This window comes from Mercenaria mercenaria, chromosome 3 (genome assembly GCF_021730395.1).
Source record: "Mercenaria mercenaria strain notata chromosome 3, MADL_Memer_1, whole genome shotgun sequence".
NCBI lineage: Eukaryota > Metazoa > Mollusca > Bivalvia > Venerida > Veneridae > Mercenaria > Mercenaria mercenaria.
In genome coordinates this window covers 84147145-84435502 of record NC_069363.1, presented here as the reverse complement: position 1 = coordinate 84435502, position 288358 = coordinate 84147145, and the positions used below count along the sequence as shown (strand labels likewise).

General features: G+C 34.8%; 4 protein-coding genes across 6 annotated transcripts; 2 read left to right on the top strand and 2 right to left on the bottom strand.

The window, feature by feature from the left end:
• Window positions 1-20933: 20933 nt before the first annotated feature.
• LOC123524211 (leukemia inhibitory factor receptor-like) lies at window positions 20934-47200 on the bottom strand. The gene is made up of 13 exons (XM_053539100.1): window positions 47178-47200; window positions 28402-28529; window positions 27733-28071; window positions 26987-27104; window positions 25781-25974; window positions 25139-25281; window positions 24518-24686; window positions 24054-24157; window positions 23486-23711; window positions 23172-23305; window positions 22077-22236; window positions 21615-21769; window positions 20934-21073 (listed from the first exon to the last, which is right to left on the bottom strand). Exons 2-12 carry the CDS (start codon window positions 28475-28477, stop codon window positions 21624-21626), a joined length of 1809 nt encoding a protein of 602 aa, XP_053395075.1. The 5' UTR covers window positions 28478-28529; window positions 47178-47200; the 3' UTR covers window positions 20934-21073; window positions 21615-21623.
• Window positions 47201-85824: 38624 nt separating this feature from the next.
• On the top strand, window positions 85825-226228 carry LOC123524214 (trafficking protein particle complex subunit 13-like). The gene is made up of 11 exons (XM_053539099.1): window positions 85825-85895; window positions 191981-192149; window positions 198697-198781; window positions 206429-206559; window positions 208262-208334; window positions 209827-209871; window positions 215857-215987; window positions 220064-220265; window positions 221511-221611; window positions 222071-222224; window positions 223667-226228. The coding sequence occupies exons 1-11, from the start codon at window positions 85853-85855 to the stop codon at window positions 223763-223765; spliced, it is 1233 nt and encodes a 410-aa protein (XP_053395074.1). The 5' UTR covers window positions 85825-85852; the 3' UTR covers window positions 223766-226228.
• On the bottom strand, window positions 110737-149080 carry LOC123524213 (sodium/bile acid cotransporter 5-like). Of its 2 annotated transcripts, none has more exons than XM_045302261.2 (4): window positions 148816-149080; window positions 127827-129229; window positions 114757-114928; window positions 110737-111839 (listed from the first exon to the last, which is right to left on the bottom strand). In XM_045302261.2, exons 2-4 carry the CDS (start codon window positions 128568-128570, stop codon window positions 111133-111135), a joined length of 1623 nt encoding a protein of 540 aa, XP_045158196.2. In that variant the 5' UTR covers window positions 128571-129229; window positions 148816-149080; the 3' UTR covers window positions 110737-111132. The 2 variants fall into 2 exon arrangements, with proteins under 2 accessions (XP_045158196.2, XP_045158197.2); XM_045302262.2 differs by lacking the exon at window positions 148816-149080 and adding an exon at window positions 133320-133500.
• Window positions 226229-250131: 23903 nt separating the features above from the next.
• Window positions 250132-270965, top strand: LOC128555751 (uncharacterized). Of its 2 annotated transcripts, XM_053539098.1 has the most exons (5): window positions 250132-250276; window positions 262721-263263; window positions 263785-263895; window positions 268101-268151; window positions 268679-270965. In XM_053539098.1, the coding sequence occupies exons 1-4, from the start codon at window positions 250213-250215 to the stop codon at window positions 268106-268108; spliced, it is 726 nt and encodes a 241-aa protein (XP_053395073.1). In that variant the 5' UTR covers window positions 250132-250212; the 3' UTR covers window positions 268109-268151; window positions 268679-270965. The 2 variants fall into 2 exon arrangements, with proteins under 2 accessions (XP_053395073.1, XP_053395072.1); XM_053539097.1 differs by lacking the exon at window positions 268101-268151.
• The last annotated feature ends 17393 nt before the right edge of the window (window positions 270966-288358 follow it).

The following is a 288358-nucleotide window of genomic DNA, read 5'->3' as shown; positions in this document are numbered from 1 at the left end:
GCGCTAGCGATGGTTGGACACTCAGAGTAGGCTGACGCTTGAAAGTTTTGCGTAAATGTTTCAGTATTCATACACAATACTGAGGAAGGTTCACAGACACTTATCAAATGTTAAAACGCGAGTTTTATTATCGAATTTGTTAAACAACCTGGATGTGACATTTTAAGGTATGACCCACCTAATGGTGAATATTTCAAAATAAATTTTGTATAATTCATGATATTTCCTCAAGCTCAATTAGAGACACATTTCAAAGTGATGGCCACTGTCCAAAATGTTTGCAGAGAATTCATTATACCATTACTTTGATAAAAGAAACGTCAAGCTATTGGTAAACGATAATAAAACACAAGATAAAACGGTAAATATCTTTTTTCTAGGGTGCCTCAAGTAAAAGGATCTAATGAGACAGAGTTCTAACTCCAACATTGAAAATTAGGGTCGAGTCCTTGATGGGGCTGTATTAAATTTTGCTCATTTCATTCCAAAATAACCTTGGGGCAGAAGTAAAACTTACCTACATTTCTTTCACAATATGTAATCTAAAGAGCAAAGGCAAAATAGAGAAGTTTTACCGCATGTAACTCAGTATTTTTAAAGATGTCTAACACTGCCCCCTTCTGTTTCAGAAGTAAATTCATCTTGAACAGCAAGAAATCACTTATCAAATGAAAATTTTTCACTTTTGCACAATAAATCAATAATAAGTCTCTTACTAGAAAAAAAAGGAATATAAGGGGAAAAAATAGTCCCAGTGCGGCTTGAAACTATGCCCCTTAAAAAAATTAAGTCAAAGTAGAATTATTGTAGGAATTGAAAGGAGGTACACTATTACATGGGTCAAACCTTAAGTCAAAATATATAAAGTATCTTTTACAAAAACTGCAGTATCACCTGTACTGTAGTTACTGTACTTATTTTTATAATTTGACAATCATGTTTTAATATGAGCTGCGCCTAGAAAACCAACATAGTGGGTTTGCGACAAGCATGGATCCAGACCAGCCTGCGCATCCGCGCAGTCTGGTCAGGATCCATGCTGTTCGCTAACAGTTTCTCTAATACCAGTAGGCATTGAAAGCGAACAGCATGGATCCTGACCAGACTGCGCGGATGCGCAGGCTGGTCTGGATCCATGCTGGTCGCAAACCCACTATGTTGCTTTTCTCATGGCGCGGCTCAAATTTATAGTGTTGTTTCAGTGTTGCTACGATAAAGCATATGGATTCATTATTAACTGCAGAATTAATCCTTGATATTTCAATAAATATATCAACCAGTGGCACAGTCTGAAACGATATCCTGTTATCTTAAACGCATACAGAATTATATACCAGAAGATTCAAAAGGATTTAAAATTACCAAGACAACACATTTTTGACTAGTTTCGACCTTTATGTCCATATACCAGAAGATTCGAAATTTCCAGTTTCGTATCATTTTTTACTTGCGACCACTAAACACATTAAACACGCCCACACATTTCATGCCCGAAATGAAACTCTTAAAATTCATATATTTAATAGTTACACTGAAAGTATCAAAATGTCATTATTTTATCATAGCAACCTGGAAATGAGATAACAAAATTTTGGTGGGGGTTTCAAATGTTCAATTCAGTTGTAAGATATTTCAGAAGCGGACAATGGCTATAGATCCTAACAACATAATCATACATTTTCTGTCCATTTTCAGTAGATGTAGGCTAGGCATTCATTAAACATAACATAAAAACATATGTGAGTGTTTTAAGTTCAAATGTATTTGCTTTCGTGAAAATGTATGAAGAAGTTATTTTCATACAATATGATTAAAGTCAAAGGCACACAAGAGTATCTACATACCTATAATAAAGCCAGCGCTAATTTCATGTTAAAGTTTGTTGTCGTATAAAATTACGGCATTGCGATTTAGTTTGTATGCTTAATCATTTTGTATTTCTCGAATAAATAATTGCATTGCTAGAATTTTAGTTACGCCCCCGCAGGCTACGACAGGCTATGATTGAAATAATTTAGATGATCCACACAGAGACATCGCAAGCTTATTGGCAGTCTCCCTGCAAATCTTGTACACTTGAATGGATTTTGAGCCGCCCTTAACACTGAGAAACAAACGACGCGTCCCAAATAATCAGTATAAGGTAATAAAGGCTATTTATCTCAGCTGATTATGAAAAAGTACCTGGATGTTATGGCTGGGTTAAGTTTCTAATTTTGTATAAAGCGTTGAAAGTAACATTTGAGAAAATTAGAACAATAAACAGCTCCTTTTTGTAACACTAAATAATGAAATAAATTAGAACTCTCAAATACAGAAATAATAACTGGGACTTACACGATTGTAACTCACTGTGTTACACTGTCAAAATTTTGTTTTTCACCTAGCAACCATTATGTTCATTTCAATGGCACAGAAATATCATCAGTTCAAATTTTCCCCAAAAGTGAACAATTTCTTAATATTCGACCGTTGTTGCGCATCAAAAAGGTGAAGGAATTAACAGAAGAAAACATCTATTGAAATACAGATGAAAAGAAAATTGTAGGTCTTTTCATTTTTTAAATATGTTAATGTTATTTACTACCATACAATAAATCATTATTCACACTACCTTTTTCCGCATTTTTATTATAATATTTCACGCTGAAAATCAAGTTATGTAATTTGAAATCGTGTTTGATAAGAACAGTTTACAGATTTTCAGTACTCAGATTGTCATATATTTAACAAATAATCAAGGCCTTCGAGTGGTTTATAGTCTAATTTATCATGGTTCTGAGTTCAGATGCGTAGGAATTGAACCACGAGGGCGTTAGCCTGATCCATGCTGTTCGCTAACGGTTTCTCTAATTGCAATAGGCTTTGAAAGCGAACAGCCTGTGCGGAAGCGTAGGCTGGTCTGGATCCATGCTGGTCTCATCTTGCACTATGTTGGTTTTCTCATGGTGCTGCTCATTTGTTTTTACTCCAGCCTCGGATCCTACTCACTTTAAATGATTAACCTTCATTTCTGGTTTCAAAACCGAGCTTTTGATTTGAAAAATATGGCATGGAAACTGTTAAACTGTTAAAATGCATAACGGTACCTATCAAAATAAATATTTCTGAATAAAAAATAATGCTTTCTAGACTTGAATAATAAAGATAAATGCAACTCTACAAAAATATAACTCTTTTAAATGTATCTTTGTTACGAACATATTTAATTTAAGCAACAATCATGTTTCGTTTAAGGACATAAATATGGTTTAAAGTGAGATGATAAAGCATTTGACTTGTATCTTTGGGATCAACAAGTACACACTTATAAATCTTCATCATTTCTTATTAATACTATCTTACGTAAGATCTTAATAGCTTTGTTAATAGCTCTTCATATTACATTACAACATGCTTTACGTAGATGCATGTTGTGACAATTGTGACGTGACATACGCATTATGTACTATCCTTTATCTAGAGTAACATATTTTTGATAACATGTTTTATCCATATATACCCCGATATACAGTAAATGCTATTGCAAAATATTTGTCGTCTAAATATATCTTTTAAACAATTTTCTGGTTATCTTAATGACTTTATACATTCCTGTGCTCTTAAACATTCTTATAATTTTTAAAAACAAAATACTATAATCTAACTTGATGATGACGCGGGTATTTATTAAATTTCCGTCAGGGTAATTTAATCCTTCGGGGATGATCTTTACATATTTCAAGTATCCCGGATCTTACAACTTTTTTTATTCATGAACAGGATCTGACATCAGTGCGCCTACATAAATGTTCCAGTTTTTACTGAATTGATTAAAGCTTGTATTGTATATTTTGGGGTTTTTAATCTAAACGGTTTACAACGACTATCAAACGGTATATGAAAGACATTTATTTTCCCGTTTCATTAAATTATTCATGCGATTTTATTTAAATCATTTTACTTTACTTGGTTCACGAAATGAAACAGAAATAATGAATTACCCCAATCAAACCTTTTTAAAACAATCGATTGATTATGGTCAGACTGTGCTATTATTTTCCGATAGACATACATCGTAAGAAATGGCCTCTCAGTTTTCTTGTTAAAAAGCTTTCCAGACACTAAAATATCTTTTTATATGTTTTGGATTACCCAATTCATTCTTTTGCTTTTTCTGTTCGAATACACCTACTCTCAGTTGTAAATGAAAGACAGCACTCAAATTCTCACTAATACTTACTTTTCTAAATAGCAAATTCCAGAATATATCCTATAGCTAATCATAAAGATTACAAATTGCACAGGAAGCATTACATTTTTTAAGATATTATTTTCAGGATCCTAGGCAATACCGCTTTGACCAATAAGCAAATGCCTAATTCTTGCGACTTTTGGATGTAACAGAAATTAAAGAAAATATCATTTTATGACGGAAAGTCCCAACTGCCTGTGGCGGGATTCAAACCCGGGTCGCTCGGGTGCTAGCCCAATGATCTAACCACTGAGTCAAAGAGTCTACTCGCTGGCGCAGTTGTCATAGATTGGGTTTAATCGTAAAGTCATTGGATTTTAAGGGTTTACCTATACTTCTACAGCCATTGAAAAACAACTATTCAATACAAAATAGCTGACCTTACAATATCGCCGAACTATATAGCTATGTGACAAGTCACTAAGAAAACATAAGATTATCAAAACCAAATTAAGATGCTTCTTTACATAACACCAAGACATTCTTTTACGATGTAGAAATCTATTTAAAACTGACTTTGCACAGCAACAAAAAGTACTTTAAACGTTCAGCCAGTAAAATGTATGAATGTTTTTGTTTTTGTCTTTTTTCTGGATTGTTTTGACATATTTAAACCTTAAGCACGTTTTCGTAATGGAAGTCAACGAGAAAATCACTATCTTGATGACATTTTCGCGAATAGAAACGAAACAGCAATGGAGAGTAAACGTTATCGCTTTTTGTACTTTTTATCTACAGGAGACAAATTGATAAATAAGAAAATAAAATATTACCTAAGTGTTGATTTGAACCCCTTTAAGTTATATAACCATTTATCAGGTCAGTCAAATGGCTTTTTCAAGCCGATTGCAATTTTGCTGGTGTATTCCTGAGCTAGTTTATTGAAACCCTCGGCTCCGAGTTATGCATGACTGTTGAGTATATGCGTTTATGGTTCTTTAAATTTTATTTATATATACTTTACCACGATCATTCTTGTGTTTAACATAGCGTACATTTTGTACCATTATTCACCTCGAAGGAATAACCTGTCAATCCAAAAACTAGCATTTCAGGGACTATGGGATTATTCCGTCAAGCAGTCCATCTACACTTTTTTGCCCGGTCATTAAATATGTCATTCCTAAACAGATTTGAGCATTACTCGGCACAATGTTTACCATAATAAGACGACGAGTAATTTGCTCTGCTCCATAACTCGATCATCAATCAAGATAATGTAACGACCAGCAAAACGATAGGTCATGAGCAACCCACAAATCCCTAGTTCAAATGTCAAGGACACAATTTATGGTCAAAGGCCAACATACATGTTTCCCATAACTGTGTCAACCATCAATTGAATTGTGCTTGGCACAAATATTTCTGATATGAAATAAGGCACTACCTCAATCGGAAATCGATCCATAACATTTGAAAGCATTTGAGGGTCCCACCCTTTTGTATATTATATTGATGTATTTATGTATGCTTGTTGTATATATATATATATTAAACTGATTAAACTAAACATTTGAAAAGAACTGTCTAATGACGGCACGGACCGAAGGACACATGTTTCAAGTCGATAGTAAATTCTCATTCGGCTGCGGTTGGTATAATTTCAGAAGGGGCTTCGGTGTTGCATGGCAAGACTTCATTTAATTGTTGAAACTCTCCTATACCTTCTTGAAAATGGATTTGCATGCTATTAACCGGCTTGACCGCCATGGTGATGTTTTTATTACTGACCGTTCTAAGACAGTGCTCCTTTATGTGTTTGTTATCTTCTTATTATCTATTTGTTTTACATTGTCTTTACATTTTCTGTAAAGGTATGTTCTCCACACAAACATACAACCACTGATGTAGTATTTTGCTGTTTGGAGACTGTGGTTTTGGAAAATGGTTCTATCGGATTTTTGTCTCCTTGTTTAAATAATCCGCTGAAACAAAATTTACCATAAAGTCTGAAAACAAAAGGAAAGAAATCTGATTTGAACACATTTTGAAACATCTTTCAGTTTATGCGAGTCAGAAAATGTAACGCAAACATGTTATCCGTATGTAAGCCGGTCTTTCAATATAGATGCATGTCTGTCGTGTCTACCAAACTGCTGGTCAAGCGAGCGAGACTGTTAGTACGTATTGTAAAGTTATTATCAAGTTGTCTAGTATGCATTGTACGAGTATGGTGATTATCAAGGTAATCAGCATGTATTGTATATTGATTATCAAGGTGTCTAGTATGCATTGTAAGGTGATTATCAAGGTGTTTAGTATGTATTTAATAGTTGTCATCAAGGTCTTAAGTATGTCTTATAAAGTGATTATCAATGTGTTTAGTACGCACTGTTTGGTGATTATCAAATTGTTAAGTATGTACTATATAGAGATTATGAAGGTGTTAAGTATGTATTGTAAAGTGATTATCAAGGTGTCTAGTATGTATTGTATTGTGATTATCAAGGTGTCTAGTATGTATTGTATTGTGATTATCAAGGTGTCTAGTATGTATTGTATTGTGATCATCAAGGTGTCTAGTATGTATTGTAAAGTGATTATCAAGGTGTCCAGTATGTATTGTATTGTGATTATCAAGGTGTCTAGTATGTATTGTATTGTGATTATCAAGGTGTCTAGTATGTATTGTATGATGATTATCAAGATGTTTAGTATGTACTATATAGTGATTATGAAGGTGTTTAGTACGTAAAGTATAGTGATTTTCAAGGTGTACCACAATGATAAACAGCAAGCTCCCATGCTCGTCTGAAACAAATGCAAGCATCCACTTTAAAATGCTTCTGTAAACCTTAAAATATTGTTAATTTACATAACAAATGAATTCCTATTTATTAAGCCAATGTTCTATTCATTACAGTTCTATACAGGAAATTTTATTGTTCTTCTATAGTTGTATTTTCTGAAATTGGATTACGGTGTAATGAAATGGTAATATTCATTTTATACAGTATCCTGGTTTCGTTTGAGGAATTAAAATCTTATTAAGTTAAATTATGTAAAGGTAGTTTTGTATGTTAAAGCCTCTGAATTAAACATTTGCAGTTATAAATATAAAATAAAACCATAATAGCTTCTTGTTATCTTAGATCAAATCTTTTCATATCCTTTTACGGCTTGTCTTGCGTAGGATGTATGTTGTGACATAAATATTTATTTTCCTTTACTGAATAAAAGTGCATATCATATTTTCGTAAACAAAGTTGTTTTATTAATACCCCGATAAACGAATAAGGCTCTGATAAAATACTTTCAATCTAAATTTCTCCTTTTTTATATCATTATTGTAAAGAATTGATATTCTTATTTTGTTGCATTTGTTTGCTAAAATGATGCACAAAAATGTAGTAAGGTCCGGGTACAGGGTAATTTAATCATTCGGGTATTATTGATATATATTGACTTTGAAACATGAAACATCACCCGGATCTTACACTTTTCGACATTTGAACGTACCTTGTGATCCGGATCTGTCACTGTCTAGTGACTTTTTAATACGCCTATTTAACTACCTTTTTCATTGCGTAGATGAAAGCTTGCATTATGAAAAAAAATTCGTTTAAAAAGTTTACAGTGATTCTTAAAAAGGTTTGCAGGATGTTTTCATTAAATAGATTCATATGAGTCATGTACACCTAAAAGTTTTTACCAACAAGTATTGAAACAGACAAGATAAGTTTCAACTATCAAAATGCTTCTTAAAATTCCATGAGGCTTTAGATTTTATATTAAAATCAGATGAACTAGGTGTCTATATGGAAGTTATGCATAATTTCATGATTAGAGAAGCACTACTTTCATTACTGCATATGAACACATGACATAAATGGAGATAATTAAAAACAATGGGTTGAACAAAATTTTCTACAATGTTAATCAATATTCAAACCTTCAACATATGTATATATTCTATACACACACATACAACAAGCATGCATAAATACATCAATTGAAATATACAAAAGGGTTGGATCAGAAGTTATGACAATATTATCGGGGACCCTCAAATGTTTTCAAATGTTTCAAATTTCTAATTGTGTCCTTGACTTTTGAACTAGGGATCTGTGGTTTGGCCATGACCTATCGCCTTGCTGTTCGAAACATTAGTGCTAAAAAAATTACATTATCTTGATTGATGATCAAGTTATGGAGCAGACAGGAAAGAATACTGTTGACACCTTACTTCTTGGAGGAATAGGAGTTAAGAAGAAAGAAATACATTACGTGTTCATATCAAGACCGTGGCAGCCACATTATCAACAAAGGCCTTATGAGCCTTTAACATTTGATAGGTTATAATGTGTTTCGTTGCGAAGATATGCAACAAATCCCATAGTAAAATACGATCATCAAAAACTAATCAAGCGCATTCTGCACATTTTGATCAAAACATTTGCTACCTTGCAGAACTTTATTCAAAACCGATCCTACAAAGTAACATCAACTTTGTAGAAAATTTCAGCCAGTTCAGCCAATAAAATTGTTTGTTTTCTTTTGCTAGACTGTATTAAAATATTGCTCCACAGGAAGTTTTTTTTTATAACGGGAGTAACATTTGGATGACATTTCTGCTTCAGAAAAATACCTAAAAAGCAAAGTTAATGCATTCACTCTGTTTTTACTTTTTATTTAAGGTCTTAAATAAATAAAATAAACATAAATGCTTAGGTGCGGATATATCTATTCAACTTACCTAACCATTTCGCAAGCCGGCTGAATGGCTTTCACAAACCGTTAGCAATGTTGTACGCGTATGCCTATGGTATATAGTTAGCAATTATGTTCGTGTAGGCCTGAAGGAAATCGTTAGCAATTATATAGGGATATGTTTCTGCAATTTCATAGTGATATGCCCGATATAGACCATTTGTTGGAATGGAGAAAGACCCAATGTGACCTCCGTGCATTAAAACAGGTACGGTCAAGAGCTTGCTTAGAACTACTGACTTTCTGTAAGCGAGGTTTCATAGCCACAACGGTAAGGAGCAATAGATCTGCAGTCAGTGGCTTGGACCTTATCGCAATCAACACGGCTCAACTAATGTCAAAATGTCTTTTAAGGTTCGTCCGGCCTATAAGCTTCTATCATGTCTCTAATTAAGACTTAGAAATGATCATGTAGAGTATTGCAGTTGTGCCAGAACTTTGTTATGAACTCTACATGTCACGGGTAGATGATGGAGCTCTTTCAATACCATAATATGACTGTCGTATTTGCTGCTGTAAAACTATGTATAAACCAATATCTAATTGAAATGTAAATGTGTCTGTTTCTGTCAACTGTTGCTCTAATGTCATCAATATAAATGCAATCCAAACTGTTTACAAACAGCAACGATCTGCATTTAAACAGTATTGCAAACACATGCATTTTATATGATATTGTTTACTGTTCTCAAGTGACTATGTATCGACCGGTTTTTGTATTGATAAATTTTGAAACCATGTATAATATATGATTGTAAGGATGCATGAATCAGTGCTTTTTATGGAATGTGTCAGTAAGAAAATGCCATATGATATGTTTGAATACATTATTCAAATGTTAGACAAATACAGCCCTACGCTATTAAGCATGCTTCGCTTTTATTTCTGTATAACGTGAGTCATATTTATCGAAGAATTAAGTCCATTCATTATAGGATAAATCATATCTATTTCATCATAAGTCACCTTTTTTCAGCACAAGTCGCCTTTTTCTGCATTAGTTATAGCTTTTTCAGTATTAGTCGCATCCATAAAGTTGTTACATAAGCCTACATGTCACTGAATTGTGAATTATAAAGATCAGCAATCTTTGCATGTACTTACACGTTAAAACTTAATATTTTAAATATTATAATAATAATAATAATTCATAACATGGTTTCAAGCGTATACGAATACAATGTTGTAAATCATAAAACTCCATGTAGAGAAATTATCACAATTTTTTTCGATTGATGGTTGATTTCTTAATAACCATGTTTTGACAACATACCTGACCACATATGCTGTGTTTGAGGGCTTTGTGCTTCCGTAAATCTACCCTTACCTTTTATCTTTTAATGACCCACGTGCTGGAATGTAAGGACTGCAAATAGCTGCATGTCTTATTTAATAGAAAAAGTGAAGAAAATGGTTCGTACCAGAATATAATTTAGAGACACCCACAGACCTTCAGAGTGCAATTAAATGAAAAACGAATGGTCTCCAGTTAAAATAAAGGTGAAATGGCTTCACCTTAAACGAAAAAAAACAAAAACAAAAAAAACAATGAGCAGAACTACACAAACTGGAATTTAGAAAGGGGATCTGAGTTAAGGAGCCTGCGTCACAGAAACCTCCAAACGCAAACGTAGATGGTAACCTCAATTTATTTTTTTTCCTTTCTATGAATTTTTTGTTCTGAGAGAAATTTCCTATTGAATACCAGTGGAGCGGAATGGCCAAGACAAGCTATGTTGACACATTTCATCATCGTGCAAGCCTAGTACTTTTTTTTCAGGCTCAAATGGGTAACCCCATTTATTTCCACCTGCCCGCTAAGCTCGAGTAGTGCAATTATGTTGTATATACTGAGTAAGTCGTTAACAATTTCATTTGAGTATGCTTGAGGTAAGTCGATAGCGATTTGTTTTGTATTGAGCTAGATCGAGCATTCATTGTTAGTGTAATGCCTGAGTGGTAAATCGTTAGCGATTTGTGTTGTGTATGCCTGAGGATAATCGTTAGCGATTTTGTTGGTGTATGCTGAGGTAAATCGCTAGCAATTTTAATGAAGTATGCCTAGGTAAAATCGTTAACGATTATGTTCGTGTCGGTCTTAGATAAATTATTGGCATTTTTGTGTATATCAGACGTGTTTCTGATAGGTTATGCCTGAGGTAAATCGTTTGGCATTCAGCCTTAGGTAAATCGTTAGCAGATTTGTTGGTGTACGCCTGAGGTAAACATTATTTTATTTTGCAAATCTGATGTACACTCTTTGCAATTCTGATGGGATATGCCTGGGTTAAATTGTTTGCTTTTCATACGCTTAAGGTAAAGCGTTTGTATTCTGGGGGATCTGAGGTAAATCGTCAGCAATTTTATTGTTGTATGCCTGAGATAAATCATTGGTATTTGTGTGTGTAACTGATATTAATCGTGAGCATTTATGTTGGAGTAAATGTTGAAAATTATGTTCCGAGTTACGCAGACACATTGAAATATATCGACTGTTATGGAAACTGTTGATCGCTGAAATTTATTCATTTTATTTCCTTTGCATAACTGTGTTTCTGTATATAAATAACATTTTAGTTATAAAAGTTTTAAACATATATCAATTTACCTTTTGTTTAACTTTGTCTAAAATCTTATCGTAATACTTAAAGTATTAAAGTAAACGTAAACAAGATGACGTTCCTGTAATTCTGTTACGTCTATTTTGCTCCGTATCTCTCTAAAAGCAGTAATAATATGTAACTGTGAACAGTGGCAGTATATAAACTTTACCTTTACAAATGCGGAAAGTTTTAAATAAAGCTTTACAACCCTCTTTTTGCATATATTTATTTGCATAGATATAACATCAGATGCTGAAAGTGATGAATCATAACGAAATAGGACTGAAATGTTTTTCAAACTAACTGAAGCAGTTCCAAATATAATTAACGTCATTGCTTCCAACTGAACATCCGTTTTAGGCCATACAAATTTAATACTTCGTTTAGCGTCAACATTAGTTCTAAATAGAATCTAATTTAAAAGATGTTTATCCAGCCCATCCGAATTGTTTTGCTGTAATTATAGATACTGTTTGGGGACATTTTTGGATTTACTGATTGACATTGGGTAAATAAAGTATGTTATCTTGAGGTCCTATGTGACATCTGACTTACTTGCAAAATAATTATTTCATGTTATTACATTCTCCTGCAAGCATCTATGACCGTGATTTTGTTATCAAAGTACATATAAGTGATTTAGTTTTAAATTATTTTAAGATTCATTGTGAAGTCTTCATACCAATTTATCATTTACATGTATGTCATTTATAATTATATCTTGTCTTACATTTGAAAAACTGCCGTGCTTTTTCAGTGGCATTACAAAATCACTGAAGCGAGGTGGTGTGATGTCTTTTAAATCCGATAAAACTAGGAACGTTGGTTTGTCCTTCACGTGAATGTGTTTTAGATGGACTGCAAATAACAGGATGATGTGCAGTTTAAAGCTAACTTGCAGTTCTGATACTGCTGCATCTTATTAAGTATAAGCAATGTTTTTTTTTATTTATTTTGTTGAGCTTTTAGACACAATTTTAAGTCATTTTACATTTGTATATTTTGTTTTACAAATTTCTCACCGAAAATATTTTTCAATATTGAAATGTTACAGCTAAATCTTTCAGATACTGTCAGTAACGATTCTAATATATTGATCCAGCTGAAATTATTAAAGATATTGCATGTACACATTTGAGCCGCGCCATGGGAAAACCAACATAGTGCGTTTGCGACCAGTATGGATTGAGACCAGCCTGCGCATCAACGCAGTACGATCAGGATCCATGGTGTTCTCTTTCAAAGCCTATTGCAATTAGATACACAGGCTAGTCTGGATCCATGCTGGTCGCAAATGCACTATGTTGGTTTTCTCATTGTACGGCTCATTTGTATAATCGTCTTAAATGAAAGATAACATCTGTTACTTACGATAACTGTTATATCAGAAATCATAAAATGATTGTCTTATCCAAAGTAAAAAAAAAAATGCAATTTTTAAAGGTTGTAACTGGAAGAGACGACAATATCTACAGTATTTCTTTCTTAAGTTGACAAAAGTATGGATCGTAACAGATGATGCGACCCTATATTATTAACCAAATATCAATTTCGGTTCAATAAACAGGGTTACATAATTATGACTATAAATAATGCTTATGTCACTTTCAATACAGTTTCTTAAAATGCATAGTCCATAGAAGGTCATCAGTAACAGTTATGGGGAGAAATTGCCATTTTTATCTATTTCATCATCAAAGCAGCGTTGTATTCTGCGATGTGGCGGTCGTAAAAGGTCTTCTCGTACATTCAATCAGAATTGTTATATTTCGATCTTTTCAGGTCGTTCAGTCCGAAAAGTTCTACTAGTATTTTGTTTGAACCTTTCAACATTTCGGTTTGGATGGGTCCACTACTCCCGCTTTCAAAGCTTTGAGTATCTTTTAATCACGCCTTGGCTATTGTGCCTGTTTTTGAATGTTGGGTTTTGACAGTTTCCATGGTATGCAGGCTCAATAACCCCAGATCCCCTGTCTGAAGTCTAGTTGGTTTAGTTGTTCCTTAGGGCATGTCCATTATTTCAACTGATGGTCATTCGGCGCTTTTCGTGGAATTGCACTCTGTGTATCATTGAAGGTTCCACCGCCGTATGAACACGTCTGCGGATGTCTCTAAATTATTTTTTCGTAATTGTAACATGTGCAATGTCTGAGTCCTGTTTAGTCCGGGTCTAGAATGGATGAACGGTAGCATACATGCATCTCCCCTACGGTCTACGTACAGGGTCGATAAAATCGCGCTGGCAAACATTTTCCTTTTGTCGTTTCGGCAAACTGAAGAGTTTCCACTTTTTCTATCTTATATTTTTGGAAGTTTAGTTTGTTACATACTGACGCTCAGGCTCACATGTAAGCTTTCCCAGATAATCATCCTCTTAGAATGGATAGCTCCTGCATGATCTGCCAAAAATACGTTAAGTGCTAGGTTGAATATTTAGTGGCTACTATAACAGTGTTCACAGGCAAAACTTTAACTTAACACCTTTCATATTAACTAAAAGGTTTTTGATTCAGTGTTGTTATATTTTCTGTTCCTTTGGGAACATGGAATGTATCCGGTAGATTTATAATAGAGTTCCGCTAAAGCCCGTGCTATGGGACGTGAGAGGTGTTGCACATTTCATTACCTTTCATGAACAGACTCAATCAAACCGAGTCTGCTATTACTGTTTTTTTTGGTTGCATTCTATGCTTCCAAGGGATCATTTTACATATTTTATTATACGTATTTATGACAGTTCCAAGGCGATGCCCTATTGTCTATATTTCTTTGTTGAGGAAGCCATCCAGCTGGCTTACGGAAGGTCGGTGGTTCTACCCAGTGAAATAGTGCTCGGATGGGCCCCTGGCGTCTTTCTTCACCATAAAAAGCTGGAAAGTTGCCATATGAGCTATAATTAAGACGGTGTGACGATAAACCCAACAAAAACGAATGTTTCTTTGTATGGAGTAATAGTTAACAAATCCGGACATACACTGTTAGGTTTTCGGTTTGAAAGGGATGCGTCCTCACATCATAGTTTTGTTATAATTTGATGTTTTTCCCTTTATTTTTCTTTAAAGAAATTTTCCCATTGAAAACACCGGTGGGATAGGAATGACAAAGACAAGCGATGGTGAACACAATTCATCATCGTTGGAAATGCAAACACACAAGCCTAGTACTTTAACATATGATGGGATGCAAATGCAAGACACTCTGAAAATGAATTGCTTTTATTTTGTTTTATTAAAGTTTTATCAGTATAAGAGCGATTATAGTGTGCATATCGCCTTTGTTATCCTTCCATTACATATATAACCTGGATGTGTTTTTATATTTTATACCGATACGTTCTTAACCTCATAATCTGCTAATCTATTTTAAGGCACTCGTTTACCTATCTGTGTAAAGGTTCTCACCCGCTTGTCGCTAAAACTAATCGCGTTTTCGTAGAACTGATAAAATATTGTGTAAATAGATAAATTCGCAAAACAGTTTAGCCACAAAAATATACCGGTACATGAAATCAAACCAAGTATTTTTGTTTTTGTTTTGTCACACACGCGCTATTTAAGGTCGTTAAGTCCAGATAAGGACATACATGATGAAATTGGCAAATAAACTTTATAACACCAAAGAATTCCGTAAGTATACTCGGCTGGTTGCATTCCGTATACAAGTGACCTGGTTGAAGATAAGTCTAAGGGCAGGAATCAATCATAATATCATTCAATTAATATCATTCTTCTTCGAATATTGCAGCTATACAGAAGTGTTCTCTTAATCCATAATTTTATTTAAGAAATAATATATCTCAAATAGATATTAGTCGTTGTATAGAATCGCTGTTTGGAATTCAGAATGGAAGGAATAAAATCACGAGAGCGCAGCTAAATACGATAAACTATGATTTTGTTTAAGAGAAAACCACTGTTTGGGATATATTATCCTCAATGGCCATTATTCCTTGGAAGTGTTCTAATTCAGGTGATATTTATTTACCTCCTTTGTAGTTTCCATACGAGAATCTCCCCACTTGCAGAAATCTCTTCACAGACAACTTTAAATACTAGAGTAAAGTCTTAAGAACAAAATTCTTTAACCAGTCAATATTAGGGCTGTCATCGATAGAAACGATATCGATGTATCAACGATTTTTTTTTGTCGATCGATTATCGATTCCCATTTTCAAAAAATCGATATTTTACATGGAGAAAAAACTACCAAAATAAACACTCAGACCCTAAAAAACAACTTAAGTTCACAAAGTTGTAAATTTGGATGAATGCAAAAAAGAAGTGAAGGCAAAATAAAAATGAAAGATGTTGTTAATTTTTATGTATTTCTTTTATTTCATAAATACGAATACACCACAATCAAACAGAAATATGGAAAGTAGGCAATAAAACTTAAAATAGCATTTACAGGAAGGTATATAGTATTATATGAACAAATAGGTCGTTAATCTAACTTAATAATTAGTATATCGATGTATCGTCGATATTTGTCTTCTGATATATCGGTATCGTCGATACGCCTAAGACCCAATCAATGACAGCCCTAGTCAATATACACAGGCTGTACGATATGTACACTCAGCTAATCAATATGTATGAAAATAATGACGATTAAACATAAACGAGGCATAAGTACATGTATAAAGGCAAAATATGATTTTCTTACGTTAAAGGAAATGCTACATTTAACTGTCTACACTCTTATTTCATAACAGCATGAGAAACATAGCCCTCCTTGTACACCGGTAAACATTCGTGTTCAGTTTCCTCCTCAGAATCAGCGCAATTCTCTAAATTTAACGTTTCCTTTTGTAGAGCAGCTATGAATTGATTATCTACGTAACCTTGAAAAGAGACAGATGGTTTATCATCAGTGGCTCTTGGTAGTATGTTTCCTTGTTCAACATATCCAATATCTGATCGAAACTTAGTTTTCAGTTCTTTAGTAACGCCATTACTTTGTCTGGAGAAAACATAGCCTTGATCCATATTGGTATGTATTGCACAAGATGATGGTGTAGAATGTAAATCCATATTCTTTTCATGGATAGCAGTATTTCCCATTCCATCATGAGGAATATAGCTTTGAAAGGCATAAGACGGTATGTAATCTGTAATGGTATTTGCATGAGGCACATAGCCGTTGGTTTTATTTGAAATGTTTATCTTACTTGAATCCAGAGTGTTTTCACGGACCAAATTGTCTTCAATACAGGTATTGTGAGGAATATAGTCTTTGGGGCATTTTAATGTAGACTTTTTAATACTACTTGAGGGTGAAAGAACACGCCTGGATTGTCGACAATTACTTTTAGTGTCCGTAAGAGACATTTCATTGTCATCGTCTGCGAAAGAGTCATTACTTCTCTCCATTTCATTTGGACAGGGAATATTGATAAGTGGGAGGACAATATCTAAAGGAAATGATATACTGGTTGTAGCTTTGTGAGCTTCATGTGTAAGCTTTTGGCTATTACTGTCACTGACTGTTACACTTATCACACTGTTCATATTGTTCAGAGGGGCTAATTGCATTTCATGTTTAACCTGTTGACTGTTATTGCCATCGACTTCTGTACTTGTCTCAGTATTATTTTTGCTCAGTGGTCCTAGGTGCAATTCATTTTTTAGGTGTCGGCAATAACTGTCGCCGGCAGTTATACTGGTCTCATTGTTATCTTTGCTGAGAGGGGCTAAGTGCAATCCATGTTTAACATTTTGACTGTTATTGTCACCAACTGTTACACTTCCCTGAATGTTTTTATTGCTCAAAGGTTCTGCGTTTGGGAGGGGGTTTAAGTTGTTTATTGAATCAGAAGATGCCTCCTTGCACTTTACGTAGTCAATAATTTTATCTTTCGAAGAATCAGTGGTAACAATGTTTTCTTCGGCAGAAAATAACATCTCGCTGTCAGAGGCTAAAGTAAATGCAACAGGTTTAGGTATTATGAGCATTAATTTTGATTCCTGAGTACTTTTGGATGCATGCCGTTCGGGTTTGTCAGCGTTTTGATGAATCGGTTCAGATTCAAGAGCATCTCTTTTAGTTACAGCGCCTTTATTTTCACAATTGTCTATAGTTTCTTCACCATTCGTCGTTTCACCATAACCGATATTTGGTTCACCATGGTCTTTAGTTGCTTCTTTATGGCTTGTAGATTTACCATTGCCTATGGCTGTTTCACTTTGGTACCTTGTAATTTTGTCATGGTCAAAAGTTGTTTCACCATGGTCTGTTATTGTTTCACAATGACCTAAAATCATTTCGCTATAGCCGATAGTTGTTTCACCATGGTCTACAGATGCATAACGATAGTCGTAGGGTTGAACAAATTCTGAGCTGCCTAACTGTATTGCGTTCCTACTTCTTTCAGGTGGTGGTGTCATATCATATCCACTGTCGTTACTGTTTTGACGCCTTAACTGTGACAAAGATATTAGATAGATGTTATTTCTGTTTCGCCGCATGTTTACAAAGTATATGTTTTCTAAAATGAGAGCATAGATTCTAAATATTTCTTTGGCATTTGCTGTGTGTGTCCTGACTTCCAGGATAAATAATCAGCAATTAGGCCGTTAAAAGAGTAACGATAAAACTTCAGATTTAATCCACAGTTGTATCATTTATGTAAAGCAAATGCTATCTTTAAAAATTTTATATGAACATGGTCTTCCGTTAAAATAAATTATTTAATATTTTACTACCAGTCATGGGTAATAACGTTTTGTCGACCTCAAGTTCAGAAAGAAGTATAGATACAAACTATTAGCGCCATGAAAATTACAGATTGTAACGCGTGGTGAAACTGGACGCTTTTTAAATAACTATCAAAACGTATACCCTGGTCAACGTTCACAATGTAATGACATATGCGTGAAAAAACATATTATTTCCGTTAAAGTTAAATCATTCATGAATCTGTTACGAAGGACACTTACATCATTATCGAGTACAAAGTCAGGCATCTCAGGAATGGTAATATTTCCAGCTTCTTCTATAGCTTTCTTTGCTTTCGTTTTACATATCCTGCAAGAAACACAAAAACTTTACCTTTCACAAAACGTATGTCTTTTTGAAATAGATTTAAACTACTATCTGCATATTTTATAATCAAATGTAGTGACACTACATCTTTTGTGTATTCATAGTTTTAAAACTGGAAGTGCAATATGCCTTCAAATAAATAATGTATCTAGATAGATTGCCGCCGTTGGTCTTTAAAAGGTACATCGTGTTTTGCAAATTTTTAATTACTTTGACTTTAAAGGAAGAACAACCATTCAAGAATAATACGTTGTTTTATTAATTTACCTGCAGTAATGCAATCTTTAAGTGAAATAGTTAGCAACATGTCTTACAAATGTTTGTTTAACAAAACTCTTTTGTATTACCGCTCTTACTGAAGACAGACAAATCTTACCACATTAGCTATTTAAACTGTGTTTTTGCAGATAACATTCCTATGTAATTATTTCGCTATTTACTCTTTTGAAGAATTGCGTAAATTTAGAAACGTTAAGTTTTGCAAATTGCATTATGAAAATCCCATTTTGAATGTGTAAATACGAAACAGACGACATGTACTCTATAACTGGACCAAGTATTAATGATTGTTATGTCACTTGAGGTTCAGGAATATCCTTAGTAATATTTATAGTAAATAATTTCTTGAAAATGTCCAAACTGAAAGAATTAATACTTCGTTAATAAGAAAGTATACCTGACTATACAGAAAAGTCCAACTCCCGCAAATATTGCACATACTAGCACAGCCATGGATATTCCTGCTATTTGTGTTGGTTTTAAACCTGTAAAATATCAAGGTTTGTATATTATTTTTCAATTTTTATAGCTCCTAGCTAGCCTAACATTGATCTACTAGTGTATAAATCACAAAAAGTTGTATTTACACAGTAATTCTTACTTAAAACGTTATAAAAACAATACTTTTATAGCTGTGTTGTTTTTCATGTATCGTTTTCCTCGATCCAAAAATAATAATTAGGAAAATATTAGACATAACACTAATGATAATGAAACTAAACCGAAACTTAGTAGATTCTTTCGCTTTTAAAACGCTTTTTACGTTATCGAAAGTAAATTTCCTAAGCCTTGTTAAACTTTGATTTATATAGACAAAAACACGGAGTTTCAAGTTTAAAATGCATAATGGATGAATTACATGGACAATAGCTGGCTACATTAGGTTAGAAGGCACTTGACGGAATAACTTGTAGTATAGCAAAAGATCATCATTCTCTGTTTTTGTACACTCGCTTCCTAGCTTGTTTAGCCAAAATTAAAATATAATTTGTAGCCTACATTCAGATCCTGTTTTACAGCAGTAGCGAAACTTCCAGAACTACATATTTGTATATAAAATTAATTATGTGATTCAAAAACGAACAAAGAATTTGACCCAAAGTAAGCGAAAAAGATATTACAAGGTAGCAAACCCATTCTGTAACAAGCCAAAAAACTTTAGTTCAAAATATTGTAACGGAAGTATCAAAGTTTGGATTATTTATTCTTCTGTTCCTAGCTTAGTCCTTCCCGATGGTAAAATTAATTTACACCGTTGGCGTATTCACAGAAGCAACAGTCTTACCATCCATATGTCAAAGCAAATTGGGTCAAAATCATAACTATTATACTGAATAATTGTAAAGTAAAATTTATAAAATTACAAAGAAAGATATTCTTTAAACTATATCAAGAAAGCATGGCAAAAAACAAATAAAAATCCATTAAAGCAGCATGCCTCCAGATTTGGCTAAAAAATAATCTTTCTTTCAAATTGAAGTTTTGGTCATATTATGAACATTAGAATATGAATTTTTGTTTCTAAAATGTCTTAAAATTTCCAAATCAAGAAAAAAAGATGAACGCGTCGGGAATTGAACCCCGGACCGCCGCGGCAATAAGACATTTTTCCGTCGTCGTAACCAATAGCGCTATAGCTGAAGTACTGAATAATGACTTCAAAATAGAGATATTTATAATCGAGACAGTTTACCTGGAGTAAAAGCGTGACAAACGCTTTTCGATTTTCATCGTAAAAAGTAGTAAAAACAGCAAATTCTCATGTGTTTCCGTAACATAAAGTTTGTCAGTTATTAAGTTTTAAAGCCTTCTTAAAAAATATAGCATTCATTTCAAGATATCTAAAACAAAATTAAAAAAAAATGCTGTCGAACGATCTGAAGGCACGCCGCTTTGATATTGACCATTCGAGTTTAACATTAAGAAATGAATAAAACTTAAAAATAAAAACAGGCTTGAGTAAAGTTCCGTAAATTTCAATGACATATAGCTGGTGCCATACAGATTTAAGTGATGTTTCGTAAATTTCTAACACAAATATCTAGTGCCATACTTTTATTTACTGGTACGCCTGTCTGAGACTGACTCTCCGGTCCATATCGGCCATCTTTCGTGATTCCTCTCACCGTCACAAAATAAGTTTGATCCTCTTGCATGTCCCTTAATACCACCCTTGCTTCGTCTGACTCAGTCACATTGATAGCTGTTTATCAAATATTTAAAGACGTCAAGTTATTTTTAGTTTCAAACATTTCATATATTTTCCGTTATACGTTTTCATTTTTCTACATTATTTAATTTAGCTATGTACTATGTTCATACATTTAACCAGTTTAAATGTTATTGATATCACAAAAATGAAATAAATAGTACAGTTATCCAATGCAAGTCTTTCAATAAAAGATTTTATGTTTAGATGTTTACTTCAAATACTTTAAATTCAGTAAGTATTCAATTTTACTAAAATATACAATACATGTGTATGAAGAGTTACACTCATAACAAAATTTCGTGTAGTAACAACCGTTTCTGAAAACAAATTTTAGTACTAGTACACATTTACTCTGTACTTAGCTATACATGTATAAAATGTGTACCTTATGCATAATTTCATATTTAGATAAATTTTATGTAGTAATTGTTCATATTTTCAAATACGAAATGTGGGTCTAGTATAACTTCAATGCAAAAGCAAAATATTGCTTTTAAACATCTTTATTGTCTAAATGTAGATTTGTTCTTACATTTCCGATTTATATATCTAATTTGTTGAATTGTACATTGTACATGGCTATATATGGCTCATTTGATTTACATGTCAGTTTATCCCACGTGACAACCAGTGTGTTATCATCAGATCCCGCCGACACAACGACATTCTGAGGCTCCCTCTTTAGGGCTGTTGTAAAATAAATAAACTATACTCTCACTATACAAGTCGACTGTCCTTAACTTTCTTAATTAAATTAATTAACACTATTTGTATTTTCATAACTAGATATTATGCGAAATTACTCGTTTGATTTTTCTTACTATTTCATATTTATGCACAGGAATATTTTTTCACAAGCATTAACCTGCGTGAAAATATCAGATCCCGTCGAATGATATTTGTGGAGAAATACTTCAAATTTATAGATGCAATTTTACAACCAAGGAAACAGCTTAGTGTATTTTATACGATATTTGCAAAAGATAAAACGTACGTATATTTTTGAGATATACACAATCCTGCCACTCTACACCACTGCTTCCATCCTCTGTTAATACACTTACACCATACATTAAGTCTTGGGATGAATTTATATGTAAAACGGCTTCTGTTGTGTTTGAAGGAAAGTGTTTCCAACTGACATCATGACCTGACTGTAAATATTAAAGTAGCCATATAAAATAGAGTACTTAGAAGAAAATCCACATTATGAAAATATCATTCTTCTTTTATTTGTATTTTTTCTACTTTTAAATATCTCTAAAAACTCGCCGTAGGCATCGAAGTGTTACTTATCTGCAACATATTGAAGTCTCTCCATCAGGTCATGTGGGCTATGCCAAAGAACTTTAACTACATGAACATTTTTTCTGAACATTTGCTCTTACGTGTACTTACATGCATGTTTTTCCCTGGAACATTTAAACGCTTTTCTTTACCTTCAGAACATTTTGCTATGAGTCATTTTCCTTTATTAAGTAGACATCGAACCATTTATTCGCTACATTTGCCTATTAGTAACCTACATGTATTTAATCAATATCAAGGCGTTAACCAAATGTTTATGTCGCCTGATTTACCTTCAATACATATTTTCTTATAACTCTTTGGAAACCTATTTTAGGTATTCTGCCTTCATCATTATAAACGTATTTTTCTCAAAACGAACTTTATATCTTAAAGCATTTGACCAATTACCTCTATCGTTATTAGGGACCTTTTCGAAAGATGTTGGTTTTATCTTTATCGTTTGTCTTCGAAACTTTTGAGTCTTCAGACCTTTCTTCAACATTACGTTTATCTAAGTTACAGTTTGTGTTAACACAGTACTTTTATTACAGTAAATACTCTGGTTTTGTCTTCCCTCTTACCTTTGTCAATATTGATTTTGTTTTTTGTAACTATATGTGTGTTCTGTCCTTAATATAACTGTATTGTACTAATCTCACATACCATTTCAAGCATGTGTAACTTAACAAATTTTTCTAGATTTGCAATAGCAAAAAATATAATAATGCTTAAAATTCTTTCAAACCAGTGGCCTAAGATCTTAAGTATGTTGTACTTATTAGATTCTGACTCCTCATACCTGACAATGTCCATTTTGTTTTCGGCACCACACTACAGTATACTCTTTGGTATGACGACCGTCTCGTTGGTCAAGGTTAATGTAAACTTCTGATGTATTAGTTGATTCCACTATGAATTGTGGAGGCGTATTCCCTAGATAAAAAAAACGTAGGTGCTCAGTAGTTCTTGTGCAAAGGAGTAGTTTATTAAGTGATACTAATAAATTTGTCTTATATGAATAAAAATTAAATATTTAATATGTAAAGTAATATTTACTGATTTAAAGCACTTTGCATATTTATGCATCTGTATTTATGAGTCATATAAACGTACCTGGATTGAATGATGGTATTGTGATTGTTGAGCCATTTTCTGATGTACCATTCACATTTCTGGTCTTAATAGTGAAGTTATAGTGTGTGTTACACAATAAAAAGGAGCAACCATACGCGGAATCTTCGGCCCAGTCTTCTTGAACAGGTGGTGTTTTCGCATTAATGGCAGTAAACAGACCCTGGACACCCTTCATTGGTCCATTTTTATGTTCGTCTTTGATTGACTAAAACAAGGTAAAGTTATTCAAAACAACATTAATGTACTATTCACAACTATTTATACAAGTAGCTGCCACCTATAAACCTTAAACCGTAGATAGTGGCAATTAATATATCTTCACCAGTGTTTTTTGTTATTTCACAACAATTATATTGTATTTCTTTCATCTGCGGATCTAATCCATAGTCATATTTCATACGGACTACCGGGATATACCTCTTCCGAGTTACGCACATATACAATGTAGTGTTTCTGTGTTTAAATGAGAAATAATCTGGTTGAGGACAAAGAAGCTTAGCTTATTGACAAATTTCCATGGTAATAGTAAAATATGAAAGAAGCCTACCTTCCAAACTACGCAAACACGTCTCTCCTGACTACTTTCATCACAGTCTCTGTGATTATAGTTATAATAGCCCCCTTCTATCACCTCTGGACTTGCACTTGGTACTGGAAATTTGATAGCGACAACATTTAAACTGGAGTTCTTAACATGTGTTTATATAGATTTTTAGAAAAAAAATGAAATACGATAAAAAAAATTTAAATAAAATAAAGATAAAACAATACTAACACAAAATCGAATATGTAAAACTTCCCTGTTCTTGGTAACAATACATCAGTTTCCAAAATCAATATGTTGAAATTTTACTACAACTTATGTTCTCTCATCAAACACACTTTACGACGAATGATAAATTCATTTTTATAAAATTCAATTTTCTGTCGTGCCTTCTTTACTATGGCTGTAACAAAAATATACATGTTAGTTTTCCTTAAATGTAATGAAATGTAGAAAAATCTACTTACTGTCAGAGAACGTCCTTGATACACATTTTTTCTCGTCACTGAAAAAGCCTGAGTAGAGGCCAATCGGCTGTATACTTACACTAAATGTATATTCAGTGTATGGATGTAGGTCGCAAAAGGTCCGACTGTGTGAAAATTGCTTAGTGGTCTGAGATGTTTTAAACGTCATCTACAAAAAAAAAGTATAGATACATGTAGTTTTCCAAAGCACCAAGTACCTTTAACACAGCTATAGAAAAAGCATCGTGCTGAAACACGTGGGATTTTATTCAAGAAATGCATGCATGCTTTAGATTCATCACACTGCACATTTTAGTAGAAAGTAACAGAAAATGTCCAGTACAATGTTGATATAAAATCGAAAAATAGCTCCTCTATCAATCTTTAAAAAAAAAAAATCAGTCTGATGTTGCGTGTTGCTTTGCTTGGTTATGTTTTATGCTTCAACAAGATCTTCTTACAGATTTCATATGTGCGATTTGTGTATAATATTTAGTTTTACACAAGTTTTACCTGATTTCAAAATAAAATTTGATACAATGATTTTGTCCTTGTTAAGGCATGAGCCGGTAATGGAATAGGATAAGACTGCATTGTAGTAGATAGAATTTCGTAATTTACCGTAGAATAGTCCCATTTACTGGATACAATAATTCTATGTTCTTTAGGATTTTGTGGCTCCGAATCACTTGTATTCCAAAATACCTGAATGCACGTACTGTCGATAACCTTTGATGAAATGCTCGAAACTGGATTTGGCTTAACTGAAACAAAAAGCAAAAGATTCTTAGGAAAACAGAATTGTATAAGAGTTTGTACATCAAATTGAATTTAATATATATTTAAATGAATAGGGAATTAATTTTACTTAATTGTTTTGAATAATGCATGCATAATTTGCTTTCTATTTAGTTCAGATTCAAATCAACATTTACAAACTGTGCCAATATATTCAATTCTATTTCTAATTACTGACATTGATCACAACAAATTGAAAGGCTTATTATTAGAGTCGCGCCATAAATAACCAACGTAGTGCATTTGTCACGATCCATGATGTTCGCTTTCAATGCCTATTGCAATTAGAGGAACCGTTAGCGAACAGCATGGATCCTGACTGCGCGGATGCGCAAGCTGGTCTGGATCCATGCTGGTCGCAAACGCACTATGTTGGTTTTCTCATGGTGAGGCTCAATTGTAATTTTCAGTTTGTATTTATTGCGTTTTGTTTACATTAAAATAAAATTTAAAATAAATACACACCTATTTTTGATGTGTCTATTTTATGGAAATCTGTAGAATTATTGAGGTCACATTTCTGTTTTAATGTAATTCTAACGGTAATGTTAACATTTTTGAAATATCCCGGATCCGAATCTTTCGCCCAATAACAATACCCATATTCTGGATTGAAGTCTCTACAATCTGTCCATGAAGCACTGTATGATGGGATTCTCCTGAAATAGGATGGAAAAAAACTAAACATTTATTGGAGCCACTAATAAGGTTAGAACTCTCTAACACCATTAGGGAAATAACCAAATATTATGTTTAATTTATCGATACTCTTTCTATTTATTTAGATCTCTACAGTTTTTCCGCGGTCGAGAATTTAATGAGCTTGTTCCAAAGCAATGCATATTATTAAAGTTGCACGCCTTCAGTTTTCTGTCATTTTTTCGAATTTAGAAAAACGATTTCACTAGTATGAAATTACAATAAAACGAAAATACGCAGTGGTTCTTTGCATTTTATGGACTTTTTATCTATAAAAATATGTTTTCAATCAATAGAATATACTCAGTTCCAAAAGAAAGTGTGCACTTTTAAGTTTAAATATTAAAAAAAAAAATCCCCGACGTTTTTGTTTCATTTTTTCATACACTAACTCTCAGGTATAACTCAAAATCTAAAATGCACACCTATTTGTTTACGAACTGATTTAAATTTTGGTACCAAACATTATAAGTTTTCATGAAAATAACCGAGAAAAAATAACAGAAAACTAAGTGCACACTTCCTTTTGGAACTGAGTGTATGTAGGCAAGGCTAAAGAGCGTTCGTCATGCTATTGAAAGATGCAAAATAGAAGGAATTTAGCTTTAATTTATGTAATATACATTAATATAATTATCTACTTTAACACACCTGGTTAGAGTTTTATATGTGAGTACCAAAACTGTTGTTTTCTTTTAAAAATATGAAAGTATAATATAATTATGAAAAAAAGACTAACTTTATGTGATGATACGAAGTATTATGTGTTTTTGCTATATGTTTTATAAGACTTTTCAAGAGTATTATTAATTGAATTTCACATTAAAGATGATAGAAACATGGCTTTATTCCGAATAGCTATATGAATTTTCCCCATCCTATTCCATAAATCTTTCATCCATTCGTCAAGATTATATGACAACAGTTTTATAAATCTTATTTGAACATCCTATGAAATATTCTATTATTTACCACTGAAATATCACTTCTGGCATATTTTCACCATAGTCTTTCCCATAATTCCAAGAACAATTCATTGACACGTAATTCATCACTATGCATTTAAAATCTCGAACAGTCTCTAGCAGTGCTGCAAAAAAGCAATATTAAGTTAATATAACATTGTTAAGGACATGGAAACAATTGATAAGGATATGAAAATTAAAACTACGTTCGTAATAATTTGAAACTGCATATAATCAATACATGCATGTACGAAAGGTGTTTCAGTGAATACAATTAGATAGGTCTAGATGAAATGTAGTTTATCAATATTCAAATGGTATGGTTAAAAGTTTGCTGCGTTTACGTTCGCTACCTGCCTGTTTTAAAATCGGCTGAAACTTATTTTGAAAGCTAATGACCAACTTAAAGAGAACCAGCTAGGTCAAAATTTGGCTGGCTTTACTTTGGATGGAACAATTACGATAGGGAAAATTACTCATAAAGATGAAACTAGATCGTTCATATTTAAATAAAAAGAATTGTTTACCGTACAAAAAAATTAAGTTGTATCAGTCTGCGAAAGAAATACTTGCTTTGGCGCAAGTACTAGGTTTTCCCAGTTTCGGACTCAATATTGGTTCCAATAAGCTTGAAGCTTTCATCGCAATCGAGCTGAATAAATTAGTATAAACAAAACTAATACAAAGTTAACAGCAACGTTAGTTACTGTATGTACAATAAATAATGGGAAATTCAATACTAAAAAAGCTTACGGTAAATACGCGTAGTAGATGTTTTCCCAAGCTGTAATGTATCATCTTTGTCATCGAATTTTTGCCAGTAGTAACTCTTTACATGGACGTATACAGGTTTTGAGATATCTTCCGTATCCAAAGTGATGTTGTAAAGTGTAAATTGGGACATCGTCTCATTGACAGTTGTTACATTGTCATAATGTACTGCTTCATATTTTGTATTTCCATTTTTAACAGCAAAGCCAATGGAGTAGTTAAGCGATGGAGATTGGAGAAGTTCACCGGTAAAAGTAATATTCTGTGTTGTACAAACATTGGCATCCATAGGCGTGAGTTGGCCGCTGAATTTCTTACTTTCTAATGAAAAAAGTAAATATCTCAATAACAAAAACAAATCTATTTTAGTACTAACTTCAAATTGTGCGGGAATATATAAATATTTGGTTATTCTTTCTAAAACCCGCACCAAAAATATGACCCGTGCATAAATAATAAATCCAATCACACCATCGACTGATAAGAAAGGAAAGGAAATAGGTAAAATAGATGAACCATCAGATAACAATATACATTTGTAAAAAAATAAATATTTTGGAATTATGATTTCATCTGATGCGTCTATGTGTTCAGTAACGGAGATAGGAATTGTTCAAGCAGGCAAATGAAAGAAGATAAAAAAATACTTACTATGTAAAAATCCAGAACAACATGGAATGATATATGCTAGCAACGCAACTGTCAGCACTCTATCCGTTGTCCTCATTCTGAACTGATTCTCTCCATAAATGATTTCCCTTCGCAACGTTTCAAATTTGCTGAAATAGGAAGCGAGAAATGAGCTATTTTTCTCATCGTCCAATAGATGCATATTGTACGATGTATTGGGTAATTATGAAAAGTATTATTGAAAAGTTGATGTAAGAACTTGTTGTTTGCCATTCATAGATAATGTGTTATAATGATCCGCCATGTCAATACTTTCCACTTGTTTATTTTGATCAACCATTAATTATAAATCAGCTGAAATAGAAAACGAATAATCTCGAAAGATACATACCATAACAATGGATGCAATACCATTGATTTTACAATGGCATTGCATCCATTGTTATTGGAAAACATTTATCAGTTATGGTTATAGATTGATCACTTTTTTACTGCATAGACATATTCAGTACCATGAAGTTAAAATGTATTGGGAAAGGAAATTTCACTTTCCTTCAGATAAAGGACTCGAAGCTCTAGTGACCGTTGGCAATATCCATTCATCTTCCGTATCTTCAGTCATAACCGAAAATAACAACCTGAGAATGCCGAAATCGCATTCTGATAATACGGAAAAGAACGGAAACTGCCGATAGTCATTACGGGTCCTTTACTAGTACTTTAAAGGAAGATTATGAGACCTTGATTTTTCAGGTCAAATTCAGGAAAGAAACCTCGAGTTAGAAATAATGAATCCATCATTTTTCGATTCCAGTTTTTCTTCTTGCATTTTTGTCACAAAAGATGTAATATGCATTCAGTCTCATAATGGCTTATCAGTAAAATGCGATTCATATTGGGGTATAAGTATTCAGAACGAGTTTAATTTTGCCAGTTTTGTTATATTCATATCAATTTTGGACCGGTGATTATAATAAGTTAAGTAGAATTGTTCTTAGTGCTGAATATGAAAAGCATTTTTAAAAACATTTATATATTAATAATTATATTTCTAGTTTAGATTTTTGTTTGTCCAATAAGGAAAAAATAGTCATAATAATACAGGATACACTTTTTCTACATTACATTTCAGTAACAATGATTTTGCCCTATTTCTATCTTTGTCGAATACCAGACACTAGCTTTATACATGTATCTTAGCGTTATCACAAAATGTGCTGTTACGTTTGATTTGTTTTACATTTATTACTTTTTATATATTACCTTACCTAATTTATATATCCTGTACATATTTCCACAATCTTTCCGTTTTGAATACAGTATTTCATGTGTTTGCAGTCTTATGTAAAATGTCTTACCTTTACTTAATTGTTTGTTTGCGTTATCTTTAATTGAGAAATGTATACCAGTTATAGTTAAAGATAATTTTCCTTATCTTTAATTGAGAAATGTATACCAGTTGAAGATAAAGATAAACGAAAATTTCGTTGTATAAAGCAAAAAAAAAAAAAAAAATCAAATATTATATTACATGCTATTCGGATGAAACTCCAAACAGAATGACGAATTTATAAATCATGAGATGTTTTAAGGATCGGACCTATCAACTTACCAAAACCACTACATTTCTCAGTAATCTACTTCAATAACAAGCAAAAGTACTTTTGTGAAAGATAGTATGATAATTTAACAGCGGACATATCTAATTACCTAAGCCACTTATAAGGTTTATTACGTGGTATTTCGATTGAAAGTTAAATCGAACTTTTAAACTGTAAATTACCGGAACCACTTGGCAGATTAAGTCATATTCGCTAGAAATGAGCAGGATGTTTTGGATGAGATATTAAACTATAACACGCAAGAAAAATAAACCGGTAATTCAACATCTTATTTACAAATATCTTATTATTTGAACCTATTACTGAAAGTAATAAATGCCATCGTTGCACCTAGTTAATGGTAATTTTTTAACACGTCTCGTTTTTCAGTGCTTTTTGTGCCTTTTTTGCGTCTCAAACAATTTTATGACAAATGCAACAAGGAAGAGTATTCCCAGGCCTACTTTATCTCAGGCAAAACTGGTTAAACTTCATGACAATAGCAGCAACACAACTACTTGAGTTTGACTAGAGTTTCGGTCTCAGCTTTACGAAAAGACGATCAAGATCGAACCTGTAATTTGAATCGATATATTTCATTGCAGACGACGGATGAACCATTCATTTATCAACAACAACGGCATTAGCTTTTGTCGGAAACAACAGGCAACAACCTGAATGAAACATTTTAAATCAAAATATAAAGTATCTTTTACAAAAACTGCAGTATCACCTGTAGTACTTAATATTATAATTTGACAATATGTATTATGTTTAAATGTATTGTTACGATAAAGTATAATGATTCATTTTTTCCTTCAGAATCAAACCTTGATATTGTAATACATATATCAACCACTGATACAGTCTGAAACGATACCCTATATCACAGTCTGAAACGATACCCTGTATCATTCCAGTTACATTCAGGTTTATATACTAGCAGGTTCAAACTTTTCAGTTTTTACCTGCGACCACTAAACACTTTAAACACGCTCACACATTTTCATATCCGAAATGAAACAAATAAAATCAATCATTATGTTAAAAGCAATAGTCACAACGGAAGCATAAGCAGATAATGTTTTTCATAAAAACCTGGAATAGGGATAACACAATTTTCGTAGGGGTTTATAAATATCAAATTCAGATTTCTGAAGCGGCCAATGGTTCTAGGTACAAGCAAAATATGCCGCATTTGATGTAGTCTAGGCATTCATAATTGATAGCAAAAACGAATTATGAGAGTGTTTTAAGAATAAAATGTATTCGCTGTCATAAAAAAAAGTATGAAGAAGTTATTTCAAACAATATGATTATATAATATGGTTGCTGGCAAGCTCAAGTATATACATATTGATAATAAAGTCAACGCTAATTTCGTGTTAGAGTTTGTTGTTGTATACTCTGACGGCATTGCGGCAGAATCATTCTGTATTTCTCGAATAAATAATTGTGAGTATTGCTTGAAGTTTAGGTATGCCGACGCAGGTTACATCAGGCTTCGATATCCTCAGGCTTTAGTTTTGACTAAAAAACTGAGATGATCCTAGGTAGAACCACTGCAAGGTTATTTCGCAGTCCTTCTGCATTAATAAACTGTACGTTTCAATTGAGATTTCGAGCCTATAACGATGTCCCAAGTAATCAGTATAAGGTAATAAGAGATATTTATCTCAGTTAGATATGAAATCAATAGTTAACCTACCGATATCATCAAAGTACTTTTGCAATCTTTCTTCTGTTGTATAAAGCGTTGATGGTAACATTTAAGAATATTAAAACAAAAACATATCTCCTTCTTGTAACACTAACTAATGAAGTTATTTAGCATTCTCAAGTACAGACTATGCCAAGCACATCTAGTTTTTTTAACGTATGTGTTTGTTTAATCATCAGATGATAATTTAATTATATTTATAGTGACAACATTTTAACATATTCCGTTGCTAACACTTCCGATAGTCCAAAAAGTAATATTTATTTATAGAGAAAAAACGCAACATACCTTTTAATATTTCAGTACACCCGGTCGACTGCTTGCTGTCAGGTACGAATGATCATCCTATTTTGTTACAATGCATTTACATCCGTCATGGATACTGTTAAATTTAAGCGTTTGCATAGATGAGAGCCCACATATAAATTAAACCACATGCAGTAGTATTTGCCTTAACCTGAATAGGTAAATATATAAAAAAAAATCATATCCTGTTTTGTAAACTGTCGCGATAAGGTCCATTTTTACTACCATTACTAATGCTTCTTTATAACTTTAACTGAATTACACGGAAAATAATCAATGTTAGATATCAATTTATCATGGTCAGATAAATGTCTAATTCTAGATCATATTTTCGTGTCTAAAAACTATATACCTTTCCTAAATGCTTTTATTTGTCAAAGAGTGTCAGCTTAAATGTAATAGAAGAAAGTTTACTAAAATTGTTTATTCTTCTATTTCATTTTGCGAAAGAGGTAGCAATATGTCGATAGCAACTGGAAAGTATAATGTAGGAAAGATGAATTGCAGCTTGGATAAAAGTTGTCATTTTTAAAAAGGCACTATTTGCTTATACTGGAGTATTCACCAGAGACTCTGCAAAAAGCAAATTACAAGATATAAATTTGTATAATATATGTTTATTTATTTATCTATATATTTATTTATTCTTTCATTCGTTTATAACAAACGACCATAAATATAAAACTTTCGAAATAACACATTGAAGCATCTTACAATAGGCATTTCTAGTCTATCCCGATGACGAGTTTTACACCGTTTACCTGTGTAAGGGGACATCTCAAAATTTTCAAGAGATGTTACATGGTGTAAGAGTAAATTACATCAATCTGGTGGTTAATTATATATCTTATTCTGGATATGTCATCGCTTAGTTTTTAAACGTTTTAGAGTGAAGCCGTGTACACGTATATGAATTCCCCAAGCATTTGAGTCATGTTTACTATCAACAGGCAATCGTTTTAAATACAGCCTTGTGTAACAATGTTTTCAACAAAGATAAAGGTAAATAAAATCAAACATAACTGTAAAATAGATAAACATAGTTTGACTGCACAATTTAATAAAAGGCTGTAGGCTATTATACGGAAAAGCATTAGTGCTAGTTATGAGTTATTTTATAAAATTTCGAGTTACATAGCTATTTAACTCTATATTTCAAACAGATTGAGATACCTTACTAGAAAGTTCGTATTACTAGTTCGACATTTCGAATTAAGTAACTCAAAAATTAGATTTTCTGATATTTAATACTCAAACTTTCGAAAGCTGGAAATTTCGTCTATACTGTTCTATAATTAAAACTGGCTTGCGGTAATGGGCATTGCAAGTTCGATCTATATAGTTTCCGCAAAAAGAACGCTAATTATAATTTATTATGTAGCCATATAAACTAAGTGACCGTAACTATCATATCTGTAGTTGTTGTTTTTTTTTCTTTGTTTTTTTTTTGCATATAAGGAATGTAGAAAGCTGTTTCACATGTCACTGTATTTTCTGCTACCATATTTTTGTATGGCGGCTTATTTCTGTCATTTCGTTGTTTTGTTTTGTCGAAGACACATAATGACAACGTCGTTAAGGCGTCCCGCCAAACGTCACCCCGTAGAACATCGTCTAGTAAATGTCGCCTCGACGAACGTCGCCCCGACAAACAAACGTTGTCCCGCCAAATGTGCCCCGCTGAATGTCGCAAACGAATGTCTCACTGCCAAACGTTGCCTTACTAAACGTCGCCCAGCCTGTCGTTAGGGCCTCTGTTTTGCATAGCACTAGCGGTATCATTGAGGAAGTTAGAACAGATTTCACTACGAGTGTTAAAATTACTGCTCGGATAATATCTACCAGGATCTTTGCTCAATATTCGAGTGTTACTGGAGAAAGCATAGGGTGTTATTATCTGGATACAGATTACTCAGGCGGATGGACGGACGCGCGCGTATTGCTCAATACCTATTTTCCAAGTGTAGAGAGGAGCGTTGGGGGTAAGAGTGAGCAATGTTCTCTGGTAACACTTCATAGGGGACTTACAAATATTCCGTCAATATTAAAATCTTACTCACTTTTATCTCCAATTTAATTGATACTGTCATGCCATTCCGAAGGCGAAAAAACGGCGTTTTGAGGGGTTACTTTTAGCGGGGCACCATACTGACGTTTGTCGGAGTATCATTTACAAGGGCGACATTTGGCGAGGTGGCGTTTATCGGAACGACTTTTGGCTGGGCGACGTATTGTGGGTTGACGTTCGGCGGGGCGCTATAACGAATTTTGTCGTTGTGTCGCTGCGACGGAACGAAATAACGAAACGGCACAAACAAGCCACTCTATTTCTTTCATTTTTTTATATCTTGATAGTTTTTTGTTAATAAGTCAAAGCTCAAGTCAACATTTCGAGTTAGTAAGGCAGGTTTCGAATTTCGGAAGTAGAAATTTCGAGTAATTAGTCGAAATTTTTATTCACAAAGAATGCTTTCGAGATACTTAGTAATTAGTCGAAATTTCAGTTCAACAAATCTAACGTCTCTCGGAATTTGGAGTAAATAAGCCGATTTTGAGCTTGCTCTTCGGTAGGATCACCAATTTCGAAAATATAATAAAGAATTTAGAAAAGAAATTGTAGCTTCATTTTCTATTACCTCTCTTTGGTCTATCCTGATTGCGCAGCTATGATAGATAGAATAAAACTTACTTCTGAAGCCAGAAGCTGTTACAAAATGTATTTGAAAATGTGAATTATTTCAAGAGCCCATTCACTGTCAAGTAGAAGAGTAGAATATACATTATGTTGAAATCAAAAGGAATAGATTTTGATTTATACATATATAAATCTGCATATACATTATGTTGAAATCAGAAGGAATTGATTTTGATTTATACATATATAAATACTTAAAGATTATAATATAAAAAAATAAAGGTCATCTAAACGCATACATTGAATATATACACAATTATTGAAACCAGCACAAAACTTAAAACCTATGTGTTGACGCACCCTAAAAACTGCAAACATACGTTTCACTCTTGTTTGCACACACACGATTAAAAGAAGTAAATGAATGCTTTGTTTTCAATTTTAAAATATTATTGATTTATTTTCGAAAACACTGTATAGTATACCCCTCAAATAAATAACCGCTTTCTATACAGCCCTGTATCTTGGATACATGTGTAAACAATGATGCATTTGAGAAAGCCCCCGACATTTTATCGTCATAGGACATCCAAGTCAGCATCGTGATAGGCTAGAAATGCCTAATAGGAAATATACATTAATTTTGTCTTCTCGTTACGATAAAGTCAGTTGTCTGTATTCCTTTGTTCCAAGTTTTTCATAAAAAATTGCTAAAATAGTTTTATAGGTCAGGTTACTAATAATGTGTTTGCATATGTAATATCAATTATGATATTAAATTTTATAATAGCCAAAAAGAAACGCCCATATGAGCCGCGCCATGAGAAAACCAACATAGTGGCTTTGCGACCAGCATGGATCCAGACCAGGATCCATGCTGTTCGTTAACAGTTTCTCTAATTGCAATAGGCTTTGAAAGCGAACAGCATGGATCCTGACCAAACTGCGCGGATGCGCAGACTGGCTTAGATAGATAGATAGATAGATAGATAGATAGATTTATTTCGATAATTGAGCAAACAAAACATAGTTACAATACATGCATATAAAAAAAATATAATCACATATAAAAGTTGTCATATGCAGTAATGTGTTATGAACTATGTCAGTCACATCAATATCAAGGATGACACAAGAAAGAGAAAAAAAATCTCTTACTTCCATTGTGGTCCTTGGTACCAATGGTCTGACATAGAGAGGCATGAAACATTAACATGAATATATATAAAAAAATTACTGAGTTCATTATTATAAAATAACGTATATGTTATGCATATGTAATTATAATTGCTCAAACTAATCAATTTATGATTCTTAATTAAATGAAAGACAGATGAATATATAGACACCAATATCACATCAATATCACAGTACATTGTAAAAATATAATTTCTTAAAAAATGCATTACAACCTGGGACTAGATAACAGAAAGAACACATAAGTTCAGCAACGAAGCTTATCGTTAAGAAAGTGGTCCTTTACCGCCCTTTTAAAACTAGATATGTTGGGCAATTGTCTTATGTGGGGAGGCAGCATGTTCCATAACTTGCAGCCCAAGTAGGAAAAAGACTTTAGGCCAAAACCTTTAACTTTCGGTGGCACAAATGCCCCATTTTGTCTAGATCTAGTTTGGTATGCGTGAACAGAATCCTGTTTAACGATATGATGACCCATGTAATCAGGGGATTGACCATTTTTTTATTTTAAAAACATGACAAAGAGTAATTTGTTCAACTCTTCTGGAAACGGGTAACCAGTCTAGGGAAATAAAATGATGTTGTTCAATATAACATCTGTGTTCCAAGTTCAATACAAATCGGATCAATTTATTTTGTGTAACCTGTAGTTTGTCCTTCCAAAATTTTGTTAAACCAGGATACCAAAATGAACAAGCATACTCAAAATGACATTGAATAAGGGATAAAACCAAAAGTCTTTTAGTATGTTCATTAAGATAGGCTTTCTTTCTATAAAGAAATTTTAACCTGGCATTAGCTTTCTTAATAATGGAACTAGCCATAGATTCACCAGTTAAACTCTGATCTAAGGTTGCACCCAAGTATTTGACTTCTGAGGTAGGATTAATATTTTGACCATTACACTTTATATTAAGGTCCCTATTAGTCCTAAGTTTAGGCTTGGAACCAAATATAATAGATTCAGTTTTACCCAGATGTAGAGACAATTTATTATCAGTTAACCATTGACTAACCATTTCAAGATCTTTAGCTAGATCATTTTCAATAGATGACTTAGTTTTACCAGAGACCATTATAGCAGAATCATCAGCATAGAGTAACAGTTTATTTTTAACCACTGCAGACATATCATTCACATAAATTAAAAACAAAAGCGGTCCTAGTATTGACCCTTGCGGGACACCACAAGTAATTTTACAAGGCTTAGAAAAGGTTCCAGAGACATCTACAAGTTGTTGTCTGTCAGATAAATATGATCTGAACCAACGTAATACATCAGGGCCAAGACCAAGGCCTTCAAGTTTCATAAGAAGGATAGAATGATCCACAGTGTCAAATGCCTACTGGAGATCAAGTAAAATCATGCCTATGAGATGACCTTTATCCATTTCAAACTTGATATAATCAGAAAGATATATGAGACATGTATCAGTTGAAAATCCTCTTCTGAAACCAAACTGAAACTTGTACAATAAATTTTTGTCATTGAGATAGGAATCAACTTGGTCATAAACAACTCTCTCAAAAATCTTGGAAATTATACTAAGTATGGACACAGGGCGGTAATTACCAACATCTGTTTTATCATTTTTCTTAAAAAGGGGAACAACTCTTGCAGATTTCAACTCATCTGGTACTACCCCTTGAATTAAAGACAAATTTATGATATGTGTGAGAGGACAAGCTATAATAGATGCACTATCTCTAACAAACTTACAAGGAATACCATCCAGTCCAGTAGACTTACTTACACTGAGTTTACTTAAATATTTTAAAATTTTATTCTCAGACATGACTGAAAAAGAAATATTATTAGGAAAAACACCTTTTTGTGAGTAAAAAGAAAAAACAAAATTCCTTCCATATCTTTGGAGGGACCTAGGCAATTTATCTACCAATTTAGAAGCAACTGTTTTGTAAAAAACATTGAATTTCTCAGAAACTTTTTGCTTATTATTATTTTGGATTCATGCTGGTCGCAAACGCACTATGTTGGTTTTCTCATTGCGCGGCTCATATAAACATTTTGTGTTAGATTGTGTTGAGAAGATAAGTGATAGGGTTGCCAAACAGATAGTTTGTTACATTGAAACTCAGTGCAGTAAGACATTTATAACCACTCCATAGCTTACTTTTGAAAAGGTAAACTAATTTAATAAAGAAAATATCTGAACTGAAAATTTTATGCGTTTTCATTATTAAAATATGCTGATATAATTTACTATCATATCATAAAAATATAAATGCAGTGACATTATCAACGCTACCTTTTCACATCTTATTATAATATTTAACGCTGAAAATAACAAATTAATTGATGTAACCTGAAATCGTGTTTCAGAAGAAGAAGAAAAAATCAGTTTTTCAGTGCTTCAGAATGTCAAATATTAAATATTCTATTTAAAAAAGAAATTGAGCTGAAAACTTTATCATCTTTAAATTTATTATATACGAAGCCACATTTTGTTTTCTAGACTTGATTGATAAATAAATGCATCACTGCAAAACATAAACGTTATAAACCTTTAAAATGTACTTTCACTACGCGCAAATTGAATCAACAACTTTGGTTTGAGGACCTAAATAATTATGATTGATTATGTGATAATAAAGCATTTGAGTTGTATCTTTGCAATCAACTAATACACACTTATAAATCTCCGCTATTTCTTGTAATCTTATGTAAGATCTTAATCATTTTATTAATAGCCCTTCGTATTACTTTACGACATGTTTTGCGTAGGATGCATGTTATGACATACATAATATTTACTTTCCTTAATTCTCGAATAACAGTGCATATCACATTATTATACTTTATAAACGGATAACGCTATTGCAAAATATTTCAGTCAAAACTACACTTTTGAATTTTAATGCACTTTATACAAAATATATTACGGTGTGTTAGGTATTAAAGATGATGAGGAGCAATCTACCTCAATGATGACGCGGGTACTATTATATTTCCGTCAAGGTAAATTTAATCTTTCGGGTATTGTTGGCACAACTTGATCTTCACACATTTCAAATAACCCGAATCCTACAACTTGTTTTACTCCAGACCCGGATCTGACACTGTCTCCTAGCTTATCAGTACGCTTATTTAGATGTTCTAATTTTCACTGAATTAATTAAAGCTTGTATTTATGTTTTGTAAGGTTTTAATCTAAACAGTTTACAACGACTGTCAAACGAGGTAGGAAGGAAGACAGTGTTTTCATTTTTCATTTAATTGATTCATGCGATTCATTTATGAATTTTCATTGCTTTATCTTACTTCGTACACCAATTGAACAGAAAGAATGAATTTCTCCGATTATACAATTTTAAAACAATCAATTTATTACGCTCTGACTAATTTTTTAAGAATGGACCTCTCATTTTCCTCTTAAGAGCCTTCCAGACAAAATATCCTTTTTTTATGTGTTTGGGCTCAGCCAATTCATTCTTTTAATAGTTACTACTCTCAGTTGTTAATGCAAACAATTCTCAAATTTCCACTGGTACTTATTTTGAAAATAATTGAAAATATCAGAATCAGTTGGAAAACCATAATTTATTTCAAATTAAAGAGGAGAGAAAACATTACATTTTATTGTATTAAAACGATTTTCCGGATCCAAGGCTATTATGTGGCATAGGAAATATGATGATTTTATACTGCCATTAAACATAGAAGATGACCGAATTGCCGGTATACAGCTTGAAATAGCACCAAATAGTATATTTTCATTTTTCAAGTATATTTGACATGTACAAATCATTGTATTGCATCTTTTACAGTCTATATATAGACAAACTTTATGACCTTTATACTGTATACTCACAGTGTTGTGTGACTATTTTCATGGGCGATTTTAACTCAAAATGTGACAGTGATTGCCTTAGTACTCGGGATATGCTCTTGATAAACTTTTTATTGGATTGTAACTTAAATGCGGTCAATACTATGACTTCATGTATTGGTGCTAGATATTAATATGTTTCATATGACAATCACTTTAAATCATTGATTGATCACATTTGTTTACCTGTAGAAATGTTAGACTTGATTTTAAGTTGCGAAATTGTGGATGACCATTGTTTAAATGTCTCAAGGCACAAGCCTATTTTATTATCCATACAGCTATGTATTGAGCCTATTTTTGCAGTAATTCAAATGCTTATGTTAACAATAATTGGAAAAGGGCAACTTATAATGATTTGGAGCAGTATCAGAATATGCTACTGTGCGACAATGAATTGACAAACATTGAATGGCAATGTTTAGGGAAGAGCGAAATCGACAATGCAATTTCTACAATCACGGTAAAATTATTGAATAGTGCAAAAGCTGTTCTCCCAGTTAAAAAGTTTAAATCATTTCTGAAACCTTACTGGACTGAAGAGTTATCTAACTATCACAAGAAAATGGTGTCTTTACGTAACGCATGGTGTCGTGAAGGAAGGCCGCGTGATGAAACAAATATTTGTTATGCTAATTATAAGACTGCAAAGCGCATATTCAGACAAATGCATAGAAATCAGGTTTATAATTTCTTGGCCTTACAGGATGAAGAACTAGATAAAACGGCTGAAGTCGATTCGGTACAGTTTTGGAAAATGATTAATTTGAGGAAAAGAAAATCTCGGTCAAAAATGGGTTCCGGTATAAAATTTCAAAATGAAGTTATTCGAGATCGAAAAGAGTTAACAAAACAGTGGGGCATTTAATTTAAGTCTCTATATTCTCCCTTGGATTCGGAAACGTTTGATGAAGTATGGAAAGAAACTGTTACGGATAGCGTGAATGAAACTTTCAGTCGTTTAAGAACAGACCGTCAAGTAAGAGTCTTACCGGAAGTCGTCGAGGATATAATTAAGACGTTACCAACTGGTAAAGCAGTTGGAGAAGACGGTGTTACATATGAATATCTGATATGTGCAAATAGTATAGTTTCTGGTATTTTAGCCAATGTTTTTACGTACATGCTGCGTCATGGATACATTCCAGATAGTTTAAAAAAAGGAATAATTATTACATTACATAAAGGAGGTAAAAAGAGGAAAGATGACCCGAACAACTATCGTGCTGTAACTTTATCATCTGTAATACTGAAAGTATTTGAAATGGTGCTTTTGTCAAGATGTAAAGACAAGTTAATTGATCAGTTAAGTATACAACAAGGCGGCTTTCAAGAAAAATTAGGCTGCATGATAATTTCTTTTGTGTTGCGTGAATGTGTCTATTTTTCTAGAGAAAATTCTTCACAGCTTTATGTATGTTACCTTGATGGAAGGAAGGCATTTGACAATGTATGGCATTTTGGACTATTTTACAAATTAATAGAGTTGAATATAGACCATACAACCCTAATCTGTTTTAAAGAACTTTACAAAAATGCATCCAGCCGCGTAAGATACAATGGTCTATTATCAAACGAATTTCAAGTGTTACAAGGCACGCGTCAAGGTGGAAAAAGTTCGTCACTGCTCTATTTAATCTTCATTAATGAACTCATACGACAACTTGAAAGCAGTGGTAATGGAATGTGTATATATGGCATGAATGTCTGTTCACCCACAGTGGCGGCAGATGACATGGTTTAAATATCTTTCTCAAAGCAAGGACTGGATGAAATGTTGAGTATATGTGACAGATATTCGAAAAGGTGGCGCTTTTGTTATAATGCCAGCAAGTGTGCAGTTATTGTCTTTAACGAAAATACTAATTCTGTTACAGCTAGAAGATTTATGCTCGGAAGTGAACAAATTCCAGAAGCTGAAGACTATACTCATCTCGGTCTTATATGCGACAAATTCATGTCAACAAAAACATCTATTAACCAGGCATGTGTGAAGATTAGAGGAACCTACTTAAGCGTTTCAAATGATGGAGTTAATACCATATCCATAAACCCTATCACTTTAAGAACCATATATAATTCAGTCGTTCTACCAAAGGCTCTATATGGATGCGAACTGTGGAATACATATTCAGTAACTGACATGTTATCTTTGGAGAGAGCTCACAGATTTTGTGTGAAATCAATGCAACGACTTAGACCAAATACTAATACTGAATTTTGCTTATACATAACTGACCTATGAGATATGTTGATTATAAAAAGCTCCAGTTTCTCGGTCTACTGTGCAATCTCCCGAGCAGGTATTTAGCCAAACAGATTTTCATGCAAAGATTGATAAGATTTGTAAAATTTGATACACAAAGACACGGTTTCATCCCAGAGGCATACAGACTTCTTCACAAGTATGGTTTAGAGAGTTTCCTGGAAGAATATATGAGATCATCTTGTTTCCCTTCCAAATACTCTTGGAAAACTATTTTGAAAAATGCTGTATTACGATTTGAAACTGCTCAACGAGTAACGCATATCCAGGACAGTATTTCTGATATTACTTGGTTGATAATGTTTGAACGCCCTTGTTGTGATTGATTGCTAAAAGGAATCCTAAGTTATTGTTTAAGTGTACCTTTCTTATGGACTTAATTGGTAAATACTTCTCTAGATCGTTTGCTCAGAAATGTCACAAGTGTGGATATCTAACAGAAGACCTCACAGTACATTTAATTTGCTACTGTGCAAAGAACAGCTCCTTTTAATTGGAACTCTTGGATACTGTCATAACGCAACACGGTGTCGCAAAATTTGCACAAACATTTTCATTGCGTCCTAAGGAACAATGCTGGTTTTATATCAAAATGTCCGCTGAATCAGACGGGTACAGCTTAAAGTATTATAATGCTGCCAAACTCCTGTTACGCATGATGAAATAGACATTTAAATTTGATAAATGATTTTATACATGGTTGCTTAAGGAACTGTATTAACGATTGCTTTATTGTGCGAACGACTGTTCATCGCGTATCAAAGGTCGCATAATTTTTAGTATTTTTACAATGCTAGTTCTCCTTATGAACAAAAAAAAAAGAAACATTTTAAGAACATGCAGTAAAGTATAATTATGTAAAAGACTTTTCCATATTCTTACTTTTTCGTTTCGAGTGAAGATTTTGGTAAAAGTCTTAGTTCATTGTTGTTGTTTTATTTCCTTTTTCTTTTTTCTCAGTGTAAACAGTATAAAATTACATCTCTCGGTCAATCAAATTTTGACTTGACTTTCGGTTTCGTTCCAAGTCTCAGATAGGTTGGCTAGTGAATAATTACTGTATGTATTGCTGTGTATGCTTGTAAGTAATATTGTATCAGTTTTTGTAAGTAGTATTGTATCATATAGAGTATCAAATTACTGTATCGACTCTAGTATGTAAAGGCAGGTGTGATAGGATACCTCTAATGTATTCTTACGCCAGATGTGTCTGATATGATCTTAGTTTATTTGTCTTCTGAAACAAATAATCATATGTAAGTATTGATGTCAAAAATATAACTTTAACTCGATACTTTTTACATACGTGTTAGGTCACTTGGTCATTAATGGTATGTAAAACATCTTATTGTGATGTTTGTTGTTCTGTGTCTGTACATATATGGTCATATTTGTTTCATGTACATATGTTGTGCTCTTCAGTATTGGAGGAATTAAAAGTTATCTATCTATCTACCTTTTTGACCATTTAGCCAATGTCTCATTGAATTTGACGGGTTTATTTTTATTTCATTACAACCAATGTTTAGTCGCGAAAATACGTGACAAGTCGAAGTCATCCAAAAGAAATAATTATGATTATCAAAACTTAATTAAGGTGCTTCTGAACATTAAGATCTAGACATTTCTTTTAATGTTTAAATCGATTCTAACCCTGATATTGCATAGCAACATAAAATACTGTAAACGGACAGTCAGTAAAAAGCTGTGATTTTTTTAGCTCAGATGTCAAGGTCACAATTGAACGGTCAAAGGTTAACATAGTACTAACAGGGTACGTTTCATGTCCGGTTCATTACTGTGCCAACCATCAAGGGATTTTTAATAGTGCTTGGCATTAATATTTCCTATCATACTTGGTATGACTATGTGCCAAATGCAACACCAAAAGCCCGAGCTTAAAGTATACCAGAATGATAAGCAGCTAGCACCCAAGCTCGTCTGAAACAAATGCAAGCATACACTTCTAAAAACTTGGTTAAACCTTACAATATTGTTAATGCGTGCACAATATTTACATAACAAATGGTATTCTATTTATTCAGCTAAGGTTTTATTGATTACAGTTCTCTACAGGTAATATTGCCGTCTTTCTAGAGTTTTATTTCTAATTGCATTGTGGTGTGATGTAAAAGTAACTTTCATTTTGTATAGTATCTTGGTTTATATCATAAAATATTTGAGTTTACCTTTATAATTATGAATATAAAATATAATCATATATATATCACAGTTTTTCTTGTTATCTTAAATAAAATCTTATAACGAGTTTTCATATCCTTTTACGACATGTCTCGCGTAGGTGGCATGCTATTTATTTTCCTTTATCTGAATAACAGTGCATTATCGCATAGTGCGGCAGTTTTCCTTTGATCTTTGCAGTATGTTAAACATGGTATGTTAAACATGGTAACACACATTAATACTACAAAATCTGTGCTGATATTTTACAAAACCGTTACGATATATATCAACACAGAAATCTCTATAGAGTGTCATTAGAAAAAAAACTGTTTCGATATATATCAGCACAGTAAAACTGTTCCGATATATATCGCAACACTTTTTCTCTATTGAGGTCCTATCGAGGGAGTATAATTTTTTTCTTTAAAAGAAAAGATGATTTTAGCTCCAATTTACAGTTCACAGAGAAAGAATTATCACCAAACACGTACATTTATAAAGTAAAAGAATAAATAAACTAGAATATTTCAAAAACTCGATTTATAGTTATCACCAAATTCAGAAATACATGAAATATATGAAATTCTGAGATTTCTCAAATGTTTCTTTTTCTTTGATTTTTTTTACAAACAAAACAACAAGTTTTACAATATGTTTGGCCAATGAAATGCAAAGATTTAAAACCAAAGCAGAAATCTGTTGGATACTTTTATCTGGGGAACACATTTTCTAAAACAGAAGTTTTAGTGTTTCAGTCAGCGTGGCGCAGAAAGGGAATCAAAAGAGTAAAAATAATAATAAACAAATTTAAATGAAAATAATATATAAATTTTAATGATTAAACTATGCGATAAAACAGTTATAATATGTAATGCTCATTATTTTTCTCTGCACATATCTGTCTCGGCCTACCGGCCTCGACAATATGTGCAGAGAAAAATACCCTCGATGTACCCCTAGCTCTGATATATCCTGGTAACACACTCTCACACATACTATAACTATTACATATATCATGTTTTTGTAAACAACGGGTAAGGCTGTAAAAAAATAACTTCAATTTCACTTTACATATTATTATGTAAATGAATAGTTACCTTTAGATATTTGATATCTGAAAGTATGCATCATAATGCAATTGCTTCAAGCTAATTTATTTCCTCGGGTGTTGTGGATTTGAATTGACACAGTACCCGGATCTGTAACATTTTGATATTTAAACGCACCTTGTGATCCGGATCTGTCAATGTCTCATAGCTTATAAACATTTTTTATCGTTGAACAGATTCCGTTTTGGGGTTTAAAAAGTTTACAAATACTTTATTTAAAAAAAATGGGCAGTATCGCTTTTCATCAAACTGATAAATATGACTCATTTAAACGTTTTACTAGGAAACAGAAAGAATGCGGTTCAACGCTGAAACTGTTTCTTAACGGTTGATAGGTATTTATGAGTTAGGCACGAAAATATGTAACGAATCCTCCAGAAAAATATGACTATCACAACCTAAATTAGGTTGTTCTGAACATTTAGATAAAATATTTCTTTCCGTGCATGATTACATTTAAGCCTTACACTGGAAAACAACATCAAGTTTGTTGAAAATTCAACAGATAAGTGTTTTTTTTCTACATTGTATTAAAAACAAATCTCAAGCAACGTTTCATGATGAAAGTCTATGGGGAAAATCGCCGTTCTAATTAGTGAAATGAAGATACATGTTTAAGTGAGTGTGCCACATAACAATTTTGTAAGCCAGTCGCATGTCTTCTCAAATCGTTAGCAAATTATGTTGAACTTCGTGTATGCTTGAGCTAAATCGTGAGCAGATTTGTTGGTGTATGCATGAGATAAATCGTTAGCTTTTTTGTTGGTGTATGCCTGAGATAAATTGTTAGCCGTTTTGTTGGTGTATATCTGAGGTAATTCGTTAGTTATTTTTTTGGTGTATGCCTGAGATAAATCGTTAGCAAATTATGTTGAACTTCGTGATTGCCTGAGGTAAATCGTTAGCAGATTTGTCGGTGTATCCTTGAGATAAATCGTTTGCCGTTTTGTTGGTGTCTGAGGTAAATCGTTAGCCGTTTTGTTGGTGTATGCCTGAGATAAATCGTTTGCCGTTTTGTTGGTGTATGTCTGAGATAAATCGTTAGCCGTTTTGTTGGTGTATGTCTGAGATAAATCGTTAGCCGTTTTGTTGGTGTATGCTTGAGGTAAATCGATAGCAGATTTGTTGGAGTATGCCTGAGGTAAATCGTTAGCCGTTTTGTTGGTGTATGTTTGAGGTAATTCGTTAGTTATTTTGTTGGTGTATGCCTGAGATAAATCGTTAGCCGTTTTGTTGGTGTATGTCTGAGATAAATAGGTAGCAAATTATGTTGAACTTCGTGTATGCCTGAGGTAAATCGATTAGCAGTTTTGTAAGCGTTTGCCTGATATAAATCGTTAGCCGTTTTGTTGGTGTATGTCTGAGATAAATCTTTAGCAAATTATGTTGCACTTCGTGTATGCCTGGGGTAAATCGCTAGCAGATTTGTTGGTGTATGCCTGAGATAAATCGTTAGCAGTTTTGTAATTGTATGCCAGAGATAAAGCGTTAGCAAATTATGTTGAACTTTGTGTATGCCTGAGGTAAATCGCTAGAAGATTTGTTGGTGTATTCGTAAGGTAAATAATTAATATATTTTTATGTATGCCTGACGTAAATCATTTGAAATTTCGTTGGGGTATGCCTGAGGTATGTTGTTTAAAATTTTGTTAGGGTATATATGATGTTAATTGCTAGTTATTTTATCGGTATATGCCTGTAGTAAATTGTAGGCATTTTGTGCCTGACAGATCGTTAATATCTATGGTGGAGTAAATGTTGAAATAGACGCACACCAGTTATCAGTTATGCGAACACATTGTAATTTATCGACTGTTTAGAAAACATGATCGTTGAAATTAAATCTTTTTTGCCTTTGCATAACTGTATGCTTGTCTATATATAAATCAAGCTTTTGTTATAAAGATATGAAACATTTATCAATTTACCTTTTGTTTAACTGTGTCCAGAAATCCAATGGTGGTATTTAAAGTGAACAAGATGAAATTCCTTTGAAACTGCTTGCACGGTGTCTCTCTAAAATCAGTAATTGTATGTAACTTAGGACAGTGAAATTATGTAAACTGTACGTTTAAATTATCGAATATTTTATCTAAACCTTTACAACCATCTTTTCGGATACATTTATTTTATAGGTATAAGGCACGATTCTGATGCAGATGAATTATAGCGAAATAGAACTGAAATGCTTTTCAAAATTACTGAAGCAGTTCCATCTATAACAAACGTCTTTGCTATTAATTGAAAATCAGCTTTTAGGCCAAACCGAGTTGTTGTAGGGTTTAACGTCGCACCGGCACAATTATAGATCATATGGCGACTTCCCAACTTTGACGGTGGGAGCCCCTCCGTGCATTATTTCATCAGCTGGATGGCTTCCTCACATGTAGAATTCAACGCCTCTAGTGTGAGGGGCAATTGGTTTAAAGTTAATGACATTAACCATTCGGCTACGGAGGCCCTCCAACCAACTTTTATACTTTGTTAAGTATCAAGTTTTGAAAATTTCACAAATGTTCTTTTAATCAAAGACTTTACACCTGCTAATTATAAATGCTGTTTTTTTTCAGAGACTGATGGATTTACATATTGACACTGGATAAATAACTGTGTGAAACATTTAGTAAGCTGTCGTGGTTTTTTTTGTGTGTTTTTTTTTTTCAATGGCAGTACAAAATCACTGAAGTGAGATGGCTAGACGTCTTTTAATCCAATAAAAGAATTATGAAGAGCGTAGGTTCTTAGGTAGCTTAATGTACGCCTGCATATCCCTATACATTGTTGTTTTGCTTCTGGAGAATTTTCATCGTTACAAATGTATTGTAATATCTAGTCTTGATGGGAGAGAGAGTGAGAGAGAGGGGAATTCCTTAATTTCTGAACAGTGTTCGCTCAGTTCTGTTGGCCAGTCATCACGGCTCAACTTCTGACACAGCATCTTTTAAAGTTCGCCTAGCCTATATACTTCTACCATTCCCCTAATACAGACCTTGGAATGATCATGTATAGTCTTGTAGTTGTGCCAGAGTTTCTATTGATTTCTGTATCTCACGGGTAGCTGATGGAGCTCCTCCAATACTAGAATAATGTAACTGCTCTTTTGCTGCAGTACAAATTTAAATAAATATTTTATTGAAGTGTGTAAATATGTCTTTTTTTTTGTCTTTTCATGATACAAATGCAGTACAACTATGTTTACATACTGCAACGGCTTCAATTACGATTTAGATAATATACACGCGGGAATTAAGCACGACAGTGTCTCCTTTCGTCAAATGAAAATGTATCCTATGAATTCAGAAACCGTAAATAATATATGTATGTTAGGACACAGTTCATGAATCTATGCATGTTATGGAAAACGTCAGTGAGACTGAATTCATTATTCCATGTTAGACTAATGTATTCCTACAATATTTCAGAGTGAGTCGCTATTTGAGGCTCATTTATTGAAGCATCTAATTCAACATAAGCTTCAATTAGCACTTTCTCGTGAAAGGGATAGCTCCATGATCTGCCAGAATAAAATTACGCGATAGGATGAGTATCACTTGGTTGCTATATTGTGCTATTAGAGATTTTCAGCTTACTTCGACGCGTACTGCGGACCACGGACTACGGACTTATTATAGGGGTTTTCTCAAACTGTATATGAGGAAGTTATGCATAACTGAACAGTTGCATATTTAGCATCCGGTTCTAATGCCGTAATACTGTTTTCATTCAAAATATCTGAGGAAAGATAGCTGTAAGATTTATCAATTTCCGTTTTATTGTATATGAATTACCAATATATTTTGTCTTACAAACTTTTTTAACAGTGTGGGCGCAATTTTAAAATTTTTTCACCCTTTTACTTTTTATATCGCTTTTTGATTAATGTCTTTCGACTACCGTATTAATGAACAAGAAGCTAGAGGGTCTGTATCGCAAACTTGTTCTTTTTTTATTTTTTTATTTGAAGTGCTGCAACTTATTTATATGATTGTTGTCAATTTCGTGTGGTTCTAGCAAGTATTCTATAGCAGTAAAAACGGCTGTTGATTCAACGATCAACATACCCTATAAACCAGAATTTGAACCAATGACCTTCTGGTGAGGAGACAGACAATCTTCCCCTGCGCCACAAGATGTTCACCCGACACATATGCGTAGGGGATAACAACATTTTTGGTATCTAAAATGTATATAGTGTATATTGAGCATGGGGTTTCGTATTGTAGCACGCGCGACGCTGAAATGCTATTGTACGACGCACAATTTGGAATATGCACGGTACGATGCGTGACATTGTAATACACCGCGGTAAAAAAATGTCGCGCGTGGTATTATATATTCTTAACTATTTCAAACCCTACAAATTCAGTTTTATACGATACTGAATTCTTTCAGTATTCCCGGTCACCCTATCATGATATACGTGATGGCTACATTATGAATTTTTAAACCAATATAGACCTTGAGTTTTCATGAGTTTAAATCTTTGTTCAAGTTCCCTGAAGACAAGTATCTACATGTACACATACCATTTTTGCATGTGTTCGACTTAAAAGGCTTTGTCAATAATGATAAAAGGCTTGTCTCGACTTCTAAGCTTGTTGTATCAAATGAGCACACAGAATTGCTCAAATGGCGTCATAGGAGTTGATTAAGTCAAAAATATAATTTTGTTGACAATTCTATGCATTTACTGGCCATAAAACATTTTTGAAATATGATCGGAATTTTTACCTTGGACGCTTCCCAGGCCCTTTCTTCACAAAACAAGTTTAGGTCTCAGCTGGGTTTTAGATTGAAATGTTGGCAGCTAGTTTTAATGGTACTTAAAGATTAAATTCCAGTTGAGACTGACAATCCATACTGAATAGTCACTTGAAAATAGTCATGAATTTAAATATTAAATTGTAACATGCTATATTGATATCAATGACAATGTTTCATTATCAAACTCCGCTGGGACTCAAAATGTTTTGAAAACAGAAGCTCAGGAATTCAGTCTTGGCGTGATCTCAGTCATCAAGATCGAGTCTGTCTCCATCATTTTTCAAAATCTGATATCAGATTATGTTTATATGAAGATAATATTCTTCTTTTTTCTAATTTTCAAACATGCTGATACAGAACTAATACAGGATGTTGCCGCTAAATTATGGTAATATATCGGATCTCGTTTCGACGAGGATGAAAGATGCATGTATGAGAACTTCCCGTATGTTTTGACAAAGTGTTGAACTAAATCATTTAGGATAGTCCATTAAAACTTCTCATGATTTTATGTAACATTCTACATTTATCAAAAATTAATGAAAAACAATGACATTTTCCATACAGAAGTCTACGAGAACACGGTATTTATACCATGCAACAAAAAATAAACGGACGTTTGTTTTATTCAGAATGTATCAATTTTTTTCAAAATAATATTTTGTACTGCTTTTTTTTCTTATGTTTTTGCTAGTCTAGGAATCGTATGGATGGACACAAATTAAAACAAAACTGTTTTATAGGAATCGCCGTTATCTTCAAATCCATGTTTCAAGTTGCACATTTTAATGCATGAACATATTAAGGTGAAGTATTATCGTTGCACTGTGGGTTCCAAGTTGTTCCAGTCGCGCGGAAGAAATGTCTTAATATCAAAACAAAATGTTAAAGCATACGGGTATTTGAAGAACATTCTTAAGGCAAGGAAAATGCGACAGGGTATTAAGCTGAATCTAGAGGCATCCTACATGTAGACATTAATGTAGCCGACTCGTTTAAATGTGATATGTAAAAGTAATAGAATATGACATCTGAAAATTGCGATTACATGATTGTGTTAAATGTAGCCTGTTCACTATCCATATATTTTCAAACGTATGTATTGTATTAGCAGATGATTATATCACAATACATAAATTTCTACAATGAAGGCAAAAGTTACTACACATATAGGCAAAAGAAACATATATACCATAGGTATCTTTTTTCTTGCGAACCTTTAAATATTTTGAGAAAATCCCTACTGTAAGTACGCAGTCCGCTGTCCGCGTGGAAGTAAGTTGAAAATCTCTAATAGGCGAATAGTTTAGTTTATCACATTTCTATATACATGTATTCTAAATGGTTCATACTTGCTAATAACGATGCCCACGCGTTTTTGTTTTGTTCGTACGTTCTACATTGCCTATACATTATAGTTTGTCTATGTATTTTATGTATAGCTTAATAATATTCATGCAAACACTACTGTAGTGTTTCGGTTTGAAGGGGCTGCGTCCTTACATCGTGTTATTTTTTGTTGTTGTTTTTGTTGTTGTTGTTGTTGTTGTTTTTTTAGGGTTTTTTTTGGTATTGGACATGTTTCCCTTTTATAATTCTCTGTTACAGTAGTGAAATTTTCTCAAGGGAAAGGAACGACCAAGCAAAGCAATGGTGAACACCATTCACCATCGTTAAAAATTCAAACGCACAAGCCTAGTAATTAAACTTACGATAGGATACAAGAGCAGAAACACTCTGAAATTGAAAGTTTGAAGGAATGCAGTTGAATTTCGTAGTTGTGTTGTCCCATTAAAGTTTTATCAGTGTTGTAACGGCAATAGGAAAAGAAAATAAGGTCAAAGCATATTGCCTGACTATAATATATCTGAAGTACAACTTTCATAACAACTGTAAATGAAAGTTCGTATACCCCTATCCTGTTGTACATTATAAAACATGTACTAAATTATAAAAGTAAGTTTTAGCGTAAAATACAAAATGAGAAAGTCGCCTTTGTCGTCCTTTCTCTCCAGTACAACTTCTGCCCTTTACCTACTGAGCTTATCATTAAGGTGCGAACATTTTCCGCTTTTGCCAAATCGCCAAATAACCTTTAGTTTCATTGGTATGAACTATATATATTTATCTATAGTTATTTTTATTTATAGATTTTCTTTTTTTATCTATAAAAATTATCTATATTTATGAGCTTACTCAATTTAGTCATATAGCAGTCTGCAAAAGAGCGTACCTGTAAGATAAAATGTGGATTATGTTGCCGATTATGTAATAATTTGGTTTCTTTTGTTGTATTTTCTTCCTTTAGCGTAGCGTCGGTTGAATTATATGAACACTTAAGGTACAGTAGTACCGTACCCGTATCTTACAGTGTTTGGTATTTGCACATACTTAAGGACCCGGATGTTTCTTTCGGTTTCTTGTACGTCATAATTTCCTTATCTGTGTCAAGGCGCTCACCCACTTATCTGTGTCAAGGCACTCGCCTACTTTTCACTCAAGCTAATCACGTTTGCGTAGCACAGGTAAAAAATATTGTGGAAATAAATACTAAAGACATTAAACAAGAAATATCTTTAAAAATGATGGTCGGCGAATTGTAATAAGGAAAGAAGTTTATGAATTTTTCATCTAACATTCATCTTTCATCTAACATTTTTCAAATTCAGTTTGCAAAACTAAACACCGCACTTTAACAATTTAAATGGTTCTCTTTTAATTTTTCGCAAAGGATTCGTAGGGCTGCAATTTTGTTTCGTTTATCCTTAGACGAATAATTACAGCAGTAGTTTGATGAAGATTCATGAAGCGGTTCATGAGAAGAGGTCATTAAACGTGTTTATATTTTCAGCTAAATTGGTCCCTATCCCCATTTGTAACAAAATAGCAGGAGACCTTACGATATTGTTACACATCGAGTTTGATAAAAATCCATTACATTTTAGTGGTTAATGCGAAGAAAGGCATATCAACTTTTAGCTATAGTGGTCCCTAATAGGGTCCAAGTTCCTATATAAATAAATCTGGAAGAGGACCTTATAATGATGCTCCCGACCAAGTATGACAAAGATCCACCAAGCTGTTCATGAGACGCTGTATAAAGGCATTTCTAGTTTTAGCTCTAGCAGCCCCTAAAAGGGGTTAAATGTCCCAGCTGAACAAAGTTGGCTGCGGGCCAAATAAAGATGCTACAAATCAAGTTTGATTAGAATACATGAGAAAAAATCAATTAAAGGATTTTTTTTATTTATTATTTTTATTTATTTCTAAAATAGGCCAACTGATCCCGCTTTAACAAATGCATATTCGCTATTCATGAATCTTTGGACAATGACGTCACACCTATAAAAAAGTGAAGGTCAAGCAAAACATAAATTGTAATTATTTCAATATTTCTGTTTCATAAGCAAAGTTTGACCGTAGTCATAAATATCGTAGTCGTAAATATACTGAGCCAAAGTTAGCTTTAAAACTGTGAACAGCGTCGTTTAGGATAAACGCTTTGTCTACATTTCACTCAGCGTAGCACAATCAACAGAGTGAAAGAAATTGACACTCTCGTCCAATCAGGCAGAGTGTTGCATAAATCTTCCATTTTGATAAATTATCTATAATGCGTTATCAAGTAGTTTGATTTGCTAACTGAAGTCACGTGGCATAGGTAACGAAAACGAATTTAGACGGCGTCGCCGAAAAAAAACACTGAAAGATACATAAACATTCGCTTAAAGATTAGACAGATATGATTACATCAGGTATTTTGTCTCGCCGACTGTATTTAGGTCATATGGCGACTTTTATGTCAAGTAAGGCAGGCAGTTTTCAAATATGATGAAATTTAAAAACAATTTCTAGAGCAACAAAGAATTCCTTGTAAACAAAAGCACGTTGATTCTGTGCGCGAGTGAACAAGTTGTATTGTTTTGCTTTATGTTTATTTATTTTGGTTTGTTTTTTGTTGTTTTGTTTTTATTGTTTCGGTAAAAAAATTCTTCCTACGTTTAGACATGTTATGCTAATCAAAATTAATATATTATCATTCTTCTTCGAACATTGCCGATATACAATTAAGTGTCAACTATGTCCAACCATTCATGAACATTGATTAGTCGCTGAATAGAGTCACAGTTTGGAGTTCTTGACCCCTAGAAGGGACGGAATGGCATCACGACGGCGCAGCTTAATGCCCACCGGCAAAAATAATTTCATTTAAGAGCAAATCATTGTTTGTTATCTTTAAGGTCGTCATTCCGCTGATATTTGTTTACCTCATTTTCAGCGAAACTTGATATGACGTCACACAATAGCCCATATGTAAATATTTACAAAGCTGAACGTGATTGTCGAAAATGCTACCAAAATACCTGAGCATTCATAATGATATTATAGATATGCATTAAATTAATTTTTCCGCTGATCCCTAAATCATGCACAAAAAAATTCTAATTATTGACCCCAAACAGCTTTACAATATTTGTCTCTGAAGCAGAAGTAACATTTTACAATAAAGCTGGACAATAAGACAGAACATATTTAATTGTTTGGTTTTCGTTATGACTTCATATACATGTTAGGTGTATTTTATGCTAAGCCTATGCAGATTAGTAGAACGAAAAAAAGATATACTCACCCAATGCCCTGTCTACTGCTTATAAATTAGTCAATGAAGAAGGTTTGTCACTCAGAAAAACTGCAGTCCTTAACACAATGCCTGGATCTACACTCGGAGAACTTAAGGAATGTGCACCCGGATAACTTTTCAGCTCGAACTAAGCCTCGTTTTGATCTATTTCCAGAAGTTAGATTAGTTAATCACTTGAAAGAAATAGCTGCATTTTGAAATGTGTACACCAAACAAAAATATTGCATTTGACTATACTGTGCAGCTAGGCAAAAGGCGTCAAGATAAACCATTGACAATGAAGTGGATTCGTGGTTTCCTGAAGCGTTGTACCGAATTGAAAGTTCCTAAGCCGAAGGGTCTTGAATTTTCTAGGACTAAGGTGATCTCGAAAGAAACAGTTTTAAACAATTTTTCTAATCTTAATTTTACCTTGGGAAAACAAAACTTGGCTGTCAAACTCCACTTGATTTTCAATGTTGGCGAAAAAGTTAGTACTACTTCAGTAGAATATAAACTGCTGTCATATTCGGTAAAGACAAGATTAGCACCATTTAAATGAAATCTGGATGTCAAAAATAAATAAAATCAGGAGTTGCCTAGAAATATGGAAATCGAGAGGTCTCACACTTAATGGAAAAATCCTCATTTTAAAAGCATATGTTATATCAAAAATAATTTTTGAAATAGAGATCAGAGGAATTCCGGATAATTACATCAAAGAAATTGAACTAATTATGCGAGATTTTTTATGGGACGGCAAAAAACCATTGGTAGCAAGTAACACATTACTGTTCGATTGTGAAAACGGGGTTTGAATATGTGTAACATAAAAAAACATTTTAGCAGGATTACAAATAAAAACAATATTTAGAATAATTCACTCTGAATTACAAAACTGGATTTAATTGGAAAATACTACTTGCAAACTCTCGATCCATTGTTTTTACAAACTTTTATGCTTTGTAAATGATCATCCTTAGAAAATGTTAAAACATTATGTAACATTAGCGAGTTCTATAAACGAGCGCTGAATGAATGAGTGAAATTCAGACAAAACTTTCGCCCCACAACTATTTCTGATATAAGACATATGTTTTTATATGGAAATAACGAGATAAGATGTCGAGGAAAACCTTTATTTTTTAAATCTTTCTTAAAACGTGACATTGTTTCATTGAAAGATATCTGGGAACCGATTCTGAATGATTTTATTACTGCAGAAATCTACTTAAAAAATTGAAATACAAGCAAAACTTGATATCATAATGGCATAACATTAAAGCTAGTATACCTTTGATGTGCATTAAAGCTCTTAAAGAAAACTACTACAGCGATGAAAAATATACGATTTTTTTTGTCTGGTTTATGTTTGGTGAATAGAAATCGTACAATATTAGATCAAAACAATTTAAAACTGAAACAAATATTATCTGTTTGGAAAAGAAAGAAAAATCTATTACAGGTAGAAAACAAATGGGAAAGCTTGTTTGCGCTTGATATACCACTTGTGGCCCAACCCTTTTGCTTTAATATATAATCTGTATATCCATGCATTTATAATATTCTTAAGTTTAGTTCGACTTTAGTATGCATGTCTTGTAAATTTGTATTGAAGAAAGCAATAAAATATGAATAAATATACCATGGAAAATTGTATGGGGTCAAGTTTCAGGTTCTTTTTATTCAAAAGTAGCAAAACAGTTTCAATGGAAATTTTTACACAACGTTATATTTACAGAGCATAAACTCAGTCTTATGAAATTATCAACGGAATTTGATGCAAAGAACACAGAGAAACTTTAGTGCACCTGGTGTGGGACTATCATTTTGCCAAAAGAAAATTGGACTCTTTTTAAATACGAACTTGAACGAATTGTTTCAATATGTCAACATCTGTGATTCTGCTTTTAAATTTGCTGTTTGTTTCGGGTATTATGATGACAGGCAAGTGAACAAATTGATTAATACGATTATATATGAAACAAAATGGGAAATTTGGAAATATAGAAATAATTGTAAATTCAATAACAGCTATCAGTCAATAAGACGCTTTTATAAACAACTAGTTAGAAAAAATAAAGAACAAATAAAATGGCACAATACCGATAATGAAAAACTACAGTTATTGAAATCTATTGAGTCCATGTCGGATACATATATAGACGTATAAGTTTTCACAATGTTGTGTATGATAAAATATTTGTAAGCTTGAAAACAACAAGAAAAAAGAAACATCGTCAAATTTTACTTGTCATTTCGTTTTCGAGCAAGTTCTATTTCACTGGCGAAGTAACTATTGTGTTCAATATATATCACAGAATCTATTATTCATATGTTTGTTTGAATTGGTTTTTTAATGTCTTCTTTTATGGCTATTGTTTTGTAAATGTTCATACCTAACAAAAATAAATGGTTTTATCCCAACTGGAAGCCCGAAAAAAAAAAACAGATTAGCACCATGTTTGATTGTGGAAGTGCTGCAGGAAAAATGATCTTCTCAGGACAACACAATGGACAAGAACAGTTACAAGGTGATTCTTCTGGAGCTGATGGTGAATCTGGTTGGTTAAACGGATCCATTTTCAGACAGTACATATAAAATATCACTTCTGGGTGTTTATTCCTGGTCATATTAGGCACAAGAGTCTGCTTGTTCCTAATTGTTTGAATGGGCTGTTCAGTATGGAATCGTCGTTTTCATTCTTCCCTCCCACTTAAGTCATATCTGCCAATGGATATTTGATGTTTGGCATCATTTAACGAATTTATAATGCACAGTGCCACAAACTTATGAGGCCATCATCAACAATCATCACTCGATATAACATCTGTGAAGTTGTTTGTCATGTGCGTAATAAGGCTCTTTCATCAGAAACATTCAGTCATTCATCGATCGATCTGGAAGTCACTCTTTCAATGTTGATGCTGTACAGAAGGAGGAGCATATGTCACAAGTGTATCAGAGTGAAACTGACTCAGACAGCCAAGCAAAAACTGAGGGAAAACTATTACTTACATATTTGAAAAGAAGGAAAGCCATCTTGAGAAGGTCACAAGTGAACACGAAAGCAAACAAAGGAAAACAATGAGTAAAATAATGGTTTGTAAGGAAATAACTAAAGAATTAGTTGCTAGGATAATTGAGCATGAGAAGACACAGAAGAAATATATCCAGACTAAACAAAATAAAGTGATAAGTTTGAAAAAAGCTTAATTATATGCAACTATTTCACTACCAATGCCCCAAAGCATTGTTCGTTCAATATCATTTTGATTCCAGATAGTTACCCAGATGAATCAAATGCAATGACCGATGAAGAAGACTTATGCTGCCATTGCAAGAGGAGGTTTCTAAGAGTATCGTTATCGTGTTTATCAAGTGGGGATGCTGCGATAATGTAATCAGTGACAAAGCAAGTAAACACTAGGTGCATTTGTCATATTGCAAAACCGTGCATGCTCTTAGAAGAGGTGATATTTTTCTTTGTCTGTGACAAGGAAGAAAAATGAGATATAGACACTATAAACTTGTAGGTCGGGACCAGTAAGGCTTACTATGCATCCACACCCCATTCGTGTAGAGAATTTTTCACAGGTATCAAATTGTTTAGCTGGACCAATTTTGTGAAAATAAAAATGTTTCCGTGAAAAACTCTTTTGAAATATATACGTTTTCTTTGTTTCCATGCCAATCGTTCATTTCTGGTAAAGACAACCGTATTAACTAAAAATCTATCATAATTTAGACAGTTTTTGGTGATAAAACGATAAAAATGAGACGTCATTTTCACCAAAATGTAACGTTATAACCTATTTTAAAACTTGTAAAGCATTTTGTTTAATTTAAACTCGTGTAATTGCCTGTTGTGTGGGCCAAACATCGTTTTTTCAACAGTATTTCAGTTATATAAAACCGTCAGATAAACTAATCAGATTCTTTACTAGTACAAACCTTCTCTCTAATTTGTCCATGTGATTAAAAGGCGGGAGAAAGAATTACGTAAGCTGTCTTTTCTTCAGTCAATCATCAATGTAAAACTACATATGTAATTGCCCGGGAAACGAACCAACCACTTGTGCTCTACCTTTGGAGTTAATCCAGTAGCATTTGCCACTCAGATAAATACAGAAGTATGTGTCAAGAGCCTCCGAGCCAAGTGGTTTTGAAATCACTGACTCCGAATATCCTGCCTCTCACCACTGTGGGATCGGAATTTCACTTTGGGTGTAGAATTCTTTTATGTGAGGAAGCCATTTACTAGGAACGTTCAACGTGGTGGTCCTATCCAGGAGTTCGTCCGTTCCTGGTATAATGTTCGATTGGGCACCTGGGGTCTTCCTCCACCATGAAAAGCTGATGAGTTGACATATGACCATTAATTGTGTCAGTATGGCGTTAAACAGAACAAAAAAGGAAATAAAAACAGAAAATCAGAAATTGGGGTACGTTCCGTTTTATTGATATGCACAATATTTTGATCAAATGAAGTAATTTATTCAATGCGGACTATAATGCATTATCTTTGTGGTACTGTTTTCCTTTAACTATCTTATTGAGCTATTGCTGATAGCATTTTATTATCATCCGGATCTTATAAGTGTTTATATTTAAACATACTTCAGGACCCGGATCTATATCCTTTTGGTAACGTGTTTATCTGTACCAAGATGCTCGCTTATTTGCCATTCAAGCTAATCAGCTTATCAATATTTCGTAGAATTAATGACATTTTGCGTCATGATATACGCAGTAATAGTATACCCATAGCAAGACTGGCGAAACTTTGGTAGAATTTAAAATCACTTCGCTTGCGGCAGGGATGGCATTTTTGAAATATTGTGACAAGATGAAACTATGTACAGATACATGTAAAGTAAATGTATGATAAAAAGAAACATCTTATATTTTCTTCACCTGCCAAGATGTAAACGATATAAGAAGTGTTTCCATGTATGTGTAAAACAAGTCTTATAAGGAATTATTGAATTTATTAAACGTTTTGACATTTTATATCATTTCAAAGCATTTAACATGTCCCGACATGTCGTAAACAAATCGTTAATTCTGAACTTCGACAGAGTCACATGTCGATATATACAACTTCTTTAACGTTATTTATAATCTTTAGGCAAGATTTCATTTCTAAGAATATTCGATATATAGGTAAACAACTTGACCTAGATATGCTGATAACAATTCAAGTTGTTGTCAGATCCGAGTCAGGGGATACTTAAATGCCAAAATCCTATTGGTTCAAGGTCAATAATACCCCATAGGTAAATGATACTTCAATGGAAAAAGTTAGTATACCTATAGCATTTCATCCTAAATGTGCATGATATTATATATATTTAATTGGATTACAAATATATATGTGTAGTATTATAAATATTAGAATTTAATATATTTACAACCCTGACGATATTCACTTTAATTTATTTATTTTGTTGGGTTTAACGCCGCACCCACACAATTATTGGTCATATGGCGACTTTCCAGCTTTGATGGAGGAAGACCCCAGGTACCCCACCGTGCATTATTTCATCACGAGCGGGAACCTGGGTAGAACCGATATTTACTTTAAAACTAGCAAACTTTATTTAAAGCTTTTTAACAGAGGGGCTGATTTCAATGCAAGCAAGGCTTCTCTATCTCTTACAACTTCTTCCTCTGATACATTAATTACATGTAAAATATAAACAAAGAATTTGCATCCTTGATCAAACAAACACATTTTTAGCACTTTGCTCGCATGGTGATAATAGATTTATATAAATATTATAATCCCGAGATATAAATAAAATATTAACAAAGGCTTCAGCCGAGGTCGAGGGTTGAATACCCTCTCGGAAATGCAATATCTGCTTTATTGTACCAAAGTCATGCAAAGGTTCTTGAAAATTTATTGGAAAAATCAACGTCATGCGCTCAATGCTTTATTGAATTATTCAGTAAAGCGCAGCCAATGAAATAAAGACATATCATATTATTATCATGCCACATTTATTTTCCCACATTAATATAACACACTTTTTATGCACATGTACACGTTCAAAAGTGATTTACAGAATAAATTGCAAACAATACAAACAATAACACATTCAACACAAACACAAAATGCGTTTTCACATTAACAAAATTCATGAATGTACTAAAACATATAAATAATACAAGACAAACATATATACATATTTAAAAGTATCTAAGTGACCCTAGGATAAAATACAGTTCTATTCTGTGATATGAAAAGAAAAATGTATTGGTCAGTTTACAAAATGTTGTACAAACAACTGGGTTTTAGCAGGCTTTTGAAAGCAGCCAGCAAGTCAGCTTCCCTGATCTTGACGGGAAGGGAGTTTCAAAGCTTGGGGGGCAGTGAATGAAAAGCTGCGATTGCCATACATCACAGTTTTAGTCCTAAGCGTAACCAGTGACAGCGTGTCTTATGATCGTAGGTTTCTGACCGGTTTATTCACTTCTATCATATCCCTTATATAGTCGGGGGACTGATCGTGTAAAGCCCTAAAGGTGTGGGTAAGAACCTTATACTGAACCCTGTATATCACTAGCGGTGTTATATGATTGCAACGGGGCGTAAAGCTTCACTTCTAGCCACAGCATCTATCGGCTTAAAGGACATGTATAATTGAGAGTCATCGGCGTAGAAATGATGAAGCAGTCTATGACGTCTGCATATGGCACCAACGGATTTTGGCACATGCTGTATTTCTTTGGACCAAGTACTGATCCCTGTGGTACAGTGTATTTCATCAACATTGGCGTCAACAACTCACCATCAAGGCACACAGATTGATAGCTGTCACTAAGGCATGATGATCAAATGTAGATTTTTGTCCAGTAAATACTGGAGATCATACTTTTGATATAGTGGCGTCTTTGCTGTAAGACCATTTTAGAATTTCTTCTTTTTTCTTGTTTCGTAATAACTTTTTCTTGCATACCGGATTGGCGTTTCCGGTGATTTTACCCATGCTGGCCAAACCAAACTGGCACCTCCATGCCAGATGACTTTCGTGCTGTTATACACAACTAACGATTCGTTCATTGATAATATATTGCATTACGTTAAATGGGATAAAAATCATATAACTTGGTAGTTGTTCTCCGTTTCTTATAGTATATTTCTGAGCAGGATACGAAATAAGTTATTTTGCGGAAAAAGCATAAGGTTATGCTGCAAACTATAAAACTAAACCATTGTTGTTCTGCGTCATTAAAGCGTCATAACGTCATTTCTGTTTACGGACGTTAATTTCCAGCGTTTTGTTTAAATGCGCTACTTTGAGAAAGAGTGCTACAATATGTACAAAGAAAGTATTTTGTTTTGCTTTATGCATTAAATAATTTGGTAAAATGTGGTATGTAAGAAAAATAATCTGTCACTGGTTGTAGATGCAAATTCGTACATCCGGCTCTCGACTAATTGCATTTGCGATAACTCAGCATAGCCTCGTTACCGCCAAAACCAGTTACCCTTAAACTGGATATTCCCATCTGCATCTACAACCAGTGACAAATTAACATAGCCAGTCAACATACGTACGCTAAGCAAAAGTAAATATCAAAAAGTGCCAAGTTAGTTTGATCATTGCAGTCTCCTATATATTATCGCCAAACGGGAGATATGAAAAATTATATCACATATACAGAAAACCAAAATAGTGCTGTTCCGCATTTGACATGAAATAACTAATAACATTATATGCGTAGAAAACCAAAATAACAATTTCACGCATGTGGTATAAAATCACTGGAAATATGATATATTCAAGTTAATCCAATGGAGACTGCATTTATCACTTGTGCGAGGTGTAATAACTACATATATAAGTACAACTTACGAAGAAAAAGCACGTTCGATACCTTACAATGCATTCAAATTCAAGGAAGAAGTCTGTGATCATACATATCTGTAAACTAACATGTTTTCTGGAGATTACTATTTTGCAAAGAGCAGTAAGATTGGAGACATGTAAAGGCAAGTTCATTTTCAATTGCTTAATTGTGAGAAGTTCATGCTTAATAATAATGAGTATGGAACTACCTGTGCAAATTTCAATATAGCTGGGCGTCTGAATTATTTTTATTTAGGATACTTTTTAATTAAGTATAATTATATGTTATTGCAAAACCATTTCAACAACCGATTTAATAAGGATGTTGAGAAACCAAGCACCATTTGATTGAGTCTGTTTACGAGAGGTGATAAAATGTGAAACACTCCTTACAATCCCTAGCACGGGCTTAAACAGAACTCTATTGTCCAGACACTTTTAACAGACTCCATTATCTAGTCCTAATCAATGACCTTAGTTACCTCCCTTAACGGTCCGTTTACAGAGGGAATAATGACGAGTTTGACTGCCATGATTCCAAAGGACCTGAGCATATATCAACACGGTGTCTATGTGCGAGAAGACGTTTTTAAGGCCGCCAGACGGCACTTTAAGACTAGCCACCGTACGGCACTTTAAGACTAGTCGCTAGATGGTACTGTAAGACTGGCCGCCAGATGGCGCTTTAAGACTGGCCGCTAGACGGCACTTTAAGGCTGTCCGCCAGATGGCACTTTAAGGCTGGTCGTCAGACGGCACTTTAAGACTAGTCGCCAGACGCCACTTTTAGACTGCTATTGTGATAGCTGGAGGCACACAACCTTTATTGATCTCTTTTACTTTTTTAAATATTGTCGTAAGAGCTGAGTAAACATACCTAGTCACTTAAATATTAAAAGAAATATTAATGTAGATTATTTTGTAATATTCAAACATTTTTAAGTTATTTTCTGACTATCATTTGTGTGCAAGATCTCTACATTATGTCGACAAGTTATATAAATCGCAACAAGTACATGTATACAAATATACAACAACACCGAAACTGATACATTATGTCAAGTGTTTCCGCGTGAAAACCGAGAAAATATTGTTCTGTGAGTGTTTAGTAATTGTTGAGTAATTATTAAATATGCAATCTTAAAAGGCTGCAAGTCGCATATACAGCATTCATCTTCATTTGATATTTCGAAAACTGACAAAATATTGGTCGTAAGTAACACAAACGACCTTATATTTTAACTAAATTTTATTTTTTAACTGAATGTTCAGGCTATGGCCCTTTCAAAACAGTTTCAGGACATGTACAAGTCACATAAGGTAGTAACAGTTACGACCTTATATACCTGGAAATATAGTGAAATAAAGTGAATGTTTGAAGGAACAGAGTTGAACTTTTTAAGAGTTTTTTGTCCTACTAAAGTTGTATCAGTGTTATGAAAGGCAATTGAAAAGTATATGCAAAATGTCTGAACAGTTATTGTATATTGTCCGACTCTAAATATATCTGATGTACAGCCTTTACTACAGCTGTAAAATAAGGTACGCATACCTTATTCTAATATTCATTCTGTAACATTGTGCACTAAATCACAAAATTCATTTTTAAATGCAAATGTGCCTGTCGCCTTTTCCGTCCTCTTATTCCATACTTCGGTATTGAGGTTAAGGGGAGAACATTTTCCACTTGTACAAAATCATCGAATCGTTTGGTTTCATTTTAATGGCGTCTATATATTTACTTTTAGACTTTTTACTTTTAAAATTTATTATTTATTATCGGCATATTCATGATCATACGCAATTCAGACATAGAGTAACTTGCAAAAGAGTAACCATTTAAGGCAATTTGTGGATCATTATATTCTTATGTAATAATTTACTTTTGTTATATTTACTTCCTTTGGGGTAGTGTCAATAGAATTTTATTAACACTTAAGTTAAAGTTTTATGCGTGTCTTACAGTTTTTAATATTTGCACATACTTCAGGACCTGGATTGTCTTCATTTTCTTGCACGGTATGATCTGCTTATATGTGTCAAGGCGATAACTCTCTTATCTGTGTCAGGGTGCATACCTTCTTATCTGTGTCATGGCCCTCACCTACTTATCTTTGTCAAGGAGCTCACCTGCTTGTCGCTTAAACTAATCGCTTTTTCAATGAATTGATAAAATCTTGTGTAAATAAATACTAAATACACAAAACAGTATTTCCACTAAATAGTACATGATTTACCCAGTATGATTTCATAATTTAATATTTCATTTTTATCACACCGACATTAAAGAAGTGGTTTTAAGTTTTTTTTCTAATCTGAAGCCTCCCTTGGAAAAGCACAACTTGGCTGATAAACTCCATTTTATTATCAAAGCTGACGAAAAAAGGTATTTCTGTAGAACGTAAACCACTTTAAACTGTTGGCGGATCTTCATATGCTCCATCAGCTGCCGCCTCCTGTAGAAGCAAAAGTATCACCATTTTGTTGTGTTGAAGTGCTGCTGCAGCATAAACTTTCCAGCCATACGTGGTCTCCAATGTAGCCGTATATTTCTACCAACGGATGTTTGAGCTTTTGATCCTTTCCAACCAATGAATGATGCGCACTGACACAAATTCATGAGACAGGCATTACTCGATAAAACATCTGTGAAGTTGCCAGTCAGGCAACACGAAATCTCTTTCGTTTGAAAACATTCATTGATTCATCCTTTCTCCCTTCGGCTGTTGATGATGTTCCAAAAGGAGAAGCGCCTTCTAGCTTAAGTGTTTCAGAATGAGACTGACACAGTTAATGGTAATGATACAGATAGTCAAGCAACAGTGGAACGTGGAATTCTTAATCATGATCAGTTGAATATTGAGGAGGAGGAAACTATTACTAGCATATCTGAAAAGAAGAAAAACCATCTAAAAGAAGGTAAAAAGTGAACACAAAAGAAAACAATGGATTACCTTGTAAGGAAATAATTAAGGACGTAGTTGGGAAGATATGTGAGCATGAGAAGAAACAAAAGAAATCTAGCCGGACTAAACAAAATAAAGTGATAAGTTTGAAAAAAGCTGAATTATATGTAGCATTTTCAGTACCAATGACCCCAAGGCCTGGTTCGGTACATATCATTTTGATGTCAGGTAGTGACCCAGATGAATCCGATGCAATGACCGATAAAGAAGAGTTATGCTGAGGTTTCCAAGGGTATATTTTCAAGTGAAGAATCCTTTCGTATGAGGAGACCATCTATTTGAAACGTCGGCTGTCCTACCCAGGTGCACATCCGTGCATGTATAATGTTCGATTGGGCACCACCATGAAAAGCTGTATAGTTACCATATGACCATTAATTGCGTAAGTATGACGTTAAACATAAGAAAAAAAGAAACAAACCCAAACAAAGAAAACAGAAATTGTGCAATGTTTCGTTCTGTCGATATGCATAATGTTTTGAACATACAAGAGCGTTCACTTAATACAATGCGGAATATAATGCATTCTCTTTGTGGTACTTTCTTCCTTTAGGGTAATTTATTGGACTATTGCCGATAACATTTTATCAGCATCCGGATCTTAGAAGTGTTTATATTTAAATATACTTCAGGACCCGGATCTACAACCTTGTGGTAATGCGTTTATCTGTATCAACGGGCTCACAAATTTGCCATTCAAGCTTATCAGCTTGACACTATTTCATAGAATTAATGACATTTTGCGAAATGAAATACTCAGTAAAATACTACATCTACCGCATGCGTGAAACTTTGGTAGAAATTAAAATTAGTTCGCTAACGCCAGGGATGGACATGCAGTTTTGAAATAAGGTGACAAGTTGAAATTATTTACAGATATTTGCAAAGTAAATGTATGGTAACAGGAGAAGTCTTATATTTATTTCACCCACAAAGATTGAAATGATATAAGGTCACGCATGTGTTTCTTTGTTTGAGGTGGTAGATTGAAGCGGGGGACAGTGGAAACCAGCGTACGAGTGTGCAAGTTGTTGACACACGTTACTAGATACACTTTATAGCTGCGGACAGATTAATATGCCAGACATATTAAAAATAAAAGCCTTTAAATCATAATGTAATGAATTGCCACCGGCTTGTTAAAAATTTTGAACCTTGTTGAATGGTACATGTCAACATCTGGTTCCCAGATGAAAACTCGAAACGATAAGAATTCAGGTAGATAACAATTTACAAATATTTCACGTCATAATGTCCGTGCAGTGAGTTTTTTAACTATTGAGTCCGCTTCCTGGAAAAAGCAGTACGAGTGTCATTGGAGTAGGTAAGATAAGATAGGATATGACCCAGAGGTGCTCGAACCAACGATCATAAATGAAACAAGCAGACAATTTACAAATATTTCATGTCAAAATGTCCGTGCGGTCATTTTTTTTAACTGTCGAGTCCGCTTCCTGGAAAAAGCAATAGAAGTGTCATTGGAGTAGGTAAGATAAGATAGGATATGACCCAGAGGTGCTCGAACCAACGATCATAAATGAAACAAGCAGACAATTTACAAATATTTCATGTCAAAATGTCCGTGCGGTGATTTTTTTAACTGTCGAGTCCGCTTCCTGGAAAAAGCAATAGAAGTGTCATTGGAGTAGGTAAGATAAGATAGGTATTGGTATAGCAAGATTTATTTCAAGCTTTTCTCAGTCGCTAATTTAAAGGTCCATTACTAAGGGAAAGTGAGTTGGCAATTGTTTTCATAGCCAGTGCATAGACTTCTGCAAGACACTAAATAATGAAGATTGGCAGGTCAAAATTTACAGAAGGTCTTTGGAACTCAAAGAAATGTATGTGTATTATGTTGAAATTTCAATGAATCGACAGAATGACCCCCCAAGTCTTTTTAACTTTCTTCATACTTCATAGAAAAATAATTGTACATATACTGCGATTTATTTCGAATTTCTACATACCAACTTTCATTTTCCAATAAAATGAAATAGTTTCTGTGCTTTTTAAAAGAAATTAAAATGTTCACTTTCCTTAGTATTGGAACTTTAAATTCAAGTACAGGCTTGGCCAATCTGACTAAAGTACATATACTATTGTATATCAAGTACTTTAGTCATATTGAGGCTTGGCTATCTCTGATAACTGCTTCCCCAGATATATTAATTATCAAACAAAATGAGAATTCACGTTCGTGTTCAAACACATGCATTTTAAGTGCATGGTGATATTGCATGTATATAAATATCGTATTCCTGAGAGGATGATATAAGAATGTTTACCTTGAGATATATACATGTAAATATTGACAACGGCGTCAGCCGAGGTCAATTGGTGAACATTTATCATATCTCCCGCTCGAGAAGGCAATATTCATTTTATTATACCAAAATCATAATTATTAAGGTTCTTAAGCATTTATTTGGAAAATCAACGTAACGTGTTAAATGATGTATTGAATTTGTAAAACGTAGCCTATGAACACCAATAAAATAAAGACATGTTAAAATTAATGTAGATTTTTTTGTCCAGGAAAGACTGGAGGTCATACACCGAAATTGTGGCGTCTTAATACCAATTTTATTCTTTTTTTTTATTGTTTAGAAATAATCTTGTCTGCCAACACGCAAACGCTTAAAGGTCCATTACTAAGGGAAAGTGAGTTGGCAATTGTTTTCATAGCCAGTGCATAGACTTCTGCAAGACACTAAATAATGAAGATTGGCAGGTCAAAATTTACAGAAGGTCTTTGGAACTCAAAGAAATGTATGTGTATTATGTTGAAATTTCAATGAGTCGACAGAATGACCCCCCAGGTCTTTTTAACTTTCTTCATACTTCATAGAAAAATAATTGTACATATACTGCGATTTATTTCGAATTTCTACATACCAACTTTCATTTTCCAATAAAATGAAATAGTTTCTGTGCTTTTTAAAAGAAATTAAAATGTTCACTTTCCTTAGTATTGGGCCTTTAAGTAAAAGTAAATATCAATAAGCGCAAAGTCAGCTTTGATCGTTGCAGTCTGTTATCATAGCATCAAACGGGAGATATGAAACATATACAGGAAACCAGAATAGCGCTGTTGCGCATTTGACATGAAATTACCGGTAATATTTCATGCGCAGAAAACCAAAATAGCATGCGATATAATAACTAGGGAATAATTATGATATGAGCCGTGCCATGAGAAAACCAACATAGTGGGTGTGCGACCAGCATGGATCCAGACCAGCCTGCGCATCCGCGCAGTCTGGTCAGGATCCATGCTGTTCGCTTTTAAAGCCTAATGCAATTAGAGAAACCATTAGCGAACTGCATGGATCCTGACCAGACTGCTCGGATGCGCAGGCTGGTCTGGATCCATACTGGTCGCAAACCCACTATGTTGATTTTCTCATGGCGCGGCTCATATATTCAATTTTCCTGTTGGGACTGAGGAATATGATATATTCAATTTAATCCAATTAGGACTGCATTTATCATTTATGCGAGGTGTAATAACCAAATAATATATTATGGTGTTTAAGTGGATATTGCTGCGAGTCGAAAAGTTAGCGAATTTGGAGCGAATTCCCGATTTCCAAGTTGCGTAAAAATAGGAATCACTAATTTGATTTCGGTGACAGCATTATTAATCCTTATATGAAGCCAGTGAGGGAACGCATTTCTCATGGTCTTGCTGTGGCTGGTATGCCATACAGAGTTTAGATAACCCGTTGCCTGAGGTCGGGTGTAACCAACCATCAAGACCATCTAATATATATTATCAAACCAACTATATTGTAGATGGCCGACAATCACGTCAAATGTATACATGATACGTTGTTCATTCTTGAATAGAACGTTTAAAAGGTACTGAAAGGAACATCATTTTTTAAAAATGCACGAGGGTTCAGATTTTGGCGCTAGTAATGTATGCGCAAAGATACAAAGACATATTTCATATAATGCTTAAGAAGATTGGAACAAAACAAATATTTTAACCAAGAAGTATTAATATGGCCTTTAGTTCTGACAAAGGGCATACTGACTTATCCAACGATGAATAAAAATATACAGTTCCAAAGCTACTGTATAACTTATTATAGATTTTTAGGGAAGTGAACATTCCGGAAAACGCCGATGCCGGCGATCAAGTGATAGCAATAGCTTAAAGAATAAAACAAGAGAACCATGATGGTTCTACATCGCTCATCAATCCAGTTTAATTGCTTGCCTGAGCTGTTTTTGTAGAGGGTTATGCAAGGAAAAAATTTATAAAATCATTTTGAAATTTCTGACAGGAACATGTATTTGGTTTTTAATTTCATTAAATAAATATAGGCGGGTGATAATTAAATAATTTATGTGGAACTGGGGACGATGATACATGATATTATGAGACAATACCAAGAAATCGGTAAAAGGTGAGCGTGGGGTGGGGTGGGGGGGAATACTGTAGGGACTTTGAGGGACTTTGATAGAGAGGAAACAAAGAAATATTGACAATAGTTTGTTTTTTGTATTCGGGCTAGCAGTTTTAGAGGATATAGTTCTTTTAGGTTTTCAGTATCGACATAATTAGAAAACTAGCCCCGCCCACAGGCAACCATGTTTTCTAACAAATAGCCTTGGCTTGAATGTGTCTATTATAGCCTCACTCAACAAATATTGCTGTCAAATAATTTTGAAATCGGACCAGCGGTTTCAACAGAGAAGATAATTATAAGTTTCCATTTGGGCATATAGAGAAAACTAGACAGAGGGTCACTTACTGGCAAACAATCATCCCTGCCCCCCCCCCCCCCCCCCCCCCCCCCCCAAAAAAAAATAGGAAATCATATTACGACGGTAAAAAAATCAGTGGTCGTAAAATGGCGACACGCTTTTGAAACGCATAGAAACTCAACTACTTGCATATCGCCATTTATGCAACAACCTTTACAAAAATAATGAAAATATTCAATCTGTGTATTTTTTTTTTTGCTGTAAGCACTTCGTCAAATTCTCTAACTGTAATAAATATTTTCATTGTTTACATTTTAACCTATGCGCGTCAGACCACCAGAATTAAAGTAAAATTAGTGTTTCTTTATTATTTTTCCGTTTTTCATTCGTATCACAAGTAAAATATGTAATATTTAAAAAGTGAGATATAAATTTACTGCAACAAAATTCTTGAATGGAAAAAAATATAAGAAATCTGCTGAAAGTCAGCCCAATTTATACGTGACGGTCGTGTCTACAGTACTGATAAGGGGAAGTAACACTGTGCGGAGTTTTGAAAAGCTCACCGTGAGATACTGTTTTTAGTTAAGCAAAGAAGGAAACAACCAGAAACAAAGGGCGCTTTTGTTTGTAACAAACTCAGTTCGGTTTCAAACCGGTTTGCCAAACTTTCGATTTATTTTGTGAAACTGGTTTTGATCTCGAAAAGGTTTGTGTCATTTGTTTTCAAAAACCGCTAACCAGTTTGTCAAATCGACCAAACTGCCCCCGGAGGCGGTTTGTTCGGTTTGTTGTATCCGAAATTTATTGAAGTTCGAGAAAAAATGGCGGACCGTGTGGACCAAAAGGGAAACGGGTAAAGAAAAAAAATTAAGAATTGGTTCATTTCTGGTGAAAACCCGTGGTATCTTTATGCTCAGCCGAATTCATTTGTCAATAGTTACTTCTAAAAACATTCTCTTTGATTGGCATACATCGTTTTCATCAGTTTCTCTAACCATCGAAATATTCCATTGATTTCGTTCCAAGATTATTCGACCTCCAACAGTCCAAAATCCAATTACTGTTATAGAATAAAGTTTTAATTTATAGTAAATGTGTCTGTTTCTGAAGGATAACATACATATGCAATATTTTGTATTTAACTAAATGTCTCTGTTGCTATGCAAGGGATCACTTCTTGTAGTGTAAAGAAACACACTTACTTTTGTAAGAATTCTAGGTTCAAGTCCTAGCAAGAAGCCCTATTCACATTGACATAACTTTATATGCACATAAACATCATTAGTATATAAATACATATACAAAGCAGTTCTCTAGCCTGACTAAAAGATGCAGTTTTAAATTTTAAGAGCAAAATGAGTATTTTTTTTATTTTCATGCATACAACTGAACATTTCATTTTCCAACTAAATTTTCATTTTTTTTATCCCTGACAAGATATTAATTGAAAATAAATTGACTGACAGCTCTAGGACCTGTCAACTTATGCAGAAAAATGGCCGAAAAACACTGCAAAGTCATAAATACTTGTGGGGGACTAATTTTCATGGATTTCATAGTTGTGTAATTAATTTCTAACAAGCACATAAATACCATCGTTTTTATCTTCAAAAGTTGAATTCCATAAATTCGTGTCCCCATGAAATAGCCATTTCAATATAGACAAAGCAGTTATCAACAATAAAAATAAAATGACTATTAACTCTGTAAAAAGAGCTGATCCTTGTTGTCAAATGTTGTACAATTGATTACAATGCTAACTTCGGAAACAAGTTTGCACAAGTTTGTTTCAATTGATGATGCATTGTCTCATTAGTGCCTTGATGATGGTGACTTTCCCTTTGTAACTCACAGGTTCTGTTGGTTGTTCTGACTGAGCTCCTAGCTTAGCCAGTTTGTCTGCCTCTTCATTGCCTGCAAGTCCACAATAGGATGGAATCCACTGAAGTGCTACTTTGCAGGTTATACTCAGGCTCTCCTGGCTAGCTGCGGAGCTTTATTGTTGTTCAGAGCTTCCATGACAGACAGTGCATCTGTAAGAAAGACGACTGAGGAGCTTTCTTCTGCCGAGTCTTCAATCATTGAGATGGCCTTCATGAGTGCTTCAGTCTCTGCCTTGTAATTGCTGCAGTGTTTTCCTGTGGCTGCGTGTAGTGTAGAGAAATTTCAATTCACCGAAATACATATAATTATATACATAAGTATCATTATGTTTAATAATGTATATCCATGGTTTCTGGTCCCCCTTAATACAGTGACATAAAAGTTCAAAGTATTAAGTATTATCTGATCAAGTCAGGGGTGTCATTGGATGCCATCCAACTCATTGTTGCCAGATTTTGGATGTACAGTGTGTCATCAGAAAAAAAATGTCAGAGATTAAATATGTCAACCATTTTTTGAAGAATCTTAATTAATATTTATTTAAACAAGTTTTTATGAGGTAAGATACACTCGCTGGCCTAAAATACAACTGGTTACTTAAATCAGTCCAGCACCAGAGTCAGAGTATATGTGCTTTGCTTGAACCTTGAGTAGTATAACATCATCTATTTTTGCACATTAACTACACCACAACTGTCAAACTTTGCCGAGTGTGTCTAAAACAAGGAAACAGCAATGATTTCAATTCAGGAGTTATCCCTGTTACAAAACACTTAATCTCTAATTTTCATCAGATTGAAATAAAAAAAAATGTCTGCTGGATAGTGGATACAGATAAATTATTACATCTCAGTCTTAGTCTTTGTGGCCGGATGGTTAGGGTAGTTGATTTTAAATTATTTTTCCTTCACTGCTGTGTGTTCGAAACCTTGCTCAGGGTGTAGAGTTCTTTCATGTGTGGATTTTTAAGTAATCCAGCTGACTTAAAGGACAGTGGCTTAACCTAGCTGCCCGTCCATGCCTTAAATAATGCATTGAAAGTTGATATATGACCTATAATTCTGTCAGTCTGACATTAAACTTGACAAAAACAAACATTTGTATTCACTCAGTTGGTCTAATGGCTTATGTTGTTGAGTGCAAAAGGCAGTGACTCAACTGTCTATGCCATAATTAGTCTTGCTATATACACATGTTAAATAGTGTCGGCACATGAGGAGTAGTAATAGTAGTACATGTTATTTAATATGTTTGGCTCTTAGATACAACTTCTGTCATTTATCTCCATTTAGAATAAATTTAATCACCAGTTTTTCTAGATTCGTCATTTTGTTCATACAAACCGCCTGTTTGTTCAAGAATTCATTTTAACAGAAACCAGTTTAAGTTTATCATTATTTTTTATTCAAACCAAAACCTAAAACCCAAACCAGATTTTTGCAAACAAAAGCGCCCAAAGGTTTGACACACGGACCGGTCAGAGAGCAACATGACGTCAATTATGGCGCAGAACGCCCGATTAATTAATACTTTTATGCATGAAGTTCAGCATAAATTTGATCACAGTATTTCTACAGTAATGCTTATGTTTGATTGATAATTAACAAGTCTTTGGTTAAATTCCTGCGCATCTGAACTCTGGTTCGTGGTTAATAAGACGAGAAAGAACTCGAAGGCAAAGACCGTTTGTTAAATTAAACATAGGAGTTAAATAATAATGGAACACCATAAGACACCACCTTGGGACGGTCAATGGCAAAATCACAACGGGAGAGTTTAAACCATTTCTCAAATGTCGAATAAAAAAGAGCAGAATCGTATCTCATTACATAATAAACAAAAATTGAATATTTTTTATCACCAATAGGCATGCAGATGTTTTATCTCTAGAGATAAATGTAGTAAAACATATACAGAGATTGTCATTATATGAATTCAAATGTCTTCTCAAAACAGCTCATAGAATAGTAAGTTAGTAAGTAAATTGTTTATTATTGTGACATTATTGCGTGTATATCGTATATATACAGTAATATACATAAAGAGATATTTACATCCGGCCCAACGGACCTATAAGTCACCAAAATTTCACAGTTTTTATCAACACGTGAACCAAAAATATTTACAAAGAAATGGAATTATTGATACAGAAAAAAAGTAATTCTATAAGCACAAGATATAAACATGTGTCAAATAATGAATTCAATTTAGTTTAGTGACCAGTCCCCTGTAGGAGACTAATGTATACAGTAAATAAATATCAAAACACAGATATTAGAGAAAAAGTCAACAAACCGTATGCAGCTACAGTTCATACTATAATAAGTTTTGCTTTATGTATACATTTTTGCAGCACATATGTATACCGCAACTTTGTGCTAATATTTTACTACAATTAGTGAAATATAGCAGAACGACGTTTCATATAAGCTTTTATAATGTACTTTGCTACCTTTCTTGGATAGTATTTAATAAGGTTTATAAATTTATTATTATCTGAAAGCTGATCTACATCGGTATCACAAAAGACCGTATCCCATAATGGACCTTCTAGTAAAAAATGTTTTTCATCTTCTGTCACATTGACTACACAGTCTTTCATTTGGTTGTTCCCCGGCGTATCTTCCAGTTTCTATTCTTAGTGGTAATATACCAAAACGAAATTGCGGAAACAACGACCATTCATTCTTTTAAAATCCAGTGGTACGCATGTCTGTACGCGGCTCTGTTTTAAAGAGTTTGTATGTTTTTGATTTAGGGAATTTGTATATATCTAATGACCAAGTATGTGAAAAAACACTCCAGATCTTCGATTTTGTATGTAGTAGATCGAGCTTACATTTACTGTCAAAGTAAGGCAACATATCAAGTTTATTTAGGATAGCTCATAGAAACTCGCCCGCTTAGCTCAATAGGGAGAGCGCAGATCTACGGATCTCGGGTTCGTGAGTTCGAACCCTGGGCGAGGCATATGTTCTCCGTGACGATTTGATAAAAGACATTGTGTCTGAAATCATTCGTCCTCCACCTCTGATTCATGAAAAACTGCCCACCGTTGCATAACTGAAATACCGTTGAAAAACGGCGTTTAACCCAAAACAAACATAGAATACAAGAAAAATATATCTTATAATATGATACGCTTATTAAATGGATTCCCAGTCAATTGTCAACTATTTGCCCGAAGTCCAAAGGAAGTGCCCTATTACATGACATCAGGTATTTTCAAAGTTCTTTTTTTTTCTCAGTTTTTAACTTTAGCCATGCAGGTGTAATGAAGTATTTCGACCCCCATAGAATAACGACCCCCGGTCATTATTCTATAGAAAATGTGACTCCTTTCCTGTAAAATATTGACTCCCCTTATAAAAAACTGACTCCCTTTGAAAACTCTTAGACTATAGAATAACGACCCCCCGGCCATTATTCTAAAGAAAATGTGACTCCTTTCCTGTAAAATATTGACTCCCCTTATAAAAAACTGACTACCTTTGAAAACTCTATAGAATAACGACCCCCCCCCCCCTCCCCCCGGTCATTATTCTATAGAAAAACTGACCCCTCCAAGTAAAATACTGACTCCCTAAAGATGACTCCCTTCGAATCTCATAGAATAACGACCCCGGTTATTAATCTATAGAAAAAGTGACTCCTAGCTTCCATGTAAAATACTCACTGCCGAAATTACTACATTCGAACTCTCATACAATATCGATTCCCGGACATTATTCTATTTAAAAAAGTTACTCTTTCCGTGTGAAACACCGGCTCCTAAAAAGACTTTCGACGATAATATCTATTAAAAAGTGATCTCCACCAAACCTAACGGACAATTTTACTAGATCTACAACTCTAATACCCTTCATTGCCAATAGTTTACATTTTGATTGTACTACTACTACTGGTGCCGCTACTTCTATTGCTATTACTACATGTACTTCTTCTTCTACTACTACTACTACTACTACTACTACTACTTCTACTACTACTACTACAACTGCTACTACTGATACTACTATACCTGCTTCCACTAATACGTCTTGTACATCTACCTCTTCTTCTCCTGCTGCTGTTGTTGCTGTCACTTATTCCTCTGCTGCTGCTGCTGCTGCTGCTACTGCTACTGCCACTGCCACTACCACTGCCACTACCACTACTACTTCTACTACTACTACTACAACTGCTACTACTGATACTACTATACCTGCTTCCACTAATACGTCTTGTACATCTACCTCTTCTTCTCCTGCTGCTGTTGTTGCTGTCACTTATTCCTTTGCTGCTGCTGCTGCTGCTGCTGCTACTACTGCCACTGCCACTACCACTGCCACTACCACTACTACTACTACTACTACTACTACTACTACTACTTTCTATTGTTGCCACTACCGTACTTTACTGCCACTGCTAAGTATTGCAACTTCTATTAATACTAAGTTCTATGCTAGCAGTTTCTTGTGCAGTTTTCTTCTGAAGAATTACTTCATACCGAAGTTTGCAGGGATTATTGACACTGGTGTGTTTTGTGAACGTATTGTGAATTGTTATTTTTCTGAAAAAAATGTATACACCAAGATACAGCGTCTAGAAATAGAATCCCTTTTCCCGTTGCGGAATGCTCTGATTTCTGTGTCAAGTGATGGTATCTGGGGCTAATGGTCAAACGGAAGGACGGACGGACAAGGGCAAATCTATATGCCCCCCTCCCCCGAGTGGGGGCATAAAATGCAGCAATTAGGCCTCAGATACATGAGTTATCACTAAATTTGACCAAATGACCGGGGGTCGTTTTTTATGGGAGTCAATATTCCGGGGGGTCACTTTTTCTATAGAATAATGACCGGGGGCTCATTATTCTATGGGGGTCGAAATACTTCATTACATCTGCACAAAATATGGACCGGCGATTTACATAAGGAATTATGTAATAAATTACAATAATGTAACAAGCTCAAAACCGGAGGATGATCTCGCTTCATTCTAGAACTAACTCATTAGTTTAGTCGTCATGGTTATTTGATCTACTCTCGGGAACGCTTCCTGGAAAAGCCAGTACTGGTGACGTATGAGAAGATGTGGTCGTGACTCCAGGAGGCTAGAACACATGACCCCTGGGACACCTTCACCACTAGACCACCGCTCATTGGATGCATGCAATGAAATATTTTTAAGATGTAAGTGCCACTGACAAGCGTCTTTTATAGTCTGGGACAATTTAGGTACGATTACCGGTCCACAAATGAGCAAGTTCTACATAATGGTGCTATAAAAATGTATAAACTATTAATACCGGGTAAGCTCATATAATTTTGGTGTATTGTCTACTGAAAAAGAATATATGAATTACATGACAAAAATGTGTTAAAGATTTATTTTTACTTTATAATTTTCATTGATACTTCAACAAAAATCCAGTTATTAAAGAATTATCATTTCGCAGTAAAAAAAAACAAAACATGACTGTATTGATTCGTGCATATTATTATGGTCAGCTTTTTTACTAATTCTTGATCAGCAGACACAACTCTTTCAAATTATAAAAAAATAAAAACATGGGGTCACCAGGCATCGAAATGCTGTCTATTTGTGAATCGGATACTTTAAGCTGTTCGTGTTCACCCGAACATGATTCTAAGGTCTTTGACTGATGTTAATTGATGTCGGCAAAAGCGGCTTTTGTCACATCCTTTCCCTTTTCGACAGCTTCAGACTTGTCTATATAAAATATGGCTTGCTGTTTCATGTTTATCAACAACAACAACAACATCAATGATTTCAATTAAGTCTTCTTTGCATATTCTTTATGATATTCTATCTATTTGTGTCAGTTTTTAAACAAATTGACATTACATTTTTTATTTGCTTTACCGTTCATTCAAGCTATGTTTAGTAAAGACAAGTAGCATAAAAATGTCAAAAATACTCTTCATTTAGAAATGACTTGACTTCAATCTGCTCCTTAGGTTGCCGTGTTTATCTGTTTATCATATAAGAATAACACAAATAATTCAGAGATCAGACATATCGTCAAACTTAATGCCTTCAGTCAGGGTGATTTAAAAAAAAAATATTTGAAAAGGTGCCTAATATCACATTTTGTCTAGTAGTGGTTGTCGCTTCTGCTCTTGCCGTTTCTGAAACTTATGGTTTGACCATATTGGCGGCAAACTATGAACATCTACTGGACAGAATCAGTTAGCTGGAGAAAAAGGTAAATTTCTTTATCCCTGCTTACTTAGTAACTAAAATTTCACTTGTATAATATGACCTGTTACCATCTAGATCAACGGCTATGTAAGTGCCTAAATAAACAATCCTAACCTTAGAACGGACGCCGTGGTCCAGTGGTAACACTGTCGGACTGCGAAACCAGGGGTAGTGAGTTACAGCATTCGCTTCTATAGCTAAAAAATCACTAACATTGGGATAAGGCCCCGTGAATGGGCGCTTTACACCTGGCACACTATAGAACCAGGAAAGCTTATGGAAGTGGAGCGTCTTCTGTATCTTGCACCTTGCTCCCAACAGTCTCCCGGAGGAGTCGCGACAATAAAAAGCATACAAACAAGCAAACTCTAGCCTGCAGTCACTCTCACCCACTATAGGCCCGACATAGTCCCTAGAAATCCATGGTAGACCTCTTTTATGACTGAATAAATTTGTAGCTTAAGTGGTTATACAATAACTGTTAAATGTAGGGTAATAAGCACAACTTTTGGGTAATTACCTAATTAGCACAGAGGCGATCTCCATTGAACAATGAAAAAATGACTGGGATTGTAAGAAATTAACTTTCCTTGTGTGTTTTTTTTTCATGAAGCAGACAAAACTACTGCCCTCCGTTTTTCGGGCTCTGTGCAATAGTTTTGACTTTTGACAGGTTACACATAATGGTCGGGCGACAATTAGGTCATTCAAAAAGATGAGCCCGGACCCAATTTCTAAGAAGGCAAGTTATATACCAAAATGTTCGTAAAGGTCTTAAGTTAATCAGGCTGCCAGCATAAATCGGCGTAAATGAAGGCGATCTGAGAAATTACAAAAGTAATGATGACTGCAATGTTTAAACACGCAATCATGTCTACATTTTCAAATAAATTTTAATGTTTAGTATTTTACTATGATATGTCAGATTTCATGAGTATCTTTTTAACACAAATTGCCTAACATTGTTATGCAGATTAAATGTCAAAACGTCAAATAATCATAAAACTCAAATATCGGATAGATTAAAGTATATATTTAGCATATGATTTCAGGACAATTTTCAAATTTTCAAAAGTATTTAGGCAAAAACATGCCCTTAAGTTCATTTTCGGTGAACAGTACTCATAGTACCGTGAATGCTACTCATTGATCAGTACTCACGGTAATGTGAACACTATTCAGTGAGCAGTAATCACTGTACCGTGAATAGTACTCCGTGAGCTATACTCACAGTACCTTGAATACTACTCAGTGAGCAGTACTCACGGTAATGTGAACACTACTCAGTGAGCAGTACTCACGGTGCCGTGAACACAACTCTGTGAGCAGTACTCATAGTGCCGTGAACAATACTCCGTGATCAGTACTCACGGTGCCTTGAACACTACTAATTGAGCAGTACTCACAGTACCGTGAATACTAGTGAGCAGTACTCTCAGTAATGTGAACACTGCTCACTAACTGCTCAGTGAGCAGTTCTCACGGTGCCGTGAACACTACTCAGTGAGCAGTACTCGTGGCGCCGTGAACTCTGCTCAGTGAGCAGTACAATTTTCAGATTTCAAAAGTATTTATGGAAAAACATGCCCTTAGGTTCATTTTCGGTGAACAGTACTCATAGTACCGTGAATGCTACTCATTGATCAGTACTCACGGTAATGTGAAGATAATAACCTTTTTATTACATACACATCTATACGTATAAATATAATGTAAATATCATAAATTTGTTCAATAGCCTGAATAGGATTGACAATACTGAACAAAATAGAAAAAAATAGTGCAACAACAAACACTGAATTACGTCACGCACCCGATATGCCAATTTATGCCGGCACTTTCAGAATCTACAAACGTTTACGAACATTTCGGTATATAACATGCCTTGTTAAAAATTGGGTTCGGGTTACCCCTAGAAATAGCGGACTTTATTGTTGATCAGAGCTTTCTTGACAGACAGTGCATCTGTGAGAAAGACGACTGAGGAGCTTTCTTCTGCCGAGTCTTCAACCATTGAGACGGCCTTCATGAGTGCATAGCGGACTTACTTGGCCGATTACCATTAAGTAAGTGTACAATTTATTGGGGGTCTATACTAAAGCAAGGAAGAAAGTATATTAAGTCGCACGGAAACCTCTAGTGTTCTTTGGGACCGATATGATGTATTCGAGGTTTGACATATGCGGTGGTTATGAAACGGTCCTTTAATTTTCCCAAGATAAGCATCTTCATGCGGCGTGGAAATGAAATATTTCGCATTTCTCCGAGCTGACAAAGGGTTAGAAGAACGTACCAAAAAATCTAGGATTTAGCTTAGACCCATTGTTTAAAACATTCCTATCATATATGTAAGGGTACTGATCATTTTTTCCTCAAAACTTAGTGCATTTAAGTTAATTGGAGTAGCTGCCAGTTTCCATAAATTTCCTTTGAGTGGTTGCTGTGTGTTGTCTTTGCAACAGTAACTGGTAAAAAATAAAACGGTTGGGAGATGTTGGGAAATTCGGTTTTATACCAACAGAGCGTTGAGCAAACTGTTTATAAGGGGGTTGGGTTCAAACTACTAGGTATTTGCACAGAAACAACGCCGTGGCGTATGATTACCACTGTACTTTAGGAATTTATGGGCATATAGATAATTATAGGTTATTAGCTTTGTATCGGGAAATATGCACGAGTTCTTCAGTGGAAATATTGCGCGACTTTAGGAGCGCAATATTCTTCCGTTGAAGAACGAGTGCATAATTCCCGATACAAAGCTAATAACCTTTTTATTACATACGCATCTACATGTATAAATATTATGTAAATATCATAAACATATTCAATAGCCTGAATAGGATTGACAATACTGAACTAAACAGAACAACACACACTGAATTATGTCACGCACCCGATATCAGGCGTCAGTGTATGGACAAATATTGACGTTTCCGGTACCAGTGTAACTTAACGGGGAATAGAAACGAGTATATAATAATATGAGTTGTTTGACCTTTACCCTGCTAAATCTTTTAAATGGACTGGACTATCATTCAATTTGGGCAGTACCATTAATAATTTGAAAGGGTGTTCACTGAAAATTTACTGAATGAAAAGCGAACAGTGCAGGCCATGATCAGCCTGCACGGACGTGCAAGGCAAAATTACTTGCCGCCAACAGGAAAAGGTTAAACAAAAAAAAACATAATATTTTTTCTTTCGTGATGAGGAGTTTTCTACATGTTATAATGGAGACAGAAATTATGAGCATCTATAACTTCGTATCAATGTGTTCCCGTTTAGTTCTTTGAGGATTGGACTTTTGTTGCCCGAATAGTTTATCGTGAAAGTGTAAGCCGGAACAGCCTTGGTTTTTTTTTTGTTAGATATTTTAACAGAATGAGATTAAGATATTCTTTAGTATGTTTCGGCCTACATCTCGTTTGTCTCCAAAATATTTGCAGGTCACAATTGTAATTGTCAATTTGTCAATCTATATAATAATATAACTGTTACAATTTTAAACAAATGAAAAATAAAAAAAGCAAGCAATGCTGGAAGAGAGACGAAGCTACCTGGTGAAGCCTTTGCATCAGCAACGATACTTTAGGAAGATGATGGTCTTGGAATCGCACACTGCCAATTTGGAGTTGCAGACAAAGATCAAAGAGCAATAGAATCGCGAGTTTTCCATCTAGTGAAGGAAGTATTGAATCAGCGGCTACTGATTGTGAAGAAGCAAACCACAATTGAAAGTCTAATGCTGGAGTCAGAGAAAGATGTTCATGTAGAAAAAGAGGAGACTGTAAATAAAGCTGAACTAGAACCTCCAAACCAAAACGGTAACGTTTTACCATCGTTATTAACTCTCTATTAGTTGAAGACATTCGGAAAAATATGATTAAAAAGTGTAATGTATCATTATCAATATTACTACTACTACTACTACTTCTACTGTTACTGCTACTTATATTTCTACTTCTACCACTGTTGCTGCTACTAAGGCGGCCTCTACTACTACTACTACTTCTACTACTACTGCTGTTTCTGCTGCTGTTCCTGCTTCTACTACTTCTACTTAAACTTATTCTACTACTACTACTACTACTACTACTACTACTACTACTACTATTACTGCCACTACTACTTACTTCTGACTAAAAACTACTACTACTACTGCTACTACTACTACTAATAATAATAACTACTAGTACCACTACTACTGCCACTAATACTGACTACTAACTACTACTACTACTACTAACAATATTATTACTACTACTACTAACAACAACAACAACAACAACAACTACTACTACTACTACTCTTATTACTACTAACTAATAACTAATACTACTACTACAACAACTAACTACTAATACTCTTACTATTACTACTACTGCTACTAACTACTAACTGATAACTACTATTACTACTATGTACTACTACTCTTACTGTTACAATGACTACTACTGTTAACTACCAACTGCTAACTTCTATACTACTACTAACTACTACTACTAACCACTACTTTTACTACTACTACTATAACTCCTACTAACTACTTACTGATAACTACTACTACTACTACTTCTACTACAACTAACTACTAACTACAAACTACTATCACTACTTCTACAACAACAACTACTACTACTACAACTATAGGTTAGAGACCACCAATTGTTTCCCCATAGACTTACATTGTAACATTATGGCGTGTACGGCCTTCCATACAACGAAACATGTATATCTAATTACAAGTTTTTCAAGAACTATCTTAGCTCTACCAGAATATCGGACGAAAAACATATGAATAGTGATACTTTATTTAAGTAATTTTCGTGTGAATGAGATGACCCCCTGTTTACATCATTGACATGGCGGGAGAAATTCGTTTGATAAAACTTTTTTTCAATACACATAAAATATAGCAAATTTTGTCAAAATGTATAATAAAATACTGTAAATGCAGTGAAAAATATCAATTTTGAAAAAATAATCACTTCCTGGGTTTGTTTACATGACTGACCAATCAGAACGCACAGACGTTACCTTATTCCCAGGTATACACTTACCTCATTCCCAGTAAGTTCCCTGTACTTTTTTGAATTGGTGGTCTCTGACCTACTAACTACTTTCTACTACTAACAACTGCTTCTACTACTAACTAATACTTACTCACTATACTATACTGCCGTATATACGACAGTCTGTAAGTTAACTTACTAAGTTCTTTTTTCATAAGTCCTGAAGGAAAAATAAAAAGATTATTTGTCCAAAGTCGTGTTGCAATTGCTGGGGTTGACCAGACCGTTATCTTTAACAAGGTTCTTCTAAATGACGGAAATGCGTATGACACTCACACCGGTTAGTAGCTTTAACTATTATTTGAAATAATGTCGATTGTTTCGATGATGCTTTTGTTAAAAGCAACATGAAGTATTTTGTCGGGTGTCTGCTGAAAGGCACTTTCTCATTTTGCATTGAATTTAAAGCAAATCGCATGTTTTACAACCATAACTATTTCACTGGACATTATATTAATACTGTGTTAATTAGCGTAGATATGATACCAGGAATTATGTCATTGAACATCATATCAATAGAAGGAAAGCTATGATACCCGGAATTATTTCATTGAATATCATTTCAATACTAGGAAAGCTAAGATACCCGGAATTATTTTATTGAATATCATATTAATAGAAGGAAAGCTATGATACCCGAAATTATGTCATTGAACATCATATCAATATTAGGAAAGCTAAGATATGATACCCGGAATTATGTCATTGAATATCATATAAATACAAGGAAAGTTAAGATATGATACCCGGAATTATGTCATTGAACATCATATTAATACTAGGAAAGCTAAGATATGATACCCGGAATTATGTCATTGAATATCATATTAATACTAGGAAAACTAAGATATGATACCCGGAATTATGCCATTGTACATCGTATTGATACTAGGAAAGCTAAAAAATGATACCCCGGAAATACGTACTTGAATATCATATTAATACTAGAAAAGCAAAGATATGATACCCAGAATTATGTCATTGAATATCATATTAATACTAGGAAAGCTAAGATATGATACCCGAAATTATGTCATTGAATATCATATTAATACTAGGAAAGCTAAGATATGATACCCCGGAATTATGTCATTGAATATCATATTTATACTAGGAAAACTAAGATATGATACCCGAAATTATGCCATTGTACATCGTATTGATACTAAGAAATGATACCCCGGAATTATGTAATTGAATATCATATTAATACTAGGAAAGCTAAGAAATGATACCCCGGAATTATGTCATTGAACATCATATTAATACTAGGAAAGCTAAGATATGATACCCGGAATTATGTCATTGAATATCGTATTAAAACTAGGTAAGCTTAGATATGATACCCGTGTTGGGAGTCATTCCAAAACCTTTCTAGGATACGATTGCTGTATATGCCCCAACTTCAATATTAAACTCTTAATTAAGAGAGATGTCGTGCTTATAAGGAGAAAGTAGGGTTTCTGAAAAATGGTTTGGGACAGCGACTATGTTAATTATCTTAATGTTTAACCTTGATAAGGTGGTATCTCGGATCGCTGGCAAACAGCTGTACATCAGGATGTAAAAAAACACAAAAAAACTGTAAAATGAACTGGCTGGACTAATGTTTTTTACAACAGTACTTCCCTTTTTTCTCAAAAAAACCCCACCGATATCTGTTTGAAGAGTGTCAAGAATTCATCGGGAAATTCCTGTCTGTCTATTTAAACATGAACAATTTAATAAATCATTAAATTTCGATGCCAGTGAGAAGCTAAAAAGTTCAAAATATGTCTCTGCAGTCATTTTATCAATGATGTCATGAGATAATCAAAATTTATCTTAGTATGTGAAATAGTGAAATACACATATTTCATGTCTGATCAAGGAGCTATAAAAATAAATATTTATACTTCATTCGCCTTATCGGTCTTGAAAAGTAGACGTTTTTGACCGATATATTATCTAATTATCAGTTAATTAACATCATAAATGTGAGGTTGGGAACAGTAGATTTCTAATATTGTTTAAAAACTATAATTATAATAACTGCGTATTTTTATATGTACACTAATCATGGTTTGAAGTCTAAGTAGAATTTAATTTTAACTGCTTATGCATCATTTTGTCATCACAAATTTTAATGCTAAAATTAAACATGATATACGCTGTTACAAACAGAACACGAAACAGAGAGCATTGCCACTCATTGTAGGAATGCAGTAGCAATTCAGTTCTGTCATTCTTCAAAGAATACCAAAATATCGATGTAAGAAGATCCCAAGTTTTCTTCTATCTTGTTTTCTTACTTATTCCGAAAAATTCAGTAGGCCTATGAAGTATTTTTTTTTTCATTTCATTGTCTCTACAGTAAGTATAACCATATAGTATTATACCTATTATCTATTAAACTATCATGTAGGGCTGATCAGTCCATGCAGCTACATACGAATCCCGGGTTCCAATCCCGGGTTTTAGCCCTTCCCATTACCGTCTGAAACCGAGAACCAAGCGGGTACCAAAACAAGATGGAAGGCAACAGAGAAAAGGAACATTTATTGGCACTTAAAGGTAGGATTTTCCAATTCTGCTGTTGTGTTTGTTATCTGAAATTTTCTCTTTAGTTAGTATTTGTATAGTTAAATGCATGAAAGTGTAATATTTTGTTTGACAGGCCGCAGTTTCCTTGGTAAAATAGTCTAAATATATAATTTTCATCATGATCAAGAGACGCTTATTAAATTAATAGGGTGGATGAAACTTGACAGTTTTAGTTTTGTACAGACATATGGTTGTGCTTCTGTTGTCCGACCATTGCTATCTTAGTTGCCACTGAAGTAAAGATAGTATTCTGTCAATCTGTGTTCCCATCTTAGTTGACATGACTGTCACCTTAAACCTTTTACTTTGATCATGCTGCGCGCATCTGAGCAGGGTATATTTCCCCAAATGAGGTAATTACTCCAGCTGGAGTAAAACAAGAACAGTAGGAATGTACAAAATTTTTGATAACTTTTTATTAGGAAATTACTACTCATAGGACTACTTTTAATGCCAGAAACACAGGCACAAGTACTGGATGCGAGATGAAAAATAAAGACAAGAGTGAAGACTGATAAAACTCCTATTTTCATCCTAAATTAAGCCAAAATGAAAAATATATGCCCATTTCAAATGATATATATGTACCATGTACAGGAATTTCCTAGACGCATGTTTTTTTTGCGCCTGACACAAACTTTAGCCTGAGGACTCGCAATTATGAACTGGCATGCATCCGCCTGACCCCCTTTTTCGCCAATTGCATTTTCAGCAATTTGGTCCTTTTCAGTATTTAAGCTACTTTTTGGTTATGGTAGATACTGTCATCAGTTTTTAGCTCGACTATTCGAAGAATAAGTAGAGCTATCCTACTCACCACAGCGTCGGCATCACACCCTGGTTAAGTTTTTCGTACCAGTCCACATTTTGACAAAGTCTTTTGAGATAAAGCTTTGAAACTTTCAACACTTGTTTACCATCACCATGTCCAGTTATAGGCAAGAGTACATAACTCTGTCAAGCATTTTGACTGAATTATGGCCCCCCTTTTGACTTATAAATCTTGGTTAAGTTTTTCGTACCAGTTCATAATTTGACAAAGTCTTTTGAGATAAAGCTTTGAAACTTTCAACACTTGTTTACCATCACCATGTCCAATTGTAGGCAAGAGTACATAACTCCATCAAGCATTTTGGTTGAATTATTGGCCCTTTTTGACTTAGAAATCTTGGTTAAGTTTTTCGTACCAGTCTGCATTTTGACAAAGTCTTTTGAGATAAAGCTTTGAAGCTTTCAACACTTGTTAACCATCATCATGCAGGGCCCACACTGGGCTGAAAAAAGTTGGAGCCACCTTTTTCTCGAGAACGGTGGGGAGGGTACTGGAGGGGTTTCCCTTCCTGCGGCGCATTGAAATTTTTTTTCACTTTCCATAAGCGAATGGTGATATTCTATATAGCTATATATAGAGGGACTTTTGAATGAAAGTGTGTATATCTTTAAAACAAGTATTGTATTTTAAAATGTAGTCCTGTGTTGGTGCAAAACCCTAAGAAAATCCAGAAGAAATTTAAAAAATCAGTCATTTCATGTCTGATTTTAGCTTCTTTTTTTTTAAGGCGGTGTTTGGAAAGAATCGTCGAGCGGACGTTTCTTACAGTCTGAGTCTAAAGAAGCCATTGTAACAAGTGTTGACAAGTGGCGATTTGGACAAGTTTCTGTACCTTTTTATAGTCGAAGTCATGAAATCTTATTTTTCACGACTTTTCCTTTTGATCTTGCTAATGACATTCAAAAAATTATATCGCAAACAACTTCACTGATTACTTACTACGATTTGACGGTGGCAACAATGTTCTAAAATTCATCAAACCGTTCATTATTTCGCCAATTTGTTTATTAATTGATTGATCCATGGAAATTAAAGGCATCGAACATTTAATCTGCCATAATGACAGCAAAACAAAACGATCATTCTTACCCAATAATTGGTTGCTAATTGATTGCAAATTGCATCTTCTTGCATGTCAAGATGTTTATTACACAGTGTTAAATGTGTAAAGTGAAAGCAGACTGGGTATTACTATCCCGAAATAAGTTAATTTTATAGGGTAAAATTATCGGAACCAGTCAACTGTTTTTCCCCATAATTTCTCGGAGGTTACGATTTAGAATGTCCGAAACAAAATGGTGGTCCAAATTACGAAGATTTTTTCATTTTCGCCACTCGCGATTTTTCTTCGCCATTTTCACCGCAGATTCGCCAAATGGCTCGAGTGGCGAACGACAGCGTGGGCCCCGTCATGTCCAGTTGTAAGCAATAGTACATAACTCCATCAAGCATTTTGGCTGAATTATGGCCCCTTTTGACTTAGAAATCCTGGTTAAGTTTTTTGTGCCAGTTTATATTTTGTGTAAAGTGTTTGACATAAGGCTTTGAAACTTTTATAACGTGTTCAGTATAATAGTCTCTATCAATAGGCAAGAGTACATAACTCTGTCATCTTTTTTGGCTGAATTATGGCCCTTTTTGAACTTGGAAATTGGTTCTGTTTTGTATATGTCCATGTTTTGTCAAGACTATTTGACATATGGCTTTTAAACTTTAAACACTTGTTTATCATTATGATTTCCATCTGTAGGCAAGAGTACATAACTCTGACAACTATTTTGGCTGATTTATGGCCCTTTTTGGACTTTGAAATTTGTTCAGTTTTTCTTACAAGTCAGCGTTTTGTCAAAACTATTTGAACTGTGGCTTTGAAACTTTTAACACTAGTTTACCAACATGATTTCCATCTGTAGGCAAAAGTACATAACTCTGTCAACTATTTTGACTGAATTATGGCCCTTTTTGGACTTGGAAATTAGTTGAGTTTTTCATACAAGTCCATATTTTGCCTAACATATAACTTAACATATTTGCCATCATGGTCACACATTGCCATTTAGTGCAAGACTAATTGAAATCCACAAATACAGGAACATTTTTTGTTTAATCCATTTTTTTCTTTTGTCTGAAAATCTATGGAAATATTTTGACCCCATTCTTCAATCAATTCTTAGAATAGTCGAGCGCGCTGTCATCCGACAGCTCTTGTTTTTTGGCGATTGCACGTTTCAAGCATCCAGCTGACGCATGATTATGGCTACCACTACCCGAAAGACAATTTCTTCATTTTTTTTTTTTTTGGTAATATTAGACCTCCACAGATGTAAATGATAATGTGTCAAGTATTGCGCACCAGCATGGAACCCATATCAGAAAAAACAACAACATCAGATCGAAATGGTACAGCGTTGAGCCGCCCGATTCGCACTCAATCGTTATCATAATATATAAGTAGTGTCTAATCCATGCTGGGAAACTCTAGAAGCCAGGCAGACTAAACTTCAACTCACAATCCTCTACAAGATCTATCACAACTTGATCGACATCCAAGCAGATACATACCTCAGACAAAGGACATCAATGACCAGATCTAAGTACCAAATTCAGTTCCAACTTTACCAACCACCTAGCAATCAATTTAAATACAGCTTCTTCCCGAGAACCATCCAGCAGTGGAACACACCACCAGCCTCAGTTGCTGAGGCTCCCTCCTTGGCACACTTCAAGAGGGAGCTATCTATCCAACCCTTCTAAATGGGGACTTTCCTCCAGTTGTGGCATTTTCAATGATAAGACTCCTGAGCTGTGCCGGCGGGGACACTTTCCTGGTAGCACCATGCAAGCCAGAGAGGTCAGCACGTATAGTCTTTTGAGGAATGTCTCAGCTGGGCAATCTTTTACTTTTATTTCCTTACTTTCACTATATTGCACTTGTCCGAGTCTTTTATATACTTTACTTTCCATTTCTCTTTTATCTTTTATTCTTGCGCACCGTGATATAATGGTCAAGTTTGACAGCATCACGTACAGATGTAGATGTTGAACAATCCAAATAATAACAGCCAAGGCCAGTCTGAAAAAGTTGAAACTAATTCCAAGGGAAACTCGAAAAAAGAAAGTTTTACACGAGTGGAGAGATAATTTTGTATGGCTTCGCTACTCAAGTAACGTTAAGTATTGCAGCTACTGTAGAGATACCTTAGTCTCTGACAAAATCTAGTAAATGCAGACTCCTGGAAAGTTGTCAGCCCAACGGACATGACCTGAAATTTTAACGTGGTCCGCTTTCTTAATCCGGATGCGGTGTGATTGACTGGCATTTATCGACCCTGAGAACCGCAACACCACGGACAACACATCAAATTGTTGTCACTAACATATTATGCTGGGAAAGAAAATGTAAATTAACGCCCGACAATCGTAGTGAAAAGAAAAAATGTACAAAAATAAGAGAGTTGACCAATCATTTAATGAGAATGGACTAAAAATCGCACCCGGCTCGAATATGTTGAAGAAAAACAACACATGCAGTGCACTGACATTTTTTCGGTCCAGCTTATTGTTTTTCGGTCTGGCAGATTTTTAGGCATTGCTGGACAACAAATATGATTTCCAAATGACAGGAAAAAAATTGTTTAATGAGTTAATTATTCATAGTTTTTCAATTTTCCTGTGTTTTTTTAGATATTCTTATTTAGATAAATTATCAACTGAAACATAAAACAACCAGAATGTGTATCTGATTGCGATGAAATGATTTCTGTATGGCTAGAAAAACCCTACAGGGTAGGCTAGGAGTCCATTTACCAGACACCTAGAATGGAGACTTGACGTTCAGTTATTGGATGACTAAATACTTCCAAACATTACTCAGAATTAGAAGTAGTAATAGTGTGAGAAAATTTGAGAGACTTGGGAATATCTTTAAAAGTATTACACAGTGAAACAGTTGTGTTTTTACACATACTCGTAATTCTTTGATTCTCAGTTCATGCAGTTTGGCTTCTTACAGCTATGAAACTTTAAAATATGATTGTCTGTTGTCATTTAAGGTCAAAAGTCAAGGTCACATCATACATGTATCTGAAAATTCCATTTATCTCTAATAGGTCATCAGGTGGGAAAAAGTTTTGCAAACAGCTCCTGTAATCTTTATAATTTATCTGTCAAAAAACTGCTTTTTAATTCAATAAACATGTCAACTTTAACATATATTATTTTTGTAATACAAAAAAGATGCATTTATGTTGTCCATATCCTAGTATTTGTAGCTACGAATTATTCCCAAATTGAACATGGATGACTAAATTTTAACAACAGCTTTGTCCCAAGGTATGTAGTACACACTACAGGTGTCATTTTCTGCAAGAAATATTCAGTGGCATTGAACATGTCTTAAGGTTTAGGAGTATTTCACTAAAACACAGAAATATTTTATAAACGAACAACATCGTTACCAATATTTTACCTGACCATTACATGTTCTGCCGTACTGTTCCGTACTTAAAATATTCTGAAAAAGTTGTCCCCCTTTGAAAATGAATGTCATTTGTAAAGAAATAAAAATAAACAATTGCTGAAAACTGTGTTCCATCTAGTTATGCGAAATTTCAACACTCGCACACTATTGCTAATGCATCAAAACATACATGTGTAACAATTCCTTGAAAATGGTGAGTTTTTAAAGGCGTTTAACTTTCTGGAAGTGAGACCCCTTTAGGCAGTCCTTTTCTGGAATTCAATGTTTATATCAGTAAACTGACACTTGTTTTAGCCTGCCCACTTAGCTCAGTAGGTAAGAGCGTTGGTCTACGGATCGCGGTGTCGTGAGTTTGATCCTCGGGCGGGGCGTATGTTCTCCGTGACTATTTGATAAACGACATTGTGTCTGAAATCATTAGTCCTCCACCTCTGATTCATGTGGGGAAGTTGGCAGTTACTTGCGGAGAACAGGTTTGTACTGGTACAGAATCCAGGAAAACTGGTTAGGTTAACTGCCCACCGTTACATGACTGAAATACTGTTGAAAAATGGCGTTAAACCCAAAACAAACAAACAAACAAACTGACACTTGTTTTGTAGAGTAATATATGCATATTATTACAAAAACTATTAAACAAGTGTCAGTATACTTATATAAACATTGAATTCCGGAAAAGGACTGCCTATATGGGCCCCACTTCCGGACAGTCAAACGCCTTCAAAAACTCACCATTTTCAAAGAACTGTTACACATGTATGTTTTGATGCATTAGCAATAGTGTGCGAGTGTTGAAATTTTACATAACTAGAAGGAACACAGTTTTCAGCAATTGTTTATTTTTATTTCTTTACAAATGGCATTCATTTTCAAAGGGAGACAACTTTTTCAGAATATTTTAAGTACGGGACAGTACGGCAGAACATGTAATGGTCAGGTAAAATATTGGTAACGATGTTGTTCGTTTATCAAAAATTTATGTGTTTTGGTGATATACTCCTAAACCTTAAACAGATTCTCTTAAAAAATAATATTTATATTAAGGTTTTTGAATGCAACTTTTTTTCTCCTTTATAACCAAGCAAAGTGTTCTGTCAGTAACAAACCGATGATAGTTCTTCAATAAAACCAGAAAAGTAATTTTTGTGAATAAAGTTATTATACAATTAACAGTTTATTCTGTACATTTTGGCTATAAATTTGACTATTAAAATTCTCCCAGACATTAGGGAAGTCAATTCTTGGACTTCTTGTCTCGGAAAAAAGTTAAAGTTTTACACTGGTTACAAATTAGGCAGTATTATTAACCTTGTCATTTACTTTAAGCTTTTTCTTAAGATGCGGCATAATAAAAGAAATGTACTGTAAAATTTGGTATTTGTCTGAAATATGTGGCATTTTCACTTAGAGGAAACATAATTATATATTAGATAACTGTTATGAAAGACAACTCTTTGCTGCAGCATTTATATTTTGTATTTCTATTACCTCCCTTTAGTACATTGAAAGAAGTAAGAAAATGTTGCAAAAATAATTACTGATCACTTAAATACTTGTATTGAAGTTACAGAATTGTTAGCTCACCTGAACTGTAGCTTAAGGGTGAGCTATTGAACTTAGTAACAGATGGATGGTATGTCGATCATTGACCTCTCTCAACATTTTTAACTTAACAACTCTGAAACTTAGTAACTGGCCAGAATTAAACCAAAGTTGGTCTACATCATCCTAGACTAGCTCCCTAGCCAATGATATATATTTTTTGAAACTTTTATTTTTGAAATTTTGAATGTAGCCAGTCTATATCCTATGTCACAATATCATAATATTACAACCAGTTCTCTCCAAAAATCTCTTAAGATAGACTTGCATGTGTTACTATCACATAAAATAAGAGAAAAATTACAAAAGACAAATTTTTTATTATTATCAGCCTAGTGGCTAGTCTAATATCATCCCAGCAACAACCCCTCACAAGTTTGTTCAGATGATTCCACTGGACCCTGGGGCTGCTAGAGCTAGAGCTAAAGATAGAAAAATCTTTAAACAACTTCTTCTCATGAGCCACTTCCTGGATCATCTCCAAGTTGGTCTGTAACATCCTTGTATAGTCCTCCCTTAGTTTTATATAAAAGATTCTGCTTGTCTTCTTTTAAGGGCTGCTTGAGGCAAAAATAGAAAATCTTTCAACAAAACAACTATTTGAATCATGACCAAACTTTGTCTGTAGCATCTTGTATGATCCCCTCTCAAGTTTGTTCATATGATTCTACTTGATCCATTTTAGGGGCTGCCAGTTAAAAGTAGAAAAAAGTTTAAATGACTTCTTTTTATGAACCACTTTGTCTTGTTTGGTCCTTTTTCAAGTTTCTACAAATGATTTAGCTTGGCTGCATGAGCTAAAACTTGAAATACCAGAAATCGACTTCTTCTAATGAACCATTTGATGGATCTTTACCAAACTAGGTTAGTCTGTAGCATCCTTGTATGGTCGTATTTGAGATACGTTCAAATGATTCCAAATAACATCTATACTCCATATACCACCTCTTTACCACTTTATGAGTCATCAATAAATTTTGTCAATTGCATCCTTGTATAGATTTCTCTCAAGATTGTTCAAATGGTTCCACTTGGCAGCCACTTTTAGAGGCCACCAACAAAGCTAAAAACAGAAAAAAAAAACAATAGAAAGACTTCTTCGCATGAACTTCTTCATGGATCTTCACCAAAGTTGGTCAGTTAAACATCCTTGTACAACCCTCTTTTAATTTTATTAAAATGACTTTTAAATGATGTTTTCTCATGAACCAGTTGATAGATCGTATATAAACTTGGTCTGTAAACATCCATGCGTGGATGTTGCTCAAGGTTGTTCAAATGGTTCTTTCTTGCGCCAGTGATAAAAAATATTTTGACTTAATACCCTTCTCATGAACTACTGGATGGATTTTCACCAAAGTTGGTCTGTAGCGTTCTAGTATTTTGGTCAACACTTTGCTTTATTCAGATGGGTTTTTTTGACTTCTTTCAATTTAGACTCATGGTCAGGTCTAGGCAAAATCTCTGTGTTATGTATATTATTCGTTGGCTCGAACTTCCGATAACTTGAACAAGGTTTATCGTTCTGTCCCGCTGTCGGTCCAGATGGTTTGAGTTAACGAAGTTCGACTGTACATGTATCTATCAGATTGCATCCCTGTTTAGGAAACTGGAATGTGTTTCAGGGTTTTACTGAAAAAGACACTGATTATGTTATTTGATTTTAAACAAAATTATAGAACATGATAAAAGCATATCATTGCTTTCTAGGCAATATCCTTTTTCCTCATTGTATCAATTTGTATGTGTTCCAAGTTTTTTTGACGGAAAATAAACTCATAGTTTCTGGGATTTGATGTAATAAATTTGTTGTGAAGTACATTATCGTAGATCAATAATCAGGGAAAAGCTGACATTGTACTTATTACCTAGTATTGACAAAGGTTCTGGCATTAATTCCTCAAATTATTACTGGTAGTGAGTTGTAAAATAGTTTCTGTTCCAATTTCCTGTAGGTCAGTTCAGTACAGTTAGAAGTCAGACTTTTCAAAGTCGCCAGAAAAGATCACAGTGATTTTAACCTTTAGTCTGCTAGCGGCAAGTGATTCAGCCTTTGCGACCAGCAGAGACCAATTAAGATCAGCCTGGACATCCGTGCAGGCTGTCAGATCGTGGTTTGCACTGTTTGCTATTCAGTCACTAAATTTTCAGTGTAATTCCCTTCAAATAATAAATGGTATTGCCCAAATTGAATGATGGACCAGTACATTTTGGAAATTTAGCAGGCTAAAGGATAAGCTATTGGTATAGGTAGATGCTCAGTCATAATGAAGCTTGATTAGTTACATGTCGCACAATTTTGATACTGGGTCATTTTTAGGGTCTAATACAAGGGTGCCAGGTCAAAAGGCCTTGTTAACACTCATAACATTGTCTAGCTGATTTAGAAGAAGCCTGATCATCATGTTTGACTAATAAATCTGGGTCAAGTTCAAGACTGGGTCATTTGGTGTCACAAACTATGTCACTAGGTAAAATAATTTAAAAGCCTGTTCACACTTTAGAGGCGCAAGGCACCTACATGTAATCTAATGTTTTTCTTTTGGAATCTTGGTCATGCTTGAGACTGGTTCCCCTTGGTTCAAAAAGAAGGACTTCTAATTTAGTTTTCATGGGCCCACATTTCTTTCTGGTCAGAATGTTTGACTTACTGAAATCTGGGTTAGTTTCAAAAAAAGGGTCAGTTGGGGTCATAAGCTAGGTTACTTTGTCAAATTGTAGCATGTTTTAGGCTATAGATATCAGCTTTAGATATTTATCATTCCAGTGCAAAAGGTAGATAAGTACCTTGTTCTTAAGATTTGAGCTCTGACTGAATATTAGTAGTATGATTTCTATTATCATGGCTGAATATTAGCAGTATGTTTCCTATTATCATGGCTGAATATTAGCAGTATGATTTCTGCTATTATGGCTGAATATTAGCAGTATGTTTTCTATTATCATGGCTGAACATTAGCAGTATGTTTTCTATTATCATGGCCTTTCATGGCTGATTATTAGTAGTATGTTTGCTACTATCATGACTGAATATTAGCAGTATGATTTCTACTATCATGGCTGAATATTAGCAGTATGTTTTCTATTATCATGGCTGAATATTAGCAGTATGATTTCTGCTATTATGACTGAATATTAGCAGTATGTTTTCTATTATCATGGCTGAATATTAGCAGTATGTTTTCTATTATCATGGCTGAACATTAGCAGTATGTTTTCTATTATCATGGCCTTTCATGGCTGATTATTAGTAGTATGTTTGCTACTATCATGTCTGAATATTAGCAGTATGATTTCTACTATCATGGCTGAATATTAGCCGTATGTTTTCTACCATCATGGCTGAATATTAGTAACATGTTTTCTACAATCATGGCTGAATATAAGCAGTATGTTTTCTACTATCACGGCTGAATATTAGCAGTATGGTTTTACTTTCATAGCTGAATATTAGCAGTATGATTTCTATTATCATGGCCTTTCATGGCTGATTATTAGTAGTATGTTTTCTGTTATCATGGCCTTTCATGGCTGATTATTAGTAGTATGTTTGCTACTATCATGGCTGAATATTAGCAGTATGTTTTCTACTATCATGGCTGAATATTAGCAGTATGGTTTTACTTTCATAGCTGAATATTAGCAGTATGTTTTCTCTCATAGCTGAAAACTTGCACTTACTGGTATGTTTCTAATATTTTCTGTAGGTTTCTACTGGCAGAATAAATTTTTACTCGAGGCTGAATATTTGTATAATGTTTTTACACGGGGCTTGACCTTTGAGGGATGTTATACTTGGAACTGGATATTTGAAGGATGTTTGTACTTAAACCTTTATCATGCTGGACATGATTGATTCTGCCTTAAGCACCCCTTTTAACATGTAATGGTACTGTCCAAATTGGAAGATGGACAAGTTCATTATAGAAATTTAGCAAGGTAAGGGTTAATGGCTGAATATTCACAGCTTATTTTGACTAGAGGCTGGATATATTTGGAAGATTATTATTGTCTGCTGGATATTTGCAGAAAGTTAGTTTCATTGATTTTGATCTTTTGGGGCAAAATGTTCAAATACAGCAATGAATTTGATTGCGTGAGCTTTTCACAGCCGAGAACTATTACATTTTTATTCTACTTCATTTACAAAGCTTATAATCAATCAGTTACCAAATATATTAGGTCTACTGGGGACCATTATATGAGGCTTTCCTGCAAAACCATTTGGATCAATTCAGGGAATGGTTACATTTTTACTTCAAAATAATTAATTATTTATAAATTGTAATTCACTAGCCAAATGAAAATGCAGTGACAGGTGTTTTTTTAATTGTCCTCAGTAGAATTGTTGCAAAGTAGAAAGATAACGGCACAGGAATGTTACATTGTAAGCTATTTTAGGCATTTTTTAAAGGTGCATAGTGCATCTCTTTAAACTGTGCTGCACAAATTAAGAGATCAACAAATTTGATGTTCCTGAGACATTATTCTTTGAAATCCAATTTCATGGGCATGAAATTTCATGGTTTTAATGAAAATTTTGCCTGGGATTTGAATTCCTTCATTTCAACCTTCGAAGATTAAATGAATGAGTTTTATTTGTCTGTTTGGATTTAGTTTCAAGGATTGAGATAACAATAATATCCATGAAAATTATACCATTAATATTACTGATTTTACACTGCATTTTTAATAATTATATATTTCATCCGTCTCTCCGTTCATCATATGGTGGCCCTGTGGTCTAGCATTTACGCGCTTGACTGTCAATCCGGAGGTCCAGGGTTCTGAGTCCCAATTCAGGCAGTGGTAATTTCTGAGCTGCTCTGGAGTGTCTCCCAGCTACGAAGCCAGTACAGGTACTTTCCAGGAAAGGCAGCTCTGCTTGTATTGGTGCTATATTCCTGGCATCTTAAAGAACCAGACTGTATTCTCAAAGAGCTAAGCTAAGTCAGCCAGACAGGCCTGTATCTTAAAGTATTTCTCTCTCTCTCTCTCTCTCTGCTGGGGGTCTTTGTCTCACTCTGGTCAGATTGTTCTGTGTCTGAACTAGTAGAGGATGAATTTAGCGCCCTGAATGGCTGCCGTTGCGCTTCGTAAAGAAAATTGTTTGAATCCTTTTTATATGCCCGAAGGGACGTATTATGTTATGACGCTGGTGTTCGTCTGTCCGTTAGCAATTTCGTGTATGCTTTATAACTCTTGAAGGATTTCAAAGACACTTGGCTTAAATGTTCACCACATCAAGACTATATGTGCAGAGCGCATGTTTCGGATGGCTTACTTCAAGGACAAGGTAACACTTAGGGGTCAAAGGTCATATGACTTTGTTTCGTGTCCGCCATGTAACTCTTGAACTGCTTGAAGGATTTCAAAGAAACTTGGCATAAATGTTCACCACATTGAGATGATGTGCAGAGTGCATGTTTTGGATTGCTCGCTTCAAGGTCAAGGTCAAACTTAGGGGTCAAAGGTCATATGACTTTTTATGCCCCTGAAGGGAGGCATATAGTTTTTGAACCGTCTGTCTGTCTGTCGGTCTGTCAGTCGGTCTGTCGGTCTGTCCGCAATTTTCGTGTCCGGTCCATATCTTTGTCATCGATGGATGGATTTTCAAATAACTTGGCATGAATGTGTACCACAGTAAGACGACGTGCAGTGCGCAAGACCCAGGTCTGTAGCTCAAAGGTCAAGGTCACACTTAGACGTTAAAGGATAGTGCATTGATGGGCGTGTCCGGTCCATATCTTTGTCATCGATGGATGGATTTTCAAATAACTATGCATGAATGTGTACCACAGTAAGACGACGTGCAGTGCGCAAGACCCAGGTCCGTAGCTCAAAGGTCAAGGTCACACTTAGACGTTAAAGGATAGTGCATTGATGGGCGTGTCCGGTCCATATCTTTGTCATCGATGGATGGATTTTCAAATAACTTGGCATGAATATGTACCACAATAAGACGACGTGTCACACGCAAGACCCAGGTCCGTAGCTCAAAGGTCAAGGTCACACTTAGACGTTAAAGATCATTTTTCATGATAGTGCATTGATGGGCATGTCCGGACCATATCTTTGTCATTCATGCATGGATTTTAAAATAACTATGCATGAATGTGTGACACAGTAAGACGATGTGTCGCACGCAAGACCCAGCTCCGTAGGTCAAAGGTCCTAAACTCTAACATCGGCCATAACTATTCATTCAAAGTGCCATCGGGGGCATGTGTCATCCTACGGAGACAGCTCTTGTTTTCTTGTGTATATTGCACTGCATTGCGGTGCTCTTGTTTTTATTTGGCAGATCCCTTTTTTGTTCACTTACAATAATTTTTTTATTGAATTACTTCCCTTTTATGTTACTATTAATAGCTTATTTTGTAACTTTTTTATTATTGGTCACAGGGAAAAACCGAGACCACTTTGCTGTGATACAACATGGATGGTACCTCCAATTTTTAGTTGTATTTTGATATATCAATACCTGGTGAGGATTTTTTTTGTGGACTTATATTTTTTTCTGTCGACTTAGAATTTTTTTTTGAATTTCTCCCTTTTGTTCTTCCTGTCCTTTGCGCTTCAACAGTTAAGTTCTTAAATTTTGCATCCATCCTCCTCTGATAACCTTTCGGGCGTATATTTCCCCGCTTGGCGGAGCTCTTGTTGCATAGCTTGTTGATGTCATATCGGTATATCAGTATTATGTAATCACAGATCTTTCAGTCTCATTTATGATATGAAGTTGCAAAATATAAAGAAATCCTCAATATTATATATATGTGTGTAAGGGTGTGCTCAAAGTTCCCTGAAGTAATCATTAAAACAGAATTTTGTCCTGCAAGTTAGTGTGATTTAGTCTGTCTGGAACATTTCCTTATTTGCTTTAGAAAAAAGCAAGATCAGTCTTGGAGTCCCTTTTTATAGATGATTCATTTGTTTTGACAACTGTCTCAAATCAAGGTTTTCAACCTCTGTTAGAAAAAGCAATTTGTATGTACTTTTAAGGTTTTTTTACTGTATTTGCTTGTGAACATTGTCTGATTTCATTTGATGGTCATTTCTAGCTTTTATTATCTTCCTTTTGACTTACAGTGTATGACTTATTGCTTACTAAATGTGGTTGACAGAACCATAAAATTGCGTGTGTAATATAAGAGGACGTCATTTAAAAAATCCTTGGGGAATTTGTTATTTTCAGAATTGCACTATTGCTCAGATGAAAGCGTATGTGTTTTATTTGCAGAGAAATATGTTTACTACATATATTTCTAAATGGCTGTTAAGAAAGACTTGTGCTTAAAATTATTTAAGGTCTGTATTAAGCAGACTGGCGATTCAGGAAGGTCAGGGGAGGTAATTTATTGGCTATATTTAAACAGACTGGTGATTCAGAAAGGTCAGGGGAAGTAATTTATTGGCCATATTTAAACAGACTGGTGATTCAGGAAGGTCAGGGGAGGTAATTTACTGGCCATATTCAAACAGACTGGTGATTCAGGAAGGTTGAAGAGGTAATTAACTGGCCATATTTAAACAGACTGGTGATTCAGGAAGGCCAGGGGAGGTAATTTACATGCCATATGTAACAGACTGTTTACTCAGGAAGGTCAGGGGAGGTAATTTACATGTCATATTTAAATAGATGATTCAGGAAGGTCAGGAGAGGTATTTTATACAGACCGTATTTAAAACAGGCTAATGATTTAGGAAGGCCAGGGGAGGTAGTATGATTTTTTTTTATTCAGAAATGGCTTTATATGTTACAGTCTGTGCTATGTAAGTGTTTAAAAGGATCCTTCAAATTATGTTCTGTCTGACAGTCTTCCTGGCTAATATAAAAGTATTACAGCTATAGCTTCTAAACTTTACACATTAAAGAAGATGATGACCTTACTGCTTTTATGATCAGAAGCTGAAAGGTCAAGGTCACAGGAACCCAACAATATCTAAGAAAAAAATTGTATATTTCTAAGGTTGTTCTATTTTAAAAATTGAGTAACTCTTGTATATATTTCTATAATGCCAAGTAGACTTGTCTTTGTCAAACTTAAGAATCTTTACACCAACCTCCCTCTCCACAATGTTTGATCTAGGCTCATTGAGTTGTAACTGATCTGTGTTTATTAGGACAGACATTATGAATATCTAGATTTGTTCAATAAAGCCTGCAAAGTTGGATATGATTTATCCTCCAGTAAATGGAAAATTAATACTGTACTTGAATACAATGTAGAAGCAAATGAATTCACGGGGGACTGGAATCCTCAAGCTTTGGTGATTTTATAGCAGTAGAATAACTCTTGCAGAACGGAAAATCATCGAAACATGTACAAGATTCTGCATGACTGTCCTTGCGTATACTGAAGTGCTACACCTTTTACTCATATTTATGAATATAGTTGTGTTTGTAAGCAAAATCTTACAGACATTACCGAGATCAAGATAACATGGCACAAAATATTTTCGTTCATTTTTATCGAGAAAAAAAGTTTTTAACTCCAGGATTTAATATGCTATGAGACAGTTATTATAAACTCTTGATATATAGTATGTATGTTGACTAAGAATTGTGTAACATACACAATTTGTATTCCATATAATTGAGCGACTCTAAATTTCCCCTGTAAAAAATGTTCTAGAACTAGTATTAAGTTCTTAAACATACAAGAATGTCTGAAGAATTTATAGAACTGTTCTTGAACCAGCCAAACAGTTCTGTTGGATATGCAACAGACTGTTGTTCTAGAACAATGATGGTTCTTGAACATTGGTTCAAAAACTGCAAAAGTTCAAGAACTTTAGTTCTAGAACTTTACCAGTTCCTGAACAATTACTGTTGGTCTAGAACCAAAATTGTTCATGAACACAGGTTCATTAAAAGTACTAAAATTCAAAACCTTTTTCTAGTTCAGTAGAGTTCTTTAACCCAATTGTGAGTTTCTAAACTGTTCATTCATTATACATAAAACTTAGTTTTATTACCTTTTACAATGATAAATAAGTTCAAGAACTGTTCATGAACGTTCATGAACATTAAATTCATAATATCACATGACCAGTTTCCATTATTTTGTTGCATGCTGGGAAATTTTTTGCACATGTGATTCAGCAATTTTTGAGAAGTTTGTGCAGCAAATGAGAAGGAAATATTTATCATACTATAGTAAGGAATGGTTTAAAAGGAACATGAGTATACTGAATATCAAATAAGTAATTATAGTGTTGTCATTAATTGCATGTTCATTTTAAAAAATATAAAATCCTTTTAAAACGTCTCAAGTTTTCACGACCCTGAAGCAAAGTTCAGTATCTGATCTGAATTTCAATCTTGAGATTAAAGTAAATTGATACATTGTTAAACTTAAGGAGGTAGGTTACCTTCATATTTGTATGTGTGCACCGGAAGCTAACGTGACGATTTACGATGACGTTTACGAAAAGCTAAATGTGTCTGTTTATTCATTCTTCTGAAAACAAATCCTGAACCTCTCTTCATCTGATGCTTTATCGTTTAATAATGCAGAAATAATGGATAAATTGCCCCAGAAATGCTTCAATCAAATGTTGCCTTAAAGTGATGTCATGATGTTACGTGTCAGTTACCGTGCAAAATTGCTAGCTTTTATCTTGAAAGTACGTAATTCTGTGCATTTTCTTTACTTTAACTATTTTCAAATAACCATTTATTTGCTGAAATATTTTTTATGAGTCTTTTGCTCTGAATAATAATCAATTTTTTGCTTCTTTTATGTAGTTATATTGAAATGTTATGTGGAATGTAAGAAAATGGATGATGATAAGCAATGTTATTTGGAATATAGTTGGGTGAAAGGTTACTTGTTACGGCCATTTTCAGATAAAAAATCTAGCAGTTTGATTTGTAATACCTATTTTTCAGGTTCCGTTGATAATTTGTTACTTATGTACTAAAACTAAGATCTAAAATTGTTGAAATTTCAGTAGAAAATTGTGGTTTCTTGAATTTAATTGATGTTACCATGGAAACGAAGCCCTTAATTGACCTATGTATCTAAATGTAAAATTTAAAAGCGTTGGCACTGGTCTATTTAAGAAACACAGCTTCGGCTTTTTATTTTCATTTCAACAATATCCATGAGAATAATAGCAGCATGCAGAATGATTTTTCCATGAAAAATTCCAGACGAGGGGTACTGCTGTAAGTATTCTAAGCTGTGAAATTTGTTTGAATAAATGCAGATAACACGAAAATATAACTTGCGTTAGAAATAATATGTTTTAAATAGGGCTGTCATTGATTGGGTCTTAGGCGTATCGACGATACCGATATATCAGAAGACAAATATCGACGATACATCGATATATTGATTATTAAGTTAGATTAACGACCTATTTGTTCATATAATACTATATACCTTCCTGTAAATGCCATTTTAAGTTTTATTGCCTACTTTCCATATTTCTGTTTGATTGTGTTGTATTTGTATTTATGAAATAAAAGAAATACATAAAAATTAATAACATCTTTCATTTTTATTTTGCCTTCACTCCTTTTTTGCATTCATCCAAATTTACAACTTTGTGAACTGAAGTTGTTTTTTAGGGTCTGAGTGTTTATTTGGGTAGTTTTTTCTCCCTGTAAAATATCGATTTTTGAAAATGGGAATCGATAATCGATCGACAAAAAAATCGTTGATACATCGATATCGTTTCTATCGATGACAGCCCTAGTTTTAAAGCTACATCAGCTAGTAACAAGGTAACCTATCTCCTTAATGTTTTGTATTTTATGCAGCAGCTATTGTTTACTTCTTATTGTGCTCCCAATCCCACTCTAGTTTACTGTTTTACTCGTGTCATTTGTTGAGGATGTAAAATGTCTTTGTCACAGTGACTGAGACTAAAAAGAACAGTCTCTGGCCACTAACTGAACAACACTCTGACCTACAGCTGTCAGATTTCATAGGATGTGCCATTTTAATGGCTTAATATAGATGATCAGTCTGCTTAATAACTGTAGTTTCAAAAAAATGAGCCGTGCCATGAGAAAATCAACATAGTGGGTTTGCGACCAGCATGGATCCAGACCAGCCTGCGCATCCGCGCAGTCTGGTCAGGATCCATGCTGTTCGCTAATGGTTTCTCTAATTGCAGTAGGCTTTAAAAGCGAACAGCATGGATCCTGACCAGACTGCGCGGATGCGCAGGCTGGTCTGGATCCATGCTGGTCGCAAACCCACTATGTTGATTTTCTCATGGCACGGCTCAAATGTTGTTTGTGGCCCCTGCCAAGATCAGTTCATGAAAGTTTCGACACGGTTCTTGCATTTGTTCTTGACTTTGTTCTTGAATAGTCAAAGGGAGGAACTCGATTATATTGAACTTCTGTAATCATATCTAGAAGTTCTTGAACTGTTCAAGATCTGACTTATGGTGATCTAGTTGTGTTCATTTTTGGTTTGTTGTCTGATTGACTGAAATGGTCAGTTCTGAAACTGGTGGTTTGAGAACTGTTCTAGAACTAGTTCCAGAATGGTTCTGGAACTGGTGCAAGAACTGTTCATGAATGTGAAATGACAGTTCCAGAACTGTTCTAGAACCAGTTCAAGAACAGTTCTGGAACTGTTCTAGAACTGGCCATTTCACGTTCATGAACAGTTCTTGAACTGGTTCTAGAATAGTTCAAGAACTTGTTCTGGAACTGTCATGGTTTGGTCTTGAAAAATGGATTTTAATTATAAGTAACGTTACTCAAGTTGACCTTCACAAAATTCAGATTGTATACATCAACAAACACCAAAGTTATAAAGGCTAATACTATAAGAAAAAATCACTGACACACTCAATCTTGATGCTCTAATGTCTTAGGCTCGACCTAGTGACAGAAATGCACCGAGGATGAATGTTATAAGACTGTTGGACATAATGAAGTGTTAAAAGATGCAGAAGACATGGAAATGTCCTTTTAGAGCTAAGATGACCAGTTATAGCTGTCAAAGCATTTGAAAGATGTTTGATCTTTATTTTCTTTTTCATGCAAACCTTTTGTTCAATAATTAGCATTACCCCTATCAATTTTCCCTGTTTTTGGAAATTGCGTGCTATTTCTTCCCAATTTTTCAAAAAAAAAATAAAAAAAATGAAAAAGACATACTTAATTTTCTCAAAATGGACAGGCACAGGCACCTTCCCAATTTTTGTAAAGAAAGCCCTGCCGCTTGTATGGAAAGATTCAACCAACAAATTAAATACAGGTTCACATTATATAAATGATACTATTATTTTACAGTAGGAGTTTCTCAGAGCACCTTTTTCCAATACTAATTGTCTGTCTAGATGCAATTATCCAGCACTAATAACAAAGTAACCGGGGCCAGTAGTGGTTTTTCACACTGATGATTTTCATGTCCAAATGTAGCAGGTTTTATAGATTTTCATATCTTCAAGTGACAGGCTAATGTGATTTTCAGCTCGTTTGTTAATCAACGTGTAATTACACCAGGAATTACGCACATTGTGCCAATTTTGTTTGCTGACCAAATTACTTTTTTAAGCAACGTTTGCTCATTGAAATCCATTAATTGACATGTATTAGCGCTCTGTTATAGCAGTATGCAGTAAATCATTAACTGACATTGATTAATTCAATAAGATCATCATCTTCTCAACCAGAAGTTACCGCCTCGGTAGCCTAGTGGTAGAGCATCCGCTTCGAGTGTGGGAGGCTGTGGGTGAAAAATTGTTGAAAAAAGACGTTAAACCCAAACGCACACACGCTCAACCTGAAGTTGACACAGATAATAGGGAGGGTGGAGAGACCAGTTTCAGATTAAATTTTGTGCTGTAAAATAAAAAAACGAACCTTACCTTTTTAACTTTTTTTGAAAATTTGATGAATCATTTTCAGCAGAATTTTTAGATATTAAATAGACTTAATACATTACAAGTTTATATTATGTTCTTAAAGGTTGTGGCATAAATGTCAATTTTTCTGTAGATACCAGCAGTGTTTTAAAATATACCAGGCGTTGCCAAGCTTGTCTCCATTTCATGATCACATGGTTTTACATAATCATGTGATTTGCTTGGAGGCAGAGATGATTGTTTGAGAATATTTGAGCACAGAGGTTGCTGTAATGGCTGTTTTACAGGAACGAAGCATGAACATTATCTTCATCAATTCTAACACAAACCAGTCTTCCAGCTGTTGGCCATAGTGTACCATGCAACCATTACTGAGTGATATATATTAATAAACTTGTTGAAAAATAAAAAGTCAGTCTTAAATTTCCATGATTATATATATTTATTTCTATGAACTGATCTTAAAACGGTTTATTGTTGCATGTTGTTGACATGAAATATTCATAAAATGATTTTATGAACTATGGTTGTTTCGCAGTCTGGCAGACTGATTGCAGATTTATCAAATCACCAAGGGGCATAAAGCATAGATACATAATTTATTTGTAATTTTCATAGTTTTATTGAAACATTTCATTTGATTACAACTCTAAGGTTCAGTTCACTAAGAATTGCTGGTGCAGTGGTTATGAAGTTCTAATATTTACTTCACAATACATAAAGACAATGCATGAAAGAACTGTGGGATATTTTGGACAAGTTTATATATACCCTCAAGAAAATGTTTTTCTGAACGTTTCTGAAACATATCTGAACATTTTCAGCAGTCTGAATACTGTCTAATTAGTGTGTTTACATTCTGAACATTTAAGATTTTTTTCTGAACTTTTACTGCAGTGTGTCTCAAAGATTCAAAAACAAATTCGGATTGTTTCAGAAGATGAATTTTTCTGAATTTATTCTGAAATATTTCTGAAAGATTCAGAAATAAATTCAGATTGTTTCAGTTGATGAATTTTTATGAGCTTTTACTGAAATGTATCAGAAAGATATAACCACCTTAAATTCAGCACATGTGTGCAAAAATGACAAGTGAACATATATAGATTAGACAAGATATACTAGTTTTTCGTAAAAAATGTTAAAAATGTATTTTACTTATGCCAGAATAAAACCACATTAAGTAGTTTGAAATTTGACTTGGCCAAAATATATCACAATACTGTATTACAGTATATTGTTACCGTGGTTTCAGTTCTGCCTTTCAGCACTAAAACAATATGTAATACCATATTAGATTGTTTGTTTCTCTTGATATGGGAGTAGACCCAATAATTGACAATGTGATTTTACAGAAACATATAATTGTATGCTATATCTGCATTCATTGGCAGTTTGTACATTGATTGATTACACCAGCATATTGGATTTTTGTACCAGCTAGAAAATGCTGAAATTGAAATGCGTATGATTGTATACTAATATGTATGGAATGGAAATCACTGATTTTAATTGTGGGTCCACTACCTGAAAGGAAAATTCAAATGGAACAGTGGACAAAACTGTGATTTTTCTGATAATTGCTGTAAAATCAGACTTTGGTGCCTAAAGTTTTCTGATTTTCTGGTTCAGCAGTTAGTCCATGAAATAAACCCTTACCCTGCTAAATTTCTATAATGAACTCGTCCATCTTTCAATTTGGATTATACCATTAACTGTTACAAAAGGGGTACTTACCAAAAAGATACTGACTGAATGGCAAACAGTGCAGATCATGATCAGACTGCACAGATATGCATGCTGATCATGATCTGCACTGGTCGCAAAGGCAGAATTTTTAAGTTTGGTGGGTGCAGACTAATGTCGGTGATTTGTTTTTAGTCTCACAAAAAAAAATCATCTTAAGAGCGATTTTACTGTGTCAGTTTTTTTTCTGAAAGGCTGGTCCTATAAAACGTTCTGCAGTATGAAAATTATTCCGCCTTTAAAATATGAAAACGGTTATAAAAATCTAACATTAGACTAGTAAAATTAAAACATAACAATAGACTAGATACAGTGAAAACAATGGGTTTATGCAGTTTACAATATTTTATCACATTACGTTTTATCTAATATTTTATGCTCATATACATGTACATTCGTACATACTGGCAAACAGTCTGTACGCATATTTGAGATGTATACATTGTGGAACACTCATACAGTCTTGCAAGCAAAATAGTTGTGCAGTCTTGCAAAATTTAACACTAATTAGTCATCAAACCGAAGCATCACATTAACTTGAGTTGTAACGGGATAATGGGTAGTTGCAGCATTTCAGATTAAATTTTGTGCGTATATAAACTAAAAACTCTTACCTTTTTAACTTTTATGACAAAATTATGAACATTTTACAGTTTTTAAGATATTTATAATCTTATAATTGACCAATTTAATTAAGTTCTAAGAATGTGGATAAAGGGTGCATATTCAGAAATCGCAGTGTTTAAATAAAAACAGCTTTCCAACTGATATAGATACTGGTTGTACACTGTAATATCAGTATTTGTTGGACAGGAATGTTTGTTTGAGAATGTAATTGAAGCACAGAGGTCTTTGTGTTGGAAAGTACATTCTCACAACAAACAACATTTACAGCTTTGTAGTGTACATGCAAATACGAGTTTTTTACAATAACATGTTGACAAAAAAAAGTAGTTTAAATTCCTGATAATTTTTATTTCTAACGACAACGTTCTATTGTTGCTTTGTTGAACAGAAATTATAAAATTTAAACTAGTTGTTTGCATTCTGGCAGACTGATTTCGATTTGATAAATAAAGGACAAAAAGCATAGTAATTACATTGCATGGTAACATATTATTGAACACATTGATACAACTTAGATACAGTACTAAGATGCTACGGTGCAGTGGTTATAATTCTAATTATCACTTAAATTCATCAAGACAATGATAAAGAACTTGGTTTTACAGTTTTTATTTACCCCAAGAAAACTGTTTCTCGGATTTCATGCAAAATATTACTTCGCCTGTCGAAATAACTCTAATATACATCTGAACATTAAGATTTTTCTGAACTTTTACGATTGTTCAGTTAAAAACAAATCGATGTTTCAGAAGATTATTGAATTTCTAATATCAAATAAATAATTCGATTTCAGATATTGCTTTAATGTATCAGAAAATTAATTAAATTCAGTGACATTGTCAAAAATTGTACAAGTGACATACTTTTAGCGATAACTGTTTTCTCGTTCAGTTTAGACATGTTTTACTTTTGACAAAATAAAAACCACAAAATTTGAAATTACTTCAATAAAATACTTATTAAAAACCAGTTCATCTGCTACCTAAAATCATTGAATAATATAGATTGTTTGTTTCTTAATAAACCAATATTACATGTGTTTTACAGAAAATAAATTGTATCTTAACTGCATTCCATTAATTTGTTTAGATTGATATGATTTAACAACATATTTGACTTTTTGTAATCAGCATCTAGCAACTGATGAAAGGAGTTTATAAATATGTATGGATGGAAATCATGATTTTAATTTTAAAACTGAGAAATTAAATGGAACAGGGGACAAAACTGTATATTTTCTTTGATCAATTGCTATGTAAATCAACTTTTGTGAAAGTTTAGAATGTTTTCTTCACATTACCATGAATGAACCCTACCTCAAATTTCTATATACTTATTTTAATTTGATATACATTACTGTTCAAAAGGTATTACAAAAGTTGATATGTAAGTGCATTGATATATCAGACTGATATCCCAAGTTGACAATCTAACTGAAAGGCAAATTTTTAGGTTTGTGTCAAGCACTAATGTCGTGACTTGTTTATTATTAAAGGAAATTATCATATTAGAAAGATTCTTACGAGTCATTTTTTCTAATGCCTGGTTATAAAAATTCTATATGAAAATTTTCCGCTAACATATGCAAATGAAAACAAAACATGAACTTAAATTTAAACTTCATTAATATTAGGAAAACATGGGTTAGCATTACATATATAATGTTTTACAAAGTGTAATGCCATATAATTATTCGTACACCAAAAGTCTTAATATTTGAGATGTTAATTTGTACACTAAACAGTCTTAGCAATCAAAATAGTTTCTTCAATTTTCATATTTGTCACAATGCAGTATTTACTTTTGTTGGTAATTCTTTCATGGTACTTAATTCGTAACTTTGAGAATTCCTCTTGTCCAGTTTACGAAAACCCACATAACTTCTCCATAATAACTATTATACCCCAAACTACATTTTTCTTAATTTAAGATTATGTCCCTTAATTCAATTCATTAGCTGTCCCAAACTATAGGAACAGGAAAATATCTTTAGAAATTTTCTGTTCTTAATGTACAAGAAATGGCTCCTTTTGCAACATTTGAGAGTGTCCCAATATTAAGGGTGTCCCAAAACTTAGGTAAAATATGGTATATAGAGTAAAACACCAATTACTCAAGGTACCAAATCAATCTAATAAGGGTATAAGCAAAATGCTCATGCCTTGAGCTATCCAGGTATGAGTGATCAAAACATGGAAAATACGAGGAGAATGATCGAGATCACATGAATTGCTTCAGTGGGCTCATGCAGCAGGTGCCCAAGCTATAGATGCTTGGGGGAATGGTATTTCATTGTAGGGGTATTCACTGATGAACTTTAGATTGAGTTTTGATTAAATTGACAGTTTCTGTTTTGTCCTCATGTATTTGTGTCATGAAATTACAGTGAAACCTGTGTTTAAGGGTTCGACCATCACAATTATGTAAGCTGTATGAATCCTTCCCAAAAGCTGTCCTGCTGATTTATGATGAAGTCAGCAGATCCCTAGTGCCATTTTCTTGCTTTTCTGACATTCCATTCAAATTGTCATCCTTGATCAAAATCACAGAAGGTGTTTTTGTCCTTCTTGAAGATTCAGAGAGAAGGATTTAATTCACCTTGAAATTTTAGAAGGCATGGTTTGTCATACTTGTTAAAATAAGGGGAGGAGTCTTCTGAGATAGTAAACTTTAAATACAAATTCAAAAAGATGCCATATATTTGCATAATAATAAATATAATTAATTATAATAAAGAGCCTTAATTAGTGCAAGAAGGCATCTTACTTCAAAAATAGATCAAATGAATTTCAAGATATTCAGACTTTTTTTTTTTCAGAGAGGTTGTATAATACTCTTGATAAGGTAATGTGACATTTAACCCTGACTGGTCAGTTAGCTTCTAATGTATTCATTTGTTCTGTAATACATGTGTCAGCAGTTTAGTTTGTAAAAAAAGTTGATAGCTGCTCGTGTTTCGGTGTTGGTTTTTTATTCGTTCGGTTCGGCCCGTCTTTAAACATTCTCAATCTCTTATTCAGTTACAAAATTGCATTCGTTCCAATTCTATATAAATATCCTGATGTCTACAGTCTGTGCTACAACACTGTTACTTTTTCACTTATGCCCGACTGTTGATCGTCATCTGTAATTGTTTCAGTCACAAAAAGTGGCGCCGACAGTGCTGCCATATTGGCTTGATTAACAATACCAGAAGCGATGCTGTAATGTCGGGTTTGATTCTTTTTCCTACTTTCTAAGTATGTGTCCATTTTTCCTTTAAATTTCGCAAGTATTGCTAAAATCACATATAACGCTGGAATTGTAAACATCACCCAAATCGGAATGACTGATGCTAAATCTGCATCGGGTTGATTGAGCGAAAACCGTAACGCAGCCAGAACTATTAAACAGTTCAGACTAGATGTTTCTAATGCAATGGTCTTGCAGAAGTTTGATTTTTGTCTAAATATAATGGAAAGAACGGTACCTACTAAAACTCCACACAGCGGCAACAGTAATGCCGCCAAAACAGTCATTTTGTCAACTTTTTCAAAAACGTACATATTTATATAGACACCCACGGTAATGTATAAAATTGTCGCTAGTAGCAAAAATGGTTTTATAAACCAGGTGAGCAGACCCTCGGCTATGTTTGGTTTGAATCGGTTTATAACGAGTCCAGCAGTGTAGGAAAAGAAAGTTGATGCAAGCCATATCTCGAAATTGTATATCGGAATGATTTTGGAGCCCTCAGTTTGCTGAAAGTACTGCCCAAGAACAAATATCCACAGTGGCGCCGTTCCTGAAACAGCAAAGTAAAAAATGGCAAAATCAGTTTCTTCCATTAGCGGCATTAAATGAAATCATTATGAATTTAACTGTAGCTTAAGTTTATTTATCAGATAAATAAAAGAATTTTATGAATTCATTTTTGTCAGTTTCTCTTACAGATTTAATATTAAGTTTATATCAATATTTCTTACTCCAAGTTATTTTACTTCTAATTTGCTGTCTTGATAATAAGGGGAAAAAACACTATGGACAAATAATTGTTATTCTGGCATCTCAGAAATTGTTCTGTTAACAAGACATTCTGTTTTTTTGAAAAGCCATGCCACTGTCGAAAGCTGTTCTTGTATTGATTCATTCTCAAGGAAGAGACATTGCACAGATTTTTAGATACACAAGGGAACTGTACACTGACTCCTATTGTAATGTTTCTACAAATAGACATGTTCTCTAGGAACACACAGTATACAAGAAAATCAGATATATTTGGTTTCTGTAATTGGAAGACAATTGGAAGAACAACAGATATGTGAAAGGGAAGAATACAGCAAGTGGTTTATTAATGAGGTTCACAACTAAAGTGAGCTCGGTAGAACTTACCTAATATTGTTAATTTGCTGAGGAGGTTCATGGTTAAACTGAGAGGTAGAACTTACCTAGCATTGTTAATTTGCTGATGAGGTACATGGTTAAACTGAGAGGTATAGCCTGTAGAACTTACCTAGCATTGTTAATTGCTGATGAGATTCATGATTAAACTGAGAGGTAGAACTTACCTAGCATTGTTAATTTGCTGATGAGGTACATGGTTAAACTGAGAAGTAGAACATACCTGGCATTGTTATTTTGCTGATGAGGTTCATGGTTAAACTGAGAGGTAGAACTTACCTAGCATTGTTAATTTGCTGATGAGGTACATGGTTAAACTGAGAGGTATAGCCTGTAGAACTTACCTAGCATTGTTAATTGCTGATGAGATTCATGATTAAACTGAGAGGTAGAACTTACCTAGCATTGTTAATTTGCTGATGAGGTACATGGTTAAACTGAGAAGTAGAACATACCTGGCATTGTTATTTTGCTGATGAGGTTCATGGTTAAACTGAGAGGTAGAACTTACCTAGCATTGTTAATTTGCTGATGAGGTACATGGTTAAACTGAGAGGTACAGCCTGTAGAACTTACCTAGCATTGTTAATTGCTGATGAGATTCATGATTAAACTGAGAGGTAGAACTTACCTAGCATTGTTAATTTGCTGAAGAGGTACATGGTTAAACTGAGAAGTAGAACATACCTGGCATTATTATTTTGCTGATGAGGTTCATGGTTAAACTGAGAGGTAGAACTTACCTAGCATTGTTAATTTGCTGATGAGGTACATGGTTAAACTGAGAAGTAGAACACATGTATACCTAGCATTGTTAATTTGCTGACGAGATTCATGGTTGAAAATTGCTAGAGCTCTACACAGAATGATTAGGTTCATGGTTAAGCTAAGAGGTAAACCTGGTTAAGTGAGGGGTAAACATGGTAAAACTTACCTAACATAGTTTCTGTACTGATAAGGTTCATGGTTAAGTGATGGGTAAAACTTACCTAGCATAGTATTTGTACTAATGAGGCTTATGGTTAAACTGAGAAATAGAACTTAGCTAGCATAGTTACTGTACTGATGAGGTTCATGGTTAAACATACCTAGCATAATAAGTTAGTAACTCACAGTACTGATTAGGTTCATGGTTAAACTTACCTAGCATAGTAACTGTACTGATGAGGTTCATGGTTAAATTTACCTAGCATAGCTACTGTACTGATGAGGTTCATGATTAAACTTACCTAGCATAGTTACTGTACTGATGAGGTTCATGGTTAAATTTACCTAGCATAGCTACTGTACTGATGAGGTTCATGATTAAACTTACCTAGCATAGTTACTGTACTGACAAGGTTCATGGTTAATTTTACCTAGCATAGTTACTGTACTGACAAGGTTCATGGTTAAACATACCTAGCATTGTTACTGTACTGATGAGGTTCATGATTAAACATACCTAGCATACTGTAAAACACTTTAAATTCGCGAGATCTTTATTTCGCGAATTTGTCCCGATTTTTGGCATTTTATTATTTCGCGAAATCTTAAATTCGCGATGTTAAAATCGTTATTTTAAATTCGCGAATGTGAATCCGGAAGAAAACCGGAAGTATGACTGCATTCGATTACTTTCTGGAGTTTTATGCTAACGAAATCGCCGTTCAATTAAAGGATAGTAACATTGACTCAGTAAATGTTGATTTGTGCTTGTCCACTGTGAAACCACTGCACGCTAAATGGCTTGTTAAAACCATGCAGAAAATTGAGAATGACACTGATATGGTACAGCGTGGCTGGATTCAGGCTGGAATTCACGTCACAGCTTAATTTAGAATTACTAGTACTTAGTACATGTACTATAGTATTGTAATGGAAGATAACTTTGTTTGAGCGGTCATGTACAGTAACACTGTTAGTTTCTTCCCTTGTGCTGATTGATACGTCATGAATTGGATAAATGTTTACTTTTAAATAATAAAGGTTGTACTTTGCTGTATACATGTATATTTTGTATATAATATAGTCATATAATTGTACTTGTTGAACCATGGTGGAATCACGCAAAATCACAATAACTGAATTTCGTAAGTGCAAACATTTATCGTTCAGACACTGTTTCGGACATCAGCGAATTTCGGATAAACACGAACAGGTAAAGCTATTTTTCGCGGTCACTTTGAATTCGCGAGTACTTAACCTCGCGGATATTAGCGAAAATTAAATTCTCGCGAATAAAAGGTGTTTTACAGTAGTAACTGTACTAATGAGGTTCATGGTTAAACTTACCACTAGAGCATAGTTACTGTACTGATGAGGTTCATGATTAAACTTACCTAGCATAGTAACTGTACTGATGAGGTTCATGGTTAAACTGAGAGGTAGATCAGCTTTACTGATGATGACTGCTACATGACCTAGACCACCCCCAGGTACACATGCCACACATAAAAGACCAAACTGCACATTTTTCTGGAGTGGAAGTATCATTGCTAGACCGAAGGCAAGCTGAAAGAAAAAAATAATAACATAAAAGTACAGTAAACTGTTGTAAACACTCTTTTAACTCTGTGAAATTGAATGGCCAGCTGGCTGCAGTTCATACAACAATTGTGACTTTAAATGTGTTTCTGAAAGGGAAATTTACATTGATGTAACAGCTTTTCTTTTATTTGAATGTTTCTAAGCACTCAGAATTATTGTTTAATGTAGTAAATTGGATTGGAAAAGATGATATATTAAATGTTGCCTAATATGTGAACTAAGATATATTCAGTTTTCAGACATCCTATGCATGAATGGATAGTACTTTTTATATGCCCGTTTGAAAAACGGGACGTATTATGGGAACGCCCCTGGCGGGCGGATGTCGGGCGGCGTCCACAGACCTTGTCCGGAGCATATCTTCTACATGCATGGAGGGATTTTGATGAAACTTGGCACAGTTGTTCACCATCATGAGACGGAGTGTCATGCGTAGAAACCAGGTCCCTAGGTCTAAGGTCAAGGTCACACTTAGAGGCCAAAGGATACAAGAATGAAAAATTCAAGAATGACTTTGTCCGGAGCATATCTTCTTCATGCATGGAAGGATTTTGATGTAGCTTGGCACAGTTGTTCACCATAATGAGAGAGAGTGTCATGCGCAAGAACCAGGTCCCTAGGTCTAAGATCAAGGTCACACTTAGAGGTCAAAGGTCAAATTCAAGAATGACTTTGTCCGGAGCATATCTTCTTCATGCATGGAGGGATTTTGATGAAAGTTGGCACAATTGTTCATCATCATGAGACGGAGTGTCATGCTTAGAAACCAGGTTCCTAGGTCTAAGGTCAAGGTCACACTTAGAGGCCAAAGGATACAAGAATGAAAAATTCAAGAATGACTTTGTCCGGAGCATATCTTCTTCATGCATGGAAGGATTTTGATGTAGCTTGGCACAGTTGTTCACCATAATGAGAGAGAGTGTCATGCGCAAGAACCAGGTCCCTAGGGCTAAGGTCAAGGTCACACTTAGAGGCCAAAGGTCGTATACAAGAATGACTTTGTCCGGAGCATTTCTACTTCATGCATGGAGGGATTTTGATGTAACTTGGCACAATTGTACACCATCATGAGACGGAGTGTCATGCACTGGTCCCTTCTTTTGAATTACTTCCCTTTGCTGTTACTATAAATAGCTTATATTGTAACTTTTTCATTACAAGTCGTAGGGAAAAATCGAGACCACTTTTCTGTAGTACAACATGCATGTTACATCCAGTTCTGAGGTGTATTTTGAGCTATCTCTACCTGGTAAGGATTTTTTTGTGGACTTGTAATTTTTTTTTTTTTGATTTTTTTTTTTTTTTTTTTTTTTACTCTTTAAAGATTAATTTCCCTTAGTTGTTACTATAAATAACTTACATTGTAACTTTTTTATAATTGACCGTAGGGAAAAACCAAGACCACTTTTCTGTGGTACAACATTGATGTTACTTTCAAATTTTGGGTGTATTTTAAGGTATCTCTACCTGGTAAGGATTATTTTTGTGGACTTAGAAAAATAAAAGAATTACAATAATTTCTAAAAAACAAAACATTGTAAACAACTAGAAAATTAAAATTCCATTTGCAAATACAGGTGCTAGTGTAAAGAAATTTGCTGTGACGAGCGTATATTGTGACATTCTGGCACTCTTGTCTGGATATCTGTTTCAGTTTTCATCAGCTTTAAAGTTCCACAGAGAAACCGCAGATGCCTGTGACTTTATTTCAGACACTCTCTAGGTAAATCCTCTGACCTTTCACAAGCCAGCAGGACGGTTCCTTGTATGAAAGAATTTTAGCACCCCATTGCGGCAGGTTTTGAACTTGCAACAGTGGTAGGGTCAAATCATAAAATAGTTATATGACTTAATTACAAATATTGTAAATCCTCTAAACTGTAATTACTCAATTAAGACCCAAGTAAAAGTTTACTTTTTAAGGTTTTTTCATGTGTGTGTTTTTTCTATGAAACTTGCACAAACAGAAAATAGTTTAATACATACAGAGATTTTGAGGTGTTCTTTTTTAAGAGGTTTCACTGTAATTAACATTTATAATCTAATATATCTGTGCACAAATGTATCATGGATTAACAGAATCATCTAAAAACCAGACAAACATCTTTGCAGGGTATGAATAACAATGGTTTCGGCTCTACAATGTGTAAATATATTCTTTTCAGACACTTTGTGTATTAGATATTCATAGAGAGCACTTCATTTCCATTGAAGTGTGTTTCCTATAAGACATTCCAGGAAGAAGATCAATCCTTTCTTGTCAAGATTCAAGAAAAAAAGGCGATTACTGGTGCAGAAGAAAAGATTGAAATGAGAAATGATCGTACTTAATTGTCTGAATTGGAAATTAATGTAGTAAGAAGTTATCAGTTCAGATACAGACTTCTTTCCTTTGATCGGTGGTGCTTTAATATCGGTATTGTACCGTTTTGCCCTGTGATTTATGCATTTCCTGTTACTGCAGTGTACATGAAAAGGAAGACAGTAGTTTCCAGCGCGCAGTGGAAATTGTATAAATATTGAATGTCACTTGTTACAAAGAATTGCTTTACAAAAATAGTTGTACCCACACACCCCCTACCTGAACTTAAAGTTATGGCCTTGAGGCATTAAATTATGTGAGGGAGCCTGGTCTAGCTGGCTTACGTAAGGTTGTTGGTTCTACACGGGTGCCGCCCGTGATGAAGTAATGCACAGAGGGGCACCTGGGGTCTTCCTTCGCCATTAAAAGCTGGAAAGTCACCATATGACCTACAATTTTGTAGATGTGACGTTAAACCCAGCAACTTAAAGCTGCGGCCCAAAATCTTTAACTAATGAGAGAAAGCAATGAATACTCAGTTGACTGTCAAAGTGCAAAATGAAAAGCAACATAAAACATGAACATTATGGACTGTAAATCTTAACAAAACAAACCAGCCATGTGAAATGTTGCATGGGCTGTGGGTTTTTGACTTTTTCTGTCTGAGTTTTATCTAGCAAGAGACATTATTATTAGCCCTGTGGGGGCCTCGCTTGCTTGTTTCAGACCAATGATTATTGCTGAGAAGGAAAGTTCTGCAATATTTTCTGGTTATTTTGTAGTAATGTAACACTCTCTGATTCTACAACTCTGTTGGGACTAATTCAGAGATTGTAGTCTGGAACAAATTATCCGATATCCATACTGTATCAGGGACCTAGAGTATAATAACAGGCCAATAGTGAAATACATGTACTTTTGAAATATGTCTAGTACAAAAAGCTTAAAAAACGACCTTCACTTTTTGGAAGGGAAATACAAAGTTGGCATTTTCGAAAATGCCAATCTTCATCTGAACAATAATCTGCATAGGAAGGACATAATGAGAGCTAATTGTTATTAGTGTAATTTTTAACAGTTGTAACTCATGTGAAAAAGAGCAAGAGGGACATACAGCTCTTTCGCACCAATCCACAGAAGTGCACAGAATTCTGTTTTACAAATGGTATGGTGTCCCGTTAGGGCCTTTGCAGCAGTATTTATTAGTTTTTACTCAATATGCCGCCGTGGCCTTAATGTAATGCAAGAGACTCCGTACTTCGGATAAAATTATGTACATTAATACGCATAGTATGGAAATGTGTTCTTTTGAAACAAATCTGACAAAGGGTTCTCAAGTTTATGATGTTGTGTTTGGCAGTATAATATCATCATTCAGTCCCATACACTAAGATTATAGTCTCTTGTTATTCTTATACAGAAGGATGCACGCATGATTTCCTAGGAGAGTGTGATTTGGATAGGTCTTATAAACCCGTAAAGCATCTATTTGTTAAGATTTATTATTATTTTGTTTATAAGCTAGTCATAAAACAAGCAAAAATCAATGTGCTGAGATCATGAAGTTAAAGACATAATGTGAAAATCTATAGCCTTAGCTTTGCTGTTCTAAAGAACTTGCTATATTTGCTGAGACATTAAGACCAGGAGTCTATATAAATCACAAATACATTTTTTTGTATCCCAGAAGACTGCCAGATTTTTGTACAAATTGTTTGTAATTTGATTTATGTATCTTTGTGGTATGAGATGCGATTTAGTTAGTTTATTCTCCGCATTTATTTGCAAGAGATCATGATTTTATATGTATACTTAATAGTTTTTGGTGATTTTGTTGATGAAATGGAGAATCTTCTACAATATCACATTTGCATGTTTAGAGGTGCATATTTTATAGATAATTTAAATTTATCCACTTCCAGCAATTTTTGGAATAACCTTGGAGATATATAAATCTATATTGTAAAGTATGGATTGTTTGTATTTTAATAGGGTCAGTACTGTCCCAATGATAAGGGTTATATTACTTGCCCCTAGCTGAGGCTGAGTTCTTTCCCTTACATAGAATTGCTCTCCTATCAATCAGCAGGAAGCCAGATCAGAAACCATTCATTGCCATTGGTCAGTTTCAAAATATATCACTGATTCATCCAATCGGAATTAAATATAATCTTGTACCCAGGCTCAGCAAGATTTCTTACATATTCATGGAAATTAAAATGTCCACAGTACTTATCAGACTCAGGGTGTTCTTGAAGGGATATAAGCCTTTGTATGACATAAGGGGATTCTAAGAGATGCAGCTTGATTTAAGTATTTTTATATATACTTGTCTTGCATGTGTCACCAAATTGGAGACTTAAATATACCCTTGAATTATTCTATTGGTTAAATTTTATGGTGGTGGTCATTGTGCTGGGATTACTACTATAACTGTTAATAAAGCTGGAAATGAAATAAAGTAATAAAATAAATTCGGGGTGGTTATTTGATCATAAAACAGTTTCTGCCACCAATAGGTTATAATATTTAGGTCCTTAGAAAATCATCTCTAGTACAGAACTGTAGAACATTTTTATATGAAATTGATGATAAACACAAAAGTTAATTATAAAGCCTGAAAATATGGGAGATAATTGTCTAAATGTGTGATTATAATCTTTAGCTATTATTGTATGATGATCAGTAATTGTAATAGATGATCATAAAGAATATAATGAGCCTACTAAAATTCTGCTTAAATTTCATTATCACCCTACTGTAGGGATTTTTCCTCCTTGCAGTTATTGAATTTGATGGGTTAATCGAAATTTAACCTTTAGTTGTTTGAGGTTCTGTTGTAACAGTCATTCCACATTTCTGGAAAAAAGTGCACATTTTGTAACAATCAAGTTAGGCAATTACCCGTCTCCGGTCTGAAACTTATTGATTTAGACATAGATATAGACATAACCTTGTCAGAATAACGGGAATTTTCATAATAATTGGCACTTTCATAGAGCTGATATGAGCCGTGCCATGACAAAACCAACATAGTGGCTTTGCGACCAGCATGGATCCAGACCAGCCTGCGCATCCGCGCAGTCTGGTCAGGATCCATGCTGTTCGCTAACAGTTTCTCCAATTCCAATAGGCTTTAAAAGCGAACAGCATGGAGCCTGACCAGACTGCGCGGATGCGCAGGCTGGTCTGGATCCATGCTGGTCGCAAACCCACTATGTTGGTTTTCTCATGGCACGGCTCATATAGGCTTTTACTGAATCTTCGATGAGATTGCTTGGCCAGTTCCATCACATTTGCATGTTTCATTGAATAAAGTGCCAGTATCTATACATAGGATGATGGCTTCCCCAATTGGTATCCTAATGGGGCTTGTTAAAGCCTTGTAAGGCATTTGGAGCGGTTTATTAGTTTGTTTTATGTGATTTGAGGGTTTTATAGTGAAATTGTCTATACTGCTCAGATTTCTAGACATCAGGGAGCAGTAAGATTTGTTGTATTTTTGTTGGCGCTTATAAATGCCTAGATTTAAAGCTTTCTGGAGAAACATTTATCCATCTATCCTTAATTTCTCTCAAACTTCAGTTGTGTATTTTCGTGCAGAAAAAGTTCTGAAAATTGAAAAAGTGTGAATTTAAGTGCATTCAGAAAATAAACATGTTTGCCATGTAAAACTATGAGCGATCGATCTAACAGCTCAGTTTCTAGCAAACGTCTATGAAAACATCTGCCGATGGCGTTTGACAGAATTCGACAGTTTTTGTATTTGAAAAAATGTTGTGTTTGACAGAATGTTGTGTTGATGATTAATCATATTCGACAAAATGTTGCATCTAATGGAACAAAATGTCACATCGACGAAATATTTTTAGATGAAATGTCATGCATCTGAAATTGTATACTCGAAGTAGTCCTGCAAAAGACAATTGAGTAAACTAATCAGCTGGTGTTCTGAGTACTCATGTATCCTCAATGTATGTTGTTCTCATCAATGTTGGGCATTATCGTTATTTTCTACTGTCATGCTTATGAAGAATGAACCGAGTCTGCCAAAATATGTAATTCTTTTCTTAAAACATTTTCTCAGTTTCTTTTTGAGACTTAATTCATCTTTAAGAAACGAATAAGAAAAATTATGGATTTGCATCAATAAATCCTCTTTTAAAGTTTTTTTTTTTTTGCTTAATGTTGGAGAGCAAAATAACTTTAAAGATCTGCACAAACATCAGTAGAAGTAATTTTCTCTGTCTCAGTACCCAAAGGAAAGTAAATTAATCAGCCATATTCTAGGGTATAGATATTCCACTGAACATTGTTCTCATCAGTGTTAAGGCCTCATTTCGCCTGTCATGTTTTACTGAAGAATGAAAGAAGAAACATCTGAGAGATGAATTGTTACTTTCTGTTATGCATGGCAAGTATTATAGGGGAATAATCTGTCAATATCTTGACTCCAGCTCTGACAGACGTTATTGCACTTTTCAAGGAAGATTGATGTATTCCTGACTCACATTACTATTTAAATATATGGCTGGAAAAAGTCACTGTCTGATGAAGAGTTTTTCATTGAAAATCATTTTGGGGTTTGGGGTGAGGGAGTTAGGGTCTGCAGGGGCATTGTCGTCATAGTTGCTCCTTGGTAAAAGTTTTATGTGCAAGTTCATAACTCTGTAACCATTGCATGCATGTAACCATTGTATGGAAACTTTACAGAAGGCTTTCTAGCCATCAAGCCTTTTGAAATATCCAAGTTAGATAACTCTTAACTGAAATTAATTCAATTTAAGGCCATTTTTTAAAGTTTTGTGTGCAACTATCAAGCTGTGTAGATCTTAGTAACAACTATATATGTTTATTCGATTGAAACTTCACACAATGCTTCCTAAATTAGGTTATCAGACTACTGAAATATCCAAGTTTGATAACTGTTGGTAGAATTTAATTTAAAATATTGCCCTTTTTCAGCTTAGAAAATTTCGTTGTCATAATGAGGTTTTGCATGCAAGGAACTTTATAACCTTTACTGTTTTAGAACAGTTTTCAATTGTAAAATATCATTTTTGATAAGGTAGTTGTTTTGCGACCTTTCTGTCCCATAAATCTTCCTAGGAAAGTGTAGCACCAAGGCTAGTTTTGCATATGTGTCTGACAGAGTTATGGCCTCTTAAGGTTAGAGTCAGGGTGAGTGCATACTTAATATAATTTTGTCTTCTTAGAGACCATCACGTTGGGCATGTGTGTTTTACAAACAGCTCTTGTTAAATTTTTGTGGATAAGTTATGGTTTCGTAAAATATCTTATACAATGTACATGTTGGTTATTTCCCTTTCTGTTTTTCAAAACAGTAAACTTGTCATCACGGAATGTCTCTGTGATATGGGCTGGATATTGCTTATCAATTCAGCTTTCTGTGTAAATGCAGCATTTATTGGGAGACAACATTCTTTTACTTTTTTCTTTACATCATTGGAGTTTCTGTTATAATTAGAATTGATATATAGTATCTTACCAGTGACTCTTCTTATTTGGAATAGCAGTAAATAAAAATATTAGTTTTAGTAAAAAAAGAATTCTAACTCGACTCGATTTACTGTCCTATTAAACAAAGAAGACATAAAAATTGTTTGTTATTATGCAATAATTTGCTGGAACCCATATAAACAGGCAAATATTTGGTGGATGTCTGATGATCGTTCATAATGTGTTAGAATCCAAATAATATAATCTCAAACAGTGAAATTATTTGCTCTTGAACAAAATCATAATGTTTGTCATTTCAGTACAGTATATATTATTACATCACTTAGGGCTGCAACCATGTGATATAATTTCTTGGCATCTGAACGACAAATCACTGTTTGGGATATATTATTTCTTGATTCAACAGGTCTTTCTGGATATCTTTACAGTACAAAACATTTATTTACTATTTATTCAGGAAAAGGCTGTAAGGTATATGTAGCTAAATACTTTGGAAAATATAAGATGTGAAAATTTCTTTTCAAAGTGAAATTACTAGATAATATTACAGGTTTGTAATTTACAGCCCAACATGGCACTGACTGCACTGACAGACCCATTAAGACTTGCATGATCAAGATGTTTTAATAATGGATAAGTATTTTAAAGAGAGCAGTTTTGACATAAAATCTTTGAATCATGATCACTAGAGACCACAGCAGGCATGCTCAAAGTTTGTTGAAATCAATAACTGTTTTGGAAAGAACGTCCTGATAAACTGGATTGTTTCTATTTCTAAAACAGTTAAACCTGTGTCCCAGTTGATCAAACAGTCTGGAGACTGTTTTCAAAACTCCAGCATCTGCCTCTTTCACATTGGCACTTAGCTAAGGACAAAAAATTCACAAGAGTTTGGTAGGGACCATTACATGGGCCAACATTCTGAACCAAACTGATTTTGTTCTGATTTTTTATAAGTAGAAAACCAAGAGAGACATGCCATCAGCATTGTTTCCAGTAATAATAATGAATATTTAGAAGCCAAAAGCAAAATAAGAATATAGTGAAAGCAAAAGCAAATTTAAAGTGACTCATTGGTAAGGCCTAAAAAAAAAATTCTTTGTTTCCAGTAACATGCTCAAAAAAATTAGGGTAGGTAGGTCGGAAATTTTTTTTTTTTTGAATATTTTTTTTATTAAGGGAGTCTTTTCGGAAATTATTTTTGTGTCAGAAAATGAATACAAATAAGGGGGTTATGCCTTTAGAGCATCAGGAAGTTGATTTCTAACATCAGCGACCATGTTTAAAGCATAACAAGTTTAGTTTCTCAACTTTTTGTCAAAAAGTTGAAAAAAATATTCTCAAAGGCCATAAAAACATTTAGGGTCGGGCCAAAAATTTAGGGTAGGTCGGGATACCGGAAACAAACAATTTTTTTTTTTACTCCTAATGGCGAAAACTACAAAATTTAGTACTGCACAACCACATTTCTGAGGTTGCTTAAATTTACCCTATAGTTATTAAAAATATCATATTTCATGTCAATAAATAATTTATTCCCCAAGATGATTTAACTACATGTATATAATATTCTTGAACTACGAGTATAGATAACCTCCCCATTGGAAGATGTGGACCAGTCCTTTGTGAATTCTTTATTAAAGCAGCAGGTGCGGAATCACAGTATTTTATAAATCTTGTTATCTTTTATTCCTATAGTTTTCCAAAGTATCATAATGTACATTTTCTTAGAAGAATTCACAGATAGATATTTATGTTCCAGTGTTTCAGCTGTATGGACACTACAGCTGTAACAAGACAGCTTTGATGTCTGTGGCTCACATATAGGGGGGTCCATTAACAGATGTTGGCCTATAACAGTCATAAGTTGGCACTGTGGCTTCAGTTAACATTTTTGTGCGACCTTAGAGGAAAGATTTTTTTTTGTTTTTCAAATTTTATCATTTATGGTGCATGTCAGTTCAAAAAGTCAGGAATATGTTTGTGACTCCAACAACGATAATGACCTTGTAATAATCCCGCCCGCTTAGCTCAATAGGTAAGAGCGTTGGTCTACGGATCACGGGGTCGTGAGATCGATCCTCGGGCGGGGCGTATGTTCTCCATGACTATTTGATAAACGACATTGTGTCTGAAATCATTATTCCTCCACCTCTGATTCATGTGGGGAAGTTGGCAGTTACTTGCGGAGAACAGGTTTGTATTGGTACAGAATCCAGGAACACTGATTAGGTTAACTGCCCGCCGTTACATGACTGAAATACTGTTGAAAAACGGCGTTAAACCCAAAACAAACAAACAGACAAACAAAAAAATGACCTTGTAATATTTTCACTGAAATAATGATTTTCAAAAGTAAAACCATTTCTCAGACAGCTGTTGACTCCCTTAATGGTCCTATTAAGCCTTTTGCAGCATGCCTTTAGAGATGTAAGTAATTGTCACAGGTGTCCTTTTGAAATCAATAAGCAAAACCTTATACTGCAATCCTCAGTGGTCTTTAGCATAAAGCAATTAATGAAATAGCTGCCTTTTGACCATTGCATGATTGATACTGCCATGGATGCCGCAGGGATAGTTGTTTTTTCTCTTGCAGTGAAAGAGCTGGATTAGTGTCAGTTTTTTTTCTGCAGAGAAATAGGCTGAATGTAGTGATTAACTATCTTGCTTAAATGGAACAGACCACTGTCAAAACCTGAGGACTTAAATAATTTTTCTTTAGTTTTAAGTCACACAGACATTATTTAAGGTCATATGTTGGCTTTATAGCTTTTGTAGATAGAGGAAGACTACAGGTGCACCTCTAGCGGGCTTAAGTTTCAGGGTTGGGTAGGCACCTGGGTAGAACCACCATTCGTCTAAGCCTGCTGGATGGTTTCTTCACATGAAAGAATGCTATATTATACACTTTGAACTGACAGTGCAAGGTACAAGAAATTTGAAGTCAGCTGCCCTAACTGCTCAGCCATGGAGGCCAGTGAAAGGACCTTAATGAAACTGCGTTACGTTGTTTCTTAAATGCCACCTGAGGATCCAAGGTTATAACATTAACTTTTGGCAACAAACCTTTAACCCTTAGCCTGCTGGCGGCAAGTGATTTTGCCTTTGCGACCAGTGCAGACCAAGATCAGCCTGCACGGTTCGCTATTTTGTCAGTAAATTTTCAGCGAACACCCCTTTAAATAATAAGTAATGCTCGCAGCCCAAATTGAATGATGGACAAGTTCATTTTAGAAATTTAGCAGGGTAAGGATTAAATAGAAACTTGCTGTTGGTCAGTGTCAAAACTTAACTCAAAACCAACCAATCAGATGCTAGAGCTTTGAGACTGGTTCTCAAACTGAGCAGTCTGGTTCACAAACTTCCAAAATACTTGTGAAAAGGTGCACTTTTGCTTATAGATCCTGAAGGGAATTAAGAATAAGGGTATTACCATAAAATTAAAATTTGAACCAACAGAATTATTTGTGTTTAATAGTTGTAATTCTTTTTATAATTTAAAAGGAAATATACAGTGAAACATTGATTGTAGGAAGTAGCTAGGGGATGAAAAATAATGTAATATGGAAATCCACCTGGGAGCACACAAATTACTGAGGTAAACCTTGGGACTTGAGCCATTGATAGTCTGAATGAGTGGTGTTTCACTGTAATTAAGTTAGGCATGTGCACATTTTGTCGGTGGCTCTAATGACATATTTTACTGTGCTAATAAGAGTCACAGAATTATGGGTCACAGAATCTTGTTTTTCAAGTCATTCGGAAGAAGATATTTAGTAAAATGTCCATTTACATAACCCATTTTGTGAACAGCAAAATAGCTTTTAATAATTTACATATTCTTGGTGTACTGGCGTCACAGGGATATTTGGGATTAAATATTAATACTTTAAAAGGCTTTCAGCATTTTAAACATGCATAAAATATTTATGACTCAGATTATATATCTTTGCAATGTTTTATTGGTGGAAAAAATTATTTGGGTGTACTATTTCATCCAGCATGGGCATAATACTTAAATTTGTCCAGATTACTACAAGTTTGTGGTTCAGGGATGTCTTACATTTAACAGAAGATGAGTTAAGATTAGATATCATTAAATGCTCAACCCAGAGGTTACAAGCACAATCCCCTGCACGAGTCACTGCTATGCTCTCCAATAAATACTTAGCGAAGTACTAGGAGTTTCTTTGGCTGAAGCAGAGTATAAAATGATGTATTTAAAGAGGCTACTAACGAAATCTTTTCAATGGAGTTTCTAAAAAAAAGCAGATGTAAAATAAAAATAATACTAATATGTGTTCACACTAGCAGATCGGTTTTATTTTTATCAGGCGCTAATTGGCTATAATTGGTATTTGACATTTAAAAACCCATTAAAATATAACCTAGTTTGCTTCCACACTATAGGCAAAGAAATGTGGTTTAAATATAAACCTGCAATGTTACAAGTAAACAAATATTTTGCAATAAGCAAAAAAAGGTTACAAAGAAGGAGGCTGACAGAAACAAGAAGGAGTCATCAATGTTTAAACTTCTGTGTTCATCTAAGAATTTCTGTCCATCCATCTATAGTCCATTTTGAGCATCAGCATGACTCCATATCGCAATTTAATGTTTTTGTTTCATCAACACTCCAATTACTTTTGCCAGCCATAGCATTAATTGTTTGATACAAAAGAGAAACACATGGTATTCTCCCACCAAAAGGTAAAATCTGGGAATTTAGGATTGTAAAACCAGTTATAACTCCCATTTGCATTCACACTTGTAAAATAATGTAGTATTACTTTTTAATATAGTATTAAAACCACCACCCGAGGTAGTTTTAATGCTATATTACAGAAACCACTTGACCTTTACATAATTCACATTTTACACCACATGTAGTGTGGACGCAAACAAGTTTAAAAGATAAACCCAAGTTAATATAATATTAAAAGCGTTGTCTGAACACGGTACATATAAGTAAAGAATTACAAATCTGTTGTTCTGCCAGAGACTCCAGGAAAACACTGTCTGCTAAGTACTATTTTATGATGAGGGATACTGAGAATGACATATTATCAATATACTTACTACAGGCATAAGAAGAAATTGACAGCAAAATCCGAGAACTAGAGAGACAGGGTATTTCAGCTGACGTTTTAAATTTTCGGTGTCGGTAACACATCCTATTCCAAAACTTATAAGAATCGCGACAGCTGCTGCTGAACAGTCGAATACAAAATCCGCTGGTTTTTGCCGTGACACAACGGCCACTTTTAATTCTCCCTGCCCCAATGGTTGGTTCATTTGTGAAGATCGAGCCATGACTAATGAACCTGTTCCAAAAATAGTAACAAACACAGTCACATATCCAATGTGCATGGCTTGAATGGTGAAATTATTAACACCATTTATTTGAATAGGGATCTTAAGTTCACTGCTGAATTGTAGATTAGAAATTTCCTGTCTACTCGGTGTTTTCACGACCATATCAGCCGGTTTCACAAACTGCACAATTGCAGGATTCCCTGAGACCACATGCGCATAGAGTTCAATAGCTTTAGTGCTACCATTTTTAATCTCTCCCACATTTTTGTCACCAACTTCTTCGAATGTACCATTAAAATAAACCGTAGTGTTGCAGTCTCGTATCAGCTCATTGATTGATTCTGGATAGAAGTTCAGTTGGACTGTTCCATTAAATGGGAGGGGAGTTGGAGTTGTAGCAGACGACATGTTGACACTGATAGGCACGGCGGAGCAATTGATTTCTGGGAAAATTAGAGACATAATTAGGGTGACAAGAAAATAACTGTACCAGAAACGTGTAGACATTTCAACTGATCCTGTTTTCTATCAGTGCACTGTTTTCATTCTCATGTTATTGATTTTAGACCTATTCCAGTAATGGCATTAAAGTTTCTCATTAAATATAACTCTCGGAACAAACAGTTATTCATATATATTGCCTCAATGGCACTTCATTTAATACTCAAATCATTGATTTACAAGAATGGAAGCAAATTGATCCAGGCTCGCCTTCTCTATAACTCTATATATAGTTCTATTTACAATGTGTATGAACTTATAATGGTTTCCACATTTGTATGAATTCCATTGATGTGCCATATTGGGCTCCTTGCATGCTAAATTGCCTTTGTTGAAATCATCTTTTATGTATTCCATGATGAATTTCACACATTTAGCTGATGAATTAACTTAAAAATTTAAAATTTGCATATTGGGTAAGATTTGCATAGTTTGTTTTACAAAAGAGATCAAGTGTGTCTTTTCTCATTTGCCTAAATAAGGAAGAAACCAGTATGGTGGAAAATCTGGTTCATCGCTTGGAAAATTTAAGCAGATTTATTGCAATTTCATCATTCCATTTTGTTTTTGGTAATTGTTGTAATTTGTCATCGTTCAGTTAGATTGGCATAATCCATTGATGTTTTAATATGATGTCTGTTGTCTATTCCCAAAAGGTTGGTTATCTGAAAATAGAAATATGAAAGGCACAATGAGTACTGTCAGATGATCAGTAAAACAAGTCCACCCCAAAGTAATTATTTAAAGATTTGCCACATCAGTGTTTATAGAAATTTTGCGTTTTGAAAAAAGTGTTGATCAACATTTCCGCTTGAAGTCTTTAGATGAAGTACATGCAGTCTTTCTTAAAAATATGCGGACATCAATATGATGGATTTGGACAAATTTGCATGCACAAGATATTCTAGGCTCTTTGCAAAAAATCTCATAGTAAATTTTGCAGTGTATATTCCCTTAGTTTTTCTATAGTCTATAATTTATTTTTTTGGGCAATTGTGAAATAAGTTGTACAATTTTTCAATTACTAGCAACAAACTGTTCCTATATATGGAACTCTTGGCCAACAAGATGTTAGAGGAGGGAAGCCATTTTTCATTTTGTAATGGCAGAGCACCATTCAGTCATTAAGGATCAATTGGTAACATATTTAATGTCTTCGATATAACGTGGCCAGGGAATAGACCCAACATTGACCTTCTGCTGTCAAAGTCAACCAAAACATTTCTGTAGATTATAATGAATTGCCTTATATTGGCCACTTGGTCAGTATGTCACATACATATCTTTAGTCCCCAAGTTGTGTTTCACTGGAGGAGACTTATGGCTTGTCCCCTTGTTAGTCACTCCACCAGTCAGTCCATTTGTTCGTTAGACTGTCAATGACACAAAGTGGGATCCTGCGATAGCTTGTGAAGTACGTTACACAAGATATTTGTTCATAAAACTTAGTATATGGATAGATGGCATTATGGAGAATTTGCATGACCTTTCATTTTGTTGCTGCGGCAACAAATATGCTTGCTATGGTAACAAATCATCCAGAAATATAACAAAAGGGTGTATCCTGCAAAGGTTTAAAATGTAGGACTATTTTTTTTTTATTTGGTACATTAAAAATGCAGTGTATGGAACAAAAATTTACTTATTTATTTTCATGTTTTTTTTTGTCAACCAGTCACAATAAATGATGGATAATGCCATTAAACTTCAAAAGTACAATTAAGCCAACTTACAAATGAATTTTGCTACTTCTACCAATATCACCCAGAGCAATAGTCTAAATTGTCTTAAAATATCTATCATTATAACTTTACAGTTTGTGTACCCGCTACATGTTTGTATTCATGACTGTTATATTGTTCTTTTCTTACAATTGACAGTTCAGTCAACTGCAGGGGATACCAGACGATTGATCTATCAGCAAATGGTTTGAAATTGGTATTGATTATTTGTTACTAATTGGTCAACCTCAATTTATAAATCAGTGTGGAGATTTTTTATCTGAATAATTATTCATCTGCTACTGTTTAGAGTATCAGTAGGAGCGGTTCAAGGATGCTTTCATGAAATACAAAAAAACAGATATATATTTATAATATTTATTAGATCTAAATTATGTCGCAGAACAGGTTACAAGTTGTGATATAAACTGCTCACGTAAAAAAAAACATGACATTAAAATTTTTAGTTGTTGTCAGATAATCATGAAAACAGGTGACACTGTAAGTCTAAATTGACTGAAAAATATGTTAATATGTCTTATGTTATTCTCAGTTTCAGTAATTATGTCTCCCACCACACAGTGGTGTGGGAGACATATTGATTTACTCCTGTCTGTTTGTGTGTGTGTGTCTGTCTGTCACAAAGCTTGACTGCACTCTAAGTCGAACATTTCTCATCCGATCTTCACCAAACTAAAATGTGTTTGCCAATAAGTCCTCATCCAAGTTCGATTACTAGCCAAGTCGGCCCAGGCACTTCGGAATTATGGCCCTTGAAACTTGTTTTTTAATTATCAAAGCGCTCAGAGTCTGATAAGGCAGTTGAGGTTTTGGCATACTACTATTCAGATGATTAGGCAGTTGTGGGACATGTGCGCTTTTCTCAAAAGCAGCTCTAGTTTACACTCAAAATTGATAATGTTTTTATAACTAGTGCTATGTCAGCTGAAATAGATAGTAAAAAAAAAAAAAAATAATGTCATAGATTTAATTATTGAAATTATATCAAAATAAAAGACAAAAACTCTACATTAAGACAAAGAAAGAATGAATTGAATATAAAGCTTCTAATTGTTTAGTAAAATCTTTACACAATGGCTCCCAATCTTTAATCTTGGTTAGAAACTATAAAATGGTCTGAATATGAGGGGTGATCAGTAAATACTGGCAAAGGTGCTTTCGTTTCTTAACATATCATCAAAAATCAATGCAGCGATGCAGCGCTTACGAAATATAGATGAGAAAAATGTTTAGTTTATATGTCACGCCATTTTTCCTTTAACAATCATAAGTAAATGCTAGTCCCCATGTCAGTGTCACATGACCTTATTTTGCCCAGTTTTGTCTCTTTTCTTATTTTGTATTTGCTAAAACATTATTGGCTGTTTATTTGTTTTTCTAGCAATTTTGTCCAAAAGAGAGTGAATATTTGTGTGAATTATATGTATTACGCCATTAATGTTAAATTATACTTGTATTTGTTTGTTTGTTTTGAGTTTAACGCCGTTTTTCAACAGTATTACATGTTCAGTAATGGCGGGCAGTTAACCTGACCAGTGATTCTGGATTCTGTACAAACCTGTTCTCCGCAAGTAACTGCTAACTTCCCCACATGAATCGGAGGTAGAGGACGAACGATTTCATGCACAATGTCTTTTATCAAATCGTCACGGAGAACATATGGCCTGCCCGAGGATTTAACTCATGACCCCGTGATCTGTTGATAGGCGCTCTCCCTATTGAGCTAAGCGGGCAGGTTATACTTGTATTGGATATCATTAGAATGTTTGACAGGCATATTGTGTGGGACATCTGAAAGCCATTGTAACACTCTTGGACATAAGTAATAACATTTTGTTGTCTGAACCAAAAATCAAGGGGAAGAGATATGGTTGAGTATGCAGTATTCATTATGTAGAAAAGGTGTAGAAAAAGCTGTGGCAAGAAGCACTGAATCACAGTCACAGTAACAAATTATACAGATTATCTGTTGGATATGACTATGTGGTGATGACAAGTCACTTTAGATTTTTATCTCAGAAACAATAGATAAATAGTGTTCATGTCCTGAAACGTAAGTGTTCACATTTGATATGTTCTATTCTAACACGACCCGATTCATTTTCCTGTTAAACAAAGAAGGCTGAAAATTGAGTGTTATTATACATCACAATTCATTTTTCTTGAGTCACAATTATTACGTCATAGCATCAAATGGCATAGCTGGGCGCTGGAAAATAAACCAACGGAAATGAGGCAAATATATTATGGATGTTGTCAAGGATGTACTTAAAAATCCTTGGAAAGGTGTTAGAATCAAAATAATTTATCTCATTTAGTGATTTGCTCTTGAATAAAGTCATTGTTTATTGTTCAGATGCGTATTATTATATCACTCGAGCTGCGCCCGTGTGATAAAATTCCTTCGCATCTGAACTCCAGACAATGATTTTATTCAACGACAAATCACAAAGTGAGATACATATTATTAAATGTTCTTAAATATATTTTACATATTATCAAACTTCGGCAAAATAGGATTTGGACCATTTTGAACACCCCTCAGATTGATAATATCATATTCTTTTATTTCTTTATCATGTAACATATATTTCGTTGTCTATAATAAAACATGCATCTGGATATACCCAGATCACACAGTATATAAAAATAATTCCAGGCAATTTATATTTGATTTCATTTATCATAAATCATAATTATTCTGGCAAGACCTACGTGTACTGTCCTAAACACAAGCAATTTTCCATAAATCATGCATTTCTAGCTTTATTAATTCTGTCAATCCTAATGTTTACAGTAAGTGTGAGGGAAGATCCTGCTTTGCCAGAAACCACACATTCAGTTATATCAAATTATGAGGAACAGTTTAGTAAATTACAGTAATTCCTTCATTTAAGAAATGTTGAACAAAGAAATTAGCGAAAGCAATAAATTTGTTGACCTATATACAAATAACAATATATATCACAGCAACAGTGTTAAACTTCAATTTTAAACATGTCACATATATTACTTTCCCATAATAAAATGACAACACAAACGGCAAAATTAACAGCAGAAAGTATGTGAATGCTGATCAGGTAAAAATGTGTTATCACGAAAAAAAAAGCACAAATTCAGATGTAATTCACTGTCTGCAGTATTCCTAACAGCTGAAAACACTATTGTCTGTCCTCCTTCAACTTGAATTGTTGCACATTTTGGCAACATTGAAAGTAAAAAAGAAAATCACAGTAGCTATAATGCTTATAACATTCCCTCTGATTGGTGGGAATTATTGCATAACGAAGCACATGTATACAAACGGTTTTGTTAGCTCACCTAAAGATATGCTATGGGAGCTTTAGAATCTTGAGTCGGTCGTTCCTTGTCCGTCAGCCGTTCTTGTCTTGTCAGTGTTGTCATTCTGTGGGATTGACCTCTAAACCATATTGCAATATCCTTGTTGATTCAGAGTTCTGGTGCCTTATACAAATTCTTAACCCATGTTGATTTGTCTTAAAGCATGGCTGCCTAGGGGTGGGGCTAGTTTTCTTTATATGGCAAACTTCAAACCTCTTCCTCTGAAGCTGCTGACCCTTCTTAGCCCCCCACCCCAATACAAATACATTACCCCCCTGTTTTTATTTAGTAGAAACTTTTTAATTACACTGGTATCATTTCAAAATAATTTCACATATATTTTCATTACAAGATGATTTACAAAACTGTTCAAGCAAGTTGTGTAACACAGGTGAGTGCTCTAGGGCCATCATGGGACCTCTCGTTTTTTTGTCATTACTATGAGATATGTTATAATTGCTGGTATATTTATAACTTCAAAGTTAAATTTGTATGATAATTATGTCTTGATAATCAGTTGCACTAGCTACTAATTACTCTAAATGCACCTTTTTCCATCAGTTTTCCATGAATTAAGCCTTTGTGGAAGCTTTTTTTCACATGAATGGAGTATTATGCACTAAAAATATGTAGAAAAGTGCTGTCCTCCATGGACGGATTGTTAAGGTTGCTGCATGACTTTGAATAATTGCAAGTTGCTCCGGACCGATATGGGTTGGAAACTTTGCTTAGGATGCAGAATTTTTTTATTGGAGGAAACCATGCAGGAAACCATGCAGTAAAGCTTACAGAAGATTGTGGTTTAACCCAGGTGTTTGCCCATTCCTGAAATAATGCTCAGAGAGGCATCTGGGGTCTTCCTCTGCCAGCAAGTTGGAGAACCCGCCATAATATCGACATGAATTGTGTCAGTGTGACTCTATGACTCTATACCCAACAAAAACAAAATGTAGAGAAGTGGAACTAACTGACATTGTGATCAACTGACACTTTAGTGCAGTTCATCAAGCTGAGCAACTGATGTCCAAGGACTTTAAGACCAGAAATAAAGTAGACTTCATTTCAGTATGAACCTGTTTTCTACAAGTAAATTGTAACTTTCTCATGAATCAGAGATGAAGACCATGGATAAATTTAATGACCTTTTTTTGAAAGAAATTTGAGAACAAGATAATTTGAGCCAGTGTTCTTGGTGTTCTTGTGGTCTAGACTGTAACGATTGCACTATAATCAGACAGACTATAAAAATAAAAGGAAATAAAAAGCTCATGCAACTCAAGAGCCAGATGAGCGCTTTGGTATTATGGTATTAATATATTATTTTAGCTATAAATCAAGCAATCCAGTCTTATAGCAGATGATTAAAAATGAATGTAAGACCTGGTATCAGGCAGTACAAAATGAAGGTTTGCTCTTAAATTAACTAGGAAGGAGATTGATTGGAAGTTTTTTTCACCATTTAGCAGTTGACACATGGTTTATAGATCAAAGTTATAGGCCCATTGGGAAATCATTGAATAAATTGTTTTTCACTGGATTATGTGACACAGATCTTTGGGTTTTTGGAGACATAGCGGGGGACTGCATGCCTCCCTGATTCCCAGATGATTTAGAATGTCCTTGGTCGCAATTGTACACAAAATATAGTCAGAAAGTTGTCAGGAAAAAATATGCAGGAAGTTTACAAATGTATAAAGGTTCTGCAAATGACAGTTTTGTCTGGGAACTTGCAAGATTATTATGTGTGTTTCATCTACTGACTGCATGGTCAAAAATGATGGCGTGGTAATTTCAATTGAAAAAATGAATAAATTATCAAAATATTGGTAAAACATAGTGAAAAACTTTCGGCTTTGATAATTTGTTGAAGTTATGAAAACGTCACAGAAAAGCCATACAAAGAAGACATGCAGTGATGTCAATTCAACCACCAAAAGGAAGCAGAAACCAATCTCCAGATTCGATGACTTTGAGTGTAACTAAGTTTGTTCTGCAAAATAAATGCGCTGCAACAGTCTGTTGAGTTAGGATTATAGTCACAGCAGCTCAAAAGTTTCAGGCTGTGTATACTTCATATATCTGTTCACAGGTCTGTAACAGCTTTTATATGGTATCATAGTTTTGATAAAAGAGGAGGTACGGTAGTCAAGATAAATCAGATATCTTATCAAACAATGAATTTTATGGTTTTAAAATGTATTAGCAGTTGTTCAGACAGTAAATCCAAAAATTTCAGAAAACTGTCTGAATCAGTCTGAAACATATTCTGAATTTTTTAATTAAAAACAGGAACTTATAAATATTCTCTTTCATCAATTTTTCATGAAGCAATATTCTGAGGATAAATTTCATTAGGCAGACATTCAGAGGATAAAGTCCATCAGGCAGCCATTCAGACAATTTTCAGAGGACAAATTTCATCAGATGGCCATTCAGACAGTAAAGTTCATTAGAATGCCATTCAGACGACATTCAGAGGATAAAGTCCATCAGACAGCCATTTAGACAATATTCAGAAGGTAAATTTCATCAGACAGCCATACAGACAATATATAGGATAAATTTCTTCAGATCACCATCGGACAATAATCAGACAATAAATTTCTTGAGAATACCATGTGGTGTTTGCTATGCTTGTAAAAAAAAATCAGTCATTTTTAGCTCACCTGTCACAAAGTGACAAGGTGAGCTTTTGTGATCGCGCAGCGTCTGTCGTGCGTCCGTCAGTCCGTCCGTGCGTGCGTAAACTTTTGCTTGTGACCACTCTAGAGGTCACATTTTTCATGGGATCTTTATGACAATTGGTCATAATGTTCCCCTTGATGATATCTAGGTCAAGTTCGAAACTGGGTCACGTGCGGTCAAAAACTAGGTCAGTAGGTCTAAAAATAGAAAAACCTTGTGACCTCTCTAGAGTCCATATATTTCACAAGATCTTCATGAAAGTTGGTCTGAATGTTCATCTTGATGATATCTAGGTCAGTTATGAAACTGGGTCACGTGCGGTCAAAAACTAGGTCAGTAGGTCTAAAAATAGAAAAACCTTGTGACCTCTCTAGAGGCCATACTTGTGAATGGATCTTCATAAAAATTAGTCAGAATGTTCACCTTGATGATATCTAGGTCAAGTTCGAAACTGGGTCATGTGCGGTCAAAAACTAGGTCAGTAGGTCTAAAAATAGAAAAACCTTGTGACCTCTCTAGAGGCCATATATTTCATGAGATCTTCATGAAAATTGGTCAGAATGTTCACCTTGATGATATGTAGGTCAAGTTCGAAAGTGGGTCACATGCCATCAAAAACTAGGTCAGTAGGTCAAATAATAGAAAAACATTGTGACCTCTCTAGAGGCCATATTTTTCATGGGATATGTATGAAAGTTGGTCTGAATGTTCATCTTGATGATATCTAGGTCAAGTTCGAAAGTGGGTCACATGGCGTCAAAAGCTAGGTCAGTAGGTCAAATAATAGAAAAACCTTGTGACCTCTCTAGAGGCCATATTTTTCAATGGATCTTCATGAAAATTGATCTGAATGTTCACCTTGATGATATCTAGGTCAGTTTTGAAACTGGGTCATGTGGGGTCAAAAACTAGGCCAGTAGGTATAAAAATAGAAAAACCTTGTGACCTCTCTAGAGGCCATATTTTTCATGAGATCTTCATGAAAATTATTGAGAATGTTCACCTTGATGATATCTAGGTAAAGTTCAAAACAGGGTCACGTACCTTCGAAAACTAGGTCAATAGGTCAAATAATAGAAAAACCTTGTGACCTCTCTAGAGACCATATTTTTCAATGGATCTTCATGAAAATTGGTCAGAATTTTTATCTTGATAATATCTAGGTCAGGTTCAAAACTGGGTCACATGAGCTCAAAAACTAGGTCACTATGTCAAATAATAGAAAAAACGACGTCATACTCAAAACTGGGTCATGTGGGAAGAGGTGAGCGATTCAGGACCATCATGGTCCTCTTGTTCTTTTTATGTTTTCTTCAAGGAATGTTTAAACTTTTTTCTGTGTTTTAATTAATTGTGGCTTCGTTTTTGAGACTGTAGAGAAATCAGTGAAATTTGATTGACAAAATGTTATTAAATATGGTATTATTACATCTTTTGATAAAATCTAATACTGTAACATTTTGTACTGGTTGAGAACTTCTGAATATTTCATTAAATGGAGCTTCTATTTTATTAATTGTCTACAGTATTGATTACCAGACAGTAATTGCCAGCACTTCAAAAGACCTATTCATCCATTCTAGAAAAAAATTGATAGCAGAGAAACCTATAAAGATTACAGTAGTTTTAAACAAGTATGAAAGTATTTGAGCCGTACCATGAGGAAACCAACATAGTGGGTTTGCGACCAGTATGGATCCAGACCAGCCTGCACATCCGCGCAGTCTGGTCAGGATCCATGCTGTTCGCTAACAGATTCTCCAATTTCAACAGGCTTTAAAAGCGAACAGCATGGATCCTGACCAGACTGCGCGGATGCGCAGGCTGGTCAGGATCCATGCTGGTCGCAAACCCACTATGTTGGTTTTCTCATGGCGCGGCTCATTTAAACTTTTTCAGCTTACAGTTTTATGATTTTTTAATTCCATTCAGTAATTTTTATAGTGTTGTTATAAAGCAGTATAAGAGATACCAGCTCCAGGTCAAAGAGATAGGATTACCGATGAAATTCCCTTCCTGGAAACAATTAAGTAAAGATACAGTTACTGCAGTCAGTTAAACCAGATTGTGTGATGATACTGTTCATTGTTGACTTTGACAGTGCATATCAAAATAGGAGAGCTCAAAAATCAATTACAAAATAAATTCCACTGTCATTCCACAGTCCTAGGTAGTTAGCTGGGTAGTTTTCTCATGGTATACAATGTGTAGGCTGTGCTGACATGTAACTTTGCAGTGTATACAACAGACCAGTGCCTTTAAATAACTATATTTAAACACATTTGTTCCCCTTTGAATTTAATTTTTAATTGCCAGCACTAAAATTTACTTGAAATTATCATGTCCTTGATATATTTTATTCATAGTGTCCTTCAAAAAGAAAAAATAGATACTTTACCCATCATGTCCATGTCCATTTAATAAAGCAAGTTTGAGCCCTCCACATATATACTGCATATTACCTTCATTATAACCCTGCCCATACTGTAAAGTAGATTTTCAAAGATTCTGCATTATAATATGAGCCATGCCATGAGAAAACCAACATAGTGGCTTTGCGACCAGCATAGATCCAGACCAGCCTGCGCATCTGCGCAGTCTGGTCAGTCGATTTCAGAGCCTATTGGAATTAGAGAAACTGTTAGCGAAGAGCATGGATCCTGACCAGACTGTGTGGATGCTTGCTGGTCGCAATGCCACTATGTTGGTTTCCTCATGGCACGGCTCATATTATGATTCTTCCTAAGGCCTCGCCAAATTAAAAAGTTGTTAATCGGATTTGCCGCTCGTATATTTTCAGAAACACAAAAAAATGTTTTTGTTTGTTTCTGGCTTGCGCTCGCCCCATTGAAAAAAATCAATCCAAAATTTTTTGGTGCGCTACTTTTTACGGACGTAAAAGTGTATAAATGCTTATAATTCCAGTCCCAGATTGTTCTCAAATGGATTTTAATCAAAATAAATACATACTACGCACACATCTTCATAACACTTATATTTAGTTGCATTAAAGTTATTTCCCCTTTATGCAGTTACGCTATTTTCTTCAAATGTTTACCAAATTACATGCTATAGAAATCGATTTATTTCTTTGAAAACTGGATGAAGAAAAACATACTAATTTATTTGATAACATCAATCTACATTATTTTGGTATGGGTAAATACTTATTGATGCATGTCACTTACCTGTTTTTCTGTTTTTTCCTTTCCAAATGATCAGTATTTGCATGCGAAAGTTGGTGGGGTAAGGAATTTCCATTACGAGTTGTTTTCAGAACAGTTTCGATTTTCAGATTTTCCAATCATTTAGTAGACTAATGTTAATGCAGGTTAATCTCCATTTCAGACTAATTGAGACTTTGTTTCAACAAATTTAATATGTTATGAAAGTTTAAAGTTAGAAAAAGAGCTGTACATATTTAGACATCATGCTCGACTTTTCTGAATCAAAGCTTTGCCAGTAAAAGGGGCATAATAGTTAGAAGCTATTAGAGTACAGAGCTATCGGTCATTATATAAAACTTAATTAAAAATATTTTATGTTAAAAATGGGCATAACTCTGTCTAGATTCAGACTTAAGAGTATTGTTATCCCCCGACGAAAGTCAGAGGGATATAGTTTTGGCGTTGTCCGTCCGTCCGTCCTTCCGTCCATCTTTCCGTCCGTCCGTCCGTCCTTCCGTCTGTCCATCCGTCCGTCCGGAGCCATATCTAGGAAATGGTTGGGAATATTTATTTAAAACTTCATATACATGTTCACCACAATGAGTTCTTGTGGCCCGTCAAGTTTCAGTCAGATTGCCCAAGTAACACCAGAGTTATGGCCCTTAGAAGTTTCTAGTGTTAACTATATAGGGTACTATAAATATGGCAATTTCTGCATCATAACTTTTGATATATTTGACCTAGAACTATGAAACTTAAACAGAATTTAGATCACCATAATGTGGTTTTGCACAAACAATTTTGTACGGATTTCTTTTTGTAACTTCAGAGTTATTGCCCTTTGATTGTCTAAAAATCCACATATTTGTACATAACAAACTTACCATTTGGCAGAATTTCATTAAATTTCTTTCATTCTTTTCTGTGAACATTTATTATAAACATGTTCATGAAGTTGCGCACCCACACCTGGTCACCCACTTGCCTTGGTCACACCCCCTCCCCCTCCCAGCCCCACTCCCCCCCACTCCCCAATTTTTCATTTTTTTTTCATTTATTTTAGATTTTTTTCAAACCTTCCAAGTTGTACTATTCCCCCACCTCACCTCTCCACCCAGTCATGCCCACCACTGATCATGTATCCTCTGCCCCCCCCCCCCCCCCCCCTCCAACTTCACCCTTTTACCTTTTTTTTTTTTTCATTTTTAATTTTCAATCAATATTTATAATCAGCATGTGAAATTTTGTTTCCTCTGTTCCCCTGCACCCCCACCCCCTAAAAAAATAAATATATACATATATCTATATATAGATATATATATTTCCATCCTTTTTTTTTTTTTTTAAATGTTCAAACCTTCAACATGTTAAGTTGTGACTGCACAAACCTTGCCCTCAGCCATGTTCAAGATATCTTATCTGTGTTCTCTTAAGGACATCTGATCTTTTAAGTTCAAATGTACATGTAAAACAGCAACACCTGGTGCCAAACCACTCAAAGACAATATTTCATTCCAGTTAAACTTCAAGCTCACATTTCAATTAACTGCATTTAATTTTAAAAGCTAAGCTTATTACAGTAAGCATATCCCATTCAAAATAAATTCTTTAGTCCGGATCAAAGTATCATACATTTATTGTGTACTCTTTCATTAAACATTTGTTTTCTGTTAAATTGATTTTGACTAATGAAATTATTTGCTTCTTATTAACATCCTTAACTTTTTGCCGGATATATCTTTTTGCCATTCCTCACCACAAACCCTTTCGGCGGGGGATACCAATTCATCGAATTTGCTTGTTTCTCCTGGTGTAGACTTTGACAGTAAACAACTGTTCTAAGTTTTAAATCAGAAGCTTTAATAGATCTAGTAACACTCACATAGATATTTGATGTATCAAAAACTTTGTAAAGTCAGCTAAGAATGCTACATTTTCATAGCAGTAAATATTCAAGTCACATATGTATGTGATAAGTATGGTGTAAGGTTATGCATTGTTGTTTATTACATATTTTCTAACAGCATTTTCAAAATCATGCATTATTTGATTACAGTGTACTGTATGACAATGTTATTACCTTTTTTCACAAGTTCGCTTTGTTGTGTGTCTGCAGGTCAGATTTTCTCAATCCCTGGGGACTAACTTTTTAGTTTAAAAGGGCTATACATTCTATTTTAAGGTTTTTATTAGTCAGTCGAGAGCCAAATGAAGACAAATATATTTCTTCGCTCTTCGCTCACTCCTGATTTTCTCGAAAACCAAAAAAAAAATATTTTAATTATTTTTTCGCTCGCCGCCTCAAATTTTTCAGAAAAAAATCCGATGAACAACTTATCAATTTGGTGTGGCCTAAATATTTAACTTTCATACAGACACCACTGGCCAAAATAAAGCAACTTTGTGCCTCAGTAATTGCCTCTACCTAAATAAGTTAGTATATTTAAGTTATATGTTCATGTACAAATAAAGCACTTCATTGTTTCCGACTATGACTTCTTAACTCCTGACTATGACTTCTTAACTCCTGACTATGACTTCTACTCCAAATATTGAACTGCCTTCATGTGACTTTTGCCAAAATAAAGCATTGTTGTAAATACATGCAGTATAGGTAATTGAACTAAACACCTATCAATGTTGCCTTTACCAAAGAGTTATAATTTCTGTTCAGTTTGCCCCTATCATTATACCTCTACTGAAGTATTGAATCCAAATGAGGCAGTGTTGTGTTTAAACCAATGCAGTGCCTCAACTAGTCTGTGTTCAGACCTAATGTTTTGTTCATAGGAGAGAACTCTTGAGACTATTCAAATTCTGTATAATTATGTCCCTTTTCTTCTCAAAACATTAATCAGAGCCAGGACTGATGAAGTCAGATTTATTTACAGATTTTTTTACTAAATAAAAAAAAAAAAATAAAATAAAGATTATCTAGTCGGTAGCCAGACTATGCCTCAACCTGTTGCAATGGGATTGACACAGCCATGAAATCCTTGAAAATTAGTACCCCCAGAAATATTATGATTTCACAGAATCGAAATATTACACCCTCGAGCAAATAATACTCTTGTTATGCATCTGCTAATATAACCTCCATTGCAGTGTTGATCTTGTCTTTTATAGAACTGCACCTGCCCTTATAAGTTTATATAATCTGCCCTTTGATGCACCTATTCGTATGAAATACAGTGTTGCAGCTACTTTATTATGCACCCGTCCAAAGGAAGTACTATGGTGTACCTGCCTTATTATGCACCTTTCCAAAGGAAGTACTGTGGTGTACCTGCCTTATTATGCACCTGTCCAAAGGAAGTACTGTGGTGTACCTGCCTTATTATGCACCTGTCCAAAGGAAGTACTGTGGTGTACCTGCCTTATTATGCACCTGGCCAAAGGAAGTACTGTGGTATACCTGCCTTATTATGCACCTGGCCAAAGGAAGTACTGTGGTGTACCTGACATATATTGCAGCACTGTGGTGCACCTGCCTTATTATGCCTGTCCAAAGGAAGTACTGTGGTGTACCTGCCTTATAATGCACCTGTCCAATTGCAGCACTGTGTTGTATGTTCCTGCCTTATTACAATGCCTGTCCAAAGGAAGCATTGTTGTGTACCTGCCTTATCATGCACCTGTCCAAAGGAAGTAATGTGGTGCATCTGCCTTATTATGCACCTGTCCAAAGGAAGTAATGTGGTGTACCTGCTTTATTTGATATATGCCCCGTCCAAAAGAAGTACTGTGGTGTACCTGCCTTATTATGCACCTGTCAAAAGGAAGTACTGTGGTGTACCTGCCTTATTATGCACCTGTCAAAAGGAAGTACTGTGGTGTACCTGCCTTATTATGCACCTACCTGTCCGAAGGAAGTACTGTGGTGTACCTGCCTTATTATACACTTGTCCAAAAGGAAGTACTGTGGTGTGCCTGCTTTATTTAATGTATGCACCCATCCAAAGGAAGTACTGTAGTGTACCTGCCTTATTATGCACCCATCCAAAGGAAGTACTGTGGTGTACCTGCCTTATTATGCACCCGTCCAATGGAAGTACTGTGGAGTATTTGCCTTATTTATGCACCTGTCCAATTGCAGCACCATGGTATGCCTTTCCTATAATGCACTATTGTTTTGCATCTGTCCTATTACTGCAACAGTACAAATAAAGCACTGTGGTGCACCTACAAGTACTAGATCTCTCTGATGTACACATCAGTACTAAATAACACATTTTCTAGTGACTTTTGCAGAGCTTTTGTGGCTTTATTTTGGCAGGGTGTAAATTGTTTCATTGCTTGAATAGAACTGTGTAGAACCAGCATGTTCTCTGTGTGTGCAAGTCATGATTCTTGATGAACACTTCACAGGTCAAAGGAGGTAATAATTTGCTTATGCTGATGAGAATTACAGAGATTGTATTGCTACATATGTGTTTTTGCAGATTCCTTACAGGTTATTACCATATTTACGTTAATTTTAAGCGACCTTTCCGAATTAGCCGGTCCCTATACAAAATGAAATACAGTTTTACTAGATGAGAACAAAGACCACCTGGTTCTCACAGGACTACTTTGCAGTGTATACAACAGACCAGTGCTTGCTCGTTAAATTTACAGGTTTTAATGTACTCTTTTTTATTTAAAGGATGCAATGAAATTTGGTATGAGCAAATTCAGAAAATAGAAAAAAATGTATAAGTACCAAAACATTAAAAACTGTAGGAAAATAAAAAAAAAACCTTGCTAGTAATAAGTGATTATATCATACATGCATGAGCCAGATGTTTCTTTGGTTTTTTTGATGCACCTGTTTTATTTTACCCTTTAATGCAGTATACTTTTACAATATGCTTCAAGAGATCATTATAAAAGCTGGTTTACCTTTGAGGTAGAGTCAAGAAAATGTTATATTCTTGTAGTTATGTGGCAAGCAAGCAGACAGAATATCATACAGATGTAACATTTTATTGGAGAATGAGTGAAATAGGATGACAGTTACATTAACTTGATTAAGAAATGGCACAAAATCACACATTCAAGTTCATTGCTTTATTACTGCTAGGCTCAGACACCTATTTTCTATAATTGTCCCAAATCCTAGGGTTAAATGTGAAAGTTTCTTTTGAATCTGAATAGTTCAATCGAAGTTGTTGCAAGCAGAGTGACTTTGTAAATTTTCTCATTACACACACTGTTTGATTTGTAAAAATGTAATAACCTTATTTATGCAGAATGTTAATTTTTTATGCCCCCGAAGGGAGGCATATAGTTTTTGAACTGTCTGTCCGTCTGTCGGTCCGTCGGTCTGTCGGTCTGTCAGTCTGTCCGCAATTTTCATGTCCGGTCCATATCTTTGTCATCGATAGATGGATTTTCGAATAACTTGGCATGAATGTGTACCACAGTAAGACGACGTGTCGCGCGCAAGACCCAGGTCCGTAGCTCAAAGGTCAAGGTCACACTTAGACATTAAAGGATAGTTCATTGATGGGCGTGTCCGGTCCATATCTTTGTCATCGATGGATGGATTTTCAAATAACTTGGCATGAATGTGTACCACAGTAAGACGACGTGTCGCGCGCAAGACCCAGGTCCATAGCTCAAAGGTCAAGGTCACACTTAGACATTAAAGGATAGTGCATTGATGGGCGTGTCCGGTCCATATCTTTGTCATCGATGGATGGATTTTCAAATAACTTGGCATGAATGTGTACCACAGTAAGACGACGTGTCGCGCGCAAGACCCAGGTCCGTAGCTCAAAGGTCAAGGTCACACTTAGACGTTAAAGGTCATTTTTCATGATAGTGCATTGATGGGCGTGTCCGGTCCATATCTTTGTCATTCATGCATGGATTTTAAAATAAGTACGCATGAATGTGTGACTCAGTAAGACGACGTGTCGCGCGCAAGACCCAGCTCCGTAGGTCAAAGGTCCTAAACTCTAACATCGGCCATAACTACTCATTCAAAGTGCCATCGGGGGCATATGTCATCCTATGGAGACAGCTCTTGTTTTTCAAGCATTTAAATACTTTTAAGGGTATTAAAAATAAATTTGTGCAACTTAAAGAGATAACTAAATTAAAGGAGACACACATTTAGTTTAATTCCTGTTTTAGTTCTAACAGGAAAATTCTCCATGGTTCTGCATCACATCGATGGGTTCTGCATCACATGACATACAAATTATTTATGCATGTGGAAGTACTGTTGCAATATTCTTAATGCATTGTTTTAAAGGAAATTTAAAAGATTTGGGATTTCAGGTTTCAGTTCTTGTGTTTTAGTTGTAATCTATATTAATCTTAAGAACTTTTATCCTGTTTGAAGTCTGGCTACAGGATACCGTGATTATGTCTGAGTTGAGAAAACATTATTTTGTGAAAGTTTGTTTTTAATCACTCCTTACCCAAAGCCTAAATTGTACAATACACGTTAATATATCTAGACTTATGCAGAGGATTATTGTCCACAATACATTATAAATTATTCTACCATATGAAGTAGATAAGTCTAGAAAAGTCTACAATACACATATTTCTACCTTATGAAGTATATACTAGACATTAAGTCTACAATACACTTATATATTTCTACCATATGCAGTAATCAAATCTGCAAAACACATACATATTTCTACCTTAATTATAAGTAGACAAGTCAGCAACAGACATACATATTTCTACCTTATAGGAGGTAGTCAAGTCTTCTATATATACACATACATATTTCTTCTTGATATCCTTGACAAGTCTTTCATACACATATTTCTATCTTATGAAGTAGTCAAGTCTATAACACACTTATATACACATATATTTCTTCTGTAATTAGTAGTCAAATCTACAATAGACATACATATTTCTACCTTAAATAAAAGGTAGCGTAATCTTATAAAGTACACACAGTAAACAAGTCTGTAATAAGCATAAATATTTCTGCATTGTAAAGAAGGATAAACTTACAATTTTACCTTACTTATTGTCTACACAATACCGTAGATACCCATGTATAATGCGCACCCGTGTATAATGCGCACCCCCAATTTTGGCCCAAAATCCTGGGAAAAAAACATTTTTGGTCAATTTTGAGGTGGATGGAAAACAAAAGTAGAGTTTACATCGACACCGGTAATAAATTTTATTTCCGCGGCAGAGAGCAGTATCGGTCTCGCGGTACTATTGATTTTTGTTTTCTCGAAAATAAAACCAGTAAAATATTGTTTTATTTGTTGTTTTACCTTTTTAATTAACTTTTTTGAATAAATAAACAGCAGCTGATTTAATATTTTGTAATGGTATTTTTCAAAATGACATGAGCTTCTCAATTCAAACCAATAACAAAAGGTGTGATAGTCTTTTTGTCACGATCAAATAGCCAGTAATTACCGGCAATTAACATGTCACCTCTTGTTTAATTAGTATCATAATTTTTGTGATTTATTAGCATTTTTTTCATCAAAATACTTTTAAATTTATATGAAATTAATTTTGTTTGAAACAAAAATAAACCATTCGATCTTTTACGGAACGTAACGGCAATCTTAGATTTTAGCGGTGACAGTAAGCACGGGGAGTAGTTTCCCTTTACCAAAATGGCGAACATCGGTAACAAACTTGTTTTGAAGTTAGAAAATTGTCTATACCTGTGTATTATGCGCACCCACGATTCGCGGGTGGTCCCAGGGGTAAAAAAACTGTGCATTATACATGGGTATCTACGGTACATTATAAACATGTCTACCTTATAAAGCATACAAGCCTACAAAACACAAATGTTTCTACATTTAAAAATTGCTTGCACAATGCAAATGAATATTGTTTCCTCTTGAAGTGGACAAGTCAGTAATATAAATAAATATTTCTACCTTATAAAGCAGACAAGTCTACAAAAAGTTAAGAAGGAGACAAGATTAGTCAACAATATACATTAATATTTGTACCTTATAAAGCATATAAGTCTACAATATAAATTCATATTTGTACCTTATAAAGATTACAAGTCTACAGTACAAATTCATATTTTTACTTTATAAAGCATACAAGTCTACAATACAAATTCATATTTCTACCTTACAAAGCAGACAAGTCTACATTACAAATTCATATTTCTGACTTATAAAGCATACAAGTCTACATTATAAATTCATATTTCTGACTTATAAAGCAGACAAGTCTACAATACAAATTAATATTTCTGACTTATAAAGCATACAAGTCTGCAATACAAATTCATATTTTTACCTTACGCAAGTCTACAATACAAATTCATATTTTTACCTTACGAAGCAGACAAGTCTGCAATACAAATTCATATTTTTACCTTACGAAGCAGACAAGTCTACAATACAAATTCATATTTCTACCTTATAAGGCATATGAGTCTACAATACAAATTCATATTTCTACCTTATAAAGCATACAAGTCTACATTATAAATTCATATTTCTATCTTATAAAGATGACAAGTCTACAATACAAATTCATATTTTTACTTTATAAAGCAGACAAGTCTACACTACAAATTCATATTTCTACTTTACAAAGCAGACTAGTTTACAATACAAATTCATATTTTCTAGTTTATAAAGCAGACAAGTCTACAATACAAATTCATTCTTCTGCTTTATTTAATACTTTTGCCTTATAAAGTGGACAAGTCTAAAATACAAATTCATTATTTCTATTTTAATTGTAAAGCAGACAAGTCTACAATACAAATTGATATTTTTTACCTTATAAGTCAGAAAAGTCTGCAATACGAATTCATATTTCTACCTTATGAAGCAGACTAGTTACAATACAAAAAAGCAGACTAGTTGCATTACAAAATCTTAAATATTGCCAGCACATGCAATGCACATAAATATTTTTACCTTACAGAGTAGAAAAACACACAGCCACCTTTCCTATAATTTTATGATGGGTAAATTTACAATACACATACTAAATGAAATTTTTTTTTTATACTTCTGCAGGTACAAATAGGTATTGTAAACGTTAAAAATACATTATATATTCAATATCTTTAACATAAAACAATTGCATTAGTTAATAAAATGAATTTAATACATTTATCAGAGGTATGCATGTTTCTACAATTACTGTAGATACAATTTTATATAATTGTTTGAAATGCAAATGATCTCTTATCTATCTTTTCTATCTGAAATGCGAATGATCTCTTATCTATCTTTTCTATCTGATTATCTTGATAAAATGTAATTTGTGCTAACTATGTATAAGATAAGTATATTCATTTTCTATCTTATAATCTTGATAAAGTATAATTTGCGCTATGCATAAGATATTTACCTAGTTATATTCCTTTCGTACAAGTTAATACTCCAAAGCAGCACTTTTTTCTCTAGTGTCTCAGTGTAGCTAGTATGTTACAGTTTAGTTAATAAGTAGTGTAGCTGATGCTTTTCTACCTGTATTGATTGTTATAGCAGCCTACCACATTCATTCACCGATATATATAAGGATAAGCCGCATTTTTTACAAGGTGTTGACAAAGAAATTCTCCTGACAATAATGTGGAACTTTGACACAAAAACTGTTCCAATCTGTTCATGAATTATTAATTTAGGTTGTTCATTAACTGTCATGACCAGGCGGATACTAGAAATAACTATGGAACATTGGTTTATTGCCAGGGCTCCGGTCTATAATTTGTAACCTTAGCGCCTTTAACTTTGTGAGAAAACTGCGAAAGTTATTGGGGGAAAAGTAATTAGTGCCTTGCATCAGTTGCCAGTTATTGACGGAAATATGGAACAAATTTTCTCAGTTGTACCAAAACTTTATCTAAGTTCTCATCATGATTATATTTTGATTTTTCATGATACAGTTATCATTTATATGAAATCCATAAATCTTCCTGCATGCTGCGAGGAATGGCAGACATTTTATTATGAAACATGTTTCTTTATCTAAAATTAACTGCCAAATATATGATATATATCTTGTTTGCATAATGTATTTAACTGATATCAATATGTATTTCTATTTCTTCAATGAGTATGACATTATTAAACATTATTGTGTGTGTGTGTGTGTGTGCCGGTAGAGGTGGGGGTGGGGGGGGGTTGGTATACTGTTTTGCTCAGTGTCAGTCTGTAGACCATTTGGTTTCCAATCAAATACCAGAGAATGCTTGGTCTCATAGTGGTCAAACTTAAAGGGATGATTGCCTAGACTATGGTCAGTAGCTGCAATTGACCCCTGATGGTTTTGGGGATCTGAGTAGATCAAATATCACAATGACCTTGAGACTTAAAGCATGTACCGTCTCGATATCTAAAGAACATTTTGGACTACAGTCTTCAGACTTTCTTCAAAGTATGATTGCCTGTGGTAAGTAGGTGAACCCTGTTCATTTATGATCAGTTGGTTAAAAATCAAGGTCGCAGCGACCTCTGGACTGAAATCAGTTTTCTGCTCAATACCTGAAGAATGTTTTGGCCTACAGTCATCAAATTTCATAGGATATGTTTACCTGTGGTCAGTAATTGACTCCCTTTTGTTTTAGGGAGTCAGTAGGTCAAAGGTCAGTGCCACACTGACCTTGAGACTGGAAACAGTTTCAACTCAATAACTAAAGAAACTTTGGCCCCCAGTCATCAGACACTATTGATGATTGCCTGTGGTCACGAGGTGACCCCTGTTCTATTAGGATCAGTAGATTAAAGGTCAAGGTTGCAGTGATCTGTAGACTGAAAATGATTTCTGCTTAATAACTTAAGAACACTTTGGCCTACAAAAGTCAATCAGTTCCAGTGCGACAGTTGCCTGTGGTCAGTGAATGACCCCTTAAGTTTTGGGGGTCACTGGGTTTAAGGTCACAGTCCCAGTGTCACCTCTAGACTGAAAGTTTTCCACTCAATAACTTAAGAACACTTTAGTCTACAATTGTCAAATTTTGCTAGATGACCCAGTTATATTTGGGGTCAGTAGGTCTTTCAAATTTGATATCCACAAACTCATTTCCAGATTTCTTAAAACCATGAAAGGTTATACCCATGAAAATAAATGATTTTACAAAATCATGCTTTACATTTTACTTATTTTTATGCCCCCGGCAGCTACTGATGCGGGAGGCATATGGTGATTGTCCTGTTCGTTCGTTCTTTCATTCGTTTGTCCGTCCGTCCGTACGAGGTTAACCAAATGGGACCGTTTCATCTAGCATCAATACCCCTTACTAGACTGACTTGATACTAATGCAGATGTAACCTGTGACCATTCCTCATCTTCAGACATCACCTGACCTCAGTTTGACCTTGACCGTGACCTCATTTTGGACTTAGGTTGCTTTATATGGGCCATCTCTTGGTTAACCAAATGGGACCGTTTCCTCTAGCATCAATACCCCTTACTAGAATGACTTGATACTAATGCAGATGTAACCTGTGACCATTCCTCATCTTCAGACATCACCTGACCTCAGTTTGACCTTGACCTTGATCTCATTTTGGACTTAGGTTGGTTTATATGGGCCATCTCTTGATTTACCAAATGGGACCGTTTCATCTAGCATTAATACCCCTTACTAGAATGACTTGATACTAATGCAGATGTAACCTGTGACCATTTCTTATCTTCAGACATCACCTGACCTCAGTTTGACCTTGAACTTGACCTCGTTTTGGACTTAGGTTGCTTTGTATCGACAAGGATGCCACCGGGGGCATCAAGCGTTTATTGAACACAGCTTCTTGTTTTTACATTTTTTAAAGTCTGTGAGTTATCCTGTTGAAAGTTTTGTAATGTTCAACATCTTTTTGCTTTATAAATCAGAAGAGAACTTTTGGCAAAATCCTTAATAGCTGCTTTAATTGAATTGCTGTTCAAACTCCAGATATAACCTTAATCTTATAATAGCATATAATAATTATCAAGGAGCCAGTGAATAATTAATAAGCCTTTCCTCCACAAAATACAAAATAATTAAGATTAAATATCAACTTAAGAGCTTTTTTTCAATGAATTTAGTCTTCAGCCCTAAGTAATTTCTGTTGCTCAGTTAGAACTTTAATTTGATATTTGGTTTGAAGTTTTTCTGGTTATACTGTTAAGCTGTACAAATGGAGGACTTATAATAAAGGGAAGTAAGTCTTGTCATGGCATATGGAAATGAAAATCATTTTATGAATTAATGGCAACTCTTGATAAATTAATTACAATTAATGGCAGAGTTATGATCTTTCTAAGGATGAAATATGATATTGAAAAGTTTGACATGTTAAAAAATTCAAAATAATGTCTTAAGATCTGCTTAAATTATGCAGATATCTTCAGTGGGAAAATATCTCAAAATCTGCACAGCATTGGTACCATAACTCTACATTGCTTTTTGCAAGAATTATGGCCCCTTTTGGACTTAGAAAATCATGGGTAGGACAATATTTCTATTATACAGAGACAAAAAAATAAGATGAGCATCTGCACCCGCAAGGCGGTGCTCTTAATGTTGTTCTCTCCCACCACCTCAACTTTTTCAGGAAAAAAAATCAAATGATCAACTCTTCAATTTGATATGACCTATATAATGTACTTCATGATTCGCCATTCTTAGGAATTTTTAAACTGACTCACTCTCAGAGTAACTTTTGAATGACAAATTCAAAATTTCTACTGTTTGCCTTTATTATAATATGTGATCTCTTTGATCAAACTGCCTATATGGTAGATTTTAGTGTCCCATAGAAATTCTTATCTGAGCCTTTTATTATAAGACAACAAGTGATCTAGTGCTGTCTGTATTGATATTACTTGATAAAAGAATTATTTGAGCATTAAGTCAGATTCCCTTTGCAGCTTGCATGATAACACGCAACAGTATCTAAATACAAAATTGCATGCTATATAATAAGAGAGATTTCACTAGACTGTCTTTGGTCTGTAGTGCAACGTGGCAGGTAAATTGTTACATCCATCATTTAAGGGTACAGTCAAGCCCATGTTATGGACGTATGCTAGAATTTGGGGCAAAATTTTTCCCAATAACAGAATTTCTTCAAACTTTGGATATTGAAGGATATATGATCATCTAAGAAAAAAAATGCAATAAAAATCATAGGTCACCGATATTGAAAAAGAGTTATCTGTTTTATTGTACATTATATGGCATGACATTCTCATCCATCAGAGGTTTGTCAAAATCCCGATACGAACCACTGATTTATTTCTATCGATTATTTGGTGAGCATGCGCGCTCGTAATTACTACTGGGTGTGGTTTCAGCCAATCATTTTTCACCAGTATTCGGCATGTCGATTTGAAACTTCATACAACATGTAAGCAAATACTTGCTTACGATTTATAAAGGCCATATTCCATGATTGCGATTTATACAGATTTATTCCTGTAATTCGATGTTTAGAGATTTACATAAGAAAATAATAATATTCTTCGTAAGCCGACATCGATATTGGAAAGGACGCAGTCACGCTTTTCATGGACGATTTTGATTGGTTTGCTACGATTTGTCGTGAAACAACGCTGATTGGCTGAAACGTTTTACCTGTTAATTGTAAGCAAACCACAAATGTCGGCGAAATGTACCAGAGGTTCATCGGGGGAACCACGGTAGACCTCTGGTATGCGAGAATGATGGCATGAGTATCATATGTGACATTTAACAGCAAAATAGATCGGTGTCTTAAAACATGAAGTAGATGAAAAATTTGTTCATTGGGAATTTCCAAAAAATAAGGTTTACCTTGTGTGCATGTCTTTAAATAAATCAAATAGTACTGTGTAGACACAGAAGTGAAATCCCACTGTGTTTTATTGTTCAGGATGAATTCTATGTTCAGTTCTATTTATTATTATTATAAGTGTCTTAGTTGTTGTGACAAATAGCGCAGCACACTATAGTGTTCATGGGTGCAAAGCAAAAGCATTGTTTGCTTTTAGTGTCATGCAGAAAATGGCTTTTATCTAATTGGTCTGATCCGTATAAGTTTTGTCATACAAAGGTTATGTTTCAGGATAAGTAATGAATTAATGTCATCTATGGTCTGGTCTGGAATCTAAGATAAATTTGGCACCAAATTGGTCTGGACTGTTCCAAGAGTGATCAGTCAAAAGGCAGACATTGCTGACAGGTCATTTTATATACTTTTTAAATGGCAAAAATACAATACAAATGCTAAACTGTTGGTGATATGCAGTATTCAGATCTCCTTTGTTTTGTTCACCATGTTCACAGGAGGTAATTCCTGCAGTAATTAAAATTTTGTGAAATTATGCCCCTTTTCTACTCAAAACAAGGCGTAGAAGTGATAATGCAGCAATATCTGTGTATGTATACGGCTAATAAATTAAATAACAACAGAAAACATGATAACTGGGGAATATTGTAAATATAATTTGATGATTTTAATTCATAAATGTTATGTACATTTAATGATAACATTAGAAACTATATAACTGAGTGGTACAGGGGTAACTGAGTTCCGTTGTGCGAAATAATTATTTTGTTTGCAAGTCTGTATTTTGACTGTATTATGTCACAGTGTTAATAATATCAGTCTTAATTTATCGTTGAGAGACAATAAAATGATTTTATAATGACATAATTATAAATCATGTTTTATTAGATATAAAAATTTTTTGGGGATAAAAAAACAAAGATATTGTAATGCTTCAAGGCATTAATAAGTATACTGTAAGTGTAGCTTTCTCCTTGAACGATAGCAAGAATATCTGTGAGTCGATCTACTTCAATCAATTCTCAAACCCTAAGCAGTCCAAAAAAACAACAAACAAACAGTGTACTCATTTCCTGAGTGCAGCATCATTTTCAAGATGGAGGGAGAGAAAGGTAGCTGAGGTGTGCATAAATAAGATGCATTTTATCTTTTGAAGCTTTTTAGTTGCTAAATCATGATCTGTAATTATGGCTTAGTTTAATTTAAGTTAGGAAGTTGGAAACTGCAATCATTATAAAATGGGAGTTGAATGTCTAAAGTAAGAAGAAAAGTAATTGGATACACTTAAAAGTCTAAAAATACCTACTGAGTTGTGGCTGTTTTTTCCTCTTCTTTAAATGTCATTTTCTATCGATTTACTCTCATGAAACCAACTGGGTTGTCACACCAATCTAAAATCGGTGAAATTTGCAAATTTAGACAGGGCAGACTGGTGGATTATAAAAGACAATGTCTGTGGATGATAGAACAGAGACTTAAATTTGGTGGGAGACAAAAGTTATTTTAGACTTGTACTCAGAGTTTCATGATTACGTAGACTTCGTGTTGCGGTAAATGGAAATATTAGCACAAGCGAACATTATAAAGTTTTTTTGTGTTTGGCTAATGATGTAATATGTGGTTGCTTTTATTTATTATTTATAAATTCTATCAGATTTCTGAGTTTCCCTTTGAAATATGTACCTGTAGCGACCAAATTGTTGGTAAACCTTCCATATTTACATAAAGTCATTATGTTCTCTGTGGTTATTTCTGTATAATTGTTAGCTAATTTTAAGATATCATTCATGCAGGGAGTCAATTAATGGCCAATCTGAGAACACTGCAATAATCTTAAGTCCCAAGATTCCAGAAATGCATATTAGCTATATCAGTCTTAGACATCTATTACTTTTGATCCTTAAAGTAAGCTTTTAAGATGCATTAAATATAGAGATAAGATTTGAAATTGGTATCTACGTAGGAACTGAAAAATCAGACCACTTGTTATTGATGTCAAGACAGGGTCACCTCGGAAGATGTTTAAACAAAATGAACCATTCCTGGTATAGCTCTTTTAGTACAGGCTAGATTTTCTTCAGTCTAAGAAATTAACACCAGCTTGAAAATTGTCCTTTTCTTAAATTTGACTAATTAGCCCCATATCGATGTTTCACTGGAGGAGACTTATAGTTTCCATCCCTCCCCAACCTATCCGTCACTTTAGATAACTCCCACATATTTCTCCTCACTGGAATATCACGCCGTAGACACGTGACATTATACTCCACCCAGTCACATTACATGTATACTGACACCGGGCTGACCAGTCCTAGCACTATCCTCTTAATGCTGAGCACCAAGCATCAGGAAGCTACTTAGTACCATTTTTAACGTCTTTTGATATCATGCTGCCAGGGATCCAGACTACGCCTCTGGCACTTGAAGCGGGTGCTCTACCACTATGGCGATACTGCTTGGCTTTTGTAGGACCTTTGTATACTGTAAAGCAAAGTCTGAAAATATTTGCCAGCTTTGGTTATTTTTCTCCAGCCATCTTTAAATGTCATTTACTATCGATTCACTCCATGAAGCCAACTGGGATGCCCCGCAAATCAAAAATTGGTAGACTTTGCAAACAGGAATAACGAAAGTCTCCTGGGTTATAGAGAATATGTCTATTTGGCAGTTATGGAGATTTTTAACAAGGAGACATGAGACAAACTATAACCACTTTGGTTATGTAAAAAAAGTTGAAGAAAGTTAGGTCTGTCAACATTAATATGAATTTGTGGAGATTCCTTATGAATATCACAAAATATTGAATAAATAGTAAACAGCTTCCTATATACACTTGAAACTTGGTATCTCAAATTCCAAGGGATTGAGCATTTGTTTACTTCGATCGAGATTATCGAAATTTGACTTAAAATGTTGTGCATGACATTGTGTCTTCTGGACAAGAGTTGAAAATGTTTTCAACTGTGCATATAGCTGGAATTTTGAGATAAACGAGTTCCAGACATATAATTTGAGTTTCAAACATATTTGTATTCTTTGTCATTGTAACTTTAAAGTTGTCTGTTTGGCAGCTGTTGTGTTGTTTTTGATTGTACTAACTGTACCAAGTACCACCTGTACTAACACAGCAAAGAGGCAGGGTTGAACATCGGCAGGGAACGTACTATGCTATCACTTCATATATATAGAGTGGAAACTCTGTTTGCTATTGTCATCAGAGATTAAGTGAACCAAGTTGAGTCTTGGATGCTTTGCTCGAGATCTTTTAAATGAAGTTTTAAAAATTGCTGGGATATATTATTGAAATTCATGTTGTCTGTAGTTTTATATATTTGCTTTTACATTATCGTTATTAGAGTTATTATGGAAGTTTTGAAAGGGCTTTATTTTCACACTAAGCAACATATGGGCTTTAATTATGTCTCCCCCAGGAGACATATTGTTTTTGCCCTGTCCGTCCGTCCGTCCGTCCGTCCGTACGTCACACTTCATTTCCGAGCAATAACTGGAGAACCATTTGACCTAGAACCTTCAAACTTCATAGGATTGTAGGGCTGCTGGAGTAGACGACCCCTATTGTTTTTGGGGTCACTCCATCAAAGGTCAAGGTCACAGGGGCCTGAACATTGAAAACCATTTCCGATCAATAACTAGAGAACCACTTGACCCAGAATGTTGAAACTTCATAGGATGATTGGTCATGAAGAGTAGATGACCCCTATTGATTTTGGGGTCACTCCGTCAAAGGTCAAGGTCACAGGGACCTGAACATTGAAAACCATTTCCAACCAATAACTAGAGAACCACCTGACCCAGAATGTTGAAACTTGATAGGATGATTGATCATAAAGAGTAGATGACCCTTATTGATTATGGGATTACTCCGTCAAAGGTCAAGGTCACAGGGGCCTGAACATTGAAAACCATTTCTGATCAATAACTAGAGAACCACTTGACCCAGAATGTTGAAACTTCATAGGATGATTGTACATGCAAAGTAGATGACCCCTATCGATTTTGGGGTCACTCCATTAAAGGTCAAGGTCACAGGGGCCTGAACATTGAAAACCATTTCCGGTCAGTAACTTGAGAACCACTTGACCCAGAATGTTGAAACTTAAGAGGATGATTGGTCATAAAGAGTAGATGACCCCTAACGATTTTAGGGTCACTCTGTTAAAGGTCAAGGCCACAGGGGCCTGAACATGGAAAATCTAGGGCTGTCATCGATAGAAACGATATCGATGTATCAACGATATATTTTTGTCGATCGATTATCGATTCCCATTTTCAAAAATCGATATTTTACAGAGAGAAAAAACTATCCAGATAAACACCCAGACCCTCAAAAACAATTAAGTTCACAAAATTGTACATTTAGATAAATGTAAAAGAGAAGTGAAGGCAAAATAAAAATGAAAGATTTTATTAATTTTCATTTCTTTTATTTCATAAATACAAATACAACACAATCAAACAGTAATATGATAAGTATGCAATAAAACTAAAATTAGCATTTACAGGACGGTATATAGTATGCATATGAACTAAAAGGTTGTTAATCTAACTTAATAATCGGTATATCGATGTATCGTCGATATTTGTCTTCTGATATATCGGTATTGTCGATGTGCCTAAGACCCAATCAATGACAGCCCTAGGAAAACCATTTCCAATCAATAACTTGAGAACCTCTCGACCCAGAATGTTGAAACTTCATAGGATGATTGTTCATGCAGAGTAAATGACCCTTATTGATTTTGGGGTCACTCCGTTAAAGGTCAAGGTCACAGGGGCCTGAACATTGATAACCAGTTCCGATCAATAACTTGAGAACCACTTGACCCAGAATGTTGAAACTTCATACGATGATTGTTCATGCAGAGTAGATGACCCCTATTGATTTTGGGGTCACTCCGTCAAAGGTCAAGGTCACAGGGGCCTGAACATTGAAAACCATTTCCGATCAATAACTAGAGAACCACTTGACCCAGAATGTTGAAACTTGATAGGATGATTGATCATAAAGAGTAGATGATCCTTATTGATTATGGGATCACTCCGTTAAAGGTCAAGGTCACAGGGGCCTGAACATTGAAAACCATTTCAGATCAATTACTAGAGAACCACTTGACCCAGAATGTTGAAACTTCATAGGATGATTGTACATGCAAAGTAGATGACCCCTATTGATTTTGGGTCACTCCATTAAGGGGTCAAGGTCACATTGGCCTGAACATTGAAAACCATTTCCGGTCAGTAACTTGAGAACCACTTGACCCAGAATGTTGAAACTTAATAGGATGATTGGTCATAAAGAGTAGATGACCCCTAACGATTTTGGGGTCACTCTGTTAAAGGTCAAGGTCACAGGGGCCCGCACATTGAAAACCATTTCCGGTCAGTAACTTGAGAACCACTTGACCCAGAATGATGAAACTTCGTAGGATGATTGGTCATGCAGAGTAAATGAACCCTAACGATTTTAGGGTCACTCTGTTAAAGGTCAAGGCCACAGGGGCCTGAACATGGAAAACCATTTCCAATCAATAACTTGAGAACCTCTCGACCCAGAATGTTGAAACTTCATAGGATGATTGTTCATGCAGAGTAAATGACCTTTATTGTTTTTGGGGTCACTCCGTTAAAGGTCAAGGTCACAGGGGCCTGAACATTGATAACCAGTTCCGATCAATAACTTGAGAACCACTTGACCCAGAATGTTGAAACTTCATAGGATGATTGAACATGCAGAGTAGATGACCCCTATTGATTTTGGGGTCAGTCTATTAAAGGTCAAGGTTACAGTGGCCTGTTCATGTAAAATCATTTTTTGGAAATAACTTGAGAACCACTTGACCTACAATGTTGAAACTTAATAGGATGATTGGACATGCAGAGTACATGACCCCTATTTATTTTGAGGTCACTTGATCAAAGGTCAGGGTCACAGGAGCCTGAACAGTGACTTGAGAACCACTAGGCCACGAGTGTTGAAATTTAGCGGGATGACTGGACATGCCAAGAAGATGATCCCTATTGCAGCCAACCATCAGTGTCTCTTTGACTTTCGCTCCTGACCCCTATTGACTTCTTGCCTATAGGACTTTGCATTGGGGGAGACATGCGCTTTTTTACAAAAGCATTTTCTAGTTAACATTTTATTTTAACTTTCTGATGTAAGAGGTTGATTCAGTTAAATAACCATAATTTTTGTTCAGTTATTATCTGACGATACAGTCATGCTGCAGTAACTGTAGTTTTAAAGATCTTTATTTTGCTTCCAATAAGTTTGGGGCAAGGATTGCTAATTTCTGGATGACAACTTTTGTAGCCTTAATTTCCTGTCTAGTGATATTGTGACGTATTTTGCTTGGTTGAAGAGTGAAAACTCGTTCATAAAGCTATTTTCTTTGATTGTCAGATACTGAAAGCTAAAAACGAGACTAAGCTTTTTAGCTGTCTAGCTTGGCATAAATTGTATTATTTCCGCTTACAAAAATCAGATATTCAGCAGAGAACAGTTAGATTTCTGTTTTTCATGCAATCGTCACATAAAATGATATTTATAAATTCTGTCTTGTTCTTTTATTACATGATAATTATACCCCACAGATATAAAGTATACCCAGTCGAAATTGATGGATTATTTTCCATGGTAATTCATGGTTTACCATGGTAGTTCATGGCCATGGGACAAATTATATTGTGGTTTACCATGGTTGACCATGGCTATGGTAATTGGCACCACAGTCATAAAACATATCAGACCATGGTCAAAAACCATTGTGGACCACAGACAACTATGGTTGACCAAGGTCCACGTCCATGGTCAACCGTGGTGATTATTGACTATCAAAAACTGTATAAATATGAATTTGAAAGGGTCGTGAAAATACATGACAATTGCAGTCTATATCTATTTTTGCAAGTCAGTCATTTATTTGTCATAAAATTGCTAAGTTTACAACAAATTATAGTCAGACTATGAAAGTTTACCTTTGAATATGTCTATAAATGCAGGAAAATTATTCTATAACTAGGAAACCCTTTGGAGCCATTAAATGCAATCAGGCATTTTTGGTGCATTGTAAAACTTGATAAGTGTGAAAATTACTAACATGACCGTGGTAGTCCATGGTCAACGTTGGTTAAAAAATGCCATGGTCAAACTGTTGATCGTCTTTTCTGACCACGGACAATCTTATCTCACCATGGTCCTGACCGTGTTTTCACCATGGTATTTGATGGTTGACCGTCAAAAACCGTGGTGACCATGGTCAACCATGGTCTCATTTCGTCTCAGTATTTTGGAGCTTGGAACTTAATTCTTCGAGTATTTCATATTTAATAGTCAGTTTGTTTGTTCATCCTTCAATGAAAGTCATGTAACTCATCTCAAGTAACTACACATAAATATTCATCATATTATAAACTTACAACCCAGGTCCAGTCAAAGAAAAAAATCTAAATATTTCTGAATTGTTATCTGAATAATTGCCAAACATCCTCTGATTTCTGAATACTTGCTGAAATTGGCTCAATTCAGTACAAATTCAGAAAAACTCAGATTTTTTCTGAAATGTTCAGACATCAATTAAGAAATGTTTAGACATCAATTCTGAAATATTCAGACATATTTCAGAAATATTCAGACATCAGTTTACATCTAGAAAATCTCAGAAATAAATTTAGAAATATTCAGCCATTCAGAAAATCTCAGACATCAATTCAAAAATATTAGGAAATATGTTAAAATTAAACCCAAACCAAGATTGAACCTGTCATAATGCCTGAGGCATATGTGAAGTTTGCAAGCATTTGGCTCAGTAGTTTTTGAGAAACCTGCTAGCATGCAAAACTGAACCAAAATTCCTAACTTAAAAAGGGGTTTAATTTTGACAAGATATAAGGCAGAAAATAGCTGGAGGAAGCCCTTACCTTGAGGGAAGTAAATTCACTATATGTAACTGGTCTGTTGTGTGAGGTCATCTCATGATGTGAAATTTGAAATCATTTGGCCTAGCAGTTTTTGAGAAACCTTGTTTGCAAAAGTTTTGCAAAGTGGATGCCCCACACTGAAGAAAGGGTGAAAAACATTTCAGAAAAAGTTCAGAAAAATTCATCTGAAACTATCTTAATTCATTTCTGAATCTTTAAGTAACAGATACATTTCCATACAGATATGTTCAGAACATAAACTCTCTGTTCAGAAAGATTCAGACTGCTAAGAATTGTTCAGACAGAGTTCAGAAATATTCAGAAAAAAAATTGCCATACGGATAAGCTTTATTTTGTGTCAGCTCAATAACTTATATATAAATCATTATAAATCATGTCAGCTTCCATCAGTTCTAAATCGCTGGAATGAATTTCAGGAAACTTAGCATCAATAATTATTGTTTACCTCATTAAGACAGATGCGTTTCAGTATCAGAGATGACTCTTTAAATCCTCTATATGGGGTATTATTTATAACCACCTTCTTGGATAGCTCTAGTTTGACTGCTGTGTAAAAAAATAAAGATCAAAGTCTATTTCTGTAGTAGTACAATATTGTTTCTGATTAACTTTTCTATCCCACCCCCAATTGATGCTGCCATATTAATATATGAATATATAAAAAAGAGGAAACTCACTGTAAGTGTTCATTACTTCCAACTTTATATATTATTCAGAAAGTAATCAGGCCATTTTCAGAACACTGAAAGTTTCAGATATTATGAAATAATCAGAATGTATTCAGTTTGAATATGTTCTGTCATTATTCAGACAACATTGTTACTTCATGTTCAGACATGTTTCAGCAAAATTGTAAGTATGACATATTTCAGAATTTTCAGACACTGATAAAAAATTATTTTCATGAGGGTTCATTTAGTTATATAGATTTTGTGAATTTTTGTGCCCCCCCATAAATGGTGGGGGCATATAGATTTGCTCTTGTCCGTCCATCCGTGCGTCCATGCATCTGTGCGTCTTATTTATTTGCTGGCTCCTCCCCCTATTTTTAAAGTTATAGCCCCTGAAAAAGTAAAGAAATGCACATTTTCACCTAATTATGTGCCTAACTCAAAAAGTAGTTAATGTTAATTAATGAAACCTTGCTTGAGTCTTTATCATAATGTGACCTTGCACACACTACTGCATGTACATGCCATTAAAAGGGTCATAAAATTGGCCTTAATTTTTTCAAACGTTTTTAACAGAGTTTTAACAGGTCACCATTAAAATTCACCCATTACTTCTTACTATTTAATGGGATTTTCATGACCATAGTTTTAATGCCATACATTAAAAAGCCATGAAATAAGTATATTAAAACCCTGGTAAAATATACCTTGTTAAAATGACTTTGATGGCCATAAAAAGCTGCTTAAATTAAACCATTAAAATAAGTTAACAGGCTCCTTAAAACTCCGTGAAAAATTTTAATTGGCATGAAATTAATGTGCCATTAAAAAAATACCCCTTAATTCCACATTAATTAGTAAGAACTAATGGGGCCATTAATTTTTTTAATACAATGTACTCTGTTAATGGCCGTTAATTATTTAAAAAATGATTAATGGTCTCATTAAATATGCCAGATTCAGTTTTAATGGGTTCGTAATATTTTAATGGTATATCAAATTAAGGGCCATGAAAATTTGCCATCAGAATTAGACATCTTAAGATAATCAACTTCATATTTATATTTGCCGTATTGATTTAAACTATGTATTACTACACATGTAATAGTATATATACATATGTACTGTTTTGTAAAATGTTTGAAGAATATTTGTTTCTTCTTTTTTCTCTCATTATTTTGTAATGTAAACACATGTAACAGCCTCATACATATTGTCATACTGTATCCTTATTCTGTCATATGTTCATATGAAATGAGATAATAAATGGATATTGTGTTGTATTGTGATGTACTGAGAAGGGTTTACAGGTACCGGTTTTTAGATCAAGTGACCATGTAGGTAGTTTTAACTATTCAACATTATAATATTGACAAACATTCTGACCAAGTTTTTATTGGTACAGATATTAGGCATCAGGTGTATTCAAAAAGCAACTGTTGATGACAATGTCAGCGCACAATGGGCAATCACAACTTAGCTCTACTTCAGTACTTTGTGCTCATGTGCATGCATTTAAACAGCTAAGAGCAAATGTTTGAGGGATTGCATCACAAGTAGCTTCCCCACTCCCCAATCAAGCGTACCACACTCTTTGATTCATTGGAATGAAGAAGCGATTGATCTGCCCATGCCCCAAATGAATTTAAATCAGACTGTAAATCTTCACAATCATGTGTACTGTTCACTTCTCTATAAATCTTAGTTTCTACTCAAAGATTGGAAAATTCTAAAATGTAAACTGGTCTGGACACATTTTATAATGTAAATTCCTTACCCCACCCATTTTCTTATACAAATGCTGATTATTTGGACAGGAAAAACAAAAAACAGAAAAAGTGGCATGCATCAATACATATTTACCCTTACCAAAATAATGTAGACTGATGTTATCAAATAAATTGATATCTTTTCATCCGACTTTCATTGAAATAAATCCGATTTTTTGTAGGAATACAATTTGGCAAACATTTGAAAAAAATGGCGTAACTGCATCAAGGGGAAATAACTTTAATGCAACTAAATATAACATCATGATATATTATTGACGATGTATGCGTAGTATGTATTTATTGTGATTAAAGTCCACTTTAGAACAATATGGGACTGGAATTAAAAACATTCAATGGGAGTGCAAGCCAAAAACCAAAAAAAGGAAAATATACGAATCACATTTTACAGAATGAAGGATTTAATGGGCATCACATTGCTGTTAAGGGCCATTAAGTTTACTCTTAAATGAAATTGTACAGAACCTGAACATTTAATGGGCATTAAATCAAATTTAAGAGCCATGACAAATCCTGTTAAATTCAAAATATACAGAATTTCACTATTTTTTCAAAGCCATTAACTTTTTTAGCTACCAAACTAAATTTTTAATGGCATGATTCATGGTCAAAAATGGGTGTTTTAATGGTATTTTAACATGTAACCCATTAATATTGTGAAACCTGTTAAATAAAGTGATGCAAGAATTAATGGGGTTAATTAACGGGTTTTCCTATTTTAATGGATATTTTACAGGGTTTTAAACCATGTTTAATGGTATGTGCATCCAGTAGTGACACTTGGCATTCTTCTTGAGAATCTTAGCGTTTATTACAGAGTTATGGCCCTTGAAATAGCCAAAATAGTGGATTTTTTGTTTGTGATGCTCTTGGCTCAAAAAGTATATATGGTATAGAACATGAATCCTTTTTATAATTTTTTTTTGAAACTATACCCCATTAAGACTGCAAACATTTGTATTATTTCCCCTTACTTGTGGCAAATGTACCAGTGGGGGCACACCCTGTGTCCTACAGACACATTCTAGTTTGTTTATAATTTGAAAAAGTTAATTTGATATTTTTCTGGAACATCTAGCAGACTGTTGCTAAATAAGTGGAAACAGAGTATATTGATGATCCTGACATGGGGAACTTGCTGTATCATTATTATACAGTGTGTTATACATTATTGGAATTATCATAGATCATTGGTCAGTTGGTAAATATCTTCTAAATCCGACAAATCAAATTATTGCTTCTGAGAAATATTAGGTGGACTTAGGAGATGTTCCCCAAATCAATTTTATGGAGAGAAATTACTCTTCCCTTGTGTTATTATTTGAGCTGCGCCATGAGAAAACCAACACAGTGGCTTTGCGACCAGCATGGATCCAGACCAGCCTGCAGTCTGGTCAGGATCCATGCTGTTCGCTTTCAAAGCCTATTGCAATTAGAGAAACTGTTAGCGAAAGCATGGATCCTGACCAGGCTGCGCGGATGCGCAGGCTGGTCTGGATCCATGCTGGTCGCAAAGCCATTATGTTGGTTTTCTCATGGTGCGGCTCATTTATCTGGTTTTTTCGCAGAAATTATAACATACTAATTACTGTATAAGTGGATTTAGAAGAGGGTCAAAAGTTCGCAGTGGCTCAGATTCTAGATGTTGTGCGATCGAGTTAAAATAACTGTGAAATGCCGTAAACTTTTTTTTTTTTTTTTAAAAGTATTAGGTATTAGTTTGTTTTCTTAACTTGACTGAAATTGAATACATTGGCTGATATTTTTGAGAATTTCTTAGATAAGCAAATTTTGTGAACAATTACTATTTTACTCATCAAAGGTGGTTCAATTAGATCTTGGTTGTGTAATATCAGTATTTTTGGCATGACTTAAATTTTGCAAATTTTAGAAACAGTCCAATTATTTGAGGATCAATATTATTATTATAACCTTAACCTTTAGCATGCTGGGAATGTGCTCTGCTTGAATTGTAAAGTTCATTCAATTTGCTCCAAAATTGGAAGAAATATTGTCAGAGTAGCAAACAGCTTGGAACCTGATCAGACGCCGATTTAATCGGCGTCTGATCTGGTTCCAAGCTGTTTGCAAAGGCTGTTAAATTCACCTGCAGCAGGCTAAGGGTTAAAAGTAATAAAAATCAGACGTTTCGCAAGACACAGTTTTTGCAAAAGTAGTGAAAATTATTCACACGACATTGTGGTATTTCCGATTTTACAGCAGGGTCTTTAAAACCCAACAACTCAAAAGGGAGATAATGACAAATTTTATATAGACAATAAAACATGAATTTTTGATAGGGATATGGCACTATAATGTAACTGCATGAACTTAAATAATTTTGTGAACAAAATATATGAAAAAGTACAGAATGCCTGCAAGGAAAGTGCCAGATCTTTGCATCATGGTGAGGTATGTGTTCTCTATGAAGATCTGATGAAAGCCGTTCCATCTGAAGTCATTCTGATTCACTTGGAGAGGTTTATTCAGTTACTTGTGGAGAACAGGTTAGTACTGGTCTAAAATTCAGGAACACTGGTTAGTTATCGCAGACTATCATTACTTAGCTGAAAGACTGTTGAAAAACAGCGCTTCCTTAAAAAACCCAAATAAACAAAAAATGTGCTTTAAAATGCCACTTGAATGGAGTTTACCACTCTTAAACCTATATCTGTATGCCATTTTATTAACATATTTATGGCAAAATAACTAAATCCACCTTAAAACTGATGTAAAATAAGTACTGAACGTGCTTAAGACACTACAGTATTATAGTAGAATGCATGTTCATATTATCCATAGGGGAAATTCAATTATCACATCTGATAGAGGAATTTTTCAAATTAGTACAATCTTAGAAAAATGGAATTTCATCAAGGATATTGCATATTTGCATGATAAGCAGTAAATTGTTCAAGAATGATACAGCACCATCACTAAATCTACAATATTCCTCCAGAGCTTAGAGCATAGAATCTGGAAGTCATAATAAACTTTAAATATAAATACACAGACCTCTGTGGCTGGAATAATTCTATAATCTAGAAGGTCTTTTAGAAGCATTGAACAGAACCAAGTGAAAGAACAGCTTGGAGACTAGGGTTGGTTGGGTCTTCATGAAAGATTGATGACATGTGCAACACCTCTCGTGCCACCTGTAAGCTCCATAGTTAGGTAGTGCTTCTGAATTACTCCGGCAATATGACTTTTTTTTTTGTGTCGATCCATTCGCCATAAAATCCAACTCACTTACTCACTCCCCGAATCACTCAGTGACCTTAAGGCATGTCATTTCTATGGGTTTTAGTCTCACAGGGGTCATCATGTGAGGAAGCCACCCAGCAGACTTTATGGGAGTCAATGGTGTCTACTAAGGTGTCAGCCAATGTCTTATATAATGGCCAGAGGGGCATCTGGGGTCTACTCCCCCCTTCCCCACCCCCCATTTCTCGTATAAGTTGGATGCTGGATTCAAACCATATAACCTAAGTGTAAGTTTGAATCGCTGGTCCACCCTGTCTAAAAGTTCATGAACTGCTGATATGTGTCTAAAAGTTCATGAACTGCTGATATATGTCTAAAAGTTCTAAGATAGGTGTATGTGAAGCCCATGATTTGTATTTAAGTCATGAACAGTTCATGAACATATTTTGTATGGATCTGTTCATGAACAAATTTAGTTCATGAGATTCATGAGCACATTTTAGGGATTTGTTTATGAATATTTCATGAATTAGATTATAAATTGGCTTTACAGTCAAACCTTTGTCAAACCAAGTCATTTTGTAGTTTTTTATTATTTCAAACCTATGAAAAATTCAGCAGATAAATTTTTATCATGCTATATGCAACTTATAATGTTTTAGTGTTCATAAAAGTTCATGATTAAATTGTGTACAAAAGGATTTTTTAATTCCAGTTGATAATTATTGATGTATATTTTAATGTTCAGGATAGTCCTTGAAAAAATTAAATTTGTTCATGAATTAAGTTTGGCAGAGATGTATGGTTCAAGTCCACCACCTCAAAATTAAATGAATTATAATTGTTCATGAACTCACTTTATGAACTTAAACCTTCAACCATCTATGAAATGATCATGAACCTTTTATCAAAACTATGTTACTCATGAACTTCATCTCCACTGAGTGTAACAATAAAAAAACAACAAAATAATAAAAGCATTATGGGACATGGTTAACATTTCCTATCGCAATTAAATAAGAACATCAAAATGCATTTGTATTATCTTAAAATGAGCATTATAATTTTGCTTATTATCAAAATGTGTACAGAAAATATTACCTTTATTGTGCAGTCTGTATCCTGTACTCACAAAATGTATGTATGCCTGTAGATTAATGGTTCAAAAAAAAGAAGAAAAGAAGCAGATTTTGCATGTGAAGAATAATTATATAGGTGGAATTAACAGCTCAGTTTTCTGATAAAGCCGATTTCTTAGGGAGAAGTCATTAAATTCCTTAGGGAGAAGTCATTAAACTTGTACTTCAGAGTATTTTATCAAGATGATATTGCTTGATTATGAATCAGTTTTAAGATAAGATGTAATACGAAAATTGAATTTAGATATTGCTTCTACAGGATATCGTAGTTTAGAGACAATACGTGTTTTAGCTTGACTATACGAAGTAATATGGAGAGCTGACTTGCCCATGTTCGCGTCTGCGTCAACACCTTGTTTAAAGTTTTGATGCACTTTCACTTTATTTCTGTTATTACTTAAAGAATCAATGCTTCAAACTTAAAATAGTTATTTCTCATCATTACCCACATCACATGACACAAGGGCCATATCTCCAATATTTTATGAATTCTGCCCCTTTTACTAAGAAGTTTTGACATTCTTTTACTGTATCTCTGATATTACTAGATTGATTCGATTCATACTTAAAGTTGTTGTGCTTCATCAGTTAAATTGTGAAGATAGCCAACTTTGAGTTTTTATAGAGAATTTCGTACTGGTAAATAAGGAAAGAGAGATTATCTGAAACCTAAAATTAGCATTGTTAATATGTATAGCATACAGATGCCTTATAGACAATCTGACTAGAGTACTGGCAAAAGGTGGGTAACAGTTTCTGCATTGATAAGAAAGACCACTTTATCAGCTTTTTGCTCTGAGGGCTTAATAATATACAAGTTAAAGCATAGCAAAAGTTCCTTCTAGGGCACATCTTTATAAATATATAATGATCATCTTGCATACATGTGATAAGTTCAGAATCCCAAAACTGGAGGTTTGCCATTTTTCAGCTGGAGTTGGGGTCTCAAAACTGGAGGTTTTTTATCGACATAAATTAAACGCGCGGACACATAACTTAGAGGCAAAATCCAACATTTTTGGCCACACAATAATGTATATAAGTCTACACCAGAAGAAACAATCCTCATAACTCTTGATTCGAATTTTGACAGAGTTATGCCACTTTTTAACTTCTTTTTTTTTTTAAAGTTTTATATAATGTCTTATATCTCTTTTACATACAAAGCTATTGCCTATTATGCCCCTTTTACTGGCAAAGCTTTAATTCAGAGTCAATCACTGAGAAAAGTCGAGCATGCTATCTTACAGAAGCTCCCTCTTGTTCTGACTTTAAACTTTCTTAACAGATTAAATTTGTAGAAACGAAGTCTCAATTTAGGTCTGAAATGAAGGTGAACATGCATTAACATTATTCTACTCGAGGCCTTAAAAAAACGAAGCTCTAAATTGGTCTGAACACAACTCATAAATTATGTAAATTCCTTACCCCACCTACTTTCGTATAAAAATACTGACGATTTTGACATGAAAAATAGAAAACAGAAATGCATCAACATGTATTTACCCTTATCAAAATAATGTAGATTGATGTTATCAAATAAATGAGTGTGTGTTTTCATCCAATTTTCAATGAAATAAGTCCGATTTAGTATCAAATTAATTTGGTAAGAAAATGGCGTAACTCCGTAAGGGGAAATAACACTCCTGTCCTAAAAATAGTAATGGGTTGGTTTTTCCAACAATAATTTATGTGATTTTATTACCGAGCAAAATCAAAATTCATTTCAGTTGGGAATTATTTCTTATGACTGAGAGTTTTTTGCTTCAAATTGGTAAAAAATGGTGCTTATAATTGGGCTTTAAAAAAAAAACCTTGTACAGTTTTCAAGTACGTCTATGCTCCAGAGAGGGCCCTGTACTTTAATGGGAAGAAGAAGATTGAGAATGGGCAGATATTCGGCCCCGTGAGACAGGTGGAAAAGGCCCTGCTTGTCTAATCCCTTATCAAAACAAACAATTAATAATTCACCTGTGAAAAACAACTCTTTCCTCCAGCTACATGTGTGTCAAACATGTATAATACACAACAGTCCGTGACACTTTGATTTACTGTCTAAACATGTTTGGCACTCCTCGGTAATTATCAACCCAGTCATAATACTGATTTTTATTTTTTGAAAAGCGGGAGAAATATGGTTTTGGTCGGGAGACGGGAGGCAAGGTGAAAAAATCGGGATTTTGACCCTCCCGCGCGGGAGATCACATGTATGCATCTTGTACAATTTTGGTTGCACTATTTATTTTAGATATTTGTCATCAGTGTGTCACCCAGAAACCCAGGACTGGACGCAAGGACAGTTTAAGACCATTGAATTTCTAACTTACTGACATATATTATTCGCTTTATTTTTTTCTGTTTTACATTCTAATGTAGCGATTTGATGCACTAACAGTCTATGTCCTCAGATGCAACAAGCTTCATGGTCATTGATCAAGTAATTCGTGGCTATAATTTAGTAGTATCTGTCCTAAATCTCGTGATGTGACCAGAGCTCCAGATAAGCTTTTGGTGCAATTGGGTATTTACCCATCACTTTTTGGCTGAATTGGGTATTGGAAATTTGAACTGGGTAAAAATAATATCATTACCCAGCCTTTTCAAAAGTAATTGGGTATTTGCTAAAACCAATTGGGTATTTTACCAATCTCGCACTAACAAATGAGTATTTTTTGCTTACAGTATACATGTTATATATCATCAAACAGGACTGACTAAGTATTTTAATGGCGCTCTTCAATGTTTAATACAAAAACGTATTTAAAATTGTAATGAATGTTTCATACTGTTGTTTTCTTTTTCACTTTTAATGCAGTCAGAGATCAGTTCATCCACAATATCCCGAACGATTACCGCAATATGCATTCTCCTAAAAGATGTCATCCACTATTGGTGACACTACATCGTCACAAACAAATAACTGTCATTGTTGAACAGCAAAATATCCCACTAATTTGTTTGTGCTGCAACAATGTTTTGTTTTGCAACCTCTTTTACATTTTATCAGCGTAAAGAAATGGTTTACAAAGCGTCCAAATAACACAGATCAGCCAACTGAATGGTCCTGTAATTTTTCCGATAAATTGCAACCTGTTCTGCGGTAACGTATAACCAGTCAGTCAAATCTAGTGTTAAAGTCTCGTACCCGTTCAAGTTATAAGGAAAATGCGATACACAAGCGATTTTTTACGAATTGGGTATTAGGAATTTTACTTGCGTTTCAGTACGCACACTGTATGAATTCAATTGGGTTTTCTGCAATTTTAATTGCGTAAATACGCAAATACGCAGCTTATCTGGAGCTCTGTGTGACATCCATTAAACATTCGATGCGTGAATATATTGCGCACAATGAGAGGGTCACAATGGGGTTTGTTTCACATACTGATCATGCATTTGAAGGTAACGATGTATGTTAACCTTTGTGACAAATAAGATGTTTGGCATGTTTCAACAACGCAACTTTTCCATCCTAGGGTTTAGTAGTATGTAATCCGCAGAGAGCTTTCAGCCAGAGTCGCCTCAATTAGGAAAGAATGATTTTAACGTCAGAGGTTATTTCTAAAGTCACGGAGTTTGATTGGCCAGCTTGTAACGACAACAGTTTTTGAGGTCAGTTGCTCAATCAAGTGTGACTTACCAATTCTAAGTGTTCCTTCTCAAGGAACAATAATGTTTGAATTGAACTGAGACTGATCAGAACTCACCAGATTTTGGATAGTACCCAGGAATTCAATTTTCCTGTAGGGAGGGTTTTGTTTTTTATATGATGGTTTGTGACAATGATATGCACCAGTATTAATATACTTAATTATTCTCAAATGCATCACTGACAACTTCTGGTGATGCAAGATGAAAATCATAACTGCAGGTGTTTCTAGTTATAATTGTCGTAACCAATTGTGATTCTTGCATCAGGCATGCATGGTGACAGAAAAATGTGCCTGTTGAACATACCGATAATGCTATGTACCAGCTAGTGCTCCAATATCATTTACTCTCAAATAAAAAACCCAGGACTTGTCATTTTTGAAAGATAGTAGTTAGATATCAGCAGTTTCAGCATTATCTTTTGAATAGTTCAAGAATATTTCAGAACAGTTCAAGAACAACATATATAGGACAATTCTGGAAATGTTAATTGACCAAACATTTATCTACTTGATTGTTCAAGAACCAATAGGTTCAAGAACTGTTTGATATACTGACTTGAACATAGTATTAGAACAGTTCTTACAAGAACAGATCTTAAAGTAGTCTGATCTCCAGATTTTGGCGAAAAATGATCTTTTTTAGCTCACCTGAGCAATGTTCAGGTGAGTTTTTCTGATCGCTCGATGTCTGGCGTCCGTCGTCCGTCGTCTGTCGTCTGTCGTCCGTCGTCTGTCAACATTTAGCTTGTGTATGCGATAGAGGCTGTATTTTTCAATTAATCTTCATGAATATTGGTCAGAATGATAACCTTGATGAAATCTAGGCCGAGTTCGAAAATGGATCATCTCGGGTCAAAAACTAGGTCACTAGGTCAAATCAAAGAAAAACCTTGTGTATGCGATAGAGGCTGTATTTTTCATTTAATCTTCATGAATGTTGGTCAGAATGATAACTTTGATGAAATCTAGGCCGAGTTCGAAAATTGGTCATCTCGGGTCAAAAACTAGGTCACTAGGTCAAATCAAAGAAAAACCTTGTGTATGCGATAGAGGTGGTATTTTTCAATTAATCTTCATGAATATTGGTCAGAATGATAACCTTGATGAAATCTAGGCCGAGTTCGAAAATGGGTCATCTGGGGTCAAAAACTAGGTCACTAGGTCAAATCAAAGAAAAACCTTGTGTATGCGATAGAGGCTGTATTTTTCAATTCTTCTTCATGAATATTGGTCAGAATGATAACCTTGATGAAATCTAGGCCGAGTTTGAAAATGGGTCATCTGGGGTCAAAAACTAGGTCACTAGGTCAAATAAAAGAAAAACCTTGTGTATTCGATAGAGGCTGTATTTTTCAATTGATCTTCATGAATTTTGGTCAGAATGATTACCTTGATGAAATCTAGGCCGAGTTCGAAAATGGGTCATCTCGGGTCAAAAACTAGGTCACTAGATCAAATCAAAGAAAAACCTTGTGTATGCGATAGAGGCTGTATTTTTCAATTGATCTTCATGAATTTTGGTCAGAATGATTACCTTGATGAAATCTAGGCCGAGTTCGAAAATGGGTCATCTCGGGTCAAAAACTAGGTCACTAGGTCATATCACGTAAAAACCTTGTGTATGCGATAGAGGCTGTATTTTTCAATTGATCTTCATGAATTTTGGTCAGAATGATTGCCTTGATGAAATTTAGACCAAGTTCGAAAATGGGTCATCTCGGGTCAAAAACTAGGTCACTAGGTCAAATAAAAGAAAAACCTTGTGTATGCAATAGAGGCTGTATTTTTCAACTGATCTTCATGAAATTTAGCCAGAATGATTACCTTGATAAAATCTAGGCTGATTTCGAAAATGGGTCATCTGGGGTCAAAAACTAGGTCACTAGGTCAAATCGAAGAAAAACATTGTGTATGCAATAGAGGATGTATTTTTAGCTCATCTGATTTTTTGAAAAAAAATGATGAGTTATTGTCATCACTTGAGCGGTTGTCGGCGTCGGCGTCGGCGTCGGCGTCTGCGTCGGCGTTGCCTGGTTAAGTTTTATGTTTAGGTCAGCTTTTCTCCTAAACTATCAAAGCTATTGCTTTGAAACTTGGAATACTTGTTCACCATCATAAGCTGACCCTGTATAGCAAGAAACATAACTCCATCTTGCTTTTTGCAAGATTTATGGCCCCTTTTGTACTTAGAAAATATCAGATTTCTTGGTTAAGTTTTATGTTTAGGTCAACTTTTCTCCTAAACTATCAAAGCTTTTGCTTTGAAACTTGGAATACTTGTTCACCATCATAAGCAGACCCTGTACATCAAGAAACATAACTCCATCTTGCTTTTTGCAAGAATTATTGCCCCTTTTGGACTTAGAAAATCAGTTTTCTTGGTTAAGTTTTATGTTTAGGTCAGCTTTTATCCTAAACTATCAAAGCTATTCCTTTAAAACTTGCAACACTTGTTCACCATCATAAGCTGACCCTGTACAGCAAGAAACATAACTCCATCCTGCTTTTTGCAAGATTTATGGCCCCTTTTGGACTTAGAAAATATCAGATTTCTTGGTTAAGTTTTATGTTTAGGTCAACTTTTTCTCTTAAACTATCAAAGCTATTGCTTTAAAACTTGCAACTCTTGTTCACCATCATAAGCTGACCCTGTACAGCAAGCAACATAACTCCATCCTGCTTTTTGCAATAATTATTGCCCCTTTTGGACTTAGAAAAATCATTTTCTTGGTTGAATATTATGTTTAAGTCAACTTTTCTCATGAACTATCAAAGCTATTGCTTTAAAACTTGCAACAGTTTTTCACCATCATAAGTGGACACTGTACATCAAGAAACATAACTCTATCCTGCTTTTTGCAAGAGTGATGGCCCTTTTTAGACTTAGAAAATCATGGGTAGGACAATATTTCTATTATACAAAAAAAATCAGATGAGCGTCAGCACCCGCAAGGCGGTGCTCTTGTTCAATTGATCTTCATGAAATTTTGTCAGAGTGATTGCCTTGATGAAAACTAGGTCCGTTTTGAATATGGGTTATCTGATGTCAAAAACTAGGTCACTAGGTCAAATTAAGGAAAAATCTTGTGTATGCGATAGAGACTGTTTTTTTTCAGTTGATATTTATGAAATTTGGTCAGGTTGATTGCCTTAATGAAATCTAGGTCGAATTTGAATATGGGTCATCTGAGGTCAAAAACTAGGTCACTTGGTCAAACCAAAGAAAAAACTTCTGTATGTGATAGAGGCTGTATTTTTCAGTTGATCTTCATGAATTTTGGTCAGAATGATTGCCTTGATAAAATCTAGGTCGAGTTTGAACATGGGTCATCTAGGGTCAAAAACTAGGTCATATCTAGGAAAATGCTTGTTTTATCGCAAGAGACCAATTTTTTGGTCCAATCTTAATGAAAATTGGTCAGAATATTTGTTTCCATCAAATCACTAGGTCAAACATGTTTTACACTGTTATGGAGTGTTTCTTAGGTGAGCGACCTAGGGCCATCTTGGCCCTTTTGTTTAAAATTGAAGTCTGGTCATATCATGAACATTAGAACTAGATTTTTTAATGCTAAACTGCCTTTAAAGAGCCAAATCAAGAAAAAAAACATGCCTGAGTTGGGAATCGAGCCTCAGGGCCACCTGCATTCTTGACCAGCACACCACAGAGGAATAATATGTACTTTCCTTAATAGAAAGCTTTATTAATTAAGGCAGTTCACCTCATGTACCCAGTTAGAAATGCTTTATAATTTTGAATGGAAAAATTAGTAAAAAGAACTGTTTCTTAAGTGTCTCCATGCATTTATAATCTGTCAGTAACTTAAGTTTTAAAGCCTTCTTAATTAAGAAAATATAGCAATTTTTCTGATATCTAAAAAATTTCAACTGGAAAGCACAAAATAAGGCAGCAGAAACATTCATATTATATTATTTCAAAAGTTTTCTGCAAATTTTAGGTTGACATCTTCAGTTGAAAATTATAATATGAAAGTGAATTGGTTTTAATTGACTTTGAAAAGAGTGTCTGATTTTATGTATTCTTGTTATATCTTGATGATAAAGGGAAATAATTTGCTCCAAAAAACATGGTGATCAGCTTTATTTTATAAGGTAGGTGGATAAATGTAAAATCATTTGAAACAGGGTAATCATAAAAATTGTCTTCCATCAGCCAGAATTATACCACATAAAAGAAACTACACTAGCTATAAGTCTTACCAAATGATAGTGCCACTGAGAACAGCGGTATAAATCAAATTACCTTTTTTATGGTTTCCGCAGGTATACCACTAATTGCCTATTATCTACTGTCTAGGTAGCTGTTGTTAACCTAATAAATCTGGCAACATTTTATGATCATCTCAATTATTCGCATTAATGACATCATTGTCAAAATACTGTTTTCCTTTTCGACAGTAAATACAGGAGTTTTTTTATGTTACCTTTATTTTTTTACAGGTGTACTGTCTTTGGCAGAAAGATTCCAAAATACTCGAGATATGAAAATTTGATTTTTAAGCATTTACAATTTTCTGTGTACAGTTCATACTTTACCCCTTGGCGCTTGTTTTGTTTCTTTCCATCACTTTATATCTTACATTGTCCATTTTTAAAAGTTTTTTATCATTTATGAACTCTTTGGTAAGTTATGATGTTCAGCATGAACAGTTCGTTTTCTGTTTATGAACTATCTACCAGTTCATGAACACCATCTTAACAATGTTAGAAAACATTATAGGTTCATGAACAGTTCAAGAGCTTATGATTCATGAAGAGGTTTTATGAACATTTTATGGACATTTCAAGTATGTTCATGAACCAGATATCAGTCTTATGTATAAAAAAGTTCCGAGCAAAAGTAAGGAACATTTTATGAACCTGAGTTAATTATTAACACTTTATGGACAGTTCATGCACAGTGACTGTTCTTGTACATCTGCCAGCTCATGAACATCACCTCAGTAGGGAAGGATCAAGCCCATGACTATCTCAGGGGTTGAGTGGTTAAGGTCGCTGACTTCCATTCACTTCAGCATTCCCATTCACACAAAAATCCGCGTAATTCACGCATAAAAAGTCACTTGGGCGCAAGTTTTAAAATTCCAGGGGTACAATGCACGCGTTAATATTCTGACAGAAAATACATTGTTCGTCCATAAAGAGCCGAAATTCAAGTAACCAGACATTATTTTTGATCCGCACACGCAAATTACCGCATTACACACTGTTGACAATTTACTATGTGTCAAGACGTGTTGAATTTACATGCCGATAGCATAATTTAAGCTCCGCCTACTCCAGGTACTTGTGAGATGTTCGCGAGAACTGTGACAGCGAATCAAATTATTCGTAAAACTAGACGCGATAGTATTCAGCCAATCAATGACGCTTTTACATCTTTGACACTTTCCGATAATTGTCAACATGTGCGGTGTTTGGACGTTTTTTTTTCAACAACATAAGTGGTCAGCTGGCATCTACTACACAGTTATTTGGTCTCCATTGTAAAAGAAAGACTCGTAAGCTGCTTGTTTATTAATATTTACAAAATGACAGGCAGACTGACTTTCATCGGGCAATTTTCTACAAATTACTTTTCATTTTTATTCGAGTCCGATACTGTTCCTGCTAAATAAGTATTACCCACCGAGTTTTTATAATTTTTTGTTGCTATAATTGTGACAATGTTAATATGTAAAACTCAACAAAACAGAACAACAGTGACTTTTGAATGAACACTGATATGTAAAGCCTCTAAGCAGAACAGCTTTGGGACCAAAGGATTTTAATTTGGTTACAGATATAAAAGGTGTTATTTTTAATGTATTACTATATAAAAAACTTATATTCCAGACCAAGGCAACTGTTAATTTTGGAAGGATTCATCTTTTATTAGCTTACCGGAACTTTGTATTTATGATGATGTTTGGACAACCTGTGTCAACATTTTACTTTAAACATCTTCTCCTCTAAAACTACCGGTCAGAATTACACCAAAATTAAGGAGTAGCATACTGAAATTGACATCTTTGAATTCAGTAGTTTAGCTTGGCCCCTTTTAGGGGCTGCCAGGGCTCAAACAAAATCACCTTTAAATGATTTTTACAAAGAAGTATAAAATACACAGAATGGCAACTCTCTGTAATCTCGCGTGAGCTCGTGTCAGAGCGTGATTCGGCGTTATCTTACTAAAAACAAACATCGGCGAGCATGGAGTTACAATTTGTACCTTTAAAACTACATTTAAAATACATGTTAGCTTCTAAAACAAAATTAGTTTAATTTGAAATGGTCTTAAGACACGAAGTACACGTTTTTTCTGCCATCGAAAGAAGCGTGGTCATACGGTGATAATTATTTTACCGATGAATAATTGCTTTCGCATACAAAATGGCGCGTGGAGAAAGCGCCACTTCCAGTAAACGAGATCTCGTTTTTTTGTCACGGGAGGTTGGCGAGATTTGCTCTATATGCCTTTCAAGTTGCCAATCTATTTATTTTTATAGCTCTTTGATTTTTACTTGTAAACCAGATGTATTGGATCTTTCCCATTATGGCATACTTGGTTTCTTGCATCCTTCTAAGGTCCTGTCTCAAGTTTGTTAACATCCTTCTAAGGTCCTGTCTCAAATTTGTTCACATGGTTCCACTAATTTGCCCTTCTAATGGGCCACCAGATCTAAAAATATAAAAACCTGTAAACAAATTCTTCTCATGGACCACTTGATGGATCTTCGCCAATCTTAGTTTGTAACAGTTTAGTATGGACTGCTGTCATATTTATTTAAATGGTTATGCTTGGCAGCTCTTAGGGGCTTCCACAGTTAAAAACAAAATGATTTTAAATGGAAAGGCAACGTTGTTCTTAAGTTAAGTTTGTTAGCTGGGATTTCTTAAATCATTTAAAGAAGTGAAAGAATTTTCAAAATCGGAGTAAAAATGAGAAAGTTATGAGCATTTGAATATTTGGTCAAATTGGCAGCCATTTTGTTCCCATGGCAACAAAAAACAAAATGGTGGATTTATTAATTTTCAGATACACATTTGAACTGTATTTACTTATTTCTGTAAAACAATTTCTCTACTTTTTCCAGCTATAATGATAGAAATTATCATGTTTTACATCTTACACTCAAGAAACAAATGAAATTAATCTATTCAAAAGATTATTTGTTAAACAAAAATTCAGCAGTGTGTAAATGACGTCATAAAAACACTAAAATGGCTACCTCCATGATCAGCCATTTTCTTAAATTTCAAACTGCCATATTTTTTTCAGTAGTTGTCAGATTTTAAAAATTCTTTCAGCGTTATGAAAGGCTTGAGGATGTCTTTCATACAGAACTAACTTATTGTCAGGCTTTCTGTACCCTTTAATGAACTGCTTAATAGATGTTCACAAAACTTGGCCAGAAGCACTGAGACGTCAGTGTAACGTACAGTTCTCCTCAGGTGAGTGACTTAGGCCTATTTGGTCCTCTTATACTGTTTAGAAGGGTTCCAATTTAAGCTTGTCCAGTGACAGATTTCCGTGTTAAATTTAACGTTTTAAATCTTAAGTGAAGAAATTATCTAAGAAAATTGATAGAATTGAACTACTTGTGAATATCTCTTTTAATCATAGACTCCGTATCTTTTTTTGTTACATTTTGAGAAATAAATGCATTTTCTGAGCATATTTCAATCCATCTTCACTAAATATGTGTTTAAGAAACATTTAATCAAGCTTTAGTGTAAGAAAATTTAGGGGAATCTTCTTTTAAGAAATGAGGTTTAGTCTGAAAATGACTTTCTTCTGGAAATTAAATTGCATATCCTGTACTAATTCATCAAAATGGAAAACATTGAGAATTTATACACCTCCACTCTGAGTTAAGGGGAATTAGGCCAAGGCAGATTTTTGCAGCATTTTAAAGGCAGTTAGGGGATTGTATTTTGATTTGTAATATGAGCTAGATTAAACAGATTTTCAAATATTTTGCTGATAATAAATATTTCTTTCCTACATACCAGTATATATGAGATATGGTTTTTAAGGCAAAAGATGAAATATATACTTAGGGAATTTGGCCAAGATTTATAAAAAAAATATACTGGCATGAAAAGAGGGTCCTGTAAGCAATTCAGAGACATATACTTCTAAGTGAACAGTAATTATTTCTAATGAAGAGACCATAACAATTTAGAAAATTGTTTGGTCGCAGAGATGTGAAGTAGGTATTACTCGTTTTGGATCTTGGACATCGAGTCTCTTGATTCATTAGCTAATTAAATCTTCCTAATTAAAAGATCCACTTCCATATTGCTTTTTTGTAAAATGCTTGGTTCGCCTTTTAAGGAACAACCCCATGTGATTCTGGGATGATCTGTGTATGAAGTGTCTTACCATTGCAGGAAAATGTAATGGACACTGTGACCGACATGGTCTGAACACTTGGTTTTGCTGTATCTCTGTCATTCCAGCGGGTACAAAAGTTTTAATTCCATAACTGAAGTTTTTATTTGATGTAATTAAATGAGATGTGAAATGAAAAGTTTTAGTCTTGTTTGGCACCATATAACCTATACTGTGTTGGTGGGCCGCCATATAAACTATACTGTGTTGGTGGGCCGCCATATAACCTATATACTGTGTTGGCGGGCCACCATAGAACCTATATACTGTGTTGGTGGGCTGCCATATAACCTATACTGTGTTGGTAGGCTGTTAAACTCAGATCAAATCAAAATCCGATTTTACTGAACAAGGCATGAAGGTTACAGTGACGTACATTTTTACATATATAGCATTCTAAAGAACTCAGAAGCTGACAATTTGGAACTTTTACGATTTGTACAAAAGCTTGATTTCTAAGGAATTTATTGTTGCACATTTCAGTCAATTAGGACAAAAGAGGTTTTAAAGTACTGATTTGTCGTAGAATTTTTATAAAGCTTTTAGGATATCTTAGTTAGCATGAAAGCAAACATTTAAATATTAAAAAATATTGTAAACTTAAGAAAAAAATGTTTTAAAGAAAATTTCTTTGGCCAGAATTTTTCACAGGGAAAAATACATTTTTGGTCATAAAATTGTCATTATCTTAAAAATTCAAGAAGATCCTACCAGAACCACTGGAGATTGTTTTAGAATTATGTATAATTTCTGTCTGGGTCTTGGCAATTTTAAAGCAGAAATTCAGGAAGAAAAACTTTAAGAGATTTAGTGGATCATGCAGTTAAGGTTTATACTGTCTGGTATATACCTCTGAACAAAAAAGAAAAAAAATGAAAAGAGCAGTCAGATGTCTCAAAGGATGGCAATTCATCCATCAGTTCAGTTGTATGTGTTTTTGTGGTCTGTTTGCAAAATCATTTGTCATATGAAGATTAATGTAAAGAAATCTGGAAGTTTCTCTTTTGTTCAGAAGACTGTGGCACTAGGTCATACCAGTAATCTGGCAGACATAATAAATTGATTTTGGCAGGAAGATTTTATGTTCTCTGTAGTTGTCTGCCCAATGATACTGAAAACATGTAAGCAAGCATAATTTTTGTCAGCTAGTCAGTACTTTGGTTCATTAATATTCATGGGGCACCGTGGACAAGATCGCAGACTTCGAATCACTTGCCCCTCAACGATGTGGGTTTGAAACCTCACTTGCGCCATTTTTACAATAATGTCTGCAGAGACATTTTCTCTCTGTTATATTGCTCTTCAAGAGAAAAACCAGGCTAAAATGACTTATTTTTATTGTTTCCATGTAGCTAGAGTGTCTGCGGACGAAAAAAATGATATATAATACATCTATATTTGTATAAGTTTCAGCAGTTCCACTGAATGTGTCGCATTTTTAGCCATTTTTCAGCGTTATGCTGTTGCACTGAAAAATTGGATAAACTGTGTTGAATTTTGTGGAAAGACTATGAAATGCTGAAGATTGTTTGTAACCTTTTTTACAACTTCAACAATATCGCTTTTAGGTATTTTTTATTTCAATCAAATCGGATAAAAACTCAAAGATACAGCAATTTCTGCAAAACAATACTCCGTTATGCTGTTTTTCTACAAACAACTGTGTTAATTTAAAATAGGTGAAAAATATGTTGTAAAATGCATAAAAACTATTAAACATAATTAGATATTTGCTTAAGTATGTTGTTTTCAATAATAAAGTATGGAATTGCAACCAAAAAATGATATTGCTAAAATAACATTTCTTGTATTTTCACGGGTACTTGAATCAGAATATTTGTAGTGTCCGCAACGCAGTAGATACAGGAAATAAAAGTGATCCAAATGACAGCGAGTTACTGATTACAAAACGCAGTTGTGATGCACATTATTTGTGCAAAATTATTTTGCTGCTATGCCAACAATAATTTTTACATATTGGATTTGCTGACTGTAGTGTCCGCAACATTTTGTAGTGTCCGCAACACTTATTATTTTTAAGAAACCAATTTTATCAGCTCAAATTCTGTGTTTTAAATGTCCATATCATTCTGTAAGACAATGGAATTTATAATTAAACCTAAAGTGCCAACAAAAATAAAAATGAAACAGGGCTATAACATAAAACTTGCTAAGAAGCCTTGCAGCTTTTGTCGATAAGAATATTAAATACGTATATTAGTTTGTATTACTTAGGGTCCAAGATGAAACCATGAGTAGTGTTTTCAAACTAGTTTTATTAGTATTGACAACTGAAGATACAGCTGAACAGCATTTTAACTTGCAAAAGATTTTGTAGTGTCCGCAACGTTTTGTAGTGTCCGCAACAGACCTAATATACTTAAATCTATCCTGCTTTTCTGATTTTTGACATTTTTTTTCAATCAAATTACCTGAGTATACATATTTAATAATGGTCTTTGCTGGATTATACCATAAATTCTAAGTCCTCATAAGGCATGTTATTTGCAAAAAAAAGGAACTAAACTTTATGAATATTCAAAGAAGTTATAAATAGCTCGTTACAACAAAAATGACACAAATTATTGAAGGAACTTATGCAGGTATTGACTTGAAACTTCACATGTGTCTTCGGGGTTATTAAACTAGTTGATAGCGGCAAGTTCCATAACTCTGACCTTCATTTTGGCTAAATTATGCCCCCTTTTGGACTTAGAAAATTCTGGTTAAAGTTTTGCGTGCAAGTACATACAGCTAATACTAAAAGGCATATAGATTTGAAACTTATTTTTTCTTTTTCTAGATCAATTACCAACTTCACTGGGTCAAGTCCCATAACTCTGACATGTATTTTTTGCAAATTATGCCCCCTTTTTGACATAGAAAATTCTGGTTGAAGTTTTAAATGAAAGTTACTATCTCCAAAACTAATGCAGAAATTGACTTGAAACTTCACATGTGTCTTCGGGGTTATAAAACTAGTTGATAGCAGCAAGTCCCATAACTCCGACCTTCATTTTTGCCAAATTATGCCCCCTTTTAGACTTAGAAAATCCTGGTTAAAGTTTTGCGTGCAAGTACATACAGCTATTACTAAAAGGCATATAGATTTGAAACTTATTTTTTCTTTTTCTAGGTCAATTGCCAACCTCACTGGGTTACATGTAAGTCCCATAACTCTGACATGTATTTTTTGAAAATTATGCCCCCCTTTTGACTTAGAAAATCCTGGTTAAAGTTTAGCATGCAAGTACATACAGCTATTACTAAAAGGCATATAGATTTGAAACTTATTTTTTATATGCAAGTTACTATCTCCAAAACTAATGCAGATATTGAATTGAAACTTCACATGTGCCTTTGGGGTTATAAAACTAGTTGATAGCAACAGTCCCATAACTCTGATATGCATTTTGGTCAAATTATGTCCCCTTTTGAACTTAAAACTCTTTTGATATTTAACCTTTTTGGGTAATATTTTCCTGCTTCTGGGACAATATTTTGAATAGTCGAGCTTGGCTGTCTTACGGACAACTCTTGTTCATAGGGGCAGTTGTGGGAGACATGCGCTCTTCTCAAAAGCATCTCTAGTTTTCCTCTTTTCTTTTACCGCAGATTTGGTAATTATTTTGTTTAATTACTTATATGGAAATATCGAAATCGGAACCGGTTCTTTATGAAATGGTATATACCGGTACTTTTCGAAGTGATTACTCGGTATGGTACCGATACCGGGAACCGATATCCAACCCTAGACATGATTATAATATAGGCTAACATAGAAGAAACCTTTAACTTTGTACTTGTACCATTACGTTACACATGCACACTTGAAGTGATCACAAAAGCTCACCCTGTCAGTACGTGACAGGTGAGCTAAAAATATAATGAAATATTTTATCATATTGAAGGGAGGTAATAAATAAACAAATGACATGCATGACATTTATATAGTACTAAAGAAGCATTTTTTAAAATTACACACCATAACAAGAGGGTCATGATGACCCTATATCGCTCACCTGTTTAACTTGGCTTTGGAATCATCAAGATAAACATCCTGACCAAGTTTCATGAAGATGATCCATAAATGTGGTCTCTCCTTTGATTTGAGTGGGTGACCTAGTTTTTGACCCAACATGACCCGATTTCGAACCTGGCCTAGGAATCATCAAGATAAAAATTCTGACCAAGTTTCATAAAGATAGGGTCATAAATATGGCCTCTAGGGTGTTAACAAGCTTTTCCTTTTATCTAACCTTGTGATCTAGTTTTTGACCCAACATGACCCAGTTTCTAACATGGCCTAGAGATCATCAAGATTAACATTCTGTGTAAGTCTGTATCGAATCAAAGCATAAATGAAACCACTATAATTATGGCTTAAAGGGCCAAAATAGAAAATTTTGCCCCTTTCAGGTGCAGTAACTCTAGAACCCATGATAAAATCTAGCCGGTTTTCGAAAGGAACCAAAATCTTATTGAAGAAATGTTAAAGAAGTTTTGAACGAACCAACATTATCCTCCAAGAGCAAAAACAGGAGAAATTATTTTGTGTTTTAGTACTGATAATTTTTAATGTAGTCACTGAAAGCTAGACAGAACTGAAGTGTTGTCAAACTATTGACAGATGCAGATATTTCTAAACTGACTTCAAGTTCTATTCTGTTAGTTTGTTACTGTTAATTTCTTGTTACAAACAAGTTAACCAGTTTTACTACTTTTTGAAAATAGCTGTTCTGAATTGATTTTTTCTTATTGCTATACAGCCATGTATTTTCAGCTTGGGAATAATGAACAGTTTCGGACAGAGAATGTTCCACAATTTGTTTATTTTGAAAGAGGTTGTGATAGAATTGTCATAACTGAAATATTTTACTTTTACTTTTGTTATTATTGAGAGAATTTAAATGTTATTATTCAGAGAATTTATATGTTTCTACAGAATTACTATACATATATATACTTCTTTTGGTCTTTATAAATTCTGATTTCCATTGGAAACTCTTTTGGAGAGGACACGTTTCAAGTAATTATGTAAAGATTTGGTTACCATACAAGCTAGGCAACATTTCTATTTCAGTAAAGTAAGTCTGTTTATCTTCCATTATTAAAATTTAGTAAAGTGAATTCTCAAAAAAGGGATCGTTTCAGGCATTGAAAGCTAACACCCACTAGCACAAGCTTTAGCTGTATTCTATTTACACTATTCAAACAATTTAATATAAAACAAAGCAATTGAGGATTTAAACATGTAATTAATACTTGAATATCTTTTAAAACGTTCTTGTTTGGCAGGAAAGCACACTAATTATTATGTGTAGTGTCCGCAACGTTTTCTTAAATGACAAGTTGGAATTTGTTTTAGTGTAACAGTTTGTTTTATCTATAAAAGTCCTTCTTAAACAAATATTCTAATGTCCATGCATCAAATATAGCAAAGATAAACACTGCTGTTTGGAAGATATCACAAATTTTTGGCCTGTTTACCTTACAAAATATTTTTGCCAACATACTGATCGGTAAACTTATCATAAACATGGCTAATTTTTCATACAGAAGCTTACTATTTAACTTTCAGTGAACAATGTTATTTAATTATCTCATTGACAGTGACATTAAACCATGGAATTACTTTTGAATTCAATAATGCAATTATGTAGTGTCCGCAACGTTTTTATACCTTTTCGTATTCTATTTATATGGCATTGCATTTCAAACTCACGTTAAAATAAATGGCTCTTTCTGATGAAGTATGTATCAAAGTTTAAGTGTATGAAATAACATTTAATAATACTTGCTGGACTATATTTTAGAGAAAACTGTCTATTAATGTATTTTTAACACAAAATTTGGCAGTCATTCAGTTGTTAATTAATAAGACGTTTTTCAAAATAAAAGTTCATGAAGGACAGAAATATTGTTTTTTTCTTTTACCAAATGCAAGGACTAGCTTAGAAATAATGGTATATGTTAAACATGTCTATTTTTGACAAGATTATATGAGTATAACATAAATGTATGTAGTGTCCGCAACGCACAATACCAGCAGTTGCTTTAAATTTCATAACTCAAGAACGGCATGTCATTAAAGGTTAAAAAATTACCATCTGACGCAGGAATAGCAAGAGAAAAAATCCACCAAATCCCAAACTGATTGGCAAAAGTTGATTTTTTTACACCAAGTGCAACATGCCTGCAGACATTATTGTAAAAATGGCGTTGGGGTGTAGAATTCTTTTATGTTCAATAAATTATTATCTGTAATTTATATGTTCATCCATAGTCTGTGAATAGACTAAGAAAGTCAGGTGGCTTGAAGATAGTTATAACTAAAGATGAAGATAGTTATAATTAAAGATGAAGATTGTTATAATTAAAGATGAAGATTGTTATAATTAAAGACTTAAAGTATAATATATAATTATGGATAATTGATGCACTTATTCTATTATTATATTTATTACAGTTTGTCCCTTTAATAAATAACTAAAATTAATCAGACTGAAAAATGAGTATTGCTAAAATTATTACCTATGTCATAAAAATAGAAAAAATTATAATAACTTACATATTAAATATTTTCAAAACATACCTTTTGAATAATACGGTTATTTATTATGTATTTCTCAAAGACATTACATGAATAGCACATAAGAAAGCACATTACAAATATATAATAAGTGAAGGGGATTTTGTCCTCCTTGTAAAGAATTGCGAAGGGGGTTTTGTCCTCCTTGTAAAATTCAGCGAAGGGGGTTTTGTCCTCCTTGTAAAAAATTGTGAAGGGGGTTTTGTCCTCCTTGTAAAATTCAGCAAAGGGGGTTTTGTCCTCCTTGTAAAAAAAGATGAAGGGGGTTCTGTCCGCCTAAGCAAAAGTGAGCGAAGGGGGTTATGTCTGCAGGGGTTTTTGTCCAGATCCCCCGTGATGAAATAATGCCAAGTGGGGCACTTGGATTCTTCCTCCAGTCAAAAAGCTGGAAATGTTGCCAGATGACCTAAATTGTGTTGGGGTCACTCAATTAACCCAGCAAAAACAAATTAATATTCATTGGTGACTGAAGTTTCGAGGTTGCATCAATCCACAAAATAAAATTCCAAAATACACTTTACCTTGAGAAGATTCTAAGATTATTTTCCACACAGTAGCTGTTTTAAACTAAAATCACGAAATTGCCTGCCATCAAAATTCCATGATTTCACAGCCAGTCATAATGGTACCACATTTATCAAAATATGTCAAAGAAGATAGATGGGTTCCCAATGCATTGCCATAATTTTCTAAAATTGATCTCTTTGGGTTACAGTCTAGTGTAGTTTATTATATATTATCAAAAATGCTTATTTTTCTTATTTTAAGTTAGTATGATCTATATGCCGATTTTATTAGTATGGAAGAGAGCATTTGGTAATAAGCCAAGTCATCAGAACCGACGTTAAATCTATATTTGTAGTTAGATCTATTTTGTCGCATATTTTCTGGCTTTAAGTGATGGCTTTAACACTATAATGTGTGATTTTTTCTCCCCAGGGTCTGTTTATACTCAAATCGGCTTTACTAGTGATTAAGAGTGATATTATAGCTACACTGACATAATGAATAGAATATTCTAACTGAATATTTGTTATTTCTTGGACATTTAAATGGGACAATTTATGATATACTGTGCCCAAAAAATTTGCTGAAAAAAATTCTCCCTTGATACTTACATTGCTAAAAGTAGCAACATTAAATGAATAATTTCTTATTTATCAATTAATAATTTTTAGTGTAAATTTGTAGTTTCATAATCTATTTTTGATAGGTATAAATAAATGAGCCGTGCCATGGGAAAACCAACATAGTGGGTATGCGACCAGCATGGATCCAGACCAGCCTGCGCATCCGCGCAGTCTGGTCAGGCTCCATGCTGTTCACTTTTAAAGCCTATTGGAATTGGAGAAACTGTTAGCGAACAGCATGGATCCTGACCAGACTGTGCGGATGCCCAGGCTGGTCTGGATCCATGCTGGTCGCAAAGCCACTATGTTGGTTTTCCCATGGCATGGCTCAAATTATGTTATAATAATGACTTGATCTAAGTTTCAAAGAATGAAGGTTATAATCAGAATTCTGTCAGTAACTGATTGTAATTACACTTATTTGAGCCGCACCATGAGAAAACCAACATAGTGCATTTGCGACCAGCATGGATCCAGACCAGCCTGCGCATCCGCGCAGTCTGGTTAAGATCCATGCTGTTCGCTTTCAAAGCCTATTGCAATTAGAGAAACCGTTAGCGAACAGCATGGATCCTGACCGTGCAGGCTAGTCTGGATCCATGCTGGTCGCAAATGCACTATGTTGGTTTTCTCATGGTGCGGCTCAATTTTGTCTTTTAAATACGGAGTGCTCATGTTAGATTTTCACTGGAAGTGTTTTTAGAATTGGTTTTCCTATCCTAATTGCCCAACCAAGATGTCACTTTCACATAAGTATAAATTTTATCAAACATAGTAATTATGAATATATTGTATTAACAATTATAACAGTTGGCCAAACTTTTAAAAATGATTATTACCTAATTTATTTATCTCCCTTTGCTTATCTTAGTTGTGCGACCATATTAGATTGGATGTAAATGAATTTGCCAGCTACTCCCCATTTCAAAATTTGCATTAAGGTTCAGATTGTATCTGTCAAATAGAAATTCTGTTGAAAAAAAATATGAAATTGCAGATGATGCATCATTTAGGCAGTGCAGATAAAAGAAGAAATACAGTATTTAACTGTCTTTTAATTCTTGCTGCTTTTGTAATTGTGATATCCTACAAAACAGCTTAAGAAAACATGCTCTGAGTTACCTACAAAAAACATCAAGAACCAATTTGAGAAGTTTATCAAAATAGTCATTATAACTATATCAGTTGACTCACTGGTGAGCGACATAGGATTGTATTTAATTTTGAATACAGTGCAACCTGTAGAACTTGAACACTGTTTGGAATACCAGATCATTAATTTTGTAGTACAGAGGTAATGTAGTTCATATGAACGCCTGACTTTCAGTTTGCACCTGGGAATGCTGAAGTTGCATTATGCAGAGAATATATAGTCATAATTGAACTGAAATTTCCTATTGTCATTATGGGTCCATTACCTTACCTTAAAAGCTAGTCCACTTGAAAAACAATATCTGCCCTTGTAGAGAGGTATTTGCTCTACAGAGGTATTGTTATAGAGAGGTGTTTGCTCTACAGAGGTGTTGTTAGAGGATGTTTGCTTTACAGAGGTATTGTTATAGAGAGGAGTTTGCTGTACAGAGGTATTGTTATAGAGAGGAATTTGCTGTACAGAGGTGTTGTTATAGAGAGGAGTTTGCTCTACAGAGGTGTTGTTAGAGAGGTGTTTGCTCTACAGAGGTATTGTTATAGAGAGGAGTTTGCTGTACAGAGGTGTTGTTAGAGGGGTGTTTGCTCTACAGAGATATTGTTATAGAGAGGAGTTTGCTCTACAGAGGTGTTGTTAGAGGGGTGTTTGCTCTACAGAGGTGTTGTTATAGAGAGATGTTTTCTTTGTAACAGAGATTTCATTATAGAGAGGTATCTTCTCAACAGAGTAGTTATATGGAGTTGTTTGCTCTACAAGGTTGTCTTTAAAGAGAGGTATTTTCTCTACAGATGTGTCCTAATAAAGAGGTATTAGAGATGTCCTAACAGACAGGTATTTGCTTTTAGAGGGGCAGTAATTAAGATGGACATTCTGTACAGAGGTACTTTTATAGAAAAGTATTTGCTCTACAGAGGTGTTGTAAACACAGGTTAGACTTAACACAGAGCTGTCTTTCATGTCTAGAAATAAGAGCTATGAGTCTTCAGACTTAAAGATTTTTGACAGGTGTTACTTTCCTGTGACATGTTAATGGTGTTGCCAAGTGTATGAAGAAAGTGCTGTCTTATTCAAGTTAGCCCCAATAATGCATGACTAATAAAACTCAGTTGTGGGAAAGCAATGTAAAAATGCTAGAATACAGAGAAAAAAGGTTATAAGAAAACAGAATGTGGACTGAATTTAAGACAGTGTTTGAGATGTGTAAGAAAGGACTTGTGCAATTCATTATATCTTGTTGACACATGTACTGCTCTCCCTTGTTTACTTGAACCCAGGCCCATTTGTACAATTTAAATGGACTTTAGTGAGGGGGAATTTCACTTGATTCATGTAACATTTTTCTTGTAGTGTCCTTGTTACTTGGTTGATTTTAATGAAATAAAAGTGTTGGTTTGTGAAACAAAAAACAGTTGGGTGAAGTGCTTGGGAAAAGTATCAAGAATGTCTGGCACACACTTTTTGATGAGGAAAGCACTCATTTTCTCCTTCAACACTTTCTATTTTATTAAAATCTGTTAAGTAATAAGGAAATTATCAGCAAAAATGTTTATCGGAAATGAGCGATTTTCCCCCCAGTGTACGGTAGTACCAAAAAGTCACAATGGTAATAGCAGTCACCCTTTAATGGCTGCAGATCACTTAATGTTGATTATTATACATATAGAATTATTGTAGCAGTCTTTCATTAAATTTAATGTTTACATAATCTTGTGCTAATTATCTGTAAATCATTGATACAAACAAAGTGATATCAACTGAAAAAAAATCATAACCATACTTTTCCTGAGTACTGCAATGCAAATGGCATAATTCACATAAAAGGGAAAAAACTTATATACTTTTCCAGTACTGCGATTCAAATGGCATAATTCACATAAAGGGAAATAACCATACTTTTCCAGTACTGCAATGCAAATGGCATAATTCACATAATAAAGGAAAATAACCCTTAGGCTAGTATGACTAGTTGATAAGTACACAAATAAACATGAAATATGCAAGAGAGGTTTTAAACTTGACAATGTTGAAATCTGTAGTTTAAACATATTTGAAACAGTTTATAAAAGAGAGTTAAGAGGAACAACACTTCAAACACCGGGTATAGTTTATTAATTTAATAAAATCTACCGGTCTCGGTCACATAATGACCTTCATCAGGATAAAATCAAAAGAAATTCTACACTAAAGTACTTATAAAAAATGTGGGCGACTTTGATAACTAAATGTTACTATAAATAGATTGATTCTGGCAACTGTCCATAAAATGTTGGCATCAATCCAAATATGAAATAAAGTTCAAAGAAGTTTGTTTTGAGAGTAATTGTACTTATTGAAAAAAAAAAATCTTTAGTAAAGATTCGATATACCCTGTTTACACAAACTAATTGTTCATTCTCATGACTAAACATTACGTACTCATCCTGGCATATAGTGTCCATGCTAGAGGAGGGTGTTGGTTGGATAGGTGATAATGGCACTGGTACATTGAATGTTAATGTCTCAATTGGTGGTTCTTCCTTGGGTTTCCTGCTATGTTTAGGTGTTATATTGACGTAAGGCATTCCAGTCTTTCCGAGCATGATGCCTTCATTAAAGTTTTATAAGTTGGGTACTGTAATCTTGGGAAAGTTACCTCTTTATCTTGTTTCTTCACTGTTACCTTCCCAAATTCTTTTTCTTCAGTCCATTACCCTGGTTGAGTGGTGCTTGAGGCTATCTTTTCTGACATATAATTTCTCACACCATGAGCATTTGTATCTGGTGTCATGGTCTTCTTTGGGTTTTTTTGTATCTATATATTTGAAACAGGTGAAAAAATAAAATCAGTAAGATCCTTGCACAACCAGTCCAGGTAGAGAACAAGAGCTGCAAATAAGGTGTAAATTTGTCTGCTGCATCTTAACTCTTTATTCCAGGAAAGAATTGACAAAATAGGTTTGCAGGTCAAAATATATGTTGCAAAAGACTTCAGTTATTGAAGCTAATCGATTGAAATAACAGCAAAAACAGTATCATGCATTAAAGGAAATAAAGATTTTCATGTCTTATAAATTTACCTTTCTGTTTTCAGTGATGCGGCTTACAAAGCCAACTTTGATGCCATTTCATCCGATAACAAGTGACAGTCGAGATGTGTCATATACTTTAACCGAGGATCAAAATCAAGGTGACATTGCTAAACCAAAGGATTTGGATTATTTTGGAGTTAGTGACCTGCTGACATTACCACAGAACTTTGGGTATACATGAATAATTCTTCTTTGATTATCCTTTCTGCTGCTCATTGTTTAAATTCAGTATTTTTTTCTCACATTGGCCATTAGTGAAGATGGGTGTCATGTAAGTATACATGTTATCATGTTGGCGCGCTAATCTTGGCGTCACGTTTACGTGGCGCGGTTTATCATATTATTATGTATGACGTCCTTGACGTCACTTGTTTATATATGTACTTCCGCAGTCAAAGGAAAGCAACAGAAGTAAACTGTAAGAAACCACACAACGTCTTGTATTTAAATTCCATTAGTGTCTAAACGACATTTTGGTGCCGTGACAATGGCAACACGATTACGGGCAGTGCTTAAAGGACAGAAAGGAGCAGTGACGCGAGTTTTTACCAAATTTGAAATTATTGATTCAGAGGGAACGAATTTTGACGAGCTCCAAACCATTGAGGATACACTGAAATGCAAACTCCAAATTATAACGGACATACACGAACAAATTGTGAACTCTATCCCGGAAGAGAATGCTGGGGAGATTGAACATGAAATTTTGGACCAAGAAGATTATGTGTACGAGTTGAGAAATAGATTCAACGAGTGAGCAAATTCAGGCAAGTCAAATTTTCTAATCTCAATGCAAATTCACAAGTTTTTCCTATTCTGATCCCAGAAGGCACAGAAAACAGAACACAACGCGAAAATAACTATTCTTACAGCATACAAGGGCATGCATCCACGGCCAACCCGAGTTACGGCTCAGTATATCACAGATTACCTAAACTCGAGCTTCCTAAGTTTGACGGTGATATTTTAGAATGGCAGTCCTTTTGGGACTTGTACGAATGTGCAATTCACAGTAATGCATCGCTGAGCGGAGTACAGAAGTTTACTTACCTGAAGACTTCTCTTAGAAATGAAGCATTACAGATGATAGCTGGTTTCTCGCTCACTAATTCTAATTACGAGAAAGCTATTTCCCTACTTCATGAACGTTATGGACAGAAAGATATTATCATACAATCATACATGACGGCTTTACTAGAAGTCCCCGCACCTACGCACACAGTTTCGAGTTTACGCAGATTCTACGACACAACAGAAACCTACATCAGAGCGTTAGAATCGTTAAACCAATCAGAATCCACGTATGGTTCCCTGCTTACTCCAGTGATGTTGCAGAAACTACCTTCCGACGTCAGACAGAATATGACACGTGCGCACGGGTCACAGTCGTGGCGCTTACCCGAACTTTTGAGTAGTTTACTATCCGAGATTACTATTCTGGATGCCGGAGCCCCCTACGTAAAACAATAAGACGTCCCAGCCACGACCTCCACATTTCTCACGAAGTCCGATTCCCACAAAACGGAAAAAAGCAATTCCACTACACAGCGAAAACCAAAGAGTTATACAGAGAAGAAATGTGTATATTGTAAAGGACATCATTCAAGCTTAGAATGCAAAAAAGTTACAGATTATAAAGAGAGAATGGACATAGTGAAAAAGAATAAGTGTGTGTTTTAACTGCCTCGGTGCTCATAAACTGTCAGACTGCAGATCCAGATTCAAATGTAAGAAGTGCTCCAAACGACACCATACAAGTATTTGTACCGGAAGTGAGTCTACATCGAATGAAACACCTACCAACCAACAATGCAACGTAAAGGAAACTGATTCAGCAGTTTTACACTCTACGCAGACGATTTCTACTGGACCAGTTTTGTTGAAAACAGCCGTTTCGGCAGTGAAGTCTACCAGCATATCATTTCCCGCCAATATACTCTTCGACAAAGGTTCCCAGAGTTCTTTTATTATGGAAAGCATGGCTAGAAAGCTTGAAATAAAACCAACTAGACAAGAAACATTATCACTCTCAGGATTTGGTGACAAAGAACGACGACTACGTCATCTTGATACAGCAATTATCTATTTAGAGTCGACCCATGAAGATATACCAGTAAAAGTGTTAATCGTGCCCGAGATTTCCGTGCCGTTAGCAACATACACAAACCAAGTTAGAGAACTGCCATACTTAAAGGGACTAAAACTAGCACATCCGGTGCATACAAGTGATGACTTTAACATAGAGATTTTAGTTGGTGCAGATTTTTATTGGACTATAGTGCAAGACGAGGTTATTCGTGGCAACGGACCTACAGCCATACAGTCAAAACTTGGCTATCTTTTGTCAGGACCTCTCAATGTTCCCACATTTAGAAACATTACGCCGACACCCGTATCCATGATGAATGTGTTTACATTGCATAGCAAGGAAGAGGTTGACTTTGGAAAATCGAATCCATGGGAGTAGAACCAGTCACCAAGAAACAGGAATATGAACAGTACTTGACACATTACCAAAATACGTGCATTACCTACAACGACGGTAAATACATAGCAAAGTTACCTTGGAGAGAAGAACACGATACATTACCGACCAATGAATTGATCAGCCGGCACAGAACTGAAAATGTAATCAACCGACTGAGGAAAGAACCTAAACTACTACACACGTATGGGGAGATAATCAGAGAGCAAGAACAACGAGGATTTATAGAAGAGGTACCAGCCGACCAGATATACACGAAAAGAAAGTTACATTACATTCCTCACCACCATGTAAAAAAGGACTCAGCAACAACTCCGATTCGCATCGTCTATGATTGTAGCTGCAGATCCGGACGTGAATTTCTGAGCCTGAACGACTGTTTGATGAACACCCCTCCTCACCTTACTGATCTTACTACAATTTTAATTAGGTTCAGATACAACAAATACGCCATTTGCACAGACATAGAGAAAGCGTTTTTGAATGTTGGACTACACGCAGACGACCGTGACATCACAAGATTTTACTGGTTGACAGACCCAGACGATCCAGCCAGCACTCTAAAGACATATAGATTCAAGTCCGTTCTTTTCGGAGCAACTTGCTCTCCATTTATACTGAATGCGACGATTCTAAAGCACCTGGAGAGACACCAATGCGAACTTACTGATCTTATCAAGAGTGGCTTATACGTAGATAATATACTTACTAGCGTCCAAGATGAGCAGAAGTTACATGATTTCTTCGAAAGCAGCCGACAAATATTCAAGCAAGCGTCTTTCAACCTCCGATCGTGGAGTTCTAATAGTGAAACATTACGTACCAAATTCAAAGCCGACGGAATAGATGACAAAGACAAAGAAATCAAAGCACTAGGTATGCGTTGGAATCCTGAAACAGATGTCTTGTATATACCGCAACGTACGTTATCCATGCAGAATGACCACTTACTGACGAAAAGAGAGATCTTGAAGGAATCATCATCCATATTTGATCCGCTTGGATTATTGAACCCCGTCACAGTGAGAAGTAAAGTTCTGATGCAATCGTTATGGCAACGCAAGTTAGAGTGGGACGAGCTTTTACCAGACGACATAATTAAAGAGTGGTGCAGCATAAGAGCAGACGTTAAAAAAGCCATCGACATGAAGTTTCCATGCTGTTATTTCCCAGATGATTCTCCTACAGAAAAAAATCTTCACATTTTCTGCGACGCAAGTGTGAAAGCATACGGCGCATGCGCGTACCTTGTTTCCGGAAGTCACAGCACACTTGTTATGGCCAAGAACAGAGTAGCACCCATTAAGCAGTTAACCATCCCGAAACTCGAGCTTTGTGCAGCTGTCCTGGGAGCCAGACTGTGCCACCATATTATCACCAGTATAGAGTGTCAGAGAGTTTACCTGTGGAGCGACAGTCAGATTGCTCTATAGTGGATTTCAACATCAAAAAAACAACCCATATTTGTATCCAACAGAGTACAAGAAATACATGAACTGACGAAAACATACGAGTGGAGATACTGCTCTACAGATACCAACCCCACAGATATACTGTCACGTGGTCTATCATATGACAAGTTCCATGACAACAGGTTATGGTTCCATGGTCTGGATTGGCTGACAAACACAGCCAGTTTTCCAGTGAAGAGTACCATATCACAGATACACGTAAATGATAACAGACAAGGTGAAGATACTGTCGTCCTTGTAAAAGAAACCCCATTCGTTCCGGGTATTCTACACATATTAGACTTACAGAGATTCAGCTCCTACCAAAAGGTTCTAAGAGTGTGTGCATACATTTTTCGATTTGTAGACCAGTGTAAGAAGCAGAAGAAATATGGCGGAGATCTACATCTACATGAACTCGACACAGCAGCAAGGACCTTAATAAAACATACACAGTAACTGAGGTTTCCAGATGTATTAGATTACATGAAGAAGACCAATTCTAGATGCATTAAACCTGCATTAGTGCGACAACTAGACCTGTACCTTGACATAGACAAAATACTACGCTGTGGAGAACGAATTGCCAACGTACCATTACCTGAGGAAACACGATTCCCGTATCTGATACCATCTAGAGGAAAACTTACTGAGTTGTTACTTACAGACGCTCATGAAACACAACTTCACGCAGGCTTAGAGAGTACACATACTTACGTCAATGTTTTTGGATTCCTAGTATACGTCAACGGGTGAGAACCATCATCCGCACGTGCGTCACGTGCCGTAAAGTGACGGCAAAGCCTTACCGAGTACTAGATCCACCCCCTCTACCCAGTGACAGACTCAAACACGCACCTCCGTTTACCGTAACCGGCATTGATTTCACAGGAGCACTTACCGTGAAAGCTACAGACGGAAGATTGCTGAAAGTATACATCTGCCTGTTTACCTGCGCAAACACTCGAGCCGTACACCTGGAAATAGTCACGGATATGAAGACAGAATATTTTATACTAGCTGTTCGCAGATTTATCAGCAGGCAATCCACACCAAAAGTATTCATGTCCGACAACGCATTGACATTTATAGCTACGGCCAAGATTATGAAAGAAGAAGTTTTGAACCCACATGGCATTACCTGGAAGTTCATCCCTCAACACGCTCCGTGGTATGGCGGTTGGTGGGAAAGACTCATTGGACTCACCAAAACCAGTCTGAAGAAAGTCCTCGGAAAGGCGTTAATCAACTTAGAAACCCTACAGACGCTCATTACCGAAGTTGAGTGTATAATTAACGATCGGCCGCTGACCCATTCATCAACAGATCCAGCAGACGACGAACCACAGACGCCCTCACACTTACTATACGGACGAAGAATCACCTCACCTATCTATCCAGACGACCGAGAAGAACCAGAAGCAGACGATATGTCACGTGATACAGCAGACAAGCTATACCGTTTTAAGTCTGCTACAATTGAACATTTTTGGTCCCGGTGGAAGCACGAGTACCTTACATCGTTAAGAGAGTTCCACAAACATTTAGGAGGCGAAGGCGATCTGATTCGAATTGGCGACGTAGTCCAGATTCACGACGACACATTACCCAGAAGCAGGTGGTCCTTAGGTGTTATTGATGACGTTGTTACTGGAGCAGACAGACGTACACGTGCAGCACGAGTCAAATCTAAAAAGGGCCTCATCACCAGACCTATAGCAAAACTTTATCCGCTTGATCTGATTGAATAGACTGCGTTCAGATTTCGATGGTAATAGAGACTAGAGACTGTGTTCAAATTTCAGTGTTAAGAGAGACTGTGTTAGAGATATATTCAGACTGTGAAAGACAAATTATAATGACATTCCGTAGAATGGTTTCATTTAACAAGACTTAGTAATTTTCATTCAAGAGTGCAATTTGATACATAATGATTTTCTTGTAATTTACTCTGATATTTTACTTTCCGGCCCCGGAGTGTCATGTAAGTATACATGTTATCATGTTGACGCGCTAATCTTGGCGTCACGTTTACGTGGCGCGGTTTATCATATTATTATGTATGACGTCCTTGACGTCACTTGTTTATGTATGTACTTCTGCAGTCAAACGAAAGCAACAGAAGTAAACTGTAAGAAACCACACAACGTCATGTATTTAAATTCCATTAGTGTCTAAACGACAATGGGTATGCTTGATTTTTTGAGCCGTGCCATGAGAAAACCAACATAATGGGTTTGCGACCAGCATGGATCCAGACCAGCCTGCGCATCCGCGCAGTCTGGTCAGGATCCATGCTGTTCGCTTTTAAAGCCTACTGCAATTAGAGAAACCGTTAGCGAACAGCATGGATCCTGACCAGACTGCGCGGATGCTGGTCTGGATCCATGCTGATCGCAAACCCAGTATGTTGATTTTCTCATGGCGCGGCTCATTTGTCTGTCATTCATGTGAGTCTTTAAAGGAGTCATCTTCTCAGGAAACCACTTCATAGATCATTTCCAAACCTGGTCTTTAGCATGCTGGCATTGACCTTTCTCAAATGGTTTTGCTCTGTTGCACACAGGGGTCCCTGGAATACATTTTGAATCACTTCTCATGAAGCACTTGATGGGTTTTTTCCTTGGAAAGAAAGTTTAGAATGAATCACTCTACAGTATAAAACATAACTAAATTTGTAATAGAACTAATGTATATACTGATTAAGTCTTGTTTTAGTTTGAGAATAATGTAGTTACTAGGTAGTCAAAAGGAAGTGTGAATTTTGTATATTATATTTCAGGAACATATTTCTTGGCGAGACATTCTCCAGTTACATTAGTGTACATAATGACAGTAACCAAACATGCTCAGACATTCTCTTGAAGGTATGTACCAGTATATGTACCCAACATGCTCGGACATTCTCTTGAAGGTAATTGTACCAATATATGTACCAAACATGCTTTGACATTCTCTTGAAGGTATGTACCTGTATATGTACCCAACATGCTTAGACATTCGCTTGATGGTAATTGTACCAATATATGTACCAAACATGCTTGGACATTCTCTTGAAGGTAATTGTACCAATATATGTACCAAACATGCTTGGACATTCTCTTGAAGGTAATTGTACCAGTATATGTACCCAACATGCTTGGACATTCTCTTGAAGGTAATTGTACCAATATATGTACCAAACATGCTCCAACATTCTCTTGAATGTATGTACCAGTATATATACCAAACATGCTTGGACATTCTCTTGAAGGTATGCACCAGTATATGTACCCAACATGCTTGGACATTCTCTTGAAGGTAATTGTACCAATATATGTACCAAACATGCTCCAACATTCTGTTGAAGATATGTACCAGTATATATACCAAACACGCTTGGACATTCTCTTGAAGGTAATTGTACCAATATATGTACCAAACTTGCTTGGACATTCTCTTGAAGGTATGTACCAGTATATGTACCCAACATGCTCGGACATTCTCTTGAAGGTATGTACCAATATATGTACCCAACATGCTTGAACATTCACTTGAAGGTAATTGTACCAATATATGTACCAAACATGCTCCAACATTCTCTTGAAGGTATGTACCAGTATATGTACCCAACATGCTTGGACATTCTCTTGAAGGTATGTACCAGTATATGTACCCAACATGCATGGACATTCTCTTGAAGGTATGTACCAGTATATGTACCAAACATGCTTGGACATTCTCTTGAAGGTAATTGTACCAATATATGTAACAAACATGCTCCAACATTCTCTTGAAGGTATGTACCAGTATATGTACCTAACATGCTTGGACATTCTCTTGAAGGTATGTACCAATATATGTACCAAACATGCATGGACGTTCTCTTGAAGGTATGTACCAATATGTGTACCAAACATGCTCGGACATTCTCTTGAAGGTATGTACCAATATATGTACCAAACATGCTTGGACATTCTCTTGAAGGTCTGTACCAATATATATACCAGACATGCTCAGACATCCTCCTGAATACAATTGAAGAATGTACCAATATATGTACCAAACATGTGAAAGTATGTATCAGCATGTGTACCAAACATGCTTATATTATCTCTTAAAGATATGCATCAATATATGTGCCAAAAATGTTTTAAACATTCTCTTAAGGTATGTACCAGTATATAAACCAAACATGCTCTGACATTCTCTTAAAGGTATGTACCAGGGTAAAGATCAGTATTCAGACATTGGATGCATCTATCCATGAACGACCTTGAAATATGTATTGTATTTTAATTCCTAATAAATTACATTGATCTAGAATACAGTCTCTGTGGCATTTCAAATGTCGCACGGCTTGGTCAGTCATGCTTGCTTAACATGCATCCAGTGATATTTACTTCATGTTTCCCGATAAAAAGTAGTCCATATGCATTGTTATGTCCCCACATTTAAGTGGGAGGCATATAGCGTTGTTACTGTCCATACGTCTGTCCGTCTGTCAGTCTCAAAATCTGTGTGACCAACTCCTCCCACACTATTAGCCTGATTTGCTTCAAACTTTCACAGATGAACAAGCTTGATGTGAAGGTGACCTTAAAGGAAGGAACTTTTACTGTGACTATTTTTACAGCAGTTATGACCCTTTAATTGTTTTGCTACATAGAATATAGAGGAAAAATTGTGTGTGTCCAACACTTCCCACACCATTAGCCTGATTCGCTTGATGTGCAGATGACTATGAAGGAACTTTTGCTGTGGTTATTTTTATCGCAGTTACGACCTTTTGATAGTTCTGCTATATAGAAAAAGCTTGTGTGTGCAACACTATTGAAAGGATATGCTTGATAGTTTCACAAATAAAGGACCTTCATAATGAAGATGACCATAAATAATGGACTTTTTTCTGTGGCTCTTTTTACTAGAATTATGGCCCTTTCTGAATTTGACAAAATGGATTTGGTGTATTCAACTTCTCATACACTTTTTGAAGGAATGGATTCAAAATTCAGCTCAGATGCACAACCTTATCTGAATACAATTTGCTTCAAACTTGTAAGTCGAACATCCTTCATGTGAAGATAGTCTGTGCTTAAAATCACTGAAAATGATAGAGTACAAAAATCAAGAAATACACTTATTCTGCCATTTATTCTCTCTATTTCTGTCTGCATGTTGGACAAACATAACTCAGTCCTGAACTAGTTTCATATTTCCATGGCAATTAGATATAATCAAATATTGTAATTAGTATTTTCATATTTCCATGGCAATTAGATATAATCAAATATCAGCTTGTAATTAGTATTTTGGTAGAAATTTCTCTTTTTAATATGACAAACAAGTTTCATATTTCAAGGACAACACTGTGCAATAATCTTTATATAATGTAGTCAGATAACAGTTGAATGAGCTGTGCCATGGGAAAACCAACATAGTGGGTTTGCGACAAGCATGGATCCAGACCAGCCTGCGCATCCGCGTATTCTGGTCAGGATCCATGCTGTTCACTAACGGTTTCTCTTATTGCAATAGACTTTGAAAGCAAACAGCATGGATCCTGACAAGACTGCGTGAATGCGCAGGCTGGTCTGGATCCATGCTGGTCGCAAACCCACTATGTTGGTTTTCTCATGGTGCGGCTCAGATACAGATGTTTTAGTAGTAACGTCTTATCGCCACCTTATAAGCAATATGTAACATAATCTAGTAGATATATTAAGGCATCAGTTTAAGATCTGGATATTCTGGTAGAAATTTCCTTATTCTGATGTCTTTTGAGTATTAGAAAAAAGAAGTTTCAAATGTCGCTGGCAATATTTAAGTTCCAGAACTGGGCCGAGCCTACCCCCCCCCCCCCCCCCCCACACAACACACTCCCTAGGGGCCACCATTTCAGAGTTTTTTCGAGATCCCCCTGACCCCTCTGAAATGAGGATTTTACACCTGTATTTAAAATATTTCCAGGAGACCCCCCCTGACCCCGCTAACAAAAGCTGAGGGACACCCTCCCATACCTACCCCTCTTGCGCTATATACCCCACGCTGATGAAGCCTTTGTTCTAAACTGGTCACCCCAGCCCACCCACAATCAAATATTTCTGGATCTAGGCCTGAGTTTTTAGCTCGACTATTCAAAGAATAGGTAGAGCTATTGCACTAACTCATGCATCGGCGTCAGCATCTTCGTCCACGTCTGCGTCGGCGTCCCAATTTGGTTAAGTTTTTGTATGTAAGTTGGTATATCAGTACCCACTTATGGGAATGGATTGAAACTTCACACACTTATTCACTGGGATAAACCGACTTACATTGCACAGGTTCCTTAACTCTATTTTGCTTTTTTACAAAATTATGCCCCTTTTTCGACTTAGAAATTTTTGGTTAAGGTTTCATATGTAGGCTGGTACCTGAGTACCCAGTTACGGGAATGGATTGAAACATCACACACTTTTCACTGTCATGATCTGACATGCAGTGCACAGGTTCCATAACTCCAGTTTGCATTTTTACAAAATTTTGCCCCTTTTTCGACTTAGCAGATTTTGGTTAAGTTTTTGTATGTAAGCTAGCTGGTATCTCAGTACCCACTGATGGGAATGGATTGAAACTTCACACACTTGTTCTCTGTCATGATCTGACATGCAGTGCACAGGTTCCTTAACTGTACTTTGCATTTTTACAAAATTATGCCCCTTTTTCGACTTATCAGTTTTTGGTTAAATTTTTGTATGTAAGCTGGTATCTCAGTACCCACTAATGGGAATGGATTGAAACTTCACACCATTGTCCACTGTCATGAACTGATACGCATTTTACAGGTTCCATAACACTGGTTTGCAATTTCACAAAATAATTCCCCTTTTTTATCTTTTATTTTCATTCATCTGACAAGGCTGTTGAAAAGTGGAGCGTTGCTGTCCTCCGCCAGCTCTTGTTATTACAGCATGTCAAGCATCAGTTAGCTTTGGTTATCTCAATATATCCAGTTTTTCCTATGAGTACCACAAAACATGCTTCATATTTCATTGGCATCATTTTACATGATCTTAGAATAAAGTCAAGCAACAGATAATTTTGGATATTTTGTCAGTAATTTGCATTTGTATTTGGTTTTTCTCATCGCAAAACATGTTTCATATTTCAGTGGCAATCATTTAACATGATCTAAATATAGTCAAGCATGGCAGCTATTTGTGGATATATTGCTTGAAATTTCCTTTAAGTTAAACATACTGTTTTCTTACCAACATTACAAAATAAGTTTCATATTTTAGTGGCATCATAATCTAAGTATAATCAAACTTAGTAAACTGTTGTTATTTTGGTTTAAGTGTCTTTATATGAGCCGTGTCATGAGAAAACCAACATAGTGGCTTTGCGACCAGCATGGATCCAGACCAGCCTGCGCATCCGCGCAGTCTGGTCAGGCTCCATGCTGTTCGCTTTTAAAGCCTATTGGAATTGGAGAAACTATTAGCGAACAGCATGGATCCTGACCAGACTGCGCGGATGCGCAGGCTGGTCTGGATCCATGCTGGTCGCATACCCACTATGTTGGTTTTCCCATGGCACGGCTCATATATCCTTATATATAAAGTAAATACGATTAGTTCTTGTAAATGTGATAAGTCAGGTTTCTAAGAGGACATTTCTTCTGTCAATATTTCGTACCTACGTAAGCATGACGTCATCTCAAAACTTGTAAATGTGTAATCATGGTTCTAAAATTGTATACTAGAAACTATTATAACAGTTTCAATGAGTTTGTTTTATATTTTCTTAGTGTTCTGTATTTAGTAAGAAAGACTTAGTCCAACACTGCTAGATCTATAATGTACGATATAGTATTACTATTCATGTACTTTTAAAGTTTGTACATATCATTATTACAGAGGAGCCTCTGTGGCCAAGTGTTTAAGGCGGCAGACTTTTAATCACTTGCCCCTGACCGATGTGGGTTTGAGCCTCAGTCGGGCTTTCAATTCTTCATGTGAGGAAGCCATCCAGCTGGCTTACGGGAGGTTGATGGTTTTACCCAGCGAAAAAATGCACAGAAGGGCACCTGGTGTCTTTCTCCACTATGAAATGCTGGAAAGTCACCATTTGACCTATAATTGTGTCAGTGCGACATAAAACCCAACAAATCAAAATCATAATAATTATAGAAAACATATTCAGGTTGATTTATTTTCGGTAAATTGTTTTTCAGCAGGTCATTCCAAGGAATTAATTTGTATGTTCCAAAAAGAAAAAAGATCATGTGACTGCTGACTTTTGATCCATTTAGACAAAGATAACCCAATCCTTTTGGGTTTCGCAAAATCAGTTTCATATTTCAGTGGGCGGCCTTTTAACATCATCTAAATATAATTAAGCTCGAGAATGCTGTGGATATTTCCGTTGAAATTTTCCTTTTATAACCTGATTTGTTGCAATTACGGTATCATATGTCTCTCTGGTTATTCTCAGATCTTCTCCTAGTGGACTTTTCTTGCTATCTATATTTGTAAGTATGTAAGCACGGTATCCCTAGGGACACTGGTAAACATGTTACTCTGACATTAAAATCCTTTACCAGAAATTATTGTGTCGGTTTGTTTTATGTCTTTTGATATCAATTTAGTCTATGAAATTATAAGTTTCAGTATATTTGATTATAAATGTCTTCCTGTACATGTGTGTTTTGTTCACATCATATAAACAAGCAGGAAATTGCAAACAATTATTTTGTTAGGCAATTATGTAACAGATTTTCTTTTGTCTGATTTATTGACAGGGAAATTTTGACTTATTTCTAACAGCAGTAAGAAGGGAACATCAATAATTCACCGTTTAAGGCAATAAATATATTCCCATTTATGTTAGTTTCGTCCGTTTGACTGGCTTTGTTTTTTGCCACAATTTGGAAAGGAAAAGAATGCATTGTTTTGCTCATGCCAGTCCATGGTTATGTTGATAGACCATTAAAATTTTGAGACCAATGCGGGCTTTCTGATCTGTATCTGGAGAACACTTGGACATAGGTCAGTAAAAGTTAAGGGGCTGGTTGTCTGTTGTTAGTAGATGACCTGGTTATTTTATTGATCAATAAGTCTAAGGGCAAGGCCACAGAATCCTTGAGCCTAAAAACTGTTTAAGGTCAATAACTTGACAATGCATTAGTTGGGTCTAAAGCCTTTATATATCATAGGATGATGGTCCTTATTTAGATGGCCTCTTTTCCTTTAGAGGTTAATGCATGAAAGGTCAAGGTCATGTGATTTTGAGACTGACAGTTGTTTCAGGTTAGTAACCTGAAGACTTTCAAGCCTGTAGCTGTCAAACTTTGTTTAAGTGGTTGCACATGGTCAGTACATGACCCCTTAAAAGGTTTCCTAATAGTGATAAATTTCTTACAATTTAATACCTTACATAACATGCCTTCTGTTGCCATTGCACATGTTAGTGTTTCATTTGGCCGAGATAATTTTTATTAGCTCATCTGATTTTTTGAAATCAGTTATTGTGATCACTTGATTGGCATTGGCATTGGCGTCGGCGTCGGCGTTGCCTGGTTAAGTGTTGTTTAGGTCAACTTTTCTCCTAAACTATCAAAGCTATTGCTTTAAAACTTGCAACACTTATTCACCATCAATATTTGACTTTGACAGCAAAAAACATAACTCCATCCTGCTTTTTGCAAGAATTATTGCCCTTTTTGGACTTTTATATCAGATTTCTTGGTTAAGTTTTATGTTTAGGTCAACTTTTCTCCTAAACTATCAAAGCTATTGCTTTGAAACTTGAAACTCTTGTTCACCATCAGAAGCTGACTCTGTACAACAAGAAACATAACTCCATCCTGCTTTTTGCAAGAATTATGGCCCCTTTTGGACTTAGAAAATCAGATTTCTTGGTTAAGTTTTATGTTTAGGTCAGCTTTTCTCTTTAACGGTCAAAGCTATTGCTTTAAAACTTGAAGCAGTTATTCGCCATTAGAAGCTAACTCTGCACAACAAGTACCATAACTCTACATTGCTTTTTGCAAAAATTATGGCCCTTTTTGGACTTAGAAAATCATGGTAGGACAATATACAGAGACAAAAAAAACAGATGAGCGTCTGCACCCACAGGGCGGTGCTCTTGTTTACACTGTCCTGTGACTTTTGAACATGGTGGGGTTAAGAGTGAGGTTAGGCGCGCTTAAATTGGTTTAAGCTCCCCAGTGGTGGTTTAACCACTGATCGTTCCAAGGCGGTGCTCCACTGTGTTCCTCTATGTGTTCGTTATGTCCTGGTGTGCAATGCTTTGTGTTGGTCGTGTGATGTCTGCATGCCAGGTTAACGTTTGGGGAGGCTGTGTTTTTTAATGTGGCTTTCCCTGTTGAAGATATATCCTTATATTTTTTACAGTCCTGCAGAGTCTCTGGTTTCTAATCAGAAAAATGCCTATTAACCATTAGGGCCTCTTTTACATCGGAAGAAAAGAACGTGCTTGAAATATTTAAAAATACACAGTAAAAACTTATATAAACTGTTTGAATATTGCAGGCTGATTTACAGACAAGTTCACAACGGCTGTTACTAACAGGGGTCAATTCCCAGCCAGTCTCTTACCTGAAACCTAATGAGAGTATAGATGATGTCATACAACATGAAGTTAAGGAACTTGGTACACATATGTAAGTTCTATCATATAGTACAAGGTTAAGGAACTCTGTACACATATGTAAGTACTTTCATACAGCTAGCGGTTAAGGAACTAGGTACACGTGTGTACTAATAATCTGCACAAGGTTAGGTACATATATGTAAGTATTGTAATACAGCACGCAGTTAAGGAACTTGGTACACATGTGAGTACTGTTATACAGCACGTGGTTAAGGAACTTGGTACACATAATATTGTAAGTACTGCCATACAGCATGAGGTTAAGGAACTCTAAACATATTTGCATACTACCTAAAACATGCTTTAACACACTGTTTGTGCAGTGGCAATTTTGGTATTTTGTGCAAACCAACTTGAAGAATGATAGGCTTAAATAAGTTTATATGGAAGACTGCAAGGGGAAAATGTTCAAAATGTTATATTCTGTATAGTATTATGAGATCCATTTTCTAATTTGCAAGTGTTGTATTTCACTCCCATAACCAGATTTTAAAAAAAAACACCCATAGCCAGATAAAAAAACTCCCATAGCCAGATAAAAAAAACTCCCATAGATTAAAAAATAACATAGACAAATAAAAAAAAGCCAGAGCAAAAACCAGGTCAAATAAACATAGCCAGATCAAAAAACCATATCCAGATCAAATAAACATAGCCAGATCAAAAACCAGGTCAAATAAACATATCCAGATCAAAAAAACATTGTCAGAACAAAAAGCTTCCAAATCCAGATAAAAAAAAAAGCAATAGCCAGAGCAAAATGTTCCCAAAACCAGGTCAAATAAACATAGCCAGGTCAAAAAACCATATCCAGATCAAAAAAACATTGTCAGAGCAAAAAACTTCCAAATCCAGATAAAACAATTAGCCAGAGCAAAAAGCTCCCAAGGCCAGATCAAAATAATATAGCCAGAGCAAAAAGTTCCCAAAGACATCAAAAAGCCATATCCAGATCAAAAAAACATTGCCAGAGCAAAAAGCTCCCAAGGCCAGATCAAAATAATATAGCCAGAGCAAAAAGTTCCCAAAGACAGATAAAAATAATATAGCCAGAGCAAAAAGTTCCCAAAGACAGATCAAAAAGCCATATCCAGATCAAAAAAACATTGCCAGAGCAAAAAGCTCCCAAGGCCAGATCAAAATAATATAGCCAGAGCAAAAAGTTCCCAAAGACAGATAAAAAAACCATAGCCAGATCCAAAAACCATAGACAGATAAAAAAACAAACATAGCCAGTCAAAGAAAAACATAGCCAGGTAGAAAATGATCAAAGCAATAGTGCACTAAAGGTAACACACCATAAGCTAGAAAAGCTTCTAATTACAGTTTATGTAATATATTGTTTTGGTAAGTATCCAATAAAATATACATATTTTATGCTTAAATCTGTTTATAAGTGTACTTATTATTACTGTAGCATGGACGGTACCTCCTTTGGCCCCATGCACATAGCAGTGCTTGAATCTAGCTGACCTTTACCTGCAATATTTCTAAGCTAATGTGCAAGCATTTGGAAAAATGTGGCAGAAGACTTGAAATTTTTAGGGTAATATACATTATTTAACATAATTTAGCGTAATTTACTTTTCAAAGTAGAAAGTCTATTCTGCTGATTAAAGAAGTCTCTGATCAGTTAACTTCAAAGGCATTTTATAATTGTTCCATTCTGTAACATGATGATTGAATGAATATTGTTATGTTTTAATTAACAGTCTGGTATGTGCTGTCAGTTATACCACAGAAGCTGGGGAGAAGATGGCATTTAGAAAATTCTTCAAATTTCAGGTAACCAAGTGTCATAATTAGAATAGTTGGAATTTTTTTTACAGTTTGTATGATTTCTGTAGTCTGCTTCTTAAAATAAAACTGGTTTTTCATTAGTTTTCCCCATCTTTACACAGTTTTAAGTGTCATTTTAATGTTGTCATTAAAATTTACTACATAATTATACCAAATACTGCCACAGAGCATAGCCAATTCCTTTAGTCCCTTCCAACTTATCTATTTATTTGGGTTTTATGGTGCACCAACACAGTATAGGTTATATTGCGCCAAACAGGACTACAAAGTTTTGTTCCACATCTCATTTACATCGAAATAAAAACATGAGGTATGGAATCAAAATCTGCATACCAGCTGGAATCACAGAGTTACTGCAAAACAAAGTGTTAAGACCCTATTAGTCACCTCTTACGATCATGCAAGGGTAAGGCAGCGGTTCCAGTTCTTTTCATATACAGATCGTCCCAGAACCACAAGGGCTATTGTTCTACTGAGTATAAAAAGATGACATGAAATTATGATAATGATCGCCCTGATCTATTGCTAGTGTCAGAAAAGTATGCATTTTCAGTAGTAATTTTGCAACTGTCCTTCTTGCTGAATTGTCCTTTCTGCAGTATCAATAAAACAGTAATATAACAATAATTGCCTTTCCTGCAATATCAGTATTATCACAGTTACTGTAGTCTTTCTTGTGATATCAGTAATATGGTTATATTGCAATTGTCCTTCATGCAGTATCAGTAATACTACGATAGTCCTTCCTGCAATATCTGTAATATGGCAGTAGTCCTTCCTGCAATATCAGTAATACTGCAGTAGTCCTTCCTGCCATATTTGTGATATCGCAGCACAGTCCTGCCTGCAGCATTAGTAACAACGCAGTAGTCCTTCCTGCAATATTAGTAATATCGCAATAGTCCTGCCTGCAATATCAGTAATATCGCAATAGTCCTTCCTGCAATATTAGTAATATTGCAGTAGTGCTTCTTGCAATATCAGTAATGCTGCAATAGTTCTTCCTGCAATATCATAAATATTGCAGTAGTCCTTCTTGCAATATCAGTAACACTGCAAATATTAGTAATATCCCAATAGTCCTGCCTGCAATATTAGTAATATCACAGTAGTGCTTCTTGCAATATCAGTAATGCTGCAATAGTTCTTCCTGCAATATCAGTAATATCGCAGTAGTCCTTGCAATATCAGTAATACTGCAATAGTCCTTCCTGCAATATCAGTAATATCACAATAGTCCTTCCTGCAATATTAGTAATATCGCAGTAGTCCTTGCAATATCAGTAATATGGCAATAGTCCTTCCTGCAATATCAGTAATATCACAATAGTCCTTCCTACAATATTAGTAATATTGCAGCAGTCCTTCCTGGAAAACAGAAAGTTTTTTAACTTTTTAATCACTTTAGTGTTTAATGCCTTAATGTATTCAACTCATAAACAGATACAAAAGACTTTATTGCAAAGTTCTCTTGTAGGTACTAAAGCCATTGGATGTGAAAACCAAGTTCTATAATGCTGAGGTAAGCATATTTATGTTGGCCTATTTTTTAGACACGCATATATCTTTGTCTGTATACTTTTGTAACTTTGTGTTTTGTATTTCTGTCAAGCAGGTATTGTGCCACTTTTAGACTCGTAAAAAATATCTTTTTTTGTGTGTATGTATTTTTTTTTCTAACTGGGTTATAATTTTGATATCAGTGACGTCAGTAGGTTGTTCTCATCATTAAAAAAAAAGTTACGTTAATGCATCGTTCTACTTATTCTTTTTCAATGATAGGCAGATTGATCCATTAAACGATGCTATTTTAGCTTTAGCGATACTTGTATAACTTCTTAAGATGTGAAGAGCCCATTTATAATTTAGAAGTCTGTATCTTAAAATACTTAACAGTATTTCTATGAGAGCCTATTACCATGCAACAGAATTTCTTCCATTAATGTGAGTCATTTTTGCTTGTAATCTTTCGCTAGAATTTGTCACTAGCGCTGTTATAGACTTTGTGGGAGTTGGATATTGGTTCAATAAATTAGAACATATAAGATGTTATTTGATAATTGCTGACTAAAAATGGTAGACTAGCTAGAACAGGCTTAAAGGCCCATAATGCTTTAAATTTTTATCTTAAAAACAGATGAAACAGCTTTCAATATAGATGGTATGCATACTTACATGGTTAAAAAAGCGCTACTTTTAATTTTGCACATAAACTGTTATAGTTAGAGCTATAAAGGGAGGTAATAGAAACCATAGATTCAATAAAACATTCTAGCATATTCAGCAATATTTATACCGTTGACAAATGTTAAAGAAAATAATTATTAGAAATAGGATTTAACAAGAAATTCATGTGTTTTATGTTCATAATAAAAAATGTGGCAGCCACATTTTAAACAAAGGCACGCATTATGAGCCTTTAAGGTTTCACTGTATGTTCCCAAGGACATGTCTCCAGATTATTGTACGGTATTAATATTTAGGTGGTCTAGTGGTTACGATGTTGGCCCTACAGCCTGGAGGTTGTGGGTTCGTGTACCACTTGGGTGACAGCCATGCCATCTCATTTGACACATGGACTGGAGGGTGATTCAAATAACCTTTCAGCTTTTGTCACAGTCAAGCTAAAATAAATTAGTATAAACTAAATACACAGCAAAATCTACAAAATCATAAAACATTCATAATCTTGCAGTATTAAAATGATATTTATTGATATAAAATATTGCTAAAACCTTTCTATTTTACATTGTACATTTTACTGCATTTATTTACAATGGAAAGTAAAGTCTAAAAGAAAACCTTTTAGAGGCATATAACTCAGCTAAGCAAAATAATAACTGGCTAAGTTTGAGTCTGTTTATGAGGGGTAATGAAATGTGCAATACTCTTCACACACCTTGCACTATGTGAGCTCGATTGTATACCCAGATTTTATCCAGTACTGGGATTTCACCTGATTTGCACTCATTTCATTTGGGCTTGTTGCACACACATCAATAACATACACATGCAGGACATGCCAGTTGGCTCCATTGAAACATCACGGCACATTCTGTTGTACCAGTCACCAACCCACCAACTGTTTTAAGTGAAAACTCAGTATACCAGTCCATTATGCCAAAGGAAGAGAATATATTATAACACCGAGTCAAAGTATGGGCATACTTTTTGCAGCTGCCACAGGGAACTTAAAGACCAGTGTCGTGATAGGTTAATAAAATCTTTAAGAAGATTCTTACCGCCAAGAATTGACTGATTCATTTTGTGTTTACTCTCCATTTAAAATTTCTAATATGCAGAAATACTAGGTTGACTTGCTATAAATTTTGATTGTTCATTTTTGGGGGGTATTTAGGGGAAGATTCTGGCCAGTAACACATACCCCTTTGAAAAAGTTGACATCAATCTGGAGGCATCTCCCATTTTAAAGACACATATGACAGTTTTCTATATGTATATACATGTAGGCAAAAAAAATTCCTGACAGTATTTCTTAAAACTTTGTGTACTGACTGAGAATCAAGTTTAAAATGGAAATATGTATTAAAATCATAGGTACCGGTGCTTGATCTTGAATTATCTGCCCTTGAAAATCAGAAAATACTAAAAAAATTCAATTTTCAAGGACAAATAATTCAAGATAATTTAAGGCAAGGGAACTGTGCAGTTTAATTTATGTTTCTGTTTAAGTCATCATTTGCATTCAGTATACAAAGTCTAAAGAAATTCGGTCCATGGGAAAGACCAGGACTTTGAGATATCATATTGTCATGTTCATAGTCAAGGACAATTGCCACAGTGTCTGTATTGACATTGGGCAAAATTTTCTTACAGACAGAATTTCATCTTTAAACTGTGTTTACTGAGAGATAATCAAATCAAAAACAGAAAAATAAAATAAAGCAAATCATAGGTACCCAGCCTTGGTCATAAATTGTCTGCCCTTGAAAGTCTGAAAATACTGAAAAAATCTATTTTCAAGAGCAGGTAATTCAAGATCAAGCAAAGGTACCTATGATTTTTAATACATATTTCCATTTTAAACTTAATTCTCAGTCAGTACACAAAGTTTAAAGAAATTTTGTCTGTTAAAGAAAATGTTTGCCTATATAATTATATAACTGTCAGATATGTCTTTAAAGGTCCATTACTAAGGAAAAGTGAGTAGGCATTTTTTTTTCATAGCCAGTGCATAGACTTCTGCAAGACACTAAATAATGAAGATTGGCAGGTCAAAATTTACAGAAGGTCTTTGGAACTCAAAGAAATGTATGTGTATTATGTTGAAATTTCAATGAATCGACAGAATGACCCCCCAGGTCTTTTTAACTTTCTTCATACTTCATAGAAAAATAATTGTACATATACTGCGATTTATTTCGAATTTCTACATACCAACTTTCATTTTCCAATAAAATGAAATAGTTTCCGTGCTTTTTAAAAGAAATTAAAATGTTCACTTTCCTAAGTATTAGACCTTTAAGTGTTTAATCTGTAAATCCCTTCAAACTTCTTTTTTTCTGTGAGGTTCTATTTTGTCAGTTGTCATTTTCATTAGTCATTTGTTATGTTCACTTTGTAATATATCAAAAGCAGTAAAATGTGATAAATTTTTAATTTCAATGTAGGACTATGTAGTAAGTGTATCACTTTTGGGTCATATTATTTCTGTGGTGGAGGCCTTTTACCATATATTGGGTCATTTGGTATACTGTTCAACCTGTTTCAAATGGACACCTGTATTAAGCGGCCAGTTAGTCAGATAACTTCCCACATTGACATAAGATTCTAATTTCATATTGTCTTAATAAGCGACCTACCTTTAGCAGCAAAATTATGTTATTCTTTTGGCAGGCTGCTTGATACCATATATTGTGTCTTTTGGTGAACAGTTGAACCTGTTTTAGTGGTCACCTGTATTAAGCAGTCAGGCAGCTAACGTCCCACATTGCCTTTTTGTTCTAATTTTAACTTGTATTTAAAGCAGCCACCTGCCATTAGCAGCAAGTTATACATGACTCCTTTTTTCTGGCTGATTAATACCATATATTGGGTTCTTTGGTGAACAATTGAACATGACATTGTCTTAGTGGTCACCTATATTAAGCAGTAACTTGTCTTAAGCAGTCAGTCAGCTAACTTCCTTTCTACTTGTTCTAATTTCGACTTGTCTTAAACAGCCGCTTGCCTTCAGCAGCCAAATTTTTACTTCCTTAGCAATGGCTGTCTGCTTAATACAGGTATGAGGGTAATTGCATATTTTGGTACCGGATTCCCACAGAGGGGAGAATTAGACCTTACATTACAAAAAAAAAAAAAGGAATATTCTAACACGATCTGATTCATTTTCCTCTTGAACAAAGGAGGCTGAAAACAGTGAATTATTACAGAACAATTCACTGTTCTGACGTCACAATTGTTACGTCATAGTGTCAAGCGGCATAGCGGCGCGCTGGAAAAGAAACTAATTGAAAATGGGCAAATATTTAATGAATGCCATCAAGGATGTACTTTAAATTCCTTAGTAATATGTTAGAATTGAAATAATATATCTCAGTTAGTGATACTTCGCATCTGAACTCCAAACAATGATTTATTCAGCGACAAATCACTAAGATATATTATTTCTTAATTAATTTAATGAAAACAATTAATGAAAACACTTGTTTCTATGCAAAACTGAAAGATTTGTAGTGAAATATATGACATCATTCTAATGATAAAAAATATTTTTAAAATTTAAAAAAAATCAAGATGAAAATGGGTGTTTTTTTTAATAAAATCTTCCTTTTTATAATCCTAGATCCAATACTCCTGTCTCAGCTGATTCTTAAGGATCAGTATTTTCAGTCCATTTCCATCTTGCCATAACCATGCTTGTTCCCATTTGAACTTAGATTATGTTTTTTGTTTTTTTTTTTTTTTTTGGAGGGGAGTGTTTAAAGTTGCGCCAACACAATTATAGGTCATATGGCGACTTCCCAGCTTTGATGATGTAGGAAAACTCCAGGTGCCCGTCTGTACATTATTTCATCATGGGCGGGCACTTGAGCAGTCAACCGCCGACCGTCTGTAAGCCAGCTAGATAGCTTCTGCACATAAAGAATTTGACGAGTGAGGCTTGAACCCTTATCAGTGAGAGGCAAGTGATTCAAAGTCAGTTACCTTAACCACTCAGCCATGGAGGCCCCACTAGAGTTCTTATGAGATTGATTCAAGTATCACCTCTTCATCTTTAATTGAAATTGATTGAATAAAAAGAAGCTATAGACAAGTTCTCGGCGATAAATGCTTGAAATATTTTCTCAGACACTTTCAAAGTATTTGATATTTTGGTGGATGTAAAGCTTTGCTCTGGGTAATGCAATGTATCTGTTTACTTTTGCTTGAAAGGGTTTGAAGGGTGTATTCCAATCGTAATACTAAAGCTGAAAAATTATTTGATATAGAGAATGAAACTATAAATTCGTATCAAAATTTATAATCTCTGTTCATGTCTCATAAATTAGCAGAATGATGCATTAACGTACATTTTCAATTGGTCCGAACTAGAGAAAATTTACACGCAGGGTGACTTTTTAAAGCACTGTAAGGTTTGTGTCCAATTACGACGAGGCCCCTAGTTATACCTTCGGACCGGTATATTACACTTCCAGTGTCACATAAAAAAAGGAATGCTTCATTTATAGCTTATATACCAGCACTTACAGTACAACTTGTTAAAGTGCATTCTGATTCATGAGACATGAACAGAGATTATAAGTGTTGAAATGACAATAATGTACCAGTCCAAAAGTCTAAGACGGGTTTTGGTCATGTGATCATTGACATTGGGATTGGATAAGTATTTTGTTACGGTTCAGTCTTCAAAACTACAAGAGTATTTTATTTGAGCTTTGAAAATTTGTTCACTTGTTTATTATGATTAGGAGAACAAGTGGGCAATAACCATAACTCTTACTTGTATTGCATCGAGATTACAGCTTGTTTTGTACCACACAATTTGAAATTGTCAGCAAAATGTTTGTATTGTGGTATGCTTTTCATGAGTAATTTAAGAGCTATAACTTTGAAATTCTGCACACTTGTTGTTATCGTGACTAAATAGGTTAAGAACCACAACTCTGTCTTGCATCAGAATTATGACCCCTTTTTAACTTAGAAAACGTATATGAAATTTTATAGTTTAAAATTCTAGGAAAGTTTATCTTTTTCCTGAATACTGTTACAGCTATATTTTTGAAACTTTGTTCAGTTCTTTAACTTTCAGTATGTGAGTAAGAAAGTGAAGAACTATAACTCTTGTCTTTCATATTACTTAATGGCAAGCGCTTATAGACTAAGGTTGGCACACACAGTCAGTCCTCCCGTCAAACTGATCCTGTCATGGTCACTTGCCATTGATGGAGCATTGAAATTTGTTTGAAAAATTTAACTTTGGCTTTCTTCATTTTGGTAAATTATGAAGTACATTTTTTCATTTTTGTTCTTTATTTCCTCAAAGTCAGATGATGTTTACCTTGAAGTTCAAATACAGAATATAACTCCTGGACCAGTCTATATGGAGCATGTGAGACTAGACCCTTCTAATTTGTACCAGTCAGAGGAACTCAATTCATTGGACAAGAAACAAGGGTAAGTAACTCTTTAAGTGAGTTTAAGGGTATAAAACTTTTGTTAGTATAACTTCTGCCAGGGTGAGTAACTCTCTGTGAATTTGATTTCAGAAAGCTTTAATTTATCTCTTGTGTAATGTAACTTCTTCGGATGGGAGTAAATCATGGCTAGTAAATCTTAATTAAAAGAGTAAGTATTTTTTGCTTATTTTTTTTTTTTTTTGCTTAATTTATCTTCTTAAACCCTTATCCTGCCAAATTCCTGTAAAGAACTTATCCATCTTTCAGCTTGGACAGTGCAATTATCTTTTAAAAGAGGGGGGTTACCAAAAAGATACTGACTGAATGGCCAACAGTGCAGATCTTGATCAGACTGCATGGACGTATAAGCTGATTATGATCTGCACTGGTCACAAGGGCTGAGAATCAGTCATGTCTAAGATGATGAGGGTTAAGATGTAAGTAAGCTTTTTGGTAGTTTAACATCTTGCAGAGAGAAGTATCAGCCGGATAACTTATCAAACTAGGTCAGTTATAATGTTGGTTTAAGGTATTTCATCCATATATGAGCCGTGCCATGGGAAAACCAACATAGTGGCTTTGCGACCAGCATGGATCCAGACCAGCCTGCGCATCCGCGCAGTCTGGTCAGGATCCATGCTGTTTGCTAACAGTTTCTCTAATAGCAATAGGCTTTGAAAGCGAACAGCATGGATCCTGACCAGACTGCGCGGATGCGCAGGCTGGTCTGGATCTATGCTGTTCGCAAAGCCACTATGTTGGTTTTCCCATGGCACGGCTCATATGATACAGTAATATTCAATAAGAAATTGCATGTGGAGGCCAGTAAAATACAAAAACTGGAAAAAGAGGTCTATAAAAACTTGATTGCATTAAACCATTGCTTGATTTAGGATTTAGAAACACTTGTCCATCAGCAGTTCAGACACAAGGAAATTGTTACAAAGTGTGGATTTAAGATAACATTGTAATTCAGACTCCCAAATTGCCAGTGGGAATTTTACAATAAATGTCTTCAACGTAGGAGACTATTGACGTATTCGAGGAGTTTAAAAAAATTGTCATTTATGCCTTGCTGTAACAGTCGTGTATAAGTTGATACAGATACATGTACCAGACACAAAATGATAGACAGAAATAGATGTTTTAGGGAAAGGAAAGAAAATGAGTTTGGAAGGTTCTGTGAAATCATTTACTTTTACCCTGCTAAATTTCTGAAATGACTGGTCCATCATTCAGTTTGGGCAGTACCACTTATTATGCAAAGAGGTGTTCACTGAAAATTTTCTGACTGAATATCAAACAGTGCAGACCAGGACACAGTTGGTCTGCACTGGTTGCAAAGGGATTTTTATCTAAAAAAAAAAATGCCGTTTAAGACAAAACCACAAAATCTACAAAATCAAATGATTTCACTGTGAATTAATTTACGGACACTTTTCAAAACAATCATAATTATTATGCTATTAATACTATCACTGAGTTATGGTTTGCACATGACTTTATATAGTTTTAGTCAAAGTTCTAATTATCATTTTTTTGTGAGTTTGATGATGTTTTTTAATAAGTGTCATAAAAGTATTTAGAATGCACATATTGATGTTTATGTGCCTGTTTTGGAAAAAGGGGTTATATGATGAAATATTACATACAACCACTTCTATGCACTTCATACGAGCCACACCATGAGAAAAGCAACATGGTGTGTTTGCGACCAGCATGGATCCAGACCAGCCTGTACATCTGCGCAGTCTGGTCAGGATCCATGCTGTTCGCTTTCAAAGCTTATTGCAGTTAGAGAAACCATTAGCAAATAGCATGGATCCTGACCAGACTGCGCAGATGCGCAGGCTGGTCTGGATCTATGCTTGTCGCAAAAGCACTATGTTGGTTTTCTCATGGCGCGGCTAATATGATTATGATAGTGGTGGAAGAAGAACTTAGAATGCTCTTCTGGGTATTATTAAGAAAAAATGGACAGGCTTTTGGGTAAAACCACTGACCTACGGCAAGGCAGCTGGTTGGCTTTCTGACATGCTATGGTATGACCCCAAGGGCTGAATAAGCATCAAGTGTACTAGTATATTAGTCAGGGAAATGTTAATTGAAGTAAGTCAACTTAAGTTTTCTGCCACAAAGAGCACTTTTATATAAAATATTCTTGAAAAACAACTTGAAACATCTTGCCAGATTTAAGTCAGCTCTACTCAGTTGTTCAGGTGAGTGATTTGGGTTCGGCTGGACCTTCTCACAGTCCATACTCTGTAGACAGTCAACCTAGAATTTCATGTCTGCAAATAACATTGCATTTAACGGTTTAAACACAGTTGTAATTAATTAGAAATCAGACTCGCAGTGTTCGGTATCATTATGATGCATCAAAATGGATGTGCAATTTAATTATGGATCTGATGTGTCGTTGCTATGTAAAGCTTTAGACTTCAGTGCAATATTACCTGCTGTAAATGTAGGTGATTTTGTGAGAATTAATTTGCATCAAAATTGTGCTATATGAAATGAAAAAAAAAAAACAACATCCATTTAATTAATTTAATACCTCTTAATGTCAGTTCTATGCTCAAGTTTAATTTTGATACTTGCAGATAATGAAGTAAAGCTTCCACCAGTTCTTATAATAGCTGTTGTTATTTGTTTTGTCATCTTTGTAATTTGTTTTGTCATATTTGTTATTTGTTTTTTTGTCATATTTGTTTTGTCATATTTGTTATTTGTTTTTTTGTCATATTTGTTATTTGTTATGTCATATTTGTTATTTGTTTTTTTTTGTCATATTTGTTATTTGTTATGTCATATTTGTTATGTCATATTTGTTATCATATTTGTTATTTGTTTTGTCATCTTTGTTATTTGTTTGGTCATCTTTGTTATTTGTTTGGTCATCTGCGCCACCAACTAATATTATTTGATCTTGTTGGGGTAGGAGTTGTCTGTATGGACTAGGAAGGGGAGAAGGCGGGGGTTGGGGTGGGAGTTGTCTGTATGGACTGGGAAGGGGAGAAGGCAGGGGGTTGGGGTGGGAGTTGTCTGTATGGACCAGGAAGGGGAGAAGGCGGGGGTTGGGGTAGGAGTTGTCTGTATGGACCGGGAAGGGGAGAAGGCAGGGGGTTGGGGTGGGAGTTGTCTGTATGGACCGGGAAGGGGAGATGGCGGGGTTTGGGGTAGGAGTTGTCTGTATGGACCGGGAAGGGGAGATGGCGGGGGTTGGGGTGGGAGTTGTCTGTATGGACTGGGAAGGGGAGAAGGCGGGGGTTGGAGTGGGGCCGCATTTGGAATTAGAGCATCTCCTGTATCTGGCACTGCACCCTAATTAAAATGACTTAACATTTTTATGGCCCAACATTTTTGTTGGAGGGGGTGCATAAAGTATTTCTGCTGTACGTACGTCCATCCATATGTCCTGAAATTCTTGCATGTCCAACTCCTCCCACAATATTAGCCTTTTTGCTTCAGACTTTCATAGATGAACATGCTTGATGTGCAGATAACTATAAAGGAAGGAACTTCTGCTGTGACTTTTTTACTGCAATTGTGGCCCTTTGATAGTTTTGATATATAGAGAAAAATCGTGTGTGTCCAACTCCTCAAACAAAAGGATATATGCATGAAAGTTTCACAGATGAAGGACCTTGATGTGACGATGATGATAAATAATGGACTTTTTTCTGTGGCTATTTTCTCTTGCAGTTATGGCCCTTTTTAATTTCACAAAATAGGCCATAGTGAAGAAATTTGGTGTGTTCAACCCCTCATACACTTTTTAAAGGAATGGACTCAAAGTTGCACAGATGCACAAACTAATCTGATTACAATTTGCTTCAGACTTAGTCAAACATCCTTCATGTGAAGATGGTCTGTACTAAAAACTTTGCTATTTAGAGGATGGCCCAGTATATGGGGCATCCATGGCCTATGGACACAATTATAGTTCTTACAGATTTGCTGTTACATCTAATAGATGGTGACTATAAATACATATACTATGTTTAATCGTTTGAGATTTGATAATTCCCACTAAAAAAAATGTAAAGTTTGTTTGGCTGTTTCTTTTTGTAGACCTGGTAATGTGTTTGGTAAAGTTGATTATCTCAACCCCATGGACACACGCCAGTATCTGTATTGCCTCGCACCAAAACCGGAACTATACCTAGAAAACAAGGTGCTCAAAGGGGTGACCAACATCGGTAAACTGGACATTGTGTGGAAAACAAATCTTGGAGAGAAAGGGAGATTACAGACAAGTCAGCTTCTTAGAGTGGTTTGTAACAGTTCTTTCCCTTTGATGATAACTTTCTCTCTGACATAGTTGACATTTTGATGCTATGTTTTTTTTTTGGTATTATTTGAAAGATTTGTGTCTGCTGATTTTAGAACAAGAATTAGTAAATAAAAGATGACCATAAAATTAATAATATGCAAGAATCATTACAGTCATGTTTTTTTTTTTACTGCAAAATGATATATCTTACACTAATAACTGGATTTCTGTTGAATTATCATTGAAGACTATAACGTAAAAAGATAGAAATTCTATAACTTATTTTTGTCATGTAATTTCTGTTTGCTTTCAAATGATACCAAAATTATATGAGCTTACCAGGCATCAATATTTAGTATATTTTAATAGCACTGTTATATGGAACTTGCTTATTTGCAAATCGAATACCTTGTTGAATTTTTGGCAGTTCTTGCATTGATCCATTCATAGAATTTAAACGAAAGCTTAGGATGGAAAAAACATGGAACAGCTACTCTAAAATTATCCCCCATCCCTTTAGAGAAGAGAGGCTGTCCAGTTTTACCTGTGTTGGTCAAGTAGACCATTTGGTTTCTAGTTTGTAACTAGAGAACCCTTTGGCCTCCATTAGATTTCCCAGAAAGATAAGATCCTGTAACTGTTACTTACAACCTTTTATGACCTACACAGATTTGGAAACTACATTGAAAAAAGCCATAATTTGAACATACATGTAAAATGACAATTATCTCATCTTGTTTATTGAGCCAAAGTAAATATTTTGTTAATGATATAAGTCTAATTCTGTTACTTAAGACCAATTTTTCAGTAGCCTTTAGAAAAAGACTGTATCTGGATTTTCCTAGAGCAGGCATACTTCATAGAATCATGTCCTGCGATCAATAGATGACCCCTTTTTGTTTGAAGGTCAAAGGTCAGGATGCCAACATCATAGTTTACTTGAGAAAGAAAATAAGTTATAACACTTCCATTTATCTTAACAAGCTATCATGGCCCGCACAATCTGCGTTTTACATGGCATTACCAAGTTACTGGAGATGTACCTGTTTCAGTCTGTACATTTATAGTTTTGTTAGCTCACTAATGTAGCCATCATCAGTTGATCCATAGATAATTGCTTTGAATAACAGCACATCTTGAACCTAGGACTTTCCACACCAAGAAATTCTTGAATTCTTGAAAAAACATTTTCAGGCTCCATGATATGGCAGTAACATGATTTCACCATACTTGTTCTATTTTCAGGCCCCAGGATATGGAGACATCAGAGTGACTGTAGAGAAGATGCCAGACAGTGTACCACTGGAGAAAACATTTGATGTTACACTTAGAATAACAAATTGCTGGTAACATGACATTTACTTCATTTTTTTTCTATTTATTCTAAAATGTAAATTTCATGATAATGGTAAAACAACATGACTTATTCTGTATCTTTTCTTTAAGAGTCAAGTGAAATAATTTCACAATCATGCAGGGCTGGCTGCTGTCCAGTGTTAGTCACTTTTGTTGTGAAATAGGGAAAGTGAAAGTGTTTAAAACAGTAAATTAGTAATGGGTAATAGCTACATTGTTGAACTGTACTGACTTTTAATGAGTGACATAAAACAGGAGGTATTCTGAATGGTTGTAAAGACATAAAAACTGGAAGTTTTTTAATGACTATATAGACATAAAAAAGGCTGTGACATAGAAATAGGTGGTTTTCTTAATGTCTATAAAGACATAAAATAGGAGGTTTTCTTAACAACTATAAAGACATAAAAATGGAGGATAGTTGACCTTAAGCAAGACTTTTATTTCAGTGAAAGAGATATGGAGTTGACTATGGTTTTACAGAATGACTTGAACTCAGGTCTCATGTGGTGTGGTCTCTCTGGCAAGAAACTTGGCACGCTGTTGCAGAATGAACACATGGACTTGTCTCTGAACCTTATTACAACAGTCCCAGGTTTACAGGTATATAACAAACAGAGGATATTAAATTTTGTTTGTTTCTGCGTAAGATCAAACTATCTTTCACCAAGTAAACACTATATACAATATCTTTACAAATAGCATAGCTACAAGTATAACTGTAAAATGTTTTGTTCATTAGTGATAGATACTTTGATCTTATACAGAAATAAACAAATATTCTCTATTTAACAAATATTTCATTTAAATCTTTAAAACAAAATATATTTTAGTTTATTAGATATTGCTTTCTGATAAAGTTACAAATCTCTGCAGGAATAATGGTAAACCTGCTTTATATGCCAGGTTGGAAAAGTTTATATTCTAACATGCAAAATAATGACAATTTTTATGGTCAATGTCCAGTTACTCGGACTCATTAGCTCGACTATTCGAAGAATAGGGGAGCTATCCTACTCGCCCATGCGTCGGCGTGACCGTCAGCGTGAGCGTGTCACACAAATGTTAAAGTTTGCGTACCACCTCAAATATTTTCAAAGTCCATTGAAATATTGCTTTCATATTTTGCATGCTTGTTTACTATCATGACCCCAGTCTGTAAAAAGGAGGAGGCAACTCTATCAAGCATTTTGACTGAATTATGGCCCTTTTTCGACTTAGAATAAATGTTAAAATTTGCGTACCACCCCAAATATTTTCAAAGTCCATTGAGATATTGCTTTGATATTTTGCATACTTGTTTACCATCATGACCCCAGTCTGTAAAAAGGAGGAGTCAACACTATCAAGCATTTTGACTGAATTATGGCCCCTTTTCGCCTTAGAATAAATGTTAAAGTTTGCATACCACCCCAAATATTTTCAAAGTCCATCGAGATATTGCTTTGATATTTTGCATACTTGTTTACCATCATGACCCCAGTCTGTGAAAAGGAGGAGGCAACTCTGTCAAGCATTTTGATTGAATTATGGCCCCTTTTCGACTTAGAATAAATGTTAAAGTTTGCGTTCCACCCCAAATACTTCCAAAGTCCATTGAGATATTGCTTTGATATTTTGCATACTTGTTTACCATCATGACCCCAGTCTGTAAAAAAGGAGGAGGCAACTCTATCAAGCATTTTGACTGAATTATGGCCACTTTTCGGCTTAGAATAAATGTTAAAGTTTGTGTACCACCCCAAATATTTTCAAAGTCCATTGAGGTATTGCTTTCATATTTTGCTTACTTGTTTACCATCATGACCCCAGTCTGTAAAAAGGAGGAGGCAACTCTATCAAGCATTTTGAGTGAATTATGTCTAATTTTCGACATAGAATATACTTACTGTAATGTTAAAGTTTTACTCATTGCTTATATTATACCATCAAGCACTGAGAATAGTGGAGCGCGCTGTCTGCTGTCAGCTCTTTTCTTTCTTTCAAGATCACAAAATATAACTTAATTTTCATATGATATAAACAATAAGGTACTTCTCCTTCAGACGATATCTGGCTTACGGCTTACAGACAACTTTCTGAAGAGGACGTATGAGCACGATGAAATAGCACAAGTGTTTGTCTATAATGATCCTGAATCATAGTGTTTACACAATCTGATAGTGATGTAGATTTTTTTATAGACAGTTATTGTATGTTTTTGATAAAAATTACTAGTTCATCATGTTAAATCTTAAATCTTTGAGCATCATCTCTGATTCGAGGTTCTAAGATAATGAAACAAAATTTGTAAACCAGTCTTAATACTCCCATCATAGTTGTTACTGATCACAGTTTTGAGAATTAGCCAATGGGAAAGCTTGCATTTGAGACTGGTTCTCTAAGTAGTTTTAATATTCTCCAGAAATGTTTCATATGGCTGTTATCTTAAGGTAGGAATAAGGTTTAAAAGGAGGGACACTATTAAATCTTCTTAAATAGTTAGCAAACAACTGTCATGTTGTTATAATTGGTAGATGTATGTATATTTTGTTATTAAACATTCCAGTAAATGTCAGTAGTGAAGTAATAAAATAGATATAAGAAAAGTACAAGCTTACTACCATTTGATGTCTGCTTAGCTCAGTAGGGAGAGACAGATCCATGGATTTTAGGGTTTTGAGTTTGATTCCCAGGCAAGGCATATGTTCTCTTTGACAGTTTGTTAATAGATATTGTACCACAGATGATTCATCTTCTGCCTTTGAATTATTTGTGAAGATTAGGTAAATACTTACAAAGATTCCAGGAACACATATAATAGGTTAACTTATTTAATAAACTGAAATATATTATAAAAGTGGTGCTAAACCCAGAACAGACTACAGCTGGATCTTGATATTTCAAACTCGCTTATATCCCAGTCACACATACGGCGCGGATAGCTACGTCTAGCTACAGATAGAAACGTAGTTATCCGTATCGATCCGTACCTGAGCCGTACAGATTGATACAGATCACTACTTTAAGATATGGCTCAGGTACGGATCGACATGGATTACTACATTTCTGTCCGTGGCTAGACGTAGCTATCTGCGCCTTATGTGTGACAGAGGTATTACCTGGAAATTCTGGCTATACAGAGAGATGTTCATGTCCTATCCCAGACTCATTAAGTAGAGAACTGCTAAAGAGATTAAATGTTCTTCTCTCTTGGGGTTGTGCAATATCTGTTGTAAATTTTTAGAATGATATGCCATCGTTGATTTAATATTTTTGCACCTTGTAACTGTGTGGCTAATTGTTCTTTTGTAAAAGTAAAAATACCTACTGATAGAGATATATATGTAGTGATATAACATTTGTACTAAAATTGCCCCATATGGTTCTGAGACAATCTGTGTATGAAAAGAATTGGAACCACTGCCTTATCCTTGCATGATCGTAAGAGGCGACTAATAGGGTCTTAACACTTGGTTTAGCAGTAATCTGTGATTCCAGCAGGTATGCAAATTTTGATTCCATACCTCATGTAAATGAGATGTCGAACCAAAATTTGTAGTCCTGTTTGGCGCCATATAACCTATACTGTGTTGGTGCACCGTAAAACCCAAATAAATAAATAAATTGTACTAAAATTGCATACATTAAAACTTATCATGCTGGACACGATTGTTTCTGTCATTGCGACCAGTGTAGATCATGATCAACCTGCACATCCATGCAGTCTGATCAAGATCTGCACTGTTTTTTATTCAGTCTGTATCTTTTTTGGTAAGAACCCGTTTTAACAGTTAATGGTACTGTCCAAATTGAAAGATGGACAAAGAAATTTAGCAGGGCAAGAGTTAATACACTGAACACTCGAGGATGCATTTGGAGGAGCAAATTACTCGAGTTATCTAGGATTTCAAATTATCCTAGAATAAAAACTATAAGGAGAACAACAGGGGACCACATGTATTAACTGAGGGAGCCCATAAACTCTAGCTATTCATTGATGATCAAATGAGCATTGTTCCACTGTATTAATTTACATAGTTTATGGCTTTTGTCAAATATAATTTATCTGTTTCAGAAAAAGTTATCTGTTTGAAACAAACTTAAAGACTCGCCACAGAATAAATGTTTGCTTTTGTGTTTCCATGTTGGTAATTATACATGATTGAGAAGTTTCTAGTTACAAGTTGACAGTGTTATTTATTAGGCAAAGACAAGATGCTTTTATTTACATTTTATTGCATTAATGTAGCAGTTTGCCAAGTACTTTATGTATTTAGTAAAGTTAAAACATACTTTGTTTCTATAGTGTATTATAGTTATTTATGTGTGAAAAAGATTGACTGAATGAGTTCGCAGATGAAATTGTGAAAGCACTTTAATTCAGGAAGGGTCTAAAGTGTCCACCTGTCATCTTGTAATATAGCTTATTATACCTTTATTGTCAGAATGATTTTTATGTAATTTAGGTGAGGTAAGAAATTAGGACACTAGGTTGTGGTGGGTCTTTAAGTGACAGCATTGTCCTCAACTGCTGCTGCTTCCTGTTTGTGATGGATGATAATATTTGTAATGATTGTGTTCTTATTTACAAATGTAAGAAAATTAAAGATACCTTACAAAAGGAATTTGGTTTTGTGGTTTTTCACTTCAATTGTTCAACCAAACCATACTGTTGCCAATCTAGTTATTAAGTACTTCTATTTTCCGTTAGTGGAGTCCAAGTTGTTGTCTCAAATGTTGCAAGATGAACAGATAGACATATGGGGCAGTGATTCCAATATTACCATTCCTGATAATCGGTATGAAAACAGGATATCATTAACTCATTTATCAGAGGCCACAAGTTTCCACATGGACAAAACTTCGACCAAAAATAACGTTACTGTAGGAACTATTGCCAGAACCAATATGGTCCAATTACGTAATGGCAGATGTTATGAAACCATATTTTCAACTCTTAAGCAATTTCAAGTTGAGTTACTGTGATCACCCTGTATCTGTTGTCGATCATTTTTAACATTTTACTATTAACGCTATCGAGGTCTATGTTTTAGCCAAATCTTAATGAAACTTGATCACACTATTTGCATTCATAGTATTAGAAGAATTTGATACTTGGTCATCCATGGTATGAAAAAAACTAGATCATTAGCTAAAACAATGAGAGAAAAAACCTTGTTGATTCCGGAGAATATATCAGAATGTATATTCTACCTGATCTTCATGGAACTGCGACAAAATATTTGCCTGTGTGAATTCGAGCTCAAGATTGAAACTGGGTCATCTGGGTTAAAAAACTAGGTCACTAGGTCGTATCTTAGAAAGAACATTAACACTACAGGGACTTCAATTTCTACCTGATATTCATGAAACCTGGCCCTGTGTTCACAAACATTTTTTCGGTCTCAGGTGAGTTTGAGTTTGAAATTTTAATATCAATTTTGTCAAGGTTAAATCCCAACTGAGACTGACCATCAATACTGAATAGCTGCTTGAAAATAGTAATTAAATTAAAATTCAGTTTTAAACATGCTATTTAGATATAAATTACAAATTAAGTTTCATTATTAAACTCAGCTGAGACTGAAAATATTTTGTGAACACGGGGCCTGATCAGAATATATAGAGATAGGCCCTAAAATTTTCAATGATAGAATTACATTAAATAAAGTCTAGAAATTAATTTCTAAGTCCTTGAAATAACCAAAAATGATTTCACAAATGTGAAGTTTATGATAGTTTTGTTAATATCAATAACAGAAGTTTTAATTTTTAATTTAAAGTTGTGATCCACAAAGAATGACAACTCTTGCCTTGGGCTAGTACTTATAAGTAGAGATCTATTAGTTTACTTCCCTTGCAATTACACAATTGAGTGGAAAATGAAAAAAACTGTTTAAGACACAATTCCATACTTTTTTGCACAACAAAATCATTAAGGATTTATTCATTTGTGTTTGATTTACCCCTCAAGACATGGTTCCTATGATTCTGTCAACTTACATATGGTAAAAAATTAACTTTTAACAAGCCAATAATAAAACGAAGTACCAGTAGGTAAATAATAGTGCAGATAATACAGTTTTGCTTGTATCAAAATGTCACAATAGATCCACTTTTGTAATACAGAACACCTGGTAGGATTAGTAAAGGTGCAATTATATTGATCTCTATTTCCTATGCCTAGAATATATGTCTTTATAAAATCTAGGTCTCGTTTAAGTTTTAAATGATGGTCATTCGGTCAACTTCATTTGTCACTTCAGATGCCACATTCTTTTCATGAATTTTGTCAGAATTAATGAAATCTAGGTCAAGTCTTGAGAAATCTATCATCTAGGTTCGAAAAGTAGATCACTACAACAAATCATAGAAAATCACTCCAGACACCACATTTTCTGCCAGATCTTCATGAAATTTTGTCAGAATTTGTAATTATGAATACTAGGTTGAGTTTGTAATAGGGTCATTTGGGTCAAAAGAGTAGGTCGCTGAGCTAAGCTTCACTACTAGGGCCACATTTTCTACCTGATCTTCTAAAACCTGATCAGAATATTTGTTTTCCCAAAATCTAAGTCAAGTCTGCAAATGAATCATCAACGGTTAAAAGTAGTCCACTGGGTCAAATCTATTACTACATATGCTATCTTCATAGAAAACATTTTTAACTCTAGATGTTAAAGTTTCTATGTATTCTACATAAAACGTGGTCAGAATGTTTGCCATAGTGAAAACATTTTTAACTCTAGATGTTAAAGTTTCTATGTATTCTACATAAAACGTGGTCAGAATGTTTGCCATAGTGAAATCTTAATGAAAGTAGGCCATCTGGCGTCAAAAACCAGATTATTAGTTTGAATCAAACACTATTAAAACCTAGAGTCCAATTTTTCTCACATCTTCATAGCATCTGGTCAAAATAGTTGCCTTCATAAAATCCAAGCCATCTTGAGTCTAAAACTAGACCACAAGGTCAAATTATAGAAAACATTGTTAACACCAGTATTTAAACCTGATTTTAGTGAAATCTGGTGTTTGTCTTCAATGAATTCATATAAACCTAAGAGGCAAAGAGTAGGTGGCTGGGTCAAGTAATAGACTAGATTTCCCTCCTGATTTACATGGAATTTGTCATAATAAAGGCTATGTCTTTTTGAAACTATAATATTTGGTAAAAATGAGCGATAAAGGGCTTGAGTAAAGCAATATCATTTTAGGTTAAATCATCGGCTCAAGGCGAGCTGTCGTGAGCGCTCTGTCTCCCGTAATCATAACTTTTAACAGTTTTACTTGCAGTGGACGTTGAAGCCGCAATATCATCATCTGTAAAGATTTAAAAACCTTGTTAACATCTTGCAGGGAACATTTTCGACCAGATATACGTGAAATCTAGTCAGAACGTTATTTTTTAGGTTAGATCATCTGCTCAAAGTGAGGTAACTTGACCAACGTGTCCCATCTTGAACAGTTTTAGTAGTTTACTATGATTGCTACAGCCACAGTATCATCTATAAAGTCATAAAAACTTGTTAACATTTTAGGCCTAATTTTCTAATGTTTTGCATGAAATCTAGTCAGAATCACTGTGAAAGTGAAGTCTTTGTCAAGCTGGTTCATCTGAGGTAATGGTAAAGATACCAAAGTAGCAAGATTGTGATTATTCACCGTCCGTCTGTCGTCTATCAACATTTTCGTCAGACGACATCTCTGAAACCTCCGGATGGAAATTGATGACACTTTCCATGGACGTTGTGGTGGTGGATCCTTTCAAAAGTTTTTCAAACGTCTGAAACTGCAGGTCATACTTAGATACTTTCATTTGGATGAGCCAGAGGAAGCTGCGTTGTTGCACATAGGGACTTTCTGAGTTTGAAATAGAAAAACATTCAACGCCATCTCCTTTACCTCTGGTCCAATTTTAACAACTGTTCCTTAGGTCACCCTTTACCAAGATTGTTAAAATCATTTTTATCTGTACGAAAACATGGCCTGGGGTCGTGATCAGTTTTGCTTATTTGTATCTAGCGGGAACTTCAAAAGTTAAACTTCAATCAATTTTACACAAATATCCATTGGGCGACCCTTTACGAAGCTTTTTAAATTTATTCTGTCAAAAATTTGCGATCAGAGCTAAAATTGGAGAATCTCAATACAATATCTCAGAAAGAAAAAAAAGGAATATATTTCTACAGATTTGAAAAAATATTAAACTGATTTCAAGAATTCATGATCGTAAATAAAGTTGACGTCATGAAGGCGTCGCTGACGTGGGTCGTGATGCGTAGCCCGCAGGTAATCAATGGACACAAAATAATTATAATGCAAGGTATCAATTTCAGAATTGATAAATTTGGAACAGAAACATTTTTTATCGAAATTAGTTCAAGACGTCATTTTTGAACGGCCCTGGTATTTTGTCCAGCCCTCGATATAATTTAATCTAAAAAATATTACCTGCCCTACATATACCACCGTAAGGGGAGATTTTTTTTTATTTTTAGCTCTTGCGGCAGTGTCTTTTCTGCGAATCGGAATAATTCGAACAATTTTGGTAAAGGGTCCGTTTCAAAGTAATTTAAAGTCAGGCAGGCACTTTCTAATAATTTTAAAGTTTCCATAATATACAGGCCCACACCTTTCGGAGGGCATATGTTTCTGAGAAATGCGATCAATTTGAACACACTTGTTAAAAGATAACCATAGGGACAGTTTATAGGGAAAGTGGCGGCCAAGTTTTTACGAATCAGAAAAATGTGAACCATTTTGGAGGGGTCACCCAAAAACATTCTTGTGAACTTACTTTGAAATCGGGTCAGCAGTTTCTGATGAAACTACTTTTAAAATTTCTCCAAATTTACCACGCATCATAGCTGTCATGTCTTTGACGAATCAGAAGAATTTGAACAATCATCAACCAAGGAACATATGGGGGAAAGTATTTCTAAACTGGGCCACGATCTGATCGAAATGTTTTTGACATATTAGAATAAATACAACAAGCTTTGTAAACGATTACCCATATTTGTGTAAAACTGACAGATTCCGACAAGAAGGCTTGTCTTTAAAAATTAATCCGTTATATACATAAAGGGAAACTGCTTCCGACGGATCTGAATGATTTGGACATTTTTGACAGAGAATCACCCAATGTAGGGATAATACACGTTTTTTAGCTCACCTGTCACAAAGTGACAAGGTGAGCTTTTGTGATCGCGCGGTGTCCGTCGTCCGTCCGTGCGTGCGTGCGTGCGTCCGTCCGTCCGTAAACTTTTGCTTGTGACCACTCTAGAGGTCACATTTTTCATGGGATCTTTATGAAAGTTGGTCAGAATGTTCATCTTGATGATATCTAGGTCAAGTTCGAAACTGGGTCACGTGCCATCGAAAACTAGGTCAGTAGGTCTAAAAATAGAAAAACCTTGTGACCTCTCTAGAGGCCATATATTTCACAAGATCTTCATGAAAATTGGTCAGAATGTTCACCTTGATGATATCTAGGTCAAGTTCGAAACTGGGTCACGTGCCGTCAAAAACTAGGTCAGTAGGTCTAAAAATAGAAAAACCTTGTGACCTCTCTAGAGGCCATATATTTCACAAGATCTTCATGAAAGTTGGTCAGAACATTCACCTTGATGATATCTAGGTCAAGTTCGAAACTGGGTCACGTGCCGTCAAAAACTAGGTCAGTAGGTCAAATAATAGAAAAACCTTGTGACCTCTCTAAAGGCCATATTTTTCATGGGATCTGTATGAAAGTTGGTCTGAATGTTCATCTTGATGATATCTAGGTCAAGTTTGAAAGTGGGTCACGTGCGGTCAAAAACTAGGTCAGTAGGTCTAAAAATAGAAAAACTTTGTGACCTCTCTAGAGGCCATATATTTCATGAGATCTTCATGAAAATTGGTCAGAATGTTCACCTTGATGATATCTAGGTCAAGTTCGAAAGTGGGTCACGTGCCGTCAAAAACTAGGTCAGTAGGTCAAATAATAGAAAAACCTTGTGACCTCTCTAAAGGCCATATTTTTCATGGGATCTGTATGAAAGTTGGTCTGAATGTTCATCTTGATGATATCTAGGTCAAGTTCGAAAGTGGGTCACGTGCCATCAAAAACTAGGTCAGTAGGTCAGATAATAGAAAAACCTTGTGACCTCTCTAAAGGCCATATTTTTCATTCAATCTGTATGAAAGTTGGTCTGAATGTTCATCTTGATGATATCTAGGTCAAGTTCGAAACACGGTCATGTGCGGTCTAAAACTAGGTCAGTAGGTCTAAAAATAGAAAAACCTTGTGACCTCTCTAGAGGCCATACTTGTGAATGGATCTCCATAAAAATTGGTCAGAATGTTCACCTTGATGATATCTAGGTCAAGTTTGAAACTGGGTCACATGCCTTAAAAAAACTAGGTCGGTAGGTCAAATAATAAAAAACCTTGTGACCTCTCTAGAGGCCATAGTTTTCATAGGATCTGTATGAAAGTTGGTCTGAATGTTCAGCTTGATGATATCTAGGTCAAGTTTGAAACTGGGTCAGCTGCGGTCAAAAACTAGGCCAGTAGGTCTAAAATTGTTAAAATCTTTTGACCTCTGTAGAGGCCATATTTTTCAATGGATCTTCATGAAAATTGATCTGAATGTTCACCTTGATGATATCTAGGTCAGTTTCGAAACTGGGTCACGTGCGGTCAAAAACTAGGCCAGTAGGTATAAAAATAGAAAAACCTTGTGACCTCTCTAGAGGCCATATTTTTCATGAGATCTTCATGAAAATTAGTGAGAATGTTCACCTTGATGATATATAGGTTAAGTTCAAAACAGGGTCACGTACTTTTGAGAACTAGGTCAATAGGTCAAATAATAGAAAAACCTTGTGACCTCTCTAGAGATCATATTTTTCAATGGACATTCATGAAAATTGGTCAGAATTTTTATCTTGATAATATCTAGGTCAAGTTCAAAACTGAGTCACATGAGCTCAAAAACTAGGTCACTATGTCAAATAATAGAAAAAACGACGTCATACTCAAAACTGGGTCATGTGGGAAGAGGTGAGCGATTCAGGACCATCATGGTCCTCTTGTTTGTGTATAAACGTCTGCAGAAGCCCGCGGTATTGTTTGTGACCGAGACCGAAAGTCGAGGTCACAAACATATCCCAAGGGCTTCTGCAGACGTTAATACACAAAACAAACGTGTATTGTCGCTATTCTTGCATAAAAAATATTTTACGACGATTTATGTATTGTTTTCGTATGTGATGACTTGCCGATTCCGGTACATTTTTAGCTCACCTGAGCACGAAGTGCTCAAAGGTGAGCTTTAGTGATCACCCTGTGTCCGGCGTCCGTCGTCGTCCGTCGTCCGTCCGTCCGTCCGTCCGTCGTCAACAATTTGACTGTTAACACTCTAGAGGTCACATTTTTGGCCCAGTCTTAATGAAACTTGGTCAGAATGTTACCCTCCATAAAATCTTGGACGAGTTCGATATTGGGTCATCTGGGGTCAAAAACTAGGTAACCAGGTCAAATCAAAGGAAAAGCTTGTTAACACTCTAGAGGTCTAAATTTTGACCCAATCTTAATGAAACTTGGTCAGAATGTTACCCTCCATAAAGTCTTGGACGAGTTCGATATTGGGTCATCTGGGGTCAAAAACTAGGTCACCAGGTCAAATCAAAGGAAAAGCTTGTTAACACTGTAGAGATCACATTTTTGGCACAATCTTAATGAAACTTAGTCAGAATGTTACCCTTAATAAATTCTTGGATGAGTTCGATATTGGGTCACCTGGGGTCAAAAACTAGGTCAACAGGTCAAATCAAAGGAAAAGCTTGTTAACACTCTAGAGGTCACAATTTTGGCCCAGTCTTAATGAAACTTAGTTAGAATGTTATCCTTAAAAAAGTCTTGGACGAGTTTGATATTGGATCATCTGGGGTCAAAAACTAGGTCACCAGGTCAAATCAAAGGAAAAGCTTGTTAACACTGTAGAGGCCGCATTTATGACTATATCTTCATGAAACTTGGTCAGAATGTTAATATTGATGATCTTAAGGTCCAGTTTGAATCTGGGTCATGTAGGGTTAAAAACTAGGTCACCTGGTCAAATCAAAGGAAAAGCTAGTTAACACTGTAGAGGCCACATTTATGATCATATCTTAATGAAACTTGGTCAGAATGTTTATCTTGATGCTCTTTAGGTCAAGTTTAAATCTGGGTCAGCTGGGGTCAAAAACTAGGGCACTAGGTTAAATCAAAGGAAAAGCTTGTTAACACTCTGGAGGCCACATTTATGACTATATCTTCATGAAACTGAGTCAGAATATTAAACTTGATGATCTTTAGGTCAAGTTCGAATCTGGGTCATATTTGGTCAAGAATTAGGTCATGGGGGCAAATCAAAGGAAAAGCTTGTGAACACTCTAGAGGCCACATTTTTGACTTTATCTTCATGAAACTTAGTCAGAATGTTAAACTTGATGATCTTTAGGTCAGGTTCGAATCTGGGTCATGTTGGGTCAAAAACTAGGTCACGGGGCCAAATCAAAAGAAAATTTAGTTAACACTGTAGAGGCCACATTTATGAACATATCTTGATGAAACTTGGTCAGAATGTTAATCTTGATGATCTTTAGGTCAGTAGGTCAGGTGAGCGATACAGGGCCTTCATGGCCCTCTTGTTTTTTTTTCTAATTACTTCCCTTTTACGTTACTATAAATAGCTTATTTTTTAGTAACTTTTTTATTATTGGCCGTAGGGAAAACCGAGACCACTTTTCTGTGGTACAACATGGATGGTACCTCCAATTTGTTGGTATATTTTGACATATCTGCCCCTTGTAAGATTTTTTTTTCTTTTTGGTTAAATTTCTTCCCTTTGTTGTTACTGTCCTTTGGACTTAGATATTTTTTCTGAGGACCTTCTTGTCCTCAAGTGCAATGATAACAGGTGAGCGATATAGGGCCATCATGGCCCTCTTGTTTATTTACCATTCCTGTTGTTCTTGGAAACGGTAAACATGTTTTAAATATCCGTATCCAGGGCCCGGAAATAAACAACACTATCAAAAGCACATCCTGAAGGTTTTTAAGTGATTTTTTTATCTCTCATTATTACAAACATAAAATTACCAATAACTGTTCATATCATTTCACAATTTGGTGGACTCGATCACAATTTCAAGAATAATAACTTTGCATTCGAGTTATATTGAGTACGGACACGCAGTTGGAGTACGGATAAGTACGAACGTAGTGTCAAGTTTCCAAGCTGTTTATATATATTCTTCGAGAAATTAGATAAAAACATACCGACTGATACTTACCAAAATCATAAATATAATACCTAAAAAACGAACAATAGCACAAGTTACACGCGATACTTATTTATTCACAGTTATTTACAATAACTGAACAGACGCTTTGTAAAGGGAGTGAACTCTAAGAGAAGCTAGTGCGTACATTGATGGGGGCAGTACGTTTGGGGTTGGAAAAATACTATGGATTACATTGTATCTATAATGCTACAAGATGAGGTTGTTAAGGAAGAAACAAGACGCAGATGCCAAATATCAGTGTGCGTAAAAATACATACATATATCCCTGGCAAAGCATTTCAAAAATAAAAAAAACATGTATATTGCCTTGTTTGCACACGATTTTTCTCTCGTTTATACAAGGGCGGATCCAGTGAAAAAAGTAGTTTTTATGCAAGAATACATGTAATCATTTGTCTGAAGTTACCTTAAAATCTGGCCAGCAGATTCTGACAGTATTTTTAGCTCACCTGAGCCAAAGGGTCATGGTGAGCTTTTGTGACCGCTCAATGTCCGTCGTGTGACGTGCGTCGTCCGTCGTCCGTCCGTCAACATTTTCTAAAAAAACCTCCCCTTTGAAAACCACTGGGCAGAATTACAGCAAACTTCACAGGAATGATCCTTGGGTGGTCCCTTTTCAAAATTATTCAAAGAATTGAATTCCATTTAGAACTCTGGTTGCCTTGGCAACCAAAAGGAAAAAAAACTTCAAAAATCTTCTTGTCCAAAACCTCAAGGCGTAGAGCCTTGATATTTGGCATGTGACATCATCTTATGGTCCTCTATCAAGATTGTTCACATTGTGCCCCAGGGGGTGAAAAGCGGCGCCACCCCGGAGGTCACAAGTTTTACACAGACTTATATAGTAAAAAACTTTAAAAATCTTCTTGTCTAAAACCACAAGACCTAGGCCTTTGATATTTTGCATTGCCTTGTGGTCCTCTACCAAAATTATTCAAATTACGCCCCTGGGGTGAAAAGAGGCCCTGCCCCGGGGGTCTCAAGTTTTACAAAGACTTATATAGGAAAAATAATTTACAAATATTCTTGCCTGAAAATGCAAGGCCTAAGCTTTTGATATTAAGTATGTTGTCTTTCCTAGTGATTCTCTACCAAATTTGTTCAAATTATGTCCCTAGGGTGAAAAGAGGCCCTGCAACAGGGGTACCAAGTTTAACATAGACTTATATAGGAAGAAAAAAATAAACATCTTCTTGTTTGAAAGTACAAGGCCTAGGCCTTTGATATTTGGTATTTATCATTGCCTGGTGGATCTCTAACAAGTTTGTTCAAATTATGCCCCTGGGGTGAAAAGAGGCCATGCGCTGGGGGTCACTTGTTATAATTATAAGTTAAAAAGGAAAAAAATACTTAAAAATAGTCAGATCATATTTCCTAGAATGTTTAATTATAATTACCTGATGACCCCATGCGATTAGGGATCACTTGACTGTGACCTTGTCCTACTGACATTTCTTGTTTTTTAAGATACAGCCTTGAAATTTGGATGACATGTACAGTTTTGCTTACCGATCTTAAAACTGACTTTCAGTAACCATAAATATGACCTACTGATTTACCTTCTTAATATTTTAGCATCAGTTTGCCATTTGAAACATGTGGCTCATATTACTCAGGTGAGCGATCCAGGGTTATTATGACCCTCTAGTTTAAAGTTTCTACTAGATCTATGTACGAAAGGAAATTTAACCACGACTCTGGCGGTCGTGTTTTTAGCTCACCTGAGCCAAAGGCTCATGGTGAGCTTTTGTGACCGCTCAATGTCTGTCGTCAGTCGTCCGTCGTGTGTCGAGTGTCCGTCAACATTTTCTAAAAAAACTTTCTTCTTGAAAACCACTGGGCGGAATTACACCAAACTTCACAAGAATGATCCTTTGGTGGTCCCCTTTCAAAATTGTTCAAAGAAATTAATTCCTTGCAGAACTCTGGTTGCCAAGAACCGAAATGAAAAACTTTAAAAATCCTCTTGTCCAAAACCGCAAGACGTAGAGCCTTGATATTTGGCATGTGACATCATATTATCATGGTCCTCTATCAAGATTGTACAAATTGTGCCCCTGGGGTGAAAAGAGGCCCTGCCCGGGGGTCACAAGTTTTACATAGACATATAGGAAAAAAACTTTAAAAATCTTCTTGTCTAAAACCACAAAACCTAGACCTCTGATATTTGGTATGTATCATTGCTTTTTGGTCCTCTACAAAAAATGTTCAAATTATTACCCTGGAATGAAAAGCGGCCCCGCCCCGGGGGGCTTCAAGTTTTACATAGACGTATAGGAAAAACCTTTAAAAATCTTTTTGTCTGAAATTACAAGACCTAGGCCTTTGATATTTTGTATGTAGCATTGCATGTGGTCCCCTTTGAAGATTGTTCAATTTGTGCCCCAGGGGTGAAAAGAGGCCCCGCATCGGGGGTCCCAAGTTTTACATAAACTTATATAGAGAAAAACTTTAAAAATCTTCTTGTTTGATCGCATTGTGGCGCTCCCTGTGGCGCGCATTGTGGCGACGGCGGCGGCGGTGGATCAATTGAAAAAAGATACTTCAGTGTTAAATTGTATATATAATAATCATAATACCTTAGACAGCCGAAGCGAATGGTTCGCATTGATTGATTGATAAAGAAGCAGACGACAAAGGCGTTAATATCATACCAGGTATAATTCCTTTTGACGTTATTAAAAACAGACACTATTTTAGCTTGAGGATTAAACATCAATATTATAGAACTTTTAGCTTTAGGATTAAACATCAATATTATTATAGAACTTGTCGCGTGTTTAACCTTATAATCAATAGGTGTGAAACATATATTTGTATATTTTGTAATCTTATAAGACTAGTAAAAGCATTTATTCTTTAAATCGATTTTTTTTTATAGAACGGTATCATTTTTCTTCAAGAAGTCCCATTGGAAGAAAGTCACCATGATGAGTGACATTTACATTTATCTACAAAGTGACGAAAGCGATACATATTTTGTAAACAACGATACAAGTCATTTCAAAATACAATTGAATGAGCCTATATACTTAGACGGTATATGGAAAGTGGCTTTAATGGAGTTTCACGCAACGGAAAAAGTGAGATCGAAATCTAGTGACGGACTTCACTTGTATTCAGATATTTGTGGCGAAAGTATCGTGAAAGGAAAAGCTAGTCCTTTGCTGCGACGACTTGAGAAAAACAAGAAAAATGGGTGGGATTACAAACTTGACGCTCCTTACTACCTACCTGTGAGAAGAAAAGAAATTCGGGAATTGGAAATACATATAAAGCAGGAAGATGAAACAAATGCGTCGCATTTAGTGAAACCTGTGCGCCTGACACTTCACTTAAAACGATATCCGTTTTTTTGCTAAACTCATGAAAATGTAGTCGTGACTTTGATATTGACAAAATTGTAAAGACAAAATGAAAGGAAAATAACAAACACTATTATGTGTAGTAGAAAAATTAAAAATGAATTTTTATGTAAAATATGAAAAAATAAAATATCATTAAATCTACAACTTTTGTTGACTTATTGGTTAGTTTATCAAATCTCTCTCAATATTACGCTTCCCGCACACGGTGTAACTGACTCCGGGATCCTTTCACTAGTTATAATACGTCTGCCTATCCTCAATTGTTCCGCTTATTGATGTATACTGTCCTCTATTGACATCAGATATCTACCTAGTGGTAACACGATCCCCTTCTTTCGTCTGCTTGAAGTTATACTTGAAAAAAAATCGTCTGCTCGAAGTGGTTTATAATTCTTTTATTTTTGGGGTTAAATTGAATAGATAGTAGCGATATAAAGTGAAACTGTGCCTAGATCCTTGAACAGAATCCGTCCTATTGTTTTAAAATAAAGGGACTGTATTGTTCTCCTTGAGCGTGTTGGAACACGTTTAGGCTCCATCTATTGTTTCTCGATGACTCACCTCAGGGTGCAGCTCCCTATTGTTAGGTCATCGTCTGCTAAATACGTAAACACACCGATAAAGTCACGCCCGACCGATTTCAAAAATTGACTCCACAAAAAACAAAATGGCGGTTTATATAGATAAAGAAGGAGCAGGAGCGACTGGAGAGACAGGGTTAACTACTACCAGAGTAGCCAGAACATTTAAACATCCTAGAAACTCTGGCTTTTCTTGCTGAACTCTGGCTACTCTGGCTGAACTCTGGCTACTCTGGCCAGCCAGAGTAACCAGAGTTATGACTTCTCTGGCTGAACTCTGGCTAGTCAGAGTAACCAGAGTTCTAACTTCTCTGGCTACTCTGGCTAAACTCTGGCTGAACTCTGGCTACTCTGGCTGAATTCTGGCTGAACCCTGGCTACTCTGGCTGCTCTGGCTAATTTCACGCACATGATATTCAGGGAGAACATACGCCTCAACCGGGGATCAGACTCAAAGCCAACGATCAATAGATCTGCACTCACTATTGAGCTAAGCGGGCTATATTTTCTTAGAATGTATATGTGCAACTTTTTCTCTAAAATAAATAAATTCAGGTAGAGAAAATGTACTACGTGAAATTAGTTTGTGAAAAGCAATGGTTACCCGTATTTTTTTTAAGACGCCAACTTTAGTGGCAATAGCTCTGAAACTTGTTTACATTACGTATTACACTTGTAAAATCAAATCTGAATATAATGATACCGTAATTACTTTTGTTTGTACGTAAATACAATGTACTTTGTACAAATAACAGAGACGCCGTGACTTCATCATTATACGAATGTACTTGTGAATCTAAAATCTTAAGTTTTAAACAGTCATACTGATTTATCAGCTAAATAAAATTTACAGGACAATTTTTCGTAGAAGCTAATTATGATGCATTCAGTGTGTTAACAATGTACGCATTAAAATAGCAACCTCAGTAACACATACAATAACTGACAAAATGACAAATAATTGGAATTCTAATATTGCTATTTTCATTTCCACCTATCCATTTTTAGCTCGACTATTCATAGAATTGTAGAGCTATTGGACTCGCCCATGCGTCGGCGTCCGCGTCGGCGTCCGCGTCCCGATTTGGTTAAGGTTTTGTATGTAAGCTTGTTTCTCAGTAACCACTTGTGGGAATGGATTGAAACTTCACACACTTATTCACTGTGATAAACTGACTTACATTGCACAGGTTCCATAACTCTATTTTGCTTTTTTTACAAAATTATGCCCCTTTTTCGACTTAGAATTTTTTGGTTAAGTTTTTGTTTGTAAGCTGGTGTGATGGATACTCACCTAATGCTTTTAAATAGGAGTCGTAACATAGTTACTTCCCTCATCTGCTTCTCCGCTATTTGCCGTCTCTACCCGTCAGAAAGGAAAATGTTACATTGATAAAGCTATTATTCTACTGTAGGTATTTTGGAATCTTGCATTTAGAATAAGTTATTTAAACGGTATGAATTGATACATGTTTTCTGGAATGCATTTATGAAGTATTTGTTGTTTTGTATGCGGGAATCGGTCTTTGACGTTAGATGCTTATAAAAGTATATTGAGTTTGAAGGCGCTCTATGAATTAAGAAGGCTGAGAGTTTTAACCAATCAGAATAGCTTTAATATTTGTTGCGGGGTATGATAGAGAATTTTAGCCAATCAGAATAGTCGAATTATTTGCTGCGGGATATGACTGGGGTATAAATAGATCTGTTCAATGCTGTAGAGTCAGTCTGCTGGTTGTCCATGTAAGTGTCGGATCGGAGCAGTACTTATATTTACTGATGCACAGAAATCTCAGATATCGGGCATTAAAAATATTTTACTGTTCCAGTAAAACCTCATGGGCAAATGTTTAAAAGGGTTTAGAATATATAGAGATATATTATATAGGAATATATTTAGAGTTCTTAAATAGAGGAGATCTATTTAAGATTCCTGAAATAAGCATTCGAACGAAGAGTTGTTTGTGAGTTGGGGATATTCTGAAATTTGAAATAATTCATAAGTTTATGATTTAATTTGTTCAGATGTTTTGAGATTGAAAATCTAATTGTTTTAAAGATAAATCATTTCTTAGAATATAAGCCAATCATAAGGTTAGGAAACCCGAGGAAAATTTATATATATTTTGAATAGTTAAAATCATTAGGCAAAATAGCCCAAGAAAAATTATTATTACACATATTAGATATTAGGAATAAGGCACGCTCCTGTTGCACGCTACAAAATTGGTGGCAGCGGTGGGATATCATTGATAAATATATCTTTATCACTTACCTACGTATTTTAAAGCTTAAATACACACATATTTTGGAGTTATGGCCGAGGCAAGGGATACGGAAGATTTTTCTTTCTATTTGGAAAAGATAGATAGGTTACAGAAAGAGAATGTGAGTTTAAGAATGAAATATGAAATTGAACTGTTAGAAAGACAGTTGGCCGAGTTACAGGCTTCAGGCCTGGAGAATGCTAAATATGATATAACTAGTACCCCTATATACCCAAAACCAAAACGGCAGTTGCCAAAGATACCTAGTATAACACGTGAAATTTTGAGTCAAGGGCAACATTCGACCGTTTCACCTGGTTATGACCCGAATGTTAAACATTCAACGCCAAAGTTTGAGATACCTTATTTAGGGTTAAGAAATGAATCACAAAATGAAAATGCAGAAGCTGGGGGTTGGGATAAGTTTGCCACTAAGAGAAAAATATTTGTGAAACCAAAGGAAAGCTCAGATCAAATAAGCAGTGATAAGAAGTCAGAAATGTCCGTTAAGACTAAAGATACAGTTTCAAGTTCAAACAAAAACAAATCTGAAAATGAACTTTCGGATAACAGAAATATATCTAGTAGCGATAAATCTACAAGTTTAGATACACCTGCAGAATCTAGTGTTAAATTTATTCAAAGTAAGCCTTCTGTATTAATGAAACCAGCGACATATGATGGTACAGGGTCTTGGATAGACTATAAAGCACATTTTGAGGCTTGTTCAAAAATAAATAATTGGTCAGATGAACAGAAAGGATGGTATCTCGCTGTATCGTTAAGAGGGCAAGCTCAGGGTGTATTTGGAAATTTAGGAAAGTCTAGTAGTAGTTATACTGATTTAGTAAATGCACTTCAAGAAAGGTTTGCACCCCCGAATCAGACAGAGCTATACCGAGCGCAACTTAGGGAAAGGCGACAGAAAGCCACAGAAACTTTATCTGAAATGGCTCAAGAAATAAGACGTTTGACTAATTTAGCATACCCTTCAGCCCCTGGAGATGTAAAAGAAACCTTAGCAAAAGAACAATTTATTGATTCGCTTTCGAATTCAGAAATGCGTTTAAGAATAAAACAAGCTAGGCCAATAAATCTAAATGATGCTGTACGCCATGCAGTAGAGCTCGAAGCATTTAATAAGGCTGAACGCAAACGTCTAGAAGGCCAGGGGTATTTGAGAAGTACTAATTCATCAGAACAAAATGAAATTAGAAAGCAAAACAGAACAATAGAAATGTTGGCCAAATCAGTTGAAGAACTTAAGACTAAGTTTGACACATTTCAAAACAAAAATAAGCCAAATAGATCAGAGAGCTTTCATGAAGGGAAATATAACTATAAGGACAAAAGAAACACACCTAAGAATACAGACACATCTAGGACATTTTCAAATCAGAATAGAAAACCTGACAATAGGTTTACATGTTTTAACTGTGGTGAAGAAGTTCACACTCAGTATTATTGTCCGAAAAGGCGACAAAATAATGACAAAAATTCAGTAGGACCAAAATCGAAACATAACTTTAATTCATCTTCTAGGAATAGTTCTTCGAATTCAAAACAAGGTTCCGGGTTGTATGTTACTGGAATAGTTAACGGAAGAGAGGCAAATTGTTTAATTGACACAGGAGCAACTCTTACCATGGTTTCAACACAGTTCTTTGAGATGTTTGAACATAATAAAGATTTAGAAATATTTGAGCATGACATTTTGACTGCATCAGGTTCACCTTTGAATACAAAAGGTAAAACAGAAATTAACATTGAGATAAATAAATGTAAATGTCTTGCAAATGTTGTTATCTCAGATATTGATCTTGATATTGTCTTAGGACTTGATTTTATGAAAACTCATAATGTAGTTGTAAATGTGTTAGACGAGACAATGCTGCTTCAAGGCAAAACATGTAAATTAAGTTGTCAGGGAAACATAGGATGTTACAGAATTCTTGTTAAAGAAAAATCGGTTGTTCCACCAAGGTCCGAAACAATCATTGAGGGAAAAGTTTCGAATTCTGAAATGATACATAAACATGGCCTATATATTGTAGAACCTATGGAGAACCAACACACCTATGATAATAGTCTAATCGCAAAATCTTTAGTACGTGGAAGTAGCACTGTTCCACTTCGGATAATGAACCTTTCACATGAAGAACAAACTTTGTATCCTGGAACAAATTTAGCAACTTTAAGTCCTGTTTCTAGTGTTAGTACCACGTCAAACAAATGTAATGTTCCTTCCAAAATACCAGAACATTTGAAAGATCTTTATGCAAGATCTATTACAGGTCTTACTGAAATACAAAGAAAACAGGTATCTAAATTGTTGATTAGGTATTCAAATATTTTCTCTGAGTCAGAAACTGATATAGGTAGAACTGGTATTGTAAAACATCAAATTCCAACTGGAGATTCTAGACCAGTTAAGCAACCATTACGTAGAGTTCCAGAACACTTGAACAAGGAAATTGAAAAAACAAATTAAAGATATGTTGGACAGAAATATCATTGAACCTTCCTCTAGCCCATGGTCAAGTGGTGTGGTAATGGTTAAAAAGAAAGACGGTACACACCGCTTTTGTATTGATTATAGAAAAGTCAATGATCTTACGATTAAAGATGCATATCCACTTCCTAGAGTAGACGAATCGCTCGATCAATTAGCTAATGCACAATGGTTCAGTAGTCTAGATCTATCATCGGGCTACTGGCAAGTAGAAGTAGAAAAAGAAGAACAAAAGAAAACAGCATTTTCAACAAGGTTCGGTTTATTTGAATTTAAGGTCATGGCATTTGGATTATGTAACGCGCCTGCATCCTTTGAAAGGCTTATGGAAACTGTTCTAGCAGGCTTACATTGGCAAATTTGTTTAATCTATTTAGACGATATAATTGTGACCGGCAAAACATTCGAGGATATGGTCAAAAGTTTAGAGACAGTTTTTGAACGATTAAATGAAGCAAATCTGAAACTTAAACCAAAAAAATGTTTTCTATTTGCTAAAGAGGTCGAATTTTTAGGACATATTGTATCGGCTTCTGGAATAAGAACACATCCAAAGAAAATTGAGAGCATTAAAACGTGGCCAACACCAACTAATGTTCACGAAATTAGATCTTTCTTAGGCCTTTGTGGATATTATAGAAAATTTATTTTGAATTTTTCTGAAATCGCAAAACCTTTGTTTAATTTAACAGAAAAACATCAGCCATTTTTATGGAATCAGGAATGCGAAAAATCGTTCAGGACTTTAAAGCAAATGCTAGTTCAGGCTCTGATTTTAGCACATCCTGATTTTACAAAGCTATTCATTTTAGATGTAGATGCTAGTAATTTTGCTATTGGAGCAGTTCTTTCACAAAATGTGAATAATTCAGAACGAGTTGTAGCTTATGCCAGCAGAACTTTGAGTAAAGCTGAACGTAAATATTGTGTTACCCGGAAAGAGCTGTTGGCTCTGGTTTATTTCGTGAAATATTTCAGACATTATTTATATGGCCAGAAATTTGTTATAAGAACTGATCATGGTTCACTCCGCTGGCTGATGAATTTTAAAAACCCCGAAGGTCAAGTTGCCCGGTGGTTAGAGATTTTGTCAGCATATGATATGACAATTGAGCATAGACCAGGTAGACTTCACAAAAATGCCGATAGCTTAAGTAGAATACCTTGTAGACAATGTGGCATTGATAATCACCCTGAATTTAAAGAAAAAGCTTTCATGGTCAATTCATGTGATCAGAAATCTGAAAATTACACTGATATAGATTTACAAAGTGCACAGGAAGCAGATGACAATATCCAGATTGTAAAGGCGTGGTTAGTTAAGGGAAATAGACCAGCATATAAGGACATTTTAAGTCAAAATTATTTTGTGAAATCATTATGGGGTCAGTGGTCTAGATTAGCCATTAGAGATAATTTGATAGTTAGGAAATGGGATGTTTTAGGTACTGATGTTGTTTATTGGCAAGCAATAGTACCGCTTAAGTTGAGACAAACAGTTTTAAAATATTCACATGATATAAAAGCTTCTGGACACTTGGGTATTCGAAAAACTTTGAGTAAAATAAGACAAAGATTTTTCTGGCCAGGGCTTCAAAATGATGTCAGAGGTTACGTATCAAGTTGTGAAGCATGTCTTAAACGGAAAGGACCCACACAAACAAGAAAGGTTCCTATGCAAATTGTAAGAAGTGGTTATCCGTTTGAAAGAATTGCTATTGACATACTAGGTGAACTCCCCCAAACTGAGTCAGGAAACAAATATATTTTAGTAATTGCAGATTATTTTACAAAATGGACGGAATGTTTTCCGATGGCAAATATGGAATCCCGAACAGTTGCTAAGATTTTAGTTGAAAATGTAATTACTAGGTTTGGTATTCCAAACACCATTCATTCAGATCAAGGTTCTCAATTTGAAAGTAAACTTTTTAAAGAAATGTGTTCTTTATTGCAAATTAAGAAAACCAGAACGACACCATACCATGCTCAATCTGATGGAATGGTGGAAAGGTTTAACAAAACTTTGGCTACAATGTTGAGTATGTATGTTGAAGAACATCATAGAAACTGGGATGAACAACTTCTCTATGTAATGATGGCGTACAGGTCAACTGAACACGAAACTACAGGAATGACGCCAAATATGTTAATGTTAGGTCGAGAATTAAGTACTCCTTTAGATTTAGCGTTTGAAATGCCCCCCTAGCATTAAGAAATTACCAGCATCACAGTGGGTTTGGGAATTGCAAGAAAATTTAGAATCAGCTCACAATTTAGTTAGACAAACTACTGAAAAAGCTATGAAACGACAAAAGATTTTTCATGATACAAAATTATCTTTTGACAAATTTACTGTTGATGATAAAGTTTTTGTATATTTTCCTGTTAAAAAAAGTAGGCTGTTCTTCAAAACTAACATCATTTTGGAGAGGTCCATATATAGTAGCAGAAGTAGTTTCAGATGTTTTATATAAAGTCAATTGTGGTAAATTAAACACATTCCAGGTTATCCATGCTAACAGGATGCGAAAGGCGCCAAAACAGATGACATTTGATGATAGCCCAGTAATGTCAGATTCTTTTCAGGTAGACTCAAATCAGAATGACAGAATATCAGATGATGAAAGTTTAGAAGAAGTGATACCAGATAAAAGTAGATATGGTAGGGAGAGAAAGAAACCTGCATGGTTAAATGACTATATACGTTCTATTTTCAGGTCAGAGATGTCGAATATCAAAACCACAGAAAGAAAAGAGAATGACGAGAAAGACTCGAAAATTCCATGCGAAGTATGTGGCGTCCTTTTTAAGAAATGTTCATATTTGAAGATCCACATGAAGAAATATCATGCTAAATTTATAGATATTCCTGAGACTTCCGAGATCAAGACAGATAGAAGGTGTAGTAATAGTGACAGTGATTGGGATGAAGACCCCAAAATAAGCATTTATGAAGAGTATATTCATGTTGAGGAGAGAAATGAAAAGCCTAAAAATGAAGACAGCAGAAAAGATGATGATTCCGATGATAAGGATGCATTTCTTAAACCAGAGAAGTCAGCTGATCGAGGTAAAGGGCCTTTTATAAGGAAGGATACAAAACCAAAATTGTTTATTCCTAAGAGAAAGTTTCCAATGATGGAAAAAACGAAAGAGTTGTATAAGAAGCTGAAGATGGACGACAGGTCTTGCAATGTTAAAGATGATAGTAACATGAAGATTACTAAGAACGTTAACATTGATTGTCAGATGAGTATGGAGGATGATAACAGTGCGACGAATGAAATATGCATTAAAGTTGGGAATAAGAAGGTATTCCAGAGTTTTGAGACTATTACTTGTAGAAAACAAGAAAGACAGCAGTCTGTAAATTTGGGAGACTATATCCAAGGAGATATTTTGATAAGACCAGATGACATTACAGTGACAAAGAAGACATCCGGTGGAAAATGCTTGCTAGGAATTGAAATTCAGGCAGGACGAGAGTAATGCTTCTGCAAGCATTATGAAACTATAGTTTATTTATGAACTGTTTAAAAACACACGATACTTTAAAAGTTTACAATGTTTTCAGCTGTTGTTTTATTTTATTATTCATGCATATAGATATATGTGAATACATCAGAGAAAGTGCATAAGTTTTGTTTATATATTTCAGTAATTAATCAAAGTGTTTTAAAACATGCGGGACGCATGTAGACGGTGGCGTGGATAATGTGACGGATACTCACCTAATGCTTTTAAATAGGAGTCGTAACATAGTTACTTCCCTTATCTGCTTCTCCGCCGTTTGCCGTCTCTACCCGTCAGAAAGGAAAACATCATACGTTACATTGATAAAGCTATTTTTCTACTGTAGGTATTTTGGAATCTTGCATTTAGAATAAGTTATTTAAACGGTATGAATTGATATATGTTTTCTGGAATGCATTTATGAAGTATTTGTTGTTTAGAATGCGGGAATCGGTCTTAGACGTTAGATGCTTATAAAAGTATATTGAGTTTGAAGGCGCTCTATGAATTAAGAAGGCTGAGAGTTTTAACCAATCAGAATAGCTTTAATATTTGTTGCGGGGTATGATTGAGAATTTTAGCCAGTCAGAATAGTCGAATTATTTGCTGCGGGATATGACTGGGGTATAAATAGATCTGTTCAATGCTGTAGAGTCAGTCTGCTGGTTGTCCATGTAAGTGTCGGATCGGAGCAGTACTTATATTTACTGATGCACAGAAATCTCAGATATCGGGCATTAAAAATATTTTACTGTTCCAGTAAAACCTCATGGGCAAATGTTTAAAAGGGTTTAGAATATATAGAGATATATTATATAGGAATATATTTAGAGTTCTTAAATAGAGGAGATCTATTTAAGATTCCTGAAATAAGCATTCGAACGAAGAGTTGTTTGTGAGTTGGGGATATTCTGAAAGTTTGGAATAATTCATAAGTTTATGATTTAATTTGTTCAGATGTTTTGAGATTGAAAATTTAATTGTTTTAAAGATAAATCATTTCTTAGAATATAAGCCAATCATAAGGTTAGGAAACCTGAGGAAAATTTATATATATTTTGAATAGTTAAAATCATTAGGCAAAATAGCCCAAGAAAAATTATTATTACACATATTAGATATTAGGAATAAGGCACGCTCCTGTTGCACGCTACACTGGTATCTCAGTACTCACTAATTGGAATTGATTGAAACTTCACACACTTGATCTGATATGCACAAAGCAGGTCCAATAACTTTATTTTGCTGTTTTACAAAATTATGCCCCTTTTTCAACATAGATATTTTTGGTTAAGTTTTTGTATGTAAGCTGGTATCTCAGTATCCACTAAGGGAAAGGATTGAAACTTCACACACTTGTTCACTGTCATGATATGACATGCAGTGCAAAGGGTCAATAACTCAACTTTGTATTTTACAAAATTATGCCCCTTTTTAAACTTAGGAGTTTTGGGTTAAATTCTTATATGTAAGCTGGTATCTCAGTACCCACTAATGGGAATGGATTGAAACTTCACACACTTGTCCAATGTCATGAGCTGATAAGCACTATGCAGGTTCCATAACCCTATTTTGCTTTTTTTTTTAAATTATGCCCCTTTTTCGACTTTCGTATTCATTCAATCGACAAGGCTGTTCAGCCTGTTGAATAGTCGAGCGTTGCTGTCCTCCGACAGCTCTTGCTATTTGAACCAATCAGACAAGTTATTAACAAGCGTTTGGCTGAAAGGGACTGGACTCCAGATTTAGGGTAAAATTATCTTTCTTTAAAATTTAAATTTCGCCATATTATGATGTAAGAGCATTAGCATCATAAAAATGAGAAACCAAGAAAAAAAAAACATGCGCGAACCGGTAATCGGACCAGGGCCGCCGCAGCAATAAAAACTTTCCCGCGATAAAATACCTACTTCAAAATTTTGCTTAAAATAGCGTTTGTGCAAATGTAAAATATGAAACGATTTAGATGCATTTTAACATGAAACAACAGAAAATGTTTACGTAAAAGTGAGAATTCCTAGGGCTTGACTTGACTAGCCGATTGATTGTACAAATGTATCAGGCATATACGACTGCCAAAAACATCTACATCGAATTAGAGGCCAAAGGTGTGTTTTGGCACCCACACCCTAAAAAGGGGATACACATATGAAAACAAGCATGCATCACCTCCCAAATGTTATATGGGACACCTGTACATCCAGGGCCCTCCTCTCCGGCTTACGGGTTGTCACCCACGGCAAACGGACGACTCCATATTTGGGGGAGTCGTACCGCTCTGCATGGAGATACAGCCGGCATTTTCTATAACCCATCCAGCAAGGGACATAATATCTCGAAATTACGAGTTAACACCTGGCACTAAATCTTCTTGCTACACCTACAGAATTTATACTGCATATCATTTGATGGTCGTGTTGGTCTAGAGGGTCTATAATATCTGTCTTTATATGTAAAATTGCCTTAAATGCTTATGAAACCCCGGTCTGTTACCATATGAACACGGATAGAGTATAAGGTATAACGACGTTGTAGAGTGTCTGCATTGGGGGTTAATATATTTCATCTCTTTTAGCAACTGACGCTGCATTCTTTCATTCGTACTCGGATATAAAAATACGCTTACATTACGTGAAAACATTTGAAGCCTTAAATTGCACAAAGACGAAGAACTTGGGAGATCCTGGCTGAAAAGATATACAATGATAACATACAACGATATAGATAAAACGATTATCAGGTAGTTGTAAAACAAAAGAAAGAAGATTTACACTAACTATGTTTATTTGCGAGTTAACATAATTGGTAAATGTATTTTAAAGACCACACGTTCAAATGACGTAATCGGTATTGATCAATAGTTATATATAAAGTATTCAGAAGTTAATAACCTTCAAATTAAAGCATTATTATTAGCCTTACATTGAAAAAACCTGTTGAAGTGGAACTTATCATAGGCTTACAACATACCGCATGAATATATCCAGCTATTTTATATACTGACAGTGGGTAGGACTTAAACTTAGCCATGGAGCTCATACTTATAACATTTTTGTTGATTTTGATTCTGATCCCTTCTTCAATACAGAAAGGTACATCTTTCTTTATTTGATCTTCACAGAAAATTCATAAAGTAAAATGACTTAAGTGGAAACATTTCAGATACATTGCGGAAATTGTTGAATGAATAATGCATATTGTCATAATGTCTTTTTAAATTAGTTAGATTTGTTTTAACTCTATTTACCCATACATAACCTATTATTTTCAAAATATTTAAAATTCAATGACGGTACTCCTTAATATACTTATTTCTTTATTTTTATTCTTTTATCTAGCGTCAATTGTGATTCTCAAATTAAATATCACTTTTTATTTATGAAAAAAAAAATATCAATTAGATATACGTTGATTTTTTTTTTTGGTAAGGAGGCGCACCGACACAAGCTAGCTCAAATTATTTTTCAGCTTTTGATGGTGCAGGAATGCCTTACGGCCTCGCAAAAACATTGTTTCGTGCATCGGCGGGCTCGATACTGAATCTGATTCATGACGCGTTGTTGTGCGCATGCGCATGTGACATTGTTACATTCAACTAGAAGCATGGAGAGATCGTGTTTGTATACAACTCCGTTGTTATTTCTATTTTTAGAACTGATAAGACAGTGATCGGGTGGGCAGAACGCCGAACGTCCATGTTTTTTGTAAACAGTGATGTTTTTCTAACGGCCTAAAGTTTCTTAAAACACATATTATATCAATGATTTTTTTATCAATGAAAAGGTTGTAAAACAAGCAATTTATTAATTACTTTTAATCATCATTTTGAAATAAAATGGATTAATTATGAACGCTTAACTAACAGTATTTTTCTAAACGTTTTGAACATCGCTATGCCGCTATTAAAAATATTTGTCATTTAAAACGGTTAATCATTTAAAAAAGATATTTTAATACAAAATATGAAAATTGTAAGTATTTCAAACCTTTTTGAATTTTGAAAATCCATGAATAAACGAAAAAGTTACTAAAATAAAAAAAAATCGATCCCATACACGAACGATGTAAAAACATTTGTTTTGCCCACCACCAGATAAACAGATGTTTATGCGTGACGTCACGGCGATCTTATGATAGGATCATGCATGAATCTTTAGAATGCTTTTTCCTCAAATGCGTTATTGTTGTTTTGTGTCAGGATCACTTCCCTTAAATGATGAATGATGTTAAATGATAACATTTTTTAAACATTTTATTTTCAATTTTCTTAAAATGCTAAAATTAGTTTGATAAAACTATTATTTCACGTGTTCATCTAAAAGCTATTATCGATTGAAGACTTCCAGAATTTTTTTAATCAGTGCATTCTTAGTTTACTTTTTACTTATATTTGGTACCTTGTTAAATTATAAACATCATTTATCACTTTAGTTATGATATAGCTGGATGTTGGGAAAAACATTTCTTATCTCGTGTGTAGACGCCACTTTAAACAAATCCAGTTCAGTGCATTATGAAAGTGTTGAAAAGTATGGGTATTTTATTGTCTAAAGTTGGTAATGAATTAGTGCATACTTATTAAAGAGAATAGTAAGTGTCGACTTTTGAAATTTTCAACTTCTCTGTTTTAAAATAACATCGATCCCAAAATTTAAAATATTACACGCCTTTGAAAAAAGTAGAGAGGCAATTATTTCTGCTGAAAAAAAAAACAAACAAACAAACAAAAGATATCTGATGTCATTTGTGTTTTATTCAGTATTTGTATTGTAACTATTAACAGTCTAGGTACGTGGTACGTTTTGACGACAGATCTTCTGCACTCGATATATCGATTTGGTATTTTACAAGGAAGTGAACTAGTTAACCGATTCGCTGAAAAATTACGTTTAAAAAATAGATCGAAACATGACATCTTTTTCAGCATTTTTTTTTAAATCTCCCCACTTCTTTCAGTGGAGTGTATTTAATATTTCGGGAAGAAAGTGCATGTATATGAAAGAAGAGAAGCTCAATCACAAACATGGACACTAACTATTCCCATGGAGTCTAAATGAATTCGGTTACTTCAACAGAATTCAAATGTTTTAAAAAGAAGCACTGTCATAAACTGGTCTTCTGTAGTGCACTGCTAAAAAATAATGACACTACCTGAGAAATTATACACTAACAGAAAGAGAGAAAGTTAATCACTCGGGTAGTGTAGTGCTCAGCAGTGAGAAGTCAAAATAGCCGTTTTTAACCTTTAGCCTGCTGGCGGCAACTGACTCTGCCTTTGCGACCAGTGTAGAACAAGATCAGCCTGCACATCAGGCTGATCATGGTCTGCACTGTTCGCTATTCAACCAGTAAATTTTCAGTGAACACCCCTTGGAATAATAAATGGTATTGCCCAAATTGAATGATGGACCAGTCCACTTTAGAAATTTAGCAAGCTAAGGGTTAAGAAGAAACTGGATCTATATACATTGCAAGATCATGTAGTAGATTCAGTCTTAATAAGTTGGAACAAAATGTTATTAAAAAAAATGTAGAGTTATATGCAAACAAAAAGGCCTGTTTCTCCGCTAAAATATGTATCTTATGTATATTTTTTGTCAATGCTGAATAACATTTAGGAAAATTAAATAGTCTCATAATTGTACCTCCGCTAAAACAATTGATCGAATAATCCAGCCTGTAAATCGCAACTAGATCTAACTCAAATATGAAGTATATGGCATGCGGATTGCACATTATTTCCTTAAACTATAGGTTTAACTGTTAAATCTAGGGTTGTACACCTCTTAAATCCATAGTTTCAAGTGCCGTATGCACAATAAATGTTTAAACCGGGGTTTAAAGTCTTAAACCCCGGTTTAAAGTCTCTTATTTAAAAATTAAATAGACAGCCAATCAGACGAGCTAAAACCACGGTTTAAAGTGTCAATTCACCTGTTAAAACATTGTAACTATATATTCCACTTTAAACCCTGGTTTAATACTTTAAACTAGGTTTTAATGTGCAAAATGCACATTAATTCTGTTAAACTACGGGTTTAACTGTTAAACCCATAGTTTCAAGTGTCGTATGCACAATGAATGTTTAACTGACTGAATGACTATTTAAGTTTAATAAGGGTCCTTCATAATATAAACCCACAGCATGTCACCAGGCATGCCGTTAAAGATGCTTTTTGAAGCCAAAGTGGTGAAAATTTACCTCTACGCAATTTCCATAGAGTATATGACAAAGATAAGTAATTTTTGAAGCATAAAATGGGTCACTGTCGAGACCTAAATGAGAGCTCCCCCATGGTAGCCAATAGACAATATGAGAAGGTAAGGTGTGGCAAGGGTCGCCCTTAAAAGGGCGGTTGATGCCGCAAGTGTAGGCTGGTCTCCCGTGGCGTTGATGCCCCTCCCCGCTCGCCCCTCACGTTGAGCGTGAAGTTTGAGTAGCTCGCGGTCTTCTCTGCATGCCGTCAGTGGATCCATCGATGTACTGCCAGGTCTTCTATCTGGTCTACACGACTGTGTCACTCAGAAGTGTCCCGCGAAGATCTGCCGCAGCGTTCTGTTGTTCATTGCCGTCTATCGCCATGCAGGGTTCCATCATTACCACCCGAGTGGAATGGAGCCGGGTGGCCGAAGCCTTTTTGTTGATAAACAACCGAAGTTGAGTAGGTTGGCTTCCCCGGGTAGAGTCGTTGGAAGTCTGCATGACCCATCCTCGTCTTCCCATCATTTGCAGGGCCACTCCCTCCAGATTAGTCAGGACACCGACAGCTGTCTTGGCTCCACTTCTATCGATGTCCTGTGCCTTCTCCGCGACGTGCACGCTCCGGAGGGAAGGAGAAACAATGAATGTTTTAACCGCGGTTTTAACTCTTAAATCCCGGTTTAAAGTCTCTTAAACCTATAGTTTAACAACCAACCACGCAGAAGAGCTTAAACCGCAGTTTAAGTGTCAGGTGACTTGGCGGACAGCGACGAAGTTAGTGAATTTTTTCGCACTGTTGAAACTGTTTTCAATGACATAGGACGAAAATTGCAAACTGGATTTGCAGACGAAGGAGATTATACACAAAGTGTTACGCTGTTGGAGCAAATAAGGTAATTTGTGATAGGATAATATTATATTATTATCAAAATAGGGTGTGGGTGGGGAAATGTTTTGTTTTTTTAATTAGCATACTGTTTATTTTAACTAGCTATTAGGTTGTGTTTAACATGTGACTGACATTATTGTGATTGAAACAGATATTACAATTGTGAATGAATTATGGAAAAAATCCTAATACTTGAGTCAGAACATGACGTGTTCAAATGACTCTAGTCAGACGGCTCCAAGGTATATGTTCGCTTGACAGTCTTGAAAGTAATATCAGATATATAACAGGGGTAAAATCGGTACGCGTAATTAATTAGACTACTGGTTCCATACACCCAAACTCAAATAGACCAAATTGAAAGTGTCTAGAGGAGAGCTGCTCGCTGGATCATGTCAGATTATGGCTGGAACACCTGATACGGGGACTGGAAAACGGCATTTATCTTAGTTTATACTGTCATCCAGTCGAAGCATATGCCGTAGGTTATTTCGCAATTCAGTTTAAATCGTCTTTTCAGTGAAAGTCTCGGAAACCAATTTTTGTATTTTTTGTTGGAAACAAAAGTTCTACCATGAAATTATTGCCTGCATCTGTTCTTGAAAAAATCTACGTTAATGTTACATTTTGCCTTGTGAAAATGGCAAAATCTAGGCTTGTTTTACCCTGAGAGAAGATATTGTTTTTGCGGGCAGCGAAGCGTGACCACATATTTACCATACCACAAATTTACGGTCAAAACGCTTATCCGAAACCGAAGAACAAGCAGTTCCATGTCCTCCGTAAATGTTACGTAATTCAAGTCTGATTAACTTTCAGACAGCTTCTGAGATTTAACTTTATCAAAAAATGCACAGTTTAAGTACAAATTTGTCGTGATCTATATTTCATAACAAAAACAACGCGTATGAAAATGAGCATGCTTGCTTTGATCACATGACCAAAACAATTTTTCATCACGTGACCAAAATAAACTATAAATAACCTACACAAATAGTATAGTACTTCAGCTTCTCCTTCCCTCCAGAGAGTGCATGTCGCGTAGAAGGCACAGGGCATCGACAGATGTGGAGCCAAGACAGCTGTCCGTGTCCTGACTAATCTGGAGGGAGTGGCCCAGCAAAGGTTGGGACGACGAGGATGGGACATGTAGACTTCCAACGACTCTACCCGGGGAAGCCAACCTACTCAACTTCGGTTGTTTATCAACAGAAAGGCTTCGGCCACCCGGCTCCATTCAACTCGGGTGGTAATGATGGAACCCCTGCAAGGCGACAGACGGCAAGTGAACAACAGGACGCTGCGGCAGATCTTCGCGGGACACTTCTGGGTGGCACAGTCGTGTAGACCAGATAGAAGACCTGCCAGTACATCGACGAATCCACTGACGGCATGCGGATAAGATCCCGAGCTACTCAAACTTGACGCTCAACGTGAGGGGTGAGTAGGGAGGGGCATCAACACCACGGGAGACAGCCTGCACCAGCGGCCTCAACCGCCCTTTTAAGGGCGACCCTTGCCACACCTTCTCATATTGTCTATTGGCTACCATGTGGGAGCTGTCATTTAGGTCTCATTGGCCGCGACAGTGACCCACTTTTGGCATCAAAATTACTTATCTTTGGCATATACTCTACGGAAATTGCGTAGAGGTAAATTTTCACCACTTTGGCTTCTAAAAGCATCTTTAACGGCATGCCTGGTGACATGCCGGGGGTCTATACTCTACATAGCGAAAGCTATACTGTGCCCGAAAGGGCGGATGGACCCTTATTAAACTTAAATAACTGAACTGTATAGTACTTCAGCACCATCCGCGTAGATCTATAATCGGTGTTAAAAGCAAGTTGCGTCTTTTGTAAACTTTTTAAGTTAAAACTCAGTTCCTGCTAGAAAAGTTAATCGAAATTTTATTATTATAATAACACCAAAGAGCTTGTTTTGGACACATGATCAGGAAAAATCTAACTAGCACAGCGTGCGTTCTGTTTTCGGATAAAATTGCACCCGTGTATCCGTTGAACTTTGTAGCATAGAAATGGGTTTATGGAAAGATATATTGCATGAAATCAACAGAAGAGATGTTATCCTATTTATTTTTCATAGAGAAAGGTACGATTCTTTCATAATATTTACGTAAATGAGTTTTATTTGCACGACTTAGGAAAATAATTGCAGCCGTAACGGGGAGGGCGAAAAAATCGTACTTGTTTCCCGAAAATACGAACGTATGCACTTCAGTTTGATTTAATATTAAATTCAAGCTGGTGTTTGTGATTGACATATCATTACAGGGTATAATTAATTCGAAAGAAACATTATTTTTAACAAATTCGCCTTTTAATCGCCGGTAGATTTGCGTGGTGTTTTCGTCCCCAAATATTCACGTTCTGGCGTACGATTTCTTCTCGGATAATTATACAATAGCGGGATTCGGAAGACTGCAATGAAATCATTTAAGATCATTCAAACTAAGTTAGAAAAATTTCAATTTTCTATATTTGAATTTGAACAAAAGAAATCGTAAAAAGATCCTTTGGAAGCATAGAATGCAACCAAGAAGAATAATAGCAGACTCGGTTTGATTGAGTCTGTTCTTGAGAGGTAATGAAATGTGCAACACCTCTTACGCCCCCTAGCACCGGCTTAAGCAGAACTCTATTACACATATGTTGAATGGACTCCATGATCCCAAAGGACCAGAAAATATAACAATACTAAAACATGCATATTGTCATGATTATGAGGCATATTATATTAATCTACAGCTGAAAAATGACTGAATGCAACAACGACTGTTAGATTTCATCGGCCGCCCAGTTGAGTTCAATTTAAGATTTAAATTTATTAATGTTTGGACTACACTAAATGAAAATTTCTTTTTAAAAAGATCTCGATTCAGGCATGATGTAAAAATGCCGAAAGAAGAAAATATGGTTGGATTCCTAGAGGATGGATCCAAGGATACGTAGCGTCTTTTCTGTGGTCCGCGCGGGCTATGCGCTGGGGATCGTCACTTGTGACTCATTATTTGGGTATATAATTAGTATGTCTTAAAGTACAAATCCCACACGAAAGTGATATAATATATCACTTTCATGTGGGATTTGTACTATATATATAATATATCAATCGCGCAACAAACATTTCACGGTGACCGAAATGGGCGCGGTACATCTAACACACTAAATGCCTATAGGAGAGGGTGTCGAACCTGCGACCACTAGATTACTAATTCAGCGGGTTTCTCCGGACCATGCCTTTCTTGTAGATTCGTTGGACAAGTGTTCAGTCAGATCTGTACCTGAAGTAATAATGGAATACACAAAGAACAATAGGTTTGAAATTATATGAAAATAATGTTGCGCTGATTTGCGATCAAAGATATATATGTAATAAGATTTTCATAAAATTTAATTCTTAGATAGTTCTGTAATGTGACAAATGGTTCAAATTATATAAATTTGATTACGCCAAATACACAAGCAATTTCCGGCAACTTTGATCAGTATTAAAAAGTATTAGGAGAAACCAGCGGTTTAACTCCAAGAACTAGAAAAATATCATCATTAAACTGATGAGTACTTTTGATTTACTATGGAATATAAATAAATGCGTAAATAAATAAATAAATTTTTTACAAAAATCAATATGTGTTATTAGCTTTTAAAATACAAATATCTTATAAATTTACACGAATGTACAATGAATTACACTGCTATATCTACATGTAGCAGTACAACGTCACGTGACCCTTAAAACCACCGTTTTAGCTAAACTGATTGGTCCGCTCTTAAAAGACTTTAAACCACGGTTTAAGAGACTTTAAACCACGGTTTAAGATTTGAAACCGCAGTTTAAGAATTTAATGTGCATTCTGCGTCCTAAACTGTGGTTTTAATGACATTAAACTGGGGTTTAACCTTTATTATTTTTTTGTGCATTTTGACTATTAAACCCTAGTTTAAAGTATTAAACCAGGGTTTAAAGTGGAATACATAATTCATTGTTTTAACAGGTCAGATGACAGTTTACGTAAACCTTGATTTCAGCTCGGCTGATTGGTTGTCTGTTAAACTATGGGTTTAAGAGACTTTAAACCGGGGTTAAAGACTTTAAACCCCGGTTTAAACATTAACGTGCATACGGCACTTGAAACTTTGGGTTTAAGAGGCGTTAAACCATAGATTTAACAGTTAAACCTATAGTTTAAGGAATTAATGTGCATTCCGCATGCCATAGAAGTATATCTAATTGAGTTATCCCAGAAATAAAAGATTATCCTATGTCCCTTAATACAAACATTCAAGTTTTTAACGACGGATGAAATGAAGGACAAATCGAGCAAGAACATCCTCCGTTGATGGACAAAAATAAAAGATTAAAACGTGAATATGATTTTAAGTCAGTTTCAAAACAGAATTATTTCAATGGTAATTTAAGAATTTGCGCTAGTATGATAAGTACATTTCGCGTAATATCGAGAGCTGCATGATTCCGTAAATTACATTGTAATACGTTTTAAGCATGTATATTTCGAGAACTAGGTGCTATTCCGTAGCACTACGATATTTGCCATACTAACTTTCGAGGTTTTGCCCTGAAATAAACCTCGGAACAAGTTTGTCGAAAGGAACCCGCATACAAAACAAAACACATATCGAGGGTTCAACGCCATTAAGGGCGAATTTACATATAATAATAATAATATACCAATGCTTACAACCAGTAGTAACACGCTACACTTTAAAGTTTTACTGTATTTTATCAAAGAACTAATAAATAAGTTGTTAATAGTTCTTTGATTTTATGCATTATTCCTTGCTTGAGGGAAGAGTCTCTCAGAAGTTTGACATCTGTCTTCAAAATAATTTATCAACGCTTTTTAATGGTGAAGCGGGAATAACCTAACCTACTGTCACTGCACGACCCGCCCGCTTAGCTCAGTAGGTAGAGCGTCGGTCTACGGATCGCGGGGTCGCGAGTTCGATCCTCGGGCGGGGCGTATGTTCTCTGTGACTATTTGATAAACGACATTGTGTCTGAAATCATTAGTCCTCCACCTCTGATTCATGTTGGGAAGTTCGCAGTTACTTGCAGAGAACAGGTTTGTACTGTTACAGAATCCAGGAACACTGGTTAGGTTAACTGCCCGCCGTTACATGACTTAAATACTGTTGAAAAACGGCGTTAACCCCAAAACAAACAAAACTATCCTGCACATACTAGCGTAAGAAACTAATTTGAGTGTAACAGGCATGAACACACTAAATAGCTGGCTCTGCTTTATTCTATATAAAATTGATAATTTTCAAATAGCTGCAGCACACATCAGGACCCATTTTAAATGTCTGTAACTTACATTTTCTTGAAGAATATTGTAAGTGGTGAATAAAAATCAAAGACAAGTGGGGGTCATGTTTTGATGCTATAAAAATATTTTCAGTCAAACAAAAACTGCAAAATCAGTTAAAAATGAGACACCAAATTGTAGTGGTGGTGTATGACTTAAGATTCCATGACAAATTCTGAAAATGCTTCCTCAATGTCAAACATATATCTGTCATGTGATTTCAGCAAAAATTGCAAAGATAATAAGGAAAATAGCTCTACAGAGCTAAAAAAACTGAGAAGTATTTGAATCTGCCATTGTCTTCGCGCCATTTTTCTATTTAGTGTCTGAATACCTATACGGTAACATATTAGCGAAACAAATTTTTCAAAGTGTTATTCACCACCTGTAATTTGTTAGATTGTCCATTTATAGGAAAAGACTAGTCCCTTGTAGTTCTCATGATTAAACATAGTCATTACAGCATTTAAAAAATTTCGACAGAAAGCTTAAACGAAACAACACAGCATTTAAATTCATCCTCTGTCTGTTAAATCAAGGCATGTACATACTAAGCATAGGAAACACAGATCAATATAATTTCACCTTTATTAACCCTAACTGATCCACAGACGCTTGGGGTTAGGTGAGCGGCTCTTGCCCGCAATAATCTCTTGCTTTTCCATTTCATTTTTTGCAAATTATCATACCATAAGTACTGCAAACAACTATCAAAACGATTAAAATAGTGTTTGACGGCGTTTTAAAAATGCCACCAAATACCATCAAAGCACTAAATACTACTTAGTGTTTTGATGGTATTTGGTGGCATTTTTAAAACGCCGTCAAACACTATTTTAATCGTTTTGATAGTTGTTTGCAGTACTTATGGTATAATAATTTGCAAAAAAATGAAATGGAAAAGCAAGAGATTATTGCGGGCCAGAGCCGCTCACCTAACCCCAAGCGTCTGTGACCTGATCGATATTACAAAACTTGGTCTATTGTGATATTTTGATACAAGTTAAACTGTATTATCTTCACTATAAAATATTAAGTGATATTTCATTTTTTATCGGCTCGTAAGAAGCTAATTTTGTGGGAAAAAACAACACCCGAAGCAGTTTTTTGAGTAAATTAAACTCATATAAATATATCCTAATTGTGTCTGTGGAACTAAAAGTTATGACATTGTTTTAAAAACCGAACTGTGTAATTGTAAGGGAAGTAAAGTAATAATTATCTCTGCTTGTAAGTACTTGCATAAGGCAAGAGTTGTCATTCTTTGTGGATCACAGCTTTACATAAACAGTTAAACTTCAGTTATTGATATAAACAAAACTTTAATAAATTTCTTATTTGCTTTGGTTATTTGAAAGACTTAGAAATCAATTTGGAGACATTATTTACAATCTTTCTATCTTTTAAAATGTTATAGCTCTATACATACATAGTTATTAACAATTACCTATTTATTCATGGGTAATCAATAGTTAGAGTTGAAATAGCGTGGGTGATAAATATCTAAAAAATTAGAGAGGCGTTCTATGATCTAACTTACATTTTATAGACATAAACAGTGTTAATATGGTCCTTTTATGAGTAATTAGTATTTACTTGATTATATCCTAAGATACAAAGTATGTGGGGGTTATATTGGCTCCTCTCTTGTCCGTCCGTTGGTCCGTTAATCCGTTCTTGTCCGCTCCATGTCATCTTAATCGCTGAAAAGATGTTCATAAGACTAGCATCCATTGTTAACCTCATCAAGACGAGGCGGAAAACGCACAACCAAGATACTAGGTCCAAGGGCAAAGTCACATCTTGGTTAAAGATCAAAGAGTTTAAATTCGTATCCGCCCCATATCTTCTTAACCACTAGGAAGAGTTTCATACAATTAGCATAAATTGTTAAGCTCATTAAGTTGGCTTGCAGAGCGGACAACCCAGGTCACCAGATACATGATCAAGGTCACACTTGGAGGTCAATGGTCAAACCGGTTAATTTCGTATCCGTTCCACATCTTCATAACCATTGGAAGATGTTCGTACAAGTAGCAACAATTGTTAACCTCATCCAGACGGCATGCAGAATGTAAAACCAATGTCATGGCAAAAGGAAAAAGGTCAAGGTCATACTTAGAGGTCAAAGATCAAATAGCTTAAATTTGTGTCCGCTCCATCTTTTCTTAACCACTGGAAAGACTTTCATAAAATTAACATCAATTATTTATCTTATCAAGACGACTTGCAGAGTACACAACCCAGGTCACTATGTCCAAGGCCAAGGTCACACTTGAAGGTCAAAGGTCATTATCACAACATTTTACTTTCCGTATCGATGCGATGTCTGGGGTGTTAAACTCTTTTAGTGATAGCTCTTGTTTGTATTCCTGTCTTTATTGTCACTAGGCATATACCATATTGTATTCAATTTTGAAATTTTTTAAATAGATATGAAAACTACTAAAATCTACACTTTATTTCCTTTATTTATTTCAAAATAACTCTTCTCATTTTAACTTTGGACAAAACTTCAAACAATTTGGTTCCAAAGTTATTCAACTAAGGTTTAAATATCCATAATAAATGATCCTGATCCCGTCTTCATGTTTTTTTAAACTGTTGATCTCGATGTTCAAGATATGTCTTATAATCTCTCCAGAATGCTGCAGTGTTGAAAGATTCAACGATAACGGATATGTGTAACTTAGTTCTCTTCATTCTATAAAATCTCTGAATTTGATACAGCAATCCATTATATACATGTACTTTCAAGTTAAACATCGGAAAGCTTACAGCGAACTCATAAATAACAACATTTTCTCAAGCATCACAGTAGTATTGACTACTATTTACAAACACGTCCTTCTTTAAAACTTTGAGAATTCATTTATAAAAAGAACCGTCAGAATTGTGCTGTTTAAGCACGAAATAGAAGTAAGCAGAAACTTTAAAAGACCCGTATAATGCAAGTTACGTATTTCTCTTGCTTTTCACAGACGCATCATTGTGTGAATAGAGGCGACTGGTGTTTTTAAGACTGTTTAATAGTTCGTTTTTAAAACTTCTTTTAAAGTTTTGAATTTTTTTATCAATTGCACCATTTTCAGGATCAGAGACTGATGTGACATGCAAACCATACAGGGCTTATATCATCTGGGACATGTACGAAGAAGATAGTTCATATTTCCTACATAGGAGAGTAGCGTCCGAACTGATAGATGGCATGCCGGACAGCTCAGTGATACGTTTGAAAGCAGTAGGCGCAGATTCATTTGATTCTCTTCATTTCACAAAGGACAATACCAATACCAGCTGGACTGATATGATAGTGAACATAAAAGCAGGCCATTTGAAACATCACACAATTCCATACAGTATAATTCGAAAAGATGTTTATGATGCTTTAGGTCACAGAAGTAGTCCTAAAATGGCCGAAGTGTTTTTCTTGTTGGTGAATGGACGATCGCAGATAGATAGAAAGAAGAAGGCGATAGCAGAGCTCAAAACAAAGAAAACGTTTGTCGTTTTCGCAGGAAAAAGTGATCCAGCCGATGTCTGGACCAGCATTGCTACGAACAAAGACCATGTACTTAAACTTAATGACAGTGGACAAAATGACTACGAAGATTTTCTGAATGTGGTTAATACTGGTAATACGAATTTTTTTCTAATTGAATATTGATGATATCTGCTTTCATTTAAGACACAAACTAAATATTTTTTCTCATTTCTACTCGTCCGTCAATTTTAATTCGGCGAATATTCTAAACCTTCTTTAACTTGATTACAGCAAAGTATCTTTAAGGGTATGAGTCTGATCTAAACTGCAAATAATATTAACCCGACTAGACAAATTTAGATATTTCAATTGCAGGCGAATATAGAATTAGAATAATTAAAACAGCTTGCCCATATATCAGTTTATATTTTGATAATCTTGTAGCAAACATTATGACCTTGATCGGCAATGTTGCATTCTGCTCAGTGGAATTTGTCAAATCGTATGTGCATCCCTTAGATTATATTGTACATGTATACCAGAAACATGTTTCAAAAATCAAAATTAATCCTTTTTCAATTTTGTATCTCAGAATTTTCTTTCGACAGCTATGAATATGTAACTGAAAAAGATACTTCGAAACAAAATTCAGATTTGAATTTCTAATTACAGATTCGAGACTATACTGTGACACAAATATGTACTGGGATGGTAAGGTGTGTTACAGGTGTTCTTATATATGCACCCAGACACGCTCCGAGTACTGCCACTTCGAATGTCCGTGTAAGTTTGACGAGATATATTTAGAATTTCTTCACAACATACATCCGTAATCAATAACTGTTTCATTCGAGAGTTTCAGAAATAAGCAAATTCTTCCAAACATAAATATATAAAATGGCCAAATATATTTGTAAAATCGTCCATAAAAAACCTCTCAAAATTGTATTATTTTTCATAGTCAATAGTAACAATTCGTAAATTTTAAAAAGGAAATTAGAATTTTATAGTTTATAGCGGTTAAAAAGTAATAAGTCAACCTGCCAGGAAAAATACATAAACTTTGCACACGCGGGTACTTGAAGAAGGAAAAACATATTTACTCAATATAAAGGGAATAAACTAACTAGGATGACTTGTGCCACTGTTACATCTCCATTAAGATTTATTTTGACCTACGATAACACGAATTCAAATATTCCATTTAAGGATGTACGAGTTTTTTTTCACGATATCCGCCATTTTGAAAAATGTTTCTTCGAATATTTCTTTCCAATAAATTTTTTACCTAAAACTAATGCTAAATTGCTAAAATATGGCCAATAATGTACCATTTTACCAAACAGTTTCTACTTGTTGCAAAATGTTTTTTCATCCTTTATTTTTGCTATCATATATTATATATATATTTTGTAGATTTGAATACGTTTATTCCATTGAATTACAGTTGGTGGGATAATTATGTTAGCATATAAAAATGAAAGAGATTTGTTAGTGACATTTATGCTTTTGCAATAATGATATCACCTTGTATTCATAGTAACCAGTAAGACCTGAAATCCCTATAACATTCAGTGGGATATCATATGTTTTATAAAGTACCACCATTTCTTTTTTTCATTTTTACAAAATTTCAGAAATGCTTAAACAGTGGTTGAAGAAAATGCCCTATAAGATAAAAACGTGTTCGGTGACCTGTGCTTTTTCTTCTCTTATTTGTCTTAGAAACTAATGTTCTACAAGCTCGTAGAGTATGAAAACATTCTTAACGTTAGAAAAAAAAGATCCTACACCCTTAAGAACAGTGTAACAATGATTTAAACGTTTTAGTAAGTGGAACAATCTAGTGATAGTTATTTCATCAAAACAAAAAGGTCCGCTGTTTCGGGCATTGTGAATGTCTGAATGTTCTAATTGTCACCATTGCTTAAGAATATCTTATTTTAAGTTACTTTTATGCGAGGGGTGTTGGAAAGTTACGATACCAGTTTCTTAACTTTGTTTTGACTTACAACATTCATGTGATAGACACAACAATAGAAAGGTCTGTTTGTATGGAACACCAGAGCTGTCTTAAAGGGAATTCCTATAGTTTTTTATGCGCATCTTTCTGCGCAGCCAACACTTTCTATGGAAAACTGAACTGAAGTCAACATTTGTTGAAACATGTTACAGACAATCTCAAAGATGAGTAATTTTGAATGAAATAACATTTTTGATAAGTTTTATCAGTAATCAAATGTTGATACTGGTTTATGTTGTATCGACAAGTATCATGCCTGACAGGTATCTTGCTATTTTTGTGGTTGTGTTTTCACATCGCATTTTAGTACAAAGACAGTGTTGTTCATATTATGTAAGATAATTGACTTAGTACTGATAAGACAATATCACCTTTCAGATTATTTAGTATTCAATTATAGAAAGAATTAAGAATTAAAAAAAGAAATTAACTTTTAGCAGATATACATGTAATCAATTTGGCCAGGTTCGCGCCATTTCCGTCCGAACAGGTGTATTCTAGCGGTCTTAACATAAAATTTAGCCTGGTGACCCATACATTTTTAGCCATTTTTATGCTCACAATACAGTTATCTATACACAAGAAGAAAAAGAAAAAATTCTATGAAAGAGTTTTTTCAAAATTAAAAAAAAATATTCTTCACTACGGGTATTTTTCATTGAAAAAAGTTCACAAAAGTAAATATGAAACAATATTTTTTTTTCATTTGTACCCATTATTGTAAGGATAGAGTATTACAAATATGACTATGATATCAAATAAGTATATAATAAAATCTGTAAAAAGAAAATAACTGTATTGTGCTGCCTGGATGTATATTTTGGTTGGTATTTATAAAAAAGGAGATAAATTATGAAAATGTTGAAAAATCGCTGGCAGTTTCAGCAACAGTGGGTGTGTTCAAAACAAGCCTGGTGACCTATTGTTTTTATTTGTTCATTGTTTTCAGCACAAATTTTCCTATCATATATGTGAATTTAAAAAAATTCTATGAAAGGAAAAAAACTATAGGAATTCTCTTTAAGTTAGATAAATTCGAGGTATCTTCTTTATGTAGAGTAGTATCTTCTCAAGATAATGTTATGTCTTGCTAATTACTGTGTTATCATCATTATCATGTTAACTTGCAATGATTTCAATTCTAACGTATGTACTATTTTGTCAGGGTGACGTATTATTTTGTTATACGGTCATCGTATTTTTTCTTAAAGGAACCCTCTATTATGTCCAGTGTATGTGGATATACATTATCTTGTCAGAGTGGCGTACGAATTTGTTTAACGACTATCCTATGCTATCATGGCCAGTGTATATACTATCTTGTCAAAGTGACGTGCTATTTTGTTAAACGACCATCCTATTATCTCAAAGTAACATACTTTCTTGTCAGAGTGACGGACTATTTTGTCAAACGACCATCCTATTTTCCCAAAGTAACATGTTTAGTATATATGCTATCTTGTCAGAGTGACGTACTACTTTATTAAACGACCATCTTATTTTCTACAAATAACATACTATTTTGTCAGGATGACGTACTATTTTGTTAAACGGTCATCGTATTTTCTTAACGGAACCCGCTATTATCTCCAGTGTATATATTATCTTGTCAGAGTGACGTACTATTATGTCAAATGACCATCCTATTTTTTCAAAGTGCTATCATGTCCAGTGTATATACTTTCTTGTCAGAGTGACGGACTGTTTTGTTAAAAAACAATCCCATTTTCTCAAAGTAACATGCTATCATGTCCTGTGAACATACTATCTTGTCAGAGTTACATACTATTTTGTTAAACGACCATCCTATTTTCTCAAGGTAACATACTACTTTGCCAGAGTGACGTAATATTTTGTTAAACGACCATCCTATTTTCTCAAAGCAACGTGCTATCATGTCAAGTGTATATACTATCTTGTCAGAGTGATGTACTATTTTGTTAAACAATTATCCTATTTATCAAAGTAACATAACATCTTGTCAAAGTGGCGTGCTAATACGTCAAACAAACAACCCATTTTCTCAAAGTAACATGTAGTCATATCCAGTGTATATACTATCTTGTCAGAGTGACGTACTGTTTTGTCAAACAACCAACATATTTTCTCAGATTAACATGCTATCATGTCCAGTTAACATACTATCTTGTCAGAGTGACGTAATATTTTGTTAAACGACCGTCGTATTTTCTCAAAGTAAAGTACTATTTTGTCAGTCACTTTGACAAGATAGTTTAGACACTGGATATGATATCACGTTACTTTGAGAAAACAGGATGGTCGATAAACAAAATAATACGTCACTCTGACAAAATTGTACATACGTTATACATGATCGCATTTCAAGTCAACATGATAAAACAGTAAATAACAAGACATTAAAAAATCTTGAGCAGATACTACTCTAAAAAAAGAAGATACCTCGTATTCATTTAACATAAGACAGCTACGGCGTTCCTTAAGAAAGTATGTTAAGTGGACATGATAGCATTTCGCTTTGAGAAAATAGGATGGCCGATAAACAAAATAATACGTCACTTTGACAAAATTGTACTTACGTTAGACATGATAGCATTGCAAGTCAACATGATAACACAGTCAATAACAAGGCAGAAGATACTACTCTCAATAAAGAAGATACCTCATAATCATTTAACTTAAGACAGCTATGGCGGTTCATATGTTTGAAATTTTGAAAATTATATCATATACAAAGACATACAGATTTACAGAGGTACGAACGTAGTTTGTACTGACGTTCAAATAATAAAACTAAGAACAAATGTTAAAATGTTGTCTGTATTAAAATACAATTGTTTTAAGAGGACATGATAATCTTTATGTGGATTTCAACAAATTTTTGGTCCATTTGTATATGTTGCCATAATCACTGAAATAATAATAGCTTTTACTTACGTATTAAATGTATATGATATCTGAATTGCCTTCTTTTCACATTTTTCAGTTGTTTGAAAATAATATGCAGTGTCCTTTCATTCGACCAAATTACAACCAGGTAGTGGCATTGCCTTCTCATATAAACAGTAATGGAATTGAAAATTCCCATAAACTTTTAATTAGTTTATTGTGCTTTTGAATGAAAATAATTACAGATTATAATAACATACGTAACGTATCGAGATAAAAAGTAAATAAATTTTCGAGTTATATCTAATATTAATTCGTCTGAAAATAAAAAAACATTCTCCAACCTTGTTGTTGTAAGTTTGTTTCTGCTTAATATATCGCATACAATGATTTTATCGTTGAATAAAATAATTGTTTGGGGGAATTTTATTACGAGGACGCATGTAAATTTAATCCAAGACAAAAGCACTGACATACATCTTAATTTGATTCTAACGACGACTATCCACATCCTTGACGACTTGAGAACCAACTATATGCCTGGTTTGAGACTAATTAATTGTATTTTTGTTGTTTGATAATGTCACACTCTATTTTAGAATTTACAGTTTCAAATATGTATATTAAAAATGATGAAGTGCTAGACTCTATACATTCTACAATTTTTTCTTTCAGACTTTGACCAGCACACCGGAATGACTGAAGGAACTAATGGTGTAAATGGTATTAACAACCGTGACAGTGCCGATTACCAGAAATACATAACTGTGGTGTTGGTTCTTCAGTGCATTATACTTTTGCTTATTATTGTAATGATTATAATAAAATGTCAATAACTAAAACGTCGTGGTTTTAGAGATAACACTAGTACCGGTAACAGAAAGTGTAAAAGTAGAAATTGAATTACAGGACGGAATGATCTCTTTTTATAATCATATATCATTTCGGTTCATTGGCTATAATACGTAATACGTTATATTAATTTTAAGGTGGTGAAAAGACACAGTTCTTGAATGGAGAGGGCACGACTAGGAGAAAAAACAATTAGCGAATGAATAAATACGAACGAATATCATTCAAATTCATTTTATGATAAATTCTGTTACAGTTTTATCTTTCGAAGTATTTTTCATTTTGATACATGAAATAGTGTTTACATGCTATCAGTTTCATTTTTTGTTAGCTGCGTTCATTGTCGACGTTTAGATTACCGTTTTCTCAGTGTCTTGTGGCATGTTCCAACATTAGAAAATCCTGTTGAAGTTACATAATCGGCATATAAGCTTATTCTTATAATAGCCAAAGTTACCAATAGTATAGTATAATATATATACATGTATATATGTTTAGAAGTAATGAATTGATCATTTACATACATGGTATTCTGTAACCGGATTTCTTTTTTTTTTTTGAATATTTAAAGGCAAATCTTTTTGGAAATTACCCAAACTTATATTTTTTAACCACACGTTTATACAGGATTCGCTACAATGTTATTTCATGTCACGACATTCGGTGCCACCTGAACTCGATTTTTCTCATGTTTATTATTTTGTCCATTTCATTTCCGTATCATAGCAGTAGTACTGTGTAATTTGGTTGCTAATGAGTGCAAAGACACCGCGATGTTTTATCATTTTTTGCGCCCCCTTAAAGCAAAAAGGTATCATGTGCTGATAATTAAAGAAGGTTAAGGCACCCTTTTGCATTAATATATATTTTTTGTTATCTACATGCGTTTTATCACGTCTTTTAAACACTTGTACTTAATGACTTGTCTTTGGAATGTTCTCTTCTTACTATTTTAGTTGAATATTTGTTCAATTAGTTATTTAAGAGTTTTTATAGATCATATTATTGTAGAGGATACATAGTCACAAAATGTAATTGATTGTCAAATTCAAAATGACGATGCGCATAATGTTTCTGCGCATCTCCCTATTATTTGTTCTTATCATATACATGTGAAGGTAGAAAATGGGCAAATGAGTACCAATAATATGACAAAATGGCGAGATGCTTATAGACCATAATAAATCTTAGACAGAAGAGACGTGTTAAAGTGCGCGCTGAAACTTGAAAGAAGATAAACTCAACGAATATACTCAGCTATTTGTTCTTATAATCAATCTAGTGACATACTTATATATGTTTTAAGTTCGTTTAAAGCCGTATATATTTAGCTACATTGAAATGATACACTGGCGTTCCTCTTTAATGGTATTCATAATTTTAACATGTCCAAGACATTGCGGAATGATACTTATTTCACTTGGGTAATGATTACATTTTACTCGGACTTTATCATAGACTTCCTGTGTAAAATCTCAAACTTTCAACTAAAATAAAGATATTAAATCAATAAAATATTTCAATGAAACTTCGAAGTTTTGTTGTTTGCAGCATCATCTGGGGCATGTGCAGAGTGAAATCTTAATTTGATTTCTAAAATAGTGTGTTATTTATTTTTAAAGTCACTATATGTTCATTGTAAATATACTTTGTTATACCCAAGTGGAAACTGGCAGGTACTCGAAAATGCAGCTCTCTGATTGGTCAATTAGAACCCCTAATGTACTATGATGTCATGATAAAGTTATGAATGAAGTAAAAGAGTTAAATGAAAATCAATCGTAAGAAACGTTCTACCACAGTTACAACAAAACAATCCTTTAGAAGTTTTCACAGGGAGAAAAACGCCAATACACAATTGCGCTGCACATATATTATTCTGGTAGAAAAAAAAAGACATCAAGAGTGCATTATGGTTAGACCTGTCAAAACTGATATCGATAGGGTTTAAAAACGATTTGAAGTATTGTGTAGCCCTTCAGTTCAGAAATATTTCGTTGTTTTTTTCTTTTGATTTAGACAATAAAGTAAGAGTATCGTACTTTAAAATCTGCCTGACTAGTGTGTACGACAGATTTTTAGCACTTTTGAAAAACTTAAGTAAATTATATAGTATTCATGTTTATGACAAGTTTTATGTATGTTTCGTATTTAGCATGTAAATGATATTGTATATACTTATATAGGCTTAAAGTGACTTATAATCTATATCTGGCTCATTCTTATAAATGAAGTATTTGTTTCTTTGAGCTGTGTCAAAGATGTTTCGGCCGTTTAGATGGGGACTGACCCGAACATTTGTATTCTTTGATACATGTCAGAGACATTAAACTCGTTACTTTTGTCAGCTCAGATATTGTTCTTTTATAGTCTCCTCTGCTCTGTTCTTTTGATAGACCAATAACAGCTATAGTGTATTTGAGAAATAAGTACTAAATAGATCTATGTCTCTTTACTTTTTACGTTGATAAAATAGAAGCAGTACTTTGGATGCGTAATAATTAAATCCTGAGTGCGTACCTCGATTGATTAAATTATTCGCAATCGAACGACTGCCTTTAATCTATCAACTAAAATATTATTGGAACATATTTATTATTCCTATTCTAACCATGCAAATACTTGGCATATAACAGAAATACATTTTAGCTCGATACCTCATTCGGAAGGCCATATGCTTTTATCATTATATCTCAATAGTTGGAAGCATTAAAGGAATTTTCCATATTAATTACTTATTTATCAAAATACAACGCAGACACAAATGTGTAAATGTAGTTTTCAATAATGGCATATGTCTGGTTAAAAAGAGATAAGAAGTAAACACTTTAATCAAAGTTTATAAAGTCTGTTTCTGATAATAGTACAGGTGACTTATGACGACACCTGAATACGCAAATAGTGAAATACCCATCAGCACATGTCGGCATACAACCTACGTAAACGCTCGAGTCTGGCGACAAGAACTTGGATTATAAATTATTCACTGTAATAGTAATTGACATAATTATATGGTTTCTGCATTTACAGCACTGGAGAAATTGTAAAATACACGGCCAAATAGATGACACCGATGTTGAACCTGCAACTTATCGGTTCACATTTTCCCTAGGTAAAATTGCTTCTAACAAATAAATTAATATCAGTTAGAAATTGTTAGTCTCAGAAAAATTATTGAATTTTGTATTACTACTATTAAGCACCACTGGAAAAATTGATTACATAAAAGTCATATAATGGAGGCAGAGTATAATGTTGTATTTTTGGAACGTTTCTTTTTCATGTAGAGAGCGGCTGTTCCATACCGACGAAGGAAATATAAGTTTAAGTAAGAGCCTGCTTTTTTGACTTAAATTTCAGCAAAAGTATTGTTTCTAAATTTTTAATGCAGACAAGGCTATATGTATCTGATATATGTTTATGACAGGTACCATCATCGCTGAAGGTGACCCTAAGTGTGCATGGCAATGCAAAAAATCAAGCCCAAATCAACCCAAAATAAAACTGTAGCGCATTTTTATCAAAATCTTTATCGGCAATTTTTCATGTACTAGCTAAATAAAAATTCATTTTGTAATTCGATGCAAAACACTGCGAACTTTGCAGTTCAAAATACAAAGACTGAAATGTAAAACTTTTACAATTAACAATTTTCTCGGAAAGTGAATCAGTGTTCATATTAATGTTGAATTGCGAGGCTCCAGAGTCTACACTTCAAAGTACTGGACAAGGTCAATTGCGCTACTATGTATCCTTTATGGACTGACACCGTAATTATGTTTGTTTGATTGCGTTGGGCTTTTCTTGACTGATTAACATAATAAAACTTTAGAGTGAAATAACTTGATCATGTTGGTTTATCCAAAGGTGGCTGGATTTGTGTCTTACCATTTTTATTTTTTCCTTGCATGACAAATGAAATACCATCGCGCGGTTAGAAGAGGTAAACTCATTACATTACTCCCGTCAAACATTGAAACACATCTTAAGAACATATAATATTCAAAGTGATGTGTGCACGGATCACATGATAGACCAACAGTATTTGGTAGCATCTCCTTGATTTGTAACAGTATTGTTCGTAACATTCCAGCAGGTGAAATGCTAGAAGATTACCTTTGTATAGTAGCTGCCTTGAGTTGTAATTGGAAGTGAGTTTAGAAATACATTGATCGCGACAATGAGTTCTTTATTTTATCAATATCGATATCGACCTTGGTTAAAAGTGCGATCAAAGTTTTGGCATAACAAATTTTATGCCCTGGGTGATTAGAGATGTTAATAAATCTGTCTTCCACTGCAGAGACAAACTGTGGTGATAATATGTTTTTTGACGGTTTTCTTTGACTTCTTTCCTCTATATATTCAAAACGGATAAGGACTCTTCCAGCACATGAGAAAGTTCTTGCTGGTTGGTTGCAAGCCTACTAATGTTCCTTTGAATTCGAGACATGAACTGCTCGGAAGGAGGATCTAGGGGAAAAGTTGACCGGGGACATCCGGGGTGTATATATTAGGTAATCAAATTCATCTTATCATTATATGAAACATTTTCGGATCGCTTCATGCTGAACTGGAGGGAACATCTGTATGTAGTGATACAAATTCAGAAAATGACTCTTGGGTCAATATGAAAGAAATGCGTACTCAAATATCAAATATAGGTCGACTTGGTCCATTTAAGGTATACTTGCCAACATTTAAAAAACAGATTGTAAAGAAAGTCCGGTTTGATGGAGATATCAGACTAATTTCTTACGATCAGTTGTTCGTGATATTTTGCGGCATGAAAGTGATTCTACGTTAAATGAGCCGCGCCATGGGAAAACCAACATAGTGGCTTTGCGACCAGCATGGATGCTGACCAGCCTGCGCATCCGCGCAGTCTGGTCAGAATCCATGCTGTTCGCTAACGTATTCTCTAATTGCAATAGGCTTTGAAAGCGAACAGCATGGATCCTGACCTGGACTGGTCTGGATCCATACTGGTCGCAAACGCACTATGTTGGTTTTCTCATGGCGCGGCTCAAATGATGATTACTATAGTAATTTACTGAAAAACAAGCAATGGCTTTAATTTAATAATATCTTGGTTGTATAATTGCAGTGAATAAGAATTTAATAATGAAAGTATTTTGTGGCTGAAATAGGATACAAAAATGGATTTTAATTGAGGATATGAAATGATAAAATATCTTAATTTTCTAGTGTTCGAAACTTAAACATAATACCTCTTAATAAGAAGGAAAGTGGGAAATAACTATTTTACGTCATTTAAGGAAAATTTTTATTCTTAACCGCAGTGCAACTTGTTTTATATTATACATTCTTCAAAATGGTCCTCAGATGTCAAAAAACACTCCTAGTTGAATGTATACTCACATCAACCGAGACCGCTATCATCTTACTACCATAATCAAATCGGGCCGCCTGGCGGCTTCAAAACATCATTCATTACTTGAGTGTTGTAACGTCATTCTGTTTTACTACAGTAGAGTTCCGCTTAAGCCGGTGCTTGGGTCGTTAAGGGTATTGCACATTGTATTACCCCGTATGAACAGACTCAATCAAACTGAGTCAGTCTGCTATTGTTTTGCTCAGTTGCAATCTATGGAAAAGTAATTCACAATAAGGACTAGTATCTCTCCTAATCACAATTTATTACCTCACAGAAACGACTTAGAAACACCTAAGTAGGACTAATTATATCATTATGCCATAATAATAATGTGCTATCAAATGAGGATTTAGTATCTCCAAATTATTACTCATTACCTTTCAACTAGGACTTAAGTCTGCTAAATATGACTTAATGATTCCAGGACCGCGAGATGAATTTTTTTTATTCATCATACCCTGATGCACATGTTTAGTCGTGTCGTCGTTATAATCATCGTCGAAATGGTATCAATGTTTCAGTCAGTTATTAAAGATGTTCATTCGTATTAATCCGTCGTTTGTGACATCACTGTCTACGGCTAGGATTTATAAGGTCTCGCCTTCGCCTTCGGTATTGCCATCCTATGTATTTGTCGTCTAGACGTTTCTGTAGTTGTCGAGATGACTGCCGGCGTACGTTTATTCATCAACATTTTCGAAATTTTCCACGGTGTGACCATCGTTATCACCATTCATGTAAGTGTAATTGTCGGAATGATTGTCATGAAAGCTGAGTCAGAGCTAACTTTGTCCTTTATTACCGTCATATGTAGCTGTTGCCTTCCATTTCGCCGTCGTTTGTAACCGCCGCCATCAGTTTTGGCATCGTTGAAGCTGTCGTGGCCGGTTTGATATTAATTGATAGGGGTATGCACCTCATGAATATATAAGTTAAATTTAGAAATAAACCATATACAGACATAATTTTATTGTGTAAAAAAGAAAAGGTAAACAGATGAACTAGATTTTTATGAGAAGCAATTGGATCAAGGTAATTACTAATTAAGAGTAACTAAATCAAGGTCAAATGATCCTGCAATAGGAGTCACGATCCACCCAAGAACACATCCTTCCCAAGACAAAAGCCCAACGCAGTGTACTAAAAAAAAGTATGTATGTATATGTAAACGATAGACACGCACACACTACACCATCAATAACGTAGAAACAACAGCACGGTCGGTGGAAAAAAATACCAATTGGCAACTTAAACATAGTTTACTGCAAACAAATTCTCATTTTTTTATCCCCATTATATTGCAGGTTTGTCTATTTATTCATTTAAGTCCTAATTTGGAGTCAATCCAAATCAGGAGACATCAACTCCATTTTATAACCTTTAGCCTGCTTGCGGCAAATGGCAGTACCTTTGTGACCAGTACAGACCAAATTCAGCATGCACGGACGTGCAGGCTGGTCATGGTATACCCTGTTCGCTATTCAGTCAGTTAATTTTCAGTTAACACCCATTTGCCCAAATTGAATGATGGACAAGTCATTTTTAGCATACCTAAGGTAATTCGTTGCTAGTGCATTGTGCAAGCGACTGTCTAGCGAGGAGCCACATAGGTTGCTTCCAACGTGGTAAACATTAATTCAACATAACATACAACGGAAAGAAATATGAGACTTATGAAATTTTATTAGCGATTCACAGTACTTATCATGTTTAAAACTACACTTAAATTACGAGTAAATAACTAGAATAAACTGATTTAAGTATATATGATACCGCTATAAACAAGCTATAAAATAGTACTATATACTCTTATTTTGTGACGTTTTCGATAATTTAAGTGTCGATTGTATATACTGTCAAGAAGAATTGTAGATACTTATTTCTGGTTCCCTTAATAAGGCATGACCGGTTTCTAAACATAAATGAAGATTTTTCTATGTGCAGAACTGTGAAACATTTACAAACAGGAGCAAAATATTGCAAAACGCGATTTAGTGTCGAGTTTTTCACGCCAACCTGTATAAGGAAATAAAACAAGTATGTGATGGCTTTTATGACAACTGGTACAATAACGCATTTATTATATGAACATTTAGCCTGCTGGCGGTATGTGATTCTTCCACACAGACTCAACATGGTCTGCACTGTTTGCTATTTAGTCTCTAAATGTTCAGTAAACACCTCTTCGAAAGATAATTGGTACTGCCCAATTTGAATGATAGAACAGTCCGTTTTAGAAATTTATTACGGCAGGGTAAAGGTTAAATTCATAGGCACATATTAAAAAAATGTATTATTTATTTGAACTGTCAAAACATGTTTCTGGCTTTCATGTTAATCTTATATACAGTAGGCGCGAACAGAATAATATGAAATCCGGGAACATGTTACGACAGTTCAAATAAACAGTACAATACTACATTGCTTAGTTCATCCTCACCACAAAAGGAATATGAAAGTTCATGGTTTAAATTTCCTTTTATGATTTAATTTCGCCATACTGGAATAACATCAGTTGAGATTTAAAAGTATTTTTTGATACCCCATTGTGTAATTGAGTGATATTTTGAATTACTTTATTGTGAGTAAGGAAAATAATGAAAGGTAAAAAACAATTTGTTCACACATCTTTGACCTTATTTATTTCATACAAAGTTTACAGAAAAGACACATTTTGATTTTATTTAAAAGTAATATGACAAAATACAGCTGCGTTAACCCTTACCTTACTAAATTTCTATAATGAACCTGTTCATCTTTCAATTTGGACAGTGCCATTAATTGTTACTTACCACAAATACTGACTGAATGGCAAACAGTGCAGATCATGTTCAGACTGCACGAATGTGCAGGCTGACTATGAAATACTCTGGTCGCAAAGGCAGAATCAATCCTGTCTAGCATGATAAGGGTTAATATGCCGCCGTAATATTTTGAAATGAGTTGCACAGAAAGAGCACTTTCTAAGACCGGTAACGTCACAACGGGTCAAAGTTAATGATTGAAATAAATTATTATTAAAAAAACGACGATATGCAAAGATGTTTAAGCATCACATCGTAAAAAAACTAGTGTAAGTATGACATTGAGGCCGGTCTGAAATGTTTGTTTTTGATGACCTTAGATACTTTCTAAATGTAGTCAATGGCTGTACATTTTGCAATATGTCAAATGATATTTTGTATTTCTACTATGTTTCTATATGTTTCAAACTGATAAATATAGTTTTCTTATCTGCAAGAATAGATAAAATTCTGGAAAACCTTATGTTATATTGTAAGTTTTAAATCTTTTTACTGATACATATACGTTCTCCCAATAATTCATTTATTTCCAAAATTCGAAAGCAAAATTTCTTTAACAATCTTAAGAGTCAATATCCTTTACTATCACATATATGGCTATATATGTACTTATAACAAGACATTTCTTTTGAATACATATTGATTAAATATTTCCGTCTTTCTATTCAATTTTACGTTTGCCCAAAAAGAGTTACTACGCCGAGACTGAGAGAATTTCAAATGGTATGCATTAAGATAAAGTGCAAAGGTCTTGAAACATAAACATTTTACGGGACGTTAAAGCCTAAAATACCGCGTGACGGCCGTTAAAATTCTCCTGTAATTTGCACTCTGTATTGTTGAATTTATAGGTCCTTTTAGATCATTGAGTGTCAACAAAGTTCCACATAAGCTGGTGCTAGGGGGCATTTTTCATTTCCTCTCATGAACAGATTCAATAAAACCTAGTCTGTTATTAATTTCCATTCTATGCTTTCTAAGGATCTTCTTAAAATATAATTTTCTTCATATGAAAATAATGATATTTCTCCACCAAAGTCTGTAGCACCATTGCATTGACCATATAATTTTAAGAAAACAAGTCATTTAAACTGATCTATTAGTTCGAATTTCTTATATATCTAACAAATGAAAATGAGAAAGAGATTAATCTAAATACCTTTACCGTAAAGGGAGGTAATTACTTACTTTCTAACAGAATAAAAGAAAAATGTCAAAATAAGTTGCTTTTTCAAGCGTAAAATGTGACAACTCGTAAATTACGGGACAAACTCATGAAATGGGAAGACGGAAATAAATATCTGTATCTTTCTGCAATTCAAGAGAATTTTCATCCATTCAATTAAAAACTGTGCAATTAAAATAAAGGCATGTTATTAAATTTCACTGTTTTTTCTTAAATAATCAAATCAAACTGTGTAAAAATTACCAGTGAAATTGCCTGAAATTAGCCAGAGCAGCCAGAGTAGCCAGAGTTCAGCCAGAGAAGTCAGAACTCTGGTTACTCTGGCTGGCCAGAGTACCTAGAGTTCAGCCAGAGTAGCCAGAGTTCAGCCAGAGTAGCCAGAACTCTGGTTTCTGCGGACGCGCAGGCTGGTCTGGATCCATGCTGGTCGCAAACCCCCTGTTGGTTTTCTCATGGCACGGCTCAATTATTAAATTTCATTATCAAATTCAGCTAAGACTGAAAAACTTTTGTGAACATGGGACTTGGTTACTCTGCCTACTTTGGCTGACCGGAGTTGCCAGAACAGGTTAAAATCATAGAAACTCTGGCTACTCTGGCCAGCCACAGTACCAGAGCTACGCTAATAGTTATTAACTTGAAAAACAGTTTTAAACATGCTTTTTAGATAAAAATGACATATTAAGTTTCATAATCAAACTCTGTTAAGACGGAAAATGTTTTGTGAACACGGGACCTGGTTACTCTGGCTACTCTGGCTGACCAGAATAGCAAAAACATGTTAAAATCCTAGAAACTCTGGCTACTCTGGACAGCCAGAGTAACCAGAGCAAATGAAATCCTGGTGACTCGAGCTACTCCGGATACTCTGGCTGACCAGAGTAGTCAGAACATGTTAAGATCCTAGAAACTTTTGCTACTATGGCTGAACTCTGGCTACTCTGGCTGAACTCTGGCTACTCTAAATAGCCACTTGAAAATAGTAACTAACTTGAAATTCAGTTTCAATATGCTATTTAGATAGAAATGACATATTAAGTTTCAAAATCAAACTCAGCTAAGACTGAAAATGTTTTGCGAACACGGGACCTGGTTACTCTGGCTACTCTGGCTGGTCAGAGTAGCCGGAACATGTTAAAAATCTAGAAACTCTGCCTACTCTGGTTGAATTCTGGCTACTCTGGCCAGCCAGAGTTACCAGAATTCTGGCTACTCTTGCTGAACTCTGACTCTTGCTGAACTCTGGCTACTCTGGCTGAATTCTGGCTACTCTGGCTAGCCAGAGTAACCAGAGTTCTGACTTCTCTGGCTACTCTGGGTAAACTCTGGCTGAACTCTGGCTACTCTGGTTACTCTGGCTAATTTCACGCACATGTATTATGTGTGAAATACGTTAATATATCTAGCATACCATGTAATAGCCTGAGAAAATTTATAAACGATGTTAATTTCATTTCAGAATGTTTCGTAGGCAGGAATATATTCATAATGTTTCCATGGGTTTAACAGAGGTGCTTAGAGATATTGGAGTAAATGAAAAGATTGTGTTGATGAGAAGGAGGACGTTACTGTACAACGAACCTTTAATGACGATGTGTTTTCAACTAATGAATTTCAATATTTCTGCATACATATGTGGAAGCCGAATAGAGGGCACTTTGATACAAGGACTGCATTCTGATATTGATATCATTGGCTGTGAAAATGATTCAAATGTTATACAAGACTTTAGTGACTGGGAACCAGGTAAGAAAAATTACTTAATGGTCCAGGATGACACTGTTTCGCCTGGTTATTGTCTGCTACAACGTCTGAGAGATGATGTTCCTCTTCTGTACAACGGTGAACTTGGTGAACACAACTTCAGAGACATGGCTGGAAGAATACTGTTAAAGAATACATATTGTCACGATGGTGCACCAGAAGGAAGTGTAAGGCATGGTCCAGCATCTTCAGAACGGGGTTCAAATGGGTTCATAGATACCGATGTGGTTCTTGCTTGTCCCTGCAAGACATGGCCTGTGCAAGCCAGACATTGGTTAGACAAGCAAGGTATATGTTTTTGGCCTTCAGGTGGCATGAGGAGATATTGCAGTACAACTGGGTGTTTTGTTGTTGGGGTTGGAAGTAAAATGAGAGAAAATGAAGAACTTGAATGGAGAATATCTACATCAATAGCAGAGAGGTGTTTAATGTTCAATCTTAACATTACACAAATTCAGTGTTATGTTTTGATGAAGATGATTATAAAAACCTTCATAAAACCACAGTTTGGGGATACCATTTCAAGTTTTATGTGCAAAACAGTTCTATTCCACTGTATTGCAAATACACACCATTCCGTCTGGAGAGAAACTAATTTACTTGTTTGTCTATTATTATGTTTATCTTCATTGTATGCGTGTGTTTCAGACGAAAACTGTCCACATTTTATGATACCTCAAAACAACTTGATGTTAAGACGTATATCACCAGAAATTAAACCACACGTTCTTGAAACACTGCATGATATTATCAATAGTGGAGGGAGGAAATTACTTGAGATTGAATGTGATAGCTTTGGCGAGAGAGTGTCACTGAAGTTGAATGGATTGCACGAGCTACTTCCGAATTCTATGCATATTCAAGAAATAATAAGTGGCGAATGTCTATTTTGTTCCAAAAGTTTATATTTAGATTCAGCAATTAAACGTGTTTTAATGTTCCGGACACATGAATGTACCAGCCACAATACGTTACTGAAGACATTAGTTAAGTATGTAGCCAGTATAGTTGCAAAGTACAAAGAAAGTGACAGAGTTTACAAAAAAACTTGGTGTATTCTTGTGCAATGGTTCTGTACATCACTTGGAACTGTCCTAGCATCTCGAAACATTCAGCTGTATGACAGTGTATCATAAGAAGCTCTTACATGGATCTCATTAGGTTTGAACACTGATGTTTCCTCAGGAAAACTCAAGCTAGCCTCCATCTTTTACTCTATTGGACACATTCAAATAACTGACATTGTTATCAGAAATGTTGTAGAAAATTATAACCATAGCGTGGTTGAGCCTGTTTGTTTTTGCTATGAGTTTTATCATCAGCTCCCAAGAGAATCCTTCAATGCAATAGCAGTTGATCATAATGAAGAAGCTTTACAACATACAACTGCATTCTGTGTTTACGTTCTGCCGTGTGAAATCAACATTGTTCCACATGAATTGAAATATGAAATGTTTAGATCTTCTGAAGAAGACAAGGCTTACAGAAGCAGACGAGACGCCTGGATGGATTGGGCCGTTGTAGACTCTCTGCCTTATCTCTACTTTCTTCAGTACAAGACCTACGGCCTTCTCGGTAGGCAAGAAGATAAATACAGGTCTCTGTCTTTCCTTGTTTGGACTATTGAAAATGAAAACAACCTTGGACACAAAGAAACAGCCCTAAATCTTTTGGGACAATGCATGGAACAAGAAGACAGGTTTTTAGATGCTTTGCGCTGCTACTCATTGTCACTAAATATTCGTAGAAGGAACAATGTTGCTAAGGTACATATCTGTAGACTTCTGTCTGGTTTAATAAATCAGTAATTAGCAGAGCGTTGTTATGAACAGGATAGAAAGATGTATATGAGAATTCACACAATATATCAACTTGTGTTCTCCTATCACATACTTACAGTGCTTTAGGGTATAGCGGATTTTAGCGTACAGAGGATAGTTTGATAAATTTTGCATTTTAGACTTAAATTATTGTATAAATTTTCACAGCATTCTTTTACTGACACGCAGACAGATATTCTAGCATAATTTTAAATGTTTGCCTGTGGTTGTATTTATATTATGTCATCAAATGAAAATCAAGGTTTTCCCTTACTGAATAAATCAGTGTGTATGTAAGACACATCAGTGAATGAAAAGTATTTGGTAAAAGTTAAAAAGCTGAATGTTTTTGAAAAGAGGATACATTGTTATACTAATTTGTAGTAAAAAAAGTCTTGGGAACTTGTTAAGATGTGGATTTTAAACTAATAGTAGAAAAAATGACCACAGCTATCCTGTACATCCTAAACCAGCACATATGTATACAATGGCATGGAGAGAAAAAAGACATGAGGTTCTATTAAAAGCTAAATGTTTTGAAAGGAATGGCTGTTTTCTGTTTGATATTCAGAAAAAAAACTACTAAATTTCATTTCTTTGAACTGGAATGCAGGAAAAATTAGTTAGCTACCCGCTATACCCGAAAGCACTGTATCTGCATGTTTAAGTGCAATGAACAAGTTTAAAAATTGTATACTGTGTCTTGAAAACATTGGCTAAAGCTAATGAAACCATATTTGTTGTTTTATCTATGCTTATAAATAATCATCAATTGATAAAATCATTTAAAAACATTTCCTAGAATTGTTTTCTATGAACAGATTCCTTTAAACCTTTTTTTACATAATGTCTATTTCAATAATACTTAATATCTTGGATCATTAGGGTATGTCATCGTGCCCAATGTGAAGGTAAGGACTGGTTAAGGACTCGACCAATTTGAAATTGGAATTAAAATATTAGAACAAAAAAATAAACGGAAGCGAACGATGACAAAGTTGTTTAATTTTCTTGTATTTTCACTCCACAAAACTTTACGTAATTGACACACAGATTATAAATACATTCAAAAGCTAACATGAACAAAAATATTCCTTTTGTTTTAATTCTGAGTAACTGTGTCGGATATTCTAAAAACAATACAAAACTGCACAATATGTTTTATCATACTCTTTTCCAGTGACACCTATTTCTTTTCCTTTTTACTGTACAAAGTACTTTAAAGCGAGCTTTACAGTAACGCAAGTATACTTTCTTACATAGTAATGGATTTTAAATTTTTTGCCGGAAGCTACCAAGTGCGAACCTGCATATAGCAGTGAGGAATCATTTTTCCGCAGTAAATAGAGCGCATCATTCGATTGCTTAAAATACTTTTAACAAAACATTTATACAAGATATATTTCAAATTAGTTGCCCAAAACAGATTACATTGTTTTTAAAGATAAATTTGGAAATTATTCAGCTTTTTATTAAACGGAAAACAGAATATATAAGTAACGAACCAGACAGTGCGTAAATGGTTTGTGCAGCAATAACTGCCGGAATTGCCCCTAAATCTAACATTTTACTTTTTAAATATTGCATCAGTATTTATTTCCCTAACTGACTAAGCTGGTGCAACAAACTGGAAACGATCCAGCAAGGAATATAGAAGATGTTGTTGACACAGTGGCGAAATAATAGAAAATCGACCCAATCGATCCCTCTGCGGTAACATACAAGAAACCAAATGGAACTATACTATCAAATAGAAAATTGTGTCCTTCCGGCACGTGCACTGAGCGCTCTCCTCGTTGTCGATAAGTGTCAACCGCAACGTTTTGCATATTGTAAACAAATTAATTACATTTACAGAAGCATAAACATTAATTTGTTTACAATATGCAACAACGAGGAGAGCGCACAGTGCACGTGCCGGAAGGACACAATTTTCTATTTGATAGTATAGAACAGAACCAAGCAAAATAACAGCTGGCTCCGTTTAATTGAGTGTAATACATGAGGGAGATTTTTTTCTAAGAGATTTCATTGTAGAATATTACGGTACACAAGTGACATTGCGGATGAGCCTGAAACTCTTCCTTAAGGACGGTTAATAGCTACTTTATACTACTTTTCTACGAATACTTTGACATAAGTTTTGAGTACTGGATTTGAAAGAAATTGTTTTTTTTTTTTTTTTTCAATTTTATTTCCTCTCTATTGAAATACAATACTGCTACTATTTTCTTTTATATCTAAAATGCATTTATGAAAAGCTTTCATTATTAGAAATGTATTTCAGCCCGGTATGGACATTTCTTTCATAACATGTAAGATCCAAAAGTCTCATTTGATTTAGAAATACAACTAAAATACTGAAAAGCTTTAGTAACTTATAGATAGACTCCGCATTTTATTACCATTTCGTTAAAGCACTGTCATGCCGCAACTCCATGTACTAAATTTTGAGCCGCGCCATGAGAAAACCAACATAGTGGCTTTGCGACCAGCATGGATCCAGACCAGCCTGCGCATCCGCGCAGTCTGGTCAGGATCCATGCTGTTCGCTAACAGTTTCTCTATTTCCAATAGGCTTGCGCAGTCTTGTCTGGATCCATGCTGGTCGCAAACCCACTATGTTGGTTTTCTCATGGCGCGGCTCAATTGTAAGTTTACTTAGTTTTTTTATTCCCTCACCAAACTTCTATACACCGAAATCAGCGCAATGTGTGCATGAATGATAATGTGGCATCAAACATGTCTGCAATGAACCTGGCAGTCAAATGAAGAGTTCAAATTGTGCGAAAATGTTTAAAATAAGTGCACAAATGAGTAGTAGCTACCATACGGTATATTCATGTTTTCTTTTGCACAAATAAATACACATATCCGAGCAGTTTAATTAAAATCTGCACTGTTCGCCATTCAGTCAATATCTTTTTGGTATGCATCCCTTTTAACAGTTGATGTTACTGTTCAAATTGAAAGGCAAATTCATTACAGAAATTTAGCAGGGTAAGAGTTAACCATTGGCAATAAAAGACAATGACGCAAACAAATATTAAAGTTAAATTATCTGTTGCACCATTGTTTGTATGTCTACATACATAAAAAGAGAGGCGTGGGGGTCAGATTACACATCCGTACAATGTTAATGTTTCTTTTTTAGGATTATTTTGTTGTTTTTCATCCCAAAGATTCTCAATCATGTGAAAGCAGATTGCAAAAAACAAAAAGCCCAAAGTCCGATGGAAATATCAAAATAATTTCTTACGATCAATTTTTACAAGGAGTTATTCGGGGTAGATAGCGGCATGAAAGTGCTTCTGCCTTTTATGTTAAGGTATTAGGCCCCTAATAGTAATGTTTAAAAAATGGCATTTACTTGGTATATTCTTACAGTTGACCGTGCTTCGCACTTATATGCAAATTTTTAAAAACTTTTACCGTGCCCTTTGTTATAAATTTTGTGTAATTTATGGTATTTCCTAAAGCTCAAGTAGAGACAAATTTCAAAGTGGTGGCCTTTATCCAAAACGTTTTCAGAGAATTTATTATTCCATTATTTTTTATGAAAGAAATATCAAACTATTGGTTAACAATTATAAAACTTAAAATAAAAACTGTCAATATCATTTATTCTAGGGTGTCTTGAGTAAACGGATTTAATCAGACAGAATTCCAACTCCAATATTGAAAAATTATGGTCGATTCCACCGGGTCTGTTTTGAATTTTGCTCACTTCATTCAAAAATAACCTTGGGGCAGAAGTAAAACCTACGCCCCCCTGAAAACTGCTGTCAAAGTAGGTTTATAGTAGGAATTGAATACTCTTCAAAAAGGAGGTACTCTATTATGGGCCTAATACCTTAAATGATGATAAAAACATGTAAGCCTACTAGTAAGTTACTGAAAAAGCAATGACTTTAATTACGTCTTAGTTGTATTATTGCAGTGGAGAGGAATTTAATCATTAAGTCTTTTGCGACTGAGAAAGGATACAAAAATGAGTTTTAATTGAGAGTATTAAATGATCAAATATCTTACTTTTCTTTTGTTCGAAACTTAAACATAGTCCCTCTTAATAAGAAGGCAAGTGGAAAATAACTATTTTCCGTCATTTAAGGAAACGTTGTATTCTTAACCGCAATGTAATTTGTTTTAGGCCACCTATATTATGCGTTCTTTAAATTGGTCCTTTAAAGACAAAAACCACTCATGGTTGAATGTATACTCAATTAAATCGAGATCGCTATCTAAATCGGCTGTGACTAAATACAGAGTTGGTGCGCCCGTGATATATTACAGACTCCGGTATATACCGGATTAACTAAATTTGAACAAAAATACCTTTAATGTATATATTTTGTAACCATGGTGATTCTAACCCTAACTTTTAGTCAATATATTATGCACATTATACACTAAATGCATGCGGACATGCAAAAAAATGAGTATTTTTGCCGCGCGTTCCATTTGATAATAATTCCGCGCATGCGCCGAACGGCTGCACCAACTCTGCAATGAGAAACATTCATCTAAATCAAGGTCAATGATCCTGCAACAGGTGTCTGGATTGAAGAACACAGCCTCTCCAAAACAAAACCCCGTCAGCAGTGTGTGTATGTATATTTACTTACTGTTACAAATGTACCTATTATCTTATGAACAATGTTATTGTGCTTGTTTAAATAATTTTGAGGTTCAAGGACATGGCCGAGGAAAGCATCATCAAAAGATAAATACTTGCAAAACTTGTACATATCTCCCAATACTTCTTGTGAGTCTGATCAGCATGCGCATATCTCTGATGTTAGTTGATAACAACTCGATATATTACATAGATACTCATGCTCGGACCCAAAATTTAATACACAATGTAATATTAAAATGTTTCATAAAGCCATTTTATTTCACTTTCTGTACTATCTTAATGGGCATATGAGCCTCGCCATGGGAAAACCAACATAGTGGCTTTGCGACCAGCATGGATCCAGACCAGCCTGCGCATCCACGCAGTCTGGTCAGGATCCATGCTGTTCGCTTTCAAAGCCTATTGCAATTAGAGAAACCGTTAGCGAACTAGAATGCGCGGATGCGCAGGTTGGTCTGGATTCATGCTGGTCGCAAAGCAACTATGTTGGGTTTCCCATGGCACGGCTTATATAGTCTTATGCATTCATATTTTATTCAGGAATATAATTTCAGTCATGAATTTAAAAACAGTTAAACTTTTCAATAGTCTTGAACTTGGAATGCCTCATTTTGAACATGGACAATTTGTCCCATTTCTTTTATTTGTTTTAAGATAGATCACGTACGTATTCATGGCATTGTAATAAATTGATAACAAAACTGTATCAGACCCTGTTCAAACAACGACGGCAAATGAATACTGGGAAACGGGTCGCTGTTCCTTGCCTTGGCGAATCAAGCACTCTCTTCTTATCATTATCGATGGCAATATTATGGTTGTCTATGTAGAATCATATATAATCAAAATGATATAACCTTTGATCTTCAAAGATGGGGAACATTAAGGTAGCTACTCTTAAATATATTTACATTCAAATAATATATTCATAACATAATAAAATAGCTCAGTATATTCTGCAGACGGAGTTATCAGCTGTGCTAAGATATCAACAAGAGGGTCATGATGATCCTGGATCGCTCACCTGAGTAATATGAGCTACATGTTTCAAATGTCAAACTGATGATTTTTAGAAATTTTTTGGAAGATTTTCCGATGTATAATCAGGTAACCCATGATGTAGAGGTCCACTAGGCAATGCTACATGTCAAATATCTAAGCTCTAGGCCTTCTGGTTTATTTTTAGAAAATTTTGAAGGTTTTTCTATGTACAATCAAGTAACCCCGCGGGGCAAGGTCAATTTGACCCCGGGGGTCATGATTTGAACAATTTGTAGAAGTCTACTAGGCAATGCTACATGTCAAATATCTAAGATCTAGACCTTCTGGTTTATTTTTAGAAAATTTTTGAAGATTTTCCGATGTAAAATCAAGTGACCCCTGGGGCGGGGTCAATTTTGACCCCGGGGGTCATGATTTGAAAAATTTTTGTAGAGGTCCACTAGACAATGCTACATCTTAAGTATCTAAGCTCTAGGCCTTCTGGTTTATTTTTAGAAAAATTTTGAAGATTTTCCTATGTAAAAAAATCAAGTCACCCCTGGGGCTGGGTCAATTTAGACCCCGGGGTCATGATTTGAAATTTTTTCGTAGAGGTCTACTAGACAATGCTACATGTCAAATATCTAAGCTCTAGGCCTTCTGGTTTATTTTTTAATTTTTTTTTGAAGATTTTCCTATAGAAATCTATGTAAAATCAAGTGACCCCGGGGTCATGATTTGAACAACTTTAGTAGAGGTGCACTAGTCAATGCTACATGTCAAATATCTAAGCTCTAGGGCTTCTGGTTTTTGAGAAGATTTTTTAAGATTTTCCTATGTAAAATCAAGTGACCCCTGGGGCGGGGTCAATTTTGATCCCGGGGTCATGATTTGAGAAAACTTGGTAGAAA

Excerpts from the sequence above, each read along its gene's own strand:
- LOC123524214 (XM_053539099.1), top strand. The coding sequence starts at position 85,853 with ATGGAAGGCAACAGAGAAAAGGAACATTTATTGGCACTTAAAG. Across the intron at positions 192,150-198,696 it reads ACATTACCACAGAACTTTGG|GAACATATTTCTTGGCGAGA; the intron begins GTATACATGAAT and ends ATTATATTTCAG. Across the intron at positions 208,335-209,826 it reads GAAAATTCTTCAAATTTCAG|GTACTAAAGCCATTGGATGT; the intron begins GTAACCAAGTGT and ends GTTCTCTTGTAG.
- LOC123524213 (XM_045302261.2), bottom strand. The coding sequence starts at position 128,570 with ATGTCTACACGTTTCTGGTACAGTTATTTTCTTGTCACCCTAATTATG. Across the intron at positions 114,929-127,826 it reads AATTTCTTCTTATGCCTGTA|CTTGCCTTCGGTCTAGCAAT; the intron begins GTAAGTATATTG and ends TTTTTCTTTCAG. Across the intron at positions 111,840-114,756 it reads CAGTACAGTTACTATGCTAG|GAACGGCGCCACTGTGGATA; the intron begins GTAAGTTTAATC and ends TTGCTGTTTCAG.
- LOC123524211 (XM_053539100.1), bottom strand. The coding sequence starts at position 28,477 with ATGAGGACAACGGATAGAGTGCTGACAGTTGCGTTGCTAGCATATATC. Across the intron at positions 23,712-24,053 it reads GTGTTTGCGTAGTTTGGAAG|TCAATCAAAGACGAACATAA; the intron begins GTAGGCTTCTTT and ends ACCTTGTTTTAG. Across the intron at positions 23,306-23,485 it reads AATACCATCATTCAATCCAG|GGAATACGCCTCCACAATTC; the intron begins GTACGTTTATAT and ends TTTTTTATCTAG.
- LOC128555751 (XM_053539097.1), top strand. The coding sequence starts at position 250,213 with ATGGAGCTCATACTTATAACATTTTTGTTGATTTTGATTCTGATCCCT. Across the intron at positions 250,277-262,720 it reads CCCTTCTTCAATACAGAAAG|GATCAGAGACTGATGTGACA; the intron begins GTACATCTTTCT and ends CACCATTTTCAG. Across the intron at positions 263,896-268,678 it reads CTGCCACTTCGAATGTCCGT|ACTTTGACCAGCACACCGGA; the intron begins GTAAGTTTGACG and ends TTTTTCTTTCAG.